The sequence below is a fragment of the Rhea pennata genome, chromosome 19 (genome assembly GCF_028389875.1).
Source record: "Rhea pennata isolate bPtePen1 chromosome 19, bPtePen1.pri, whole genome shotgun sequence".
Classification (NCBI taxonomy): Eukaryota; Metazoa; Chordata; class Aves; order Rheiformes; family Rheidae; genus Rhea; species Rhea pennata.
In genome coordinates this window covers 4,848,458-5,132,439 of record NC_084681.1, presented here as the reverse complement: position 1 = coordinate 5,132,439, position 283,982 = coordinate 4,848,458, and the positions used below count along the sequence as shown (strand labels likewise).

At 46.7% G+C, this 283,982-nt stretch overlaps 6 protein-coding genes and 1 non-coding gene across 11 annotated transcripts; 4 read left to right on the top strand and 3 right to left on the bottom strand.

Moving 5' to 3' along the window:
* Positions 1-32,743: 32,743 nt before the first annotated feature.
* C19H17orf67 (chromosome 19 C17orf67 homolog) lies at positions 32,744-38,487 on the bottom strand. Its single transcript, XM_062591784.1, has 4 exons — positions 38,429-38,487; positions 37,630-37,730; positions 34,916-35,055; positions 32,744-33,241 (listed from the first exon to the last, which is right to left on the bottom strand). Exons 1-3 carry the CDS (start codon positions 38,481-38,483, stop codon positions 34,939-34,941), a joined length of 273 nt encoding a protein of 90 aa, XP_062447768.1. The 5' UTR covers positions 38,484-38,487; the 3' UTR covers positions 32,744-33,241; positions 34,916-34,938.
* Positions 38,488-39,495: 1,008 nt separating this feature from the next.
* DGKE (diacylglycerol kinase epsilon) lies at positions 39,496-51,097 on the top strand. Its single transcript, XM_062592101.1, has 11 exons — positions 39,496-39,926; positions 40,950-41,109; positions 42,579-42,698; positions 43,272-43,415; positions 45,287-45,444; positions 45,732-45,783; positions 45,933-46,046; positions 46,764-46,835; positions 47,425-47,552; positions 48,525-48,636; positions 48,967-51,097. Exons 1-11 carry the CDS (start codon positions 39,496-39,498, stop codon positions 49,156-49,158), a joined length of 1,683 nt encoding a protein of 560 aa, XP_062448085.1. The 3' UTR covers positions 49,159-51,097.
* Positions 51,098-61,983: 10,886 nt separating this feature from the next.
* TRIM25 (tripartite motif containing 25) lies at positions 61,984-72,501 on the bottom strand. The gene is made up of 9 exons (XM_062591409.1): positions 71,879-72,501; positions 70,552-70,647; positions 69,405-69,638; positions 68,759-68,915; positions 68,073-68,153; positions 67,553-67,618; positions 66,747-66,773; positions 66,297-66,392; positions 61,984-65,681 (listed from the first exon to the last, which is right to left on the bottom strand). The coding sequence occupies exons 1-9, from the start codon at positions 72,482-72,484 to the stop codon at positions 65,149-65,151; spliced, it is 1,896 nt and encodes a 631-aa protein (XP_062447393.1). The 5' UTR covers positions 72,485-72,501; the 3' UTR covers positions 61,984-65,148.
* A 2,780-nt stretch (positions 72,502-75,281) lies between these two features.
* On the bottom strand, positions 75,282-81,608 carry COIL (coilin). Its single transcript, XM_062591813.1, has 7 exons — positions 81,346-81,608; positions 79,788-80,988; positions 79,368-79,454; positions 78,286-78,333; positions 77,605-77,674; positions 77,039-77,127; positions 75,282-76,559 (listed from the first exon to the last, which is right to left on the bottom strand). The coding sequence occupies exons 1-7, from the start codon at positions 81,606-81,608 to the stop codon at positions 76,470-76,472; spliced, it is 1,848 nt and encodes a 615-aa protein (XP_062447797.1). The 3' UTR covers positions 75,282-76,469.
* Positions 81,609-81,731: 123 nt separating this feature from the next.
* On the top strand, positions 81,732-93,145 carry SCPEP1 (serine carboxypeptidase 1). 2 transcript variants are annotated; one of them, XM_062591601.1, is made up of 14 exons: positions 81,732-81,838; positions 82,119-82,264; positions 82,986-83,075; positions 84,012-84,167; positions 84,673-84,747; positions 84,879-84,951; positions 85,940-85,977; positions 86,169-86,297; positions 87,696-87,780; positions 88,570-88,683; positions 89,347-89,484; positions 91,388-91,551; positions 91,693-91,776; positions 92,221-93,145. In XM_062591601.1, the coding sequence occupies exons 1-13, from the start codon at positions 81,796-81,798 to the stop codon at positions 91,756-91,758; spliced, it is 1,317 nt and encodes a 438-aa protein (XP_062447585.1). In that variant the 5' UTR covers positions 81,732-81,795; the 3' UTR covers positions 91,759-91,776; positions 92,221-93,145. The 2 variants fall into 2 exon arrangements, with proteins under 2 accessions (XP_062447585.1, XP_062447584.1); XM_062591600.1 differs by lacking the exon at positions 92,221-93,145 and having other exon boundaries at positions 81,733-81,838; positions 91,693-92,023.
* Positions 93,146-102,408: 9,263 nt separating this feature from the next.
* On the top strand, positions 102,409-220,553 carry RAB11FIP4 (RAB11 family interacting protein 4). Of its 4 annotated transcripts, XM_062591528.1 has the most exons (15): positions 102,409-102,552; positions 144,749-144,836; positions 153,370-153,458; positions 205,430-205,653; positions 208,989-209,180; positions 210,702-210,836; positions 212,367-212,402; positions 213,317-213,416; positions 213,839-213,942; positions 214,466-214,606; positions 215,157-215,238; positions 215,517-215,654; positions 216,176-216,334; positions 216,687-216,830; positions 218,624-220,553. In XM_062591528.1, exons 1-15 carry the CDS (start codon positions 102,418-102,420, stop codon positions 218,738-218,740), a joined length of 1,884 nt encoding a protein of 627 aa, XP_062447512.1. In that variant the 5' UTR covers positions 102,409-102,417; the 3' UTR covers positions 218,741-220,553. The 4 variants fall into 4 exon arrangements, with proteins under 4 accessions (XP_062447512.1, XP_062447514.1, XP_062447513.1 ...); XM_062591530.1 differs by lacking the exon at positions 208,989-209,180; XM_062591529.1 differs by lacking the exon at positions 212,367-212,402.
* A 5,694-nt stretch (positions 220,554-226,247) lies between these two features.
* TRNAT-CGU (transfer RNA threonine (anticodon CGU)) lies at positions 226,248-226,319 on the top strand. The gene has a single exon. It is a non-coding gene; the product is annotated as a tRNA-Thr (tRNA).
* The last annotated feature ends 57,663 nt before the right edge of the window (positions 226,320-283,982 follow it).

The window sequence follows — 283,982 nt, the reverse complement described above, 5'->3', positions numbered from 1 at the left end:
TAAAGAGTTAAAAACCAAGGAGGCACATCACCAACAAGAAAATGGCATGCCTTTGATTTAATAAAGAGATAATCCTATTTCTATTAGCCACGATAATAATGACTCACCAGTAGTAAATGAAGGAATATACACAGCAATGACATCATGTGAACAGCACAGTGTCTGTGGGACTTGAAACGAAAAGGATTATTCCAATATATCAGTTCTGAGCCTAAAACTGGCAAGGATGGATCTGGGGTAAAATTTAACATGAGAAATGTTTATTGAGGCACTAACATGAGAAAGGAATTATGTAACTGAAGTTATTAAAAACAATAAGCTCCTATTTCAAAAGCTTTAATTTCAGTAGAATAATATACACCCAGCTCGACATGAGGCTGTAATTCTATTGAGTCATTCCAATGACATCATGAACCACAAGAGTGGATGTGCTGTGGTTTATCGATGTCTGCAAGCCTTGCTCGATCTCTGGATGGAAGTAGAGCCGCGTGCTTATCCTGGAGGCCGGATTCTGGCCTGGTTCCTAGGAGGGTTGGAATTGCCCTGAAATCAACAGAGTTAGTCCTGACTGACACTGGTGCAAGGAAGAAAAATTGGTAACTTGTGATTCAGGATCTCCAGGCCTCCTGCTTCTAGATGGTCCTTCCATGTGTTTTTAGAACAGGAATTTCCATCTCCTTTCTGTGGCTCAGAGCTTAGTTTAAAAAAAGATAAGCTAAAGCAAACTAGTATTTCATTCATAGGGTCTTAATCTGATTTTATAGATGAAGGCTTCCTTTAAAATGATTCCACTGGCCTGCGTTGTCCTTAAACATCACAAAGATTTCCTTGCTCCCATCAAGAGGGTGCTAAGGAGTGAGTGGAAGTAGTCACTTAGTCTAGCTTTAGGACTGTGGCTTAGATGGCAGCTTTTTGTGAGCTGAGAGAGGGTCCTGCAGGGAATGATTCAGAGCAAGTCATTAATGATTAATGCAACTGAGAGATCCTCTACTGGAAGTGGGTGGTGTGACCAACCCTTCAGCAGTGCCCACTATTCCAGGCTTGAAAAGTGTGTGTGTGTGGTGGGTTTTATTTTTTATTTTCATTTTTATTTTTTTTTAGCTGTGAGGCCCTTCCATAAGGGACCATAGCTGGTGGGATACGCTTCTGAACCTGGTCGCACAAAACACAGAAGATGCAGAAAATGCAACTAGTATCACATGTGTTGTGTAGGTAACTAGGCTGAATACTAGTAAAGCTTTACTCATACCAGGCTTGGATCAAAAATTTTTTTTTACTACAATAAGAAATGCAATTTAGATCTAGCAGACCAAAGTCTGCTTCTATTTACTACTCTTCTATTTACATGCTAAATCCAGAATATCTCTATTTCTGGTGAATTGGATTCCAATTTTGTGTGTATGAAGAATAATTTAGCAGAAGTCAGTGAGATTCAGTGGTGCCACCAGAGAGGTGCAGCGATCCTCTGCTTGTGCTGATGTCCCCAGCAGTGTTGTGAGAGAGGCGGGGGGAATCTTCTGCACCGCTTTATTCGCAGAGGATACTGAGAGCGTAGCTCTGATGAGGACCCTGAGATATTCTGGAATCTGCTTCCTACTCTTGTCCAAAGTAGTCCAGATCTGAAAACTTTCCAGGCATGTTGCAGAAGATATCCACTTGTCCGCTGTCTGGAGAAAGTGAGAGTATGCCTCTGTTCATCTGCTTGATGACTGAAGTGCTGTGGAGCTGATGTCTAATGCAGTTCTTACTATGCTAGGACCCCTAGGAGGACAACTTTGTTATGTGAAATCTAAATAGAAAATGGTGTATATGGCTCCAGCAAGAGAGACTAGGCAATAGAGTATTCTGCTTATAATTTTGGGATAGAAACAATTCCTTATGCTTTCCTTCTTGGAAAGAAGGAAGCCTTTTATGAAAGGAATGTGTTGTCACTGTTTCCAAAAGTCCTCAGCAGGTCTGTATTCCCTCTGTACTTCTCCTGTCTCTCCCCACCCACCTTCCCTTCTCGTTGAATGATAAATGTAGGAATCTTCTACTTAATTCATCTGGTTTCTTGTCTTGGTTGTTGGACTTCAGTGACGATAATGTGAATCACTAACTCCTGACGACATTTATTCTGCTACACTGCTGCAGATTTTGTTAGACAGGCAAATACCGGATGAAGCCACATGAATAAAAAAGTGGATAAATAAATGAATTGGAAAGAAGACATTTTGAAGCAGAGCTCTAAAACTTCTGAGTAGGGTCATTTTTCTAATTATAGGATGGTGAGGTTGAAGACTCCAAATGCCCAGGCAAAGGATGGAAAAAAAGTATCCAACTGAATAAATAAATCTCTTAAAGAAAAAGATAGTTGTCTGCCAAGAAATTTAATACGAAATGTTGAGAGTGCAGTTCTGAAAAAGATTTAATTGGAGATATACTCCTAAGAATATGTAAATAGTCTTTCAATTTCTTAACTAAAAGGAGAAACAGATGCCAGCTCTAAGATCTGAGATCTAATATGAAAAGTACTGAGGCCTCTAAATGTCACTTTAAACGTATATAATTAGATTCTTATCTTGTTAAGAGGCTGGGCAGGGATTTTCTAGTGGAAGGTATATAAACTCTTTACATATATTCTACAGCAGAGGGTTCAGCTGGTTATTTTAAATGCAGTAGAATTCAAACATCTGTTTTTTAAAATGTAGTTTAAAATTTGAGATGGGCTTAAGAGAAACACTGAGATCTCAGTTTTGAGCAGCATTTTGGCTCCCATTTGTTTGTACCTATTGTTTAGGGATCCAGTATCTACTCTGTGTTTGAATATTGCAGTAGGAAAGATTTCAGTGATAGCGTGTAGACTTGACTTTATTTTACATTAAAATATATCTTTAATTATGTGACAGCATGGAGGAATGAATTTGAGTAAAATAAGTAAATCCACTTTATTAATTTAAGGGCCTGATAGTCAATGGATTTTTTATTCTTGCATACAAAGGAAAACATTTCCAAAGGGTTAGAGATCAGTCATTTAAAAAACTGTATATGTTTTTGCCTTTCCTGAATTTGCCCAGGACCATTAAGGAGATCACTGAATCACTTAAAGTGAGTAGAAATTAATCTTAACAGAAGGGATGACTCAGTCACTGCCTGACATTGCAGTTTCTTTCACTTACGTGAGGGCATTAGATAATTCAACAGAAATAATACACCCTACTCTTCCTTCATCAGCAGCCAACAGACTAAGACCCAAGAGTCTTCTATTTTGTTTGTCTGGGGTTATAGCTCTGACTCCAGCTTTGTTGCAAGCCAAGACATAAAATGATTGCGGCGTTGCTGATCCAGTATGAATTTGTAGTACCAGAAATTTCAAGCAACTTTCACTCTAAATAACAGGTTCAGGTCAGAGACTCAGACCTGAGTTGATTTTGTTGAATATGGAGTGCCAGCAAATCTGACATTGAAATCAAGCTCTCCAGAAGAGATTTTTCAGTGATGCCAGGCTAGATTTGTAGTTCTGGGAACAGACCATACAGTTTTGCAGAGATTGTGTTGTTGCCACAGAGCCGTAGACCTGCAAGTCTAGTGCAGTCCCTTGCCTGCCCTGAACCAACATGAGCTCTACCTACAGCCCTCCTGGCAGGAGTTCCTCCAACCTGGTCTTCAAAGGCCTGGGAACAGCCACTCCGCAGTCTCCCTAGGTGTTCCCAGAAAAGCATTGAGGGTTAATACCAGGCAAGGCAACGGTCTCTGGTCCACCTTCTGTAGGAAGTAGCATAGGCCACCTCCCTCGTTGGTACCCCTGCGCGTAGCTTGGTTGCAGTTGGTGTAGTGTGGCTGCAGCTCATGCACAATGACCAGATCTCACTTCCCTCAAGTATTCTCATTTCACTGTTCAAAAAATGTCACCTCAGTGAAAGTTTATGGAAAGCTATGGCAGAATAATGGTTGAAATGAGTCCATTTCTTTTATCTTGAGAAAAATCTTGGTTTAAAGCTTAAAAAAAAGATACTTTCTAGTTTTTCCAAAGAATTGTTCTATTTTTTCATGAAATTGCAATAAAACCTAAAATTCCCCAAAACTGACCTTTCAAACAGTTTTAAACAGTGCTTGAACTGGAATTTGATACTGTTTTCCTTCTCCTCTCTGGAGTTGGATCTTAGAAGCTCCTCTGAAAGGATGCAGGAGGAAACGGCAAGTGGCTTTCTGTGTCTGTAAAGCCCACAGGAACCCTGTCTGTTGGCTCCTGCACACTCCAGATCAGGTCTTATCAGAAAAATCAAAAAAAAAAATATATAAGAAAGAAAAAAGACCAAAGTGAAGTGAAAGATGACCACATGCAATTTGAGGAAAGGAGAAAGACTGGACAGGTAAAGAGTGTCTCATTCTCCTGGGTTCTTCTGCATTGCCACAGATGGGAACTGCAGCTTTCCTGGACAGCGTGTCTCCTGGCAGACCGTTGTCTGCAGGAGATGGCTGTAAATCCACGCTGCGGTCCCAGTGGGCTGCTCCATCACTGTTCTTTGTGGAAGCAGTGGCAGAAACGTTTTCCATGGCCAGGAGAATACATGGGAGGGGTTTTGCTGTTGGGGGACGGCAGGGCTGGCCCTGGTGCAGGCTGTGAACGGGACGGCACGACCGACTGGCCGCGCTGCGGCGGCTGGAGGCATCCCGCTTGCCTTCGCTGCCTGCCTCGGCGCTGGGGGGTCCCGCGCGGTGCTGCGATGTGCCTCTTGTCTGCTACCCGGCTGGCTGTGGTGGCTCTGAACTTGGGTTGTAAGCACAGCTGAGGAGTCCTGGTTCCTGAGAGAGGGGGAAGAGCAGGGGAGGACAGGGGGGGAAAAGTTGCACTCTTTAAAGAAGAGTGAGAGATGATACTGGATTTTTTTTTTTTTTTTTTTTAAGGGACAGTCGTTTCATGTTCTCATCTGATTTAATGCTGGAGCATGAAAGATGCATGATCACCTCCAAAATTTGGGGTAGCAGCGACACCCGGTGGCCAGCTGTAGCCCCCCACGTAGGGTTTCCCCACGGTTTTTGGTGGCTTTGCCAGGGGCTAACACAATTTTCTGGCTCCCCCTGTTTGCCCCACAGCGCTGTGCAGGCCAGCCGTGCCTGGAGGAGCACCAGCAGGGCCTGACTCTCACCAGTGACTCTTGCCTTCTCCTGCCAGCAGGTTCCCACCTTGCTAGAAAATGTCGTATGTCTCATGGGCTGCGGTCTTGTGCCCCAGAGCCTACAGAAAGTGGACCAGAGACCATTGCCTTGCCTGGTGTAAACCACCATCACTCAGCTGAAATCACTACAGTCTGGGTAAATCTTGTCTTGTTCCTGGAAGTGTAGCAATATTTGGTGTGCTGCTTAGAGCTCTGAATCCTATAATCATGTGAATGCATGAAAATCTCAGCTTTCATTTTAGAAAGCCCTTGTATTTTGAGAAGAGGCTTTATGGTGTGACCCAAGCACTCCCTAAAGATTCAAATATTAGCAGGCAAACTAAAAAGATCCAATATGTGTTTTCTGCTATGATTTTGAAATTTCAAAACAGTTTAATTATTCTGGAGTTTCTAATGACTGCTCTGCTAGTTGAATTAAAATTATAACAATTTGCAGTGAATGAGGATTTGGACTAAAAATATCCATGATACAATACTACAGATAAGGAAGTAACCTTTTCTTTTCTCCTAGGAGAAAGATATGCATTACACACTACATATGCCCAAAAGTAACATATGCCATTTCCTGCTATTTCTCCCTTTTTAGGCTGCTTTCCACCCTTTTCAGTGGCGTAAGTATACATGACTATGCAAATTGCACAGCAGCTTTGATCTTCTCAGTTGCTCAGGTAACTAGTCAAAGATTGTGAGTCTGTAGGTATTAATAGTTTTTGGTGCCATCCCAATAATTAGACAAAGCAAGACACTTCATGTGTGTATGTAAGGAGCAATTACACAGTGTAGCAGCCACAGGGTCTGCATGGGAAGGAAGATATTTCTACTGTGATAGGCAGTTTAACAACCAGCTGTCAGGGGAAGAAACTCTGAGACTCCTCAGAAGACCGGCAGTGGGCATTTGCAATGCTCTGGCTGACCTCAGATGTCAGATATAATCAGGTTAACACACTGAGCGGTGAGCTGCATGGAGCTGTCAGCTTATTCCAGCACTAACAGCCGAAGGGCACTGTACTGCAGCTTGTTCACCAGCAAGTGGGACTACTGACGTGGGAGAGAGCTGCAGAAGTGGCTGCTGGGAAGTAAAACAGCAGGATTTGTCCAAAAGAGTTCTGTATGAAACTACTAGTGGTCGTTAATTTACCAGTAGCTGGAGGCTATGGTATGATGAGAGAGTGAAGACAGCCAGGTCTAGAGAGAAGAGTTTCACTGTAGAAGATAGTTGTGTGCTATGGCAAGGGACACCAACATACATCTTCAGCCAAAGACTGCAGGGTGTGAGGATAGGCACTACTACTACTTGCACTGGAGATGTCAAAGGGTCTTAGGGCGCTTGGGCGTCTCAATGCCAGAGACAGCTGAGCAATATTTGAGTACATTGGTCCCTTACCCTCTCTCCAAAAATTCTCCAGCAGTTTTCAACAGAATGATACTCTTTAACATTTGAATACAACACCTCCAGCTTTATGAACTTAAATATTTTATGAAAAGGAGACTAGGATAATAGCTTTCCTAGAGAGGGATTTCACGTTATCAGTTATAGCTCTTGATAGTCCTGATGCTATGTGAATACCACATGTATTGTTAGCTTTGTTAGCTTCTTTTGGAGATTAATACATGATGGCACAGATTTCTTTAAACCTGTGTGTGCATCCTGATTCCCCCATATTCACTACCAGCCTTGCAGCTGAGGGCTGGCTGATCCCACTGTTAAGGGATTTCTGAGCTCTAGGATATAAACTAGCCAGTGGGTATGTGTGTACGGGTATGTGGGAAGGCGCAGAGATGCCACTTCTCCGTTGCCTTATTCCTGATAGATCCATTTCTGCAAAGTCATCATAAATCACCATTGGTCTGATTTGGCTTGATTTTTTTCCATTTCTTTTGTACTGCCTTGAACATACTGACTTCAGGCACTGTCACTCATGATTGATGCTGGCTATGTAGAAGAATTGGAGTCAAATGTAGCTGAACTTCTTAAATTTGTGCTGTGGGTCTGCTGTCCTGCCGATATATTTCAGCAGAGATGTTCTATATCTTGAGGATACAGCTTCTGTTTTTTGATTAGGCAGAAAATAGCTTCCAAAAAGCCTGGGAATATAATATGCTGAGACCTCTTTATAGATTGTTTTTCTGTTAGACCTGGCTGCTGGCCTGCTTATGAGGCTATCTGACATCAGATATCTTTCCTATGAAGTCTCCACTATCTTATACTGGTAATTTTTTCAACCAAGATCAACCTAAAAATTGAAACAAATATCAAATGTTTAAAAAATGTTACAGGACAGCTCACAAGTTACACGACAGAGCTGATCAGAGAGCCACCTAGAACAGTGGAAGTAAATACTGATCTCATTCACACTGATCTAAACTCAGAGTTACATGATGAAAGTCATGGGAACCACAGATCAAACAGCAGCATATTGTTACAATTGCGAAGTAATTCTTGCTTCCTTCCAAGAGAGCACCATGATCTCCTTAACTGTGACTTCAGAAGTAAGGAGAGTTTGGGTTTTTTTCCTTACTGGCCAGAGCTGAGGAGAGACTGCAGTGTTATGATGAGATCCCTCAAAGGAACTGATTTTTCGGAAATCCTCCAAGTATCAAGCTGTTCTTGAGGCTGGCTCAAGTTAGGCAACCCAGAACCCAGAAGTTTGGTGTATAAAATCCAAAAACAGTTGTCCCTTTAAAAAAAAAAAAAAAAAAAAGTCAGTCTTCTTCTAACAGGCATATTGTGAAATCAGGCTAATGTAGAAATATTAGCTGTGAAAAGCCTTGAAAGTTCTACAGATCTAAAAAAGGGTACTTATTAGTGCCTGTAAAATCTCTATGTATAGTGCAGGTTTTCTCACTCAGCAGTAGAACATGCTGTACTGTAGCTATCATACCCAAGAAACTGCTAAGGATGCTATAATTATGAACAGTTATTAGAAAAAGCTGTCTTTTGCTATTCTTGTACTATGCCAGCCTACCTACTTGCCTTTATTCTAATATAACTGATACTGACTGTGACATGCTATTTTTAAGGATGAATTAAAGCAGAGAAGGAAATATTTTTGATAATGATGCAAACTCTGAAAACAATTTTGGCTCAATTTGAAAGAATTGTGCTTGAGGTTGTTTTGGAAAGAGCTCATAGCAGTTTGAACACTCGCACAGGCTAGCTTACCCACACTGTTCTCCAGTGTTATCTGCTAACAGGACTAGTTAACACTAGTGGGATAATTTATCAAATAGTTGACTTCACCTTGCAGTTAGAGACCCTGAAAATAGCAGTTCCCCTTTAAACATGTTAAGAATGACTGCAACATGTTAGTACGGCTGCAGCTTACTTTCAGCCTGCTTCTAGGAACATGTGATCGGTATCGGTAGTGCACCAGTGGAAACTGAGCACACTGTGATACATTTATTTGGGCTTGGATTTTTTTTCATTTCTCTCTCTCTCTCACCTCCTCCCACCATGCCTACTCCTGAATAGCATCCTGGGATTCTGATGAGGAATGAAAAAATTAATGTGTCGGCTATGAGAAGCAAAGTGATTTTATGCACCTATGATGAGAGTAACGTTTACAAAAAAACGATGAAATGGGTGGTGTTATGATGTCAGAAGAATCAGAGCCAAAGGTGGTTTTCTGAACGGAGACTCTGCATGAATCTCCCCAGACTGCCCAGCAGTCAAGGAGATTATATTCTCAACTGTTAAAGCTGTTTACACATACCAACCAGCACTGACTGCCTCTTTGTGGCAAGTTGTTTACATGAATTTATTTTGGGAAAATTCCATTAGAGGGGACCAAGATTTCTTCATAAATCATTGAATCTAGCTTGTGTACTGATAAAATCTGGTTAGTCATTTATTCTTCTGAGCAGTGCTTCGTTATGTGTGTTCATTATTTGTAAGAAGCAATTTACTTGGGTAATACAAAAACAGTGGATTACCTATGGCTGTTTTTAGCTGTGGATGTTTTACTATCCTGGAAAAAATGGATTAGAAAATGACCCTCCTTACCCACTTGTGTAATATAACAAAGGACTCATTAACTGGAGTCACAGACCTAATGTATGCACTACATTTTGCTAATTTAGCCAGCAAAAATCTCCCAGTGAGACACTGAAACCACTTTGAAAATGGTCCTGCGGATCTGTTTGCCGAAGTCTGTATTAGCTCTACCCTCTGCAGCAGAAGGGATCTGGCCAGAGATATTACTGCTGCTGCAATGCTCGGTTCTCTCTTCAGCAAAGGAGGATCGATGTTGTTAGACTCCAAAGTCCTAATTCCACACGTTAGCAGAGATTGAGTTTTCACAAAGTACCATTTACCAGATCATGGTAGGGATATACTTGACTCAGAATTAGAAAAGAAAATTTATTCCCTGGTATTGGACAGAAAGTTATTCTTTCTTTGAACTGGTATGTGCTTGCTATGCAATTTCAGATGATCATTCAAAATGCCTAAAAAAACTAATATTCTTTAAATTCTTCGTATAAGGCATCTTCTGCTTTATGACTTCTTTACTAGCATTTGTTGTAATGTGTTTGTGTAGAAATATTATCACTATTTAAAAAAGATTAAAAATGGGCCCAAAAGGCAAAACTAGCCCCTAGAGATCAGGTTTAATACAAAGTTCTGGCATGTTCAGATGTAGGATTTTGGTTGCTCTATTTCAGGCAAATGGACTGGGTCAGATTCTTTGTCAGTATAACTGAAATAACTTCCTTACAATTGACTGTCTGCATCAGTTTACACCAACAGGGAATTTGACGCCTTTAAATCAAAAGGAAGGTATCTTTTCATCCTCCAGATTCACATGGACATACTAATTCAATGCTGAGGTTTGGCATAATCTCTGATTTTATAGAGCACGTTTCTTCTCCAAGTACATTACAAATATCGCTTAAAATGCAGCCACGTCTGGTAGGGAAGTTAGAAAGGTTCCACAGTGCTCACCAGAGAAGGCAATTTAACGCCTCCTTTTATTTAAAATAACATTAATTCAGAGAACTACAGTTTCAATTGTGTTGGAAATAGTCAGACTAAACTGCATGAAGCTCAGTTAATGAAGTGTTTAGTTGCTCCTTCCAGAATCTGTACCTCTGCCTTAGGCAGTCTCTGTGTCTCTTTGATTATAGATCTTTACTGTGAATGAACAATTTGCACATAAGTCCTGTTCAGAGGATTTCTTAAGATAATATCCAGTTCCAATAAAGACAAACTGATTACACCTCCTGAAAAGGAGGCAGTTCCCACTGGAGTTACGTGGTGGTAAGCGGTTGGCAGTAATGCTTGAGGACTGGGGATATTTCTTTACAGAACCTCTTATACTTGATATGTTTGCTGTTGTGTTTCTTGTTCCACAAGGTGTTACCTTCATCAAGAAATCTAATATGCAGGTTATTGTGTCTACTAGTGTGTCTCTGTCCTAAACACAAAAGTCCTCTGAATAGGTTCTCCATGTACAAATAATTCATTCAAGATGTAGATCCAGCCTGTTCTCCCAAGGTAGAGGAAGAAACAAAAACTTCCCGCCTGGACAATAGGAGCAAGTTAGCACAACACAGGTGGTTCATAAGTCACTCTGATGGATTCAGTCAAAAAAAGTCTTCAATGATAAAAGTTGTAAAGTGTGGTAAGAAAAACTGGAGGAACTGGCATCTGTGAACATTGGTTACCTGTGCAAACACGAGCAACTGTAGTGCTCCCAGAAGCCTCCTCCCGTGTTACCCTGCGAACGCTGACTTTGGGGCTGCTCGCCTTTGTGGAGGCAGTGGCTGCTGTGAATGCGAGGTGTGGAAAGCAAGTTCCACGTGTGGAGATCCAGGTGAGGCGTTCCCCTTGCGGGATCGTAAGCTGTCACACCACTGCTGATTTTCAGAAGGACTTCCTCTACGTAAGCGACTGCTTTATTTAGTGACTGAGGCTCTTGAAGGACTCTCTCAGCAACTTCTCCCTGAGAAATGCACAGAATTAGCTTGTGTCTCAGCCAGCTTGGCCCTAATCTCTGCTTGTTTGGCCCCACTAACTTCACACGCTGCACCAGCCACATCTAAGCCTCCCTGGAGGAGTTGATGTTGCTGGAGCCAAGAACCTGGGTGTGAATTGGGCCCAAAAAGAGTGCACTTCCTACTTTGCTTTCACTTGACACAATGTGGGAAATTCTTGAGTAGCAACAAATTTTAGGCCAAGCAGTTAGGTTTTTTTTCTTTCCCCTCTCTCTATTGATTGTTTGCTTTTAAAAAAAGATTGGCAAATCTAGTGATTTTGAAAGCCCTGGATGGACCTAGATGTAGTGTGGACAGGTTTTGTGTGAGCTCTTCCACAGAGCTCTGCCAGTGCACTTTTGTCCTGGCCAATTCCTTCTTTTCTGTTCCAACCCTTGGCCTCTCCAGTGCAGACACTACCAAGTCAGGAAGAACTGAGACATATTATTAGGTGGTTTTGAGTTGTGGATATTTGCCTGCAGAATATGCTTTGCTTGCTTTCTCCCTTGACCAGACACAGGGATTAGGCTAGGCTTCCAGGGGCAGAAAGTGGAGCAAGCCTAAATGTGACTAATTTGGAAAGGAAATAGTGAAGAAGGGCCATATTCACAACACTCCCCAAAGTATGCCCTGTGGTGAGGGCCATGCTGTGGGACTCCAGGAGATGCTGTGCTTTCTAGGGCATTATGCAACGATGTGGCTCCAGTCTGTCTTGGGGATAGGATTCCCACTGCTGGCTGAATGTAGAGACCTCTATTTAGGTGGTTGTGCTATGCCTATCTCCATGGTGTCCAAACCCTCCCTCAGCAAGCATAGAACTGCAGAGTCCTTCTGCTTCCTGAGAACAAGGCAGGCCCTTGTGGGCTTCCTAGCAGAGCTGGGCGGCGGGGGAGCTGCTGGCTGTTCTCCCTGCAGCATGCACGCGTGCTGACGGCGGATGTCCTCGGGTGCTGAGGAAGGCCTGGGAGGTCGTGTATCTCGTGACCAGGGCACTGAAGCGGACATCCAGAGAACGTAGTTTCTGCCTGACTCTGCTAGATTACTGTGTGACTTTGGGAAAAGTGCTTGGCATATCTTTTTCTCTTCACCTTCTTTGCCTGTTATATGATCCTTAGGGGAGGGAGCTGTCATATAATTGAGTGTACTGGGGGGGGGCTACTGTGTTATAAATGATGAGCCATTAAAGATCATGTTGTTCATGCTGATAAATCTCCCAGTGAAATGAGGATATGCAGTGAGGGCTTTAGTGATTCAGCTGCTAGATAGCAATTTCTAACTGATTAAAATCATAAGATTAGGGAAAAACTTTAGTTTCCTAAAACAACCAGTTTAAAGATAAGTAATTAGAGGAAAGCTATCTGTCAAGTGAAATACAGAACTCACAGAAAAGTTTCCCCTATGGCTAAAAGGCATGGGCTATAAAATAGATTTTTTTCGCCCTTCACAAATCATTTAAACATAAGTAAGAAATCAGTAGCTCCCTCTTCAGAAGCACCCTAAGGAATAAAAATGCAGTGAATCATGGGTATTTTATTACCAGCCTGTGTGTCTATCTGATGGCAAGCATCAATGGCTTCCCTTACACAGGGTGCCCAGGGGGATAGAAGAATGCAGGGAATAGCTTACTAGTTTCTGTGTCTGTCTAATGGCAGAAATCCATGTTTTCTTATGGAAGACGCTGCAGTAACGCACAGGCAGCATTTCAGTGCATGTGCTGGGCTTTCTGGTGGCAAATCATAAAATGGTATTGAAATTTTCCCACTCACGAAGGGCCTGCTGTGCCAGCTAGACGTGATTCGTGGGCTGAGACCCTTGTAGTAGAGGCAGAAACCAGGTTCGTAAAGGTAGATGAGGAGAACAAGAAATAAGACGGAGAATGCTGGGGTGGGGGTGAAGCTGCAGGGAGAATGTCCACAGATTTTAATAGTAGAAACAAAAACTGAAATAGGAGTTTATTCTACCATGTGGAGAAGGAGCCCAAGTAGAAAGCATCTTCTGAGAAAGTGATTGACATTCTGCTTAGGATGGAAGTGCTACACGGCATGAAACTTTCTTACGTTAGCAAGCATCATGCCAGGACAGTTGCTTCTCTGTGAGTTGTTAAAGCAGTGCAAAGCAGGAAGGTAGAGCTGCCCAGCTCCCCGCGTACTCTGACGTTCCCGGACAAAAGTAGGGATCAGGGAGGTCTGACGGAAGCCAGTTCCAGCGGAATTAGCTTTTCGTCCGTACTGCTGAGTGATCACTGTGTTTTTATTTTATCTGCTACGCTTTAGAGAAGGGCTGTACATCATCCGGTGATAATCTCCACGGAGCCCATATCACTTCCAGCTTTAATACTTCTTGTAGAAAGTCAGTTAGGTTATATCTGCACTGCAAGCTATAGGGAAGAGTAAAGATACATAGGCTAGCTTGCAGTGAGCTGGTAGGGACAGAGAATAGTCTGGCTGAGCTCAGAATGGAATGATTTACCCTACCAAAAAGCAGGATAAATTGACCTGATTAATTTGTATTGATTCTGCCTTTCTACTGCTAGCTTCATGCTAGTTTGTGAGCTAGGTGGTTTTAGGATGGTCCTCATGTCTCTGCTTTGTATCACAGAGCGAAACACAGACATGCACCAAGTCTTGATTTAAAGACTGTAAGTAGCAGGAATCTTGTTCATCCCTAGGTAAGACACCACAGTGATTAATTGGCCTCATTGGTAAAACTGTGCATGTTATTAATATAGCTGCAGTCTCTGCTGTTGACATGCTGATCCTGAAGGGAAAGGGTTTCACAAGCTGGTGGCTGCATGCTCTTGAGCCTACTGGCTGTTTCAGGAGCCAGAGCTCTTTTCTGATAACAAGCCCAAACTGTTCCTCAAGATCTAGGAAAAGAACGGCTGTTTGCTCCTTAGTTTGGTTCACACTTCTGGTCATCGTTTCCTTATAGTAAAAGTAATTTAAAAATCAAGCCATATAAAGTTTTGCTCCTCCAGTGATTTGTTTTATTTTCACTGGGTCTGGAGACATGATGTGCTCCCTTTCTCTCAGACTGGTTATTAACATTTTGCCTGGTGGCTTTTTGTGGAAAATCATAAAAATATTTGGTGAGCAAGAGAGATGTTAAGTGCTTTGGTGGTCTGATCAGGGAGGGTATTCTGGAAGACTGGATGTTTTGTTTTGGATTAAATAACTAGCTGTATCCTTTATGGATGGTGGGGACACACGGCATTGCAGAAGAGTTTTGTATTTCTCTTCTAAATCATTCTTTTCATTTAGAATGTTTGAATGTTTTGCGTTAAACTTTTAACGGCTGTGTTTTCAGTTTAAACTACTTCTGGCATTTCGGTGAAGGTAAATAAGCATCCCGACAAGGCAACCATTGGAGCAGGCCAGTGGCCAAGGCCAGCTGAGATTTAATAACAGCTGGAGAGGGAACAACTTCCAGTGTCATGGAAGATGGGGAGTCGTCATGGGAAAGGGGGCTGAGTCAAAGGAGTGGAAATGGACTTCAGCAGGCTTTGGATCAGGTGAGTGAGAGGAGCAGGTCAGCAGGGAGAGAAGAGCTTCCCAGAGGAAACTTGTTAATGCTTCAGAAGCCATTGTTTGTGGGGGAAAGGTGTAGCCAAATGTTATTAGGGCCAGAAATACCTTTTCCCGATGTCATATAAACATTCAGCTTTTAGACGAGCCACTTCAGTGAAAACTTGCTTCCTTCATTCAATTTTAACAGGTATGTACTCTTAGAAAACCAAATTTTACTAGACTATCAGTACTTTTGCACTGAGCTCCTATTAAGGAAAAGCTTAGTATTCTTTCCTAAATACATTGAAATTGATAAATGTGGAAGAACAAACTCAAGAAAAGCTATCACTGAAATTATACTAGTACGAGACAAACTGAAGCTTGAAATATTCAGTTGCTCAAAATCAAAATAACACACTATGAGATTAAAAAAGGATTCGTAACAAATTATCAAAAGAGCTAAATCATTTAACTAATATTGCAAATAAACCATACAAATTCTAAACAAAAATGGAAGGAGATGGCAAAAAAAATTATGTGCATTATAAACAAGCTGGGACATGGCTGCATTCGTAATGGCCTTTGGATAGTAGTTTTATAAGTCATCCTAAATCACTGGTGGTCCAGGCATGAAACTGCTGTTACCAGCATTGGTATTGATGTCATTATTGCAGTGACCTAAAATAATATTATGCCTGTTCTTGACCCCTGTAGCAGCTCTTGGATCTCAGCACTGCCTGATTTATTCTGCTTCTATGATTTCTGCATAGATATTGCCTAAATCTTAACTGTATGGGTAGTGAGTTTGGTGTGCAGCCTCTCCAGGAACAGAGCCGTTGCTGACGGACCGCGCGGAGGGAGCGCTCGGAAAGCAGCAGCAGCGTCAGCGCGAGGGGCACCATCACGTTGGTTGTAGGGCAGAGCAGCCCAGTGTGGGGAAACTGTTGATCAAGTGGTCAGACTCATAATTCTCTGAGAAACTTCATAAATACTCAGGTTCCAGGTCTTTCAGTGTAAGAAGATTTCGAGATGATCAGTGGAGAAGAGTTTAAATCTTAAAACTTTGGACTGGTTCATCCATCCTCTGTCTGAGAGATACTCAGCTTGGGGAATATGTGGCCCTGATTAGGCAAAATTAGCAGCCACTATGTAAGTGGGTATAAGGGAGGTAGGCTTGGTGATTTCTTTTTGGAAAATCCTGGAAAAGGTATAATTTTGGAGCAGCTAACTGAATCCCCCGCCTTGTGTATATTGGCAAGCATTAGAGTGATTTCTTACGCTAATTCTGTTAGCTGAATGGGCAAGTGTTTTGCAATAAGTTAATGCTATGGCTGGCATAAGAAGCATCCAGACCCATCACAGTAGCAGGATGATGTTTTGTGAATGGATATGGATGGTGCAAAGAAAGGGGGCAAACTGGCATGGATAAATATTCCACTAATGTCCCTTTCAGAGACTTTTTTCCCCCTTTTTGAAGGATCTAAGTGAGTGCAGATGTGAATGTTTTTTTCAGTAACTGATTTCACAATAGGTCATGGTATCACAAGCCAGAATTTCAACTGGAAAGAATGACTGGTGGCAGTTTGGATAGTATATTGGCCCCAAGTCTTTATGTCTGGGTTGGAATTAACCCTTGCCTCATTATAGGTCTATTGTCAGCACAAACTAATTACCAGCTCTTGGTTATAAGAAGTGTCATTTATCAGGTGCAGATTTACTAGGGGCCAATGGAGGCAGCGTTAACCCTTGTTGCTTGTCCTCGCCCAGCGCTGCCGACTCCTGCGTTCCCAGAGCAGCTCTTCACGTGCCAGGTTCTCCCTTCAGCTCCACGCATCTACCCAGGCGTTGAATTCTGCACCAACATGTAGTGGCATTTCTCCCAGTTCTGCATCCAAAATCAGTTCGGTTTGCTTCAGATATGAAGAAACACCACTTTGAATCACTTCCTCTTTATGGAAGTGACATAGTTAACACCTTTGATATTTACTAGATATCTAACCCCAAGCAGCTGAGCTAACTTACCATCAAAATGGATCAGGCTTCTTCCATTAGACCTTTTGCTTCAGGCTGTCAGCTGATTCAGAGCAGCATCGATTCACAATTTCAAAACTGTTTCCACAAAATGATTGCAGAGAGAGACAATTGTATTGGGAAACTGAAATTCCAGGTTGGAAGCTCAGACCTTCCTGTATCTGCCAGTTCTAGCCCAGAAAGATGATGTGTTAGGGACAGTAGAAAATCTGCAAAATGCAGTCAATATTTTGTCAATATTCTGTATCAACCCCTTTTCACTACAGTTCATACTTCCTGTCTCTAATATATTTGCACACACGTATGCACACACTTTTTTTTGCCATTTCATTTAACTCCTCTGTGCTAAGAAAAATACTAATGTTTATTTCAGGACACTGTAAAGCTTTTTTTTGCTGCAATGACTGCTTTTTGATTCGGGGAGAACACTATCATGTGAAAGAACCTATTCAAAATCCATTGCGTTCCCGTCCATTTAATTTATGCAGTCACATTTTTACTAAGCTTCACATATCAGTTCTTGTCTGCTCTTGCGTTCATTTGCTTTCATAGCAGACAGAGCTGCTAAAGTGGCCACATACATACCAGCCTCTCACACTGGAATGATGCTGTCCCTACATGGGTTTCCTTGTAATTGCCACCACTCCTCCCCAAAAATTCTGGCAGAGCGTGGAGCACATCACAAGTTTAGCAAATATGAGAATATCGGATGATAAAAGCTTGTTTGTGTGGCGCGTAGCATGAGTAATAGCTGATTCTTCAGATGCCCAAACTGAAATTAAGGGGGCTTTGCAAAGAGATTGTGGTTACATGATCACTTTAGTCTGGCGTAAAGCTGGCCGCTGCTGAGAGGGGTGGTTCCTCCCTCCCTCTGCACCCCGGCACTTCTCATACCCGCTCCTGTCTGGCACTAGTGTTTATGTGGCTGCGAAACATGTTGGAGCACAGAACTGATCCGGCTGAATATCAATCCAATAAAAAAGCAAAGCTTACAACTAATTAGTTTCTTAGGGTAGCACAGCCATGAACGCTTGTGTTGGCTAAGAGAGGGCAGAAACGAGTGCCTAGGGGAAGCGGGACTAGAAGAACCACTTTTTCAGCAGCAGCCTGAAGGACAGCTGAAGGATGGCCTCATTAAAATACCAGTAGCAGCATCCAGCCCACACAAATGAGACTACCTAGGCTAGGCTGTGAACTTCTCGCATTCCTTGGTAACTCCTCTGTTCCTTTCTCAGAAGCTCCTTCCCATTTCTCACAAACCACTGCACACTGCAGTTCTCAAGCGTTCTTTGCCCCAGGAATCCTCTGTCCATCTCTGCGGCAGTAAACAGTTGTCTGTCTTGCTTTCCTTCTCGGCTTGCTCAGACTTTCCTTGCTGTAATTTCTACAGTCCCCTAGCAGTCCTATTCCCGCCATGTCAAATTAATTCAAACTGCTTGTTTATTCTCATTTTTTCCCTCTTTACCACAATGTGCATGCCATCCTAAAATTTCCAGAGGCCAGTCAACCAAAGAAAAACAAGGTATTTTTCCAAATTATCTAAACAATGAGTATTTCAATTCCATGACACAGCCCAAATATACTTTCCCGATTCAGTGAGATATTGCCCTAGTTCTGCTGGGCTTTCTCAGGGTCAACAGGCAGTATTCAGCTGAGCTATCCAAACAGCAAAGCGGTGCTTCAGGTGTGGCCCCTGAGCTTCCTCCTTTCCAAAAGAAGCAATCCGTGTTAGCGTTGCGCTTGGCTCCGACTGCTTTCCCCTCCTTGCTGCCTGGCTGCCTCGGCGCGCTAGGGGTGCCAAACCAAAATTCCTGAGCTCCCCTTCGCAGCCCACCCGTTCCCCACCCATCTGCGTGGGAATGGGGAGGGCCACTGCGGGATCTGCTGCACCGGCAGCCAGTATGAGAGGAGACAGGGAAACTCCCACTCGCAGACTCCACAACCAGGGGAAAATTCTCGTACCCGCTACTCAGACTGGGCGGGTCCAAGCCCTTGGTAATGATTTTTGTAGCATTCATGACTTTTTCTTTAATTTGATTAATATTACATATCTAGAAAAGCTCCTTGTGTGGGGCACATCTGCAAAGACTTGAGACCAGCAATGTGCTGGCAAAACTATACATGGAGCCCAGTAACAGAACATCAACAACAAAAAAAAGCAGATTCCTGGAAATCTTCCAGATCAGTGGTTTGTGCCTTTGACCATGCTCGTTTCAGTTTCATTACAGAGCTGATGTTAGTCCTGCTAGCTAACACAGGGCTACCTGGACCCTTCTGAAACCATGGGCAAAACAGATGGTTTAACAAACTCCACAGCTTTCAGCCTCCACTGGGCCACAAGTTGCAAGAAACCTAAAAGGTGTGAAATCTTATCGGCTGAGAGCAAGTGGTTGAGGCAAGCAAGGTATCCACAAGCTAGAATATAGGACTGAAGGTGTTAATTTATCTCAAGGTCTAACATCTCTTAATACCTGCAGTTGTGAGCTAGCTCTGATTGCCTGTTTCTAGGACAGTTCAGATGCCATCGGCTTGAAATAAACACAATAAATTTGTCCAAACATCATGGAAGGAAAACCGGCCGATTTCAGGTCACTCTACCGTTGTTTCAGTTATAATGGGCCAAATTCTGCCCAATTAATATCACTGTATTCTACAAACCAGCCCTTTCAGTAAGGGCAGCAGAATCCGAGTGTCCTATTTTTCCCCTGCCAGAGTGGAGGCGGATATCTGTTAGTGTCCGTAAAATCAGTGATCTATTCACGTTTCAGACAAACGAGGATCTGGCCGTTCAGCCTAAACTTCCTTGTTGGAGAAAAATTTGTCCTAAAATCAGATTTTGTTACCATGTGGAACCTCTGAAATCAGTTTGTTTTGACTTGACATGGAAAGTAATACTATTCTGTTAAAATCTGGTCTGGTGGGACTACTTGTGCTCTTGGATAAAACTTGAGGTGACAAGAAGTGATAGGTTTGCAGCTTTACTGTAACTGTCCTCTGAGATAAATCATATACAATTTAACAAAAGATTTTTTCTTATGAGAAAAACTGGAGGTTCCTGCAAAGAATTATCTTAATGGTTTTAATAAAACATGGAGGAAAGACAAAATCTCTTTTACTTTACAAAATTTTGTTAAAAAAGTATACCCTTTCTTGCTTCTTTTCTTTTCTGGTAGCTTGCATTGATTTCTTATCCTCTGAACAGCTCTGATCTGTTATATTCCCCCTCTGCTCTTCAAGCTAATTTCCATTTCAGTGTCTCCAGAGATTATTTGTATCATCTCCAGACAGGTCATAGGAGATACACTGAGTGCATACTGGATGTGTCACACATCTGTTTTATATCCTCCTCCAATGAGCCACTTCACATCCCAGGGTGCAGTATTCCTGTGTTGTTGCCATATATCAAAACACAGAGTAAGAAGCATAGACAGTGGAGCTAAGCGGACACAGCTACAGATGACCAGATCAAAACTCTATCAATTTAAAATAGCAACTTCTCTTTTAAATGCAGTTCCTGCTTGTTGAAAATCCTGCTTTTTGAGGCAACAAACCCAGTATTCTGGATTTTCTTCCCATCAGCCTTTTCGCATGTGAGTGTAATCCTGAGAAATCCATTTTAGGGACAGAAAAAAAGAAATGTTCACTTAAACAGATTCTGCTGTATTCTCTGATTTTTTGTGATATATACCAAAAGAGCCATTGGTATACTAGCCAGTTTTTTGAAGATAACTTCTGAGTGGTCCACAGCTGGGGGGCTTCCAACACAGGGGATGATGTTTGCCATGAAGGTGACCAAAGGACAAACTCAATGGCAATGCAGGTCCTCAGTAGCTTCAGACTGACAGCATCTTCCATCTACATTCTTCGTAGGTGATGGCAAGACTCCCTCTCGACTGGCGCAGGACAATAGTTCTGGCAGGGATTTGGAAGGATAACGCCAACCTAATCCCTGAGGCACCGTAAGTGTGGGTCAAGAGAACATAGGAAAAAGATGAAGATATGTAATTTGTGCTGCCTTATACTTCTCTGAGTCTGGCACTTAAAAAGTCTCACTGGGAAAGTCGCTTGTCTAATAAGCAGGTTTGGGTTGGCCTGTTATCAGCAGCAGAAAGTTTCTTTGGGTTCGTTTGGTTAGTCAAATCCGTGCAACGTTTCAGACGGGTGCAGTGACACAAGCCTGGCAAAGCTAGAGGCGTTTGTAGACTTGCAATTACTTGACATGATTCTGAGGAGCTCTAGTTCCCTGATGGAGGAGGTTTATCTTAGTTACCAATTTTTTAAAAAGTCTATTTTCTATTATCCAACTGCAGTCATAACTTGGCATCCTGTCCCCTTATTATACTGCCATGCTCCTCCTGGCTGGCTCCAGGAAATCTGGGATGTGTGCTGCCCAAAAGAGCCTTAGAGGAAAACATGTTAAGAAACATTTTAAACTCCATTAATGTGAGCATTAGCCCCGCTGCCCGGGCCTCAGGGCCGTTGCCATTGCCTGTGTGGGTGAACTGAAGCAGCCGCACGGAGGCAGCTGTGCCACTGGCTCCAGGGACGGAGGCCAGAATGGAGACCAAGCCTGGTGACTGCTGATTGCAGATGGTGACTCCATCTGCGTTTTGTCCCAGCCTGCTATCTAATGGCCAGTGATGAAAAGCCATTCACCAGACAAGGAGGCCTTGGCCCCGGGGGTCCTCAGCGGTCTACGAGGTCCCACCAAGGCCTCCACTGGGAGGATGGGCCACCTGGCTGTGCCCTCCTAGGGCTGACCCCATCTTGGCTCACAAGCCTGGCTGGTGGTTGTGGGGCTTGGCCTCACGGCGCCACTGCCCTGGGATCACCCCAAAAGCATGGGCCATGTCCTGCAATGGGGCAATCTGAGGGTGCCATCACTGCCCTGACTCCATCGACACAACTTTCACAAATGTGGGGGATTTTGTTTCAAAACACAACACCGTCTTTGCTGGGCCCCAGCCAGGCCTGGAGAGCGTCCCTGTGGGCCTGGGCGCTCCGTGGCAGGAAGTAGGGCTGCACCTTTACACGGAGTGTGCCACCAGCAGACAGTGTGGTTCCCACCCAGCTAGTGGCAGGGCCTGCCAGCTGATGTGTGGATAGACTGACAGACTGACAGGTAGATGGATGGATGGATGGATGGATGGATTGGTGAACTTACTGACTGACAGACTGATGGATGGACTAATGGATGGACTGATGGACTGGCTGACGGACTGATTGATGGACTGATGAACTAACTGATGGACTAACTGGCAGACTTATGAATGGACTAACAGACTACCAGTGGACGGACTGACTGATGGACAGACTGACAGGCTGAGGCACGGGCAGGGAGCAGACAGTTTTGCTGTGCAGCCCCAGATTGAGCAGGTTCATTAGCAGCAGGAGAGTGAGGTCTGCAGGAGCCACTGATCCAGCACTTGGAAAGGTTTCTCCAGAAGGTGGTACTGCGGCTCTTGTAGTTTAAGTCTCTGCTTACATAATTTATTTTCTTTTCTTTCTTTCCTTTCTTTTTTTTTTAAGGCTCTCTGCCAGTGAGACCTGGGTGGTGGGAAGGTGTGACAGAGATAGGGGCTGCCTCGGGCAGCCCAGAGATGCAGCACCGGTTGGCTGCTGTTTCCGTCCATCTGTCCCCCGAAATGTTGTGCACACCTGCACATACCCACACACAGTTTCACTCTAATTTGCCCTGCACTGAATTAACCTAAAAGAGCAAAGAGTAAAGCTGAGACACTCTTTCCACCCGGAGCATTGGGCAGGGACCCTGTTCTCTCAGAAATCAGCCCAGCTTTGTCTCTGCTGGCCTCACTTGAGAGCACAGAACTTTGGCCTCACAGCCAAAGATCTCCATTTCCAGCCCTAGCTCCCTCCTGTCATATCCCCTCCCAACTTTCTTCCCACATGGATGCCTTCCGATTTCACCCCATGTTCTCCCAAATGCCAGAAAACCTAATCCATTTTTTTCTCCTCTGAGCTGGCGTTAAAGCTGGAAGCAAAGACATTTTTGAGTGGACAAAGAGAGGAAGAAGGTCTGTTCTAAATTGCTTTTGCAATATGCACATATTCTGAAGTGCACATCAAACGTTAGCACACTCCTTTTAGAGCAGCACAATCAGGAAGCATTATGCCAACAATTCAGCTTAAGCTTGTTTTGAAAGTGCAGCTCTCAACAAACAACAATACTATATAGTTGTGGATCTTCTCAGTTAAACGCCAACTTTTAGTGCCAATTTAAGCAAAGTGAGATACTTTGTCTACCAGTAGACTCAAGACTTTCAGACCCTTTAGTCTGTTATTCCACCCTAAAAGTCTGAGGACAGTGTAGGTGATGTATTTATAGTTCCTAAGTGCCCCAGACTAATAACACAATCAGTGTGAGCAACGGCATGCATTGTTCGTGTGATAGCAAAGGAGCTCGGGACGAGAGCTTCATGAATGAAATAGGTAGTGAAATCTGGTTGAGAGGCGAGTGGAGTAACAATGTCTGAATGCTAATGTTATGGTAAACGGTGATCGCCCAGATTTTCAGGAACCACTACAACTGCTTGCGACATCTAATCACCCTGTCACCCCGTGGGTCAGTATAGCCATTGCAGTCTAAAGCTAGTAAGTTTGACCATACGTGGTATGTAGCAACATCATACAGGGAGCTGTTTGTACACTACGTGCAATAATAGGACCTGAGTTCCAGCTGGGTACATCAGGTGTGTCTGAAATCCAAAAGTAAGCAAAGGTTGTCAAAAGGTGCACATGCTAATATCTAGCATCTTTTCTAGTCCTTTTCTACTAATAATGCTCTGTAACCGTGTCTTACAGGACAGAGATAGCAGAGCAAAGCTGAAAATAAATGCGAGACATATGTGGGCTTGAACTGGAGCAACGGTTAAGGAAAAAGTGACCTTGCTGCCATTTCATATATTTCTTGTCTTGTTTAATTTAAGGAGTCGCATTCTAAAAAAGCACGTTTTGGTGTTTCTGTTGTCTCTGTGCTTCTCGTCCTGTGCTGGTGATTTACTGTGTGTAGCCCAGTGTGGAAATCAATTGCTTCTCCGCTCAGGCACATGTATCCTGCTGGCGCAAGGCCGGAGTCGAGCGTGGTGCTCGCTTTAGACCTACTCTTCAGAGAGTGAGGTTCTCTAACAGCAGAGCTATTTATGCAGGTGGAGCAGAATTCAAAGCTTGGGAGTAAATTAACTAGGTGGGCTTGAACACTTGGCATGCCTGGGAAACAGGAGATAGATGAGCAAGCTGGAAGTAGCTCCCTCCTAGCCCCTTGGCAGCCGTGAATTTCAGACAATGCAGGACTAGAAAACTTTTTTGAAGCAGAATTGAAGATGCATCTGCATTTTGAGTGTGTAAATAGTGCTGCAACCCAGTAAAACCAGTTACTTTGCTAGAACCAGGCCTCCTCGAGATGGATCCTAGCCAAAGTTACAGCAGTGCCCCCTGTTCAGTGCTTCACTTGAAATCTGCTTTGGGGTTGAGGAAAACATTTGCTTGGATGTAATACTGTGGATATAATACCTTTGGTGTGGGTCGCCTCTAGGCACAGCTACAACAGTTAGTACACAGAAGGGCTCGTGACAGAGTTAAATGAGACAACCACACTGTGTACTCCTAGATACATTTACTGTGGGCATTAGGAAAGCTTTAGTTTCCTTCCCAATTCTTCTCCACTAGCTCTACTCGCCCCTCTCCCAGGGCCACAGCACTGACAGCTTCTGCTTCCTGCTGATGCACAGTGCCATGCCTTCTGTCTGCTTTCTCCAAAGCTGGGAGAAACTACAGCCGTCAGGCACGCTCATGTGCACATTGCAGGCTGGCACAGCAGGATGCTCTCACATGGAAGTCTGCTTCTATGCAGAGAAAAGAGCAAAACTCCCCCAGAAATATCAGTGCATCTTCACCATGGCTAAGCTTCTCTAAGAGGTGCTTGCTACCAGGCTTTGCTGTCGTATGAGGGATGATTTCCCCTTAATGTTCATCACAGCAAGAATCTGGAGGGCACCAGCAACGTATATTTATTTCTAAGCAATTTCTTCTGATCCAGCATAACTTTTACAGTTTTATAGTTTTACTGTGTATGTATTTATGCGTGTTTATGCATATAGACAGCTCTTAGCAAAACATGGAAAAAAAGGACCAGTGAAAAAGAAGGCTCTCAATGTCTGAAACTGGCATGAGAAAAAGGAGGGCTGCCGTTCTCAGCTTGCAGTGCTTACGGGAGTCGTCGCAGAGCGAGTAGTGAAGGATGTAGCTCACAGTGTCTTTGTGCTTTGTTTCTCCAGCTGTTTCAGCCTGTTCTCAATGTTCCCTTGCTCCGTTGTTCATGGCCCATGAAATATTGAGCAGGTAAATGGGAACTTCAGCAAAACGGTGAGCCAAGATCAGGCTCTTTTGTAGCTTCTTTATCTTTGTGTTATATATCATAACGCTCGTTAAGTTTCACCAGTTATTCCCCCAGAAACAAGAATTGCCATTATTTTATTACTGTGAGGAAACTCAGTGTGACAGCCAGTGCTGATGTTTCTGTTGAATCGCCTGTTTGCTGTGTGTCTCTGTCTGCAAGTAAGGGAATGAAGGACTTGCAGAGAGAGAGAGCAGGAGCAGTTAGCAGGGAGAGGTACAAAAGGGGACTTACTTGGCAAAGGGAAGATAGAATTAGTTGAGGGACTGTGATCATTCATCCTGTAATGATAGTAAGTCAGTACTTGGCCATTTCTTGTCTCTTGGTTTTGAAGCAAGGATGCTGAGCGTTGCTCCTGTGGTGCGGTGTGTCCTCAGCTCTCTGACTCCTCTCTTGTGGCAGAGTCAGGCCTTTAAAGTGACCAACTTCAGCTATCAGCTGAAGGGATTTTGGTCTTCAACTCTGTTTTTGTGGCTGTTCACTTTGCTGAAACTCGTTGCAAATGCCTTGTAAGAAATGCGTTTAGCCCCAAAGCCATATTAATATTTAAAGTGTTTTCCTCCAACAGTGTAACAGCTGTGCAGTGTAAAATAAAAGGCATTTTTCTCTCTTTCTCTGGGCAGCTCTAAAGCATCAAATGGTAAATAGAGAAGTGGGAGAGGAGAAAAAAAAAGGTTAAGTTTTGTTTCTGGCATGGCACTTATCTAAAATACCCAATATTAATCCCAGCCAAAACCTACTCCATGGCTATAGATTTGATGTTAACAAAACTTTATGTATCACTGAAATGCACTCGAATACTCAGACCTTAAAAAAAATATATTGTAGGCAGAAAGCCTTCTTGAAAACCTTCATTTCTGCAGCTGGACCAGTGAAATGCAATTCAGATCCATCCACTGTTGAAACATAAGCTTAATTTCTATCATTTAGGGTACATATGAATATCTGTAAATATATAAAAATAGATATAAATCTATTAAGTTTATTCCATTGTTTTGATTTACTTGGAAATGGAGTTTTTTGCACAGTTGTTGCCCTGAGACTAAAATTTTGTTTTTCACAATTGGAAGTAAATGCGCATGCATGGTTGGCGAGGGCGAATGAAAGCGAGCTGTGGCCCACTATGGTGTCCCATGGCGCCTCTTGCCCTCCGAGTTTAGCCTAGTCCTTCTTAGAAATGGCAACAAATTTGAGAATTGAAAAGAAACTGGGTAAATCTTACATACAATTCTTGAAAAGAACAGAGTACGCCACATGGCTTGGAACTGTACCCTGAAGGCTTAGGCAGAATCTGCTGTACACAATTCATATTTAAGCTTTTCTCTGTAACCACAGGCACTGGAAACATATTTTCTAAATGAAAGCTGAAATTCTAGTTTCTTCGTGTGACTCTAGGCCAACCAGCTTGTTGGCCTCTTCTGTGTTATCAATGAAGTGAAGTTACGGAATTATGAGTTACCCGAATTTACTTTGGTAACAATAGAAAAAAAATATTTGAGTACCAGAGCGATTTCACTGCTATGGAAGCCAAGAATTCACTGGATGACTTCCATGTGTGAGATTTACTCCTCTTTTACAGAATACAGCCTCAAATATTTATTTTTTTATCATATATTTTTAAACATGTTATTTTTCAGGCTCAAGGTCTCTAATTATTTTGAATCAATGAAATTTGGCTGTTGTGTTCCCTCAGAGCTTCCCCTACCAGGACCTGATATATTTGAACTGAGCTTCACACAACACTGAAGCTGTAGCCTAAATAGTAGCAGTAGCTAGTATAGAATAGCACAATGAGGACAGTATAGGATAACCTAATATAGACTGGAATAGAGTAGAGTAGACTGGAATAGAAACAAATCAAACCTACAGCTGCACGATACGGCTGTGAACGGTTCTCTGTAAGTACAGCCGGAGGTTCTAGTGAGCATGTGAACAGAAGAGCAGTCCCCTGACACTCGCAGTTTGTTTTCTGTGCAGAAGTCTGTCCTTATTGAACTGGAAATACCTGTGAGTTGCTTCTAGAATGATTTTTGTTTGTGAACATAACTTTTCAAAAGTTTTTTGTTGTTGTTGTTGTTTGTTTTAAACTCATTGCAGTTTCATTTTTAGAAAGGCGAAGCACCCCACACATTCTACTCTGAGGAGGGGTTTTTAATGGATTCGGATGCTGCATGAAAGATAAATATATCCTCAGACTCAGAGTAAATATTCGATGATATGTAACTAAGGTATAGAGAAGTCAATTTTATACAAATTGGCCACAGACACCTTGTCATTTCCCAGTAAATTAAAGGATCTTCCATTGGATCCATAAATTTATCATACTAGTATTCTTCCATGACCACAGAAACAGACTGATCCTGTTTTGTTGACATGTTTCATTCCCTACAGATAGCGAGAGTCCAGGGCTGCTCCTGTGTGTGCTGTGGCACCAATAAATTGAGCACAAACTCCTTTTTGCTGCAGTTCCTGTTGCTGTGTTAGTCTTTTTTACTGTTTTTATTTTCCATCATGTCGGTCAGATTCTTTACCAGAAAAAAAGAAGTGTTCTCATGTGCTCTGCTAGTTACTTACAGACTTAGAAGCCATGTTTTGATGTCGGAAGTGTTGCAGGAGGATGGAAATCTCTTTCCCATTATTATAATGTATTCCCATTACATGGTAGGTAATCCAGAAAGGCTGTGACAACATCGCAGTAATCATCAGGCTTTTTCTGTTGGGTCTACTTTTGGCCAAAAGTAAAGCTGGCCACCGAAACGTAAGTGATCTGTTGGTTGAACTGGGTAAATCTTACATACCAAGACTATAAATCTTGAATAAGCAGGACAAGCTGCTTGAAGTTTATCATTGACCTTGGGACTGTTTCCGTAAAGTATATGGAAAGTACAAATGTACATCCTGATTGTATTAGTTGAATTATTGGTCTTTGTGGGTTTCTGAACAGCAGAAGTGCTATATATCTGATCATCCATTTTGTGGACTAGGTCCTGATCTCATTTTTATAGGCATATATTCAAAGTCATATCAAGAGTTCAAGTATATTCCAAATGTTTGGAGCATTTTGCTGAATAGATTTTTTGCAGCCACTCAATGATTACTTTTTATTCTGAAAAATTACTCTGAAGAAATGTTCTGCTCCAGTTACTCTGTTTGGTCTGAGATCTCCTGTGTCTGAGGTTGTCTTACTGGCTTTGATAAAGGTATGTTTAGGATGCTTTGTTATATGCACTGTGCAAAAAGAGAGTTGCCCAAATGGATCCTTAGATCCAAATCCCCCCCAAAAAATTCGAAAAATTGTGCTTCAACTGATTGTGATTTCCCAAAATATCCTGAAAAGAAAGACAGGAGGTACTGAAATGAGCCTGAGATTTGGAAAAACTCTAATGCTTCAAACTCTTGGTTTCCTGCTGAGCTGGGCTGAACATGCCTATTGGATAGAATAAGAATAGTTGCGTTAGCTCAAAGTTCAGTGAAGCTTTTCTGCTTTTTACTGGTTTTCATTTTAATACACATCTTCACCCCAAGACCTAAAATGCCAGAAAGGAGACAGATCACTCAGCATTTCTAATCACATATCAGAAATCTCAAGACACATAGTTCTCACAGGTTTTTCTGGTCTTTGTAGACCATAAAAGGCTCAGATAACCTTCTGAAGTCCACTCTGATTTCTTTAGTCATTAAAAATTACGGCTTTTACTGAGAATCTAAGCTGGATTCCCACTCCAGTGATCACATTTAATCAATCCAGTTTTCCTCCACAGTTTCAGATGATGTTATTTTTTCATTTATTCATTAAGGCAGCGTAACAGAAGTCTGTATTCAAAAGAAAATTCTAACAAGGCTTTAACTATTACAAAAAAAGAAAAAAAAAAGCTGAAAACTACTACAGGGAAATATGTTTCCCTATGCATTATTTAATTTCAGATTGTCATATGAATTTGCTTTGTTTTACTCACATGTCTTCTCTTTTCACAAATACTTTAGAGAAGCAGTGCAGTCCATGTGACTAGAGGAGTACACTCAGCTGTTCGGGCTCCGTAAGAAACAGGCGGATACAAGATTGTCTAAACTACAAATAGGTAAATTCCATTTACTTACATTTTCCATTACCTTCGCTACTTTGAAAGTGGATTTCAAATAAAGTAAGTCACTGATCTGCTTTCAGTGACATTGCTGGAAATTCCAGTCTTAGTGAGTACATACTTGCCGTGCGTGTTCTTCTGGAAGGAACTGTAGCCTGGTAGAAATAGACAATTAGTTAAATTGACGGATGCTTGCTTACACTAGTATAACTACTTCATACGCTGTTTATCTGGGTGTGATCAAATCTTTTAATCTTGGCTTTGACAAGGAAATAGATCCTTTTGAAAATTCCAGCACTTGTATATTTTCTCCTAGTTATTGGATGTTCAAATTAAAGTTGATATTATTCGTCTATCCTGTTTAAAAGGGGATACTAGGTTTCAGGCCCTGGGCACAGACAGACACCTCAGTACAGGTTCGTACAGCACCTAGCGCCTATTCTCCCAAGAAGTTAAAGGTAATAAATATTATAAGATAATGGCAAGTCACAAAGAGTGATGCTTTTACCATATACTTAGTCCACACCTCACAGTTTGGGGATACTGAAGGTAGCTCAAATGCGATCCATTCTGAGAGGGAGGAATTTCTGCCGACACACAACATCTTTTCTTAGGATCTGCATTTGAATGATGGACAGTACAAAGCCACAAGCTACTACAATTTAGAAGCTTCCAAACTTTTCTTTCTGGCGTAATTGGGTGCGCGCACATAACTAGAACCTCACTAACATCCAAATTCACAGTAATCTTGGCTCCAAAGGGAAAAAAATCAGCCATTGTTTAAAGGTCTATCTTTTTTTCCAAGGTAACTTTACTTCAGTTGTCTGAGCTGAGCATTTTAAGAAAAGGGACTAAAATAACAAGGGATGGATGGGATGTAGGAGGGATGTAGGGAGCATATTTTGAGAGGAGCACTGTGATGCAGTTTGTGTGCAGGAACAGTGGCATCTAGTGGGCAGTTACTTCATTCACAAATGTGTATATCCACTGCTCAGGGCCTCCTGCCAATTCCACATGAGAAGAGACAAAGTCTTATCAGACATACTCAATATGAAACAAGTCAGACAGCGATAAAAGCTGGTGATATTTTTATTTCTGTCATAGACAAAAGATTTTCCTGGGCCTGTTGTAATCTCTTTCTGTAAAAGCATTTGGAAATGAACTACTTTGCCACTTTTCCCATTTTTGGTAGGCAACTTTCTGAATGCTTGTTCTTCCTGTTTTAATTATATTTAAGCCTTTGCATGGCTTTACTATGTAAATTCTATTTACTTAGTGTCACGTAGATTAGCGTAAATCTTCACCCAGTAGGGAAGCCAATGGTTTGCACACATGTATAAAAATCTAGAATTTTTCACCAAGATTTTAGACATGGGCCAAATAAATCTCCAACTAATCCTTGCACACACTTATTTAGTTCAATTTTAGATGATTTCAAGCACAGAGAGGCTTTTCAAAGAAAGACCTGTGTAGAGGAATAGAATAAAAACACAGCAGAGCACCCACACTGAAGAGCTTTAGAAAAAGCTTAATTACAGAATTTCAGTAGCTACAACTAAGTATGTTTATGCAGCGTTAACCTTTTATGTAAACTGACACAAGAGCTTTTTAATGCTAAGTCATTGTAAATGCTTGAGCTGATTGTATTTACATCTGACCCTAAGATTCTGTTCTTTTATAAGCTCAATGGATTACACATAAAACACTATGTATTTTATGGACATACAGAAATAATGTATAGTAAGCAGGATGAGGGGTTGCTACATCTGTGGCAGTAATCTAGAGTGGTCTCTTGCCTTCCTTGTCCCTTTTAGTTGCAGATTTTGCTAGTGCTGAACAAGCTTTGGAAAGTCTGCTGTGATGTGGCTACCTTCATCTTCTTTGGCCACCTCTCCAAGTAGGGCAAAGTAAACAGTTCCTCTGTTTACCTGCAGGACCAAATTAATTTACGTGAGTGGAGTACTTGGCTTCTTAAATCTGGTGGAAGAGATGGATGTCTGGAAACATCTTGACTGTGTTCTTTGTCCTCAAAGGTCTATAGAGGCACTGATGTGCTTCAATCTAACTTTCTCTTTCTTTACCCTCATGATTTTCTGTCTTTTTATTTGTATTTTCTCCCTCCTTATTCTTTGTTTCAAATTTTCCTATACAGCATATACTAATTTTTTTCATCTCAACAGAGAAGATACTTCAGTGATCATTTCCACCATAAAACAGAACTGTAGATAACTTGTAAGAGAGTTTGTTCTTTACTTTTGTAAAGAAGCTTAGATGTTGGAATTCTAGAAAGGCTGGTGAATTTTTTATTTTAATCTGAGTGCAAACATGAGTTGGCTCTTCAGTCTTTCGGCTAGATCAATCAGCCTGAGACAGATGTGGGCTAAAGGATATTAACACCATACCAAAAATCTTTTCCCCTTACAAAATGGAGGAGAGCATACAACACGGACCTGTAAGTACTTCACCTTTCTGTTCTAATTTTTCTCCTTGCAAAACAGAGATAATAATTCTTAACCTTTCTTTGGAGATACCTATGATAGCTTTCTAAAGTGGAAAAGCAAGCCTAAAAAGAATAAACTTCTACTCCCTGTGTCTGCATCAGGATTAGCTCGGTGTTACTGCGGTAGATCTAAAAGCTACTGGATTACCTTAGTAGCTCTCTAACTCATGAGTGAATATAGCCAGGTGGGAGTTCTTACTTCAGTGAAGTACTTAAACTACTTTCACTGGATGAAACTACGCATAATTTGAGAGTGGCATTATTTTTCTTTTTCTTTTTTCTTTTTTTTTTTTTTTTTTTGCTGAGTAAGAGAAACCAGAGACAGAATTTCCCTTAATGACTTTAACTTCAATTGAAATATGTGAAGGGAGATCTATATAGCATGGAGTACTATGAATGAAGCACACAATAGCAGCCTGATTACGTTTTTTATACTCCTAGATTTAATCTGTGATTTCATCTTGAGAGTAGTGAAAGGTAAACCTTTGATGCTTTGAAATTTAGATTATTTCCTTGGAGTCATCTAGGAAAGCTCTTACTGGAAAGAAAATATACTAGGACTCTTGATCTATTTCAGCCTGCCCACTGTTACTGCAGTAGCTACCTTACATATCTTCATAAAATTGTTTTTTATTTTGCTATTTGTCATCAGGTTCTTAGAATGACTGCAGTGGTGAACTCTGATAGTGACTTTGTTCTGTCCATAACTAATTCTACTGCAATTACAAATCATAAGTCATACAAGACCTTTTTCATGTTGTTTTGCAGATATACTTATCATCTGACTTTAAAAGCATTTCTGTTCCAAAGTGTAAGTTATAAAGGCACTTTGGTAGAAAAGGGGTGGCTGGATATACATGGCTGAGCTGGCAGAGTTATAAAAGAAAGGGAAAAGTTGTGCAAAGAAACTACAAAACAATTAGATTGCACCTTCTTCCTTCCCAACTGCTGATTCTAGTAAGTCCTCTAATGTTTCCTTAGGACTTTGCAATTCTGAGCCTCACTTTGAGTGATTTTTATCATCACATAGTGTGGGAGTCCAAGGTAACAAAATCAGCTGAAAAAGGATTTGAGTCAAGCGTTTATTAAGAAACAATACATGAAATACTTATCAGGCAATTAAAGATAGATTAGTGTTGCATAAATGTTACATCTACTAATTAAGGTTTTCTCCAAAGTCCAGAAGGGTGATGTTTTCTTCATGTTTATACTCTCCAATTTTCTACAATTTTTTATGCTCCTTTTGCTTCAGGTAGTCTAAGGTTGTACCCTTAAAAAACACATTCTAATGCTTTTAGAATCACTGACTGGTGATTTATTCTTACCCGTAACTGAGATCTTGGAGGAAACCTTTGATTTTTTTATTCATACATGCAATCATTATTTTCTCTACAAGTAAAGATACATGGTGGTGTACAACATATCTAGCCATTTACGGTTGAAAGCTTAGCTAAATCACTAGGATTGCGCTGTATTCCAAAGAGGTTCAGCTCTACAATTAGCACATAGCCAGTGCAGGAATAATCCTGTCCACCATAACACAAAGTACATATCATCTTAAATGCACATGAAGAGATCTGCAAAAAAAAGGAAAATATAGTTAAAACACATAAACATATTGGCTATATTATTCACACACAAAAGGCTTCAAATCCTTTAAGCACTTCTCTAAAATTAATTCTTTACAACAGCCTGTGAGCAGGGTAGGACTCAGCCAGCTTCCAGCTGTGTCTCAGCTGGAAGATTTTTTGAAAACTGCCAACTTACCTCCTAGGGCTAAAATTTGGGAATTTTATGTTTTTGTTTTTAAGTAAGTTTCAGACCTTCTATCTACTGTGCATTAGCAAAGTCTATTGAATTCTGTCCCAATATCTACATTTTCAAAATTATTCAGGTATGTACAGGTACAGATAGATGCCCAGCAGGATCTGAAGCAGATTAACTTTCTGGCTTTCAAATCAGACCAGTCCTGACAGACACTATCTCCATATTCTATTTCATTTCAGTTTTGAAAATATGGCCCTAAATCTTCAGTTTTTATGTCACAAAGTTAACTATGAGATTGTGAAAAGACCATAAACTTATGTACTAATATATTGTTCAGTCTTTAGAGAGCTAGGACCAGTGGGAAAAGGTAAATTAAGCCTGAATATAATCTCTGTTGACTATTAAGCAGGTGGCTAATAGTGATAATTCAAATTTAGCCCAGCTGAAAATATCTGTTTAGAGACTGTAAGAAAAAGCCTATCTTGTTATAAAAACATATAGATGTGCATATATATTCTCTTTTAGCATCACAGGTGGCTGCTGGGTAACCAGAAGAGTTTAAGAGGATCAATACTTATATTTTACACACCTAGGACAGCCTTACCCCCAAAACAGCAGTTTCTGAATGTAATGATGAGCTGATGTAACTGCATGCAAAACTGCAGGGGGGAAAAAGGACGACTATATCAAAAACCTAGTATACATGATGTACTATTGGAATATGTTATTTTGTCACAAATTGGCTTGTGAGTAGTGCCTGTTTTCTGGGCTGTACTTTGGAGTGTATTTTCCTATCGAACTCTAGCTTTATCATGCATATGATAAACAGAGGCAATAAAGCAAATGATGTTCTCCACTGCACTGATGTTGAAAACCATGAACAGAACTAATAACCCATGAAAGCACTATGGAAATGCTCTGTGTTAATGTTTACCACATGTGTACTAAACAAATAGAGAATGCTATTTAAAAAATAAGCAGCTAGCAAACTGTTACAGCTGCAAGAATATAGAACAAGCTCAACTCCTAGCAGAATCAGACTGTATCTGAGATATCTTAAGGATGACAGCTATGGTTTAATCCTGCCATGGTCCCACTGAGAGCTAAGCGAACAAGTACAAAAAGATGAGTTGGAAAAGGAACACGAGCAGACAGGAAAGAAACAGGAGCAATTTCAAGCAACATTAATAATAATGTTGTTCGGTAGCCAACTTATACCCATATAGCAGAGAAATACATAACCAAATGTTTCATTAGCATGAGCAGAGCTACAGTGATGCATCTGATACCTAAAACACTTAAGCTCCCTGCCATTGCTGTATTCTATTGCCAGACATCTTTCAGCTCAAGATGCTTCTTCTAGCCACTGGTGCTTCTCTCCTCTTCCAGATTGTGGCTCCATCTTTTATTAGGAAGGAAGAAATGTGCACTGTAAAAATATACAAATATATAAAATATAAAATATATAAGAAATATAAAAATACCAATTATGGGGCTGGTAAATCCATTAGATAGGATAGACTAAATCCCTGTTGCAGTGTGGGAAGCAATGTGGATTTAACCAGTGTTCAAGGAATTGTTCTTCTGATCTCTGCTCCAAGCGCTGGAGGTAAAGCATATGCTCCTATTTAAAGAAAAGAAAACGTCATTTAATTATGTAACCATTCAAGTCTGATGTCAGCCCAATGAATCAGTAGAATTTTATAGTTTATATAAACGGACTGAATTTCTCCTGAAAATTACTAAATTGAATGAAATGGGGCTGCCAGTCAGTTTACCCAAACCTTAGCGATGTTAGCAATATTTGAAGAGTGACACGAGCAACTAGGTTAGCCTCCATTTCTTTTCTTCCCTGAAGGATTACTAAGAATCCCTAGGTAGTAAAACAATCTCCTCAGATGCTGTATGAATGGATAAATGCTTAATTTTCTTATTTTCTCCCCCACAGAATAGGGGTTAACAATCCTGCCTGTAGAACTTGCTGATGCTGCTCTTTGAGATGACCAGAGGTTCGCTGGAGGGCAGTGTGTCCTGCCTCTAACTGTGCTCCCTCTTCCTCAGCCCAAGGGGGCTTGGCCCAAATCTTTCAGTGAGACTATACTGTGAACCTGCAGAAAACAAGACTACATGATTGAGATGATGCCACGTGACAAAAAGCAAGGTCTTGTTCAAAGTAAGACTAAAATTCGTTGATAACATAAATGACATTTTTAAATAATAAAAGACAGTTCCTCTTGCTGTCTGTAGCTGAATAGGCTTTTTGATTCAAACTGCACTGTAGAAGTCAAATAGTGTCACAAAGAATTACAAATTAAATTCCCCAGCCCAGCATGATCTGGCTTAGTTCAAACAGCTTTTGCTTAAAATAGATCAAGAGAGCTAGGCTCATCCCAGCATTAATTTCTTCTTGCTACAAAGAATCCATACAAAATCAGTTTTTCTCCTTGTGGCTGTGGCATGACTGTGCACAGGGATACAGCAGGCACGGTCCTTTATTTGGAAGGGAAAGTCTTCATGTTCCATGTGGGGAACGTTATTTTTATCAGAAGACAGTTCCTTTTCTACTGAAAACCTTGGCATTTACTGAAAAAAACAAGTACTCTTGTGTTTGGGTTTTCCTACAGAAAGCAAATTTTGTCATATTAGAAAAAAAAAAGAAAAGGTTGGAATGTCTTATCTAAAGAGTCACAACAAAGTATTTACTACTAATCCTAGTAGTATGGAAAGTGGCCAGGACAAAGCAGCGGAGGTCAGGAATCAAATTCTTCTCTAGCAATAGCTCCTTTTATTCCTCATCTATATGCATGTAACTTCCTATAGTATAAGATTTAACTCAATCTAACTTCTCTACTGTTTTATTTATGTTTAATATATTTACTATATAAAGTATCACATAATCATAGTGGTATGTTCTTGATGGTATATTGAGTATAACAATGAATGGGAATTGTACTGCTAATTTACAAGGCTCATTTAACAACAGCTTGGAAACCAACTTCATCCTGAATGTTGTGGTTAACAGTGAAGTCCATGCCTACTGTTTTTTTGGCTCTGTTTCACAGTCTTAATTGTACAAAGTTGTTAACAAGCATGGTGTAATATTCTTGTGACAGCTTTGATTTGTTATGGCTATGACAGTTGACAAAGAAGTGTGTACATCGGAAGTGGTATATGGTCAGACACCCGCGACTGCCAGGTGGATTCTTTTTGGCTGGTATACAATAATCATTGGAAAGGGAAAACCACGAGCTGTCTCCACAAACCAGGCACATAGCGAGTTCAATCCTGCAAGGTACGTAGTGCTCTGAATGTCCTATGCATTTGAGAAGTGTTCAGCACCTTGCTAAACTGAGCCCCTTACATGAATCACACTTGCACAATCTATTGTGTGTTTTCTGGCTTCTGTGGTTTTAGCCTCTTCAGAACCATGTAATTTTAGCACAGTTTATTTACTTTGGAAAGAAATGCACAGTAATTTTAAAATACCTTAAGTAGCTTTTGAGAAGTGCAGAATTATATGTTATATCTTGTCAAAGCAAAGAAAACAGAAGGCTCCTGACTTCATTTGCTTTTTCTTTTGTTGTAATGAGGTTTAGAAATCAAAAAAATACAAATATTAAATACAAAACCAATGTTGTTGCATTATGTTAGCAACTAAGAACTTGTAGAATATCATTACAAGCCATTCTGTCCGTAGCATTCATAAAAAAGTGAATGAAAGAAAGTGATTTTAAAAGTAGTTGAGAAGTACCTCAATCTCCACACTGACCACTGACACCTGCACCTACTTTCTGCCTTGAGTGCAGAATGTACTGCAAGTAGAAGACCATTTCCTGTTATTTTAATTTTTTCAGGAACAACCCGATGAACTCCACATTTCTACAAATGAAAAGGCACTTTCTTCTCAATAATTTAATCTGCATTTTTGAACTGTGATACCTTTAGATGATAAATAATTCCATGCTCTGCAAGCATACATTTCCTGAGCAATATTCAGCATTTACAGAATGCTACTTAACAGTAATTGAAGAATGCAAAGGGGCTTAAAAATATTCCACAAAAGAATTCAACTGTTTAAAAGGGTGATACTTGTAACTATTTGCACTTATGCTTGGAATTACATTTATAAAAATCTAGTATTAAGCACAAATAAAACTTTTTAACTTAATTTACTTTCAAAATAAATATCATAAATCACCCTCATTGGCTCATCAGGGAAACCAGCTTTTCTGCGTCTGTCTTCACGACGAGTTCTCAGAATCTGTTTGGCTTCCTTTTCATTCAAAATTGGAGAAGTGTCTAAAAGTGGAAAAGCAGAAATTAAATATGAAATTACCAAAAAGGTAATATTTTATCTTTCAAATGTAAAATAAATTGTCCTTCAAACCTGATTTCTGTCTATATACAAAGTGTTCTTTCATTAGAGTCCCTTCCCAGGGGATTACTGCTTTCCAGGAGATACGAGTGGAATTTTAAAGCATTTTTACACTTGTGCTTTCTATAGTCTACTTCTGCCAGGTGAAGCAAACCCAACACATTAATGTTACTGTCTAAAATGAGAAAATATGACAGCACCATTTAACCGCTGACAATAGTAACTTTTCCTTTTCTTTGTTCTTTTCTATATTGCTTTACTTTTTAAAATTATGTTTTGAAGTAATGTGGTAAACTTTTGTTGCAATAGAGAGATGGCAATGACTATTTAACTCATGAGGTCTTGGTAAAGTAGTATTAAAATTGTAAACTCATGAAACAGTTCTGTTTTGCAATAAATGACTATAGTGTTGGTAATGTAGCGAGTAAAATATCTAATACAATAGCATGGATGTTAAAAATCAAATCATGGCAATCCTCCGATGTAATACCGTATTTAATTCTTTATATAGTTAAGTGTTGAAAGTAACATGCAAAGATATTAAATATAAAAGACCCATGTTACTATAATAGGCTCTGCAGCTCTACATGCATAAGCAGATTTGTTATATATAAGCTCCTACCTGCAAAAATTGTCAGGAGGACCAAAATGAAGATAAACACAAGTAACTTCTTCATTTTGATTCTGCTTCCCCTCAGTCTTTTCCAAAATGAGTAATGCTGACTGGGGCTGCAGCCTACTTGAAGCAGCTACGTCAGTCACAAATGTTTGTTTATGCTCCAACTAATTTGACTCACAGTTGGATTTGGAAGACATCTGGCCCCACGTTTTGAATACGGCTATTACCTGCTCACACATTCTCCGCGTAGCTCTGCTCCTGAGGGAAAGCAAACACGAGGCTGTTTTCGCACCTCGGGTTTCAGAGCTGCACTGGGCGTTTGGAGTTTGTGAAGATTTAACGTGTTACCTTGCGTTTAGCAAAGCAAGGGACGCTTTCAGTTGCCCAAGATAAACGACTGGGTTGTTTCTGGTTTCTGTGTTTAAAAAAGACGGTTGCCCCTTACTGCCCTTATCGCCACAGGCGCCGTAACCGGCCGTTACCCGCCGTTAACCGTCGCCGGGCGGCGGCGCCACCAGCGCCCGGGGCAGGGCAGCGGCCGGCCGCGGTGCCCGCGCGCCCTGCGGCTGCGGGGGGCGGGCGGGCCAGCGGGGCCGCCGGGGGCAGGGGCGTTTCCGCGGTGCTAACGCCGCATCTCGTTATGGGGCGTTTGTCGCACACTTGAACGCTTCCGCGCTGCGGCGCACCGCGTTTGTCCGTTCGCTTTCGGCGCGAGCAGCCCCCGCCGCGGCGCCAGCGCCCTCACGGCGCCCTCGCGGCCCACAGCGACGGCGGCGACGAGCCGCCAGTCGGCGACAAACCCGCCAATCGGCGACAAACCCGCCAATCGGCGGCCGCGCCGCGCCGCGCCCCGCCCCCCGCCTCCTAGCAACCGCCGCTTCCGCTTCCGCAGCGCGGGCGGCTGCGGCAGCCGCATGGCGGCCTGAGGGGAGGAGGCGCGGACCGGCCGCCCGGGAGCGCGGCCGCCGCCGCCGCCGCCGCCCCGCCGCGATGGGGGCTCAGGGCTGCCCGGCGCCGCCGGCTCCCGCCGGCTCCCCGAGCTAGGGGGCCCCGCGGGCCGGCCCCGCGCGATGGAGGAGCCGGGGGGCGGCGCCGAGTGGCGCCTGGCGCTGTGGACGCTGTGCTCGGTGCTGCTGCCGGTGCTGGTCACGCTGTGGTGCAGCCTGCAGCGGGCCCGGCGGCAGCTGCTCATCCGCGACATCTTCCGCAGCAGCAAGCACGACTGGCGCTACACGGACCTCTTCGGGCAGCCCTCGTACTGCTGCGTGTGCGGCCAGCCCGTGCTGCGCGGCGCCTTCTGCCGCTGCTGCGGGCGCCGCGCCGGCGAGGGCTGCCTCAAGCGCGCCGAGCGCCGCTTCCCCTGCAAGGAGACGCTCGCCCGCGGCGGCCGGGCCCCCGCCGCCATGCCCCACCACTGGATCCGGGGCAACGTCCCGCTCTGCAGCTACTGCCTGGTGTGCCGGCAGCAGTGCGGCACCCAGCCCAAGCTCTGCGACTACAGGTACCGGGCGGGAGGGGCGGCCGGGCCGCCGCGCCGCGCCCGCAGAGCCGCTGCTCCGCCCCGGCGGCGCTCGCCGGCGGCGGTTTCGGCCGCGCCGCTGGCGCGTCTCTGCAATACGGGCGGCTGCGTTGTGCTAGTAACGCGCTTAGGTTATGAAGAGATGCCTTGATTCTCTCGAATGCCCCTGATCGACTAATGGGGAGTTCTTAAAAGCTGTTGCGATACAGTCCTCCTTCCCGTTTGTGGTAAGAGTGATGCAAAGCCCCCAAAGCGTCAAGGAACCATTAAATGGGCTTGCACCAGTATCGCTAATTCTGCTTGCAAAGCGGAGAGCGTTAGACACGTGTGGGATATTATGCCACAGTATTGTGCTAATGATCCAAGTCCTGCCTACAGGGTAACTGTGACCTTAACTTTCTGAAAAGATTTCGTCTTTCTAGTGTATGTTTCAGCCTGGTTTTTGTTTTGCCTTCTGTGTGATGCTGTCAGATTACTGTGTCAGAAAGCAGAATGAGTGAATGAGGAGAACCTTCAGGAATGAAACCTTGAGAGAGAGTTAAAACCTTGAGAGGGGGTGAAGAGAGGAATTGGGGTACAAAGAGGGGAAGGAAGAAGAAGAAAAGTTGCAGACTGTAATCACTGTCTGCACTGCATGGCAGCTATCGTTGCTACTGTTGTTTTGTGCTGGATTAAACTAGAAGGACTCCAAAAATAGCTTTCACAGCTGCTTAAGCCAAGACTTTGGAGGGGAAAATGAGGATTAACATTCTGCAGAAGCTGGCAGTAGGTATTACAGTATTTCCCCTTCTAGTTGCTTTTCCAGGATAGCTTTTTCAGGATAGCCAACACATGCATTCCCTGAAAGTGTATATAAATGTCGGGTTTTTTTTGTAATATGCTTAAAACACTACTCATAATGGTGCAAGTAAACATAAGTACTTTTCAGAAAGTTAGTCCATATAAAATAGATAAGCAACATAGTGCACCAGTTGCTTGAGGTCTTTGTTTCTTTTTTTTCCCCAGATGTGTGTGGTGTCAGCATACTGTACATGATGAATGCATGCAGAATTCTCTAAAGAATGAGGAGTGTACATTTGGAGAATTCAGAGACTTGATTATTCCACCGTATTACTTATCTGCTGTCAACCAGATGCGTAAAGACAAAAGAACTGATTATGAAAAGGTAACTATCTACTCCTTCTCATTTTTATAATACATAAAAATAAAAACAGACAGTAAAACTGGAACTAAGTATATATCAACTTGACAAAATGTGTGGTTGGGTTGATGACTGTATGCTGAATATTTTGGTATGTATCAAATGGTTACGTTTCTCTGAAGATGTTTTTCATATTATTAACATCATGGTTGAAGCTGAACAGACATCTGGATTTCATTGTTCCAAAACAATACTGAGGTTTGAGTGCCTTCCTTAGGTATTCTGCGCATATCTTCCCACGTTGAAGAGTGCTCTTTTACTTTGTGTTTTATGGTCACCTTGTTACTGCATGCCACAGGACTTTAACCGGCTGTCATCTGGATGTAGATAAATGCACTGATGTGTATGCATATACATAGTATTTTACTAGAGAAGTTCTAGAAGGCCAAACAATTCTTAAAAATACATATTTAATTTAAAGAGCTGGTTCTAGAAGGCCACACAGTTCTTAAAAATACGTATTTAATTTAAAGAACTGGTAGCCGTCAATTAAAATATGGTATTTGAATTGAAACGTAGCGTATATAATGGCAACCCTACTTTCTGAAGTACAGTATTATGTTGTGATTGGGAGGACTTATTGTCTGGAAAGTAATGCCTATAAAGATCTTAGGAAAACAATTTAATATGAGCTCCCCAACGTGGCAAAAAGTTATGATGGTGGTATAGTGGAATGGTTTTGTACAAGGTGAAACAGGTAGAGAATTACTAAATTTATTTAATTATATGTGGAGTTAATAAGGTCTGTGAATGACACAGTATCCCTTGGATGCAGGGACGATAAGCTGGCAAAATCACATCACCTAGCAGCATAGCCATTTGTGTGTAAGGCTTAGCTGATCCACAGCCAAGGTGTTCCCTGCAGAACCCTTGTAGCAGTGTAGTGCAGGTGTTCAAGAAGTGTTTGTTAGTTTGAGTAATAGAGACAAAATGGAGCCCTTGAAAGAGAGACTGTAAACTTGTTTTTTAAAAAAGTCAAAAGTAGTAATAATTTTGTAAGTTTATTTTCTAAATCCAACTTTCAGCTGATTTGTAGTTGGATTTTTAAGACAAAATCAATTTAGGCTTAAAATAGTCATCTGTCAAGGTGCTTTTCAAGGATAACTGTTGAAAATGCATCGTAAACAGCTAGCTAGCAAAACAATCCATGAAAAACATAGCAGCTACTTAAACAGCTATTTGATGATTTGTGCTTTTCTATTACATTGTAACATCATAGGATCTGTTTTCTTAAGTACTTTAGGAACAGAAGTCTTCAACTTTGAATGCTACTGATTGAAATCAATGTAAAACTGTCCTCTTAGTTGGTGTGTCAGAAGTATTTGTTTATGTTTTTACTATTTCAGACTAATCATTAGCTTCCTAATTGTTTCTACTCTAAACACTTTTTTACTCACACAGTACTTCGGTGACTAATTGCTATCTTTTTGTAGATTGTACCTTACTGCAGAAAACACTGGATCCCAATAATCATACTGGCTAATACTCGTAGTGGAAACAACATGGGTGAAACCTTATTAGGAGAATTTAAAATTCTACTGAATCCTGTTCAGGTAATATTTGTATTTGTTTAAATCATTGCTTGTGAAAATGACAGTTTCTTACAGTTGTAACTTTGTATTGTTTCTTTCCTCATAAAAACCACTGGGATGGCACAGGATATTGATGTAAGGCAGTTGCTCCTTGGATTTCCTGAGTATACCTTAATATTCTTCATTTGAAGTTCAAAACACAGCCTTATAATGTAGACTGATAGAAATCACTATGGGATATATTTAAAACAAACACAGTAAGGCTGTAAAGAATAAACCTTTTCATATCCGGAATACTTTTTTTTTTTAATTTGAGGTTATTCATCTTTACAAAACTCACTGTAATGTTACTGGATACAGACTTTTCTTAGAACTTGGTCTGCTTGATTTATCAGTGACATTTATTCCTAATGAAGCAGCTGGAGTTACTTTGTTAATCTGGGAGACTGAATCCTGCTCGTAAGTCAAGACTGCTCATTTACTAGTGTAATATCGTAAATGGAAAATGTCTGCTTTGCATCAGAATGAACTTATTGAGGCAAATTCTGGGTCATGTTCTCCAAACTTTGACCTGCTCTTTTTTCTTTATTCTAGGTTTTTGATCTAAGCAAAATTACACCTGCTAAAGCACTCCAGCTTTGTACCTTGCTGCCTTGTAATGCTGTCAGGGTCCTTGTCTGTGGTGGGGATGGCACAGTGGGCTGGGTCCTAGATGCAATTGATGAAATGAAGATAAAGGTATTGTGTTTAAATTAAAACATCTTTTACGGTGAAGTGAGTTTTGTGACTGCTGAAGTGCTAAACGTTAATCTCTTACAGTGTTCATTGATGATGTCAATGAATAAGTCTGTAGAAAATTAATTGCTGAACTGCATATTCCTATTGGTGGGTAGAGGGAAAACTGTTCTGTTATGAAGCCCTGTAGTTCAGGAAAAACATAAAAGCTTTAGATTTTAAATGTTTATTTAAAGTTGTTCTTTTCTGTGGAAAAAGAAGAACAATCTTCAGAACACTTTTATGCATTGTTTCTTTCACTTTTTCTCTAAAGAGAGATTTAATTTGCAATGAGTAACACTACTAATAATGTATATTCTGCTCTCACTGCTTATTTCTCCCAAAGCTTTGTCTTCTGTAATAACATCCTAGTTTTTGCTGACTATAGTGTTTATAGTGCCAGTGCATGAATGTGTGTAATTATTTGCTTCTGCTATTTATTTTGTCCTTTAAAGATTCTTAGCCTGTAGCATTACCTGTTAACAGTAAGTGAAGGAGAAAAAACTTGTTATGTATTTATTGTTGATTTGAAATAGAATGTACCTCAATTTACAGGCTATTAGTAAGGACTCCTGAGAAAATTAAGAATCAAGAATAATTAGTAGGAAAAGAGAGCTCATTAGAGAATAGCCCTACTGGTTAAGGGAAGAAAGCAAGTCGTTTTACAACAGCGTTAATTTTTTTAAGTTTCAGCCCTGAGTCGGACCAATTGCTGAATTGTTAGTAGCAGGTTTTTTTTGCTACTTTCCTATTAATACATGAAATGGCTATCATTAGAACTGAATACATAATTAAACTGAACTTGAGAATTTTTAAGTACTAATAAAGTAAAAATGCAATAAGGCATAACTGTAAAGGTTAACCAATACGAATGCTTGGTTTCTTAGCCTTGGACACTTGATATGCTGACCCCCAGAGCCAACACAGTTGATGCAGTTTGGATATTTGTTCGCTTCCAAGTACTCAAATTACTACCTTTTCAGATTCTGAAAACTGCTTGTGGGCACTGGAATTCCAAACATTTTTTGACTCCAGATTGCCTACCTAACATCTCTTGTTGAAAAACAGTATCCATAATGTTACTTTTTCTTGAAGTGCTTTTCATGGCTGAAGTTGATAGCGGTTGGAAATAACTGCACAACTTTGTGGTAAAGGGAAAGCAAAGACCTTTGAGGTGGCTGTTTTGAGAGACTGGCTGTGACAGTTGCTTTGTGATCTGCAGAGGTGATTATCACCTGCTGCATCTGTTGATTTGTGGGTATGCATCATCTCTCAAATTTAGATGCTAACTTTCCTTCTTTGAGTCTCTGAATTTCTTTTCATGGCTAAATACTTCAGTATTATGTGCCTCTGTTCTAGAACTAACCTCACTCCATCTTTTAAGAGCCTTTCTGTGTCCCATGGCCTTGTGTGTTCTTTCTGTGTTCTCTAGCATTTATATCGCTTCCCTGGGGGGGCATGCAGTAGTAGTAATGAGTAATTGTAGCAAATTAGCAACATGGTCAGGAAATTGGATTAAAAAATTCAGGCTTCCACTTCCGGCTCCAAGACATCATTGTTTTGAGGGATGCTCTGTTCAGTATTAATAATGCATTGGTTCCACATTGGAAACACATGTTCTTAAACCACAATGCTTTAAGATTTTGCATTATCCCTACCATAAATTCTTAGCTACACCATCTGCTATGGTATTGCTGCCAGCTGTATCATTCTGCAATATGCAAGAAGATTAATGCACCCAGGATTAATGGCATTTGTTTAACCTGAATATTTGGGGATAAAAAGGAGAAAAGAACACTGAAAAGGGAGCTGATACTCAGTTTTCTGTGTCACAGGGGCAAGAACGCTATATTCCACAAGTTGCAATCTTACCTCTAGGAACAGGCAATGATCTGTCTAATACACTGGGCTGGGGTGCAGGCTATGCTGGAGAAGTTCCTGTAGAACAAATCTTACGAAATGTCATGGAAGCAGATGGAGTCAAGCTAGACAGGTAAGTAACAATGAAAAAATACATTATATAGAAGCAAATATTACCAGAGAGCTATTGATATCCTTTTACAGCAGTATACGTAAAGAGTCTGCTGGTAGAGAACTACAGAATAACTGAGGTTCAAAATTACTCTTTGTTTAGTCAGTTTACAGTGTTTAACTCTTTCATAACTAACTAAATCTGAATCTTGTGACTTCAGTATAGGTATGAGATTCTTAACTACAGATTTGATACTAAATGAGAACAGTATCTGTCAGGTGTCTGAGCAATGGCTTTTGTTTTTTCAGATGGAAGGTTCAGGTAACAAACAAAGGATACTACAATTTAAGGAAACCAAAGGTATGGTTGGAAGTTATAAATTTAGATTTTGTGGAATACCTAGGTGGATGTATTTACTCTTCTGTTTATCTGCTTCTATTAAAACCGTAACTTTTAAAATCCTAATAATATGAAATTTAATATGATCTTAACAAACTTCTGTCTGACAGGTGTTCACAATGAACAACTACTTTTCTGTAGGACCTGATGCTCTTATGGCTTTAAATTTCCATGCTCATCGTGAGAAGACTCCCTCTCTGTTTTCCAGCAGAATTATTAATAAGGTGTGTTTGACTTAAAGCTATTTTTTGTAATATTCTGCAGGTTTTTTTTTTCTTGCATACTGTGATAGAAGTGCTTCTAAATAAGTCTGAGAGTTCCATTTTAATTGCTGTGTTGGATTTTCAGCCTTTAGACCCTTTTGTCAAGGTTGAAACAAAATACATGTCTTTAGATATTAACAAACTGTAGTTTTCTGTTTTTTCCACACAGCTGCACTGTTGACCTGCCATTACACTGTGCTTTGTTTCTTTGTTTGTTTGTTTCCTCCTTGTTGTTAGCCCCAGGTTTGTGTGGAATATGTGCTCTGATATCGCACTGTGGTATATTGCTTTATTCCACTACTTCCTTTCGTCCCATTTTATAAAAGTTTGTGCTCATTTTCCTTAGGGAGAGGACCTTTAATTAAATATGTTTCCAGCCTGTATCCAAGTTTTTGGCTTGCCTTTGCTAGCTTGTTTATATTTATGCTGTCACTTGTTTAATTTTTGTTTGCTTTGAAACTTAGTGGGTTGGGGATATTGCCCATTCCTCCTTTTAAAAGGGAAAACAAGGTTCTTGTGAGAATTGTAGCTTAGCTCATTAAGAGAACTTGAAGGATATGCAAATATTTTGTTAGGTATGAATTTTAAATAAGGCTCACAGAACTATACATTAGTATTTTAGAAAAAGATACAGTACATAAGACTATTTAAAATAGTATTTTCTTTTCTTTTTTATAGGCTGTTTACTTTTTCTATGGAACCAAAGACTGTTTAGTACAAGAATGTAAAGATCTCAACAAAAAGGTTGAGGTACGTGGGTGTTTTGTTTTTGTTTGTTAACTTTTGTCCGTTTGTTCTTTGAACAATTGAAGGGATGTAAAAGCTTTCCCAGTGAAAGCAAAAGGGAAGAGCTTTGCAGTCCATGTCTACAATGTAATACCTATGTGTAGGATGGTTCCGGAGCTGCTGAGGTTTTTTTGATGTTGGCTATTTGCATCTTACTGTGTGGAATTTATGCCTCTAAATTTATGGATGATTCCTAAATTCTTTTGCGGTTTTGACTCAGGTTTCTGGGTTCAGGTTTCTCAGTTTAAATATTGATAATCAGATAAAATTTGATTTAAGCACCAGAGACTTGTAAATGAGAGTTCCTTTATTGTTCTCAAGTAAAAGAAATTGGTGATCACAGCTTCAAGTATCATGTTGTGAAGTCAGAAGTTATTTTTTTTAATTATGTAGAGGAAACATTCTATTGTATGTGCCAGTTCTGCTCAGAGGTGTTTTTGTTTCTCATTAATTTTAGCGAAGCCCTAATAAATGCATAAAGATAACAACTAGCATATACTGAAGTGCTGAATTTGATCCGCAGTGACTAACTTGTGTTGTCTGTCTTTTAAAGCTAGAGTTGGATGGTGAGAGAATCGAGTTGCCCAACTTGGAAGGCATCATAGTTCTGAACATTGGATACTGGGGAGGTGGCTGTAGACTCTGGGAAGGAATGGGTGATGAACCTTATCCTTTGGCAAGGTATACAATGCATCAGCAAGTTTTATTTTTCTTGGAGGAATTCTTGTAGTGTAAGGAATCCCCTCCAGCAGGCTTTGTTTACTTGACCAATCTCATTTGAAATTTAGAAGATTCTTCATGAGTAGACTATCTTGAATTTTTATTTGCTTCATGTTAGAGATTCAGCCTTCAAAAAGTGTAAAATATGTCTGTTTTAGAATAGAAAAGATGATGTCTTGAGGTTAAAATGTAAAAATACAACATATATAAATATAAAAGTATTAACAAGGCAAGTCAAAAATACAACTTTTGTGCCAAGTAAGTTGGTTGGAGCTATACTGAAAAAGAATTGATGGACACGTTGGTTCTTATCTCATGTGATTTCCTTCTTCAGAAGACAAATATATAAACATTTCTTAGTGTTTCTTGCTTATGATTGTATTATGCTTATTTTGTAGCATACATTGCTTATGATGAGCCTGTATTTCTGAAAAGATTTGGAGATCTTTTTATCAAAATCCTAAAAAAAAAAAAAAAAAAAAAGTAGCTGAGAGAAATCTTTCTGTAGATGAACTATGTAAAAAGACAGAAAAGCAGTTGTACAAGTTATGGAAGAGAAATCCACTGAGGGCCTTAAATAATGTACATGCACAATATGACTTGGAAAGTCCATCAGTCCTAGTTGCCAGATGCAAGGAGGGAGTACCAGCTGGAGTACTGCTCCATACTTGCCATGTTTTTTGTATGTTTTTCCTTGACATCATCTATTAACAACATTTTTGGGGGGGAGGGTACTGGACTAAGTAGACCTTTGGGATTATCCAGGTCGGCTATTCTTATGTGACTTGTTATTCAGCAGAAATAGATAATTTAAGCACACTTATAAAACAACACTCATCTTCACTATAATAGTAGCGGTAAAGAGCTATCATATTTGGACTGGTATTTAAGATCTGATTAACATCACTTAGAAAAGTATCTCTTAATTCATAGGCATGATGATGGATTGCTGGAAGTTGTTGGAGTTCATGGTTCTTTCCACTGTGCCCAGATACAGGTGAAACTAGCAAATCCTGTTCGTCTAGGGCAGGCACATACAGTGAGGGTAAGTGGTATTTATAAATGCGTTTGCCTATATCTTTTCAAAATACAGTATACAATTTCAAGTGCTGAACTGTCTGGTCAAGTCTTTGTTCTAAAGTTTCAATTTGTAGTTGGATTGGTTTTTTCTCTTGCTTGGTAAGAGTTAATTATGTCATAATTCGCAAGCCTCAGTTGTTGTAGTTGATGGCGTATGAGTCCAAGTAATTATATACTAAGATTCTTCCTCGCAAGGCTGAAACCTTGCAGCATCAGTTCATTGTAGACGTAGAAGATGTCTTCAGAGCTGCTTTAAATTGCTATGATTTCTGTGTGTTCTTCTGTTTAATACTAGCTGATTTTGAAGAGTTCAAAGATGCCAATGCAGGTGGATGGTGAACCATGGGCTCAGGGGCCTTGCACTGTTACCATAACTCATAAGACGCATGCACTGATGTTGTATCATTCTGGTGAACAAACAGATGACGACGCTTCCAGTGTGTCCGAGCAAGAGCACATGAGAGAGCAGACAGATGAAGATGTATAGATTTTGGAGGACTCAATGTAACACAGTGATAAACTGAAGTTTGTTTAAAAACACTGAGAACATTTAATCTAGATGAAGGCTTATGCTGTAAGGTTCATGCTTGTGAACAAACTAGATTGAGGAAAAAGCCATGCTTTCACATTCATGAAATCTTTCACAGCTCAATTACTGTAACTATTCTGCCTTCTTGATTGGTGGTGCCCAGCCCTTCCCGCTGGAGGAGTTAGTTACTCCAATAGCAGGAGAAGGGCAGATACTGCAGCCTTTCCCTGCTGTGCTAGCAGATGTCGTCACATGCACGGTATAGTGTGCAAAAGGCTTTTTACTCCCAGAAAGGGGAGCACGTGGGAGCTTGGCCTGCTTCCACCTGCCCTTTTTTCCCAGGAACAGCTCTAGAACAGAAAAGCAGACCAAATAGGATATGGGTTGATTTTTCTAGCAGAACTGTTCCTGGCTGCCATTTTTTCTGGGGGAGTGGGAAATGCTTTTCTGAGCACCTGCTTGTGCAGTACATATCTAGCGCTCTTGACAGGAAGAGTGGAAGATCTGGGGATCTTCTGGGAAGGAGGTAAGCAAGGAAGGTGTTTTTAGAGAAGTTGTTTCTGGAAATGGTCTGTTAGCCAGTGACTCTTTCAATGGCTGTGTGAGACAAAGCAGAGTCTCCTGAGGTCCTCAGTACCCAAGAAACAGCATCAAAATAATTCTACCATGACTTGCACTGAATGGTCTTATGGCTAACTGCTTCAGTGAAGTAAGGGGTTAATTACAGCAGTATGTCTTAGTTCTTGAGTAGGCTTGTTGGAGACCATGGACAAGGGAACTGTCTTTTTAGATGTGTATAGCAGGGCTTTAAATTATGAAGATCAGCAGTGTTTCTAAAAGACTCGTAAAAATCTTGGTAGTTAGCTGAAAATGATACAGCAAGTTAGTCTGTTAACCGTGTCAGTTTTAAGTGGAGGTTCAGAGCTAAGCTTGCAGAGGTTAGCAGGTTTTAGCCTTACTGCGTTAAACTTGGTTGTGAGGGGGGAACCCACGCACAGAAACACTTGTTTTCTGATTAAGTCTGCATTTTCCATATGAATAGATGGCCGCAAAAAAAAGTTGATGGCCTATGTTGATGATAAACATTAAGAACGCATGCAACAGTACACACAAACTGTCAGTTTGATGTATCTGAAGCTTCTCAGGTTAAAAGCTTCTCAGGTGAAAACATCTTCATTATTAACAGATGAAAAGATCGTCTTTTTTCCCCCTGTTTTAGGTGTTTTAAGCCTGCAGCAGCTTAGAGCTATGAGTTAAACTTTAAATTTTGTCACTGAGTGATTCATTCAAGCCCAGTGGATTTTTTGAAAGTGATCTCCAAGTAGCAAGTGGATTTATGTTGAATGTACACTGCATAAGCTAAGGACAGTAAGAGAATTTGAGGGGCCTTGATCTGAACATGGAATATTACTGCTTTTTTCAAAACTCCTGAGTTTTCCTTTTTATTTTTTTATTAATCTTTATGCTAACAAAGCAATGCCATTGGGTAAATTAGGATGTGTTTCTAGGTTTTGTAAAATGAAACTGTTTTACAATAATCTATAAAACAAAAAATTTGCATTTACAATGAATTAACTATTTACATTTTAAAATAACTTATTGAAGCCTTGACAAAGTCAGTATTTTTAAAACCTTCCATTGAAATCCTCTTTGGAGAGCATTTTTAACTCAATGGTATTTGTTATATGTGCTAGATCTTAAATACTACTGATTATCAGTGAATTTATAGATATCTGAAAATGTGATCAGTGTAACAAACTGTAAAGCAGAAGCCATTTGTAAATTACATGTTCATTAGCCATATAAAGCTCACTTTATTTTATAATATGTGAATATGGAGAACATGAATAGTTAAATATATAAGTATTTAAAATGCCCTGAAACATGCGATATTGAATAAACCCGTTCTTTTGATTTTTTTTTTTTAGTGATGAAGATAGATTTTTTTATTAACTTTAAGGATCTTACTAGTTATTAATTTATTTTTATGTGACTAACTTATAAACATCAGCATCCTAAAAAAAATATTTAAGTTCTATGCTGTGGTTCTCAAACTACTGTTTACAAACAAATTGCAAGTCTCTGGAAATGCAGGGTATGTGCTATGAAAAGCAGTGTTTTCTCAAGAGAAATTACAGTACTGGCTGCTTGGTCTCAGTTATTCATAATAGAGTTTGAAAAGCTGCCTGAAGTTGATCATATAATTATTCAAACAGTTAACTGTTCTTAGGATATAAAACAGTTCCAAAACTTCAGTCTTTGCACTCGCAGCATCTAAGGGGAAAAAAAATGATGTGAAGATTTTGAAAAGCCTTGCTCTCTACAGTAGGTGAGACAGCTTCTACACTTCTGTTTTGCCTGGGTCGGGGAACACCCGGGTACTGTATTTATGCAGACTGGATCCTCCTAGTTATTGCAGCTTCCTAGGAATCCTGTCCTAAATGTGTGAAATAGTCTTTGGGAACCCTAAATCCCCTTTTAGTTCTGCAGAAGTGTAAGAGAAGTGAAAGGAGCATCTAGTTGGGCACTTGATGCTTTGGGAGAACAGCCTGTAAATGGCCTTGCTCGCGTTGGGCAGGCCACCCTCTTCTTGGGTGTGGTAGGAAGAAGGCGGCAGCGTTTCATAAAATGACTGGTGACTGCAGCAAATGAAAAGTAGCAAACTCAGCAACTTCAGGCATGAAGAGTCTCCAGTAAAATTGTGTTTATGTATGGAGAATATTCTACAGAGTTGAAGTGTCCATTTCCCAATCAGACGTGGGGTTGGTCATCCTTCTACTGTAACTGTATGTAGTTGTCGTATATACGACAAACTTTTTTGTTTGACATAAATACTAGCGCTAGAATTTGGGAAGTCTTGCTGTTTCCAGCATTATGTCCTTTGATTTAAATGTGTCCTCCTTTCCAGTATGTTGCAGAATGAGTTGGTTTTGAGTTGCATGGATTTGAATTGGCGTGATTCAGTCTTAGTCCAACAGCAGGTGGTAAATGTCAGCAACAGGCTCCCAAATTCTAACGCTAATGCGAGTGAAGTCGTAAAGCACTTTTCTAGTTTGTAAAATAGCTGTAGCTGCTTGTTGTGTGTTGTGGATGTGAAACTGCTACATGCTTTCTTTAATGTTGTTGGTAAAAGGCATAAAGCACTGGTTCAAATAGCTACTGTATAGTCTTACCTGAAAACTAAGATTGGAAAGCTAAAAATCTTGTACTGCCCTCTCCATCCAGAGGAGGGGATTCTTGGGCTGAACTTCATATCCTGCACTGAAGGATTCTCCCTTGCACTCTTAGCAATCAAATGGTGAAAGGGGTGTTTCAGAAAGACAATGAATAGTTTTAGCTTCTCGCAGTCTTTACATTTTACACAAAATTACACTATATAAAAACTGTTAAGCATTCAAAAGTGAATTCACAAAGCTTATTGCAGCATACGCTAGTTTAACTGCAGGCTGATCAGATTGTGATAACTTTATTATGGGTTTGAAGTCATGTGAAGTGCACTACAGAAAACTTAAACTTGCATGGAAAGGCTTTCTGTGAGTGAACTGCTTTATCTTGCTCAAACCTGGTTGGTTTACACATGCATACGTTGAGAGGAGGCGTGTGTGTCTTCATATGCGTAGAGAGCCTTTTGTCGTAGGCTTTGTTTTTTCACTTTGATCAATTCATAGCAGGATTAAAAGAAGCTGCTTTAGATGCACTGCATTTGGGATTTTTTCCTTCATGTTTGGACTCTATAAAAAGGTGTCTCAGATCCAAACTTTAGATTTTTCATCTTTAAATAAAAAACAATGGCATCCTGTATTTCTATAATTCTTGATATTTAAAGCAGCTTATGGCATATTTAGAGCATACTTTTAAAAGTACTTTGGAATTATTGAAGTTATTAGAGAACATAATTCTGTTTTTCTTTCTTATGGAGTGGCTAGACTTCTGTTTCAAGTGTGTATTTAGCTGAAAACTCAAATTTGGATGCCTCTTAGCTATTGTTATGAATTACATTTAGTATTCATAATGTAAAGACAGTCTAGTTAAATTTATGCATTTGACAGTTTTCTTTAAGTGTTTAATTTCACTATCGTCCCTTTGTAGTTTTTTTTCAAGTCTTGCTTTTCTTAGGCACTAGGTAACTTGAAAATACAATTTACTTTAGTCAGAAGCATTAAGGACTTGCTCTTGGAAAACAGACCTGAGTTTCTCCTGGGTAGGTAATGCTACAGTGTTTGAACACATCTTAGAGACTAATTCATCTTTCTGAGGCAATGCTATAGCAAGAATAAGTTAAATTTATTCAGTATAATTTTCAGATGATTAGGATTAAGAATTTATGTTCACCTGTACATTTTTTCTTGGGAGTGTTTCAGACTGCTCAGTAGGCACTCTTTTTTTTTTCCTCCTCAATCATTTAATTATGCATTTTATACTGACTTATTTGCCTCCAGAAGATGTCAGATGGGACAGTGTCAAAAGCCCCACTACAGTCAGAATAGCGATACTTCATATCAGTTAGCTTGTCAGCAGAGAAAATCAGAATGGTTTTAATGCAACTTATTTTTAATGGAGCACCCCCCATGTTTGGATTTTTTTAATCACTTTAATCACCAATTTACTCAAGTTAGTGTATGGCAAGATATTAGAATGCGCTTCTAAGATGTTGTGTTCCCAGTCTCCCTTGCTTATTCTGAAATTATGGTGTTCACTCTTCACTATTGGCAAGGAATCTCCCCATTCTCCACAGGTTCTCTGAACTAATAGTTGAAGTTTCTAGTATCATTTTGTCCCATTCCTTTTGGTTCCGCGTTGCGTGTGCTGGGGTTCACAGCTTTTTGTTTTTAAGTGTATGTTATTATATCTAACTGTACAATTAAAACAAAAAACTCAAAGCACTGTATCAGTATAACAGTATGAATGTTATAGTACATACTGTTTTCTGAGGGAGAGGGGGGATTTTTTTTTTTATTTAGTACAAACCACTCTCTTTTTTGAAGATCATCATTGTAGCTTAGTTAGTTAATCCATGGTTAAGAGAAGGATACTTAATCTTTGCATGTGTTCTAGATAAAGTGCAGAATAAAAAAGGGTTTTGAGTCCTAGTATTAGCAGTTTTCTCCCTTTTTCTCTTTTAAAAAGGGAAAGGAAAAAAAAAAAGACCCTCTAGTTAGGAGTAAGCTAGGATATCTTTAGATTTAAAAGTACTAATAACGTCACTGATCCTGCTGAATGTGAACCCTTATTTTAAAATGATGACTTTTGTTCTGAGAAACTGTAGCTGCTTCCTGAACACAGGAATAACATAATGGAGCACCACTTCTTCATTTAACAACTAGGTATGTTGAGAGAATTTATATGTGTATTTAAATTTGTTCAGGCTACCTTTCCAAAAGCATATAATCCATTTTTTTTTTTTAGCTTAGTAAGAGTGCTAAATACCCAGCTCAGATTTTGAGGTTCTCAGAGAGAGACTTTTGCTGGAGTAAAGCCACATGCCTCAAGTAAAGAGAGTGATTTTGTGCTGTAGCTGAGCATCTGGCCCTTACTATTTAAAAGTCTGTATTCAAAAATGTACTTTGTTTCTTATTAATATTGCCCTGTTTACTGTGCTTACACTTTATTGCTGTTTGTAACTCATTGGCTTTTGTTTAATTTACAACTTGTTTGTGGATTTCAACATAAAAAACACTGTTTTCTTTTTAAGAGGAAGTAGAAGCTAATATTGAGTTTATTCCATTTTGTATCTTCAAAGTTTACATCCCTCAAAAGCCATTTTGTCTGCTACCAACTATTGTAATTCTTAAAGTACCTCCAACTGTTTTGTCTAAAGTATTTTAGTTAAACAGAATGGATTTTTATTTTTGTAGCTTGTAACTTCAATATGTATAGTTATTTCTATTCAGTAATTAGTGATCAGAGTACTGTAAGGATGTGACTCTCAAGAGCTGTAACCTTAAATTAGTCATAACTACTTACAAGAAAATACCAGCATGTTAAGTTTTTTTAAAAAAAGTTAGTTTGGAAATACTGTGATACTGTGATTTTTGCAATTTGTATTGAATGTGTTTATTCTGAAGTTGTACTAAATGAGAAAAAAGAAACTTAAAAATGCAAACAGCTGTTCAAAATACAGTTTGTAAAAGTTCTTGTCAATCAACAAAGATGACATTTGGAATTCAGTGCTTTTTGCTTTCTCCCTATAGAAAGCTATTGCAAAAATGATCAAGTGTACTTGACAAAGCAGTAGTTTCCTTATGTGTTGCATTTTAAGATAAACATACGAGTGTCCAAAGATCAGTAAAGCTGTTTGCGTCATCCCAGCTTATCTTCTCAGAAGACAAAAATTCAGAGCAAAACTGAATGCTCACATCTGTAAAGTATATAATTTGCAAGCAAATATGCAGTCAGCATAATTTTGAACCTGTAGTGTAAATTTTTAAAGGTAAAGGTGGTTTACACTTTTCTTGGCATCAAGTGATGCTTGTAAATCCCAATGTTTTCTGCTTTCTTTCAAAGAAGGTAGGCTGAAATGAGAGGAGGAGGTGGTATTCATGTAAAACTCTTACAAGTAAAAGCTGGACGGGGTTTTCCTGTCTATTTGCTGTGTGGACACAGCAAGAGGGATTCTAGAACTTCTCAAAAAGCTTTCTGCATTGTTTGCTCCCTCATTGGCTTGGTCCAACATTGCTGAAGCAGATGATACCTTCTTAGGCCCCTGTAACAGTGACAAGTTTACTCAATTGTTAGATTTGGGCGATGTGTGTCACTTAATGTGAGCCAGGTTCTGTCAATAAGAAGCAGTAACTTCAGTGAAGTTGCAGAACTCCATCAGGTTCTGTGGCTTTATTCCGCATTTACACAGGTTTGACTGAGTAAAACTTTGCCTTCAGTTGGTTGTATCATGGCCTGTTTCTTACGACTTAAGCATGCAGAAAGCTCTTTGAAAGACATCTGCTCCATATTCTTAGAAGTTTGTAAATGTAAGTTTTTCACAGCACTGACTCTGAATTTCTTAATGTATCTTTTTGTTGTCTTGTAATTTGTACTATATGTAGACTAAAGTGTGTGGAGTAAAGTGTTTAAACTCATGTAACTTTTCCTGTTCCTCACAATGTAAAAAGCAAATAGGAGTCTTCACATCTGTAATAAACTTGTGCTGAAGATAAGTGCCTGGCTTTTACAGGGCTGCAGTGTGACACGTTTGATTACTTAGAGAACAGTTGTTTTGTTGAATGATGCTTCTACCTGAAATCCTTCTGCAAAGAGCACGTGTTTCAGACCTCAGGTACCTGGAAATAGTTCTAGACAATGTAGTAATGTCATTCATATGTAAAACTGGTACTGTTTGGTAGCATACATGATGTCTCAGCAGCTACATGTCCACTTCTGGTTGATCCTCCTCCCACCTTTTTACAAGATTATTGTGTAAGTGCTCTAGCTTCCTCTTTAAATCACTTACAGTTTCTCAGAGATGTTACTAATTTTACTTAACTTTCCCCAGCTTTAATAAGCTTTAGCAATGAGATGTTTTAGTGGATGTTTGCATTTTGAAAGTGCAGGGAACTTTAACGTGTGCATCTTCTAAACTTAAGAACTCTTACCTCACTTTGTTCAGTACTGCCTTTCCCTTCGTGCATGCTCAGCAAGCCGCCTAATTACCGTTTATTAACTGAAACATTCTGTGCAGACAGCTATAAACATTAAAAATTTCTTCTGCCTCAGGGAATGCTCTGGGCTGCAAAAAAAATGAAACAGCAGCTCCTTACATAGGGTGCTTGCTAACAGATTGTCCTAACACCTTTAATGCCAACTTGGCTCATGCTTCCCTTAAAAAATAAAATCAACTGCAGGGGCATGATTTTTAAGAAACTATTACGTGGATCTGGGGGTAAAAGCTGAGTTTATATGGCTTTTTAATAGATGTTTAAAATGATTAAATTCCAGGTTTATAAATGAGGATGAACTGCTTGGATTGTTTAACTCTTTTTAAGATCCTAAATTGCTGAAAACAGAAGTGAGAGGGAGCATGGGTAGTTTTTTCTTTTTTTCTTTTTAGAATTTAGCCTAAGGAGGAAATGGGTCTATAAATATTTTGTCTTTAAACAGCGATCTCTGAATATGAATTTAACCAGGGAATTTTTGATGCTGTCTACTGTTAATATAATTTTTTTTTGGGGGGGGGGGAGAGGATTTTGAGGGCAGGTCAGCAGAGCCCATAGAGTATTCTCTACAGAAAGGGAAAGCTGCTGCTGGAAGAAGTTTGGAGATCGGGTGGCTCAGTGCTTTCTCCTTATGGCAGCAAATGGGCTAGTTTGGACCTTTGGAAGTGAATATATCCTCCTGCTTCATCTTTATCATAGTTTCAGCCCCCAAAGTCCTTTCCTCTGTTCCCATGCTAGTTTGCACAAAAGAGAAAAGAGGCTCCAGCGTCTTAGCTCCTAGGTTATGCCACAATCAAACCTTTTAAAGGCTGTTTGCATGTTATTTTCCATTCAGCGTAGGGTCAGGTCACATATCCAGCAGTGTGTTGTTTTTTTTTTTTTTCCTTAGCTGGACAAGAAAAAGCTAACAGAGCTTCACAGAGCCTTGAAGATCACTGACACGGGATGTTAACAGAAGATCTAGCCTTAATACGTTTTTAAAATGTTTTTAGACCTGTTGGAGTAAACTGCGTGTGCAGCACCAACTTGTGCCAGGTTTAAGCCCAAGGCTGTGTAACAGGTCCCACCTAAGGTATGTGTGGGGAGAAGCTGGGCTCTTGGAACAGTGCCAGTCAGGGTGAAACTTCTGTCTCTTAAAAATAAGTGTGATGTGTTTGGTGAATGAAAGCTGCAGTGCTTGTGTAAGAGTCCTGTAGGGTTCAAGGATCCTTTGCGAGGGGGGATCTTGGTTGCAAGAAATCGTCCTCAGTAATGACACTTGCCTCTGTAACAGCGAAGCAGCTCCCGGGCAGCGTTGCAGGAGGACAACGCCATGGCCCCAGCACCGTGGGCCGAGGTGGCAGCCCCCCAGCGAAATCCCGATGCCACCCTTGCGAGCCACCTCACCCCCCAGAGGTGGCAGCTCTGCGTTGCCCTTCGGGAATACAGAAAGGGCAGTGCATGTAAATCTAATCAAGGCATGCTGCTTTCTGGTGCACGGACCCCTGAAAGCTAACGGTGAAAGCAGCGGTTAAAGCTGTTAGTTTCCATGGGCTGTTCCCTGTGTGCTTTGAGTGTGTCAACAGGATGTCTGGCTGTTCCTGAGTTGTGCTGACAAACTCATTAATTGCTTAAAAATCTTTTTAAGACAAAAAGGGGGGGCTGGCTATCCCTTGTGAAGCCGCACTGAGCGGCAGGACGAGGGAAAAAGTAGAGAAGCAGAGCTCCGGGGATGGCAAACCGGACTACCAGCCTGAGCGCCCCTTCCGCGAGGGCACAGCCACGCGGGGCAGCTCGCGCTTCTGACAGCGGCCGCTGGGCCCGCAGAGCTGCCATGCTGTGTCTGCCCCGGCCCCCTCGCTCCGCAGCAGCAGCCCCCGGCTTTCCCCCCGCCAGGAGCGTGGAGCTGGGGCCTGGCTGGCCCTGCTCCAGCAGCTGCCCGGCCCCTGACCCACCTTCAGGTCCTGCCAGCTCTGCATGAGCAGCACATTGCTGTTAACGGGGGCGAAAAGCTAGCTGGGATTTTTAGCAGCCTACTGCTTCGACAAACTTGTGCATGTGCCTGTGTGATTTTGATAGGAAAATGTGTATTTTCACAGAAGTTGCATCCCTTCTTTTTGTTGTCTTGTCTTTTGACCAACTCTAGTAATGCACATTTAAATTCAGCTGGGTGATATAAGTGAAAGCAACTTTTCCGCAGTTGCAGCTGTTTGTGCAAGCACCTGGGAGCAGGGCTGGCAAGGCTTCCTTTGACGAGAAATGTTTTCTTGAAGAGCTCTGATAAGAAGCGCTAAAAATAATTTCAGAAGTTTAAGCTTTTAAATCTGATTCTCGAGTATAACATCAGCACGTGTTGCATGCAACTCTCACTGCGAGTCAGCAGCTCTCACCCCTACCCAACTCAGGTGGATTTTTCCAAAAAGCGAAGCATCAGGTGGGCTTATGGCACAGAGTTTTGCTGCTATTTAGCAGGGAGAAGCCTTGGCTTGTCCCCCAGTGTCGTTTCCCTGGATGCTGCAGACTTCTGAGTGCTGATCCGTTGAAGCGCAGCTCTGTCCTGCCCCTGCTCCGGTGGCCAGGTACCGTGCGCCCAAACGTGGCCACCTCAGGCGGCAGCAGTTCGCTCCTGGACCTGTGAGATTGGAAAGGGAAGCCGGCTGAAGAAAGCTGATTTAAGAACCTCTAGGACAGCGCCTGGGTTGGGCTGGGACCCAGATCTCCAGGAACCTGATGCAACGCTAGCTGCTAGCTTTTGCTGCCTGCGCTGTGGATATTGTTAGTGATGGACCGACGGGGCTGTCCTGGCGGTGGACTGAGCTGGGAGCCCTGTTCCTGTGCGGTGGAGCAGGTCCACCTGCGCTGCACCGAGGGCTCCCTGGAGCGGGGGTACCCAGCATGAGCCCTGCATGGCATCCTGGAGCCCAGCCTGTCCGGCGCCTGGCACACTGCAGTCTGCATCAGGCCGGCCAGTGACTTCCAGGGCACCAGCATCTACGTGGAGCATGCTGGGCAGCCGTGCTTGGTGGTACGCGAGGCAGAGGGGGCCTGACCCTGCCACGAGTCTTGCTTCAGTGCCCACGTGCCGCAGTGAGTAGCCCTCTTCCTGCAGGCCGGACTGCAGAAGGACATTAGCTGCTGGACAGCTGGTTTCCAGTATGAGCTGCTGAGCAACCGGAGTGCTGCTGGCCCTGACTTCAGAAGAAATGGCACTGGTGGAAGGTAAGGGCAGGGCCTGCCGGGGCTCCAGTGTGCGGGCAGATCCATCCAGCATCTGTTGACCTTGCCAATGCTTCACTATCGCAGAAGCTGTTTCAGGCACCCGTTAAGGGGTCTGTCGTTGCAAGGGAGGTCGTTTTCCCTGCTCCATGACTGCATTATGTTGGTATAGTGTAGTGAGCTGCGTGAGTTCAGATTGCTGTGAGGGGCATCCTGTAGGCACAGGGGAAGACACTGCAATGTAAAGAGAAACTATCCCACCTATAGCAACCAGTTTAGTCCTGGATGTATGTACAGTAATCATAGTGATCCCAGTCCCTGGGTGTAACATCACTAGCGACAGCTAAGCAGTTTGGAACTTAAGTGCTATGTTCAGAAGACATTTAAATTCATTAGGAACCCAGTGCCCTAAGACAGTCACTGAAAACAAGAATGATGTTTTGGAAACTGGATTAGACACCCAAATTGCTTGAAACTTCATTTTTTTTTTTTTACCTGTTATGCTAACATAATCTTACACCCAATAATATTTATCCCATATGCATACATTAATGTATCCAAGGAGCACTGAGATTGGAGAGGGCTCTCCTCAATTCCAGTTCTGAAGAATCAGGCCTGCTGCAATCATATTCCCCCTGCCCCAATAAAGAAAGCCCCAGTCAAGCTTCCTGTTAACCAAGGGCGGATAAAAAAGGGAATATTCAAGCTACATCGCAGTGGCAGCAATTGCTCTTGGAATAGAGGGAGGAGGTTAGTAGCAAGAACAACCATAGCCCTTGTAGTTGATCCTGTCGTCTCTGTTAGCCTGTTGAAGGATCCGCTTTGTGCAGCTTTGCTGATTGCCAGAGTTACATGAGAAGGAGGAAACAAGCTTATTTTAGGGAATGCTTGTAAGGAAAATGATTGTGCAGTACTCAAGGTGGAAGCTTTTGATAAAAAGAAGAGTATTTAAAAAACTGACAGATGCAGAAGCCTGGGGCATACAACGGGGAGCGTTTTTACTTAATGCAGCAACAGACCAGGAGAAATAGCCTTTTGAACCGACTCTGTTTATGGCCTGATTTGAGCTCACCAGTTGCTATCGTCAACTTTTTTGATTAGAGAAAATAGCTGCTAATGAAAGTGTGAGTGAGTAGGGGCTTTATAGTTATTCTTAAGATTGAGGTCTTCAGTCATTAGGTCCTGAGCAGTGCAGGAGCAAATTGGAGTACTGGGAACAAGTGCGTTATAGCTTGTCAATAGACTTGACTGCATCTGATTAAAAATGGTCACGCAAAGAGGGAGACCAAAACAGAGCAATCTGTTACACTAAATCTTGGAATCCCTTGGAAATTAAATTAGATAAGTTCTTGCAAAGTTCAGAAATAGGTTCTCTCTGCCTCTTAGGTCGTCTACTTCTATGTAACTGAAGGAAAGAGTTTTGTGACGGAAGGGTTGTCAGAAGTTACCAGTGCAACTTGAATCGCCGCATTTTCTCATTTCTAATTTGCTCTTGGCTCAAATGGTGGCAGATGTCTCTCTGAGTATTCTCTGGACATAAAATTGAAATTTATTTAGAAGAAAAATCATTAAAACTCCATTCTCTTTCATTGCTGTGAAAAATGGGGGTGGTGAGAGTGAGGGAAATAGTTTTACGACAGCCAGTGCTGTGGGAGGAGGTGCTTCATTCTCTGTGCAGCTGACAAAATGCCTACATTTGGGAACGCTTATTGTCTTATCTTGTTTCCTAGCTGTTTTTTAGAAGTGAATTGTTTTAAGAGAAGGAAATACAGGCATCTTATGTGATTTTAAATTGAGGCTTCAGAGAGGTACTTTAAGTTTGCATGTTGTTCATCAGCCCCTACAGTATCTTGCTGGATGGATGACACTTTCTTTTGAGATCAAAATCCCAAGCCTTTGAATGGAAAAGCTATACAGTCGGAAGCCAGTTATTTCTGCATTATGAAATCTTTATTTTTGTATTCCGTACATGTTACTTAAGCTTTGAGCATTGAACAAAACAGGGTTTACTATGCATTTTTATTGAATTCAAATTATCACAAGTCATTCAGTTGACAAGGGGAAAAGATCAACGATAATCAACTGATTAATAACTTCTAAGCACAACTATGAAACAGATAACAAAATCTGTGTCTATTACCCTGACAAGGATACCTAGCTGAAACATTATACATGAAATAGCATGTATTAGCACGCTGAAGTACTACATGGCTTAGTACAATCAAAGCGTTCTGTAATTCCGGGAGTGTTTGTCTAGTTGCAATATTTTACTATTCTATTTATTAATACAATAGCAGAGGATTATAATACAATACAGTAAGTGTATTTTCCATGGATGTTTCTCTAATTACTCTCATTTGTACATAAATATACAAATCTTCTCACATCCTCATGGCTTTAACAACACCAGAATTAGTTCTCTTTCTAGACTGAGTAACTTGGGTTCTTTACAGTGTTAAAAAGAGGTGTGTAACTGAGAAGCGTGCTCATATCTACATTTTATCTAAAACCTGTACAGCTTTATCATTACTACTGACAGAGTAAAATTAACTTTAGTTGCACTGAAGAGGCTTTTGAACCATTATTTATCATGCTGTAACTAATATTTTAGACTAATATATCAGCCCCAATATTTTAATGTATCCAAAATATCTGAAACTAATCATTGAAATACAAGCTTTCAGAAGTGCAGCTAGTCAAGTATGCATTTCTCACTTCATTTTGAATTAACAGACCCTCAGTTTACCATCTGTAATCATCTGTAGCACAGAAAAACAAAAACAATCACTGATACAGCAGTAGGCTTGTTTCACTGCCTGTGATAATGTCTTGCAGGTCACATAGCAATGCTACATTTAAAGAATGCAGCATTGTCTGACCATCTTTCCTTCATTAAAGCATGCTTCAGACTCTATAACCAGTCTGTGCCTCAGACTCATGGCTTAGCAGTCAGTATTGACAGCTCTTGGAAAGGCAAAGAGCAATCAATAGAAGAGGGAGGCTTCCTCTGCTGCACACACTGCTGGAGCACTTTTCTCCCCATGGAAGAGGGGACCGAGTGCTCCTTCAGCACACTGCTGAGCGAATCTGCTGCCTTTTGGCACATCTAAGCAGCTAAAGAGATGGAGCATTTCTTCTCGGAGAAAGCTGCTCCCAAGGAACATTTTAGGGTCCTGGTGGTGAAGTGTTCTTGTTCTCCACAGCACAACTCTAATGCTTCCTCACAGAAAAAGAGAACAACCAAAGTAACCGATTGCAAGTCAAGAGTTCAATCCTATCTCTGAGCCATGGAGAGGAATCACTCCATACTGCATGTTCAATGAGCTATACTACTTCAGGACCTCCACACTGTCACAACTTCACTCTCATCAGCACTTGAACGTCCCAAGTATAGCCATGATGGCTTTGTCTTGTTATTTATCTGGCTTCCAGCCCTGCTCTTCCCCTCTCTGTACTCAGTGAAGACTTCAGGACACATGCCATAATCCAAAGCAGAGAACACCAGAAGTAAAAATCCATTCCAGCAGAGAGGGAAGTGTATTCTCCTATATGCTATTTCCCTGTATGTTTCAGAAGACCCACTTATCTGCCTGCAGGCTTTATGCTCAGAACAAACAGCATTCTCTGTTTAAGCACACCGTTTTCAGACTCCTGAAACCACAGTCTCAGTAGCATGGCCAGAACGTAGGAAATCTAGCCACTACATACTGAACAACAAAAGATAGGTCTACAGAGAATATCCTGCTTCATAAAGGGGAAAAGCTTTATGAAGGAGACTCTGCATTGAGTGAACAAAACATTTATGCTCCTGTGCATGGCCAAAATATACTCCCTGATCCCCTCAATATAAAGAAATACTGAAGAGCCTTCACTATGAAGATATGAAGCATATTCTGGTTCAGAACAAGACAGAATGCTTCATCGCAAGAAGTATACCATCACAGGGCGCACACTACTACCCTGCAGGATGTCTCCCAGAGGACACTTTTCTTTTATGGCTTCCCAGGCTCTAAGTAGATGTAATTTATTTCATGGTGATACCAGGACTCATTGACTCTGCATTTCTGTTCTGATGAGATTTGTCCTGTTGGCTGTTACAGTTTAGTAAGAGTGGCTCAGCAGTTTAGTGTTGTAAGACCTGAATTTACTGATTTCAGTAGTTCAGGTACTCGCCAATTGAGAACATACGTATTTCAAATTCTGACTATACACAACAACCTGAGGACAGAGGAAAAGATAAGGCAATACAGATCAACCTCAAAGCCTGGAACCTGAATTTGTCAAGGGATTCCTGCTCTTTTTTTTTTTTTTTTTTTTCTCAGAGGAGTTGTTATTGCTTGCTGTGCAACATGTCTGGAACAGAAAATTGCTTCTGGAAGTCTACAGAGAATTGTAGAAGTCACAGTAGCTACTGATGCCATTTAATGTCATCATAACTTTGCTTTCAGAAGGACAATCAAGGTCTTTGCAAAGCCTTTTGCCTCAGGATCTACTGTCATCAGCACTTTACTAAATCACCGTCTAAAGGTTTTAGCAGTTCAGACTAAAGAATCAAGAGGTACCCCAAACTGTATAAAAGAGCTAATAACAGAGAATAACCGAGGATCTTTGAAGCTGCTTGAACTAAAATTGTGTGGTCAGAATAATACTATAGTATTCTGTATGGTGTCATTCTTCTTTGAATTACTTCAAATTTCTTGTTTTAAAGTTAGTGTTAAAAAAAGCTACCTTGCATGTGTTAAAAATATTTTGGACCTGAAAGAAATTTCCCCTCCCACTTGCAGTTAAATTAAAAGCTTACTGAAGATGGGGGGGTAGGAGGGGAATCAACACAACTAACTAGCCCTTTTCTTCTAATTTTACCATGTTGCAAAAATTCTTGTTTTCTTCATTCAGCATGCAGCTGTGAAACTAGAAGTTAAGCTGAAAGTTGCTTTTTCCTTTCTTCTCCCAGAACTGAAATGGACCGGTTTTACATTTGCACCCAGCAAGCTAATAGTTTTCCTTGAATTCAAAACACATGTTACAGCTACAGAGATGAGCTGTTGTAGGTGTGATTATTTGCATGTAAATACTCAGGCACACTAAATTAAGGTAAGAGACTTCATGGTTTCAGTTGACAGACAGAGAGAACAGTGCCACTGGAAAATACCCAGAAGGCAGGATACAGTGCTTCCGTAAATTGGGTTTTGTACTTATAGATCAGGTTATGCTTTTCCCCCACAGCCAAGAAAATCACAAACCCTGCGTCGCAGTGCAGCAGCACACCAATCCTGGTAGCCTTTATATTGGGTAAGCACTTCTCAACATCATCATGCCAGGCTGAAATTTTGGAATTAAACCACTCAATGCACCAAGAATGGCTGTTTCTCCCTAGACGGCTTTCTGGTCCCTGCCGCTCCATGCTGCCATAGCAGATGCCAATGCCACAGAAGTTGTTCTGTTGTAGTTCCACCTCCCAGTAGTGGATGCCTCTCTTGAAGCACTGGAACCCCAGCACTTGGAAGCAATAGGTGAAGCGCTGAGGGTGATCACTGTATTTCAGAGGGATTTCTGAGACAGATATCTTGGTATATCTCTCAGACAGAGCGACTTTGTTATGAGCTGTGTTGTAATCCAGTGTGATTCTGGCAGCATCTGCAAAGACATAAGTCAGATGAAGGAACAGAAGAGCAAGGCACTTACACAGGTCTGCACAGGCACTTGTGTCCTATGCTCTGCGTTACAGAGCAGGCAAACAACAAGGGCAAGTTTACTTCTTCCCACATCCCTGTAGGATTCCGTACACCACCCAGATAAATACTGGCATCAGAAAAGGATTACTGATCTGTCACTGAAAGGTACCCAGTGCTGTCATGGGCTTGTGTAAGAGCTTACATTTGATGTCAAAGAAAAATCCAGTGAGTTTCACTATATTTCTAGACTATTCTAACGTAGCCAAAGAACTGGTGGGGAATTTGTTAGGGAACCCAAAGCCATTGCTGAGAAAACCTAATTTTCCTTGTTACAAATACATGAGTATTAAAGATTAATTTGATCCATCTGGCAAAGGAACCACTACATAACAAGTTAAACCGCATACCCCTTTCCCCCCCCAAAAAAAAATCTCCTTGATTTGTAACAACTAATTGATTACCTGCTAAATTATCTAAATCCCCACAAAAGTATCTTTGTCAGATAACTACAGAGGGCACATAACACTGGTGAAACAAGGGCAGAAAGTCCATCTTTAAGGAATATTGAGTTTCTTACACTGCAAAAGCTCCTCTCTGGATTTCTTTAGAAAGCTGTCAATAATATGTTTTGTTATAACGGCAGGTGCAGCATTGGGTGTTCCTGTATTTGGTGCTGTGTTGACAGAAGACAAAATACAGAGTTTAGCCAGTTGGGAAGAAACTGCACATTTAGCACATCATAGAAACATTCATGTTGGAGTGGGCATCCAGAGGTTATCAATTCTAGCTTCCTGCTCCAAGCACAGCTAACTGTAAGTTACTCAAGGTCTTGGCAAGTTTTGAAAATACTCTGTTGTCTTAGGGCAATTTCTTTTAGTGCTGGATCACTCTAGTGGTGACTAATAGGAACTTTCTCTGAGGCAACAGCTGAAATTTGCTCAGTACACCAACCCTGGTGACCATCTACTTTGCATTTTAAGAGCAGTCAATGAAAATTAGAATAAGTATTTTTTAAGTTTGAACTTACCAAGGTTAACAGGTTTCTTTTTGTCCTCTGGAAAAAAAAAAGTCAATTATTAGTTCCACTAAGACAGAAAAGCTATTGACGTAGATTTTATGTCAGCTGCAACACCATCATCCTGTCTCTTCTGAATCTGCAGCAGTAGAAAGCTGAAGGCCAAGCATGTTGAAGCTAAGTTCAAATTCATCCATACTGAAAAGTCACACATAGCACAACCTACTATTTGCTTCTTATTTCATAGGTTCACAAGCCTGAAAGGAGACTTGAAAATTCATCTAATCTGTACTCTAGGATGCAGTGTGCTAGGGCTAGTGGTAATAAGCCTGCTCCCATGGAACTATCCCTTTTCCCTTTACAACATAAGTTTTAGTACAGCTATAGTGTAGCTACAAGTCTACTCATCTCCAGCAATCTGCAATAGCTCCTTGTGCGTGCTCCCCACCCAGGACACCTTTGGAATAGAAAGGACTGTGTGTCAAGAGCTTCATGGATCATACTGGTGTCTGTCAGCCAGGCGAAGACTTGTGCTATGCTGTTCATATCTAGTTTATCTCCGTAATATCTCTGTTCGCAAGTTAAGTGACAGGAGTTTCTTAATATTTGGCCTTATTTCAAAAAGAGATTATGAAAGAGCTTCCAAATTCAGGCTGCAGTACCACATTAATACCCACAACTGACCAAAACAGCACTAAAAGACCCCAGTATGTGTCATGAAGACTGTCGCCATCAGCCCAGCCTTAGCTTCTAAGCAAGATTTGGCCAGCAAGATACTTGAGTAAGGCTGCAACTCAGTGTTGCTAATCACCACTTACTGGTATCTGCCTCCTCCTGCAAGGTGGCTTGAGTCTTGTGATGGATTTTCTCTCTGTTGGTAGGCTCTTTTGAGGGGAAGAAAGAACAGAATGTGAACAGTTCATAAGCAGGATTTGTTACATGCAGATGCATTAAAAAAGCAAACATAAATGTTTAGTACAAGTAAAACAGAAATCCTGCATGACACGGCAAGGCAGAAGGGCACTGGAATACTACAAGATCCAAAGGGTAGGAAGGCTTTGCTTCGCTTTACAGCCTGGATGGACACCCCTACAAGCGCGCACACACACACACACACACAGGCTAAGGCACAGCCACGTCTGTGCAGTTCGCTTCATTACAGCTCCGAAGACATCAATCACTAGAAAGTACAAAACGTCCTCTCTTTACCATGCCAAAGTGCTCATCACAGATAATCACTGCATCATCAACAGTGCAGGCAGCTCTTGGGTAATGGCTTAAATTCTTGCTTAGTTGCAAAACCGTAGTTAGGAGGGGGTGAGGTTCATTAGTACTTACGTGGTATAGCAGGCTTTTTTCCAGAAATCGTTTTGTTTAGGAAGGCTGCTAGAGGAGGCTTAGTTTTCCCAATTGGTTTCGCTGCAATGATAATATTTTACATTATGATTTTTATTGCCAGGAACAGCAATGCAAAAGCAAGGACAGTCTTGCTTTTCAGATGTGTGATTAGAACTTAAGTGATAATTGGCAAAGATAGAAATTGCATAGAAGTTATCCATGGCCCAATCCAAAAGATACTTTGTTTAATCCAGTAAGAAGGACATCTGCAACACTTGTGCTGTCAGCACCTTTAAGACCGGGTAACCATAGTACTGTCCATTCAGAGCGTTTTACATCTCCCATCAAATCCATATCCAAATCTTCGTATGTAACAAAAAGGTAAATTACTGTCAGAAAGAAATGTTGAGTTACACCAGAGGAAGGGCACAGAATTAAGATTATGATAAGCTTTTCAAAATGTAGATAACAGTAAGGAAACACTGGCACATTCTGTTCTCCTGTTTTACCAGACCATGGCATTTTTTCCTGGAAATGGAGAACAACGGAAGTTAGAAGTCCTAATTTAAATTAGCCAGCAGTATTTGCTGCGCTAGCTTTTTATGATGTCTAGGGGGCAGGGCAGGACCCCTCATTTGAACTGAAATCCAAGGCACAAAATAACAATTCTGCAAACGATACAATACCTTCTAGTTTTTTCTCCCTAGACTGAGTCACTGAAAGTTTCACAATGTCTTTAATGTTAACGGCAGATTGATAAACGGAATGTATCAAGTTTTGGTCCATTTCAATTGGGGGAACGAAGGCATCTTTTATTGACGTTCGTAGCAATGCAGCTGCTCTCTGAAAGAAGAAATGGAAGATCTCATGCAGACCACCTTGTGTAGCAGAAGACGGCAAATACAATCAAGTTACCTTAGGGTGAGCTTTGTGCTTTTATCCCAGATTTGGAGGAGCAAAGGCTACTTTCAGCCACAACTCATGACAGCATTTCCACAGCAAGCCGTGTACATTACTTCTCAGTGGTACGTGGAGCACTGAGAAAGATCCGCTGTGTTACAGCACAGCAGTTACTTGACCTGTGGAGATGAGTTGTCTAACTCACTAGCCCTTCTTCTTGTGGCAGAAGTAGTGTTTGAATTACAGCGAGGAGATTACCAGACAACAGTTTGTTTCACTGATATTTGTATACTTTTCTGTACACACATTTTTAGAAAAGTTCTTTTGAAGAAAGTTCCTGCAAACAACTGCATTAGTATTTGACTAAAAGTGTCTGGAGAGCAGGACTACCACAGCAGTCTGCATTCTAGAAACACTTAAGGAACACGTTACCTTTAAAAACAGAATGTCATCACGTTCAGTCAGTGCCCTCTCAGTCTGGTCTCTGGTAGACTGAATTTCATTCTTCTTATTTCCCAGAACACCAAAAATATAATCAAACTTATTTAAAATTCTTCTTTCTTCATCAACAATTATTTTTAAGATACGATTTTCTTCTTCTTCAATTAAAGCTTTAATTTCTGAAAACTCAGCTTTGATCAAATCTCTCTTTCTGGAAGCTGTCTCCTGAAGCAGACAAAAACAAGTAGATGCTGGTTTCAAAAGCAGAATTTATGGGAAAAGAAGTACTACAACTACAAGAGAAAAACTTAAGTCTGTGAGGAACATGTAGACTTCAATTACCTGAAGTGGGCAACTGAAGAGCTATGTATTTCTGTGTAGTTTGGAAAGAAAACTCATCTACTAAGCAGAGACGGTTCTCCATCTCCAAATTCCTGTTTTGCAAGGGCTCCTGGATGGATGCCAGGCAAGCTGTGCCATCTACTGGTTAAGAATACATCTGCAAATTGGAATTAAGTTCTGCCAGTCTGAAGCTTTGACACCACACACCCCCTTGTATGACTGTAGTTATTTCTGCCTCAGGGACATGCTCTGAGACAGCCCTCCTTAAAACAAAGTTCTTCCTGGTCCTTCGAGAGACATCCCAGAGGAGCACAGAAATGCTATCCTGGCAGCCTTTCAGTTTCGTGGTCTCCACAACTCAGTTCAGAAAGGATGATACCAGTGAGGTCTACCTTGTCCAGCAGTCATCACAAACAACAACCCTAATCATCAAGTGAGAGCAAGGATTTCTGCTCAAGAGACCGTCTGTGTAAATTTAGGGAAAGAGTCATCCCATTCCAGTTTACTGATCCTTTAGCTTGAGCTGCTCAGCTACACGCTTCCCAGTGCAGCAGAAATGGAAGGGTTCAAGCCCTGCTGTATCATGGGTGTGTGAGCATAAAGCGCTCCGACAGCTCCTTGGGTTTGCTCCCAGCTGCCACGGAGCTGCCCGACCCTGCCAAAAGGGCTCCTTTCTGTCCCTTCCTAATGCGGTCTCCTCCTGACAGTGCAATCCCAATGCTGCAACCACTGTCACAAGGTAGAAGCATCCACAGCATCCAGACAGCATTTTGAATAGGAGGAGCTGCCCACTCACCACAGTCTGGCTTTGGTTTGCCTTCACGAGGGTCATTGCCTGAGCAGCGCTTTCACTCTGAGTGTGCAGCTTTGCCAGTGTCGTCTTCAGCGCTGACTGCAAAAGAAGAGGCGAGAAAATACTTCAGGGAAGGATCTGCTGTGCACGTACTTGGCCGGGTCTTGCTTTTTGGAGTAAAAGTCAAATTTATAGAAGGTTTTAAATAGCCACTATAAACAGTAAGTACTGGAGGTTTAAAACGTGCTGTTCCTTTAACCACACAGGACTCTGTGTGTGTGGTTTGAGAAGCAAGCGCTTCCCACAGCTCCACACTCTCCAAATCACAAGGCCCATGGTGTTTACTCATTCTCTTGATAAGGACTAAATTCTTCTATCAACCTGGCAGTTGTCAGTGCTAAGAATGAACTTTACCTAAGGCTGGACTTTGGGCTACAGGTTAATACTACCATTTACTCCTCTCATTTTAGAGAGTTTTATTGTTCAGATGTAAATTACGTATTCCTTTAATTCAGGATGTTGCTAAGCAAAATCAGGGAGGACTTCTTGGGTTAAGACGCTTAGGTTGTACCCTCCAGCTGAGGGGATGGGAGTTTGCCCACCTAAACTCAGCACCTCTAGTTCACATTTTTCAGGTGTGCTCGTGTATCCCCTGATTTTCAGCAGTGCAGAAAAACACCTGGGCCAGGCTTGCTTCCTTTCCACTCTGTGGAGAATATTGTTACCTCCAGCACTGCCAGCTCCTCATTTTATTCAGCATGTAATAGAGCTCCCCTCGGCCACTTTCCTAATTCTTCGCTTCGTAAGAACAGCCGTGGAGCCGCGTGCGTCGCTCCGTAAGCCCGCGTTAAGGCCGCGCGGCGAAGCCTGCGTAGCGGGCGCGACGGCAGACTCGCGCGTCGCGCCCGCGCCCGATACGCGGGTCGGTCGCGGAGCCCCTGCTGCGGACCGCAGAGCGCGGGGAGGAGAGCGCTGCCATTCAGCACGGCTCCACGCGTGCGTCTGCCTGCGAGCTCTGCAACGGCAGCCTCGCGCACCCCAGTCCCTGAGAGCCGCGAGCCCAGCCTTGGCGAGAGGAGAACGGGCAAGAAGCGACTCCGAAGACATACTCCAAGCATGCGCTGCAGGGCGGATAATAGTTTGGCAAGGCCAGATATAAGATTTATAGTGCAGGTCTTGGGCCTGGCTACCTGGCGCTCTTTGCAGCCCGTGACCCCAGCTTGCCAGCAGTGGCAAGCACCGCGATGACCCCCTCCGTATTTCGGTGTGCACCAGTACCACGGATCAGGGCGCGCTCGGAGGAGGCCCCGCGCCCGCCCCGCTCGCTCACCTCGGCCTCCTCTTTGGCCTGCCGCAGGGGACTGCTGTGACACAGCTTGTGGCCGAGGAGGCAGGTGGAGCAGATGCAGCTGGCATGCTCCTTGCAGAAGAACTCGAGGAGCTTGTTGTGGTCCCTGCACTTCCTCTGCTGCAGGTTCTGCAGGGGCGGGCACAGCTGGTGGTCGCTGAAGGCCGGGCTCTCGTGGTGGGGCCGCAGGTGCTCCAGGCAGAAGGAGGCCATGCAGGTGAGGCAGGTCTTGGTGGCGGGCGCCTGCAGGCAGTTGTCGCAGGAGACGGGGTCCGCGGCCGCCCCGCAGCCCGCTGCCTCCCCCTTGGCCTCCGCCTTGGCCGAGCTGCCCTGGAGCTGCTCCACCACCCGGCACAGCACCGTGTTCTTGCGCAGCGCCGGGCGGCCCGCGAAGCTGGCGCGGCACTGCGGGCAGCTGAAGTCCTGCGTCAGCCCGGCCCAGGTGAGCTCCAGGCAGGAGGCGCAGAAGTTGTGCCCGCAGGGCACCGTCACGGGGCTGCTGAAGAGGCAGAGGCAGATGGAGCAGGTCAGCTCGTCCTCCAGCGCCGCCAGCCCTGGCTCAGGTGCAGCGGGGCTCAGCGCGGCCATCCTGCCGCAGCCCTGGCAGAAACGAAACTCCGGCGCTTTCCTGGAAATCACGTGGAGCCGCCCCGGGGCGGCCCCTGGCCCGGCCCGGCCCGGCACGGCCCCCGGGCGCGCCGCAGGTGCCCGCGGCAGCGCCCGGCCCAGGTGACGCCCGCTGCCGTCGCGCTCTCCAGAAAGTGCCAGCGGCCAGCTGGCCTCTGAAACGAGGAGTGGCGCTGACGTACCGAAAGCCGGTCCGGGAGGCTGTGATAAGACACGGGACTGGGTAGCGGCGAACTGACTCGCCCGAGGCTGCGTGCCGGGCGCAGGCAGGAGCCCGACGGCCGCGTTCGCTAACCCCGTGGACGTTCACCCAGCGGCGCCGGAGGCCTCCTGGCCCGCGGGGAGCCGTGACCGCCGTGGGGCGGAGTTGCAAACGCCCCAGTTATTTCCAGCCTGCTGCGGGGATTGTGAAACCGAGAGAAGCTGCTGCTCGGGGCCAAGCTGAACCCGCCGCCGCCGCGCAGAGCTGCTCCAGCCTACGCTGCGTTTCCTGGCGCTGAGGTTAATCCGATGATTCAAGATCATGTTAGCTGGTGTTTGTGAAGCACCTAGGTTACTGTACTCTGCATATGCAAACTGTCTCAGCAGAAGACACTTCTCAGATTTTCCACGTTTTCCTCACACTACCTGTTCAGTAACGGCTAATGAGACACTGAATGCCGAATAACACAGCGTTGAAGTGCTGTTGTTTTCTTTCACTAACTTTTCACTCCAGATTCTTAGCGTGGCCCCTCGCCCCCTCTCCTGTCCTGTCCCTGCGGCTCTCTGGGTCCCCTCAGGCCCTGCTCTCCGCTCTCAGTGGCAGCGTGGATGAAGCAGAGCAGCTCCGAGGATGCTCTAAGCTGCTCTTGGGGAGCGGAGTGCCAAGTGGTCTGATATCCCCGGATAATTCACGCAGACGGCCCGCAGTTGAAGCAGCCGCTGCCTGGCCCCAACGCGTTTCCAGTGGCCGAAGGACGCCTGGTACGGAGAACTGCTGACGTTCCCTCAACGTGGGCAGCGGAGGGCACTGGGGCCTCGGCCGAGGGCAGCGCAGGTTCGGGGACCAAGCGTGGAAGGAGCTTGAGGCAGAAGGGTCTCGGGACGGAGCAAGGCTCCGCTGTTACTTACACCGTTGTTGACAGGGATCAGCAGTTGACAGTGGCTGTAAGAAACATTGTTACAGAGACGGACCAGAGATGGGACTAATGAGCAGCTGTTAATCTTCACGTTTCTTACTTTTCTGTAGGTGGAAGATGCACTTTCTCCTGGGCTTACCTGGATTAGGCCACTGTCGACTTTCAAATGCTCCACACCTTTTCTTTTTGGCAGCGTTCATCTGATACCTGCTGACGCACATAAAGCAGGAAGGTAAATTACCTTTACAGTCGTTGTTTCTGGAGCAGAACATACTTATGGGATATTTAGAGGTTCAAATGAGCAATTTAAGTTTGTCAAAGGAGGCTTGAAATTCTGTTGTGAATAAGCCCTACCACTCCTGTTTTCTAAAAACATTGTTTCTAAAAGAAAAACATGTTTCTAAAACATTGATGTTTCTAAAACATTAAAAATTACTGCAGAATGTTACCATTTAACTATCAGAATTACTTCTCTCTTTACTTCCTTGCTATCACTTGAAACTTTCATGTGATTTGTAGTTAAATCGAACTCTTTGCACATATATTGCATATTGAAACTGCATTCAGACTTTGAGCACGAAGTTAACAGGCAGAGCACAACAAACTTCTTTTGTGCACTTGGCTGAGTAAACAGCCATCTTCGGATGCCCTCTACCACTTCTTTGGATTAACACGCAAAATGGTTTAGGCAGTTGTGATTTTACCCATCAAAGTAACAAATATCCCCAGTTTCCTATGGAGCTGACACTCACTCGCTTTCTTTTTGAAGGATCTGTAGACGAGCAGCAAACCCGAGGCCTGTTCTTACAGGCGCCGGCTGCCAGGCTCTAGCAGCAGGTGCCTGCTGTGTCCACAGTGCCCTGCCCAGCGTACGAGCTTTAACTTGCTAGCTCAAACATACACACCCCCCCTGAGTCACAAACTTAGTATGATCCCTACCACACGAGTGTGAAGAAGGGCATGACATAAGGCAACTGCAAGTGCAGAAGAACTGTTATACAACATTTTTAAAACAGATTTTTTTTAACGAACCCGTAACACTAAAGTGCATTCAAGAGGGTGGCCAAGCTTCGCGCATGACTGACAGCTGGGACTGTGCCAGGAGAGAGGCCTGCGAAGGAGCCCAGAACGCCAGGGACAGCAAGAAGCAAACGTGAAAGGTTTGTGCAGAGCATCGCTGGCTCCCCGGGATACATGTGCACCTCGAGTCCTGTTCTGCATTTTTCATTCGTTAAACGCCCTCGGCCCTGCCCCTGCTCCCAGGTGGCAGGATGCTGTCGTGCGGCTCTTCCAGAGGGCAGCGGTGTGACAGGCAGGCTGGTCGGCCTTCCCTGCCACAGACTGCCTTCACTTGATTTATAGCTTCACACTAACTTGGTAGCAGTGAACAAATAAACCTCAAGTTTTATTTTCAAAACAGCTGCTCGCTGGGGTAGTTTGTTTCAACCACGATCTGATCCTTGCAGCCAGAAGCCTTTTAGATCTTAAATCTGTAGCCAAAATGCACTGTAGGCAATGCAGCCAGGGATAAAGCCTCCTCTGAAATGCTACAAAGTATTTGCATTTTATAGGAATCAGAAAGCAACAATTTGTTTTTTTTTTTTTTTTAAAAAAAAACTATTAATCCTGTCACAGCACGATTATGCTGGAATGGCTGGATTTACTTTTTGTCCAGTTTGCAAGAACATCTGTACATGAATCCAACCGTCAATTACTTTAAAATCAATCTTTAACATAAAATAATGGCAACTAAAGAGAAATGCAGCATGGAAATTATATTTTTTACTCACATAGAAGTGTTTTTCATGAACAAGACATTTTAACAGGAATAATGCAAAGGTATGTAGTATTTTAATATAACCATGCATTAACCAGAGAATATATTTTAGCTAAACCATAATGCACAATTTTTCATGAGTTTGCATCCAGATTTTTTTTTTCATATCTTCTGCTTCAGAGTCAATTATCTGAGACAAGGATTATTTTAAATTATAAGATTGCATATTGGCAAAGTACAGTATCTCACTTAAGTGTTCTAGGTACTACCCCAATGCCAATAGTTAGCAAAGGCGTCAGTGAAATGCACTGCCACCTCCTGGTGACCCATTCTGTGATCTGGAAGATGAGAAGAGAGTCAGGACAGACGCTTCAGTACTGAAAGGGTAAAAGGGTTTGTTGAAAAGTTTCAGAGCCTACACAGATTAATACACTGGGACACAAGTTTGCCTGGGACTCATGTTATGTTCCACTGGTTCCAGATAAAGTTCTCACTTAACAATACTATTTATCAGCTCTCAAAATTACAGAAGCTTAATATCAATAAACCTTCTCTTGACATGTTCAAATGAACCCTGTATATAACTGCAAAGTCAGAGCATTTGTATCATGCTCTGTAGCTGTGGAGAAAGAGAAGTGCCTATCAATAATACTTTAATTTTTAATGCTATTTTTAATTATCCTCACAGCAAGTTACCTCTGTATTGCAGTTATACTGCTCTAGTTTAGCTAGACAAAGTGGAGCTACTGACAGTACCAGAAAGCTTATTTTATCTCTTTGAGCAAACCGTTCCAACTTTACAACTCAGAGCCATAGGACATAAAAATTGTTATTAAGCTTCTATAAAAAAATATTTCCTGTATTAAACAAAGCATTCCTATATTAAATAAAAACATATCCTAAGAAAAGACATAGTATTTATTTTTCTTTTGGTGTAATTTCATTTAAAAAACATTTATTAAAAATATCCACCAGTGGATCTGCTGTCTTCATAACTAGAAGGTAGTACTTCATGAAACAGTCCATACAGTTATTTACATTTGTTCATATCTTAGATTTTTCCATTTTCAAGGCTCGATCCATGAATCGGAGGCTCAACAATCAGTCTCGGCTCTATCAATGCATCCCAACTTTCAGTTATCTGTGAAAAAAAAAAAAACTTAGCATGTATAAGCTACGTAGGTAGATGGGAATTTCTTCTGCATTATGTTTTGTCTGGACTTGAACAACAGCGCTACTGAACAAAGATCACAGACTCTTCCTCTGATTTAGGGATCTTCCTAATGACTCTCAACTTTCATACTGTATTGTTTTCTTACCCGTATCTTCCCATACCCAGTGGATCAAGTGGTAAGCCTGTACAAACTGATACTCTAGATACAATATTATTTATTAGCCAAAACAAAAAGTTACACAGTTTGATGACTGCTTTTTGAATAACATGGAAGAAGTGATTGTTATATTGTAATCATATGCAGGAATGATTATTTTTGTTTTTATGTATTTTCATCAGATGCACTATGAAAGAAATTTTACTGAAGTGAACAGCATCATAAACCAGGTAATGTATCATCTGTGTGAAACACTGCAACAGACTTCAAAACGAGACACGCATGTTACCTTTGTATCCTGAGAAACGGCGTACTCTATCAGCTCAGCTCCATCTGCAGACTGGTAAACCAGATCAAACTTCCCTGGCTCTTTAGCCACTTAAAAAAGAAAAACAGCACAAAACAAAAAATGCCCCAGTTCAGTTAACCATAAACAAAAAGATATAAATTTTCATAATATTTAGAAAGCTAATCAAGCAGTTTTTAGTGATTACTCCAAATAGCTGCAATAAATCATATCCCAGGGGTTCAGAGAATCACCTGAGCTATATTACTCTGTATTGTGTTACCATTTATCATACCAAACAAAACAGCCTCAGCTCCTTACATTAGTAATTTATTTGGGTTGGGACTGCTCTTTAGTATCTTTTGAGTTCAAAACTTTCATTACATCAATAATGTTTATAATGGTAAAGAAAAATCTTGAGATTCTGAGATTTTGAGAATGGAATTTGTGAAAGGGGACTTGAGGAAACTGGAAATACTCCTGAAACAGGAAGTTTGCCTGGAAACCATCACTTTCTAGGGGATGTACGTGACAAGATGCATTCAGCATCCTAAGGTACATATACTTGCCTGCAGGTGATGAAAGGATCTCAAGCTCTATCTGTTTTTTATCAGCATTCCAACTGATTATTTTCCCCTCCTTCATAAAACAACAAGAAAAGAGTCAGATACGGTATACTTCAGCATGGGATAACTATTAGAACCACTGTGATACTTAAGCACAATTAGAGGAAGTATGTGTTTGTTACCTATTTTTATCTCAGTGCAAAAAATCTGCAAAGTACTAGAACTCAGTAATCTGCACTTAGTAGCACCAGTAAACCAGAAGATTTTCATTCCCTCAGCCCTTGTAGTTAAAATCATTATTTAGCCAGAAACCAAGTTATTTGAAGTGTCTACAAAATCTACTTGCACTAGTTTCAAGAATTTGTCTTGACTTCAGACAAACAGCTAAAGATGCCAGGATGGCTATATTTTTCTACCAAAGGTCTGCCTTTTTGTCATCTCTTTAAAATACTAATGATCAGTAATAGTACTTGCATTTTTTTCAAAAATTACCACAGCTTCCAAAGTTTTTTTTTTATTAGTTTGATTTTTAGAATTTCAATTTTTTACTGCGGCACCAAACAGTCTATGGAGTCAACTGAGGGAGATGAAAAATACTGTACAACTTCAAAACATTTAAACTTTATCTTGTCTATGACAGTCCTGCAAGTGAATTAAGAAAAAAGATGTAAAGAACAACAATACCTTATAGTCTGAAACTTCAGGACTGTAATTATCAGTAAGTTCCAAGCGCTGTTGAAAGAAACACAAATAAGAAGTGACAATTTCTCCAGATCTTTGGTGATGCCACCTATACCCAGACATGGCTTCCTCAGTGAGAGAAAAGTGCAAGAACTGAGCCTCCCACTCCTGGATCCTGATGCCTGTAACAGTCCCAGCCAGTCTTCCAGGACTCACTGCTCCGGAGGGTTTCCATTCGGGTCATGCTGTAAAAGGAGATCAGGGAGAAGGATCCCAGTCTCCTTAGCTGCAGTGACATCATTTTTCTTTGCTTTTTGATTTTGCAGTGAAGTAGAATTATTCATATGGGGGAGAAATAACAACATAGGGTATTTTTTTCTTTTTATAGCATCTAGTTTTAATGCTGAATTTCCTTAAACGTAACAAAGAGAGAAGTAACATGCTTCATTAGGGCATTCTTGTTTAGACATAAATCTTGGAAATACATTTTGTGAAGGAGCTTGGACTGTCTTGTGTGCTAGGGAAGGGAGTCACTGCAAACATACGTGGAAATTCCCACTGAAACAAATGTGAAGACAACATTTCTCTGCTTATGTTATACAAATTCAGCAAGTTCAAAGAAAGTGCATTTCACTTAAATGTGTGTACTCAAAACCTTTCTAAAATCAAAGTAAAATTGAAGCAAGACATCTTAGGCCAAAATATTTTTAAAGCCAACAATGGAAACTGTAATAGTTTCTAATATATGGGAAACTACTAGGTTAGAAAAACATACTGAGAGGCGCAAACTATTTCAAAGATGCCTATGAACATTAGACACAACAAGTCTTGGCTTCTGAATGACTTGCTTGAATTTAGAACAAAATGTTGTAAGAAGAACAAACAATTAGGACAAAGAGGACTCTATGGATTTCTAATTCTTATATTTCTACAGTAACAGTCCCACAACAAGGCAAGCTGAAATTCTTCAGTGTAAGCTTTTGGTCATCAGGACTATGCTATCTGTATCGTGTCCTGCAAAATTTCCAGCGGCCCAAATGAAAGATTTTCAGCTGCTAACATTTTAGATTTCACAAGTTCTTTACCTTAAAGGCAATTCTTTCTCCCACTTGTGGTGGGGCAGCTAGAAGAGGTAATACACTATAGTTTCTCTTGGGGACCTCCACAGGATTCTGTGAAAGAAACAGTAAACCCACTGATTTAATTGCTGTATTAATAAAAACAGAAGACAATGTTTTGCTGTACGAATTATACAAAATTCTGAGAAGGATAAGGTACAAATTTAAGTGCTTTGTATTAAGAAATATAATCATTTAAATATTACTTGATAAACATTTCCTCAGGCTGCTAAACATAAATACTCTGAGATTTATTACATTAAGAAACTATCAGCCTTTATCCTATTGATTTATTTCTGCTTCTGTAATGATGCTTATCTTATAGATCATTTTTGTATAGTTCAAACTGCAAGAGAAAGGTGACTAATGAGTGCATGAGTCACTCACCTGCACAAGAACAGAAGTGTTTGTTATCGCTTCATTTAGTTGTCTCTGTTTCTGGCCTTCACTGTCGTAGTTATAGAAGAAGTCCTGTTTTTCTCCTCTCCCACGGCCACGGCCCCTCATCATCCCACGAAACCCGCGGCCCCTTGATCCTTTCCAGAAGTTTTCATCTCCTATTCCTCGTCCCCTTCCGAGAACCGGGCTGGGCAGTGCTCCTTGAACACTGGCTGGTGACTGTTTATCACCATTTTTTACTATGGAACTACTCGGTCCAGCGTTTGCTTTGGTTTTTTTAATAACATGTGTTTCTGAATCTGAGCTATCAGACTCTGAAGAGGAGGTCTCTGCATTGGGAGCCTTCGGGGTGCTGGTTTTTACAGAGGCTGCGTTATTAGGCAGTGGCTTTGTCTTTGTGGCGCTGTTTTGTGCTGTTGCCACTTTGTCATCCTCTGCGCTTGAGTCAGAATCGGAGCTAGAGGACTGGGACTTTTTAGATTTTTTACTAACCGCGGTCTTCGTGGAGTTTTCAACTTTAGACTTTACAGTCACTTTACTAGAAACACCAGTTTTCACATTGGAATTTGTGGCAACCTGGGATGTGTTTCTGGGAAGTGCTGCTACCACAGGTTTACGGGAAGATTTATTTTGTTTTGTATTTACTTCACTGCTCTCACTGTCGGATGATGTGCTGGAAGAATCAGAATCTGAAGCTCCCACTGTCTTGTTCCTGGACTGTGTTGCAATCTTTTTGGTGTTATTTTTACCAGAACTTAGAGGAAAGGTATCATTCACCTGTTCTAAAGCCATCTTTGCTCCAGCAGCCTTTGAATGCTTTCCATCCTTCCTTTTTGTTGCCAAGTCTTTCTCACTCTCTGTTTTTTTAAGCTTTTTTAATTGGTCAGTAGAGCTTTCCTCCTTACCTTCTGTGAATCTCTCTCTTCCACTAATTTCTTCCTTCCTTTTTCTTTTCTTATACTTCTTTTGAGATTCCCAGCTATTCACAGAGGTTTCTTCCCTGCAAGATGGGTAATCAGGATTACGTTTATTCCTTTTCTTTTCCCTTTTGTGTCTGTCTTCTTCACTTCTGGAGGATCCTCCGTCTTCCAGCTTTTGTCTGTGCCTTTTTTTGTCTTGCCTTGATGCGCAAAAAAAGCTGTTGTTTATCTCCTCGGAATCATCTGCCGTTACCTCCTCCAATTTCACTCTGTCAAAAAGCCAAACACAGCGCTAGCGGCTCGGTGTCGTTAACGCATCAGCGCCTCCGCCCCTCGGTGACCCGCGCACGGAGCCGGGGTGCTCCGGGGGCCGCGGCGGTCGCTCCCGGGCAGTCCCCAGGGCTGCTGCCCGCCGCCGCCGCCCGGGCGGCCCTGGCCTTTCTCCAGCCTCCCGCCCCCCCGACCCCCCGCTTTATTTTCTCGGATTCCGGGGTTTTTCGGGGCCGCGGCCGGGCGGTTCCGCCGCCCCGGGCCGGGTCGGGCCGGGCCGGGGCAGCGGGGTCTCCCGGGCCGTGCCGTGCCCCCGGCGGCCCCGGCCCCCCGGCGGCCCCGGCCCCCGGCCGTACCGCAGCGAGTCGTTGTCCCGCACGAGGCGGGCGCTCTCGGTGGGCGGCAGCAGCGCCCCCTCCAGGAAGAGGCTGAGGCGGGCGCGGCGGCTGAAGCCGAAGCGGTGGCGGATGAGGCTGAGCAGGTCGGTGACGAGGCGCACCTGGCCGGGCTCCAGCAGCAGCCAGCACAGCGCGCAGCCCGGGCTGCCCGGCGGCGGGTAGTCGAAGAGCAGCCGCAGCCGCACCGGGCCCGGGCCCGCGCCGCCGCCGGCCGCCGCCATCTTGGGGGAGGGGAGGGAGGCGGCTGAAGGGGGTGGGAGGAGGGAAGACGGCGGCGCGCGTGGGACAAAAGGGGCGGGAGCCGCGGCCGCGCCCCCTGCGGGCGGGCGGGGCGCGCACCGCTCCGCAGCGCGGGAGGCCGCGCGGGAGGCAGCGCCTGAGGCAGCGCGAGCCGCCGCCGCCGCCGGGATGGGGCTGCCGCTGCCGCTGCTGCTGGCGGCGCTGGCGGCCGGTGAGGCGGGGAGCGGAGCGGAGGGGGAGGCGGCGGCGGCCTCCGGTGCCCGGGGCCGGGCGCCTCGCGGCGGCGGCGGCGGCGTTACGGGCACGCGCCTGGCGGCGCGGAACAGGCTCGGGCCGAGGCTCGGGAGCGCCCTGGCCCCGGGACACCGGCCCCTCCCCGGGCTGGACCCCCCTCCCCGGGCTGGACCCCCCGTCCGTGTCCGTCCCCGTCCCCCCCCCGGGCTGGACCCCCCTCCCCCGGGCTGACCCCCCCCCCCCGCCTCCGTCCCTAGGTGCCGCTCTCGAGCAGCCCCGCGGGCCCAAGGAGCTGTGGGGGTACGTGCAGGTGCGGAGCCAGGCCCACATGTTCTGGTGGCTCTACTACGCCGACAGCCCCGGCAAGGGCTTCGCGGAGCTGCCGCTCGTCCTCTGGCTGCAGGTGAGCGCTGCGGCCTCCGGCGCCGCCCGGGCCCCGAGCGGGCGGCGGGGGGCGGCGGGGGGCAGCCCGGGACGCGCCGCTCGGCCCTGTCCCGCCGAGAGCCCGTGGCCTCGGGAGGGCTCGGCGGGGAGGGAGCCGAACGGGTAGAGGCGTGGAAAAAATTCTGTGTGAGAGCGAATAGGGGAGACTGTGGCTGGTTAGCGCTTGGCCTCGTTCGGCTGGAGGTGATAAAAAGCAGCGGTGCGTGGTCCACGTTCGCCCGCAGCGGTGCGTTTCAGAACTCAGCGGTGAATATAGCTACAAGCGGCTCGGTCGCTCTCCTTCTGGGTTCGTTCCTCAGGGTGAAATGCATGTGCTGTGCGCCCTGATAACACCGGTGACTTACAGTCGTTGGCGTGTGGCCGACTTCTGCATTCAGTATTAAGGGGAAAGGTTTTCGAATTGCGCTTGCGTAATGTGGTTCATCAGATGCTTTCACAAATGGGTTACTGCTTCCCTCTTAAATCTTTGCCTTCAGAAATAGCATGTGTGCACGTAATTAAAGAAAATGAGGAAGAAATCCTTTTTTTGGGGGGGGGGGGAGGAATTAGTATGTAAAGCAAAAGGTATTTTTTAAATTTAAAATATGACATTCTACTGGATTTCTTTTATTATTTTCCTGTCTCCCATATCCATACCACGCTGCCTTTTAACTTATTTTTCATTTTGTGTTTCCCCATAGGGAGGTCCAGGATCTTCAGGCTGTGGATTTGGAAACTTTGAAGAGATTGGTCCATTAGACAAAGAAATGAAACCAAGAAATACGACCTGGGTATAGCAAAGAGTTCAGCCTCTAATTATTGACTGAAAGGCATGCATGTTGCTTGTGGAAGCAGATGATTGCTAAGCAAAAATGCCCACAGAGCAGTTTTCATTTTAAATTCAATAGAACTACAATATTTCATCTTGAAATAACGTGCTTAGTAAAATGGCTGAAATAAATAGTCTTGCCAGTAACTGAAGAATAGGCCTATTGATTTGTTTTTTAGAATGTGTGGACTTGCATAAATTTGTGAATAAATTTGGGAATTGGCTGGGAAACCAAAAATAGGGTAATTCTAGAAAGATATTATTTCAGATCATAGCTTTACTGCATACAGGTGTATAACCAATGGCTCTCGATTATGAGTCTAGTATGATCTTCAGGCAGCACCAAATTACAGCTGCCAGGGAAATTAGAGGTTTATTTACCAGAACGCTCATGTGCTCTAAGCAACCAGTCGTCTAAGCCTGTGTCAGTCTGTGGTTCCCTGGATCGAATGGGTGATATGCCTTGGATGACTGGGAGTTTTGGGTGCCTTTCTTTGCAGACCAGGCAAATCAAAAGATCTTGTGTTGTACTACTTTATTTTATGAGCCTTTCTGCTTTGAGCCCTGTTAGCTCTCTCTGTGCTGATATTTTGATTTTATTTGTATGTTTGTAACAATATAACTAGGCATTTGCTATAGCAATCTGACAAAAAAAACCCAAAACAAAAATTTATTATTTAGTATTTTACTTCACATTCTAACAGACAGAAGTCTTGCCTGTACCCTTCTCTGGTGTTAGACATGCACCTCCCTTTTCTGCAAGTTCTTTCATAATCAGAGATTCAATGGCTCAGTTAGACATTTATGCTGTCAAAATCAAACTTTTCACCTACACTCTGCTGCTGTTGGTGGTTGAACTGACTGAGTTTTCTTGCAAACCTGCTCTCTGCTTGTACAGTTGCAGGCAGCCAGCATCCTGTTTGTGGATAATCCTGTGGGTACTGGATTCAGTTATGTAGATGATTGTAGTTTGTTTGCCAAAAACATTACAGCAGTAGTCTGTGATATGATGGTTTTTCTTGGAGAATTCTTCAGGTCTAGGACAGAATTCCAGGTAAGTGATTTAAGTTCTTGCTTAGTCTGATGTTTTGCTTTGCTTTTAAGCAGATCTCAAATGGAATTAGTGAAGTGCTAGAAAGAGGGTATTAACAGCCTTCTAGATTGGCAGTGTTTGCTATGAGGTGGTACACAGCTGGTGGGAGGTGCTGCAGGTATAACCGGTGCCTTCTGTTTTCCACAATTCAGAAGTAGTATTTCAAATTGCTGTCTTGGGTGGCAGATGAGCAAAAGGGTGCATTATTGTGCCCTTTGTGATTGGAGGAGCATGTAGGATCAGGGATGTTTTTAGTTCCAAAATACTGAAGTGCCTGCTTCAGAACTTCCACCAGTAATTACACCAGGAAGCTGTGGAAATCTGACCTGCAAGTTAGAATCAGAAAATATCCAGCGTTTCAGACTGGGAGGTAAAGAGCCAGAGCCCAGGGTCTGTGGGCCGTGGAAGGTGGATAGGGGGTATGTTGTGCCCTCGGCCTAACAGATTTGTTGTTATCTCTCTCCAGACCATCCCATTCTACATATTTTCTGAATCTTACGGAGGTAAAATGGCTGCTGGCATTGCTTTAGAGCTGCATAAGGTAAGTAGTTGGAGGATGGAGTTCTCTTTTCACTTACAATGAGTGTTCTACAAGTACTTAAGGAGAACTAAGTTCTAGAGTTGTGAATATCCAAGTAAAAGTTGCTTTTTGTTTTTCTCTGATTTACCAAGGCAGTTCAAAAAGGGAGCATAAAGTGCAATTTTGTTGGAGTTGCTCTTGGAGACTCATGGATTTCTCCTCTAGGTATGTTCAAAATCCTCAGACTGTGGGAGGTTTTTATTTTTGTTTTTTAGTTGTTTGTTTTAATTGTTCGATAGGTATCTCGAAAATGCCAGTCATGAATTAATCTCTAGAGGGTCCACTAAATCAAAACACCAAAAAGAAATATTTAAACATTACAAGCTGTGATCAAACATACCTACCTTTAGAACACATAGAGATTATGAAAGCTCTGAGAGCAAAGTCAGCAAGGAACATACTAGCATTTGAAGTGGAGTGGTGGCAAAATGTCCCTACAAATCTCTACAGCCTCTAAAGTATTTGATAAGAGAGTGCTTCTCTTAAAATGTGGCCACCAAATGTTGAAAGTGAAGTGTGTGTTTGTTTTCACAAGAAGGCCTTGTGCTGGGAACTGATGTGCTCCTTGACCTGGAGGAGACACGGTGTGTGTCTGGTGGAGGACAAAAAACAAACTGAAGGATTCTTGGTCCTGCAGTGCAATTTGCAAGGGCAGGCTCCACAGACTGTCTGGGGCATGAGAGAGTATCAAGCTAACTCCTACCTCTTAGAAGGATCAGCTGATCCTTGAGCCTTTATCAATTAGTTTTGAAAAATTGTTTTATAACTAGATTTTTTTTTCTGTAGTGTTTGCAAATAGATCAGTTCAGACAATGTCCATTGTGTTGTCAGATGTATCCCTATGTTCTAGCACTGTGTGGCAGTGCTGGAGTTCAAAACACTTTGAGAGCTTCTGTCTGCTGCTTTAAATAAATTTCACTGATTGATGTACAGGGAGTTAATAGCATTGTGGTTGTTTTATTGGTTCTCAGGATGTGAAAAGAATCTGCTCTGGGGTACATAAACTTTGAGCTAAACAGAGCTGACAGTACCTTTTTACTGGGTAGTTCATCTTCATAAACTTTTGTAACAGTCATTCATGCTACAATAAAAGGAAAGTAAAGGAAAACTATTGCAGAAATTCAGATGTTTGAAATTTGTTGTGTTTCTCTAGATTCTGTGCTGTCTTGGGGACCCTACCTTTATAGCACCGTAAGTATCTTCTTAAACATGTGTTTGTTGCTCTGAACTTGTACTGGCAAACAGTATAACATTGATGCACGCTGATTTTTTTTTAAGGTCAGCTCCTAGCCAGTATAAAAACCCTAATGCATGGAGATTGTTGGTGAGAAATTAACATCGAATTACAAGTGAAACTGTCCTCCTCTGTGTTTGCCTTCCAGTCTCTCCTTGATGATCAAGGTCTAGCAGAGGTGACTGCTGTTGCCAAAGAAATAATGGTGGCAATAAACAAAAATCAATACGGACTGGCCACTGAGCTCTGGAGCAAGGCTGAAGGTGTCATTGAAGAGGTGAGATCTTCTTCAACCAATGTTAATAAGTAACGGCCAAGCTAATAAGGTGCTTGTGGAGGTACACAACTTCAGGTTACGCTTTCTATGAGTACCGGATGGGTTTGCATCCTCCATCTCCCTGCCCACTCAGCTCAGCCAGTACATGATTTATGACAGTGCTGATAGAAAAGAGTTATTTGTTCACTGAGCACCGCAGTCTGACTAAAAGTTTCAGCTTAAATAAGACATCTCTCCTTGAAAATTGTGTGTTCTGATTGTTAAAAACTGCATCCAGCAAGACATAAATTTCAAGTTAACATAGATTTCTCTATTTAAAGAAGTAAAATAGGCGCATAGGACAGAAAGAACCTCAAGTAATGTCCTGTTATTGTACGTAAATGTATCTTGTTACTTACCAAGTCCTGGCTTAAAATTGGGTATATTTTTACTCTTATTTTTTCTTTCGGAGGGTTGCTACAAAATCTCACTCTTTCTTGTGTTTTAGTACAAGTAAGCCTCTGCTTTCCTAAAACCGTAAGACTAATCCCGGAACTGCTTCCTTTCTCTCTCTCATTCTCTCCCTCTTGTTTTTATTTTATTTTGTGATAGTGCTTTGCATATTTGCATATTTGGTTTCAGTTCTAACTGTTGAACTTTGGAAGAACTTGTGGTTTCTGTTTTGCCTTTCTCTGCATGTCTGTCTGCCTTTCCCAGCTGCAATACAGCCATAAGGGAGCAGGCACTTCAGTTTCTCCAGCTATTGCAAGCTGATTTCTGACTTATGCATCAGAACATTAAAGATTCAGAAGGTGAATAAAGGGGAGCCTCAGGAATCTGAGTAACATCTCTAATGGCAACACCAATCACATTTCTTCCTTTGGATGCAGGCTGTCTACTCTCTGCATCAGAACTGCCGGTCTGCAATTCTTAGACTTGTGCAGATGTCAGCAGTTCCAACAGAGAGATGACTGATATCAATCACCACTCTTTTGAGGAAGCGTTTGGGTGGTTGAAAATTGTAGGTTTGGAGGGAGTTGAGCAACAGGCTTTATCAGGCCAGATGTAGCACAACAGGGCATCTGAGAGCGTCAGCTGTCACTAAAGCTTTTCTCTGTAATGAGCAGGGAGAATCTACAGCCATTTTCAGGTTGTAGGACTCCTTGTAGTTTCACAGCCATTTCACAGAAGTAAGTAGCATCTGTGGCACTGCCAGTATCTGAACAATGAAGACTTGAGAAGACCCTTCCCCACTTCTCAAAGCAAATATAGAACCATTTTTTTCCATAAATATCTTCCTCAGATGTAGGCCAAGAGGCAGGTTGCAGAGTCCTTACTAATTTTCCTTTTCAGAAAGGAGTCTGTTCCACATATCTGAGAAACATTTCTATTACAGTGTTACTGAAATTGTGCTTTCAGAATACAGACAATGTGAACTTTTATAACATCATGACTAAGGATGTTCCACAAATCGAAGCAAATGAACAAGAAAATCTCCATCTCAGTAAGTAATATTTAAATACTTGAGTAAGAGAGACCTATGTTTGCATTCCCACACCTTCAACTCTGATACAGCCTCAATTTAGCACGTCTTGAAAATGGGGCCTTCAAATCTAAAGAATGTTGATTCTCTGAACAGAATGTGGAACAACCCTTCTGTAGATTACACCTCCACCTATACATCCTGCACGCATTACTCTGAGGAAGTAGTTAGTATAATTGCTGCATAGTTCTATGATTTCTAAATTACTTCCTCTTAATGTCTTTCATTTCTGTCTTCAAGTTAGAACACAAGAATCTCATCCGTGCAGGGTGTCTGATTAGACTGTTAATCAGTGATCCTTATGTATCAACATGAAAATAAATGAATTTACAGTTTCTTTTAATCTCTTGTTCTGTTTCTGTTGGCTTCAGCAGAGAAGGCGAACAGCACAGTTTACTCTCAAAAGTAAAAAAAAAACACTGCAGCTCGAAAATGGTCTGCTGAAAAGAAGGAATTATTTGTGCCAAACAGCTAAAGCAGAAGTTGGTTCCTGGAAAAAAAAAAAGCGCATTATTAGCCAGAACTAGAAATGGAGAGTTGGGCTCTTCCCATATTATCTTCTAACCTAAGTAAGGGCTGACTTCAGTGGTTTCTACTGAAACCTTACATTTTAAAAATAAGCAAATCTTCCTCTGTGGTGTTGCATTTCCATTAGAAAGAGTTTGACAGATGTGATTATAACCCTGAAGGTTGTTACCTAGGCAGGATGACTAAATGTGCCATTAATCAAAGTATTTTCTTTCTTTTCAGTTAGACTTTATCAGCGCCATGTCAAAAGCATGCATAAGGACAGCCTATATGATTTTATGAATGGACCTATCAGAAAGAAGCTAAAAATTATTCCAGACTGTGTGAAATGGGGAGGTACTTTCCTGTCTTCTAGCATGGATCTCTTAAGTGCTGTATGGCTTCCACAGTATTGCGATCTGTAGGAAGATGCTTTGATGTCTGCAGTAAGCAGTCACATTAAATTCTCATTATCCTTGGGCCCGAGAGGAGGCTGTGTTCTTAAAAATAAGTGTTTAACAGGGCAGGCCTGTAACAGCAGATGTAGTTCTGTTTCTCATTGTAGTGTTTGTATCTCCTTTTAGCATAGAAGCTTTAAAAAAAAGGGGGGGAGGAAGATAATCCCGTGTTTCAACAGCTGATTTCTGTTTGTTACTCAGCCTTGTTGAAAGAATTCCTGTCAGTTCTTCCCTGCCAGAAAGCTGGCATCACATAGTGCTCTGTGGTGTGTGGGAGATGGTGTAAAACAATAAGGAAAGGTTAAGGGATTGATTAAAGCAACCCTGTGTGTTTAGCGGGAGCCAGAAGTGCCACTGTGATGTGTGAGCTGCAGAGGGAGCATGGCTGGTTTCTGGTTCTCTAGTTCCTCGAACTGATAAATCGCTGACTGTTGCTGTGTGCTAGGGCTTGCTTTTGTGCAGCCATAAACCAGGACCCTTAGCTAGTGCTTGTGTCCAGCCTTGGGTATGACATTCTTTATCAGTTAAATGTTTTTTTTCTCTCCTTTCTGGCTCCAACTAGGTCAGTCCAAACAAGTCTTTATAAACATGGCTGAGGACTTCATGAAACCGGTCATTGATATCGTTGATCAGCTTTTGGCAGCTAATGTCAATGTTACAGTCTATAATGGGCAGCTGGATCTCATTGTTGACACCATGGGTAAGGGGCTTTTTGTCGGGGGCTGGGAACAGAACATGCGAAGAGCAGAACATGCGATCACCAATCACACTTGTACCTGGATCTCTTCTGCAAATCTCCTGTCCAACCATCAACGCTTAAATACTTCAGTCATAACTGAATAGCTCTTAAAATGTTATCTTTACATCCCTCTGAGAGAGGCAGTTCCTTTACTCCCATTATACAGCTGGGGAATGGATCTGCGACACCAGTAATTGCTTTGTTTCAGTGAAGCCCATAAGTAATTAGGTAGCTAATAATTTTCCTAATTCTTTAGGAGATATAAATGCATGCATACAATCATTCATAAACGAAGAGAGAGGATAGATGAACGTTGAGACTGCCCTCTATTCTCCTGCCTTGCCTTGAAATCCCTGTACTCTGGGACAAAAACCGTATCCTGCTATAGATTTGTGCAGAACACAGCTCAGCCTTCAGTGAGTGGCCCACAGCAGAAACCCCGGTGCATGGGGAGGTGCAACAAGGGAGCTGGTAATTAGTCGGGCAGGGTGTGGCTGAAGAGCGACTACGCCTGCTGCTCAGTAACGTGTGTAGACACCTGTACGCGTTGGCTGTTCATGGGCTTTGTTTGTCCTTTGTTGCTTCAAAGGCGCAGACTTGATAATCAAGTGGCGGTTGGGGGCCAGGCCAAGTATTGCTGGAATGCCTCATGCTGTGAGACTGCTGCATTCTTTGTTTGCTTTTTCCTGTTGATTTAATAATCTGCAGTCACAGGCAGCGCACACATCTTCCTGTGTTGTGAAAGGCTTTATCCTTTGGATCTCTTTCCCCACTTAGATATTCAAATGCCTTTCATGAACAACATAGCAATCAATAATTCAGGAAACAGAGTGTTTAGGCTGTCAAAACAGATTAGCAGTTAGTGGTGCTCCAATTTATCATATTTTGAGCTAAAATTGAGCTGCAGTTAATGTTTAAATTCCTCTAGTAGCTCAGAGGTCAGGTAAAGACAACAACCTTTTTTCCCTTGGTGTCCTGGAATTAGTTATCTTTTTGCTGTCTTGACTGCCACCTTCTCTGGCAGGCACCTGAAGACAGCCAGCCTTTCCAGGCTCTTCGTGCTAAGTGACTAGGACGGAGAATCAGTGGCCTATGTGGCACATGTCTTTTTTTTTTGGTTTCCAATGTGGTGTGGCTGATTCTTCTCCATGGCAGAATATTCAAGAAGATGTGTGAGGAATAAAGTGAAATATTTTAGAATTGCTAGGGCTACAGAGCATCTACAAGGTGTATATTCATCTTGGTTTCTACTCAAGCCTGTCTACTGCTGATACTAACACAGAGCATGAAAACAAAAGCTTCTGGAACCATCCATCTGCTGCTGAAAGCACAGCTGGATTGTAGGGAGAAGCAGGGCAGTGGATATATGAGTGGGTTTAGCTCAGTTGGTTAGTGTGGTGCTTAGTGTGGTGCTAATAATGCCAAGGTTGTGGATTCAGTCCCCATATGGGCCACTTGCTCGAGGGTTGGACTGGATGATCTCCAGAAGTCCCTTCCAACCTTACCAATTCTATGATTCTGTGATTCTCGTATCTCCATAAGTCTGTGATTGAGACTTAGAAGTAGGGAACAATATTTGCTTCTTCATCAAACTGTAAGAAAGCAATTATGAATCACGTACATTTTCACTTTTTGTTTTCCCCCCCACACCCTTCCATTGGTTTGTTTCAGCTTGTCCTGGATTGTTCACAGCCTTAGTCATTTTCTAAGCATAGCAAAATTGTTTTAAAAATCTGAATACCTAGAGACTTTCTACTCATCCTACTGTGTCAGTGTCTAATACAGTAGAGATCTGACTGACTTGTGACTCTCAAGTGGCTACATCAGTATAAAATCAAACATAACTCTGTTATCTCTAAATTAGGCCAGGAAGCATGGATTCGGAAACTGAAGTGGCCTAATTTGGATCAGTTCAGCCGGCAAAGGTGGAAGGCTCTCCACGTGTCTCCAGAATCCACTGAGACAGCCGCTTTCCACAAGACCTATGAGAACTTTGCTTTCTTCTGGATTCTTAAGGCTGGGCACATGGTAAGTAGTAAGTTTCTTAGGGTAGAACACACTGTTATCAACAAGAAAGGTAGCTTAAAAAAATTAAAAATAAATGTATTAGTTCTTGCTGTCTGCCTCTTTGTAGCAGCTGCTTACTACATGTTCTCATTCCTGTGATAGGTACCATCCGATCAAGGAGAAATGGCGCTGAAAATGGTCAGGATGGTGACCCAACAGAAGCACTAGGGAAGGGGAGGCCAGCTGGTATGGCTTCTTGCTGAGTGCCACTGTTTTTGCAGAATGCGAGTCCAGAATGAATAAACTGCAGGAGGAATGAGTGCTATTCGGACATGTATAATGTGTGCAAGCCTTTATGGAAAGGCCTGTTTCTCCTTGAATGATTTGTTGCTTTTGAATTTGTAAGCTGTGATTTGATGCCTTAATATTTCTCATAATGACTGTTCCAGTGGAAACTCCATTGTCATAAACAACTTGCTCTCAGAGCCTTTGCCTTTGTCTGGAAGGATTTTTTTTTTTTTAAAAAAAAAAAAAAAAAGCTTTTGTAAAATGCTGCCCTCCCATGAATGGTCCCTTATCTGAAAGCTTCTTGACTGAAGCTGATTGGCTTTGTGATAGAGTTGCTGTTTTTCTTGTCAGATAGCAAGCTGTTTTCATTAAGCTGTGGAACATTCCTTCCTTCATCCTCAGGCCTCTGCTTGAGTCATCCAGCTGGATTAGAAGCTGAAGACGTGGAGCTGCCAGGATAGAAGAGTTGCCCTGGAGGGTTTACAGTCCTTCCTGTCTCACTGAGGTGCCTGAGTTAGGATCCAAGACTCTTCAGGCTTCCTAGGCTATGGAAAGAGAGAAACATCCCCTAGAGGAGGATATGACCTTTGACGTTTCTCATCTGACCAATTACTTCTTCATTTTGTTCTCTTTAATGACCGTCAACCAAAATTTTGCCTTTAACCGTAACATCTAACAGCATATCCAACAGGAGCTGCTTTCTGCTTTCCCTTATGCTGAAGCAGAAGCCCTGTAACACCTTCCTGAGCAGAGGAGAGTCCTAATGGATAAAAGTCTGACAGCTTCTGAACTTAAAAGTGGAAAGAAGAGCATTACTTTAGCAATAATAGAATAATTCTTGAAGACAATAGCCATATTTAAAAGAAAATATTTAAGCTAGAACCAATATCTTTATCCGTATTTTTCTAGACCGAGTCTTGCCGACCTATAATGTTACAACTTTTTTAACAGTATAATGTCAAGAGAAGACTTGATCAGACATCATTTGACCTCTGCTTTGGAGCACAAAGTGACTGGTCTTTATCTGTGTCTGTAGGAGGCACAACAGCTTGTTCCAGTTGTCAGAATCCTAAATAAATAGCAACCTTCTAATTTCTCCAGCAACTGAAACTGTCACGAAATGTTTAATAATGTTGGCTTAGCAAGGACTGAGTCATAATGCTATGTAAACACATACACAGTCACCCAGCAGCTGGAGTATCGGTACCTAATAATTGCCTTCCCTTTTCCTTTTTTTCTGCTTGAGCTGTATTCATGTGAACTTTGGCAATGCAAATCTAGATTTCTTTTTTAAAGACAAAATTTTCAATAAATTCAGTAGGTTTTATTTAAGTCCTCTCTCTTGGACATCAAGTTGATTTCAGTGCCTGAAAATCTGCTCTCTTCTGTCTTGGCTTTGCAATGCAAAGTCCCTGCCAATGGGAGCAGATGCAGTCACACTCAAAAGAGAGGGAATGGCCCAGGATTGTGCTCTGCTGTGTGACTGCATCGCGTGATGAGGAACGTGTGCACTGAGGACTGGAGCCTGTCTCATTGCCTCCAGAGAATACGCTCCTCCACAGGTTGAGGGGCACCTCAGAATGGCCAGACAGGATCAAAACAGCATTTTTTTCTGTTCTTCCTGATTGAATATTAGATGAGCAAGAATGAGAAGGGTTCTAGAGGTATGGAAACGTGCATTCTTGGAATATTTTAAAATAATTTGCTGAGGAAGTAAGTAAACCTGGACAGTTTATTTGACTTGTAGCTCTGAGTCCTGATATTTTATATAGAATATATTGCATTATGCCTAAATAATTAATACTATAGGGCATGGTAGAGGGAAAGAATTGAGAAAGTTTCTTCAGAAAGCAGCATTTACTGCTATTCCTATGCTTTTCTGTCAAATGGGATATTCACTCACATGGCCTAGAGCTTGTGATAGGCCTGATACACCTGTTTCTCATACTGCTTTTTTAGTTTCTGCAGATTCTTTTGTTGGCAAAGAATTAGTTTAGGAGGTGGGGGCAGGAAGACATTTGGAGAAGGCTGGTGCTAATGACTTGTTGGTTTTAGGGGATAAGACAAATCTAAGTATATTAGAAGTCTGTCCCCGTAGGCAAAATACTTTAAATAGCATCAATTTAAATGCAAACACCAAATAAGCAGTAGTCCTTTAATATCAAGGAGAACTTCTTCCTTTTATTTCACCAAAGGCTAACTGTTGTATAACAGCTCTAGATCACCACAAAGGTAGGTCACCTGTCCGGCAGATGCTGAGGAAATATGTTCCTTTGAAAGGAATTTGAATCCTACTGTGTATCTGATTAGCAATATATACTTTGTCCATTTTGATTTCACGCAGTATGCTGTTTGCAGATAAGGGCTGTCACTTGGCAAATCTGTTAGACTGAATCATGCTAAATATTAATGATAAATATATATATATATGTGTGTCTATATATATAGACACACATATGTATGTATTTTACAGATGTAGGAATAGCCAAAAAGAAGACAGCCCAACATTTTTCTATCTACAGCTGCAGGTTTTGATTGCATAGGTAGCATAGGAGCCACTGGCTTATTTTGCTCACCATCAGTTGAGGATAATTTCCATGGAAACAAATCAACTGTGTTAAAGATCAATAATTCAGCACTGCCTCTCCTGCATAAACAATTTTGTCTCTGTAGTTCTCTGCACATTTTTTCAAAACCTAGGAAAGAAATCTAAAAGCTATTCACCATGTAATAAACAAGTGTTGTCGTCTGTCTCCCTTCACAGCCAGTGGGGCATAGAGGATAGTGGATAGCTGGACCCATGCAGTACAGCTTGAGAGGCTGGTGGGGACAGGTGAACACGGGAGGCAAGAGGCCTGGCGTGTTTGCCACCACAGGGGTATCATAGGCACCATACCTGTGTCTAATGCAACTCATGTGGTATGAGATGTTTTTACTGTGGGAAGAGTGAATCACATAAGCTGTTTCTAAAGGGATCTTGGGAGTGTGACCTTCATGCCTTTGAAGTTTGAGCAGTGGGCAGATAGATGTACTTTGTGGTGTCTTTTGTTTGTTTTTTGTTTTGTTTTTTTGTTTTTTTTTTGTTGTTTTTTGAAGGTGAACATTTTTGAAATGTTGCAACATTGCTTATCTTGAGATTCAGAGCCACAACAAAAGGAGGTCTATACTACTGAGGCAAGATGGAAATCTTGGAGCACTTCTTCATTGTCATGTTAAGTCCATTATCCTGTAAACATTCTGCTGTATGGCAGTGCAATTTGTGTGTGTCACTTCTAAACTCTGGGGTATGCTCATGTTTTTTCCAAATGGGGATTCAGTGAAAGGAGTAGCAATTTATCTGACCTAGAGACAGTGAGGGAAAGCATAGTAACAATTTGAGTAGAGCACAAAGTTCTTGTGCAAAGTTTCTCTGCAAACTCTTTGATATTTGCTGTATGATAGATTTAATAGTTAATGAGTAGCCTTAGCTCTTCTTGAGGACCAAGTGTGCTTACTAGCCTCTGTTTATGCGTTGGTTTTCTGTTTACTTTGTGGCTACAATGCTGTAGGAGGGTTGGAGGTCTCCGAAGGCTAAAAGCATGGAGATACCAAATGTCGCACTGTGGCTCTGCTGATCAGTATCTCCAGCTAGCATATTGCACAGATTTGAATCCAAAGTGCCCTCTCAGCCTGGCTGGGCTTTCGAACATAAAACTTGCTCATCCAAAACACTCACTTGGATGTCATTTAGGCAAAGGCAAGTGCAGATCCATAGAAGACTTGAGCAACAAGACCAGAGCGACTGTATCACAGGGAGGCAAAAACCATAGTATTGCTGACATGTCCTGGTGAACCCGATTCAAATTCAGGAGCTCATTTCTCTCCACGCCCCTAATTTTGTTCTCAGTTTCTGTATCAAAAGTCATAGGTAGACACCATAATGAATTGACCAATGTAGGTTTTAAAATGCTATCAATCATCTAAGCATGAGAGAGAGCTGGAATAACTCCATGTGCAAGCTGCAGCCAATAGATTTGATAATTCCTTCCATAATCAAATTTTTAAGGCAATTAGAAAGGCTGCTATGACCAGCCTGATTGAGCTGCTTTTCTAAGTGCTTCTCTGTTCCTAAAATGTTCTTTTCTAGACTGTTTCTTTTCAAGTGAGCTGGTTGCAGACTGTCATTGAAACAAAGTAGGCTCATTGCCATTAGCCCTAAAGCTAATTTGGTCCACTGATGGTTGTAGCATTAACAATGTTGCACCTACATTCTCTTGCATAAATATTTTTGTGCTGTCCTTTATCTCCTATTAGTCAGCAGACTTGGATTTAGTTCATACAGTCTGTCTTGAGACACAACAAGTAATCACTGTTTGGCTTTAGCATGGTGTATCGTGTTCTAATTTTATTATTATGTCTCAGATCTCATTGCTAAATCCAGCAGTATATGGGAATTACATTCCTTGTAGTCAAATATACTAAAATCACAGATGGAACTTATCTACTCAGTTGTGCAGTCTACCTTGAAAAGGGTAAAATAATTGAAATTTTAGAAACTGGTTTTATATGAAGCATCTTAAGAGTGAGGGACAACTTACTGAACAGTTCACATAGTGTGCGAGCTCTATGGGTGAGTTACCTTAAGCAAAATATGCTGGCTGGTGCACTCTCAAGTGTTAACAAGCTGTAGGTGAGTCAGGGCTGAGCTCTGTTAATGTTCTTTGCTTGTTAGAGCCAGAGCAGAATAGTTGCTTGTCTTTTGACAAGAGTTCTTTTGGGGGTAGAATTTGAAAATAAGTTGACTGTAGCAAGTACACTAGGCCTCACTTTTACTCAGTTGAATTTTTCATATCCAGAACTATTTCCAGTCCCCTCCCAAGTTCTCAGCTATATAGAACAAGTAAGAGTATTAAATATCTGGTTGTACCCAGAGTATCCTTTGAAGAAACAAAGGCTGGTGGTCTCTTGGTGAAGCACAGAGGGACAGAATTGACCTAAGGACTTGTTTGCTGTTGGATGTTTTCTTTTGGTGGTTTCTAGCATGCAGGAGGCTGTCAGGTACCATCACACATTTTAATTGAGGCAAATGGAAGTCTTCTGCACTGCTTGGAGCTCTTCAGAGAAAAGCTGATGGCTACTGCCCTCTCTCTAAATCAAGGCAGCATCGGAGGCTGCTGGAACATACCAAAACCAGAGAGGTTTGGTCCCAGACATTCATAAGACTATAGGACTTTGGGACAAGAAGAAAGCCTGCTTTATCCCATGCCATTCATTCACCTTTGTTTGGCAGATGATTTTGGTGCCAAACATAGCAGCCTCACCTTGCTACCCTATGGCAGCTGTCCAGCACCTGCATTCTCTTTGTCTGGTGACAGAAATGCAGTGAAGTGGGTGACCACTTGGTGGAGTAAGGAGACCTTCAAATACCATGGGAACATGTTGGCAATAGCATCTACCTGCTGGTGCTTTCCCTGGAAATACCTGGTCAGCACTGTGAATTTACAGTAGAAATGGTTTGATGTGAATGGGCACTGAGGATTATTTATTTTTTCAGTAACTTCATGGGAACAGAGATTTGTTTCCCCGTTGTAATGATGCTTTATAATTGAGAAAAAAAAAAACTAAATTAGCGTGATATTTTAACCAGATCATATAATTTCACATTGTCATATGTATTTAGACACACTTTGGTTTTTCAAATGGTGTATCCTCTGCCTGTGCTTTTTTTTTTTTTTTTTTTTTCTTCTCACTAGTGTCTCTGAAGGTAGTATGTGTATTTTAAGAAGAAAAATGTAAGACATTGCTGGGTTTGCTGAGGTAACGGCAGCTAGCTGCCTAGTTGAGCTTATCTAGCCTTTGATCCTGCAGAGACTCATGCATATTCTTAAATTCATAATCTGTTAAGAGTGTCATGTATATCAAACATGGCAATTCATACATACTCTGTAAAACTCAATCAGTACATAAGCCTTTACAGGGTTAGGTCCTTTAGTGATAGGAAAATCTCCAAGGAAGACTCGTTTGTTGAAACATTTCCCCCAGATTTGCTGATTTTTTTTTCATTAAAGTTAACAAGTTAAAAGAGAAAAAAAGATTGGGGAAAATGGCAGTAAAATTCAAGTATCTTGCTTCTGTGCCACAGCTCTTTAAGCTAGCCTGAGAAAAGTTCATTACCTCTTAGGCAGTGTTTTAAATTTTCAGCCAGGATAGGAGTAGTAATAAACTTGTTCTTGTTACCTGTTACTTGTTATTCATAGCACTTAAGATCAAAGAGAAGATCCAACTAATGAAAAGTTATAGTGATAAAAAGGCCACTTAAAGACCAGGAGACCAAAGCATATCTGTATGTTGCTAATCAAAGCTACATTCGTTTACTGGAAACAGGACTCAGGACTTTATTCAAAATACATTAAAAGTTACTATTAGAAGGCAAATATTCAGTGAGGGTAATATTATGTATATGTCAAAAAGGATTTATGCTATGAAGCTGTTCCAAGAGGTTGGGTCTCAAGATGTGGTTACTGTATGTTAGAATGCAACTAGAATTGCAGATAAGGTCATCAGCCTTGGGGAATGCAGTCCTTACGTGCTGTTCCTGACACCAGATTACCATTTGCTAAATAAGTGGAAGTGACATTGATGGAAAAGCAGCTGATTGTAATGAAATCCTGCAAATGCTATCCATGGCCTGCGGCTTTCAATGAAATACTTCCTTTCAAACTACCCCAAACAGGCAAATATAGCAGCACCACCACAAATCATATTTCAAGTTTAGAAATGGGATTTACAGCATGTAAAATATTTTCTCCGCATAGTGTACAATTGAAATGAAGTCGTAAAACATCTCTGATTTATTAAACATCAATTTTGATATACTGGTAAGGAAAAACAGCCCACTGTTACTAGCAGACATCCTACTGAGAACTGGAGAAGTAGAGATCAGCAAGGAGTAACAATTCTCGGCAACTACTGACAATTCAGTAGTTCAGTTCAATAACCCCCTCAGTTCAGCCTTATGTGCTGTACCTTGCCAGTGCAATTGCCTAGCAAGTGTGTGTGTGGCATGTGTTCAGTTCAGTGTCCCAACTTCAGCACATTTTGGGCACTCTCAGCTTTCAGATCCTAAACCTTTATTGACAGCATCTCGTATTCCAGTTCTCCTATGCTCAGCACTGTCACATCATCTCTCAGCTGTCAGATCTTTGCTCATAATATTCAGCTGTCTACAATGACAGCTTCTACAGCCTCTTCAGCTCTCTTATCAGCTTTATTCCAGAGCCCTCTGGCACTCGAGCTGTGTGTGGCAGTTCTCAGATTTCTGTACTAGCTCTCCAAACTATTGTATCTGTTCCTGAAGGGTTTTTTTTTTTTTCTCTCTCTTACAACTAAATGCAAGACAGACACATATTTTAATGCTGGTAAGTTTGGTCTAAACCTATGTTGCCACTTACTTCCACTTACAGTCCAAGTTCCTTCTTCCCCCAGCAGAAGACAGATGAGGGCCAGAATTAACTAGAGTCAATGAGACAGAGAACACAGCCCCTCTCAGGTGCAGGAATTTCTTCGCTGATCATGACAAACAGGAAAAAGTCTATTTCTTTTTTCTTCAGAATGCTAAGTGTGACTCTGCTTCCCCATCTGGGACTGTACAGCTGCCCATCTGAACACTGAAGGGTGAGTCAGATGGTGCAAAGGGGCAATCTAAGACAATCTGAGTGAACAAGGACAGATGTGCTCTGAAGCTTTGAAGGGGTTAAATTCCACTTCAGAGGCGTTTGACAGTAGCTAATTCCACACAGGTATGCTTTCCACAGCTCTGAGTGCTACTAGCATGTAAATTTTTGAGTATTTTCAATGGGTGTCACTGAAGGGTCTCCTAAGCTCAATTCCCACATAACCTGAAGATACGTTCACTTGTCCTGAGATAAAAGCTAAATGTTCTCACATCTGAGAATCCTGCTCTAACTAGACAACTTCATAGGGGTTTGCTGATCAAATACTTTGCTTTCTTTTTCTCTTTCAGATCTCCTTCATCTTCACATCTCTTCATAAATTCTTTGCTTCCCAAGGGTCTGATCTGATCTTTGCACTTTGCTGAGTTTCTTCCAGTCCAGAAAGACCCTCTCACACATCAGCAAGGGAACACGAGAATTCTTCTGTATTTGTTGTAAAATTAAAGGAAGGTCAAGATGGCAGGGGCTCTGGAACTAGCTCCTTATTTCAGTGTCTAATGGTGGGTAGGTGAGGAGCTTGTATTGCTAGTACAGCAAGTGCTGTCACTATGGATTGACAACCAGCTTACAGCCTACGGGGTTTCAAGCCAGCCTCTTCCTGAACATTGAATTTGCACATAAAAAGGATGAGAAACATGTATTCAAAGAAATATAACTTCCTGAGGAGAACACTACTTCTGATTCCTAGAAAAGGGAAGAATTTAACTGGCTGGCTTTAATTAGGGGATTTCAGGATTGTTAAGTGTCAAATTGACCTCTCATTACAAGAAGCAAATGGATAGATACTGTCTCAGTTCAAAACCTGCACTTGATGGAATCTTTCATTGCCATTTTAGGTGGACAACTTTATCAATCAGCAACGCAACATCACTCAGTGATGAGGTGGTCACCTGCATTCACTACCCGCAGTGCTACCAGGGGAAGAAGTCCTGGTGGAGGCAACACCTACTTAAGCCTGAGCTGTGCTCCTTCCTCCACAAGGTGCTGCCTGATGTTCCAGGACTGAGGCACAGTGCAGGAACCAGACTCCTTCTTTGTCCTCCTTGCAGCTCATGGCTTAAAAAGTGATCTGAGAAAGAAAAGAGACAGAGCAGAGAGAACAAATTAAGATGTAGGCTTGCAGCAGTTGTGGAAGGGTTTAATGAGGAATCTTGTAATGGCAAGGGCATCCCCTCCTTACCAGCTAGGGCTCATTACAGCGTGGATGAACAGCCTCTGTTCTAAGCCAAACCCAGCGGTGAGACGTGCCTCCGTGAGGCTCTGCCTGCTCGCTTGCACGTAAGGGAGTGGAGGAAGCTTTGCTTGTTCTTCTTTTCCCTAGTCACCCTTTAGCTCTCTACGCTCTACCCTTCTCTCAGTCTGGACCTCTTGATGGACAGTCCTTTCTCAGGAGAGACTGTAGTGTGAACGCTGTTTTGTGTGGGGTGGTGGAGAGGAGAACTGACTCGTCCAGCACTAAAAGGACGGGGAACGAGTCTGCAACTGCGAGGGAAGAGCCCAGGCGCTGCAGGACCTGGTGTCCCCTCACTGCTGGGCTGTGCCAGGGGAGCTCGCTCCCCGCTGCATCCCGGTCCTGGTCCCCCCCTCCGCGGCGATTTCCCTCCCTGAGGAAACTCCCCTCTGCTGCTGCCCCAGAGCGTCCCTGTTCCCCAGGGCTGTCCTTGCGCTCACATCTCTCCTCCCCGCCAGCCACCATGTCCCCCTCAAGCCCCATCCTTGTCGTGGCCCCTCACACCTCCTCCTCGCTGTGTCCCCTCACGTCCCCCCATGTCCCCTAACCCCTGTGTCCCCTCATCTCAACACCTTCGTGTCCCCTGATGCCCCCGTGTCCCCTCACGCACCCCCCCGTGTCCCCTCACCCCAACACCCCTGTCCCCTCACACCTCCCCCCATGTCCCCTCATGCCCCCCCGTGTCCCCTCACCCCCTGTGTCCCCTCACCCCAACACCCCTGTCCCCTCACACCTCCCCTCGTGTCCCCTCACGCCCCTCGTGTCTCCTCACCCCCCGTGACCCCTCACACCTCCCGTGTCCCCTCACGCCCCATGTCCCCTCAACCCCCCCGTGTCCCCTCGCCCCCCCGTGTCCCCTCACACCCCCCGTGTCCCCTCACCCCCGTGTCCCCTCAACCCCCCCGTATCCCCCCCCGTGTCCCCTCACACCCCCCAGTGTCCCCTCACGCCCCTCGTGTCCCCTCACCCCCCGTGACCCCTCACCTCAACCCCCCCCGTGTCCCCTCACACCTCGTGTCCCCTCAACCCCCCCGTGTCCCCCCCCGTGTCCCCTCGCCCCCCCGCGTCCCCTCACACCTCCCCCGTGTCCCCTCGCCCCCCCGTGTCCCCTCACACCCCCCCGTGTCCCCTCACCCCCCGCGTCCCCTCACACCTCCCCCGTGTCCCCTCGCCCCCCCGTGTCCCCTCACACCTCCCCCGTGTCCCCTCGCCCCCCCGTGTCCCCTCACGCCCCTCGTGTCCCCTCACCCCCCGTGACCCCTCACCTCAACCCCCCCCCCGTGTCCCCTCACACCTCGTGTCCCCTCAACCCCCCCGTGTCCCCCCCCGTGTCCCCTCGCCCCCCCGTGTCCCCTCACACCCCCCCGTGTCCCCTCACCCCCCGCGTCCCCTCACACCCCCCCGTGTCCCCTCACCCCCCGCGTCCCCTCACACCCCCCCCTCGCGCCGTCTCTCCCCTCAGCGCGGCGCCCCCCTGCGGCGGCCCCGCCCCGCCCCGCCGGAGCGCGGGCTCCCCCCGCCCCCCCCGCCCCATTGTTCTCCCTCGCTCGCTGCCTCCGCGCTGCCGCCGCCGCCGCCGCCGCCCCGGCTCAAGGCGCGGGCGATCATGGCTGCTGCGGCCGCGGCCGCCTCGCCGGCCTCCCGCTGACGCCCGCGATGGAGCCGGCCGGCCTGCTGCGGTTCCTGCGGAGGCTCAAGGAGGTTTTCGACGTGTGCGACGAGGATGCGGACGGCTTCATCCGGGTGGAGCACTTCGTCGCGCTGGGGCTGCAGTTCGGCCAGGGCGAGGAGGTGAGCGGGGCGCCTGGGGGCGGCCCCCGTCCCTCGGGGGGGCCCCGCCGGGGCGGCCCCGCGCCCCCGTCCCTCGGGGGGGCCGCGGAGCCCTCCCGGGGCGGCCCCCGTCCCCCGGGGGGGCCCCGCCGGGGCGGCCCCGCGCCCCCGTCCCCCGGGGGGGCCTGGAGGTTCCGCAGGGTGCCCGGAGCCCCCCAGGCAGCCCTGCCACCCGCCCCCCTTAGGGCAGCCCCGACCCCTCTTCCCTCAGGCCCCCCAGGCTGGTGCGTTCCCGGGCCTGTGCCCCCTCCCGGGCCGTGATCTCCCCCCCACACACACACCGGCTCCTGGAGGCTGCTTTGGGCCTCGGCGAGGCGTTTTTGTTCCCCGAAAGCGCGTTGTTTTTCCCCGTCGCGGCTGGGCTGCGTCCGAAGGGGGTGACGGGGCTGGCGGGGAGCGAAGCCGCGGGGCGAGGCGCCCTGCCTGCCTCGGCCTGCCCGGCGGCAGAAACACGGGGCGCCGCGGGGGCGCCGCGGGGGAGCGCGGCGGCTCCGGTCCGGGCTCGGCGCGGAGCCTCCGGGCGGGGGGCCGGGAGCGAGGCCCCGCGCAGCCCGGCGGCGGCACAGCGCCGTCCCCGCGGCCGCAGTAAGCCGGAGCGGGGCTCAGGCCGGTGCCTGGGAGGCCGATGACACGCGCTGGGCGTGAAGGGCTGTAGCTCCGGCCGAGCGGAGCGGACGAGAAACCCTCGCTTTGCCTGGAAGACCTCTCGGGACACCGCGCTTAGCTGCTTGGTGCTTCACAAGGTGCCTCGGGAGCTGAGGGGTCTGCACAAGGGCGGGTGTCAGAAAGCCGATCTGAGGACTGGAAGTTCAGACCTCTTAAAGAGCGATAAAACAACACGAGACGCCTGTGAAGAGATAGGTTTTATAAAGGGATGCCAAGCCGGCAGCAACACCAGGCTGAATTCACAGTAATTGTCAGAGCAAATTACTCATTTTTGGCTCATCACTGGTAGTGAAACACAGCTTGCGAATGAAATCAGAAGACCAGGAGGCAGAAGGCTTATTGCTTGCAGATATTCAGAGGTCTGTTGAACGTTTTCTTAATGAGAAGCTAGAGTTACTTGTTTTAACCAGCAAAATAAAGAGGAGAAATGAGTAATAGCAGAGAGCTTTATGGATTTCTGGTTTTACATGTCTCTTATTAAGTTGTATAGTTTTGTATAAACTCACGGAGGGTATTTGCATCAGGATTGCTTTTTGCCCTACTGCATTTGTTGGAGGTAGATCGGTGGCTTGCTCTCGCAGCCCTGAGAAGGGTTGCTGAAATTCCCTGGGCTGTTTCGCAGCAAAACAGCTTTGATGATCACAGTAATTTTTTTTTTTTTTTTTGGGGGGGGGGTCTTACAAGTCAGTAAGATTTTGAGAGAAGAGCAGATTTTGTAAGATCTATGGAAGTATTCACAAGGTGATCTCATAAGCTTGGAGTGAATTGGAGTACACTGGAAAATGCTTAAACAGAACAGGGACAAAGAGGAAACTGGGCAGCCTCAATAACGATGGCAGTAGAAAAGAGTCAGTTGCAAGCTGTGGTATCTAGATTTCAAGAAGTGCTTAGCTTACTGGGTAGGTATCAGAGAAATCACCAGTGATGAGAAATTCGTCCTTTTGCATTTTCTTCAGTAGTTTCAACAGTGTCAAAACAGGATATTTCTGCATTAGACCATACTTGATTTAACTGAAAACCACCTGTACGTTTAAACATGCTGTACTCTCCAGCCTGATCTAGCTCAACGCCCTTTACATTCAAGAGAAATCTTTCTTTTGGCATCAGTGAAAGACTGAGTGACCCTTACATGCAAGTTTTTTGCCGCTTCTGTTTGTGTCATTTGCCTGGCCACAGGAAAGATCTATTTTGCAGCATTGTGGCCTGAATAATTTTGATACTCATTAGCAGTAGCCCTAGGTCCTGTTTATGAAATGAGACAGTTTAGTTGTGCCAGCCTGATACACAGACTTTGATCTCTTGTTTACCTTCCTGGAGCCAGAGCCATCCAAAATTTAGAGTCTGTAAATTCTTCATATCCACTTCGCTTGGGTTGTGTAGGGCATTTGGCCCTTTCTGCTTTTTCTTTCCTTTTTTTTTTCTGCTGTGCATTTGTGTGTGTGCATGTGTGGTCAAAGTGATGAAATTTATCATTCCTGAATGATTAGCAACTGTCTGAAAACTGCCCCAAGGCAAAATGTTGCAGCAAGGCAGCAGCTTTCTATCTGAGCAAAACCCCCCTCACCTGCAGATTCAAAAATAATAAAAATGAACATATCTAGTTAACGTTTTTTTTTTTTTTTTACTATTTTACTTTTTTACTACTCTAGTAGGCTTTTGAGTCCTGTTTCCAGTAATATGACTGCTTTGCTCTTTTTCTTTAAGACCCCATCATCACCATTGTACCTCGTTCCCATCTGCCTTTCTCATGCGCACTGAAATCCTCTTGCTGCTGCACAGTCGCTGAGATCCCAGAGCAGAGGACTAACATTTGTCTCAGAGCAGCTCTTCAGGTCTGTTGCTTCAGCTGTGGAAACACTTTTAGCAAGTTTGCTTTTATGCTGTAGAGTTGTTGTTGTTGCGCTTTTAACATTGGACCAACCCAAAATGATTTTGTCTTTTTGCCCACTGCCGTTAAGGAGCTTGGAGTTGTGATCTTGTCTGTTCAGGACTTGGTTCTTAGCACTGATTCTGCAGCAACCCCAGACTTCAGCTGTGCCAGTACAACCGCAGAGAGAAGGACATCCATCCCTGCCCTGCAGTGTGTGTAGCTCGATCGGAGGCAGAAATGTTTTGGACTGTGGTAATTTGGCAGAGCCAGGAGCAGAATCAGCTCACTGAATTCCTGCTTTGGTACCCGAAGTATCAGCAGACCCGGCCAGCTGTTGGGCCCTGCTGGTCTGCAACAAGTAGCTGTGGAACTTCTCATATTTCTAAGCACTTTGGCGTTTTGACCTGTGTTCATCCCACCTGATCTGTCTGACTATAGGTGCTTAACTGGCCAGTCTAAATCTTTCTCTGGTGTCGTTAATGAGCAGTCAAATACCGAGAGGGTGTAACAGGTCTATAGGATCAACTTCATCCTTCAGAGGGGCCTCTTTATCTCTGCTGACAACAGAAGCACCCAGCTGAGACGTTTCCTTCGGTGTTTAAAAGTAGCGGGCTGGCTCAGGCCCTGCTTTTCTGCAGCTGTCTGCTGTTTGTGGGGAAATGTGAAGAAAGACGTGAAGACCTGTTTCCTAAGCGACATGGCTGCGTGGTATGTAGTCGCTAGCTAAAGAAACACTTCACATGGCGAGCGACTCTTGGCACTTCCCAGCACAATCTGGTCTCCTTTCGCTGGGAAGATACCACGCTAGCAGTCGGTGTGTCTCGAAGCATCGTGAGCGGCGTGCCGTGCTCGGCGAGCCCCGGTTCTGGCGGTGGATTGTGTGAACGTGTATTTCAGGGTAGTGCCAGCTGATGTTTCATTATACCAGGTTCTGTTTAAACTCTACGTTCCATTTTCAGCAACAAGTAAAATATGCTAAACATGTTGACTGTTTCTTTCTGAGAGATGTAATCACCTGTTAGAAGGATACAGACCATTCAGGTGCTTAGACAAAAATCTTAATTGTGGTAAGATCAATAAATGCTCATCAGCTTGAAGCAATATCCCATCTGAGAGGGAACCTGAGCATCTAATGAAACCTATAGATGGATATCAGCTACTCCTGTGAGTGGATAATAACTTTCACTTGAGATCAGTGGTTTGCTGGTGCTGTAGAACAGAAGTAGCTGAGAATGAGTTCACGCATTCCACGTGAACCGAGAAACCATTCTGGCTAAAAGAAACTATTAGATTTTAGTTGCTTCTATTTGGTGAATATCCGCATCCTGGGCTGTAGTTAAAGGTATCATCCTCGGCTGCTGCTAAGTAGTACATCAGGACTACTGCCTGTGTTTCAAGACAGTCCTAACAACCTTGCTCCATCTGACTTGCTCTCGGGTATCTCCTAGGGACACCTGATGGAGTCAGGATCTAAATACAGCCCTTTTGTTGGGACTGCTCTGTAGCTGGTCTCTGCTGTGAAGAGCAGGAATGTAATTTCACTGCGTAACAACCTGGAATCTTTCTGAATGGTCTGGGTGAATTTCGGCTTCCCCCAGCTGTGGTGGTGCGGTTCAGAGTTGCACCACAGAGCTGAATGGACTCGCTGCAGATTTCCATCAGTGTGCATGATGGCAGAGATGGTTCATTGCCTCTTGCTAGTGTGTGATGTACCCTGGCCTCACCTGCATGCACGGAGAAAAAAGACTTTGGCACTGAGACATTAAAGGAAGAGTGTTAGACCATGACAAAGTGATACTGCTATTCTCAGGATGGAGGTAGAGAAGAGTTATGGCTTTTTTCTTCTCTACTTTTCCTGGAAATAATTGCTATAGGAACAAATACAATACTTGCCCAGGTGTAATGAGGATACAAAGAGCACTCCTATGTGACAGTGCTCTCTGGGAAACAGCGAAGCTGCTGCACATTTATACTCCTCGAAACTAATTTGCTAATGACCCAGTTATTTCATACAACTTAGAATGACTTGGAAAAAATGCAGTTCTGAAATGGTACAGTTAGGGTACTTGGGAGATTATGGATTAATAAAGGTATGGTGGCTTAGCCTTCCTAATTCAATGCAAACTAGCAATGCAGTATGTTTAAAATAGGCTCTTGGTATATCCTGAAATGAAGCATATATTTCCAAACACCTGACATAAAGAAAGCTTATTACTCACTGTTAATGAAACGTTTTCTGTGGCATTGTTATGAAAAGAGAAGCTGTAAGTTTGTTATGTAATAGATTCGCATTTCTGTGGTAAGAAATCTGAGAGGATGATACATGTATCATTAAGAATTGATTGTTGCTGTATTTTGGGATACAAGCCAGTGATCAGCAATAGTGAGTTCTTGTTAAAGGCTAAAGGAATGACAAACGATTTTAACAGTAATTCTTGGTGCTTTTATTTAAATGACCTGTGTTTTAGAGCTGCCTCAGAGATGACTTTTAGTGTAGCTACAGTGGTATTGTATTGTTGTATGATTAAATGCAAAAGTAAAGGAAAAAAAGTTAGTATGTGGATCAGTTAGTATATGAATCGGGCAGAGGAAAGATAGTATTGCATCCACTCTGTACAGCATTGAAGGTGATGTGCATGATTAGTGAAGATAAAGCATTCAGCCTCTTAGCAGGACTGGATATTCTCTATGTAAAATTTCCTTCTTTTTTTTTCTCCCCATGCCTGATTCTCCATGCTGTTAAGTTGTAAAATTGGTATTCTTTGGCTGTGACATGCCTGCATGTTCTCCAGAAATTTGTTCTTGCAAATCCTGGGGAGGATTTCAGATTTCTAGAACATCCTTATTTTCTTCCTCTAATATGATTAAGCTCTGAGAAGTGAGTTATGCAAAACTGCTGCAAGGAAGGGTGAGCCTTGGAAAGAAGGGACAAACCAATGCTCTACAGTATTTCTGGAGACGGTCCCCAATATAAATTTCTGAATTGCTTTGTTACTGGCAGTTTAGCACAATTCATTGATACTCTGCAATTGCGCTTTTCTAGCAACAAAGTGGATACAAAATCAATTGCCTTATGATGTTTAGAGAAGTAAATAGGATTTTGTTATTCACTGTGCAATTGACAATATTGTTTTCTGTTTAATTTTATCTCATTCTAATGCTAACGTTCACAAGTGTTTTATAATCCTGGGTTTTTACTTTGTAAGATAACAAAACTAAATCAGAGTGTCTGCTCAAGAGCTGGAAATGAATTCTAACCATTCCTAAAATATGCAGTACTTCGGGAGGCATGCGTGATCTCAGACCTAGATACCTGTGTATGCTGCTGAATAAATATCCCTCAGTGCACTGAACGCAGTTAACTCGGTGCAGGGTGTGATTGAGTAGATGGATGATAACGGGAAGCATCGGGCACAATCACTAGTACAGTAACATACGGTTTCACAACAGCAGGGTGAATGTAAAAAAGCACTATGTAATACATCTTAGTTCCTTTCTAATCAAGATATAACTAAAGGGCCTTACTTGGAGAAAATGCAAGTGTTTTCATGTAACTATGAATGTTATTTTCATGTTTTGAGTGCAGTTAAACCCCCAAATAATATGGCTCCTTCCTAAGCCTCGAGTCCTATTCGGTACTGCAACATGCTCTGCTTTAAACTGAGTGACAGCAGTGAACTGCGAGGTCAAAATAATGCAGAGGAAACAGGATCAAAGACTGGGACATGGACCTGGGGAAAAAAGATGTAGTCTTTACATTTTAAAACTACTTTGATGATTTACTTTTGGTATAGCCATGATGGCATTAGGGTGTTACAGGATCAAGTGAAAAGCTTGGAGATGCTACAGACCGTCTCTTTTAGGTTTCCTGAAATCTGAAAGAAAGATACCCGAATTGTCTGTTCCAGGGTAGATAGACTGTTAGCCTGGTGGGATGAAGAGTTTCAACCAAAGTATTCTGGTGTCATTCCATCTACCTCCTGATGAACTGACCCTCTGATGGGATCCAGATGGCTTCGGGATATTCTTTCTCAATGACGCTTCTGTTGTTATGATAAAAAACCCAAACAAATTCGCGGATGCAAACAGCTTTGTCCATATGTTTCCAGGGTATTAATAGATTTGAGAAACTATCCCAAAGTATTGTTGAATTCACTGTTTGTGTAGCAAGTGACTCAGCTGAAGTGAATCAGTTGAACATATTTTACCCCATTAAACCACATGATGTTAGGATACAGTAGCTGATATCAAGTCAGAAGGTGAAATGCCACAAAGATGTCAACGCAGAAGCAATTTGTCGTTGTTGATACTTACCCTTTTCTTCCTGTGCAATAGTGTATTCTGTCAACAGTAAGTAGTGTAAAATCTTCCAGTAATGGCACTAAGGCCACATATTTCAGTGTTATCCACTGTTTGGAACAGTAGACAGCTGCAGGACTCTCATTAGAAGAATTTAATTGCAGGAGCCTCCTGTGTGCTGGATATGTCTGGTATTGTGTGCAAATACAATAGCGTCTGCTTGGAAGCTGGCTGCAGGCAGCTGAGGAATGCAGCGTGCTCCGGAGGTGGGGGGTGCTCGTGAAAGGGAAGGGGGTGTACTAAGAGAAAAATTTTGCTGCCATTCCTCACTGGGACTTCTAGCAGCATCAGTGGGAGCTGTTTTGGTAGAGTTTGGCCCAAGCAGGCCTGATGCCATTGAAATCAGGGATGCAACTCTTGCTGGGGAATAGGGATTTGACCACAGGATTTGCCAGTTTCCAGTTGCCTCTTTCCATTTACATAAATGTCCCTTTTAAATGTTCGTGTCCCTTGGACAGCTTGGGGAAGCTGGTGACATGGATGCCTTTTGCTTTTGCTATCTGTCACAGAGTACCTGGGTCACCTGTTTCCACAAGGGGCCCATGGCGATATCCCACCTCTCTTTGAGTAGAGCACTGAGAGCGCGTGATGGACCGCATCCTGGTAGTAAAGACTAGATCCTTGCTGGTTCTTTTGTCCGATTGTTTTTCATACCCACATGTGACAGGTCAGTGGTATGCAACAGACCTTCTTTGCATCTAGCCTATACGATAGGAGCCTATAATAGACGATAGCCTATAAAAGAGCCTATAAAAGACGATAGGAGCCTATAATGACTCCATCTAGGCATTCTGCTCTTGAGGCCTCTGGTTGGTTGTTGGGTAGGTTGGCCAAGATGGCACCTGCTGTGTTCAGTGGTATATCTTGCCATGCAATCCAGCCGTAGGCTTGTTGACAGCCTCCTCAGGCTGGCCTCATGTTGGCTTGCTGGGTCAGCCTATTTGACACTTCAGGGTAATGAGGCTGATGTGTGGGAGCGGGAGCCAAGCAGCCTTGTATCACATAAGGGTGTATTTTATGGGAGCATAATTTTTATATAGTGCTATTTCAGGCTTCATGCAGTCTCCATAACAATCGGCATATAACCTTGAGCTTTATTCCAGATGCATGCACTGCTGGCTCCAGTTGTGCCTGGGCACAGACTGCTAATTCGATGGACCAATTCTGTCCAAAGCAGAGTTGCACTCAGTGAATTGAGGGACAGCCCTGAGCAGCGACTTTGACACAGGTCTCTGGACTTCAGGGGTTGGTAGAAGTGCTGTACTGAGCTAGGGCACTGACTTGGGAATTCAGTCTGAAGCATGTGTATAATAACAATTGGATCTTGGAATTGTACCGTTCTTCAGGTGTGTGCACAACAACTTTAAGTGACGTATGCTCCCATGGTGCAGTAAATTGTTGTTTGTCAGTAGTCAGCATCTTGGATAGCTTTGCAGAACACTAGTGGAGTTTTGCATCTGTTACTAGAGAGGGGTCTCAGGGAAATACACTGCTGAAGAACTGCTGTACTAGCTATATTGGGGGAAACCTAGTGCTCCTGGGAGAGCTAAAGGTAATGCAATGTCCAGAGTGCTCTGGAGCAGTATGCTCACTTTGATCTAAAAAAGAACTGCAAAGTTTGATAGTGTTTCTTCTTTTGTGAATGCCTGACTGCAGGAGTTTTGCCACCACTTTCATTGTGAAAACCCATTGTAGACCAAGCTATCCCAATTCAGAGTATCCTAACTCTGCCACAGATACACTCTGTAAGCTTCGGTAACTCATTTCACAACCTCGAACTTCTGTGTCCACCCTGTTGTTAAAAGCGTAATTTTTTAATGGTAGGAAGTATGTGAATTTTTTATGAATCTGTGCAGAAAGCTGGAGTAGCTTTCAGCAATAGCTTAAGAAGGAACACAAGAACTGTAGGATTTTGGCTCGTGAGTATTTGTTTCTTTGGCTATTGCTTTCCACAGAGTGGGGTCAGAGTTGCCTGATCATTCCTTTTGTGCCTGGTCTTGAGCAAATGAAGTTTCTGACTGCAGTCAGACATCAGTGAAACGTGAATTTTAGCCTCCAGTGTGAAGAGTGAATTGAGTGTTTCATCCTTCATTTCTCTTTAGGATTGTTTGAAAATAGAAAATTGAGGAGTGATTTGTGACACCTCTTGAAAGGGGCTTTGAAAATGCCAGTTTTGCTCTTCTTACTGAGCAATTTCAAGGCATGGAAGTTTCCCCTGGGGAAAGCTGTGTCCTGCCTTCTTACCTGGGATGTGCATGTCCTTTGCCAAGTGCAAGCTCTTCTGCTCAGTTGGCCACGTTTACTGGAAAGTGCTGTGATATTTGCACTTGATCAGACAGTCCAATATGTCTTGCTTAGAGAATGAGATTGGTATGAACAGGCTGTTGTTGAAAACCATCATTTGTGAATGTCTAAATTTGTTTTTTGCCTCTTACTGGCAGTGGTGTGTGAAGCAGGTATAATGTCATAAATTATGTATGTCAGGCACTAGAATGCAAAATCCAACTCTTACAGCTAAGGCGATGGACAGATGTAACCAGAAAAGTAATTAATGTATGACAGACATGTTCCTCGAGAAGGATAAACTTCAGAGAGAATTAGAAAGGAGAAGGCTCAATGATCCACTGTTTTTAATTAGCTGGAACAAAGTCAGTGTCATTGTCAGTGTCAGGCAGTGTCATTGATGTTGGAGTTTGTGGGAATCCTGCCACCTTCAGTGATGTGTTTTTATTTTCCTCTTCTCAAATCCCAAATTCTCAAATACTGTACCAAAATATAACAAGTCAATGTGGCAATTGCTTGAAGTGAATTGAGGTGAACACATCCATATCTGACAACTTCATTCCTGGGTGACAGATTACCATCTTTATCAATAATCTGCCACCTCACATCTGTTCCTCATAGTCAACTTGCTAGCTGACTCTGCTGTTAACCGAGAGCATTTCTGGGTATCTGTCAGCCAGACTGGAAGAATGGCTCTAACCAAGCCTGTGATATCTTTCAAATGACACATGAACGCAAAGATTGTGCAGTGAATTTGGCATATGTCAAGTTGCTGGCCTGGTGAGAATGCTGGCAGATATGTAGATCATTTGTTTCTTAATTCAGGGAATTACCCAAGCAACCTCAACAAAGGTAAAATATTTGTGAATTGCTTTAACTTAGTTAAAAGTGCAGGGCACAGGTTGTTTTTTCTTTGTAAGCAGACCCATGCAATTTCTCTTGCTGTATTTTTCTTGTACTACTGTAAAAGAAACTTCTCAATAATCGATTTCTTTTCTCCGTGATCTTCTCAATACATTTCCAGAAGCTTGACAAGTATGGTGTGCAGAGGCATCCCCCCGACTTGTGCTCAGTGTGCGCGAGCGATGCTCCTTGTGGAGCAGCTGGCGGAGCTTTGTGATCTTCTGCGGGAGCCATTCCTTCGGGGCGGTCACGCAGGACGCTCGGCGCTTTGGAGCGCGCTTGGCCGGATCGCCGTTCTCTGTCTGCTGCCTGGGGACACCCAATGCTGAGGAGGAGGAGGAGGAGGAGCCGCGGGCGATGTGTAATAGGGATATTTAACACGTCAAAACCAATGATGCCTCAAGGGACGCAACCTGAGTGGGGGGACTGTAATCACCGCTTTCATTCTGCACCAGAGCTCTCCAGCCCTGCCTGGGCTGCCTGTTACTGCTAAAGACTATTTAAAGTAGTGCGTTGTGTTCTGGCCTCCCTGTATTTCTCTCCCTGTTTACTCCTTCCTTCGTCAGGGACAGCCACAGTTTGGGGCTCATCCTCGCCTGTGCTCTGTGACGGGTGGCTCCTGTTAATTTAAGCAAGCCTGGTCGCAGGAATGAACCTTTGAAAAACTTTCCTCCTTCAGGAGCTCATGAGACTGTTCATGATATCAGCTATGTCACAGGGTATCAGATGGGAGGAAGGGAGAGGCTATCAGAAGAATAAATTTTGATTGATTCCAATTTAAATATAACCCCCCAAACTGGTTGTTATATTAGATGCTTATCTAATTCCACTGAAAGTCAGTGATTTCAAAAAGCCCAGGTCATTCTTAAAAATGGGATTTTTATTTCCCAGGTACAGGAGAGGCTCATGAAATTTTTGCTTTGTTCCCGGGAGAAAGCTCGGGAGGTCCCCGGCCATATAACACATTGATCTCAGCAGAGCAATTTTTCCCACTACTGGAACTGGCTGTTGTGCTTTCTGTTATTAATGAGGGAGTTATTGCTCACTTTAAGTGAGGTTTCCATGATATTTCCTACTTGGCACTTCAGAGACTGTTATTAAAGAGCTAATTTGATTCCTGTGAAGATTTCTGTAAAATCGCTGTTAAATGGGTCACTACATACCAGATAAACAGTCTCAGCACCACTTCTTGGGAACAGCAAGGAAGTCAGGCTTGGTGTGATGCTGAGCTGTGTGTCAGCCACTGCTTGACAGAAATGCCACACACAATTTCTAAATATTCGCCTTTGTTCAACCAATATTATCAAAATAAAAACCACCAGGTTTTTAGAGCTGGATTAGTAGATTGAGGTCAGGGGCTGTAAATGAGTGTGACTCAACTGTGTGAATAAATCAGTTCACTTGATTGAAGGATGAATTTACACTTCCAAAGCTTTTAACAGGTAATGAATATTCACGGTCTGCCACATGCTAGGAGGTCTGAAATGGAGGCTTGGATTCATGCAGCCTTGGCTCTTGCTCAGCAAATGTTGTTTCTTACAAAAGCAGTGTCTTAGAGTCATAGATAGCAGTGCTGCTGTGATCCTTTTTTTATTTTATTTTATTTTTTTTTGTCTTTACTGTTGCTGGTAGGAGCACAGAGGTGTACAGTGCTACACTAACTGCTGCCTCTAGAAGACACATTTCATCTTGCTGTATTAATGCTCAGGGTGCATCATCCTCTTTGCTCCATTTGTAGGCACTGAAAGGAGTCACGCAAGTGTCAGTGGAGGGGATCTGAACTCTCCCTCTGGCTCGCAGAAGGCTGTGGGAGCAGTTTCACGCCCAGGCTCTGTAGGCAGAGGGGTAGCAGCAGACTCCTTTTCCCTTCTGAGGGGAGATGCTCAGCTCTTCTGAAACTCAATTCTCTTAGAAACATCTTGTTCAGGACACTCAAAACTGCAAATGACTCCTGAAGAGCATCCATAAACCCAGGATTTTGTCTCCTCTTGAGTGAAGAAAGATCTCCTGTGTATGAGTCAAGTTATGTGCTCTTCAGAGTCAGAGGGACTTTGGTCTGAGCTGCGTTGTACAGCTCTAGGCCCTTTGGCACAAACACAAGGCAAATAAGAAGCGATAAGCCCACGTTGTTTCTGGGGAAAACCATCCCACAGACAGTTTTTTGCTGTCTTGCAAGAGAGATTACCTTTAATTTTGGTCAACTGCAAGGCAGTTCTCTGACCTGGAAATGTGTGCGATCACAAGAAGTGTTTGGTGGGATATTCATCAGCTGAGCTCATCCCAAAGACGACAGTTCTCCTGGCTGCTTATGATCAGATACAAGCTTCGAGGTGGTAAAAACCTGCATGAATGAGAGTCCTGACATGGGGCTGCGTGGCAGAGTCCATCCTCATGCAGCAGGTGGACAAGGAAGTCGGCAAAGCTTCCTGGGCTCTGCCGAGTGACTCGGCAACCTGCATTAATTTGTAATCTGCTGCTGCTTTTTGGAATAGCATTCACGAGAATGGCAGGGAGGAGAGATGAAGACACTGATGCAAGGATACCCAAGTTAAGAATAGCCTATAGCTTGGCTGAGAAAGAAGGCATTTAGTTTTGTTAGTTTATTTTTGCTTGCAGTAGAGGTCTCTTGCCAATATCGGTTGTGGAATTAATTTAAAAATCTGAGTTCAAGGTAGCTGGATAAGTGAAAAGGATTTGGCAGCACTGTGAAAATCTTTAATCAAAAAAGGCCTTTCCAACACCCCAGCAGAGTTCACCTCAGTACAGCCGTTCTCTGCCTTGCATGTGCCAAGACTGAACTGTAGCTGGTGATAAAGTCGGAGATGACAGGGCTAAACTGGAGTATGTCTGACTTAGCAGTAAATTGCATTAGCCTGCCACTGCAACTTAGCACGTGGCCCCAGGAGTGCTGATAATGGTCAACACTTTCTGGAGTGGGAAAAATATGAGAAATGTTATTTGTTATCAAAGCGGAGCTGACGATACATGCACAGCCAGGAGTTTCAGATGTTTCACCAATAACCAATATTATGGTGCTATAATTCCAGAGTCCCTGATGCTGGTAAGCTTGGTGAGAAGCCAGATTGCTAGTGCTGAAAATCAGCCAATCCAAGTTTTTTTTTTTTTTTTTTTTAAGTGTTAGGTTTCTTAAAGAAGAGGGAGGGGGAATCTCTTCTACAAGAGCGTTGTTACAGCAAAATCAGGTGCAACAGTTACAAGTGTGTGTAAGTAAAGTCAGACACTGATGCCAATGGCCATCTGGCTAGGGGCAGAGTTTACACCACTGAAAAAGGCAATGAATGAGGGGTGCAAAATACTAGGCTTCAGTTGCACCAACCGCTTAGGTGTGTTCTTAAATCCTAGTGCAGTTCGTCTGGTCTGTGTGTATGAAGATAAAAGCTTTAATGTGTTCTGCTGAACAGGAGTGGAGTTGAGTAAAAGGCTCAAGTTGAGTGTGTATAACAGTGATTTGTTGAACTTAAGCCTTAATTTTTTTTCAAGAAGCCCCATATGATGTGGTGTCATTTGATATCCATTTTAATGGGATTCTCTAGAAATCACTCTGAAAACACAAGGGATGTCAAAATGACAGCCTTCTAGTGTTTTAACTCTGCCATTGAATTCCACAGCTGAAATACATTTCATTATTAAATTCTACAAGCAGAGTAGGAATTCATCATTTCCATTCACTGCCACAAGGCTTTTCCAGAAGGAAGGTTAATTTATTGTTTGATTCGGTTTTATTATCTGTAAGAAGAGCTACGCAGTAGAAGAATCTGCCGAGTGGTTGTGAAATTTTTAACATGTTTAGGGCTGTACTAGACCCTGTCTGTCAGCAATGCTGAGATGTTGTGAAAGCAGTCTTCCCAAGCGATAGCGTGGTGTTCCCGATGAGCCAAGGGCCACCTCTTCCAGAGAGGAGCTCTAAGCATATAGCAGGCTAGGAAGTGGAAAATGCGCAACCAGAAACTGCTGAGCACAGACAGAGGATTTGAAGCTGCAAAATTTTGAGCCGGCACTTAAGCACGTGCTTGGCTGTGTGCATGGATAGCCTTTGACTTCAGCAGGGCTGCTGGTGGCCTGTTCCTGAAAATGGTCCCGTTCAACAGCTGGCAGTAGGTAAAACCACGCTTGCGCTCGCATACGTGCTCCGCGGCTGTGCCCAGCTGGGGCCGGGCTGCTCGGCTTTCCAGCAAAGCAAGCTGCTGAGTGGCAGAGCAGGGCCGGGAAGGAAATTAGCTTGCTGATCAAGATGTTCCGAAGTTTGTATTTTCAAGGCAGCTTTGAGTCAACGCTTTGAGATAAGGCAGACTAAATGATGAGACAAAATATTCTGACAACCTACTTCATCTAGAAACAAACTCTCTCTGTTCCTTGGCAGTGATTTCTGATAGACTGGGAGCTTTTATTGCCAACAGCCCAATGCTGGCCACTGTGATTCAAGCCATCAACTCCTCTTGTTTGATGTAAAACGTTCAAATATATAAATAGAATAGAAGCAAGTGTAAAGATAGGAGTCATCTCTTAGAAAAAAATTTTGAAATTTTAAATTGCTCTTTTACTTTACTACAGATCTCTAAAATTCACCTAGGTCACTAATAGAAGTGAGAAAGCTCATATGCCACAGATTAAAATACGTAAAAGAAGCCTTTTGATGCAGGTACCCTCCATCTACGGTTTGCAATTAAATCTGACCTTTTAAAATAACCCAGGTGCAGAAAAGATGCTTGAGTGCACTATACCTAAGAGGAGCTTCGTGCACGCTTCCTGGTTTTCTGAGAGCTCTGCTCTTCACAGCGAAGAGCAGTCAGGGTAATCAGAACAACTGAGGAAAAGGAAGACATAGGCATGAATTTTCTGCAGGCTCACCCAAGTGTATGGGTTGCCTGCATTACTTTCTTAGTCAAGTCCTGTGGATTTAAGGGCAGAGACCTAAGACACTGAGTAATCTTACTGGTATCTGTGCAACTGTTAACACGCTTAATGGAAAACACATGCTAAACCTGTTGCTGATCTTTTCCTTCATGTTTTGTTTCCTCTCCTGTCTATTTTCTATTCTTGTTTCAGTCTCTTTTTTCTCCTTTGCTACCTACAGCCATATTTTGAGGCCTTTGGTAAGATCTATGTGCTGTCTTTCTTGCAGGGACAGCAGTCTTTCTGGTGGCTGTTGGCTTGCTCGCTTCTGCCCCTCTATCTTTCATACCTAGTGTCCTGAAAGTATGCCCCATTCCCTCTCAGCAGGGCTAAAGGCAAGCTGCAAGAGTGTAAGCGGGAACAGGAATGCGACATCGGTGTCAAAGCTGTGTTTTATACTGCAATGTGTTCAGTGGGGGAGGTTGTTCTTGGTGTTGACATGAATTATATTCAAAATAAAATGCCTTAGTGTTAAAGTGCTACAGTGACAGATTTTTTTTTTTTTTTTGTACCCATGGTTGGTATTTGACAGGGTATAATCTGAGAGAGGAAACTGCCCCAAAGGAGCTACAATGCAATAATGTTTCTGCCATACATTAATGTCAGATGAGCAAAAGCTAGTAATAAAATAAGGTAGTTGAAAAGAATCTTTCAGCTGAAGAAAAATTACATCATCATACAATGAGTTTGTTTAGATAACGTGGCAGAGTGTGGTTTTCAGCTAAAACTGGTGGAGCTTCACAGAGACCTGGGAGCAGGGCTGGAAGGCTTTTCCCCACCAGTCTGCTTTTGTTCCTGGACTCCCACTGAATATGACAACAGCTCCTGATCAAAAAGCCAGCGCTCCTCTTGATAGCTTCAGCTAAAGGGGAACTGTCACAATTCATCGGGGCGTGCTGTTTCTGAGCTCCCAGTTCAGTGCCTGTCTTCTACTGGGCTTCAGAGGGAGGACAGATCCTGGAGAGGAAAAGTGTGCACAGCTTTGTTTGTCAAGACCTTGGGAAAAAAAAAAAAAAAAAAACAAACTACCATCTACAGAGCCTTCTCTTGAACTGGGGCCCTATCTGCATGTTGGATAATCTGTGGGTTGGAAACCAAACAGCGTATGTGATTCCATCAAACTGGATTATAGTAGGAGGATTAACAATGAAATAAACAGGTTCCTATTCCCTACTTGAAGGTCTGTCAACATATTTTGACAGTTTGGTGCAGTGATGTATTAGTCAGCACAACAGCATGTATTATCTGAAAATGTCATATCTTCATCTGTCAGGAAATTAGCCAAGTTACCTATAACTCTCATGACCCATATTGTCTTTTTAAGTAGCTTTTTTTTTTATAAGTAGTTTCCCCATCCCATCCCATCCTCTTCCTAAATCAAAGAGTTGAGAAGAGACTAAGGTACCCTCCCTGGTGTCTATTCAGTGTGTTTGACTTTGATTTTAAAAGTATGGGACGGACTCTGAAAACGATCAGTCCTGACACTTTCAAAACAGCTAAAGGGCAGTCAGCAGAAATGCTAATGGGTGGGTTGTAGTGAACACAAAAAGGAGAAGGATGGAAATACTGTCTGAAAGGATGTCGGCACATTTCTCTGAAGTACTGAATGCAAAAGACTAATGAGGCCAAACATGAGTGTGACCGTTTCACATATTGTAGATGTCTTTTTGAAGAGCTTTACAGTTTTTACTGATGACAAGTGTAATTTGTAGCCTCTACAGACTGCTTAGAGACAGGCCGTCTTGTTTCTACTTTAATTCCTTGCTCAGGACAGGAAGAACAAAAACTTGTTCCTAGCTCAGATTTACGTTTTTACGGAAAAAAGTAGATGTGGTGTCTATGGCTGCGAAGGAAGATACAGTTCTGATCTTACCTGAGACTCATAATTATCTGAACTGGGCTCAGCCCAACTTGGACCAAAATGCCTGTGAGCTCTGAATCGAAACTTTTAAATGCAAACAGAGCATTTATTTAACTCTTCTCAGTGTCTTTGTCTTTGTGGCAGGATTTCATTCATCTTTTCAAACAAAATCAAAAGATGTTTCATCTTAGGCTGACTAACTTTGGTCTTCACTGCTGAAAATCCCAGAAGCTTCAAGCTGCTCTTTGTTAGCATAAAAGAGAGAACGATGAGAACTTGTCTATCCTCTGACACTCTAGAGAACACTGGAAATGTAAATAAAGGAAAACGGAGGATCTAATGACCTAGTGGAAAACCACCTGGAAAAATTTACTGTTTCTTTCTGTATGTTATTAACCGAGCAAATTCTATTTAGTATTTTTATTCTGTTAGATCTGTCCTTCAAGGGTCTATCTCTGTTCTCCATTACTCTAGCACTGGTGTAACTGTCTGAGCTTTAATGAAATTCTGATTGATGCCACTCTGAGATTGGACTAGGACCTGTAGTGGTTCCGTTAAAAGAAGCTGTGGCAGTTTATGCTTAAAGCGCAGGAGCCCTATTGCCAAAGCAGTTATGTAACATTTATACAGATGAAACAAGGAGATGATTAATAAACACCCTTCCAAATACTTACAGGTTTCTTCAGATTTCTCCATAGAGATGCAGGTCTGAAGAGCCATTGTGAAAAATTACCAGTTTTTCTGTCAGACCAGGAATTTTCCCCTTTTGTGCATAGATGACACCAGCCCGACTAAGCATTACCCTGCTGTGTAGAAGTGCTCATGCCCTGCAGATCTGCCCAGCCCCAGCAGAAGTGGCCTCACGGAAGGAGAGTAGTAGAAGGCAGTTTGTGTCGGCTGCTCTTTGGGAACCTGTAGTAATCAGCATCACTTAGGTCACCTTCTCCCTGACTGTGGATCCAAAGCTTTACTTCGTTCCTGCTCATGTTTTTCTGGCTGTGTGTGGAAGTAGCAGAGCCAAAGGAGAGCAGATCCATGGACCGTTTTCCAAAGTAAGCCCAGGCTGCTTCCTTCTGTCCTATGGGAGCACCAGATGCACCCTGCAAAGCACTGAGCATATGGACTTCAGTGCCATGGGGTGGGAAGTTGATAGTGCCATACTAGCGTCACTTCTGAAAGAGCTTTTCCATGCATATCGCAACTCACTGGTTGTCCACAGACTACTAGTGTAAAACCAGTTGAGCAGTAATGGTGAGTGGGAGCGCTCACGTTACTGATCCCTCACATCCACCAGAAGAGCCGATCACATCTGGCTAAGGGACAGTGGCAGACAGTTAACTGTGGTCTGTCCGTACTGGCACAGTATTCTGACTCGCATTGGCGGTTCAGTGCTTTAGTGATATACAGCACTTGCATGGCTGGGTGTTTTATTTTTTTTTCTAGTTTTGAGAGTGGATACTTTGCATTAGTTTCATGGGCTTGGTGTTGCTGAGCCCTGTTTGTGCTCAGGTTCACGGTGCCCCATGCTTAAAGTCCTTTTTTGGTCCATTTTGTTTGTGAAGTGAAGTGAAAAATGATAAGCAGCATTTTCAGTGGTTTTCTTTTTTTTGTTAATCTGTGCTATATCTTGACATAGTGTAAATTTTCTTCTTTAGAAGAGCAGGAGTAGTACGTTGGTACAGTAGTTTTGTCACTGAGCTGCACTGGCTGCAGATGCTATCAGCTCAGCAATCGGGATGTAACACAAGTTTACATTGTGGGTGGGAAGTGGAACCAGCTTTACAATATGCTGAGAGGATCTGATGAATGATTCTATGCAATAATAGTGCAAAGTGGGATGTTTTATTACTGCCAAATGACCTTCTGAATATTGTATTCTCCTTGGGTTCTTATGCTTCACCCTTTCATTATTTCCTCTGAATAAGCCATGAGTTTACAATATCCTGTGCTTCTGCTTGCGTGTCTTATTTCCAAATCTTGCAAAAGGCAAAATCCACATCAGTGCTGAGCCCATAAGCTGGGCACACAGCTTGCACTGGACAGTCCAGATGCTGTTCTGGACACTGGTCTAGTGTTTTGGGTAAGTAAGAGCCATTAACTCTAGCATGCAACGTGATCCTCTAGAGAGACTCTGTTGAGCACCTGATGGGATCAAAGCTCACATGGATTTTCAGGAGCCTATAAAATGACAACACAGATCTGATCAGCCTCAAGACCAGTGGTAGCGTATGCTGTATCATATAAGCCATAGTATGCTTATTGAATGCCTTGGATGTATGAAATTAAACCAAATTTTATCATGTCAGCATATCTGACTGAATTGTTCAAGGTTTCCTGTGTGTAGCTGAACATGCTTTCTTGTGAATGGAAGAGTACCAAGACCTGCAAATATGAGGGGATAATCCACAAACTTCAGATCAGGAGAAGTATAGTGCAGCTTACCCCACACAGCCCAACCATGTCCTGGGCTGAAGTAGGTGTAAATGCCATCTGCTGAGCAGGACATTTAGTGCTGCAGCACTGACTGTGCTCTATGGCGATAGGGTAACAACCGATTTTCTTGCTCTTTCTTATCCTAACTAGGATCAGCTCTAGCATTTGATGTAATTGCACAGAGTGTTAGGAGTTTTGCTATTGTGTTTCAGATCGCAGTCTAGCGGATGGCTGGAGGAGATCTGCCTGTCTAGCCTGATTCCTTTCTCTGTGCTCTGTTTCTCCATCAGGGCATCTTCAGGTGCAAGAGGAGGATTTAAGTGTGAAATATATCTGTGTCAGCTTTAATGAATTCTCATAATTAATTTGCTCTTGCTGTGTCTGCCTGTCTCTCTGCAATAACCTGAAGTCAACATCAGTGTTACTATATGAGGTAGCTAAAATCATCAGGTGAAATCCGAGTATTATGTCTGCTTGCAAATTGTTCCCATGTACCATATAAATTTAGCTCTGTGACTTAGCAAAATGTGCTGTATGTGCTGGGACCATTAATCTAAATAAACGAATTATATTGCTTTTATCACTTTTCCTAGTGTTTTGTAGGAAGCCTTTTGCTCTTATGTAGCACCTCTTTTGCAAGAACCAGAATATGCTGTAGTTAACTGGGGATGGGAAGTGGGGGCACGTGTTTTTGCCAATGCACCAGAACTTGTGATAGGACCCTGTGACTCAAATCTGAGCCCTGGGATAACAGACCAGCAGAGGAAGACAGCTTACGTACAGGAATGTGATGTTACATCGGTTTCAGCAGAAAGGTTTGAAGGTTTGGGCTGGCGAGGCAGAGGACAACATACAAGGTTTATTTTATTTTATTTTATTTCTTTTTTTAATCCAGTTTTACAGCTCATGTAGGGTACTTTTTCTAGCTAAATGAATGGGGACTGGATTCTTGTTACTGAATTAGCAGCAGTGTAAGTTTGACCTGATAGCAGGGAGGTGTCCTACGTGAGTTAACTGACAGCTAGATTTCATCTTGTGTCGGAGCTTTCTTTAGGCTGATTCATGCCCATTCCTGGCTTATCCTTAAACTGAAATACTCCCTTCGTGCACATCATGCATGTATATTTAGGCCATGTTAAATTTTTGTAAATGGACTACCACCAGTCCATTAGGGAGCTCAGGGTGGCTAACGGAGCAGTGTTATAACCAGGTGTTTATTGGCAGCTGAGAGCTGCTACCCAGTCTGTCAGCCAGGCTGAAGAAACAGTTTCTCCATCCCTCTCTCCTCCTCTTTCCCTGTGCTGGTTATTTTTAGAGTCTCTTCATCTCTGCATGTCTGTTGTTAGAGCTGTCAGTGTTGTAGCAGATGAGAGAGCAGGCCGAAGAGGTACAAACCAGCCAGGCTTGATGCTTCTAGTAGGTTTTATGTAACACTGTATAAGGCACTCGGTTCTTTTCATATGGCCATAGTATGTGCCAGATACTCACTGTGGTATTATTCAGGGCCCTGAAGCAGAATAAGATTTGATCTGATTTTTCAGTATTGAGTTTCTTTTCACTCTGGACCTACTTTGAGAATAGATCGAGGGGCAGAGAAGGACTTGCATGACCTCTCAGAGGTTTTGGATTGCAGAAATTGCTGCAAGTACTTGTTTTAATAGATACAGACCCTTGCATGCAGACACATACCATTCATTGCTGTAGTGTCTAACCATCTCAATCTCTGTGTACTTATTTTCACTGTCCTGGGAATTTGGGGAGTGGACACATTTCACCCACGTCTTCTGAAAGCTGAGCTACTCTTCTAAGAACTGATGCTAATTTTGCATGGAAGAAGGAGCTGGGGTGTGTGTGTCTGTGTGCGCCATCCCAAACCATTTCAACACAGAATTAGCCTTACTAATTACCTGCCCTCCTTTCTTAATTGAGTATTTACCTAACATCTGACCTCCTTTAATGTACTGCTACACTGTGAGCTGGCTTCCCCTTGGAGTTCAATCTGCAGCTCTTTATTCAGGCAGCACTCCCTTCATACTAGTTATACTCACGCTGGAGCAGGGCCAACAGCTCCTATCCAGGCTAAGCCATGGCCTTTTAGCCAAGAACCGGATTTTTTTCCATCCTTGTCATTAGACATTTCATGTGCAACTTGAGAGTTTTGCTTTGCTGAGGACAACACTATGGGATCTCAAGTGACTGTTCCAGGCCACAAAAAAGCATTACAAACAGAGGCTTTTCAAGCTGGAGAGTCTGAAACCAGAGTCTGGTTCTGGAAGAACCTGTTTCTACAGAGTAGCTATAGCTGGAGATACTGCTTTTCCTCCCCCAGAGAAAGGAGCCGTCTGTGGGAGGCAGTACAAACACCCCATTTGTTGAGTCCCCCAGATGTCCCTCAGTTCAAATGGGTTTAAACTTACACCACACACACGTAAAAATATCTCCTCTCCTATTTTTTCTTGCCATCTACATAGTAGATAGCAGCGGTAGTCTGGACAAATAGTCTTTTTCTGTAGATGACAGAGGCTTGTTGGTAAATCCAGCTTGGATAAGAAGAAGAAACATCAGGATTTATATAGGAAACTCTTACACTCTGGAGATTTTTTTTCCAGTGTCACATGCTCCAGGAGCTGGGATCACCCTGCTGTATGGATGCTTGTCTGCTTCAGAGAGGCTGTGCTAGTGCAAATGAGATCTGACTGCAATTGCACGTTGCATTTCTGTGTCTTTTAGGACAAGCTGCCCCCACTTCCCTTCCCATCCCTTTGCCCTGAAAGCTTTAGAGTCTCACTCTCCCTCCAGGGGCAGCTTTATGGCATTATGCAATTTTTGCTGGTCATCACTTCTGAAGAGAAGTTGCTGATGTTGCTGCAGTTTGAGTGATAAAGAAGGAAGAGCCTCGGGCACTAAATGCCTCTGCTGTGTTTGCACACCTCCACGGATGAGCACTTGCTGTATGCAGCTTAAACTATCATGAAAGGGTAACAGGAAGAGTGATTTTTGGAGAATATTATCATATTGTGTTCTTCTCCAAGCAGATAATTTATTCAAGGAGTGACAGATTGTCTAGTCTGTCTGAGACACTAGCCTGCAACTCAGGTCTAGCTGTGGCTGCCACAGATTCCCCTTGCTGTCAATATGTAGAGTATCCATGCATAAAATGAACAGTCAGACCACATCTTAGAGGTGCTGTGTTAGATTTAAATGGCCAGGATGGGAAACCTTACTGATGTCTGCGCCTGATCCACAGATACTCCTGAGGCTTTGATCTGCAAGGCTTGAATTCAGCACCTTATATTAGCACTAAATTTATATTTTTAAATTAAAGGTCCATGTAGTACAAACAGTAAAATATTATTGGCCCACACAGTGGACTTTTTTTGAGCAAGTATAGGCATTCCTGTTTGAATCAGCTGAGTATTTAGTCCTAGAATACAGGCACAGAATAGCCTTTCTTATCTGATTTTCAGGCAGAATTACTCTGAAAATCAGGTACACTAGAAAAAAAATTACTTAGAGCTAATGCAGGAAGAATTGAATTTGTCTGTGTTATAGGGAAAAGTTTTTCTAGTACCGAGAAAAACAACACAAAATCATGAGCAAAGAAACAGTTTTGCAGAGTCTGACGCTGAAAAAGTGAATCTGCAGTTTGCAGTTTCTTCCCAATACAGGGCAAAACTTCTGGCAGAGCTTCACAGAACTGCTGATCTCTGTCAAATGTCTTAGTAAGTCTCACGTCTCCTGCTGAGTGCTGCCGCTTGTGAGAAGCCTGGCCAAGGGTGAAAAGGGCTTGCTGTTAATTGCTTTATCCTCGCTACTGATCCTGCACGCTGACCAGAAGGTATTCGGGTCAATGAAAAGGTTCCTGTTGACTTCCTCAAGCTCTGGCTGCGTGCCACACTGGCCTGCATGAGGCTGTGCCTGTGGTACCGTGCATCTGTCCTGGCTGTTTGCCTCTCCCTGGCTCTGAGGCCTCATGGAGATGGCTCGTCTGCCCAGCGCCCCCCAGCTGGGCAGTCAAGCCTTGGCGGGGGGTCTTAATCCATCAGAGGTTTGGCTGTCTTGCCTGGTGCTGACACTGAAGGAGCTGGTGGGGTGGGCAGCACTTGCTTAGTTCCCTAACCCATGGCATCCTCCGCAGTGAGCAGACCTGCAGGAACCCCATGGTTTTGTGCAGCTTTAGGCCAAGTTCACGGCTGGAAGGTTTTTCAGAGAAAAGCTCAGCAGCTTGCTTTAAGCCCAGCACTTGTAATTCATCCTCCTGAGTTCTTTGTTCTCCCTGACTCTGTAAAATTGAGAGCAGTTGGGACACAAATATTACCTTCTAATATCTCTTCCCTTTTTATGAATGTTACCTTCTGTTTTGTTGGCATGAAGATTGACCTTCAACATTCAGTGTGCACCATGCTGCTGCTAAGATTCTTCTTTTGTTTAATTATTATTTGTTCATTTATACCGCAGACAAAGCAAGTCCCCGGGCAGCAGCCGCTAGAAGACTGCAGTCTTGCCAGTGCTATCTGCAAGCGTGGCAGTAATTCAGTTATTGCAGCTTTCCGTAATTCTCACCAGTGTAGCAGTGTAAATAAACAAGGAGCAGCGAGACACTTGATAGGACCCAGAAGCAATTTAGCCACCAGAGTTTATCATCAAGAGACAAAATACCCTGGATCCAGGGGAACTGTCTCCTTTGCCAGCGTGTGGCTCTCTGACTGCTGGCCTGAAAGATGCTGCCCTGACACCACAATGAGACATGATGTCTCATTGATAAAATACTTATTTTCAGAGTCTTAGTGCTCCCCTGGTCACACTGCTGGACCTAGACTGCGTTCAACCTTTGCTGATGTTGTTACAGAGAGAAGTAGGGCCTCCCTGTTTAACAGATTCAGCAGAAAACCAAGGATTTCTGCAGAGACTTGTGCTGAGCAGGCTCTGGCTTGGCGGCTGTTTGAGAAGCATTTGCAAGGCTTTCCTAATGGTCCCCTTGAAGAGGGATTGCTATTACAGTGGAGGATAAAACCATTTTTCTTCTGTACTGGTCCTGCTTAATGAGGCATTGATGAATCCAGCTCTAAAGAGGTTCGTTTTGAACCAGTGAAGGTGGTGTATGTCCTGTGTTATAGGAAGCCCTGACTCCTGGGTCACCAGAGACATACCCATGTTCAATGACAGTGGTCACTGAAAAGCTATATCCATTTGGCGAAGGCAAAAGTCCTGGTATGAGACAAATTTAAGTCCTACATCATAATGATACCTTCCAGTATCTCTCTAGTAAGGGGTTAAGTGTTATTTACCAAAGCTTAAAAATTTATTGCAAAAGCACATTTCAGAGTTGAACACCTCTCTGTGGTGTAGGTGATTTATAGATTTTTTTTAAGACCATTAAGTTCATCTAGCATGACTTTCATTATATAATATAGGACAAGTGGTTCCTACATCAAGTCCATTGCTTCTGGCTTTGTTCAAGGTCAGATTTAGGATGGTGCTAAGGGAGCTGTTCCCCTCCTTCCCTCGTCTTATTAACCCTATCTGTTATAACGTCAGCCCTTAATGATGCAATGGAGGAAAGGCTCTCTGGCTGCACGGTGTCTTCTCCACTGCTTTCCTACATGAGCAGTACTTGTTTACTTAATAAAAATGCATTCAATCTTGATTTGTAAGAAATCTGCCTTCACATCTATGGTGAATGGCAAGGCTGAGCAGTTGTCAGGTGCAGCTGTTCTTTGTGACTCAACTTAGATGTATCCAATTAAATGGCAATAATATTGCCCTGTTCTAGCTCATCTTTCATCTAAACTGCTCCCAAAACACCACCTAGCACCTCCAGAACCACTCCATATTTCCTGCAGTTGGCAGCAGTACAGCTCTGGCCCGTAGCAGCTTACGCAGAGGACGAAGGAGGACCTTCCAGCTGGTGGGAGACACAGTGCAGTTTGTCCAGGACATTATGTTTCTCTCTGGTCCCTCCAAGAGTCAGTGTTGGCAGGGTGCCCATCTCTGTGGTATCTGTACACCTTGTCTCCAAGGTTGTTTTTCCTACTTTTACAAAAAAGTGCATGAGATCATGGCCAAAAGCAAGTACCATTCAGGAACGTGGCAGCTGCTCACTGTTTAACAGGACAGACTGTGGTGTGAAGAGCTGCAGACGGGGGGTAAGAGTGCCACCCTGCTGCCAGGAGGCAGTCTCAGTTACTGAGTCACCAGCACCATTTTTGGGTGCTTAATTTTCCAACTTAATTTTTCTTTGGCACTTCCCCTTAGATAGTGACCAAGCTGCAGCCTTGAGGTTCCCTGCCTCCCAGAGTTAGAGCCTTCAAACAGACTTCAGGTCCCATTTAACATATGTGAACAAAAGGACACGCAGCCCATCAACATGTTAGAATCGGCCCATTAGCCCTCCCTTTGGGTAGCCTTCATAGACCAGCCTCATAGCCAGGCGATCAGCAGTGTGAGCTGGACGCTGCAGTTGCTACGCAGACGTGAAAATGTCAGCCTTTCTAACCCGAGATGGTTACAAACCACGAAACTACCTACTTTACCCCATCGTGGGAAGACTGATTATGACATGTTGCTCAGTGAGGATCCCCCATTAAACTTGTCTAGTGAAAAGTGATCTAAGACTTCTTTCCTCCTTTCAGGCGCTCAGCATCCCACCTTGCATCGCCTTTCATGCCGTACCTTTGCTACAGAACTTTGCTCATCCTTATTGCTGAAGAGTGGGTTACGTCCTTGTTACTGGGTTATCTCCTGAGAACTTGCAGATAACGTGCTCCGGAGGCTGTGCCCCTTGTAGTGCAGGAAGAGTAACCAGTGGTTTCTTGTGCCTGGTACATGTCTATGTATTTGCGGTGGCCAGGCTTTCAGATCCAGCATGGTGCAGTGAAATGTGGCTGGATGAGGGCCTTGCAGTATAAATCTGTTGTGATTCCTGCATGCTCTTGACTCTTGGTTGTAACTCCTACAAGACAGCTCTATGCTGGAGGAAAACAGATACAAGCGCAGTTCTTAGCAGTTTAAGAGAAGGCAGCAGCAACCCTGAGTCTTTGAGAGAAGCTGCGCTGTGGGAAAGGTCTGGCAAGTACACTGTAATCAGCTTTTGCCTATTTAGAGATTTCACAGGGGATCAATAAATTATCAGGAGCTTTTAAACTGATAACTGTGAAGAGAAGAAAAGCCTGTGAACTGAAAGGCCAGGAAGGGGTCTAATTGTCTGTTCTGATTTTTAAAGAAACATAGCTAGTTTAGCGAAAAGGTTTTACTGTACCTGTTATACCTGGAAGTGGGGTGAGATCTCAGGAAAAAGAGTAACTTATTCCTCTCTCCCCTTGTGCAGGTGCTCCAAAGCAGAACTGATCCCTAGATACCAATCTGGGCTCCTGTGGACAATTCTTATCTCATTTCTGGGGGGTTGTCTCAGGAAAAGCTCTTTTGTTTCACTGCGAACACTGCTTGTTCCAGTTATACAATGAAATAGTTGGTTTAGCTTTCTAAGCAGTTTATTTTCACTGTGTGGTCTCTGTACTGATATTGTTACAGTACATGCAAACAACACATATTAGCTAGACAAATCAAGATGGCTTTGGCCAAATTGTTAATTTGATTTTTAGTGTGGGTAAAAATCAGTTAACATACTGATACAGCAGTGTCAAATTATCAATAGATACAAAAGCTAAATATATACACCTTAAGGAAGAGGTTAGAAAACCCAGGTTACATCCCTACTAAAAGCTGGTTGAAAAAGGCAGCAGTGAAACATCAGCTTTTAAAAGGCTTTAAGAGGAAACAATTTCACACAACCTGAACAGCCCTGTGGACTTCTGCTCCTGCGTGCACAGGCGTGAATGGTCCCGGTCCCGTGCGCACGGGGACAGGAATGTGTTTCTAATGGCTATTATCTTGCTTGGTAGCTGGACTGGAAGCAACGACCGGCTTATCTGAGCCTGTGCGATGAGATTTTCAGCTGATGGAGGTCATCACAGGACCGCTCTTACCTTGCTGGTGGAGACGACCGCATGGTGCAAGCGCAGGGCTAATGCATAGCGGCTGACCTCTCGCTCATGGAGTGCTGCACTGTTACTGTTTATTTGCTCTGCTGCCAGGCCTCGTTTCTTTCTGTACTAGAGAAAATGTAGACAGAAGGGTAAAAAAAAGAATCTCTGTTCAACTTGAGCTAAAAGCTGGGTGCTGTAGCCAGCTAGTGTCCTTGGTGGGGTGACCCTGGGGACAGCACACCTGATGCATGTGGATAGAGAGCAGCCCAGCACGTTGGCATGGGCGCACATGAGTACCCTGGCTCCAGATGCAGCAGTGCCACAATACAGCTCATACTTCTGCTCACGAGAGTACAGTTTTTTCATTAGCTGAATTTCTGCTGCAAAATCTGCCATTCATGCTTAGTCCGTGGGCTCAGTGCCTTTTACAGTCCATCTGTTTTTGGATAAGAAGAGGAGATAAAATCACATGCCAGCAGAGAAAATTTTCTTTGGGTCAGATACTGTCTTTTCAATAGTGTGTGCAGTGAACTGAGAATCCTGGGCCCAGTCTCTCGCCGAGATTCCTACAATGCCAGTGCTAACTGATAATAGCTGAATTGGGTGCATTTTTAAAATACACAAGTACAATTCCAGTATAGCTGTGCACATTTATTGCTTTGCTCCTTGTATTATGCTTTGCCTTTTGCTTCCTTTCAGCTTCCCAGTCATTAAGGAATATTAATATCAGCAAGCCTGGAGTGGCTGATAAGGATGGGGAGTGTAGGCAGCACTGTATAACATAAAGCTCACTTGTACAACTTCTAAGGCTGCCAAGGGTATGCATTTTCTCTGCGCATGGGCTGTGTATTTCATTTATCCATTTTTACACAAAAGACCTGTCTAATTCTCATTCTGTCTAATGTCTTCCCTAGTGTGGATCAAAGGGAAATACGGACTTCCACGTGTCATTCTGTACAGCGAGCTTTTCCTCCTTGGCGATTTTAACGATGCATTTTGCACGGGGGAGTCCCTCGCGGCGTTGTGGGAGAGGGAGATGCGACGGGGCGTCTGGCCTGTTACATTACCTGGAGCCGAGAGTCGCAGAGAGGCCTGGGGGAGCTGGGAGAGATTAACGCTGCCGAAAAGGCTGATTTTCCCCCCAGGTGCTGCTGGGGGCAGGTCGCTGATGCGGCAGCGGCGGCCTCCTTCCGGCAGCTTCGCGCGTGCTGGGCTCGCTGCTCCGCTCTCGGCATTAGCAGTCGCGCTGCGCGCCTCTGCTAGCGCAGCCTGCTCTCCACGCGTCCCTCCGCTTGACGTCAGCGGTGTCGGCTGCTGTGCAAACCTGTCGCCTCGTTTCGGGCTGGGTAATCGCTCCGCCACGGCGGGTGGTGCTTACTGCGCATTGCCCTCTCTGCTTCTTCGGAGAAGGACCTTATCTGCCAGCCGCGCTTCTCTGAAAGGTTCAGCATCTTCCTCTCCAGCTAAGTGGAAGATTGTTCCTTTAATCACGTCTTTCTGCCTGATGTTTGTCATCTTAACTAAAGTCTGTCTCCCTGTGCTGGATTCAGTCCTTCCAGGATTTTCATCAGAGCATTAATTTGCCATGAAATCTCTTTCATTCAATTTAATTTGAGGGCTGCAGTTCAGGCCTTTGCATTTGAGATCAGATCTCGGGACCTACATTTCATGCTCTGTACCTGTGGGCTTGCCAAAGGCCATGCACATTCCCTTTAATGACTGAGTTTAAAAATGGTCTTAGGAGACCTGTTCTGGTTGCATATTGCTTGGATAGCTCTGTTTTGTGCAGTGAAGGGAGAAAAGAGCTATGAAAGTACACAGTGAAGAGCAGTGACTAAGTTTAATACTTGCTTTGTGTCTTTGAGGCTAGAAATCCAGCCAGAAAGGCTGTTAGCGACAGAAGTGAGTGATAGAGTATCTCGGGAGCTGAGTTTGTTGCATGGTTTTTGCGCTGTGAGTCAGAGAGGAGCAAACAGAGCTCCATGCTGCGGCTGGCAGAGAAGCGTCGTGTTCTGATTTGCGTTAGCCGCGCGGTCGCGGGGGACCGCTCGGGTTCCAGCGCCGGCCCGGAGCGTGCTCGCGGCACGGGCGTTAGCTTTAGCGTCTAGGTCGGGGTGTTTCTTGCAGCTTCTGTATATTTGGCTTTGGGAACTGTGCTTTTACACAAGCAAGTGGAGCCGGCACAGGGGATATGTGAGGTGCACGCCGGGACCTCCCGGGTACGGGTTAGACTTGCTCTGCTCTTGCCACCCTCTCCAGCCTCCTCCTGCTGCTCTCTGGCTTTGTGCTTGTCCTTGCATATGACAACACCTCCGCAACGGTGTGACAGCAGAGGTGTCAGCAAGGGAGGAGCTGAGAAAGTGTTGGCTGATTATCTGGCACTGTGTGTCCCACCTCTCTCCCCTTTTGTTTTAAAAATGATAATTATTCCTGGAGTAGATCCCAGTTGGCTGATGCCTAACAACTGGAAGCCCTGAAAAGCATTATTCTGTGTAAATTCCCTTTATGTACTGACAAGTGTGATCACACGCACCGCGAGCTGCAGAGGGGAAGAATGTTTTCTCTGATAATGAATCCATGCTGCATTACTTGTAGATAAACCTGATGTTACCTTGTTGTTTAAGGGCAGAACATGCTCACCCACATGACCAGTTGCCTTCAGCATCTCTTGAGATCTGGCTGTTTTATGCTATATTTGAGTCATGCTAATGAATGAGACGTTAATGGGCTGTGCCTCATTTCAGCTTGTCACAGCTTTTGTTAGCAGCCTTATTTTCCAGGAAGCTTTGGTTTCAGCTCTGGGAGAAGTGGAGGAGAAGGTGTTAATGCAGCCCTGCTTACTTTAGCAAATCAGGGAATCGGTGGTTTTAGGAAAATGATTCAACACATTAACCCATTGTTTCCAGAGTAACACAAGGAAAAAAAGGTCCGGTAGAGTGAACAGATGGCTCTGGTGTATTTTTAGCATCGCTCTGCGTTCCCATGGCATTGCAGACTACGTGGGATTCCCCATAGACTGTGTTAAGATGGGTGGACCTAGCCGAGCGTCTTGTTTTGCAACACCATAGCAGTGAGAAGGAGGGAAACAGACTCCTGCTCAAATCGAGTTTGTTTAAGTAACTTTAAATGAGAGGTTCTCACATATGGAACGATGGATGGTGGAGAAGTCTCTGGAGAGGCGCTGGTCATATGATTCTGGTGTCTGCTCATTGCCAGCTGCTACATTGTATTAGAAGGGACAAAATAAATGAGAAGGTACTGTCCTAGTGGTGTTGTCCACATAAGCAATTGGTACATTTACCCTGGCATGCCACGGAGGCCTGATCCAAAGGTGTAGATGGCAGAGGAAAAATTTACCAGGATTTTACTGGATTGCAGATGGGATGGGGGAAAGTAGTTTCTGTAGCTGTGAGCCGTCTCTTTGGGATGTGCACTCTGAGGAAGCTCTGAAAGCTTCTTGATTGCAGAGTTTTATTCATTTTCATCCTGCTTTCTTATAAGACAGACAATGATGCTTTTCCACGTGTGGTCAGATTCAGAGCTGTTTCAAAGTTTGTCAGTGATTCTCTGTGATCATAAGATGTTTTCTGCTGTAAGTGGAGAAATTAGCTAGTGAGCTACATGGTGGACCTGATAACTTCTGAGTCTTTGCTATGGCTGAAATCCAAGGATGCAAAATCTGGGCATGTAATGCCTCAAGAATTATATTTATTACTATTCCAAATTAGGTTTATGTTGTCATATAGTAAAAACTGCGAGTGATTTCTCAACGGAGAACAGGCAAACAGAAGTCGTAGCATCAATTTTCCTGGCACTGCTTGGTCTTCTGTCACAAGCATGCATTTACCGAGGCTCGTGGAGTATTATGCTCTCTTAATAGCTTATTTCCATATTAGAAGTGTTTTAAACAAATCCATCCCTAATGTATTCTTTCTGTGCAGTACTGTATGGCTCAAACTTTTACTGCCAGGAGATAATAAAACACTATTTAACAGAGTAAGAAAACAAGATGATGGTAAGGATCTGCCAAGTGGGCTAAGGGAAAGCTGAGGTGCAGAGGGAGCCGGTTACTGGTAAAAGCCTGCTACTGGTAACCCTGCAGTCCTGACCCCCATCACAGTGTCCCTTGGTCTCTGGAAACCATCACCATCCCCAGCAGGGAGGCCTCCCAGTCAAGACGGTGCATAAACCCTCCCGCCCTGGGAGCTGTAGCCTTGATCCCGTAGCTCCAGCCCTCACGGCTCCCACGGGGAGAGAAAAGGCTGTTTGCTTTCCTCCTATCCTCTTTCTCACTTGCAGGAAGTGCTCCAAAGCCTCTCTTTTGGGGGTGGGCAGCATGGCTCGGCGTGCTTGGAGCACTTGCAGTCCTTGCATTCCAGATCAGGAGCTGACCTCCTGTCTGCACTGCAGATCCACATTGCTGCCCGTTCCTGCTTCAGCAGCTGAACTGCGTTCCTCATCTGTCACCCACCTGAGTCGAGGTATTGCTTACTCAGGGCATTAATAACGTATGAGCACTGCAAGCTTTTCCTTTCCTTTGAATGCACTCAGCCACCTGCAATGCCTCTGAAACCACCTATTTCTTATTTGTAATTCACTGGTACGTTTCACACACTCAGCAAATTGCAGCAACATTATGGATATTTTCTCCATCTGCGTTATTGATGGATGTTTTTGTCCAGTTGGACTGAGGCCCCATGGAACTAATTTATATGTGGAAGAAGATGGAGTTCCATGTCCTTTCAGGGCCTGATGCCAAAGGCAGGAAAGGCAGTGAATGGACTCCCTTGAAGTCGGTCAATTTTTGTATTGGAGCCATTAGTAGATTATGAATTTGACAGATTTAGTAATTCACTCAGTCAAGGCCAAGATGGCTCAACCAATTTCCTTTCCTCATTTAGGATACTGACCCAAGATCTGCCTTCCAGCTGGTGAACTGGGTGTCCCTGGTTAAAGCAGAAACTGAAACAAGAGTTTCCACTTGCAGAGGACTTATAGACAAGCCAGCTTGCAGGCTTGAAGCCAGCTGATAAAGCACCAAGGGGAAATAACTGATGCTTGAAATCAAAATTGGAAGCAAATTCAAAGCCATTGTTTCCAGCAGTGATGTATGTTCCTGCATGTTTTGGGATCAGACTGCAGCTGATGGAACTTCATAATGCTGTTTGCAGTGGCATGAATTATTTACAGTACACAGCCTGCCAGAACAGACTGGCAAGGACAGGCTTCGTTTGCTGGCCTCCCTCACCTTTCAGATGTGCCGGGAAGGCAGCCCCTTCACACACTTGAGAGTCAGGTTTGGGGGGAGCACTGGGTCGTCTGCTGCGATGTCCTGAAGTGGTGAAAGCACAACTTTTAACCCATTTACTCCAGATTGGGCAGCTCTTCCAGATATATCTAATTATCTTCTCAAAAGACCTAAAATAATAGCAAATCCACCAGTTCCTTCTGTTCTGATGGATAAAAACACACATACATGTAAATTTAAGCCTTATTTCTAAATTGAATTTGTTTAGTTTTAATTTGCAGCTAATGGTTCTTTATGACTTTCCTTTGCTAGACTAGAGTGTCCTTCAGAACCTGCAGTTTCCTGTTTGCAAAGGTCTTTATACCCAGTAAACAGATTATCACTTGGTCTTCCTTTTGCAAAATTAAACAGGAAGAACTCTTTAAGGTTGGTTGTATAAGGCATTTTCTGTAGCCCTTGAATGTTATGTCTGTTCTCTGCATCCTGTCTGGGTTTTCAGCGTCTCTTTCAAAAGTGGATACCACAACCCACTTTGTAGTAACGTTGGTCTCTCTAACACAGTGTAAAATAATTTCCCTCATCCTGTTCCCCTTGTGAGAATTGCCAGAACATCACAGAGAAACCTCATCCCTCTCCTCTAAATCCATAAATCCCAGCTCTCCAGAACAGTCTTCTTCTCTGTATGTTCAGACTGTGTTACTTCTTTTTCTTCTTTTTTTTTTTTTTTTTTGTATTCTTTTTTGGCCTTGCGTGATGGTGTTTAAAACCCATTCTGTATGTATGGACTGCACTTATGAAGTGATCCAGAAGAGTACGAGGCTGCCTGAGTTGTTTTTATTTATCATCCTGTCATCTGCAAATTTCATCATTATGGTTTTTTATTTACTTGCAGTCTGTGAATGCAAACGCAGAATAGCCTCAGGCAAGGACCAATCCTACCAGTCCCCAAAGAAGTACTGGTGTTCCCTAATGACAGTCCCCTGATTGCCGATTAACCAGCTCAGCTCTGCTATGGCAGGTTGTTCCTAATAGTAGCCCTTTAGGGGAATCTAATTAATAGTTAGATTCATCATTTTGGGGATTTTTATAAGCAAGGAAAAAGTGAAGCCTATGAACTACTGTGGTCTGTAAAGAGAGGAGGGCAAAAAATACTGTGAAGGTGTAAACCTACATCCCTTACTCAGATGTGGAAAGGCCAGTCTGTCAAAGTCAGTGAGCACAGTTCTGCTGCTCCTCCTCTAAATCCCGTGGGAACCTCTCTAACTCCGCTCCGTAGCATTTACAGATTTAATCTCCTTGTGCTGGAAGTTTTCAGATGCTTCTCACAAATGCTTCTGCTTCAGGAGATGCTGCCTAAGCGTCACTGCCGCAGCAGTCTGACCTCTTCTGTGAGTCCTCATCCCGCCGTTCTCCCACGTGCTCCCGCGCGCGCTGCGGGGCGAGACGTGCCCTCAGACGCCTGCGGTATGAAGGCAAACTGCTGCGAGTACTTGCTTACGTCAGATGGCATCTTCTGGCTGTGACCTGGATCCTGCTGTGAGAGCTTGGTGGACGGAGCCCGGGAGGGCTCCCTCAGAAGTCAATTCCAGCTAAATCTAACAGATTTTCTTTGTATTAACAAAATCTCCTGTACTGGGCTATTTTGCAAGAAAAGTGAGACAAGCAGAGCTCCGAGTTTCTCCCGGCCTGGAGATGGCAGCAGGATTCAGGTTCCAGTCAGAAAATCTTTGCTGGAATCAAACACCTGGCTGCTTTGCCAGCGTCCCTGCGAGCTGCCCAGGAGTGCTGGGAAGTGCTGGTGCACTGAAGCCACTTGCAAGAAGAGGTCACTTGCAGTGAATCTCCTCCGAGGTTTGTCGGTGACCTGTCCTCTCCCTCTGTTCCCTCTCCACAGAAATCCTTCCCCTTCCTCTGTCAGCAGCCATTCAGCCGCCTGGTCGCACAGCGTGTGGTTGTACTCTGGGGCACCACGAGCCCTGCGACGGCAGGGAGGCGCAGAGCGGTGCTGGGGAGGGAATTAGCCCAGCGGGGACTGAGCGAAGACTAACAACCGTTGCCCTTGTTCCTAGTCCGAGCAGCAGATTGCAGTGACTTCACCACTCTGCGCACCCTGGTACGTGCCTGCGAGTGGCCCCAGGCTCTGTTTCTGCATCGGTCACGGGCTCCCGCCTTGCCATGCCGGCAGCCTTGGGGTGCTCTGGTTTAAACATGAATTTTGTCCCAGGCCGTGTGGCTACAGAGGACTGCAGCACCCTCAGGATTTCCCTTCTGCAGCGGTGGCTGGGTCGGGCCCATAGCTGGTGTCCACAGGACTGGGGGAGGTTGGAGGGCGACTTTCAGATCTTGGCCGGAGTAGAGCTGGGAAATGGAGAGTTCTCCTCTGCCCCTGACAGTTAGAGGCTCCTTCTAGTTAACACAGCTGGAAGCTTTGGGCTGAATAAACTGAGCAAGCCTGTTTCCTGCTTGCTGAGTTGGGTAGCTTTGCCAAAATCTTTTCCTAGTATCCTAACAGCACAAAAATCAAAAAGGATAATAACATTTCAGCAAGTTGACTGCCTCTGCCTGCTTCACTCCCCTTGTAACAGTTCAGGCAAAACGACTAAATGGAGTTCAAAGGAAAATACCCTCCTTCCCCTCCAATTTTTAGGACACTTCAAATTCAGTACAAACACCAGGTCTTTTGAAGACTAGATTTCAGGGTTGTGCAGCAGGACACTGTCTGAAACCCCTGCCGAAGGAAATGAGCACAGCTAATGGTATCTGCAGGCACAAAAATAGCACAGTGCTTATTAGGTTTAAAAGCCTTACAGGTAAATCTTTGAATGGCCTCCTGGCCTGACTGTGGGTTTCTCCTTTGGCTCCCCTGGCACCAGGATTTCACCGCTGCTTCCTCCCGCGGCTGGGCTCGGCCGTATCGTGCCTTCTGGTAGCAAACGGACGGTTCTGCAGCAGCCGCGCTCTCCGAGTATTAAGCCTCTTGAGTTCATTATTGCTTTCGCTTCGTGTATGGGGAGGGTCTCGTGTGGCAGATTTCCCGTTTTCAGTCTGTATGGAGAGCTGGAATGTGAATCATTTACTCACAGTGGTAGAGCTGAGACTCCAGCCCTTGCTGATTCATGACTCGACTGCGAGGGCTGCGACAGGCGGCCTCAGCCCTTCTCCTGTCTGCCACGTCCAGAACCAGAGTGCTGGTGGAAGAATATCCTGTCTCACCTTAGTCACTGCTCTGTACTGCTAATTCCTGCTCATTAATATGCATCTCTGCCTTGATCAGCTTTGATATCAGAACTGTTCCTTCGCTCAGAGCCTCATCTCTTTTCTTGAAGATAAAGTCTATCCTCATTGTAGAGACTCTTTAATGCTCCTCTTACGCTTCAGAAAGCAGCAAGAGGCAAACACTGCTTTGCGACACAGTCAGTATCGCTGGGAAACACAACAGAGAGAAGGTGGATGCTTTGCCTGAAGTGAGCTCTTATTACAATGGAGAAACGTGTTTGCGCTGGAAGGATGATCACCCATCCATCTGAGCCGGTTAAACAACAGGGACGGAGCATCTGATTTTCTCCAGTTGTTTCCCAAAGACTATTGGCTGTCCACAGAAGGGTTCATTAGATAGACCCTTGCAGGTGCCAGGAGAACTGGCAGGATTATTGAGCCTCCAGCTAATTTTTTCTGTCCTTGTCCTTCTCTTCCTACAATGAAGATGTGGTTTGCAATCCAGACTTTGCCTGTGCTGTCCCGTTTGGTGGGGAGCTGCTCCATGCAGCAGTGCAGAGAAGAGTGTCTGTCCCCAGCCCAAGACTCTGGCTCTAGCTCACCACGAGGGCTTCTGACGTTTGGCTCTGGAGCGCTTGCTACCAGCAAGCTTGTGCTACCAGCAGGTATCGTAACAATCGTGTGGTCACCGTAGCACAGAATTGTGGCCTCGGTTGGTTTTGCAGTCCCGTGCCCCCTGCAGTAGGGTCGGCACAGGACGCAGATGCACCCAGGGCTAGCACCGCCTGCGTAATCCACTCACACAAGGAGGGCGGCCTTGCCCTTGCCGTGAACAGGGCTGCGAGGCTGCTGCGTCGTTTCTAGCAGAGCATTGCACCTGCAAGCCACTGGGGTTGTTGACTACAAAGAAGGCTGCGGTGTCATGCAGCCTGGCTGCTGGACTGACAGGCCCTCACCCTTTCCCAGGGCAAATAAATAAGCACCACAAGCTCTGATTAATTGCTGGGAGCCAGCCTCTTTTGAGGAGGAGGAGGATAGGACATTACTTTTCTACAAAGAGCAGCAGAAGGGTGATTGACAGAGTATAGACAGCAGAGAGGACTTAGGGGAAGCTAGGATGGCATAGTTCAAGCCATGGCTTGAAATGAAGCTTAATTTTAAGTAGTACCTTCAGTAGTACCTTAATTCAGGTAATTAATTGAGAAGAGCTGCTTGTGCCAAACATTGGCTCTCTCTTATGCTACAACCCTACCAAGAAGCCTCATCTGATGGCCCATTTTAGATGTGCCAGAAAAGGCATTCCCTGTAGCAAAGAGCTTCATAGCCTTATACCAGCAAGTTACTGGTAAAAATGGCATGACTGAGTACACTAGAGGCTTAAGCTCAGACAGTGACCTGTGTATAGTGCATATGTGTGTATTAATGCACAACTCTTACGTAAGTACCAACCTAAATATAGTCCCAGCTGATCAAAATTCTTGTAGCTCCCCTGGCCTGTGCTGTGTTCATTAGTGCTGGCTAAGAAGTGAACAGTAGCAGCATAAATTCCATCAGGCTGTTTTGTGAATTCTTGATCTCTTGGACTGGTGTCAGTTATTTGCATTAAGAAATTTAATGGAAAACCTGCAAAATTGGATCTAGAGGAATTGGAGACTGAAGCACTTTGCTCAGGTGATAATTTCATTTCCTGTGAAGACATTACTTAAATTTAAATATATGTGTATTCTCTGTTTCTCTGTAATACACATACCCAGGCATATACAATCTTAATTTGATTTTAAAATGTAATTGTATGTGACTGAGAAACTGGCTACTAAAATCATTGGATCAACTTTCAGAAACCAACCTACTGTGCCAAAGTCACTGAGAACACCCAGTGGCATTACTGCGTTATTGTACAACATCAAATTGCATAGAGGCTTCCCAGCTGGCTGCAGGAATCTGTACATTAAAACCTAAAACACAGTTTGATGTCTCCCAGCAATAGGCCTGCAGGAGATAGGATTCTCCAAAGCAACCCTGCAAGCTTTGGAAATGGTATTTACCTAGATTGCAATGGTGAGGGCTTGCTGTTTGTCAGAGTGAGTTACAGACTGATCTCATAACCTAGAAGACTGAGTCTGATTAGATTTTGCTGCTGAATCAGTAAGGAAACATGCTCAGCTAATGACCATGCACTTTTTCATCAAAGTCTTTGGGACCAGGCTGACTTACACCAGCTGACACATCTGCCACATGTTTCAGCCATTACAGTAGTCAGGAAGATTTTCAGCTGTAAAATCTTGCTGCTCCAAGCCTCAGTGGCCTGTCTGATTAAGCTGTTTTGAATGCATCCAAAAATAAGAGTCTGAATAAAGGAATTTCTGCTACTGCGGTTTCATCTTGCTGCAACATCTGTGCTGTTTGTGAAGGTGAGCAGGGATAACAGTGACCCAGCTTTCCTGTGTCACAAGTGTCTCTACTTAATTGGCTTCAGGAAGGATTTCCAGCAAGTCTTCTATGCGTTAAATCCACACTACAGTTTCTGGTGAAGTGGCAATGTTTTCTAAACAGGAACATATCTTCTACTGGTATAAACCAGGGAGGCTAATCACTTGTGATACCAGCTGTAGGAGTTGTGCATTTCACGAGAGCTGGCAGCTGTAGCATTTCAGCTCCTGGAATCCCGTTGTAAGGAAAGCCAGCAAGAAACTGATTTGTTCAGTTCTAAAATGCCTGTATTCTGCTGCCTCTTTTTTCTAGCATTGCCATTGATTGTGTTCTTTTTTTTTTTTAAGTTCATTCCTTATTCATCAAAGGGAGGAGGCACTTCACAGATGTGAAGTATTATAAGTAGGAGATAGCATTTCCAAGGACTTGTGCTGTGTGGCAGTAAACTTGACTGGCGTGGCAGCAGGTCAATGCACATATCTTTGACTCGTTAATTAGCGATGTGTTTCTTAGAGCAGGGTTATGTTTGTGATTACAGGACAGGGTCTCCAGCCTAGCAGTCAGTATCCATAGGAAACTGCTCCAGGTAGGGGTTGCCTGTATTATGTTACTCCTGGGTTCTACTTGATCTTTTATTTGTGTGTATTGTATACTGAGAGCTGTATTTCATGTATTTGCATTATGTGATGTCAATGTAAAAATCCAGGTATTGCTTCTTGCCTCCCCGACCCCAGCTAGACCTCAGAATACAGGAGTTTATTCTTTCTTTTCAATGACTCTAAAATCATAGCTAAAATCAAGCAGTGAATTAACTAGAAGATCAGTGGGAAGGAAGGTCCCGTGACTCTTTGAATATAAAATGTGAATTTTGTCTTTTGATGATCCAGAATAAAATATGATGATGGAATTTGTATATGTAGAGAATGATACTTAAAATCTGTATCTGAACAGAGATCAGAGTTGCTCATTAGGGATATCCTGTGGTTCTCCCTGCCAGGCTAGAATAAAACATCTCAAGAGTGGGAGGGAATGTTGTTTTCTATCTTCCTTTCTTTCCATCCTCTATATAGTTAATTTACTGCTTTCTCAGTCTTGGTATCCGGTCTTCATCCTAGCCTGGCAAAAGCCACTGGGATTAACTCCTTCTATTCCTGTATTTGGATTCTTCAAGTCTTCTTCTGAGTGTTTGTTAACGTAAAGCAGTTGATTGATCCCATTATAATGTTACTGAGATTCTTGTAATGTTGGTTTCTGGTAACATTAGCCCTTGAATTTCTGTTTTCATTGCCTGGTGCCTGTGCAGTAATATCACTGCTCTGTTCAGTGTACAGCTGCCAACCTGAGGCATGGGGAAGTTCAATGAATTGCACAACGTTACACAACAGTAAGCAGCAGAGCAGAGAGGCCTCCCCTGCAGCCCGCTGCTTTGTGGACTTCGTGCTGTTGCCTTTTGCTCTCTGACCGTATCTTCAGCCTGAGAGCTTGGTAGAGCTGAAGCTGCTTATTAATCCAAGAAATGATACCCGTTTCCCAGGAGTTTTGCAGTGACTCACATAGTCCTCTCTCGCTGCAGGAGTCCCAGCCACCAGCTCCGTGCTGCGCGCGCAGAAGGGCTCGGGGCTGCGGTCGTGGGGGGCCGGGAGAGCCCCGCGCGGCGGGCACCTTTCCCTGTGCTGTCCATGGTTCTGGCTGTGCTGCCGGGCGGCCTGGGCTCGCCTCGTCGACAAATTCTGCAATAAGGAAACTGCAGGGAGATTTCTAACTTGTCATGGGCCCCAACTCTTCCTGCAGCCCCTTATTTACGCTGCCTACATGAGATGGGGGGGGGGGGGAATGATTCAGTGTAAGGATCAAATCGTTTCTTTCACATTCAGCACAGAGTTTTATGTGTAACTAAAAAGCTTCTAATTTTCTCATCTGTGTTTGGGCCATTTAGCTTGTGGTTTCAGCATAGGACAGTGTCCATGCCCTTGGCCCAAGGTATCAGAGATCTCTCTCACACTCTCGTTCCAGCTCTCTCTGTGACTGAGGCAAATCACAGATTCTCTTCTTCCTCATTTTCCCCTCTCTGCTCCTTCTGTTGAGGAGTTTGGGACTGATGACTTTCAACTGCAGGCTGGACATAAATAATTTGTGTGATGGAGAGAGATTTCTTGCTGAAGGTCTACAATAAGAGGAGCTTATAGGCTTGAAACCAAAACAAGGTCTCCTTAAATTTCTTAAAACAAAGAATGTCCCTCTTGCACTGAGGTCTGCAGAACATGCCACATGATTACTTGAACTCTCCAGCAAGCGAACACATTCATCTGTTCACAGCGGTAGCCATTGAGGACACGCAGCACCATTTAGAGTAATGCTGTTAACGCTGTTTCAAGGCCCTTGTTTGGCTCAGAAGTGAAACATTCTCTGAAGAGCTTTGCTGAACTGTGCCTTAGACACTGCTCTGTAAGGTATGACTGAGCCTCGAAGGAAGGAAAGGGCACCACAGGGAGCAGAAGGTGCTGCTCTCTGGGGAGGTCGTGGGGAAGGGCCGTCTCACCGGCCCCACACCTTGGATAGTTCTCAGTTTGCTTGTTCTCAGCAAGGCCTTTGGGTGATCACGGCATTTACCAGCCCTAAGCACAGAGAGAATCTGAAGGAAGAAGTGTCACGCACGCACAACTGTGTGTTATCTGGAGGGCTTTTAGAAACTGCTAGGTGTTTGCTAGCATATGAAAAAAAAAATTGAGAAACTAGGTCATCCAGATTCATTTGCTGTGTATCCTTCCAGCTGGGCTTTTGTTGCTGCTCAGATGGACGTATCTGAGCTCGTGTCATAGTCACCAGGATTTTGCAGCATCCTACGTGCCTCTGTCCTTGCCTCCTACACTTGTTTATCCTCCAGGGTGTCTGGAGGGCCCCTCTCAAGGTCGGCAACGTGCAGCAGCTGCCTGCGCGTGTGCCAGCGAGCAGCGAGAGGCTGCCTCTGCCTCAGAGAGCGCTACCCACCAGCTAGGACAGGCGAAGCCACGGAGCGGTGAGGGCACCTGCTCAGCATGCCTGTGACGGAGGGGACAGCAGCCAGCTGGGGCCTCCCGGCACGCTGCCCACCTCACCAGACTGCTCTGCCTTCCTTCTTATTCTTCCTCTTCAGCTACTTGCTTCTGAGGTGTCCTTCTCTCTCCCTTCATTCTGGACACAACACACACCACCTTCTCCCTCCTAGAGTGCTTTTCTTCCTCAAAGCCCTCCTGAAAAATCTACCACACCTTCTTTGAGGCAAATGCCAATCTGGTGACTGTGTTTGAATTCAGTGCAATCTCATTTTACTGTAGACAGCGTTCAGAAATGCTGAACCGTGAAGCTAAGATTGTGAGCAATGGGAATGTTGCTTATTTGCATACTGCATTGAACAGAACCAGTCTCTCATCTCTTGAATCTTTTCATCTTGTTAATATTCTTATGTTTTCCTATACAAACTTGTATTCTCTATTGTAGCAGAGGAGTTTTTGTTTGATCACAAGTGCCTAATGAATTTTCAGTCCTTTAGTGTAGATTTTTCAGGGAATGAGACTACTGTGTTGTGTGCATCTTTGTCTGTCCCTTCTTCCCCAATAACTTTTGATAAGAGGAGTGGAGACCACAAAGGTTTGAAGTTCCTGCAGGCTGCATGCACAACAGGCGCCCCTAGGGAAGGAGGTGCTATTTGCACCCTTCTCTAAGATGAAAGACTGTGCCACAGATTTACCTCTTATTAAACTCCTGAGCTCCACACTGGAGAACGGTACTGTGTCCCAGCTGCAGAAGTTTTGATCAGAGTATGCACTTTACTGGACACTGGAGAATCCAGCTGTGGGACATGATTTCTCCTAGCAGAACTGTTTGCTAGATGATTCAAATGAACACTGCGTATACTCTTTCACCTGGGGTCTTTTGTGGAAGTTATTGACCAGTGGGATGTGAGCTGACTCAGCAAGCTCAACAAATATGTTATGATCTTTGTTTTTTAGGTGGAAAAATTGGCAAAGTACTTGGACCCAAATGATTTGGGAAGAATCAATTTTAAGGACTTCTGTCATGGAGTTTTTGCTATCAAAGGTATGTGCATATTTCTTAAAAAATACCCACTGTAGTTACTGTAGTTCCAATAATGTTTCTCTGGTTGCAGGAAATGTAATGATCAAAAATAATATATTTGCAAGTAAGTAGCAATATGCTTTTCTGGTTATTTCAGGCATAAAACAATATGATCTCCACCAATCCTTCCTTGGCTCTCCTTTTTCTGTCTCTTAGGCAGTAAGCAATAAAAAATCCAGAGATGGATTTGTGTTTCTGAGTAGGGTTGCTGAGTGAGCCCTTCAGCAAGGGTTGAATGCTCCTGGCTATGTGTTGCTCTTATTTAGCTGGTTTGTTCTTGCTTGGTGTAGCAACCTAAATTATACCTGATCTGAGTCAGAAGGTAACATGGCTGGACTACCTGCTGCCTTTCTTTTGACTGTGATTATTTGCAGTGAGAGTAGGGCAACTCTCATGCATCTCATGTATCAATGATAAGTAATGATAGAGTTCCTGCATCCTGGTTCTGCAGCTGTTAGAGATTCCCGGGGCTTTAGTTTCTTTGCAAGAAAACTTAAGACCATTATACTCTTCTTGAGGTAGTTGCAAGGTACAGTTGATTCATGTTTTCAAAGTACATGAGGCCTTATATTGGAATGAAAAGGGTTAGTTATAGATAGGACATGTTAAGGAGTCTGGGAGCTGGAGTCCAACCAGATCAAACCATCTGCTTTGTAAGGAAACAGAAAGTTCCTGGCAGAAGACGGAGGTGCTATTATACTATTACGCTTAGCCAACAGGTAGAGAAGCAAACAGTGAAGGCACTTCAGCAGATTTGCTGCTGATTAATTTTGTAGCTTCCCATAGCAAATATTCCAGCCTGCACTTTTCCACACACCTGTGTCCTTAGCAAAGTGCCAGAGTGCTGTCACAGCCTAGAGGCTCCACTTCAGGGACAGAGTGAATGTCACTGCAGATGTAGTGCGATTCCAGGAGTCGTCTCTGGAGAGTCTGCCACAATTAGACTATTATGAAGCCATTATAAGGCAAGAGCGTGACACCACAGCAATTTTAATTAATGTTCATGGCAGCTGAGGATAGTGTATAATGATGTGAAATTACAGTGAGAAGCTGTTTTCAGTCCATGTTCTTGGAGACATCTTCCAAGGTGACACTGATGTGTTTGAAGAGAAGGCAATGGAAAGCTCTGAAGGAAAGTTAATACACCAGTGTATAGACACTAGAGTCTATATTAGAGGTTTTCCTTCTCTTCAAATGCTGTAGCAAACTGGGTCCTGGGTTGAATAGGACACAAGCTTTGTAAATTTTTCAGTAATTCTCTGTAATTCACAGTCTGAAGATGTGCATGAATGGACAAAATAAAATCAGAAAGGGACAGGTGTCATCTAGGAGAATGTCATCTATTCTGTGAATGACTGTATGCCCTTGTCCACAGTAAAGAGGAGGCAGTGGGCAGGCCCGTGGTGAAGAGGGGGCAGCTACCTTTCCTGTACTGCAAGGGAAGAGCGTGTGCATGTTGACAGTTACCAGCGAGAGCTGATGTCTTGGGAGTGCTCAGCCTTGCTCACCTTGTGGGAACTCCTTCAGCTACTCCTGTCGTAGAGGTGGGATTCAGCCTGCAAAGACATGGCTGAATCAAACTCTCTGGGATACCTTGTAGTCTATGAATATCCTAAAATATTTAAAGAGAGCATCCTACAGATCAGGGTCCAAATCATATGCTTGACAGATATTAGTGTGTATTTGTGAACAGATACAGAGAAATCTTCCAGTGCTGCTAAACTCTCTTAGCACATCATTAGCATTATCAACACTTACACAGTGTCAGTGTCAAGCGTGTACAATCACAGGAGCAGCTGTATCTGTTTCTGATAAGGCATTCTGCTCTGCACACTTTCACAGTATCTCTTAATAACGAACTGCTTCTATTGCTCACCTCACATCATGAAAGTTTTATTGCCCTTCAGCTACCAGCCATACTTTTCTTTAAAACAAATTACTCTGATTAAAGTTGAGAAAATGTATGTCTGTCTTGCAGAATGGGAAGCCCCCACCATGTTTTTACCTCCTATTTTTCAGTGCAGCTACACATCCCAAAAGTAGTGTCAGACTTATCAAACAGAAACAATCTTTCTTGGCAGCAACAGATTACAAATATGATTCTTTGACATCTCAGCCTATTGCAATTGCTTGGAGTAATCAGATTAATAGTGGAAAATGAGTTATTCTTAGCATTTGAAGCCAAATGTTTAAATTCAAACTTTACTATCCTAATGTCTTGCCATGTTTCTTATTTATGTGACTTCAAATTAAGTTGTCTCATGACAGAGCTGAGTTCTTATAGATTACTCCCTTTACAGTATGGGCTGAAGAACAACTTTATTTTGCTGCACGGATGTGAAATGGTGTCAAGTTGTGTGTCTTGAATCTGTGTTTAAAACATCCAACTTGAAGCATCTAGAACCAGAGATTCAAATCTCAGTGGCAGAGGAGTCACCTTTTCGTTGTTGGTTTGACCCTTTCAGAACCAGGTGTGGCTCTTAAGCAAAACCTGTATGTTGGACACTGAAAAACTCCCAGACAATGGAGTACTTGATTCCTCTACTGTACCTGGTTGGTAGCAGCTCTCACTGCAAGGAGAAACCACAAATCCTGGATTTAAAATCTGCAGCTTGGCCTCTCTCCACCCTAAACCTGGCCATTGTCCGCTCTATGTGATGGCTCTGTGTGATGACTGTGGCCCTTTGAAAGCGGACACCAAGCCTTGCCTCCGCCTCCGTGTTCCTGAGCTGGACAAATCCCATGACCTGTGAGTCACATCCCTCTGCGGAGGCTGCAGGCACTGCTGGGTGGAAGAGACAAATCATCTTTTCCAGCTGCTGGTGGCTGAGTAGCAGGAGCTGTGGGGATGGATGTGCTGAGGAGTCTCACTGACTGCAGGGGCCTTCAGAGGGGATGGAGAAGACTTTGAAAGCTGAGGTATCAATTCTAGAAGTGAGCATTGGAGGAACTCATTCCAACCCTATGTCTCTGAGGCGAAATTCTGGACAGGCAGCTTTCTATGCAAGGAAAGCTTTACTTTTGTGCTTGTCCTTTGTGGGTTAAAGCACTTCACCTCAGCATCTGAGCTGAGTCCCTGCTATCTAGGCTGTTTTCCTCGTGCCGTTAGGCTCTGCCAGAGCCAGAGACAGGCTTGCCATCAAGTTTAAAGCTTTGCAGCAATTTCTTTGGAATATCAGAATATGAAGGGTTTGCTCCCACTGTGGCTGCCTTCTCTATCTGCCCACTGCATGCCTTTATTTCCAAAAACTGCATCAGTCTGAAGAGCAATCGCTCTGAGATAACACCTGTATGCTCTTACCTAGCAGCTGTGTCAAAGCCGGAATAGTCTAAAGAAATGGCACTCCTTAGAGACTTTGAGAGCAGCCAGAGCATCGCCCAAAAGCCAAATTCCCATTGATTTCAGCAGGGTCAGTGTGGGAAACATTACTGTTTGCCCAGTGGAGTCAATGAGAGGTTTTACTCTACTGAATTTATTCGACTGAGCCAATAAATATTTGCTACCACTTGTAATGCTTAAAGGCTTGAGTGGAACTATTATTTTTAATATGCTATGCAGGCTGGTAAGGCCTGCAGTCAGACGTGTTTGCAGGACCAGCCTCTCGGTCTGTTTAGCAGGCTCTAATTAAGTCTGACCTGTCCCTGCTATTTTAGGATTTCTGTTGTCTTTCCAATAGTCTCTCCGCTTTGATACTCCATTTAGAAAACCCAGACCCTGGCAAATGAAGGGTGAGCTCCCCCTGCTGACCTTGGTGCTGCAGCTCTCAGAGCTGGGAGACTACAGCATGAATACAAATTCATGATCGATTTAAAGATAAGGGCAAATGTATTCCAACTTCACAGCTTAATTTAACCATGACAACATCAGTGACCACTGTATGGTGGTGAGTAATGGCTTTTATAACGGGAGAGGCTGAGCTACATTAGCACAGCGCATTTCTGCAGTACTGAATCTTCATGCGTTAGCAGAATCACTGTTTCTTTCAGACCAAATCCTGCAGCCTCTTTTTCTCCTGGAGAAAGAGAGTCTTTTGCCTGTCTTCTAGAAGTAATAAGGACATTTAAGTTATGCTCTGTTACGATATTTGAAAACGTGGAGATGTGGGAGCTCCTTCGTATTTATTAACTGTGTGGAAGAAGCACACCTGTGAATTCATATGCTTCCCCACCTGCAGCAATAGCAAATCTTCAAAGCAGGGACACAGATCATTACAGGCCTTCAAAAATCCATGTCTGTGCTTCCCTGGATCTTTAGGCATCTAATTACTGGGGCTGGCTGGAAGACTTCCAGAAGTATTCTTCATGTGAGCAGATAAAAGTTTAAAAAGTAAATACTTTTCTCCCTGAGGTCCTAGGAATTTTGATGAAAATTCCAGGAACGTAGATTTACACAAAGCTTTAAAGAAATGCTCATTAAAAGGCACTGGCTGTTCTGTTAACTCATATGGTGACAGGGTATTTGTACTATGAAACAATGTAAAATAATATAATATGAAATTTGACAAAACAAAGTTTTCAAAACAATGTTTTCCAAAGCAAAGTATTTCTGGCTTTCTATTTCACTATAGATTTTTTCTTTTAATTTGCTTTTTTACTTCCATTCAGATACTTTAAACAAACACATTTCTGAGTGCCAGTTTCTCACAGAACCAGGTTGAGTTTTGACCATCTCTGATAGCTATTTACAAAATCTAGTTTGCAGTTCCACAGCTGGGAGGAGTATTGTACCAGCTTTCTCCTGCAGATCCAGTGAAGAATGAGAGATGAACTTGTTGCAGTCATGGAAGAGGAGTTTATCTTTATTTGTTGGACACCAATATTTGTAATATTTGCAAGACAGCTGTGCTAGCACAAGAACTTCAGTAAAACACAATAGAAAACCTCAAAATCTTTAATTACCTTTTAGGCTTATAGCTATAGATCTCGAACTTCACAGTATATCACAACTGGAGATGATGTGATGAATCTATATATTCCTATAAGAACTTCTTATTGACAAGAGCGGTACTTGGGCGGTCTCTAGGGAGGACCTGTGAAGAGCTGAGCGCTCATGTTATTAAGTAACACTACAACTGTTTAATGAGCTTAAGTTGGTTACTCTTAAGTACTTCAGAGTTTTCTAAGGCTCAACTAAATTTTACTAAATATAGCCTCAAGCCATAAATAAGTCTAATACACCATTAAAGATCCAAGGTTAGATAAAGTAAAAAGCTTTTGCTCTTAGGAAAAATGCCAAGAACCAGCTCCATTCAATTAAGTAACTAGATTTGATTTTCTATAGTATTAAAATTGCTTAATTGCCCATGAAAATTGCCTGATGCAATATGAGTTAAATCTCCTTCTTGGAGCATTTGCAGGAAATCACTTTGCTGTGATTTGCAAATTGTCCATTTGCTAGCATGTGGAAACTATTTATTTATTTTTTATGAAACTGAAGGTAGCTATGTAAAATTCTCTGGTAGAAGAGTCATCTTTGGCATCCTAAGCAAAGGAAAAAGTTAAAGGTTCATATCTGCCCCTTCAATGACTTGTTGCCATTTTTGCTTAGGGCTAAAGATGGTCCTGTCCTGCCTTTGGGACAGCCAACACTGTGTATTGCAAGTTGACTATTCTTTGCAAGATATTTTCAAGAAAGGAAAAGTTCCGGCCGGGTGTTTTGACAAAAAGAAAGAAAAAATGATCTAGTGGTTATGACACTACTTAGAATTTTTGTTCTGCAGCAGATTCCTCTTCCCCTGGACGGATCACTTGCTGTTTTACTTCATTTTGTCCCCACAAAGTGCAAATAATCCCTAGCTCATATGATACTCCCTAACCCACTTCTGACCAAATGAGCTGTGTTTTCTTGTACATTTTTTATATTAGGATAAATATTTTTTTACCCAGTTTTGATAGAACCGGATTGGCAAGTGTCTCAGTGCTTTGTTGAATGAGGAATGACACGTAGCTACCTGTAAAGCTATCTTCTGAGGGACACAGTGAAGGGGACTCCGTACTGGGTCTTCAGGTGTGTTTAGCCAGAAAAGAAAACTCAGCCACTTCTGACCACTCTCCTTCCGTGATGTGGTAGTCAAGTTCTTCCTACAGGCACAAGGTCCATGAGGCCCAATCTTTATCTGCCAGCACAATGGTTTATATAATCCACAGCCCTTTAACAGTGTTCGTCTGCAGAGGATGCCCTTTGGGGTATCCTAAGGACTTGAGACAATTCTTGGGTTAGATCTTTGCCTGCCGCCCGTGTCTTGCTACAATTGCAGTGCAGTAGGTCTCCTTGGCCAGTGCTGCCCAAAAATGTGCATTAGGAAAGATTCCCAACAATAGCAAGGGGGAGGGAGAACGGAATCGCTGGCAGTTGGTAGGAACCATTTGTATTGTTTTTGCTTGGAACAACAAATGGTAGTCTAAGTTAACAAGAGTTTGCCTTTCCACAGATCAAGCACAGTAAGATCTTATGATACAAGTAGGCATCCAAATGAAATAGCTTTAATCAACTGTATAAGTGGCTTTCAGTTTTATTGTTTCCTGGAAAATGAAATTACAGCAATATTGGGACATCTTAGTGCAGGAGATCCTTAAAGTAGCCAGGAAGTTTTTCTTTGCTTATTTGCAATTTTTTTTTTTTTAAGGACAGATTAGATACCTCTAGCCTGGGGTCATATTGCTTGGAATATCCATCATGGCAGTTCTGCTAGCCCAGACAAGAGTGTTTCTCCTCAAGAGAGATTCTAGTAGCAGAGAGCGCCATGTGTGCTAGACTCAGCTACTGTGCTGTACAAATTGCTGTCCAGTGCCTTAATGTTTCCATACTGAGATTTGCCAAAGTAAAAATTTTTTTTTCTGGTTGGTTGTTTCCTGTCTGCAATGTGACACTTTAATTTAGCTCACTGGCACTTCCCAGGCAGCAAGCCAAAATATATTCTGGTAATAAGAAAACATATGCACAGTATTTGAGGCACTCCAGATTAATGCAGTCCTCTAGTTTCTGTTGTGACCCCTGTGTAAACCTCTCAGAATTCTTGGAAAATTCAAATTATCATTCAGATAAAGGAAGTGAAAGGTGAGATGTGTGAACACCATTGGAGAATGGCACTGTATAAGAAAGCTGATGAATTTCCTGGTACTGTGCTAAAACCCATCTTCCTGATGATAAGGGGAAGACCCAAAGAAAAGACCCATTCCACAGTTCTGTGGAATTAAGAGATACTGGTGCTTAAGTGAGCATGGATCTGCCACAGAAAAGATGAGGCAATTACTGTCTTTTAAGCAGTACTTTTGCAAACAGTTGGGTGTGGTAGAGACTCCCACAGTAGCTCAGTAGACCAATAACTAATCTTCCAAAGTGACCAGGATGTTGCTGGGAGAGCTGGTTTATACCTTGAGAAGGGAAAACAGCAACAAAGATTTTATTCTTTAAACACACTAAACAGGAATCAAACTAGTGGCACAGTCCTAAACTCCTTGAAGCCAGTGGGCGTCTTTCCATTGGTTTGTTGGATACTGGATCGACTGCAGAGTGGCAGTGAGGTGTTTAAGTAACCCCCAAAGGAAAATGACTTCTCATTTCCTTTCCTCTTCCCTTTTTATGGGACATATTGACAGGGAAATCTTCCCAGCAGGATGAAGAGATCAAAGCTGCCATGCTAGCCTGTGTGCTGAGCAGACCTCCCCAACAGCGCCCCGCTAGTTGCTGCACACACACACGTCTTCCCACTGACGAGTCACCTTTGCAGAAGGAGACAGTCCCAGATGAGCCTGCATCCTACACTGACAGACTGAGTCTGTCAGTGCCATTGGCAGTTTGGCCCTTGACTTCAATAAAAGCAAGATTTGACTCTGTTTACTGTTTTAAGCTATGCAGCGAGGTTAACAAATTGGATTAAGTGCCCAGTGATGTTCTGGAGATGGATCAAATGCTCAGTCAGCTTCTGTGGTTGTGGACTGAGCTACTGCCGGGACACAAAAGCTCCCATCAAATGGCATCCATTGATGCCATTCTAGAGATGTTACTCCTTTATTTTGAAAACTTCCATCGTATTTGCTTGGGAGATAAGTGAATTAAGGCATTTAGATATTACTCCTTCTGTTACCTGCACTAGAGAGAATTGGAAGCAACTCCACTGACTTTAGCGGTTACACTAATGTAAAATAGAAATAGGCTCAGACAAGGCCTGCAAATCTTGTATTTGACTTCAAAGTTTTGGTTTGGTTAGGAGTGAGTTTCTGTCCTGCAGGACGGTTGACCAAGCCAAGCAATATTTTGCTTTTGATTTCATAGCAGCTCAATGTATCCATGCTGAGGGTCAGCATGAGTGTGAAGGCACCTTTTGAGTACCATAGGCAGAGCTTTGTTACGGTTATTTGAACTTACTCCGGAGTTAGCTTTCAAGGTTGTGTGCACACAGTTTAACTGCAAACTTGTGTTTCTCCTGCCACTGTCCATGTAATCTCTGGGAAGACAAACTCTCAGCCTGACCATGTTATTTCTGTTTGCCAGGCTGTGAAGAGTTACTAAAAGATGTCCTATCTGCTGAAAACTCCGAGTCTCAACACTATGAGCCACAGTATATGGATTACTATTACCAGGTAAGAGATGCACTGATGCTGTCTCATGCTAGTGGGCTGAGAAACCTTTAGGAATAGTGTGCAGATGGATTGTGTCCTTGTAAATGCTCTGTTGTTTTACATAGCTGTTGACTCTTCGTTCCGAGATTCATGACTTAGCAAGCTTTTTATTCTGGTTTAAGTTGTGTTTAACATAGGAGTCATTTGGAATGAGAGAATTTAGGGTTTGGTTAGCATCGTTCCTGCAAGCCTCAGTATTTGATTGGCCGTGAAGGGAGCCGTCATGTACAAGCTCACTGGCACTGATTTGCACCTAATTACATCAGTAAAAGTTTGTAGGTGAACAAGCTGTCAGAGATCTTCTGCAGATAGTAAACAGGGACTCATCAGCTTTTGGGAAGCAGAAGCAATACTCCTTTGGTAACCTTAATAGTATTTCAAGTGAGTATGTCATACCCAGATTCAATTTTTCAAGTCATTAGAGGTCTGAGTCTCTATCCTTAGTTTGACAGTTACTGTGTAGTCAGAAAAACAAGGGGAACAAGGTTAAGTTTCATTTAAGCATGTATTTATTCTTCCTTCATTTTGCTTTTTAATCACCTCCACCCATGTAAATTCTTAAAATTAAGGTTAGAGTTAGTATTGCACATTCAGGTGAGGACTGCGTAGAGATGGAATGTGCTAACTTACCTGCTGAGTTGTTACATAGTCTATCAAAGAAAAAAAAATCCACCTGTCATTCGTGTTAGTCTTGTAGCTTCCTCTGCTGGAATCTGTCCTGCAGTAAGGCTGGTACAGAAGGAGCAAACACGATGCCGGCACCTCTGCTCCCACAGCAGCTCCCACGTGGTTCTTGTTCCGATGTTGGTAAACAATATTTGTACAGATGTCATGGTGTTTGGGGACTGAGAGCGATACTGAAATCGGTATGTAAAGCACTTTACCTTTCTAGGTGACGAAGTGTGAGAGCAATAGTTATGTATTGGGGAAAGATATCTGAAAGCCTGTTAATGCCCATCTCTGCTCATTTAAAGGCACTTGTAGGGGAAGAATACTGGGGCATGAATGAAAGAGCTGGTTGGTCAAGAAAGGGCCAGGAAAAAGCCTAGGCTGAGACGGTGCAAAGGAAAGGGAACCTGCAGGGAACCTGCTTGCAGTAATTTAAGGCCTCAGGAGGTCTATAGCAGAAAGTAAATTTAATTGTTATGACCTGGTACAAACAAGGGGGAAAGGAGAGAAACTGCAGTTCCACAAGGCTAGGAGCTGAGCCTGGGAGAAGGACTGTTAAGGAACTGATAATCTGTATTTGTGTGACAGGGCTGTTGTTATGCTGCAGCAAATGTAGAGACCTGCAGCTCACGGGCAGATCATGGCAAATCTGTTTTCAGGATGTTTTCAGCTGTGTGCTAAAGGTTTATTTAGTGCTCAGATGTTTTCTTCTCTGTGTGCTGTCTTACTAGGCTGATCTTATGTCCATCTACCTTTTAGAGAAAAGTTCCACGCACCTTGTTACAGTGGAGCTATGACAGTGTTGTGAGACAAGAGAAAACTATATTTAACATCGTCTGTGCTAGACTTACGATGACAAGGGTTAGAGCACGTAGAGGGGGGAAATGACAGAGCTCTTGTCTAAATCATGGCTTCTGCTCCAATGTTGGTACCTTAAGGAATATTGAATTAATATGGTCATTTACCACGATAAATTCAGTATAGGTGAAGGAGTCTAAAGGCTTGTTGCAAGAGAAGGGTTCCTGCAAAATGGAAATCATTTCAACAAACCTCACCAACTGCTAAACAGGAGAGAGCAAGGGCTTTGCAGTGAGCAAAGGATGCTGTGGTGGTCCCTCTCCCAGCAGAAAAGAGTAGGTTCAGCCCAGTCCAGTCGCTAAGCTGCTCCAAGCCTCTCAGCAGGGAAAGCACAACTGACCATTGCTGCTCTGACAACTTTAGCTGCATCCTTGGATGACAAAGTAACCAGAGAGTGGATTTCTGTGGAAGCGGAATGACTGGGAAGGATAAAGTCCTGATATGATGAGGATTTTGATGGGGAGGAGATTTGGGACTGAGGTTAGGTGATGAGCCTAAGCTCAATGTGTACCCTGCTGGCATCATGCTTGTTGGACTCTGGACAGTGCTCTAATTATGCTGTTTGTGTTTGGGGCCTGAGGATGACTTCAGCCACAGTTCCCATAACGAGGCTTGGCCTGTTTGAGAGCTGAAGCTTGCAGTTAGCTGAAGAGTAGAGCTATGGTAATAATGGGCCCCATTTGGGGTTGAAGCTGAGCCTAGGACTGGTAAAGAGTTTTGTCTGGGAATGAAGTTGGAGGGAGGCTTTTGCAGGTGCATTCAAGGAGCCTTTTCCCAGTATGTGTAGGGGAAAGCAGCAATCACTCATTTCCATCAAGACCTGGAATTTTCCTTGTGTTTGTCCTTGAATAGCTGCGTCCAGTGCTTTGGCTTGGCTGCCAAAAGCATGTAGTGAGAGACGTGAATGCCAGAGAGCCCGTCTCTGGTCCACCCCATCCCCACTGGTTCATGGTGCTCCACAAAATGGTTTCCACTGTTCGTGCAGGAAGGATAGAAACCCTTCCTTCACCTTAATGTGAAGAACATCTGTGATGTGATTGAAGAAGCCGTCTGTGACTGCAAACAGGAGGGCAGAATTTGGTCATAAACTTTTTTAATAGGGAGGATTTGTTTGGGCTTATTGGTTCTGTATGCTTGATGAAAATGGCAGTTTAGTACTTGTGGCTGACACTACTGTCACTCTGATGGCTTCTAAAACCTGATGGTTTTGTAACTGATGACACAGATATCTGCAATGCTGTTGCCAGGCAACCTTAATAGGTATCATAAACCAAACTCCCTGTTTTGCAGCAGATGATAGAGGCTATAAAATGGAAAACAGGTTCTCTGCAAACACTGCGCGTTTCCTCATTGCTATGTAGACATTGCAGACTGATCCAGACACTGTTGGAAGGCAGACAGCATGATTGTCAGGGATTTTATTCTTCACCCTGGATTTTCAGACCTGATGTGACCCAAAGACATGCCACAAACCGGTGCTTGAGGACTGAACCTGTGAGATGGCTGCAAACCGTACCACTTCTGCCACCTAGGAGCCAGAAGAGGCCTAGGATGGGAACTGCACTTACTGCTAGTCCTGAGAGCCACCGACAGGTTTTGTGTTTGCACTCTAAATTTGTGCCTCTGGGGGAGAAAAGGGGCAGAGAGTGACCCTGTCCTGTTTAAAAAGGCTTGATCTGGCAGGGTTGTGGTGGAAGCCTTGCTGGTCTGTCCTGGGTAGGACTTCTGATTTCCTCCAGCCACCCTGTCCCATATTTGCTCATTTGAATTGGGTTGTAGTGAATTTGTGCAACCTCTGAGCAGAAGGAGGTTCCTTCCCACCTGCCCACAGGGCAGAAGAGGTGTCCTGAGGCAGGGAGGAAAGGGAACGGTGCACGGTGCTTTGTGCCTTGTGCTCGTCCTCTGCACAGCAGTGCCTTCCTGACAGAGGGTCATTTCCTCTGCAGTTTCCAGGTCTTTCAGGTGCAGTTTAGAGACTGTTCGCTAGATGTCAGTTGGAGACTGGGAAAAGGCTGTGAACAGGCTCCATGCTTGCTTTAGAGATTCTCTGCTGTGGGGAGAAAGTTGGAATTTATAGTCTGATGAAATAAAGGAGAACTTCTGAGGCCCTGACGGATGTGAGGTTGTCACCACTGACGAGCTGTGTGCCTTGTTCCCAAGGGAGCGCATACTGAAAACACGTGGGCTCGTGTTGCATCTCCCAGGCTTTAGTGAGCGCGGATTCCTGGGGATGCAGCCAAGTTTGATGGGCAGCTCTCAGGGGCACAAATGGCAGTTTCCCATCAGTTTGGTTTGTGTCCCAGTGTACCTTTGCATGTCTAATCCTCAGGCACAGTCAGGGGAAGGAGGCAGCAGAAGGATACATCAACTTTACAGCACGAAGAAATTTTAAAAGGGAATGCATCTCTTTTATTTCTCCTGGTTACACAAAGGCAAGTACTGAGGTGGTTCATTGTTACGCTGTGTCTGTATTCGCAAAGTGGTTTGAGAGAAAAGAAAGGAAAATGAGAATTATCTTTGTCACAAGTTATTTCCCCACTAGTGGGGGCTTTTGCTCCCTCCCATGTACCCCCTCCCTGCAGCATGCCTTTCCAAAGCCCAGGCAGGGACCTGAAGAGGTGAAGGCAATGCCAAGAAGTGGGATTAGGTAAAGGCAAGAGCCAAAATGAGGCACTGAACTGATCCAACTATTTGTGTATGTTGAGTCAGATGGGGAAGAAGAAACTGCCAAGCCTCTAGCCTTTAATCACAACCAACTGGATGCAATTAATTTAAATTGATATTTAAAATCCTCAGATACCAAGGGCTTAGGGCATTTCATTTGACATTTTCTAAATGGTCTGCTTTCACTTTTTTTTTCCTTTCACTGTAAACAAGAACAAAAACTGACAAGCTTTTAATGTCTTAAAAACGTGTCTGAAAAGGAGGGGAGAAAATAAAATTGCCTAGGCAATTTCAAAATTAAAAGACCATTTCATAGGAGGTTTCTAATGTGCCTATAATGCGAGGCTGTGTCAGTGTGATATTTCAGACAAAAGCAAAGTTCATCCTTCGAGCTCAGATCGATTAAGGTGTGATACACAGTAGAGAGCAGCACTTGATTACTGCAGGACTCTCAGATCAGTGGGAAATCTCTCATTGAGATCCATCGGAATTGAATCAGGCCGCAAAGAGTACCTAGTTTGTGCAGAGAAAGCTAGTCCAAAGACTTAAATTCCATAGGGAAGCAAGTCTCTTCTGGAACAAGCTCTTCAAATCGGCAGTTTTAGAGCCTCTCAGCTTTGGGACTTTCAAAAAAAATCTACATCCTCTGTGCGTGAAGCAGATCTGTTGATCTGGTTAAGGTCAGTATTGTGCTAACTATATGAAGCACTTCTTCAGTCAAGTGCTGCTGCTTATTAGCATAATTTCTGTCTCTTACAGCCTTTCAAAACGTAGTAGAAATGCTCTAAATGTGCCAGAAGCCAATTGATCGACCTTGGATTCCTTTCCCAGCATTTGCTGCTGTGGCTTCAACTCTCACCATTTTGACTCTAGTCTAAAGGGAGCCAAAAGTCTTCTCTAGTCCAAAGCACAGGGTCTGGTCTGTGGCAAGCATCTGGTAGCACTTCAGAGCCCTGGATACCCTTATGGAGATGCTCTCCAACGGAGGAAAGTCTATAGCTAATGTATCTGTGTGAAAACCCAGACTCTGATTCAGCCAGCTCAAACAAAGCGAAGTGCCTGTGTCTAGCATTTCCGAACGGCTGGCTCCGAGCCTTCCTGGGCACCTAGCCAGCTGGGAGCACTAGCCACCAACTGAGAGGGAATTAGGCTGGCTGCATCTGCTCCTCCCTGGCCAAGATTCACATTCAGGCCAGAGAAGCGGTGGCCCAGGTCCAGGTGCTCCTCCGTTCAAGTACCTAAGTTTGGGGAGAGGGGAATCAGAAGTAGGAGCTGGATTTTTCACCTGTTAATCTAGGGTATTTGGGTAGATCAGCATTAAAGGAAGCCTGAGTCTAGGTCACTTGGATAGGTGATAGAAGAGGAGGTTGGATGAAAGGTCTTAGAGCCACTCACCACTGACACCCAGGAGCAGGATATCCATCCATCTGAGCAGCTGCTTCGGAAGAGACAGACGTGGTAATTTTATATATAAGTAATTGCCTTTTCGTTTGGAATCAGTGCCCAAATGCTGTATGTGCAAACCCTGTCTGTGGAGGAACCTCTTGTAAGACACAATAATAGCATGGTCTGTGTTTTAAACCAGGCTGGCTGTTTCCTGTTCCTTGGTGCTGTGTTGAGTTGCTGCTATGCATTTCTTTGTTGCTATCACCTGTGAATAAGACAGTGGATCTGCCTTGTAACAAGGTACAGGATGATTGCGGTCTATCAACAAATGAACTGCCTTTTCAGTCCTGTGTGTGCCTGCCTGCCTGCCAAGTGGTTAATTACACTGTATGAACAGTAGAAAAATTGTTGAAACATGACAAATTAATTTGTGTTTGGCTCTGGGATGGAGCTGCAACTACTAGCTGATTTGCTTCTTTGAAAATATTTTCAGTAGCAATTAAGAATCCCCCCACTAGCTCTTAAACACCTTTTTTTTTTCACTGGTTGCTTGGGTGTATCTGCTAAGACCTGTGCCAGAAAAGAGAGCCCTTCTGCATGGGAAAGAGACTGTGGTCCAGATGTTTTTTCATTAGATTGCTATTTGAGACACTGCTGGGATAAGGAAAGGTTGAAGGACCATTTTCATAGGTCTCCCTGTAGCAGTATGGAATTGCAGTTATTATCTCTGATTGTGCTGTCTCTTTATATTTATTGAAAAGGAAAGCCCAGGAAAGTGTTGAATATTTTATTGGACTCAGACTTGCCGTTCTTTCCTTCCTGCTGTTCCCATCTTAAACAAAGCTCTCCTTTTTTTTCATTGATGGCATCTCTTTCACCAGGCATGCCAGTGGTTGCAGCAATGCTAATTCACTAGTGATCACAACAACCCCTTCTGGGCTGCATCAGTACAGAGGAGCAAGCAAAGACATCAAATCTTACCTGAGCCCAGGAAAAAATTACCCTACCACTTCCAGTTTCCCATAAGCCTGTTCTGCCCAGTTTTGGGTGGTGCTTGCCCACCCAGTAGACAGTGATGGTCAAGGAATAGTACTAACCTGATACCATGAGTTAATTGAGATCTTTAGTAAAGAAAGCACCATGCGTCCTTCAGAGCTTGCTGTTGATGCATTTCTGTCGTTGACACAGCCTTGGCAAGGCCGAGTCCCTAACAAAAACGCCTTCCCCTCTAGGAAAAGTGGCCATCAATAAGGGATGCTTTGGGTTTGTGCACCCTTGCTGTGTCACCGCTTTGCCTCCTGAAAGCTGAAGTAAAGATTAAGTGAAGGATGTCAGATCTGGGGCAACTTTGAAGGGTCTGTAATCTCTCTTATATTTTCACCTCTTGTTTGCTGTGTTTTGAAGCAGTGGTTCTGCCTTGGCCATTGAGTAGACAGCAGTGGGCAGTGGGCGAAATAATTGATCTCATTTGTCGGGAGTTTTTTTTTTATATATATATATATATTTTTTCCCCTAACATTAAACCCAACTGTTGGCTGACTGTTAATGTAAAATACATCTTTTCTTTTGCCTTTTGTGGTAGCATTGGCAAAGACACTCCCATCTTAGCAGAGGCAAAGCAGCTAAGATGTTATTAAGTGGAAATACCTTTCCAACTGATAGTGGAGAGAAGAACACAGCCTGTGTGGTGGGGAGAAGCAACATTAAACACAGCAAGCTGAACCTTTATTTTTGCTATTTCTTATCAGCCTCCAGTTTTCTCCACCACCCCCACTCTCTCTGTCATTCTTGGCTCCTGCTGTGTTTTTGCCCTTGCAGTTGCTCAGTGTCTGACTTGTGTGTGAAGACTTCCCTCCCTTTGCCTGAGACTCTTGGGGTGTTTATGCTATGCAGCAATCAGGACTGTGCATATTTTCAAATTGTTTCCCCCACCAACCTGCTAGTAGGCTCCTCTCTGTCCCTCCCGTTGCTGTGGGCTGCGATTAGGGGAAGCTCGCTCTGATTCTCGCCTCCGGAGCTGGGGCAGAGACTGCATCTTCACTCCTGCAGCAGTCAAAACCTGGGACGTGAATGTCCCCAGGACCTCAACCAGGAAACAGTCTTGTTTAGGCCTCTTGCTTGGAAGCAGAAAGTTCCCTGATTTCTAATCTGGAAGTTGTGTTTATATTTGATGCTCCCAAATCTGCCAGATTCTCCTTCCTCCCAGCTTCTGCTGCCCTCCCTGTGAGAGGAGTTGCACTCAGCATCTCCTGGGATGGGTCCGGCGGGGACTGATCCAACCCTTGCTCATGGCAGTAGAAAGACTTCTCCAACCCTGAGAGGAAATAGGCCAGAACTTGAGTTTGTTCCTCGGGTGGTCATTCCCTGAACCACCCCCGAGAGACTTATACTCAGCCGTGCCCGACAGCTTCACGGAGCGCAGCCATGCAGTTGCAGGGAGAAGAGAGTCCGCATGACGAAGCAGCATTATACACAGGCAATGCACTGTCTTAGATGACTGGAAGTTTATTGTAACCTCTAAGAGCAACATGCTTAGCAATTCATTTTTCCTGTTTTTTCCAGCATCAGAAAGCAACATTAACTACAACTGCTAAGAACCCCCCGGTGAACAATTACCGAGAGCAATGAAGAGCAAGTGCGCTCCCCTTTGGGACTAATTTACATGGAAATTGCCTGCTTTCACCTGGCAACGTTCTGAATTATATTTTTAATGTTTGTGCATACATGCAAGAATAAATGTCCTTGGTGCAAAACACTTGCATAAAAATGATCCACCTCTCTGGCTGCTCAGGCTGATTGCAGCAGTTCTTCAGGGAAGCCTTTTGTAAAGAGAATGAGCAGTTTTGCACCGGGGTGAAGTATGCATCTTCCCACAAAATAAATGCTGATTCCGCTAAAAGCAGCCATAGAACATGTTGTCTGAGGAGGATTTTCTTTTTCAAAACAAGTTTGAATTTTGTAATTTGGCAGAATGTCACACACTGACATTTTTAAAGGAGAAGTGACTTTTCTCCTGACTTTTTTTTTTTTGACTTTGTTGTTGTGTAGAATAAACCCAAAATAATACAAATGAAATGAAACACACTGACCCAGTCCAAAAATATTTCTTCCTTCTCCCTAAATGTGTTTTGGATTTTCTTTTGAAAAAAATCTGAGGTTTTGACCTTCTCATCCTGAGCTGAGACAAGAAAATATTTTGAAATCTAAGAGCTCCCGGGCTGGGAGAAGTGTTTTCCCACCCAGTTCTTGCCACAACACTCCAGCATATTGGCTGTGCTCTCTCCGAAAGCGATCCCACTGTCTTTGAGGCCAGCAAGAGTCTGCCTAGCATTGGGGGAGTGAGTGGATACATACATTGCTGTAGTTTCCATAGCCCTGCATAACGTGTAGTCGTGTTTACTCAGAGGTAATATCTTTTTTGGGTTGGGAAGCTGGACGGAATCTGTTGTGTGTCTGTCCGTTGCATCAGTTAACCGAGCACAGATCCTGCCCATTAGCTGTTTAAAGTACAAGCACCTGCTGTGCTCAGTGGCCTCCTGTGATAGAAGCTTAAATCAACAGAGCAAAAATTATTCAGTTTGCTCATGAATTTGTCTGAGTCCAAATGTACCATTGCTTAGGGCTGCGTTGGGTCGTGTGTCTCGAAACAGGTGGAATGGTGACCGCTCCGTTCAGCCGTTCTTGCTGTGATTCACTAACAGACGAAGGTACAACCCCGGCATCCCTCCAGGCGTCTATAGGAGACTCATCTCATACATCTATTTGTTTTTGTCTTTGACTCTTTTCTGATTATTTTATTTCTGTTCTGCAGCCCAGGCAGGGTTTTGTATAGCAATCAAAATCTTTGTCATTTGGAAGCCTGTCACCCTTGTTTTTGGCAGAACCTTTGTTTAACAGACACTTGCTGTATCATCCCTGTTTTTCCCTTTTTCCTTTCTGAGGCATTAGCTTCAGGCTTTTAATCTGCTAGTTTTCTGGTTGAGCACAGTTTTGGGGATTTTTTTCGGGAATTGTCAGTTGCCATGGCAAAATATTCATCCCGTCCTCGTGTGCCCATGGATGAACCAAATTAGACTGTGGATCAGTCTTTCGGAAGAGGCTGTGGAATGACTGGGAGCTAAAAGCTGGTCTCTCAGTGGAGGAAGCCCCAGCAGGGAAGCCCTATGGATTCAGTCTTTCAGGTAAGTATATTTTTGGGGATTAGTCCTTTTTGCCTTTTGTTTACTGTACTGCAGATCTGTCCACTTAAACATGTGATGTCTTAAATGCAGCATTATTAGCAATGTAAGCAGAGGAAATATTATGACAGCATCTACTCTGTACTGTGTTCTTGTCAAAGAAATACAGCTGCTCGGTCAGAGGGTGGTGAGAGAGTCCTGACGCTGGTCTCTGCCCGCTGCGGGGTACCACCGTGTCTGTGGCACGAGGAGCCAAGCAAGGGGTCTGCGGTTTTCTTGACGCTTGTGTGTCAAGATGAGGATATCTTTGCCCTCCAGCTCATAAACTTGAAGCTGACACTTTCTTTCTCACTTCTCTTTATTTTCTATTTTGTTTCATACCTTTTCACGTTGCTGCTCAGGGAAATTTGCGCTGCGTTTGTGGAAGATAACAGGACATAGAATGTTCTTCTTTGAAGATATTCAGTGGGAAGGCTGTGAAATTGAAAGATAAGCTTTTTGCAGAGTAAAAAGCATTGCTTTAAGTAGTTTTTCTTTTTTTTAATCGGCAGAAAGGTCTGTATAGAGCTGTAAAAGCTGATTGATAAAGGCAAGATTCCAGGTTATTATAAAATTGTGGAGAGAAAGTCAACCACAAAGAGATGTGCCAGCTAAACAAAAACAGCTAAATCCCTCATTTATTTTTTTAAAAATCCCTTACTTATATAAAAAAAAAGGATTTGTGCGCTTCTTTTCTGCTTTTTAGCCTCTCTGATCAAACTGCAAGCAGTGTATTTCTTAGGAGGAGGCTTCTGTCATTCTTCACAACAAAGGAGCTGCATGTACTGCTAGGAATATCCATAATTCCCTAAGAAAATTCTTCCATCAGTGAAATCCAGCAGGAATCATTTCTGTTGGCAGCTGCCAATACACTGGCAGTAGTATTTTAGACTGTAGAATTTTAGGGTTCGAATATCTGATTCAGTAGCCTAGAGGGTTGCCATCAAAATTACCCCTGCAGTTAATCAAATTGCCTGATACATTCCCTGGTTATGAAACATTTAGGACACCTTTCTGTCTTCCTTCTTAACGCATTTCACACCCAGCCCTTGAGGTGTCCAAAATCCCCCCACCAACTCTGTGGACTTTGGGCTATCTGTTTCGGTGTCTCCCACCTCCAGGTTTTCCTGCTTTCTACTGTGAGAAACCACCAATGCAAAGTGCTGCCCAGGAGTTAAATCTGACAGGAGCTACTGTGAGAGCAAACGGAGCTGTTTAAAATTAGACCATCGTACTCAGCTGGGCTGCTGCATGGTTCAGAGCTAAAAATTAGATCTTGATTATCTCATCTATTTTTAGAAGCTGGAGAAAGATCAAAATGCAATTTTTACATGCTACAGTGGAGCATTTATGTGATGGGTAAAGGCAGACTTTTCCAGCACTGCCACACATCTTGACTGTGCCAAGCAACTTGTAAGTGAAAAGGAAGAAAAAGTAGGCCAGCTTACAAGAGAGTATCGAGGAACCACTCCTGAGGGATTTGTGCTACACTGCCTCCAGCAGCTGAAATAACAGCGTGAAATTGCAATTAAAAAATAAGAAGAGATACGGGCTATTTGACCTTCTTTTAATCAGGGACGCGGAGGCCCTGTCTCAAGTCAAGACCACTGGAGAACGGAGCGTCCATCAAGACGCAGCATGCCAAGAAGGGGCTGCCGAAGTACTCCTGGCCTCAGTGGAAAAAGGAGAGCGTTTCCGTCTGTCCGGCACGGCCTGGCAGACCCTGGACTGATCTCCAAGCCAGGTGTGGTGCCGCTGTGGCAATGCCAACAGATACGGGGATGCCCCCGCGTCAGGTGTTATGTAGAAGTGAAGTGAATCAGTCCTTACTCCAGGAGTTACAGTCTAAACAGATGACAAGAAAGAAAGAAACTGTCCACTGTTCATTTTTCTGACTTTAGAGAAATTCAGACACAATTAAGCAGGCCCCCAAGAGGCCTGGTTAATTAGGCGTTTTGCTATTTGGCTCACCTTTTTACGGCAGCTGTTACTGTAATCGCCCAGTTGACTGCAGTATCGTTTGGGGAATAGGCCGTAAGATAGAGTAGCTCATTTGGGTGGATGTGTGCGCTGGCTTCCAGACTTGTTTTGGTACCTGCCGGTATGATAAGCTACTAACAAGGTTAAGCTGTAATAATAACGTAGCTTTGGCAATGGTGATATGGAGCTGACGCAAATGCTGATGAGCATTTTGTGCTGCCAGTATGAAACTGGCACCTTAGTGTCAAACCAGCATGACTAGGAGCGTTTGGGAGGGGAACACATAAAGCAGATACAGTAAGGTGAAAAAGGCACATTTAAGGGGGTGATTCCCACGAGCTTTTCCCAGGGCTGTGACCACAAAGTTTGGCTTTGCAAGAGTTTTATTTCTTCTTGACCTTTAGAGGATAGTTAACCCATGCCAGAGTTTCTGCAAAAGTAGATTTTTTTTTAACAATTTCCAAGTGATTGATCTGACACATACACAAAAAAAAAAGTAGTAATTAAATATTTTAATCCCACCTCCTAAAGGCCTATCCTGCATCTTTCAGTATGTGTAGGCTCCCAAGACAAAACAAGGTGTCCAATGGAGCCCCACAGCCTGCAAGAAGAAATCTCTGTGGCAAATGATTTTCATTTGTTCCCTTTTCACATTAGTCTCTGACCACTCTGCGCATGGTCTGAGGCCACGACTTTCCCAGTAGGTTTTTTTGTGCAGCACCAGGCACAGGCAAAACTGGAGAGCGGCTAGAGGAGGGAAAGGAGAAAACTCTGTGCCCTTTGGTAGATACAGCCCAAGTAACGATGCCATGTAGATGTATTGTAGAGTCATTTTTACAGAATAGTATAATAGTTACCTAAACTGTCTTGCCTCTGGCAAAAATTTATTCATAACACTATATACAAAGCCTGACCTCATTTAAAATGGGAGAATTTTTTTCCACTGACATGTTGTGAATATGCTGCCACTTTCCCTCGTCAGTAGAGAGGATGTGTTTGTCTTGTCTGGGTCACAGTATCGGTAACTGTTTCATATTTATTACTGGCATGTGCATGTTCAAAAAGTTATTTCTATTTGTTGCTCCGGTGAGTTTTTCCCTACTGTGTCCTTGAAGGCTAATGTCCTTGAGGAGGATTTGTTGAGGTAACTGGGGCACGTGTCTTTCATCAGGAGAGGGACCATATGGTTAAAATGCCCTAAGGCGTGCTAATGGAAAGGTCTAGTGCATGGGAGATGTGAGGCTGTACAGGCAGGGGTTTTCAGGGAACCGTTAAGAGCTGTTGGTCAGATTCTTAGATGGTGAAAATCAGCCCAAGAGCTTGAAAGAAGTGAGCTTCTGTTCATGCTAACTTTTCTTCTCCTACCTTATAAGCTCAGAAAACTGTTACAGTAGGACCCTGTATAGTGCCTCCTTTCAACTCCTACAGCTTCACCTTCTCCAGGGTCTTCTTTGTTTTATATAATTTCAAAATTTAAAACGGTCTTTAATATTTAGATCTCTAAAAAGAGGATTCTGCCATAATTCATTGCATTTTAGATTAGTTTCTTTGCTCCACAGAATACCTCCGAGACCAGTTTCATCAGCTTTTTTCTGCAGGCATTTCTGCTGCTGTTTGGCCTGCTGGCTCAAAATCACTGCAGTGTGTTGAGCCGAATTTCCGCTCCGTGCGTTGTACAAGAGAGCTCACATCCAGTGTGATCTGGGACTGAATTGGGGACTCACATCCTACTTTTCCTTCACCATTCATAGGGCAGAATGGTGTCTGAGCAGGGTGCACATGGAAAGCTCTGCACACTGAGGACACTGGTGTGCAAAGACAGTTTATGTAAAACACCGAGTGAGAATGAGTGCAGTGACAAATGCATTGGAATGTGAGGGTAAGAGGATTCTTACAAATCAGAGGAAAGTAAATGTAAGATCCCCCAAAGTTACAAGGAAGAGGATAAAAAGGTCCTTGAAAAGAGAGAAATTAAAGGTGGGGAGATTAAAGGAAAACGAATTGGGAGAAGTCTGAATTTGAATTAGGATAGCTTCTGCTTTTTCACCTGCTATTTATGGAGAATGGATGTTCTGCAAATATTTATCTGCTACCAGTAATCCCAAAGGATCCCATGTACCATACGACCTCTAGGCCAAATCTGGAAATCATTACTGAATTCTAAGGCTCTCCTGTGCTGAAATTGTCATCAGTAACCATGGAGGAGGAATTTCAGAATTTGGTCTGACCAAAGCCAACAGCTAAAATGAAAAGTAAGTGTTCTTTTTCTTTTTTTTCCCCAATATGTGATGACAAAGTGGAAACCAAAATGATGATGGATAATTTGTTTCCTTTCTATGATCAATTTGGTCAGCAAACAACCCAAAAACATTAGACCCTGTGGGGGAGCTAACTCTGTTTTGGAGTCTCCATGCCATGTTTGCAAAGCAACTTTGATCCCACCCATAAACCATGCATCACTTTTGGGGGAGTGAGGGAAACGACTTCTCCTGTCCGTCTGCCAGCCTGGCTGTGTGTCTGTGCAGTCGCACACCTGTTTTCGAGGCTCTGGGCCCAGATACGATCTACGCGTGGGCCAGGGCTGTACTTTTCGCTGCTTGTCTCCAGAGCCGCAGGGTCATCTCCTCCAGCAGCGCCACCGAGACCCTCCAGCGGGACCCTGGCTGCCCGCCCGTGTGCCCCTCACACCTGGGGCTGTGTGACTGGGTGAGTGACTTCCCTACATCAGCAGGGGATTAACACTTTAAGAGTCTGTGAAAATCTCAGCTTAAACCAACGGTATTTGCTTTGCCAAATTCTTGCCTTTTTGAAATGAGCTTGCGCAGATGCTTCCAAGGAGAGATTTATAAATTACTACAAACCCTGCAGAAAAGTGTGGAAGGAGACCTAAATAATGAATGAAGTCGGTATTTCATCATGTCTCTGAGATTTGATCTTTATGGAAATGAGTACTGCACAGTGTTCTGTGAGACTAATGGATAAATATTGCCTTTCGTAAGATATTTGTTTACCTCTGAACCCTTGAGCACAAAGATCAACGACCATGCCTTTATGAATCGTTCTCTATGGGGTTTATCTAGCTTCAGGAGCTGCCGCAGGTCTCCCATGTGGGAAGCAGTTAGTAAGTGAAAGAGTAAATCACTAGCTTTGCTTTTCTGCAGTATTTTGAAATTTCACTTTAAAACTTTGTTTGTCTCATTGCAAAACCAACTTGAGATATTACTGGGGAATTCTAGAAGGGAGTTTTGTGCAGCAAATTCAGAAGGGTTTTCACCTGTTGGCTAGTATGTTAGATTGCCTGTCGAGAGAGCCTGAGTAATACCACTCAGATTACTGTGGCAAGATGAAACTTTGCTATCTGGAGACAGTACCATGCTGTGTCATGTTGTGGCACTGGAAGGGGACAGAGTTTATACTCAGATCCCACAGAGCATGCCCTGCCAAGTGTGACCAACGCCTCGCTGGTCTGCAAAGAAAAGTTTTAGCAGTGAAACGTACCAAATAACACTGACTGATATGCTTCATTAAATAAATTCCTAGGGCAGGGAAAGTCCTGGATCATGTTCTTCATAATTTTTAGAACTGAATATTTTTTCTCATGAAAAAGATTCTGATACTTCCTGACTTCAAGTCAGGGCGTCACTTACTATGCTGCTGAATGACATACTTTTCCTCTAGCTAGTACATAGTCTGTTTAGATCAAAAGCCTTTAAGCAAGGAGACAGCCTCTCATGGTTGTATTTATATAGTGCTTATCATGTGAAACTCTCCCTTTGCCTTCTGCCCTGGGGAAAAAGACCACTTCACCTTAGAGGGAGGAAGTGGAAAGGGGAAGAAACCAGTGCTCTTAGCAGCGTATCAATATTAACTGTACCAAAAATTCATATTTAGTTTGATGTAGATAAGTGCATTCTACGTAGACTCTGCCTTTGCATGCAATGTCTTCTTTCCCATGAGGAAATGTGAAATTCCAGGGAGGAAGGACTCTCCCAAATCAGCTCCTGCGAGCTGGGGTGACGTTGGGACTCCCCAACTCCAATCTCGACCTGCCTCTGCTCCGACAGCTCCCTGTGCTTGGCCTGCACAGGTCCACTTCAGAGGCGCAGCATCCTTTCTTGAGCGCCCGCTCCCCAAGTAGGCTGGGGCTGCCTTCACACTCCTGCCCCTTCCACAAGAGCTAGCGGGTAACAAGAACCATATGGACCACACACATTTCTGTTGCCTGAGGTAATTCACCATCTGTAGCTGCTTCTTAGATTATGTGCGGTCCCAAAGTCTTTCCTCACCCACTGACAACCCACAACCTCACAGGAGCTCTTTTCTGATGGCATCTGAGCACTTCCATATTAACATGATTATTGAGAAGGGAGGGGTGAGGGCAGGGGTCAGCTTCTAAGAACTCTTCATTGTTTTAATTTTACCAAATTAGAGAAATAGTATTTGAAAGGTAACTGGAGGTTGTTTACTCTCTGCTGAAATACTAGAGAAAGCTGTGTCATGTTTAGCACTGAGAGGCATCTTTCCAGGACCTCTTCTTTACAGCACCTCAGGCACTGCAGGCTCTTGGCCAGGATGCCCTATAAGTCCCTTGGTAAGACTGGTTAGGTCCTGAGAATTTCATTTGTACAACTTGCCATGTTTCAGTTTGTTGAGATGAAATGAAAGATTTCTGTTTGGAGAAGGTTGTGTGGCTGCAGCGCTGAGCACTGCTCTGAGCTCTTGAGCTGTGGCTGGGGGCAGGATTCAGATGCCATGTCAAAGAATGAGAGGGATGTGGGAGCTGAGGCCTCCGTACTGGGAGCCTCCAGTGGTCTGTGCGCAACCCTTTACATAACTGTCATAACCAGCCCCAGACTTGTTCATCAATGATGTTACTGGCAAAAGTTACTAGCAGCATATTCAGTCCTGGGCGCTCTTGAGTTGTGACCTTCACAGGTTGTGAGGGATCCCCCAAGCTCTGGGGAGAGCATGGGTACGGTATACAGCAGATGTGATTTGTCAAACAGAGCAATTCCCAGGCATCATAACCGTTTAAGATGTGCAAAGGAACGTTGGCTTCCTGCCCCAGGTCACCATGAAAGAAGCAGAAAGTTGGGTGGAGCCTAAGTCCTTCCCCAAAGTTATGTGGAAATGTGAAAACAGAGATTTAGATTAGAAGTCCATGATGGCCATACCTTACCAAAGTCAATGGGGAGCTACTGGCAGAGCCCAGGCCCTGTTCTGCCAGTGCTGCAAGGTCTGGGTTTTTCCTGTGTTTTGTATGCACTGCTTACAGAGTGCCCATGCTGGTGCTTAGGGTAAGATTTGGTGGCTGTGTGGTGTCACTGCAGTCATAGAGGGACCTGGGGACAATGTTCCCCTCACCTCTAGGCAGCGTTGTTCCTTCAGCTGTTTTAACTCTCCCATCTCTTTTCACATTGCAGCCAGCTGGGACTTGGGTCATGATTGTGCTCCGTGGGGAAAGTTTTGTCTGGGTCTGTGGCATTTCTGACCCCTTGGCATGGGGGTTTCTGGCCTGCTGCAGCTAGTCTTACTACAGCTGCTGGGAGGAAATTGTCATTGGCTTCATTTCTTTCTAATAACGTATATTCAAAAATGTGTGTGCTGTACCAGGGCCATCAACAATACTGATGATTACTTCACATCACTATTTAATTAGGATGAAAGACAAGGAATGAGCAAGCAGAGATTTTGCACTTGGAGAAGAAATTGGTTTCTGGAACAATCACGCTGCTGGCTCAGGCAGACTGCTCTTTAAAAAGGAGAGAGGTTTGGGTTGACCTAAATCAAGGAGCTTCTTGTGCAAAGATTTTATTCTCTGCCTGTGATTGCAGAGATCCAACAGTGGGCAAAAATTGATCCTCTCTTAAATTCTGAGCAGTGCCTTGGGGGACGAGATGGGGAAGCGCAGCCCTCTACGAGCCTGGCATTCCAGTGCCCCAGCAGGACAGCACTGAAAGGCCTTACTGGCGCTGCACCTTTCCCCATACAGAAGACCACTCTTGCTATAGCGATGAATTTCTTTTCTTCTGCCAATGTAGAATCCATTCCTTGTCTAAATGTGAACATTATGTAAAAGCCACGAGGAAAATCAGTGTGATGGCACCTCAGAAAGGTCTTGATAGTGATACTCTTCTCACGACTTTGCTCATGAGCTTTATTGCAGAATTGTACATTTTTCCTAAAGCTGGGAGTCTTCTCTGCAGCCTTCTGAAAAAGTTAAGCAAGTTGAGAAAAGGAATCTTGCCTCATACAGCAGATTGTCCCTGACTGTCTGGTGCTCCATGTCTAGGGTCCTCACGTCATCCAGGCTGGCGGTATCACAGCCAGCTTCTGCTAGGCTGCCAACAGCCCATATGCACAGACTGGCCTCTGCCATCTGAGGAGACATGTCTCTCAGATCTTCCTCACAGTTAAACTGAAGCAGAGGTTATGTTTTTCCTGGGAAGTCTGCACTTGTCAAGGAAGTTTTTCTATGGTTATATTTATACCCCTATCCATGAGGAGATTATAATAGAAATGAAAGGCTGTTTTCCGTGACTCTGAGCCTGCTATTGCATCATGTAGTGCTTGAGGAGCTCTGGTTGCAGCGATAGCTATAGCTCAGTTACCCTCTCTCTCACTTTCTGTAGCTGGAAGGGAGCATATTTCTGTTACTAGGATGGAGAGATTGATAAAAGTACCTGACTAATGAATATATATCAAACAAGGAAAACCAATTCTAACCTTTCTGTTAATTAAAGGTGTGCTTGAAGGGAATGTGCAGTACTGGACACAGAACCAGGAGAGAGGACAGCTGAATTGAATCCCATATTGCTACAAACCTGCTCTGAGTTTGGGCAGGGCAGCTGAGGCATACCCTCCATCATACCGTATCATCTCCCTACCAGTAAAATGAGAGTAAAGCTACTTGTTGGGGCTCCTTGGACAGCAAGCTGGGCAGCAGAGCGCATTCTCCTGGCTACGTGCACACTGTGCTATGCAGAACGGCCCCCTCCTCTCGTTGCCGTTGAGTGGCTCCAGGGACTTGCGTTGTATTAACACATTGTACCCTCTCGGGCTGAGAACTGCAGCCGTGTCCCTCTGCAAACAACTCTGAGTGGGCTTGACAGCTAAATAATTGACCCTGCCGCCTGGCTTTTAAGAAATGAAGTGAGACTTAAATGAGAGCTCTGTGAAGTTTTGATAGTCCTTCCACTCCGCTGGCATCATTCACGGCCATGGCCGGTGTTCAAGCTTCCTGCCTAATGGGGCATCTGTGTGAAGGCATCAGCCCAGAAGAAGTGTCAACAGCACCGTGGGTCAGACAAGGACATATTATTAGGCACCTTTGAAACCACAGTCAGGCGTCACAGCCCAGCGTGCAGCAATCATTAGTCACCCTGCATAATCCTCTTGACCTATTTTTTTTCCCCTCTTTCACACTGGTCACATTTGCAAATACTGTCTAGAATCAGTTGGGCTCACACGAAGTTGTTAATTGGGAGCTGTCTAGCTAAGGGGTAACGCAGAGGCAAAGTTCAACTCCGCGTGCTCAGCACCTGGGCTGCAACACTGAGGGCTCCCGGAGAACGCTGGTCAGGAGGCCTGGTGCCACCCCTGTTCACGGGGGCTTTATCCCTATTGCTTCCAGAGGGGCTGAGCACTGGGTGCTTTTGTTGATCTGCACTTAAGGACTTGGCAGGATCTGGCCCAGCAGAAGAGTGTGAATGTGAGAAGTGCTAATGGCTTTGCTTGCAGTAGAAGGAAGATGCTAGTTTAAACAGTGGATGAGGCAGCTGGGACCTGCCCCCACGTCTCAGTCCCAGAGGGCTGACTTAGCATGGCCTTTGTCACAAGGGGATTTTTAAAGGTGAGAATCTTCCTCCAAGGCTGGTGCAAAGGATGTGTGAAGCAATGTAGTTCAAGAGCTGTGCTTTGAGACTCTGTCATTCACCATTATCTTGCAGTAGCCCTGAGGCTGCTCTCGGGTGACATTGGAGGGACAGGGGTTGGGTGGCCCTCGCAGGTGGAGATGTGGAAACGTTGCTTGTACAAAGGTTTGTTACTTCTGAGATAGTTATTCAGCATACCTGCAAAATTCCTGGAGGAGGAGGCAACAGATATGTAGATGAGGTAGTTAACATAATAACTATCTACAATACTTATTCCATTGTCATACTATCAAAGTGCTTCACAGGCTTTAATGAATTCCTCTTGCACTTCTCTGGGAGCTAGGAAATTGTTAGTCATCCAAGAGTAAGGAGGTAAATTGAGCTATCCAGTGGTGAGGCCCCAGTCTGCCCAGGCGGCAGTGTCAGAGCCATTCCCAGCAGAGCAGGGTGACTTTGGGCCACTGCAGTCCCCAGAGGGGTCCATCAAGGAGTGGGAACTTGGAGCTGTGTCTCATACATGAACATATGTTGTTTGGAGCATATATACAATAATAATTTGGCAGTTCTCACTCTTGTGCTTGTAGGAGGAGCTAGGTACTGAGGTTCGTGGGCTGATAGTTTTCCAGAATGCTCTGGTTCTGTTCTGCCCACAGGAAGGCAGAGCACAAACCCGCCGCCTCGCCTCCCCGGGGCAGACGAGGCCGGCTCGGGCTGTGGTGGGGCTGAAGGCATACTCATTCCTCGATCTAGGTCAGGAAGCTGCTAGCCTAGCAAGACTGGTAGGTGTCAAATTTACTTCTGTTCTACTTTATGGAAACAATCAGGGAGGTCACTGCAAGCTTGCTGCACCTATGTAAAAACAAGCACATACCGACTATCTAGGTGAGGCCATGTGCTGCTAGATGGAGCTAGCGCTGTAAATCCTGCCTCTCCCTGCCTTTCCTTCCTGCCTTTTCCTGGAGTTTCAGGGGCCAGAGGCATGTAAGCCGTGCTCCTCCAGCTCCTGCAGGCAGCTATAAAAACATACAGGGCTTGATTTGGAGCTGAAGGCCACAAAGTGATTCACTTACCACTTTCTGAGATTCTGTGAAAATGGGGTGCCTCTGCTGCAACATGCAGGTGGCCAGAAATTGCTTCTCTCTCCCTGTAAGTCAGTGTGCTAGTGGGCAGAGGTGGTGCATTCACTGTATTTGAAGGATGTCACAGATAAGCTGCTATTTAGTTCTTACAATTTGTGAAGTCGTTTCCTGGTCTCTTTTTGGCCTGCAGGACTGGACTGTGTCAGTCTGCCCCACATATTTCAAGCGCCGTTAAATGCCTGGGTACTGAGCGCTGCTGTCTGTGCTCTTGTGCTGTTCCTTTCTGTAGGGATTTAGGGCAGAAGTGCTTTGTGCTGTCTTCATCATCTTGTAAAGGAGTAAAGAAGAAATGCAGTGTATTCCCTAGATGCCAGGATAATCGTATCTTGACAGCATACTAATTAATCATCTCGTAATCAGGTAATTGTTTCCCATGTAACTGTCTAATTACCATTTAGTAGCCTAAACTGCATCCTGTGCATAGCTAATATTTTCAAGTGAGGATTTCAAGGGTAGGAACACAGTTGGCCATGACTCCTGCTATAACTTGGCTGCCTACCTTGAATGACGTGGGGGATTTATTTGGTCTGTCAGCTCTTCTAATCTACTGAACCATGCAGCAGCCCTAATTATTGCCATATTGACAACAGGAGCAGAGTACAACCGGTTCTGTTGCTTGGTGTGATGTACTTAGTTGGTATCCTACAGCTGTTGATGTGTTTGTAAGTACACCCATCTGTTGGCTCCTTGTGAGCTCTTATTAACCTAGCAGATTATAAGGCCTAATGAGCTTGGGCCATACTTTTCAAATCAATATACAAGATGCTCTTAACAGGCAAGGTTATATATTAGAGCATGCTGGATCTCTCTGTGGTAGAGGGGAGATGTACTTGTAAACCAGAGAAGGCTGCAAAGATAACAATTGCACTCTTTGGTCAAGGCTTGTTTGAAATTCATACCTGGAGTCTGTCTTCATCCCTCCCGGCAGCTAACTTACTTCTGGCTCGGTTAGGTTCCCCAGTGTCTGTGTAGTGTGTGCGTGCAAGAGACCAAAGTGAGTCCCATTCCCCAACAAATTTGGATGCATTAGACAATTTTGACCGCATTTGGCAGAGTCGCAGGGACCTCAACAATATTAAACTCTTACATTGTATAAACACAGGTTTTAGTATGGGTGTGGTTAAAACATGACAGGCCCTCATTTGTGTGACTTTTCGAGTGTAAAGTTTATTTGATACATTAACACTATTCCCGTATGTGAAAGAAATCAAGGTAGGTTTATGTAAGGTACTTTTGTGCTTGTAGAGCTTCCTCTAAAGCTGGTTACATTATTTAGTTATGTGTGTTTTGAGTTGTTATATGTGTCCCACAATATCTGTGTCAAGATTGTGAGGCTAATCCTCATCAGGGCCATCAGGGCCCGGCCCAAAGGGCACTCGTACACCTGCCACAGCGTTGGCATGGACATGTAAACGACTTATTATCTCCAAATTTTTTTAAAGCTGGGAACATTCGATGGCCCTTACAAAGAGGTAACTTCCTATCTCAGTGTCAGATTTATCCCGGATGAATTGCAGCAATTTTCTTATGTTTTCCAGTGCTCACTTGTACCCAGCTGCCTCTGTATGCATGTGCTGCCAGTTTAGCCTTCAGCTTTGTGTCTCTATTCCCGCATCCTGCTTGTCAAACCCTTGCCTGGCCCAGCCTCCGAACGGCCTTGCAAACTCTCTGAGGAGCTGGAGTGTATTTGATTTTCCTTGGCTTGTTTTTCCCCGTTACCAATCTTTGTAGTGCTAAAGAGCGCTGCTGTTGACCTCCGAGCGCGCCGAGGGACTTGGCGGTGCTTCGGACACAAAAGGGTGGACAACGTGCCAGCTCCGCTGTCAGCCGCCAGCCGCGCCGAGACTCCCTCGAGACACGAGATGGAGACCACGTGAGCAGCAGGGGCTCTTGGAGAATGTGTGCTGAAAGAAAAGCAGCTAAAAATAATCTTTCAGGCTAGCTGGGAATTGACTGGAAAAGTAACAAGCAAAAGTTCCTGCAAGAAAATCCTGAAAAGAAGAAGCCAGGGTTTGTGAAGCAATTGTGTGAACTGGAGGCAAGTGAAATCTTCCCGTGGAGAACGGGCACCCTGGCACCTCTCCGGGGAGACTTCGTGCACCACCCTGTGTCAGCCCTGTCCAGTGGTGCTGGGGCTCAAACCACGCACATCCTTACTGGTGCAGCTTGCAGCTAAGTCCCGCTCAGGAGACAGACGACCTCCGGTATTTCTGTCTTCTTCCCTCAGGTCCCAGACGCCAGAAACATGGCAAGTTAGGGACGTGTTTTACAGAGTAGTTTTCTTCCTTTGCATCCCTTCTCGCAGTGCAAATGCTGAGATGCTCTTGCCTCCCTTTGCCGTTCATTCGTTGCTGTTTGCCAGTTAAAAGCTGCTGCTCTGGGTTACCATAGCTATTTCCAATGCAACGTTTAATCCTAGATGAAAAGTCTTTGTGAGCTGAGGCCTCAGTGTCGTGTGGTGAATATCTCAGCTGCACAAAGGAATCAAGGTGGCTTCTTAGTTACTGGTAGTTAACGTAATTCATTGTGCTTGATTTAATTGCCTTTTATACGTGCCTTTGTATCTCCTGCTAAGAAGTGAGATCTGGAAATAAGGTAGCTTATAAATAGCAGTGGTTTTGCTGCAGCGCCGGGAGAAAGGCAGCTGCAGCGCTCTGGCAGGCGCTGAGGAGGCGGCCGGAGCCTCGCTGCCGCCCGGCGCAGGGCTGCAAACGCGGCGGCCCCGGCGCCGGCGGCCCGTGCTAGGCGGGAGCAGCGGACCGCAGACGCGCCCCGGCGCCGGCGCCCGCCCGCCCGCCCGCCTGCAGCAGCCCGGGGGGCGGCCCCAGGGGGTCGGCCCCTCGCCCTCGCGCTGCGGGAGCCGGGCGGGACGTCCCTCCCCGCGGCCTCCGGCGGCCCTTTCTCCGGTGGCTTTCCTACCGGGGACCCTGCGCGGAGTGCCGAGCCCAGCAACTCATCTCGGCAAAACTGCTTCCTGTCAAAGTTGAAACGGTCTCAAAATAGTGATTTTGACAACCCTTTGGCTTATGAGAAAGGAAACGATATCTAAATGTCAGAGCTCCTCATGTTGGCACCTTTCAGGGTGGAGTGTCAGCTCCTTCTGACTGGCTTTTTAACAAACTTGCATCATCTCATGATTATTTAAGAGATTTTAAGAAACTGATTGATCTCAAAAAAAAAATCTTTCAGTGAGAATTTTCACGTTTTAGTTCTTTTTCAGAGTATCTGAGTTTCTCTCTCAGAATGCCTATTTTTCAGCCGGAGACTGGTCAAAGACTGGGCAACTCTCTAGTAGAGCAATCTAGGAATATTACAGGAATGATATTTCATCAGAAATTGTTTTTTTTTCTGTTCAGAGGAATGCCTGATGGGTGATGGTTTGCTGCTGGCAGCTAACGATGCATTTAGTTTATCCTGGCGCATTTAGAATGTGACAAGAGCCCCAAGACATCTTCCAGCAAAGAAACATATCACTTGGCATTTTTACAGCGCACTGAGGCTTTTCTGGGTTACACATGTCAGAGCTAAGAAGTGGGTGTAACTTCCATTACCCACCAGAGAGGAAACAGAAGGAAGCAGTCTGATAAAATCATAGTATTTTATTAGGCAAATTTTCCCATGTAAGGCTAAAAGATTGCTGCCTGCTGAATTTATTCCAGGCTCCAGGCCTGCTTTTTACAAAGCTTAAACTGTGAAGAGATAAGGAGTTCATTTACCTTCTCAGATTTAGAGCTTCTGAAAGATTTATGGAAGCGGTGAGTGCAGGAGATACATTTTTAATTGTGCTCAGCTTATTTAATTGTAATCTTAGCCCGTCTCTGCTGCTGAGCGCGGAGCCGTCTCTGTCCCGGTCCCCACCGAGCGCCCAGACACGTCCGAATGCTGCGAGGAGCCGGCTGCTTCGCCTGCCCTGCCGCACCGGGTGTCGCGAGAGGTGACCCTGTGTCCACGGCAGCCCCGGGTCCTGCTCGGGGCTGCCGGCAGCTCGTGCTTAATGTCTTCGAGCTAAATGCTGAAGCTGGTTGACGCTGCACAGCCCAGGCTCAGCACCGCTGCAGTGCAGCGCCAGAAGCAGGCTCGGGGGCAGCTTTTTCTCTTCCTTCTTTTGTTTGCAGCTGGGGGTATAAATGGGGGGAAAACCCATGTGCAAAGCCAAAGTTATCTTCCCCTTCCCCTGATCTTATCGCCTGCTTTCCTTTCCTGCCTCCTTTCCAACACTGTTGTTCAAACTCAGGAGCTGAGGCCCTCCTGGGAAGATCTGTTTAGCTTGCTTTAGCCCCACTACATATGACACACACATGTGCACATGCTCTTTCATGACTTTCTTTTAAATTATTTGCAGGCCCATAATGATAACTCTAGGAGGAAAAAGACGATTAAAGTGTGTCTTCCCTGAAAACACTGATCTTTGAAATGCGTTTGACCTTTCCTACTTTCAGAGCAGCCCTCATCAACAAAACTAAGCATCAAAATTTTCATTGCTGCAGAAATTTGAATGTTAGAAGTACTGGAGGTAAACTAAGCAGGGTTCAGTTATTCTTCATGTAACATTATAACACAGTCATAAAACTGATGTGTCCCTATCAAGAGTAATGGTGCCTAAATGTAGATATCTTAAGGGATATTCAATGCGATGGGAGCTCATATTGTTTCAGTCTGAAGTTAAACTTCATCTAGTTTATGATTAACTAATAGGAAAGGGCAGGAAATGGCATTTCCATCCCATTATTGAAAAATGTTCCCTATTCTGACTCAAGACAAGAAATCATTCTCAGAAGCATTTGTGATCCATAGGAAAAAATAAAATAAAAGCAGAAATATAGAAATTATCTGTCAGATCAGTCCTTTTGGTAATTTTGAAATGCTTTGATTTGACTTCCATAATGTAAGCATTTTTATTATAATCAACTTACCTGTAGAAACAGAGATTAATGTCAAAAGAGAAAGCTGGAACGTATTCTTATGGCTATGACATAAGACCGGTGGCAAGAGGGATTCTTAAGCACCTACTCGTTTTTTTTTTTTTGGAGGGGGGGATGTTTGCACAGGTCTCTGTGAGCTATGAGGATTTTTTCCATCTTAGCACTAGAAAGAAATGGAATAACCAGTACCACAAAGCTCAAGAGTTAATGTGTTATAAAAGGGACCACAAATTCAAAAGGGTAGGAGCCCAGATGGCACCCATTGCACTGACTGGAGAGGGAAGTAGAGAGGCAGTAGTTTGTCAGATAGGCAGTTTGGCTTCTGCAGCACTTGAGACTTTTGTCTTCCTCTCCTCTGGCTATTTCTTGCTCTCTGCAGCTTCGTATATCTCTTATTTTGGACAGGGAGATCTTTGGGATGGTCTTTGTGCGTTTGTGTGGCACCTGGCACTGTGCAGCCTGGCTGTCTAGGATGTGTTGCCGTAATGCAAACATTTATTCACGTGCTTTACTGCAGTGGCTCATTTTATGATTTCTCTGTTTCCAGATGGCAGGAATTCTGCAAATGCAAGTCATAAAATTTGGACATAGTTGATTATGGTTGTTTAGAAATAACTGATTCCTGGTGCTGATTCCAGCACCAAACCTGAAGGCAGATTTCAATCCTGCCACGATTTCTGCTGTCTCCTCCAAGCTGCTCCAAGCAGGGTGCGTGAGGGAGAAAAACTGTGTGTTCCAAAAGCAAAGCTAAAGTGAGGGGCTGGTTGCAATTCCAGCTAGAAACCGTGTGGTTAATAAGCAATATTCCAAGCTAGTGAAAGCACCGCACGGGCAGTTTAGCTTTACCTGAGCCGGGGGAAGCGAGGCTGCTCCCGAGGGCCGCGATGCCCGCGCGGTGGCCGCTGGAAGGAGGCGAGCGCTTGCTCAGGAATGCCTGTGGCCGGGGGAGAGGGGCGGCTCGGCGGCTGCCCCCGTCTCTTGGCAACGGCGCGCGGCGGAGAGCCCTCGGCCAGCGCCGCGTCCCACCAGCGCCAAGGCAGGCGGAGAGCTTGGCTGCTGGCGAGACGGACCCTGAGACCCTGCGGTTCCCTGGACGGCCTTCCGCAGCCCTTCTCGGTGAGCGTATGTTTTTAAACTGAGGAATGATGAGGTTTCTTGCCTAGGAGCTGTCTTTTGTTAAGCACGTTGTAGATCAGGAATGGAAATCAGGCTAAAAGCCACGGTTAAAACATACAGAAGTCTGCTTTCAATTAGTGCGAAACTGCTGTAACCGGCCATTAAGTGAACAGCAGAAGACCGGAGCGGATGAGTCTTAGAAACCCCTCTTGCACCGGGAAAGCGTGGCCTGACCCTTCCCCCTTCTTTTGGGGAGGGAGCTGGGCGCACTGCGTGTCGAGCACTCCTGCCGCCGCGCTGCCGGCGGGCGCCGGGGCTCGCGCAGCCTCCCCGCGGCCGGCGTGCCTCCGGGGGCTCTGCCCGTCCCTCCCGCGCGCAGCCCTGGGCTGCCAGGGCCCGCGAGCCCTTTCCCTTCCTCCTGCACCGGAGGCAGGAATCGTAGTACGCAAAATGTTTTTGGAGGTGAGAACTTTAGCTGGTGTAGGCTGTATTTGCTAAAATCTCTGCAGTTTTATGCAGGAGGAAGAACTCTCGTTCTCTCCAAAATCTGCCACTTTCTAAAGTGTTTGTGCTGGCTTTTAATAGAGTGAAAAGTGGCTGTGGAAACACCAGCCCTGCTGAGGTCTCCCAAAGCAGAGGAAGGACGTTGTTGGGGTTGTGTTGCTGGTTTAGGCTAAGGGTGTCAGCCGTGCAGCACTGCGGAGCACCCGCTGGTGTCCACCAGGACGAGGGCTCCTGCGGCCGTCGGAAGGGGAGCGCGTTTGCTTGGCGGTCTGCGGTGGCCGCTTGTGCAGCACTTCTCTCAGTGGCTTCTTGTGGGGGGATGAGGCAGATCAGTCACAGAAAACAGTGAATAAAGTGTTCAGACCTGCTCCTTTGGGATTACTGAACTTTGCGGTGGGAAGAAGAGGAGCTGGGACTCCGTTTGTTGATGCAGAACGGCTCTTTGGTCGGGCAATCATACAAATGCCTTTTGCAGGGAGAAGCATGAGTGTAAAGCAACTTGGTTCAAAGGTTTTATGCGTCTGTGGTAACAGCTGGTGGTTGGATCAGATCGTGGCAGTTTTGGTTCCTTGTTTGAGGGAATCTGCAGTTCAACCAGGGGCTGTCATGCCTGAATGGCGGCCAGATGAGGCTGCTGAGGACGGCCCCAAACCACCTCTGCTGCTGTGAGGAGGTGCTAAGGCCAGTGTGTCCACAGCGAGCTGGCTGTGGCCAAATGTCTGTAACCATTCTGGTGGAAAAGCGGCAAGGTTTGGCCAGCCCAGCTCTTCTCCACTTTCAGTGTCATCTGGGAGATGTCAGACCAGGATTTTGCCATTTGAATCAGCAGAGCTCACTGGTGCTGGGCCAGATATCCTAGCTGAGGATCTGGCATGTCATTTTTAAAGAGAGAATACGACAGCCTTGGCAATGAGAGGTATGTTTGTTTGCTCCCTGGTGCAGTGGGTGCTTCAGGTGGAGTGCGGGAGGCTCCTTGTGTGTCTCTTGTTACTGCTAGATGGTTTGGGCTTTCCAGAGCCTCTTGTCTTGGGATAGGCATGGTGTCCGTGCCCTCTACCAGCAGATCCATCTGGTTACTCCTGATGACTCCCTTGCTACCTCCTGCAGCAGCGTCCTGCTCGTAAGTGGAGCACTGCTTGGTTTTGCATTGCTGGTCCTGTTCCTACTGAAGCTACTGGAGAACTGTCCTTTTCCCATCCTTGACTAGTGAATTAAGCCTTTTTCTGGTTTTCCCTGCAAACTTGAGTAGGAATGTCCTTGTGAACCATCCAGTTGAGAGGCTCAGGAGCAGGGAAAGTCACAGCAATCTGGGTCCCACCCGAAGGGTTTTCCTGGAGGGCAGCACCCCGTGGTGGCTCCCACATGTGCTGAAATACTTATCATTGTCCTGACAACCGTACACACCTCGGGTCTGCCAGCAAGAGCATCTGCTGGCAGCTCGGGGCCCAGGCACCCTCTGTCCCAGGGACAGCCTGGAGAAGCTCAGCACTCGCTCTGCCTCCCATCTGGCCTAAGGTGAGTGTCACCCAGGTCATCTGTGCACGCGAGCCAGGCTCTTCCTGGCTGAGAGATGCAAGTAGCCTCTGAACTGTCTTTCTGCCATGACTAGCAGTGAATCATTCTGGGAGGGATGCAGGATGTTTTGGTCCAACTCACTGTAATGCTTGCTTCCTCCAAGGCTGTTTAGGGATATCTAACCCATTTTTCCCCATAGAGAAAAATGTGATTTCTTTAGTAACAGAAACTGGTGTGAATACTATTTGGTCAATGCAGATCTCCACAAATCACAATGTTTCCCTCATTCCCTCAGTGTGTAAAATGGAGACTGCCCATGAGCACTGCACAAGTCTCCTTTCTTCTGCACCTCCCTCGTGCCTCCCTGTGCGGGCTTGGGCATGTTAAATAAAGCATCGGCCTTGGTCAGCTCTAGTTCAGCGTGGTCTGCTGAGTATTCAAGCCTCTCCGCCCCTGCCTTCCCTCCCTCTTTTCTTTCTGTTCCTCCCTCTGTTCTCCACTAATTAGGTCATGGATTGTTTCAGACTCAAAACCTTTCAGGAGGTTTTCTAGTAGCGCTGGGTTTTGTTACTCAAAGCCATTTCTTCTGCTTCCCTCACTTTCTGCTTTGTGCCTCTCTTGACTGCTCCTAACACTACAATATTTCTTATTCACATGGCTGTGGCTGTAAAAGAAATGTTAGCTCCGTTACAAGCTGTTGCTGACTCCTCAGGGGGCTCCCAGAGGAGCATTTTACTCTGAGATGAATCTGCTTCTCTGCATTTCCTACTGTTTTAATAACAGGGCTGCTTGCGTGAGAAGGAGGAATTTCTCCCGTTGGGTGTTCTGCAGCTTGGGCTGCCGTTGCCCACTAGAAACTCCCTACGAACAACTTCAGTTAAACCATAAGGAATAATCCCCCCAAAAGTATGGGTCTAAGTAAGGGTGGCAGAGCTGAGGTTTTCATGTCTATAAGGGAAACCTAGGAAATGTCAGTCCAATCTGCAGCCAGAAGTCTGTGATAGGACAGGCTGCAACTAGATGCAGACCTTTCAGTGGGCATTTCTAGGAGATTCCCACCTGCTTCCTTCCAAATAAAATACAAATTATGTCTTTATCTCTAATATTAGCTTTGAAACGTGTGGTTTAATACATGGTTGTGAATGACATAAAAAGGGCTGATAATTCAAAATGAATCAGAAGCTTTCAACTTCTTCAGAGTTAATTGATAACAAAGATTATTGTCCCCACTCACAGCACAAATTTCAATTAGGCTGACAGCAGAGCTGGTCACAGTGGCTGAATCTGTCCTGTAACAAATCGTTAAGGGAAATCTTTCCCATTTCAATCACTGAGCTTTATTAAATCAATTCCATACAGTGTTTCAGTCATTACTTTTCATTCATACCAAACTAAAGCTGCTTTTCCATGGCAGTGAGAGGAAACAGAGCTTGCATGCTGGAAGTAACAAGTCTGGCTTTGCCTGGTCAGGTACAGCATAAGAGTGTCCAGAAAATCTTAATTTGGAGTCTGCTTTATCGGAAGCTTCCAGCTTCTTCACCAGAACAGTGGGTTCAGTTGCAAATAAGGTACCTGTGCATGCAGGTGAGCTCATGGTAGCTAAATTGGTACCTGTAGTAGGTGTTTCACCTGGGATGTTTTGTAACACTTGTCAAAAAGAAAATCCCCTGTGGCTGTGGAGGAGCCACCTGGATGGCTTTTTTTTGCTGTGCCAGTTTTCTACATCACTTGGCTTAGCATAAGAATGGAAAGACGCTGGAAGATGAAAAAGTCAAGGAGAGAGACGAGAGGTAAACATGTAAAGGAGAAAAGGAGTGGGAGTTTTTCAGGCCTGTGCAGTTAGGAGACTGCCAGTCTACGCACCACTCCTATCCTGCAAAGTCTTGCAAGCTGAGCTGTTCAATCAGCTTCCTGCAGGAGCAGGTAACGTGTCTGGGTTTCGGTACACTTGCACTCAGTTTTGTGTCGGAGGTCTGTTGTGCCACCTCTCATGTTTTAGAGGCTCACCTCTCATTCCTTAATCACTTCAAGTGCCTAAGCCCAGAGGGAGTTTGGAGGAAGGCACAGATTTTGAGCTCAGCCTTTCCTGCTCCCTGGGACTGAAATGAGGCAGCCTGCGGGAGCTCAGTGAGACAACCTTTTCAAGCAGGATGTCCTGCAAGTTTAGGTGAAAATAAAAATTGTCCTGATTTTTCTTTTCTTACTGCTTCGTCTCCCTGCTCCCAGCAGCCCAGCGGAAGCCGGGGTTCCAGCCTGGCTTCCTGGAGGGAAAGGCAAGCTGCCAGGGAAGCAGCTCTCAGGTCTTTATAGAGGGAAGTGTCACATTACCAGCTGATTAAAGAGGCTCTTTCAGACCTGACGCGGCATAAAGCGCCAAGTCCACAGTTGTAATCCAATAACTGTCTTAAGAAGAGCCTGCGTAGGCACAGGGGGAATTCCCAGCTGACAGCAGTGTCTGCAGCCTGGAAGCGGAGTCCCCTGGGTCTCGCTCGCCTGCTTTCCTCTGGCTTTCAGGGGGAGAAACTTGGTTGCTGCTGGTTCACTTCTTCCCTGAGGGGACTGAGAGGAGAATAACTAAAACAGGTGGACCAGAGCATAAGGGGGATGGCGATGCCCTTAACTCCATCTTCACAGAGATCCTAGCAAGCCCTTCAAACTGCCGCCTGGTAGTGACGTGGTGTTCACACCTCTACATGGCGTGTTGGAGCCGAGTGCCGGGTGGGACCCTGGGCTGTGGCACCTGCGGAGGCAGCGGCTCCTCTCGCTGATGTCCTCCGTCCCTCGGGTGCCCGCGCTCAGACCCTCACGATGCTGCTGCCTGAGCATGGGTCTGCTTGGAGGGATTGTGTCCATTGGTGTGGACATCTTGAAGAAGGGGCTTTCAAGGGGCATTAAGTGTGCTCAGACTGCTGACACCAACCTGCGGTGATGCTGAACATCACACAGGAGCAACCGATCGCACAGTATCCCAGTACCCTGGGCTGAGCCGCTGCGCAGGAGGCGTAGAGAATGTGCCCAGCAGCAGGGATGATTGGCAGTGGTGGCCCGATACAGACACTGCAATTACTTCTTTCATTTTCTTTTTGTTGAAGTGTAAGATGAGCAGTTGCTAGAGGGGAGACCACCTACTGCTATCCTGCGATTTGAAAAGCCTTTGAACTTGTTTCTCTTAAACTTTGGTCACCCAAATGTAAAATAGAAACAATTTTAAAGCATGAGAGAAGTGAAAAAATGTGGAGGGCAGATGTGTAAGGTTGGCCTTAGCATCCCTACAGTAAACTCTGCAAACAGTTTAGAAAAAAAAGAGGAGGAAGGTTTCTCTCTGGAGTGAAGGGCACTTTCCCACTGAGATTTTTGCATGAAGCTTTGTACTAGACTAGCAGTTTTCACATCGTTTCCAGGCAGAGCAGTTGTGTCTATAGAGAAGATAATTACAGATGCAAAAGCTTCTGGTAGAGCTGCCAGTCAGCCCAGTTTCTGAAGGCATTTGCTCCATATCTCTGGCTATTTACAAGTGCATGAAAATGCCAGAAGACAGAGGGCACATTTACTGTCTGTGAGCCTAAAGGATAAAAGCTCTTCCTGGCTTGGAGGGGTTAGTAGCACTGAGAGAGCAGTAGGGGCAGAGCAATCTGGCAGGCACACTGTTTCCCTTCTCCTTTAAGTTCAGTGGAAGGAGGATACTAGAAGCCCCTGAGCCCCATTCCCCAGCCACGCAGGACATTCAGCCTGGCCTGGTGGAGATGCCGCTCACATGGTCAGCACTGTCCCCTGGCAGGGGAGCAGCAACATCTACCAAGGGAAGCAGTTCAAACTACCGGAGATGCTCACAAACATGGGTGGGACTCAGCAAGAGCAGAGATGACAGAAGGAGGGCTTTGGGGACTAATCCTAAATGTGCCTTCAGTAAAGGAAGGTTTGCTGGTGATGTCTGTATTTTACAGATGAGGCTTTGGCAGAAGTGCTGGTGCTCACTGGTTTATTAGGGGGTGCCTGTACGTGGTGGCCAGTCTGCTTAACATAGTTGGATTTTTAGAATCACTGCTTTTCCCAGAAGCAGAAAAGATGAAGGTTGGTTTCAGCTGAGGAGCTCTGTGATGTGTGTTACTTAGGCTCTGGGAAGACTTTAAGACATTAGCTATGATTTAATGATAAAAAGCTCGTATCACTTGTGAAGAAAAGACAACCAGGCCAGTCAGCCACGTGCACAAATACCTGCTGTGCTGTGTGCTCAGGACCAGAGGGCTGCTGTCGCTCCAGATCGCTGCCCACACCGTAGTCATTTGTCTGATCACCAGCAAACTAAAAGACAGATGTAGAAGAGAGTGAGGGCCATGAAATGCATCCTCTCTGCCGTAGCAGAAAGTTAATCATGTGAAATGCTCTCCTCCAGTAGCTGCGTATTGCCTAGAGAGGAGGGAAGAAGTGAAGCCAAATGTATGAGTATAATTTTAGTCCTGTGCAACATCCGGCCTAGCAAGGCACTTCGTCAGAGCCCTGGGCTGGCATCACGAGAACGGAGAAATGAGGATCTGAGCCCTAACTTTGTCATAGGTTTTTTTGTCTGAGCTTGGAGAGGTCACTTAGACATAGTTTTAGGGGTGGGAACCACCTAGCCTGTGTTCCTGCTGTTTGGCAAAGCCTTCAACTGTTTCTTTGAGCTTTTATCATGCAAATATGGAGCAGAAGCAATTAAAGGGTGGGAAGTAGCTGTCTGAACACTTTAAAAGCTACAACCTCTCTAGGTCAGATTTCCCTTTGGGAAATGACAGTAACACATCTTCCTTTTCAGGCAGGTAGTGTGAAAACTGATCCATATCCAAACTGTGATACCAGGAAAGGTCCTGCCTTGTTCTCCCAGGTTTGCCCCGCAGCTCCAGACAGCGCCTCCAAAAGTCTGCAGTTTTGGGGCAAAGCTCTCCCCAGAGCAGTCTGGGGAGGTGGGTGCCGCTGTTGGTTCGTGCAGCCGTGCAGGTGAGCGGTGCAGAGCCTCCTGTGCAGGCAGGAGGAAAGCCCCCAGCCCAGCTGGCCAGGCCCGGGCACTGCTCTCTCCAGCGGTGTTGGCGGGTGGAAGTAATCCTAGGTTCAGCGCGCAGGCAGGACGCTGTGTGAGCCCTGCTCTGGGGTATCACGTGTCCGACTGTGCCCAGCACACCGGTGGCAGACACAACATCTGCTCCGTGGGAGGCCTTCAGCCTCAGCCCAGCAGTGCTCACACACAACACGTATCAAATACCGCTTGCCGCCTGATCAGACGCAGACCCCTCCTGCCCCGTTATCAGAGAGAGCCGCTGCTGGGCTTTAAGTGTGTTTGGCCTCATGTCATCTTTATAGCCTCACCTGGTTAAGTGTGTGTTGCAGAAACCTCTGAATGTTTCACATCTCTTTGACCTTTGATTCATTCTGCATGGCTCAGGTGATAAAAAGGGAAGATTTTTTTTTTTCCATTGATGGTCCCTATGAAGGCAGAAGGTTTATCACTAGGATAATAGATGTTATTCAAGTATCTGTTCTTACCCAGCTGTTTTTGGTCCTCTTCTATCATATTGTGGATTAACTGCACTGTCCAGGACAGACCCTACTTGACACAGAATGGCTTGATTATCAGCTTGTTTTGCATAGCTTTAAAAAAAGTGTCCTTATCTGTGCTGGGTTTTCCAAACATGTCAGAGTGCTGATCCACTTAGTTCTTAGTTCTTAGAAAATATAACATAGCTCACTGGAGAGACTTAGTAAATAATTGTGGAGCCCATCTAAAAGCAAATAAAACCTAACTAACCCCCCTAAAATTCTGTCAGGCAAAACTTGCCATGTTGGGTGTAATAGCATTGGTACAATTCAGCCACAGAAACATAGCTGTGGCTGATATCTGCAGCTTGGATAAGGTAGGCGTACTGGCAAAAGAAGTTGTCCTACAAATGATAATGAAGCCTGGTTTACCAAGCACAGTCCTATTTCTTTTGGCCTCCCTGTGCAGTAACCCCAGGTGATCCCAAATCTTTTCGGGCGCTCTCAGACTGGGAGGGGAAAAAAAAAAAAAAAAAAAAAAACTTTTATTAGGAAAATGTGTAGAAATATATAGAAACTACTGTGAAGATCCCAGAAGGAACCACAGACTACAAGGACATGAAATCCTGGCTGCTTCCAATTAAAAGCAAACAATAGCCCCGTCTTACGTCAGGCACCATTTATCAAGCTGTTATCACGGTTTATGCTGACCACAGTGTTCTTTTAGGAAGCATTAGGAATGCATGCATAACCCAGTGAGATGGCTGCAAGAACCAGAACTGAAGGGTTTGCATTGCTCACCGCCGCAGGTTCGCAGCACGGCAGCTTGTTGCGCTCGCTTAGGCTTTTGGAGGCGTTGGCATAGCTGTGCGGTTGCTGCCCGAGCTGGGAAGCAAAGGCAACGCAGACGTAAAAGCTGGCTGGAGTCACTCGAGTAATTCAAGGTGAAGTAAGCTGAAATTGTTGAACATTGATAAGAATATTCTTGAATACTGGAGATGGAATAAAGCAAGGTGGACGGACATACGCAGCTTGGCGGTAGTCAGACCCAGCCTATAGAGCTTTTTCGGAAATGGAAATACAAGCTTGGGAGGAGTCTGCGGGTCTGCGTAGTTAGACGAGCATTAGCCTCACAACTGGAGTGTGGTGCTCCTGTGTGAAAGCAGGGAATTTGACAAAAAGTGCTGATGAAGGCCAGGCTAATATTCTGGTAGAGACTAAAAATACACTGTATTTGTCATTGTGAACACTTCCACTTATTAATAGCTAATATTAAAAAAGCTCTCTGAGTCCATTTATTACAGCTTCTGATTCAGACACTGCATGTTCAGAGTGTTTGGTGGGTTTTTGAACATCTCTGCCTTGTGAAACATGTTTTAGTTGATTCAAAAATGGCAACAGAATTTTTCTGAATTTTTTAAAATCACTTCAGTGTTTAGGTCAATAATTCATGGACCAAATTCTTCTCTCTGTTAAGCCACTACCCTGAGCAGTGGCCATGGGTTACTAGGATCAAAACTGAACATGAGTGAACAAATCCAGCTTTACATCAGCGTGTGTGGGAATATAGCCACCCTTTATCAGTAAATCAAGGACTTACATGAAACATGGAGAGGGTGCATACCAAGCAAGTGATTAATAATACTCAATTTTTGGATTGTCACTTATGAATAGGGATAGGAAATGTATACAAGATTTATGTGCTGGGAAATCCATAAAGAAAAAGGCTCTTGTTTTTTTCCATCTGATCACAGGACTTCATCACTGTGAAGCATAAATCTAAATGACAGTGCGTTTATCTGGCTGTTAAACAACTACCTCTGTAAGAGTGATGCTTCAATACGGAATTTAAGGAGCCGTATGTTCCTGCCCCTGTAGTGTGACAGAGCTATGGGAAGTCTCTCCACTTTACTTGTGCCATCTCGCGGCGAGGAGACGGGACACTTTGAGGAACCTGCTGCTGTATAAAGCTGCCGTCACTTACGTTGTTCCAGGCCACGAAAGCATCTGAGGATGAGCAGCTCTTATCACTAGTTCCCATGCTAGCGGCTGGTCCGTCCTGCTGATTGACGGCTGTGATAATGAGGTTTTTGTGATGAGGCAATCAGTGCACAGAAATGTTTTTATGTCTTGTGGTCTGGGATCTTGGGCTCTTTGTGTCCCCGGAGAGGCTCTGGCTCTAGTTGGCTGGGCCACAGCGAAGGGCAGGACATGGTGTGACCGTACAGGCAAAATCTCTGCTGCTTTCTCCTCTCTGACTTAGGGGGCCGGTTTGCCGTAACTCTTCTTGAGCAGTTTAGTATCAAGACAGAGTTTTCTGCAAGTTTTTATGTCCCTTCGGTATGGAAATACCTAGGGAGGAAGGCAAGTGCATTGGTCCTGTTCAGTGGGGCAACATGTTAAGATGACTTTAGCTTTGAAATCCTAGTGTAGCAGTTAATAAAGTACCAGGTAAGGCAAAGTGAGGGAGGGGGCATAACTGTGGTTGTAAGGTTTGACAATAAGTTTCTTCTGGTATCTTTTCTCTTTTAGCCTGTTTTTGTCTCCCAGGAGGTCATGGAAGATGACCAAAGCATCCCTATCACCATGCCAAAAATCTTGGTTTTTTTTTTTTCTCTTTACACTGCTTCTTTCCTTACTATGTGTCTCTGAGTTGCAAAAAATTCCAGCACTGACTGGCAATTCCTGTCTCTTAGGGAAACAAAAATTCTCAGCTCAAGATTAAAGTTCACCAAAATGAAATAGTAGGGAACGTATAGAGTTGTCTTTCTGTGGTTGCAGAAAATTAACTTACTGTATATGCCTGCTGTGGCAGGGAGCTGATGGAAGTCACTGGCTGGCTCAATTTCAATGTGAACAGAAACTAGTGAATGGGAGCGCAAATCGCAGAGGTAAGGGAACATGCTAGGAATGGCCCGGGTTTAAAAAAAATATTGTTTTGATGTCTGTAGTGAGTTGCTCAGGCTAGAATACAATTCGTATCTCAGCTGATAAAACTAGCCATGTGTGAATTTTAAATTAAAATCTGGATGTTTCTTACTGAGATTGGACTTCTTTCTGTAATATCCAGCCATGCCTCTGAAGTGCTTTGTAGGCATTACTCATAAGAAGTAGAGGATTTTCCATCTGTATGTTAATATTTTAGTAGTTGCTATTTTTTAGCCACACTGAAGAACAAAAATTCTGCTTTCTGATGGACCGGAAGTGTGGCCAAACCCCCTCCTGACTTTCTGTAGGACTCAGGATCCTAAAAGCAAAAGGAATCCTGAACTTGGCATGTATTAATTTGCAGTAGCCCTAACTTTGAGATAATATTTTTTTAACATTACTGAAACATTCTTAATCTGACAAGCCAGCTCCTCTGCTCACAAATGTTGCAGTGTCTATCAGGCAGAAGGAACTGAAAACATGTAGTTCCTCCTTTGGTGAAGCAAAGAGCTGGGCACTGTCTAAAAATTAGAGATAAGGAATAGAGACGAGTGCCACAATGTCGTTGACACGCAGAGTCATAGGAAGTGGATGAATTCATGTCTCTGTCACATACGTGACATTGCACGTATGTGAGATTGCAGATCCTTGTACACTAGTGAAGTCCCCAGGCCCCTGGTGTCCTTATGGAAGTGGTCAAGCACAGCCAACAGCTTCTGCCTGCCTGTGGCCTTCTAAGTCTCCATGAAGTAACTTTGCACTTAGCCTTGATGAAGTGACCATAGACCTTAGTGCCAAAGGACCAAGTCCAGGCCATCTTGTTCCTGACAGGTTTGTTTTCCCTGATGAAAGCTAGCTCATGGTCTGGACGGCATTTGGCTATATGAATACGTCTGCTTAAGGAGCCCCTATTACTAGATTTGGGCTACATGGAGATGACGCTGGAATGATAAGACAGAGATGATTAATGGCCTCAGCTGCAATGTTCCAAGCAGATAAAACTTCGATGTGCAATTTAATTTAACTGAGTTAAATCGTAGACATCGTCATAAGTTACACGGTCATGTTACCAGTGTACACACTGTCCTGGATTTGCAAACCTTCATAAGCACAGATGCACTTTGGGCTCAGCAGCCTCATTGTCCCAAGGAAAAATGAAGGGAGGTCTTGAGTGATGTCTAGTTTTATAGATGCTTCTGCTAAAAGCAAATTCTATCCTCTAGGAAGTGCAGATTGTTTCTGTTATTGATTGTCATAGTCTCTGCTTCGTTGAGACCACATGGCCCACTTTGTTTTTGTAGCTGCCTTTTATTAAAACCGAGAAAGAGGTATCAGCATTTGAAAAGATGAGTCCTGAGAATCCCTGGGCAGCATTTTCATGGCATAAAGTGATACTGGCACATTTGATTCACAGATGCTTTTAACGCGCTGATAAAATGAAAGCCTTACTTCCCAGGGTGGTCTTGTATACTACAAAGCTCCCTGTATTTCTCCATGCTTAATGTGGCAGACTCCAAGGAGTGCGGAGAACCCACAAGTCCTGCTACATCAAACTGTACTCATGGGATATGGCCTGTGTTTTGAACTGGGAAGAAAAATTCCAATGTGTATAGTTTTTTGAGATAGATTCTGCTGCTTCATTTAAGCTTATAAAAGCATTTTTCTTATTCACATGGGTTATCTGTGTTGGGTTTCAGTGCTCCTGGGACTGGCAGTCAGAAAGTTATCATCTGGTGGCCAGCATTTCTGGTGGCCAGCATTTCTCAATCCCAGTGCTCCTCTCCCATTCATATAATATCAGACTTCATAAGAAGTCAGACAGAGCTGTATTTCAACACACAAAACAGAATATTTTTGTTTTGGCATTATTTTTGAAGGTATATAAAAGAAAAAGCCAGATCTGAGACATTTCAAATTAGGGCTGATCACGAGTGGAAATGTTTGACCTCAATCTGTCTGTGCAACAGCTCCTGGTCTGTGAAGAGGGGATACCGTCTTCTCTCATTTGGAAGCAGCTTTATGAAGATGAGTGAATTTTTGCAAAGCGCTCAGATGTCAGAGTGATGAACACCACAGAAAAGCTTGGGGGGAAGTAAACAGTTCTGTCTGCAGAGACGGCTGTTAGTAGTAGCTGTAAATAAGATATGAACCTCACTTTGATCAGGGAGACTAAAGCAGATACTGAATAGCTGCTCATAAATGGAGCATCATCCGATCTGTGCCTTGACCAAAGCCAGACCAGGAAATAGCAGATGATTGTGTAATTAAAGAGATATCTTAACTCAAACAAGCAGTAGGACCAAAGTGAAGTTGCACCCAGGAGCTCAGTGCAGGCTTTGCATAGCTTTTGGATGCTTTATTTTGCAACTTTATTGTTAGCTGTGTGCCCATGTGAGAAACATTCGCCATAGGAAGAGTAAATTATTCTTGTCTTGTCTCTTTTTTCTTTTTTTCCTTTCCTTTGCTAGCTATATTGTACAGACTAGGGGCTAAACGCTAGAAATGTGTCATTAAAACACTCTCAGAGCTGCAGTTAGCGAGAGGTGTGTTCTCCAGCCAGAGGCCTCTGCTTTAAAGACCCCGCGAAGCAGAGACCCGTGCCCAAGGGGCTGCGAGAGCCCGTGGCCCCTCGCGTGGCTCCCGGTGTGCCTCGCTGCTGCCCCGGGAACCAGCCCCGGTGCCCGCGCTCGCCCCAAGCGAGCCCCCTTCTCCCCACCACGAGGTCTCTCTTTGCCTCTCATGACTCTACGGTCTTTGGGGTGGCGCCTACCTGCTGCCCGTGTTTCTGCAGGGACGAGCTTAATTTAGAGATCGTTCTTGGCTCATTCTGCCATAATAAATGTGACTAATAATAATATTGCAGTAATTCACAGCAGTCTCATTGCATTTGCTTCAAAGGAAGCACTCCAAAGTCAGATGAGAGTAGATGAGATGAAGATCCGACCAAGTGTAATTACTAGTCTGGGATCTCTCATTGTCAAGCAGAGCCATTATCTGCAGTAATAACTTGTCCAGCTGTTGTTGTAGGGAAAAAAACACACGGAAGGTAATTTTACATAAGTATTTGTGCAAAATAGCCCCCAATAGTTGGCACAGAGAGTGTGATTAAAGGCCCTTGTAGCGTAATGGGAATTGCCAGATTTCACAAGGTAACGGAGATGTGGTTTTGGTCTGTATGTTCTAGTGATCTCATTAGCTTCATTAGTGATTAGTCCCCGTTCTGCACACTTCAGCTCCGGTTTCTTGTCGTTAGCGTAACCAGCCGTGGTCGATGCGCTAGTGGGATTCGTGGAAGGGGTCTGCCTCCGAGGGGCGGCGGAGGTGGCAGCCCTCGCGCGGAGGCGCTGCGGCAGCCGCGGCGGCGCTCGGGGCGGGAGCGGCAGGTTGCCCTGCCGCGGGCGCTGCGTGCAGCGGGCTGCCCTGGCCGGGCGAGCAGCGCAGCGGGCGCTCCGCCTCGCCGGGCAGGAGCGCGGCCGCGTGGCTTTGGTCTCGGCGGAGATCAAAGCCAGCCTGCAACAATCTCTGCTTAATCGGGCTTAGCTTTAATGAAGTGAGAGATGGCCCTGTACTGTATTTATGGTTGTTACTTAATCAAGTTTTTATAGAGCCATTCCTTAATAAGAAATGATTGTTTTAAACCTGCACATTTTCTGGGGCCTTCACTGAGCAAAAATTCTCTCAGGGAGACGTTTATGTATTCTTAATTATTACTGTGTAATAACTGACAGAGCCCAGGGTAGCAGAATTACTAATACATTCAGCCGATGTGCTGAACAGTTGTACTTACATTCTTAACACCTTCCTTGTAATACAATTTTCAACTGTTGTTGCTTAATCTGTTAAACATTTATTTTACATTTTGCTCATCGCAAGCTGTTGAAAATATATCATGTTTGCTGATCATCCCTGAAGTATCAGGATGCCTTTCACAATGTGCCGTAATTCTGCCCGATCAATGTAACAACACAGACACTTTTTACTTGCATCTGTTGGGAAACCATAAAAAATATAATATGCAAGTAGTTATTTTGGTTATGATTGTTGTTTATTCTGCAATGAGCCCTTGACATACAAACATCTCTCTCAAATTAAATCCTCAAAGGAAAAGTAGATTTTAGAAGCATTCTATTTGATATTCTATTTAAAAACACCTTTGAGAATGCGGCAGGGTGCAAGGGAAATCGCAGGACGCCAGGCTAAGGAGTCCTGGCTTTTCCTGTGCGTACCACGCTCCGGCGACAGCCGTGGCGTCAGGCCGGGCTGGAGCTCGGCTCCTCGGCAGGAGTCTCGTAGACGGGTGCTGTGAGTGCCACCCTCTGACGCCGAGTCCTTTCCTGCACGCCCGGAGCAATTACTTCTATTCTACTATTTTATTATTTGTTTTACTATTTCTTTAGTTGTTTTTTTCTTAGCACAGACAGTGCAGTGAACACGGGTCTTGTGAGACGTTGTGAAAAAGGAAGTTACACAACTCCTAAAAAGTGAAGTGAATTTAAGCTACCAAAGTCTGTGCGAGTGTTTCGAGCCCTTGCGCGTTTTGCGTTTCTTTATCGCCTAACTCAAAGGATCGAGGTGAGGGACGCGGCGTGCGCGCTGCTGCGGCCAGAGGAGCCGGTTCACCTTGAGAGGGGCTGGAAACCGAGACCGGTCTGTAGAGATTCCTCCGTCCGCTCGCCTTCCAGGTGTGTGTCTTTGCAGATGCCGTCGTTGTGTCAGGGACGCGCTGCTGGCGCCTCGCTACGGTACGCGCAGACCTCACGCAGGGGAGGCCGCGGGGGCGCCTGGCGCCTGCCCTGCGCTAGGGCCCTGCGAGATTTCCTCCTCCTCCTCCTCCTCCTCCTCGCCGCGCTCTTTCAGAACAGATCTGCCCCTTCCCTAGCTCTGAACGCTGATATATCTGTATTTAGACTCGTTCAGTTTTTAAGCAACGCTTCACGTCGCAAGAAGCCAAAGCGGCCGCGTTTCACCGGCTGTCCCAGGCGATTCGGTGGAAGGCACGAGGCAAAAATACGGAGCTACAGCTGAAAATACGAGCAGAGCATGGAGAGGAAATACGGCACATATGCAAAATTTCATTACGGCAAATTTGGAGGAGAGCAATTTCCCAAAGGAGGAGCAGACTGCAAAAAAAAGGAAAGAAAAGGAAAGAAAAGGGAAGGGGAAGGAAAAGGGAAGGGGAAGGGAAGGGGAAGGGAAGGGGAAGGGGAAGGGAAGGGGAAGGGGAAGGGAAGGGGAAGGGAAGGAAAAGCCGGAGACGAAGGCTGAACCGCGGCCGCCGCGGGCGCCCGACCCTCGCACCCCGCTCTGTGACGTCACAGAGCGCCGCTGCCCAGCGGATACAATGTACCGCGCGTCGCCTGGCAACCGCCGGGCGGGGCGGGGCGGGGCCTGCGCGCTGCCAACTGTTGCCCGCGGCGGAGCGGGGCCGCGCTGCCGCCTGCCGGGGCGGCCCCTCGGCGGGGCGGGGGCGGGGGCGGGGGCAGCACCGCCCGCCTCCCCGCGGCCGCGCCAGGTACCGAGGGCGGGAGAGCCGGCACCGCCGTGCGGGCCGAGGCGCAGGGCAGCCGGGCAGCGGCGGGGTCGCAGGTCGGTGCCCGGGCGGGGGCGGCGGGAGAGAAAGGGCCGGGGCCGAGGGGGGGCCGAGGGGGGGCGGCGGGCGCTGCGGGGCCGCCCCCCACCCCCGGCCGCGCTGCCGCGGCAGCAGCAGGTTGCATAATTGCGCCGGCTGCGGGGGTTTGGGCTGCGCGGGGCGGGGGAAGCATCTCCGTGCCGCCCCGTCGCGGCGTTTGAGTTTCGGTGGGCGCAGAGGGCGCGGGGAAGCGCCGGGAGCGGCACAGGTAGAGCTGAGCTACTTTTATTATTTTTCCCCCCGCTCCTCTTTTTCCGCGTTCCCCGGGGAGGCGGCCTGTGGCCTGCGCTGTGAGGCCGCCGGCGCTGAGGCTCGGGCTGGCCGCGGGCACCGCCCGGGCGCCGCGGAGGTGCGAGCGGCGCGGCGCGGCGCGGGGGGGCGGCGCGGGGCTCCCCGCGCCCGGTGCCGCCGCGTTTGGGCGGCTCTGGCTTGCCGTTGAGTGGTTTGGCTGCCGAGCTGCGGTGGTGAACGCGTTGGCGGGCCCCGGCAGGCTGCAGAGACGGCCGGGAAGAGCCCCTCGCCGCGGGCCGAGGCGACAGGCCTGGTCTGGAGTGGTCTGCGGTGGCCCGAGATGGGGTCGGACCGTCACGCGCTCCCGTGGGGCGGAGGGCAGGTGTCCGGGGCGCAGCTGCCGGGGTGCGAGCGCCGTCCCGCCTCTGGGTGCTGCCCGGCCGCCGCTCTTCGGGGCGGCAGTCGAATGCTGCCGCTTTGGTGGTAGCGGTGATCGCTCGTTCCAACGCGCTTAGGAGGTTAGAGGCCGTTGGGACGTGAGTAACAGCTTCTCTGGAAAGAGCTCGTGTGGTTTTGCTGAATTATTTACTCGCGTTAAGAGTAAATGGGAGAGCACTTCTGACATAGGGTGGTTGTAGCCCCCAAATGTGGGCTTGGTACTGGTGTACAGGCCATTAAATCAGTGTAATTCCTCTGTGCGATAGTAGTCGAGACACCTCTGTGGTTGTTCCTGTCCTGTTGATACCTTATTGTAGCTACAGTCAGCAGAGAGCTGTCTCACTGCTGCCGGCTGGCCGTGCTGAAGGTGGGATTGCTCTCTGCTGTGAGACCTGAACTGGCCTTTGCAAACTGTTCCTTGGCTCTGGGTAAAAAGGAGAACGAAGGGGGAACTTGAGTGTGATGAGAGCGACTCCCTGCCTCTGGCCCTTGGGTTTCTGGGGAGGGGGTACCGCCACTAAGTATTTTTAGGAGCATTGTGTATTATTTGCAGAGCTGGATGAAGGCTATGGAGTTTCTGGTGGCTGTTTGGCAGAGCCTGCACAAATCAAAGAAGCTTGTGCAGTTCCCATTACGAGACATAGTGGCCTCTAAGCAGCGTTAAACCCTCTTTTAATGGGCTCTTTTAACTTTGTTTGAAGAATTATTGCAAACATCAGCGAATATTGGTGAAGCCACCTGACATGCAGATGTTTCTCAGCTGCAGTTGCCTTGTTAGGGCTCTTAGAGCCACAACGGTTGGAGGATCTTAGCCATATGCAAAGGCTTCAAAACAGAACAGTCCCCATGCCAAAGCAGCCCGGGGAGTGCAATAGCTTCGCTTCCGTTACTGATTAACCAGTCCTGCTACATGTGCCTGTGAGCAAACCTTGATCTTAACTCTTTCTGTCTTCCACATGCAGTGTCCTAATGAAATGCTTTCAATGGTTATCAAGCTAATCCTGGGTTGCTGCTGAGTGAGCTCGTCTCTGAACTTCAGTGTTCACAAATGCTTGTGAATGCCATGCTTAGCTAGCTGACCTCTTAAATTCTGAAATGCAGCGTAATAATCTGATTCCTTTTGCGCTTCCCGTAGTTGTTTAGAGTGATGGCTGTAGTGAACATAAGACAGGCTCTGTGAGTGCTTCTTGACAGCCTAAACCAGTGCTTTGACCACTGTGTTGCAGCTAGTAATGCTGATTAATAGCACTGGTCTTTGACTTTGTGCCTTGTTCTCAGTGTGCAAACTAATGTTAGGAATCGTTTCTGCTTGATCCGTGTCTGTTTTGCCTGTATGAGTTCAAGGGGGGAAAAAACCCATGCTTACACATAGCGATATTTTCTTGTATTTTACCATATGAGTGGAAAAAACACAATCTGCTGAATTTGCCAGGGTTTATGATTGCTGAGGTCTTAGTACTTGACACATGACAAATGCAAACTATAGTTTGCTTGGTAGCAAAGCTCATCTACAATGAGATCTTCAGAGCTGCTTCAGTATTTCTGAAACACAAAGTAGGTTAGTTCCAGAGCTCAACCGGTCAGTCCAAATAGAGACAAGCCTAGGAAGTGTTTCCATATGAGCTAAAGCCCCATCCTTAATGTTTTCCCTTGACTTACCAATATAAGCTACCCACCATTGAGCACGGTGGGATTTCTGAGTGTGCAGTGGCAGCCGGGGTGTGACTGCTCCTCCTTGGGTCTGAAACTGTTCCCGTTCCCCAGGCATTCCTCCTCGCTGGCAACTGCAACGTCGTCTAATCGTTTTGGGTGGGAGGGCACCAATATAAATTGTGAGGCAGAAAATCTCAATAAAGTTTCTTTCCCTGTGTTTGCTAGAGGCTAAATTTGTAGTAATATATTAAAGAAATACAAATACTACAGTTTCCAGTTTCTTTGGGGATAAGAACAACATAACTGGGACTCCTGTAAATGATTAAACGTGGGCAGAGCTGTCAGTGCCTAGGACAGTGTGCTTCTCCCCGGTCCGCATGCGGCCCATGCAGGATGGGCTCCTGGGGGGCCTCCCCCCCGGCCCGGCCCGGCCCCCAGCAGCAGTCCGCAGCGGCACTGAGTCGGCTGGGAGCTCTCGACCCCAAAGCCTGCAGCACCCACAGGCGAGTGTGATGCAAGGCTTTTGCTGTTTGCTGTGTACCCAGCTGGGTGACCTTGAGGCTTGTCAAGGAAAGCAAGTTACCGTGTGAGCTCAGCTGTCTCCTGAGCCACAAACTCTAGTTGCAAAGAGTATCCTGCAACTCAGACGTGGTTAATTAAGGACCTGAACTGAGAAGCGGGTGCTAGGACTATGCTTGAATTAAGAGGCTTAAAATAAAAACATGTCTCTCTGAGCAGCTTCCTGTTCTCCTGGTCATGGTCTGGGCATTTAGTTGTAATATTGCTTTGGAATATTTTAATCTCAGCTTAACTCTGACCCTTGGTCTTAAGGCTTGTATATACTGGGGCATCTTTGGGCTGCCTGTTTACTACGAGTTGCAAATCTGCATTTCGGTGCCTGTGCTGTGGCATCTGGCCCCGCGGTTAGCCATATGGTGCCCGGGGCGCAGTGGTCTCAGTAATTTTGTCACCAACTGTTTGTGCCAACGTGACAGTAAATGCTGTAGCTCATCATGTACTAGTGCTAGCTTGACTGGCACTGTTGCTGAGAAGAGGCAGGTTTCAAACAGGCCAGCCTGAGAATTGGTCCCAGAAAATGATCCCTGGTAAATTTATTTTCTGCCCTCTCTTCCTGTTACTGCTGATCTGACTTTAAAAATAGAAAGAAAGAGATTGTTTCATCTCAAGGCTAAGACTTCTCAAGAGGGTAAGTTATGTCACGCTTGTCTGCTGTACAGATCATCTTTTAGGCAAATATCATGAATAGTTTTTTCTTTTTTCCTTCTTTTTAAGTGTATAGCAGCTTTTTTTCAAACCAAGGGCTGCAGTGCCCATGTGCATCTCACAAAAGTGATGCGGAGTTGACCATAGCTGACTTCAACAGTTGCCTGTAACCCCGTCTGCCAGAGCTCCGTGTCTAGCAGCTTGCACAGTCCAAAGCGTTTCACACTGAATGCTGAGAAACATGACCAGAGACTAATTTTTTTTCCCTCTTCAGATAATTAGGTCTCTCTCCCATTCCAGCTGGAGTGGTACCTTAGAGGTTTCTAAGTGACATTTTATGACATCCTCGCAGCATGTCAGTGTGGTGTCACTTAGCACCTTTTTAAAATGTGAAGGAAAATGGAAACAGTTTTGTGGTTCTGGAGCTAAAAGTGCTTTGAGCAGTGTTGGGACGAGGTGGCAAAGGATCAGTGGCTTTTCTTCTGAGCTCTACAACCGATGCACTGGCCCGGTTGCACTGGAAGGGTAGCGAAGGCGCTACCTGGCCCGGCGCTGCGGTGCTTCCCCCTCCTGGAAGAGGATGCTCCCTACGCTGAACCTCCCGTGGTGATTAGTGGCTTATTACAGCCGAACAGTGAGAAGCAGCCCCGGGAGCGATGTGATGCAACTTCAAAGAAATGAGAGACTTTTTCTTCTTTTGCTTTCTTTGGAAGATCAATTAGCTGCCTGCTGAAGCCTCTTAATGCTAAAAGTTTCAGAGCACAAGCAATGACCTGTGTAAAGGAGCGCTTGGATCTAGACCCTGGGCACGATGAGGTCTGGCACGGCTATTAAGGCCGATTAAAGTGACAGGTAGCAGAGTGTAAACACTGCCGGCTCCTGCCGTTCCCGGGCTGGCTGCAGCCTGCTGCCGCTCTCCGCTGCCTTGGAAAAGGCATGTCAGTTTGAACCTCCTCTTCAGAGCACAAAGCAGCCTTTGAAAACCTCTGGGCCTGTCTGCTCGTGTGCTTCAGCATGAACAGCTCGGGAGCTGAAGTCTTACATTCAAAAGCTGTTGTCCTTGAATTTCATGATTTATGAGATACAGGTGTTATCTTAGGTGTGAAACAGTGGCTGGCAGTTTGCTGCCCGGTACTCCTATGCTTGCCCACTGCCTGGGAACTCTTGCCAGCTTTCCTAGATGTTCTGCAGCACTTGATACTGGATTTGGGTCTTAAGAGTAAACTTGCCCATAGGAATTCCATAGGAACTCCTACCCACAGCATTAGTGTGTGAAGTTTTGCCTTAAACTGAGCTTCAGATATTACACTTGAATAGCTAAATAGTTGGAGAAAGCTCTTGCATTGAACAAACTGTAATTTGAGGCCCTAAAATAGCTTTTTGTTAGAACAGCTTAGTAAAATAACCATTGTCTGTGCAGAGATCTTGAACTTCTTGAGAGATTTTAAACTCTCAGCTATTTCAGGAAACTTGCTGTTCCTTTTCATGTTGAAATAGGAGACAACCTGTTTCGACAGCTTCCCTCCTCTTTTCCTCCCCCCTGTGAACCCTCCTGAAAGCTCCTTCCCCCCCCACCCCCTTCCCCACTGCACTTTTGCTGGGAAGAGGCTGGCAGGGGCAGATGTTGGGACCCTGAGCACACCTGCGTCCCACCACTGATGGATCTGGCTTGTCAAATGGGCGCGGGATTGGGGTGTCTCTGGCAAGGGAAGTGCCGCAGCTGGCGAATCTTCAGGCTCGCTCCCAACCCGGGAAAGCCCAGGCGGGTCACTGCCAGCCCGCGGCCACCCAACGCCAGCGCCGTGCCATGCCGCCAGGGCCGGAGCCGCTGCGTGGGACTCGCTCCCTCCTGGCTCGCGTGGCCGTGCCGAGGCAGCCTCCGCTTACTCGCCCATCTCAGCGCGTGAGGCTCCAGCCGCACAACTGCCTCTCGGGGAGTAATGAATTCCCTTCCTGCAGCGAAGTGGCCTTGGAGCGCTGGGCAGCAGGTGTGTCTACAGAGCCAACTGTTGCTGAATATTCAACAGTCGCTACACAAGTGGTTGGCCCATTGCCTGTGAAGCTCTTGAAGATATCTTGAGCATCCGCTTCAATAAAGTGCAAAGCACGTACTGCTACCCGAGCTATCTTGTGTTGGTGGTGCTTTAACATGATATTCTTTTTTTAATGGGAATTTTCAGGATCACAAGCAGCTACTTCATCCTTTTTGACCCAGCCAGCAAAGAGGAGAAGTGTCCAGTAGAACTGGAAACAGTGATTCATGTTCAGGTTGTTGGAGCCTCTTTCTCTTCCTGGTTTAGGATTATGCATGAAATGGGCACTAAAAATAAATGACTCAGGATAGATATGTCTCATAATCTTTCACATCCTGCTGAGACTCAAGAGCTAGCTCCTTTAAGGCTAGCTGAATAATGCTTGTATAATGCCAACCTCTCATTTGGTACATGCAGTACTATGGTTATCTAAACTACCTTTCAATTTCCTCCTCCGTAGTTTTGCATAGAGGGTTTTATGCTGCTTATCTTTTTGGTTGGTTGTAGGGTTTTTTGTTTTGGGGTTTGTTGTGATACCGCCTGAAACTGCGATTGCTCTGAAGTTAAGGTCTAAGTATCTTGTAGCTGCAGTCAGTGATGTATGGATGCTTGTGTGTTGTTTAGCTGTGATGTACCTCACTTCTGACTTCTTGTAGTAGCTTTTTTAACCTGCATTATCTCTTTTTAAGGGACTTTGTTTTCTTTTTCTGGCTATTTAGGCCATAGAAGGGAATGTGCAGTTGTGACTTGCACTGAAGATGTAGCTTTGCTGAGGGAGCTGGCGAGACCCTGGGCACTTGGAGCATGCAGAACCAGTGGATGCGGCTGCTGGAGCTGAGCCCTCCTGGTGGGACTGCCCTTCCCGTGCTCGTGCTTTGAGAGGGCTGAGCATGTGTCCGAGCGAGGGTCTTCGGCGTGCAATTTGACTGCCCGGTGCTTGGGCGGCTGAGACAGGCTCCCCAAACGCACAGCACGTTCGCACCGCTCTCTGGGGCAGACGCCGCACCTGCAGAGAAGGGGGGCCGGCAGCCCGGGATGCGGCGTGCCGAAGTCTGCCCTCCCGCAGAGAGAGGCCTGGAAGTGGCTGGGGAGAACGTCCCTCCTCTCCTGCTTGAGGAGCAAGAGCCGGCTGAGCTCCTCCTTCTGCCCCATCCCTGCCAGGCCATGGCTCCCCACAGCATGAGGGAGGACCAGCTTCCAGGGGACGCCAAGGCTCGCAGTGAAGCAGGTGTTCAGGCATGTGATGGGTCACTGCCCCAGAGAACTCATCTTTTTTATTTTTATTTATTTGTTTATTTTTTACACGGGGCTTGGAAGTGGAAGTTTAGGAGCAGAGTAATAATTGCACTTCAAAAGGAGACTCTGGTGCTAACCAGCATGGGTACAGTGCCTTCTGCGTTGCAACTGTAAATCGGTGCTCTACAAAGTAAGTATGAGAAGGCTAGGTAGCCAAAAAGTGGTAGGAGAGACAGGTGAGCCATTGCCTTTAGAGATGACAATGCAAATTTAATTGCTAATAGACTTTTCTTTTTAAAGAACCTCTAGGCTGCTATTATTAGAAAAAACAGATGTGAGATGTTGCCTACAGGGAGCAAAAAAGGAGTCTTTCATGCTCTCCTTGGCCTTTACTTTCTTGTGTTAATTTGTTTAATGCCAGTGAGATTTGGCTGCTGTAAAGGCTTGCTTAAGCACAGACTTCTCTGAGGCCTCCAGAAAAGCTGTGCTGATTGGGAGCTAGGGCTGGACAGGAGCTGTTTCTTCTTTTCCCTGCTTGACTTGTGGACTTGTATCTTGGGGATCTGCTGCCTGCTCAGCTGAATCAGACTTTACCAGCTAGTGCATTTCTATAGTGGCAGTCAGGGCTTAATTGCATTAAACTTCTCAGATCTCTGCTCCAAGTATATACCTAAAGATACAGGCACTGCTGTTGAAGCTGTCCTTTTGACTGCTTGGGTATTCAGCAGTTAAATAGGTTTCGGGGGAGCAGTGGTTCTTTTGAATTCCTTAACCCTCAGTGTACAGGGAATTTGCACAATCATGAAGTGCAGGTCTCACCTCCCATTTATTAGTAGCAACTGCTGTAAATCTTAAAAAGCTGCAGCTTCTGGCTTCATACTAAGGTGAAAAAACTACTAAGAAAAACTACTGTCCTCAGCATAGGACATCAGTTCTTGTAAAAGGGGATCTTGTCCTCTGGGGCTCTAGCAAAGCTGTGTCTGCTGACTCCAAGCTGGAGCTAGTTGTGTGGTGGAGGTGTCAGGGGAAGACTTGAAGCCACACTGCGTGCTGAAAGCAGAGTTTACTTCCCGCAAGCATGCTCCCGTGACCAAGAACCAGCAGGGTGACAACTGGGCCTCAATGTGAGATATTTCCATGAATGAAATGCTTCGATGCGGTGCCAGTAAGCTAAACCTTAAATGCATGATTGTCTTTCTGGCAATAGTTCTATTGTAAAAGCGCAGGTGGAGGTAGCCGGTGAGGCTGGGAGTGGAGATGTGAGTCACTGCAATTGCAGTGACTCACTATAGTTGTGAGTTCCCTGGGTCGCACTGGATGGGAACTGCAACGTTGTGTTGCCATTTATCAAACAGAGGGCAGAGAATAAGATCTTGGGCTTTATATTTTTCAGTTAAGAATTTTTTTGTCCCCCAAGGACAAGAAAATAGAAAACAACTTGTCTTGGCTATTATAAATCTTCATGGGAAAAAGAAGGGGGGGACCAGCAGCAACAACGAAGTGCTGCAGCGCTAAGAATGACATCTTAGTTTAGTTAATGCTTAATCAAGACATGTGGTTCCAGGAAGTGGGAATAGATGGCTTTGGGTTTTTTTTCTGCTCTTATATCTTTGGTTGTCACCAAGACCTACCATAAATGTTTTAACACCCGCCAACTTTTTTTTCCTCTCCATATAGATTTTACACGCACATGCACAGCCTCAAAAGATTGAGGAAACTAATACTTGGCTGGCTTTTATGTAATCTGTAGTATTAACATATAAAGTAACTCAGAGTTAGTCTTACGATTAGGTTCTTGCAAAAGATGCTCCTCTTTATATTAAAAACCCCTGAAGATATTTATTACTCCCACTGCATTTAGAGAGTAAATTAGGGCAAAACTGACTGATATTTATTACTCCCACTGCATTTAGAGAGTAAATTAGGGCAAAACTGACTGCATTTTATAATTGGGTCTTGTGTCCCTCTCCTATGGAAGAGACAGTAAGTCAGAGAGAAGCAGTATTCAAGGCCTTATGGGAGGAGCAAGGTACCTTAGAGGCTTGCACGATCTGGCCTTTGTAAAATGGATCAGGCTTCTTGTTTTGACTTGTATTTCACATTAGTCATGTTTATCTGGACATCCAGAGAACTAGTTATTGCTGCTCTTGTTTTCTCTCAGCTGCCTTGGAGGTTGATCTGAATTGCCTCTCAATTTTTATTTTTCAGGGCAGGGAAATCCAGAACTGTGCCTACTTGGACAACGAAAGGGCCTACAGCGAGTCGGAGCTCTTTACTGATGAAGACGTGATGACTCTAGCACAGCAAGAACTTCACCATGAGTCTGACATGGACAGTGCTATTGAGAGTGCTCAGAGCTCGGAGGCCTCCGACGTATGTCGGAGTGAGGAGAAGGATGGCATGCTTAGTGGCCTCTTCCTGCCTGATGACAAGTGAGTGGTGGTTTTGCCCTTTGGAGGCCCTATTTTGAATATGCCTCAAAGGAGGAGGGAGGAAGGAGCCTTTATTTGGCTAATTCCTCCCGTGGGAGGGCCTGAGGATGGCTGAAGGATTGGAAAAAAAAAATGCCTATTTAAAATGTAAGAGAGATGGATGTCCAGGTCCTGTAAGTGGCTTAGTCTCAGTCCTAACTCCTCCTGGCCTGTTTGGTGAGCACCCATGGGACTTGCATGTTATGTGTTAAAATGAAAATGTTGGGCTGTCCTTCCCCAAATGGATCACTTTATTGGCACCACCCTGAATTTAGGGACTTCTGTGTTCCTGAGCCCTTTATATGCTGGGATTAAAATATGAATCTCCTGCAAAGCAATACAATGTGGGGAACGTTGCTTTAGCCTTTTGTTCATTAAGTTATCTGAAGATGGACTCTGCTGATGTGTTTTGCCTACTCCATGTGCCAAGTTAATTCTGTATGTTTCTAATTTTCCATGACCTTTAGTGTGCAGCAGTAACTTGTGCTTAACACAGGGTGTCATGGCATGTGTGTGTATAACCCTGGCTTGCTATTAACACAAGAATGTCTCTGTAACCCTAACTTTACTCTTCATGCAGTACGGGGATGGAGGGGGCATAGTACTGGTAAAAGCTAACTGAGTGGAAGGGGCCAACTTGATCTAATCCTACTTTGAACTGAGTTAATGCTGTACCACAGGACAGAGCTCAGCTGGGCCTGCTCCCTAGGCCTCTGCCCTGTCTTCCCTGTTTCTAACTTCTCATCTTGGTTTGTACCTCTTGAGCTTCTTTCTCTTGCAAAGACCAGCCTCCTTCCCTCTCCTGGCCTCATTGGGCCTCTGCCTGGTTCCCAGCCTGCTCCCAAATTTCTTGGCCAACTGAGCTTTGGCCTTCTTATCCCACCAGCTATCCCAGAGACTTTATCAAGCTAATTCTGGTTTTTGCCAGCTCTTCATCAAATTTGTCTCCTTGCCCTGCCATTCCTGGTTTCTCTAAGCATCCATCCCTGCAATGACTGACTTTCACTATCGTTGCTTTTGAAATGGACATCTTTCCTCCAGCCTGAGCAATTCATGCCCTTGGCAGATGAGGGAGGACACCATGTGTCCTGTACCCTCCATAGAGGGGGCCAAGGGCTGCTAGGAGCTCTTAAGTATAGAGCAAATCTTACTTTATTCTCTGACACCTACTTAATTTTCTCTCTCTAGAGAGCTGTTTGGGAAGCTTCATATATTTGTGTTAGAAGAGATAATACAGACTTCAACCTTGGCCAAACCAGGACACTCACTTCTCTAAGAAGTGGGTGGGTTGTATACTAGACCCGTATCAGCCCTCTACAAACTCATACTCTCAAGAACAGGAAATAGATTTTTTTTTTTTTAAACTAATCTAAGCTTCCTTCAAAAAGTGTTAGAATGGGAGTAACAACTGCTTTTAGCAACTGCCTTGAAAATAACTGAGTAATTTCTAGAAAGTTTCCAGCTTGAGGCTGGTTGTGAGTTCAGGATCTATCTTGAAACATGGGCTGTTTCAACCTAAGCACTTTAAAGTTTGGGAGAGCTTATGACTGACCACAGATCAAAAGTTCTGAGGAACACTACCGGGTGGGTCCAGCAACGGTGATTATTTGCAGTGTAGCTGTCATAAGAAAACATGTCTTTGGCTGAACAATTTAGCGAGGTAATACATGAGATAGTGAACTGCTGAGCCCCAGCCTGTTGGCAAGCAGTGCTGTTCCCAGGCTACACAGAATGTGGGTTTTATTGGCTGTATATATTATCACCCCAACTGAGGACTGATCATTAGCCTCTCTCCCTTGTGGGAGTGTTGTGAGGAGTTGCTGCTTAAATTGGCTTTGTGTGACAGTATTGAGATGAACATAGCAGTTGCAGTTACATAGATCATAGGCACCCAAATCTTCATCAGTGCATTGTATGCCTGTGGCACAGCAGCTCTTCTGTGAATAGGTGTTCTGTGATACGTTTAGCTTCTCACTAATCCATCTCCCAGCCAGGGAGCCTTATTAGATAAGTTTGATCTATTTCTAGTATGAGCATTGCTATCTTCATCCTTTAATAATGTGCCAGGCTTGACTTTCCCTGTTTTTTTTTTTCATGTGAATTAGATAAATGAATTGCAGGTTATAAATGGATCTCATCAAAACAGAAGAAACAAAAAAGCATACATCTGCAGTGTTGGCAGGTTTCATCCTCTACTAATTGCTTTGGAGGGAAAGGATATGCAAATAATGCTTGTGCCATCCACCAAAGGAACACTACTGCATCTTTTGTTTACAGCTCCCAAGTGTAGTGTTACAGGAAGAAGAAGGATCTCTCCATCTGGAAAGCATAGGTAGACTCGGAAAAGAAGCCTAAAACACGTTGCTGAGCCATTGAAGAACTACGTCAACTGCAAGCTTATGCTTCACAGCTCAGCAAGTGGAGTAGAAGATTAAAAAGCACAGTGCACTGACGCAGAGGGAGTGGGAAAGTTAACTCAGTCTGCACAGAGTTTTAGCAGATCGGAGTCCACTGCCTTGTTTGTATCATCAAACTACACTGGCAGCCTGCTTGCTGCTTTCTGGGACTGCCTAGCCCTGCTCATCTCCTCACCTGAATGTCCCCTTGCACTCCAAGGGCACAGTCCTGCCTGTTCGCACTTTCTCTAGGTGTTCTTGTGGTGGTAAAGTGGCGTTTTCTGTGGCCCATATCTATTCTGAAAGACTCCTTTTTGTCATGATGGAAGAAAGAACAGGGACTCAGCCTTGGTTAGGTCGCATCTACAGTGATTCTCATTTCCAGCTCATCTGGCACAGGGTGAGCTGAAGTTTGGTACTAGCCACACAAAAAGAGTGGCTGGAGCTCACAGGATGGAGGGAGAGGGTTACTGGGAAACTCAGACTGCAGAACACGGTGACTGCCTCAGTCTTATACATGTCTCTCAATGCCCCATGCATTTTGGAGATATCTGCATGGTTCCTGTGTTCTGCACAAAAGTCCTATAAGCAGCAGTATTCCACGCTGTGTGGAAATGATGACTGAGATGCGCTGCTCAAAGTGGGATCATTTGTGTTGATCCAAACCTGTCTTGCAGGTACTTTGCTCATAGGTTCTCATACTCTTGTCTTTCAAAGTACTATATCAAACACATCAGATAAGCTTATCACTTGAGGGTTTGGTTTTTTTTTTTTTTTTTTTTTTTGCACAAAGTGGGTTACAACTTCAAACGAGGGGTTGAGCAGAAAAGGTGGAAGATCCCATGTGAGGTGAGATGCTATTAAAGTTGGCCTTCCAGATGTTTCGACCTCTTGTTTCAGGTTAAGCCCTCACAACCCTTCTGCAGCATCTGACCTCTCCACCTATTCCACCGCCTCTCTGATCAGTAATGAAGAACAGTTTGAAGACTATGGGGAAGGAGATGATGTGGATTTTACTCCCAGTAGCCCATGCCCTGATGATGAGACCAGAACCAACGCCTACTCTGACCTTGGCTCATCTGTATCTTCCAGGTTGCTCCTTATTCATTAACAGACATTTTTCTTTCCACTTTTTTTGTTCTTCTCTGAGCATGAGTGCCCATCCTAGAAATTCCGCTGGTTACCTAGCCTCATCTTAAAAGCAAAATATTTGCAGTTCACATTTTGCACTGTTAGACAGACTACATCTAATAATCAAGGATATCACAAACATTTTTTTGATAGCTAGCTACGGGTTCCATTGAAATAACCAGGCTGTTTTGCTTGTAGATATTTCTTTTGCAAACAGTAGGTTTCACAGTTGGGGGCTAATACTAGAAATCATCTGCTGAAAGTAGGAAACTAGCTTAACACCTATGCGCTAGCCCTGGTGCGGTGCAGGAGAAGACCTGCAAGAAGGCTATTTCTCTTTAGTGTTCTAATACTGCAAATCTTAAGCAGTAACCTGTATGACGAGGTGCTGCATATGGACAAGGATATGTGCAGAACAACAATCCATATTGACCTCGAGCATCTTGGAGAACATAAGCAAGGGGCTGCTCTCTGTTGGGAGCTGGAAATGTCACTGCAGTCTACCAGTTCCCTGGATGTGACCTCACTCTCTGTAACTCTTACCTTGTCACAAAATCAGTTACTGATTTGAAGCCCTTCCCTGAGAAGAGGATGGATGAGCAGGGTTGGGGAAGAGCTGAGCATGAAGGTGCTTTAGGATTTGTCTGCTTGGATCAGTAGCATGTTAAGGTCATTGTTAGCGCAGGATAAGCTCACTGCATCTCTGTTCCGCATGCAACCCCCATGTGCCACCCTGTATTTCAAGCACTCCTGCAATCCTTCCTTGCCAACTCCATCTGCATGCAGAACCATTACCCCTCTCTGCTGCCCTCTCATGATGGTGGCTTGTGTCCTTCATCTTCTATCTCCCTAGGGCTATGCAGGCCTTTCCATTCCCATTCCTGGGGATCTGTGTACTCCATGCCATACTGCTCTTTTATTTTGGTTTATTTTTGCTTTATCATGCCAAGAGCTGCTCTTATCTACTCTTTAGACCTATGTCCACTTCTACATTCCTCTTCGTTCCAGGGTTCTCTCCACCCTCGTATCTGAGGGGAGTTTGTGTCACTTTTTCCTGCTAGACTGCTCTATTTTTCTTCATCTTCCTGTCTTTCTCTTAAAGGAAATTACTCCTTCAGGTTGCATGCCAGGCTGTGGTGGAAAGATGGGCAAGATAAGAGGGAGTGACACTGCTGAGGTGAAACATGCTAATGAAGCAGCTCCTACATGCATCGCATGGACTGTGTATCTTGTGCTCTTCTTCCAGTCCCCCAAATTTCCCCCCCCCCCAATGATACCACAATACTTTTCTGTAAAAGCCCAGCTGAGGCAGGTAGACTTGCCCTAGGCATTCCCAGTCATCACCTCTGAGGTAGATGAACCATGGTGAGAGGTGGCATGTTCCTCCAGTCTCTTGCCTGTGACTATGACACACAGTCAAGAGGAAAACCTGATGCGAGTTGGTTACTATAGCCAGTAACACGTCTCCTTTCCTGCAAACAGTGCTGGCCAAACACCCCGAAAAATGAGGCATGTTTATAACAGCGAGTTACTGGATGTTTACTGTACACAGTGCTGCAAAAAGATAAATCTACTCAACGATTTGGAAGCCAGGCTGAAAAACTTGAAAGCAAACAGGTAAGCAGCCTATTGCACTGCGTTCAGCAGTCCTCCCCCTAGAAATGGGACTAACTAGTGGCAGGAGGAGAGGCGGAAAGTGCCCTCTTCTGTGTGCCGTCCTGTCTGTCTTGCACGCGTTGTCATTCTTGCAAAGCAGTAAGAAATTTGGATCTTGACATCAAGCCTGAAGCAAAGTGCTGTTCCTTGTTAGCTAATAAGTATTTCTCTGACTTGGGTTTATTAATGCTGTCTGTGCCTTAAATATTTTAACCAATGAGCTCTTTGATTGCTGGATGGGAATGCTGTGCCCAGGAATTCTTCCCAGGAAGTGGGATCTGCTGTGCTCTTAATGCAGATCTGTGGCTAGTTACTGTTTCCTGTGGTTAGGAAAGAGTGATCTGGCTTATGTGTGTAGCCTTAGCCAATGTGTATAACCTTATCTACGCCACCCATAAAAGCCATGGGTCGGCAGAGGTACTTCATTCCGGTGAGATCCCTTTCTCCTAAAGGGAATTTGGCAAAATAATGAAACCTGGAACTAGGGCAGAAATGACTTTTGGGGATTCTTAGCAATATTCAGTTTTTTCATTACATTTCTATCCCCCATTACTCCAACTCCTTCTAAACTGTAGAGAGTACTCAGAAAGAATCCGGTGCTTCCAATAAAATCACTATCTAGGGTTTTCTCAAGGAAATCATTTGCTGGGTTTCTAGCTCCCCCTAGAAACCGCGTGTAAACCCGGCCTGTCTGCGTAATCCCTGGCACAGCACAGTGCACCACCTCCTCTCTCTTGGTGACACAGCAGCATAGGACCTGCCGTGAGCAAGCCCCTCGTTTCTCCTGCCGTAGCAAGGAGCCTGGTAAAACCCAGACCAAAACTGGCGCTAAGTCTTTGGTAATTTTGTGACAGAGACTCTTTTTACTTTTTACGGAGAGCAGTGCTCTCGCAGAGCTGCGTGTCTGTGTGCGCTTGGAGAGATGACATCCTCCTGCCCAAGAGATGAAAAGCAAACTAAACCCCTCCTGTTTCAAATCTGATTCTAGTGCTTTTGTCTGAATTTCATCCCTCCTTTGGATAATACAGTCTTTGGCGGAGAAACAAAGCGCTAAAATGGAAAGCATCTCTGTTCCTGTGGTGAATTGCGAAGGATTATGGGGAAGGATAAACTTCCTGTTTATAAAAATAATCTAAAACCTGGGAATCCAGAATAAACCATCCATCACTAACTTAATGTCCCTTTGTGACATTTCTAATGTTTGTTTCACTCTGATTCATGTTGACAAATCTCTGCTAAATATACCAGTGTTCCTAAATCCACTTGTTAATGATCACAGTAATATTGTGGCTCCACCCATCCTCACATTTTTATTAACTCCATAGTTTTTATTAAGTTATCCAAGAATATTGTTCACAGAATCATTTTTTTTTTACTTCACTAAGAAGTTTGTTTCATTGTGTGATTCGGCTGCAGATTAAAATGAAATTGAATCTAGCATTGATCAAATAAGTGTTTAATTCCTCTATCATTCCTTCTTTATCTATGTAGCCCTAACAGAAAAATATCAAGTACAGCTTTTGGAAGGTAAGAGTCGTAACTTTCTGTTCTGAATACTTGGGGTATGAGCTATAACTATCCCATACCTGGAGGTGGGAGGAGAGAGGAAGAGTAAGGTTAGGAAAACAGAAATCTGCAAACCTGAATTTCCAAGGGAGGGGGTCTGTACTGAGGTAGGGATGCTACAGAACGTCATTGCGAGTCTTGGGACAGGCCCCTGAACTGGAAAGGGCAGCTGTGTTAAGAGAAGAGTTGCTTCCTTGTCAGTCGACTTTCTTAAACTGCTGTTCTGTCAGTGCACGTATCGCTCCTCTCGGTCTCATAGCTTGGGCTTTTTTTTTTTTTTTTTTTTTGCATTTCAGCAGCAACAGCAAAGGAAAGCAAGAGCATCCCTTTATAAAAGAATGGTTGTACAAAACTATAATCTTCTTTTGACTGAGTAAAGCAGCCCTAAGCTGGGGAGGGCTGTAAGTTTCAAAGCTGTTTTAGATATCTCCAGTCTTGCGTATTGCAGTGGGAGCTGCTTGAGATTTCTTTTTCTCTATTTAAAGAAAGCTCCTGATGTATTCAATTTTCTAGCTTAACTGTACCAGCCAGCACAATGTGGTGATCTTATCTTAAATTTCTAATACAGCAAATACAACTTGGTACATTGTGTGAATAAAGTTAAGTAGTTCTTAAAACATGCTAATGCTGGTGACAAATTTTGTCAAAGGCAACAAAGAGCTCACACCCTGGAACTAATGTCATTGATTTTGCTCAGTATGACTTCACTTAGCTACCAGTTTCTTGTAAGACTTGTGCTTAAGCAGTTGTTATCACTGAAATGATTGCGCAGATTTTAGCATAGGATATTCAAAGTGCAAAGCCAGGCTGTAAGATAGTATACAGAGTCTCCTTTTTCTTCATCAAGCAAAATCACTATCGTTCTGATCTTTCAGGCAGCTCTTCCACAATAGTAACTTCAGCAGCAGTAATGGCAGCACAGAAGACCTGTTCAGAGACAGTATAGACTCCTGTGATAATGATATAACTGAAAAGGTGAGGAGCTATGTGCATTGCAGTGATGTACCCAGCTGAACTTCTGGAGACGTGTCTATTGATGAAGCTCTCCTGATCACAGTTACTGGTTATCTTAAGTAGTTCATTCAAAATGTCCAAGATATTCCATTAGTATCAAGACTGTGCTTCATGAAAATGTAAGAGCCATGGAAGTACAGATCTAGGGGATTGTATTAATGCCTGTTCCCTGTGTGTTTGCATTGATCAGCTTCAAGGAGCATGCAAGTTTTGGGGCACTCAGAATTGGAGAGCCTAATTTTTGCCTCTGGCTTTACAGGCAAAGGTGGCTTTGCTATCCTTTAGAAAGGTTATCGTAGATAAATGCTAATTAGAAACAGTGGAGTAGTGTGCAAAGAGAGATTCAGAGCATATCAATACTTCCTTTCCACTTCCCCTTCTAGGTAACATACCTAGAAAAAAAGGTGACTGAACTGGAGAACGATAGCCTGACAAATGGTGACCTGAAGAGCAAACTGAAACAGGAGAACACACAGCTAGTTCACAGGTAATAAAGCACAGAGCCAGTTCTCTGTTTCGTGTCACAACAGAGCTAGAACCAAGCTGGGAGCAAGGAACTTCTGCATCTAAAATATGACTGTGTCTTCTGCTGCCAGACAAGTCAGATAGGCTTCATTTGAGAAGTCCAAATGAAATAAGGCGGCCTTGCTGAATTTACAGCAAGCAGAGGCTTTCCCAGGGAGTTCCTTAGTGCAAAGGTGTTACTGACTTGTGCAGTTCAGGACCTTCTGTTGTAAGGGAGTTGACCTGTGTGTGTGTTAATATGCATAGCAAGAGCAGAAGGGTGGTGATTGCTGTGGGAACAGTCCAACTTCTTGACTGGCAATGAAAGAATAATAGTTGAACTGATGCTATTTAATTCTGTGCTCATTAGGAAGTTTCGTTCCAAGAGAGATGATGAAACAGTACGGAATGTAGGAGTGGGGAGGAAGGAGGGAGGCAATGAAATTGTACACGTTATGTTAAAGTAACTGTGAAGCTGTTACTGGAATGAGACCTGGTTTCCTTAGAGTTCATGAGCTCGAAGAACTGTTGAAAGACCAAGAGACATCAGCAGAACAGACTCTGGAAGAAGAAATAAAGAGACATCGAGAAGCATATACTAAATATGAAAAAGAGAAAGGCACAGAAATTGAGCTGCTAAATACAAGGTAACAAACTTGGTGCCATAGAACAGAGCAACTGTTCTTTTCTTCCTCTCTCCATTGCATGTTGTAAACATTGGCTGTTCATAACCAGACAGGGCACAGATGGTTACAGGCTATTAGTTCTACAGAGTAGCTGCACAGTTGCATGTATGCATGCAGCTAATGCCCAAAATGCCCCAAAGCTCAGAGAATGGTTTATGTTAACACCATAATCAACATAACCAACATAGACAGCTTAGTTGGATTTTTGGCATTGATTCAAGTAGGGAGTTGTCACCAGCTCTGCCAGACACTTGCCTCTGCATTGGTTCCTTCCTACTTAATTCTCGTTAGATACCTGTTGTGATGACCAGAAGAACCTGAGAGTCATTGTGGCATTTTTGGCCTTAAGAATGGACAAATACACCTTCAATAATTTACAGTGAAAATGCTAAGATTAGAAAGGTTTTCCTGCTTGGTCTATCAAATGCAAGTGAAATGACTTTTTAGAGCATACCTTTTGCATGCCTGCCTTGAAGAGACACTTGCTGTAAGACTTCTTCTACTGACGCAGGGTTCAGCAACTGGAAGAAGAAAACAGTGAGCTGAAAAGCACCGTCACACGACTGAAATCACAAACGGAGAAATTAGATGAGGTAACTAAACTCCTGAGTGCTGAACATGTTCGTGATGTCAGGTGCAGTTTGACAGCAGCTTGATTTGTTTAAAAGCAAACTCATATGGTAGCTAGCCCAAACTTCTTTTAACTGACGCTCCTTAAATAGGAATGTTAATGAAATTGGAACATTTTTGGTCACCTTTAGTGACGTACTTGTGGTAACTTATGGCCAGCTGTGTCTATAGTGTTGCTTTACTCAACTGAAGGCAACACATGCATTTTCAAGCTAGCTTTAAAGTTTCCCATTTATTCCAGGAAAGGCAACGCATGTCAGATAGGTTGGAAGACACTAGTCTGCGGCTGAAGGATGAGATGGATTTGTACAAGAGAATGATGGACAAGCTGCGACAGAACAGACTGGAATTCAACAAGGAAAGGGAAGCCACACAGGAGGTAAGTGTGAAAAGGGATGTTGGGCAATTGCATGTTATCTGCAGGCAACTACGTGTTATCTGTATGGGAGCCCATCTGAAAAAGAATGGACAGAGCCAGGATAATAGTGTTCAGTTAACATATTATTGGATTGTATTTTTTATGGCAGAGGTACCCATAGAGCGATGGATGCTGCAAGAATATCTTAATAAATGGCAGTCTGTGACAGAGTTTTACTCTTTGAAGATTAGTCTTGAACATGTGCCATAGCATTTACCTTACTAAGTTTACCAGGGGAATTGCACCTCTCGGACACCAGACTGGGAGATCAGAGCTGCTTCCAGCTTGTGTGATGGTTCCTAAGTGGCTTGTGTGACTTGCCTTCCCAAAGAAAGCAGGGGGCTATATTGTAGGAATTTCAGCCTTGAACAGGACCACAGTACTCCCGTTGCAGTGTGAAGGTGCAGCACAGAGATGGCCCCTGCCAGGGAGGGCTGGTTCTGCGGAGGCTGGGGAGGCTTGACCTGTGTGCATCTCCATAGCTCATTGAGGACTTGCGGAAGGAACTGGAGCACCTGCAGCTGTACAAGCTGGAATGTGAGCGCCCAGGACGTGGCAGAAGCTCTTCATCCAGTGTGAGTGAATTCAATGCCAAAACCAGAGAGGTGGAAATGGAGCATGAAATAAAACGGTTGAAGCAGGTGAGCAGGGAAGGGATCTCAAGCTGTGGATGAGTCAGTGAACTCTGCAGGACTGCTCAAAAATGCCTACAATTGTGACCCTACTACACTCCCTTTAGATTTTGTCCACCTTCCTCTCTTAAGTGGAAGACTTGACTTGCATTTGCCTAGGACTTCTTTACATGAGCAGTATAATTTGTGCATGTAGGAAACATCTGCAAGTCAGAGAGAGGGGACTTGTCACTGATGATAAGAGTTACTTACTGGCTTGCAACCACGCTGTATGTTGTCCAAGCTACCTGCGATGATACTTTATTCAAAATGAAATCTTGCAGATAGAACTTAAATGCAATGTCTTCTAATCCATAAATAGGAGAATCAGAAGCTTCGTGACCAAAATGATGATCTTAATGGACAGATCCTAAGTCTTAGTCTTTATGAAGCTAAAAATCTCTTTGCAACGCAAACAAAAGCCCAGTCACTGGCTGCTGAAATTGATTCTGCGTCAAGAGATGAGGTAATGCACTGTTTTTTATAAAGGCTACTTCAAAAAAAAAAAACCCTAGGTTTTTCCGTGCAATTAACTGTCAAGATGAACTACCTGAAGCTGGCAAAGGTGCAACAGAGAAGTCTACTTTGTTAGGAGTTGGAGACTGTTAGAAAAAAAAATGACTTAAATCTGCTAATATTTTTAGGTGCTCCTTTTAATATCAACTCATACTTTTTTGAGAGAGAGGGAAATGAATGTTATTGGAATGTAGACAGATGGTTTTAGAATGGATTTACTTTGCATCTTCTATCTCACAGGGGATTGTATGCTATGGAACTGTCACTTTCATATAGAAATAATAGTAGCCAATTACTTAAATTTTTACTCTGTTGTAGACTTATTTCCAAATTATTTCAGTAACAAGTTCTCACTTGGATCTAAGCTTGAGCTAAATTTTCCCTGTAGCAGAGCCAGATTATTGCTTGCATGCTACATATTTCCTCCAAAAATCTGGTTAATGCTTTGGAAAATATTGTAGGAGACCCATTTGCATGTGGGTTGGAGTCAAGCTGGTACAGTTTGAAAAGCTTCCTTTGAGTGCCAGGACAAATCATGAGATCAGGCTGATGGAGCTGTAAGAGCTCCCAGAGAAAGAGACAGTTAGTGATGAAGGACTGTAAAAAGGTTTGTTTGCTTCTATACTTTATTTATTCTGAACAGAACTTTCCATTTCTTCAAGAGGAGTCCTGAGACAAACCTTTTTACCCAGTCTGTACTTGAAGGACCCTGTTAGCCCCTGGCCAGTCCCTTGAAGTAAAGTACATACTTGATTTTCTCGCTGAACCAGAGTGCCGTGAAGAAAACCTAGTTGATTGTTGGAGTAAAAGCAAATTATGTTTTTTGCTGTTGCAAAGGCAAATCTTGCACTGCTCCCTCTCCTTTCTGAATCCTGTGGCCCTGGCTCATGCAGAGGGTACACAGCGCTCCCCCTCAGGAGGAGGAGGTTGTCCTGCAGCTGCCAGCCAGGCTCGGTAAACCTCATAGATAGCTCAAACCTCTTCCACTGCATTGTTTTTCTGTATAATTGGAATGCAGGTAAGACTGCAGATTCAGGATGGGACCTTTCTGAAGGCAAACGGAAACAGATGCCCAAATCACATTAACATAAGGAGGAACTGGGATTCCAATTTCTAGGGGAACTTTGGAAGATTGGCATTAAATATACTGCATATAATAAGCAAAGTGTCTGCCTCTTTGAAGGCACTATGAGGCCTTTCAGAGCTCAAAAATCTAGTGAAACACACTGTATTTCCTGTATAACTAATAACACAGAATATATGGTGAGTTGTTCTTGAGAATGGAGTGGGGGGGGGGGTTGAGGGGAGTTATTTGTTTGTTTTTAGCTTTTGTTTGTTTTCTTCTGTTTTGCAAAAGAGTGTATTGCTCCCAGTTCAGAATATCAAAGTCTTGTTCTGTTCACTGGCCTTCAATGCAAAGTGCTTTAGATTTCAGCAGACCCGAAACTGTAAAGCTGTTACACTGAGGTGAGGAAGCCGGTGTGGATGCAGGATGGCTTGGTGTGTTAGACGTTGAATTTCTGGCTCAAATGAGCTGCCAAAAGACTCCTGGTAGTGACTGCTCACCACCTTCCTAAACGATAAAGATCTTTAACGTATAGATCATTTCTAATAGAAATGTAAGAAAACAGAGCTGGTAATCCTAAGCAGTGCTAGTCTCTCACCTCTGTCTGAACTCGTGCCATTATATGAACTAGTGACAATGCTGCAAGAGACACGTAACTTTGAAATGTTGTGTTTCAGCTCATGGAAGCCCTTAAAGAACAGGAGGAGATAAACTACAGATTGCGGCAGTATATGGACAAGATCATTTTGGCAATCCTAGACCACAATCCATCTATCCTGGAGATAAAAAATTGAAGGGAATAATAAAGGAAAAGCAGCAACTGCCTGGTACTTCTGCACGTGCCACTGGATCTAAACAACACTGATACTGTAAAAGAATCTATAAATATATATATATTATATATATTTACACACTACGTGTGAGTGTGGGTGCGCGGGTGTTTATATGATGTTTGGTACACTGTTATTTGTCATTGAATTGGCTTGGTTAGACTTTTTCCATGCACTTTCAATACCTGTAACAAGATAGATACTGTATATTAATGTAATAACAATATAACTGGATCATGCTGTTTTAGATACTGGACAAAATGACTCTACCTCTAGTTGTAAAGGTAAAAGACAATGGAAACAGATGGATGTGACCCTAACTTTAAGAGCAAGAATTGTTCTTTTGTTCTTCCAGGAATTTGGGTACCACAAGCCAATCAACATACCCAGGTTCAGTTCCTGACTGGTGCTGGCTGTGTAATTTCCTATTCAATTTAGCTTTATTACTTAAACCACACGTTAGGGGGGAAAAAATGAGAGAAAAAGGAAAGAGACAAAGTAAAAGAGGGGATGAAGAAGGTATTACAGAATTGTTGCTATATGTGTAAAACCACCATCCACTTGTTTGCCACTGTCAGCACAAAGTGCTTTTTATATAAGATCACTTTGGAGCGCCCTTTGGGATGCTCCGAGCCAGCCCGCTCTTCAGTGTGTGTGTGTGCGCATGTGTGTGTGTTATGCCAGGGTCCTTGTAGCATTGAGGCTAAGAAGTTGTTCACGTTCTATTCCCCTATTTTCAGGGGGTTTTCATGGGCCATTAAAATGAATTCTGGGATCCTGCTCCTCCCCCCACCCCTTAATTTTAAGTATTTCACTGAAGGAACACATTCACATTCTTTAAAAACAAACTAAAACTGAGTGAAATAGCCCCCTTCAAGGGGAGGAGGAGACTTTTAAATCACTTGTTGACTTGCTTTCCCACCCCCGGGCAAACTGCACTCCTGTGAGATTTTTGCAGGTGAGCTGTGCAGAGGACTGGCTGGGTCCTAACACAGTCTTGGGGAGAAGTCTGGTGTGAAGCAGCTTGTACCTTTAAGGCAGTAAAAAGTCAAGGAGCTTGGTCTTGCAAAAGTTGCCAATCCAGACTGAGTACACAGTGCACAGCTCCAGCTCTGAATAGGGAACACGTCCTGATTTAGATGAGCAGTTGTGCAGGTGCTTAACTTTAAAAATGTACTGTGACTGCTCGTAGAAGTCAGTGGGCCAGAACATAAGCTTTAAAGTTGAGCGTATGCTTAAATGCTGCCTTAAATAGGGATGGGCTTCAACACGTGCCTGTGTTTTCCTGAGTTGGAGCCATGTATTGTAGGACTAGGACCTTTTTAATTAATAATATAACTTAAAGCAAAAAAGCATATGGAATTGGCTGATAGTTGAATGTTAAATTTTATTCCATGCACTAGAAGCTTTTTAAGTAAAACTCTCACACTGGAAACACCTTTTGATTCATGCCAACTGGTGAAGGCAGGGGTAGTTACAGAAAAATGGGCCCAGTAACTGGCTTACCCCAGTGCATAGAAATGTTTCCTCTATTTGAGTACACTCCCCAGAAGAATGTTACAGTAGCAATGACTGCTTTTCTGTGTATTTCTTGCTGTTGGCAGTGTCCTGCCCCTAGTATTCTCTTGATGTATCTTGATGTGTATATGTGATGCATTTTTCCTGAATTTGAATACATAAAACATGTATTCAGTTATGGATGTAAATATATATATATATTTTTCTGCAGTCTCTGTGCTCTTGACTTCAGTGATGTCTTAATGGAGTCATGGGAAGGGAGGGGGAAGTGCCAAAACTGGACTTTTTCAAGGCAAGAAAATAAAAGCAATTTGTTTCTGTGTAATTGCCTTAGGCTGGTGTAAAATGACTGAAATGCTAGCAGGACCAGAGGAATAACTATGGGGTTCAGTGTCCCAGCTCACAAAAACTTCTTTAGGCTTCCAGTGGAGTTGGAGAAGTGGTCGTGTTCAGACATCTTGGGGCTGGGTTCCTGAGGCTCAAGGAGAATCTGGAGAAGGGTCTTAAATATTACTCCTTTGACACCTGGGGATGATATAAAATGTTCTTTGCTAAATTACAGCAGCTTCTGTTTGTGGAGGAAACAGGTGGAGCACCATGGACATCCCATACGCGTGCCTCACCCACCCGCTGCTCCTCCTGCATCTGCCACCCAACGGTTAAGCCAGCTTGGTGCTACCTACAGACTTCCCTGCCTACATGAATCCTCACCTGCGCTTTAGTGATGACGTTTCCATCTTCCTAGTGCTGTCTGTGGCTTGTGCTGAGGACTTTGCTGCCTTTGTAGGCCGCAGAGAGCTGTTTCAAATTGCCAGGTACCTGTTGCCAACCTGCTGTGACCAGCAGCGCTGGGAGAGCCAGCAGCCCTGCTGCCAGAGGTGGCTGTGTTTGCTAAGCCGCGTTGCTGCCCCACTCCCAGGTGGGGGAGTTGAGTACCGGTGAACCTGGTGCAGGTCAGACTGGTAGCTGAATGTTTTCTCCCAAGTACTTTCAGGTAAACTGGATTCAGCTTCAGAATTTTAGTTGTCTAAAACCTATCACCATTAGGGTAGAGCGTCAGCGAATGTTGAGGACTGGTTCACTAAAGATTATGCTGAGCCCTTGCGAAGCGGAAGGCCTGGCTCGCCTCACTGAGACCACAGATCCCTTGTGCCTGATTAGAGACATGACCTGAGTCGTATTCAAGATTTTATGGTGATGAATATAGGTAAGAGGTAAAGAATCACTAAATCCCGGGGGCAATGGCATTCTAGCCAAGGGTATCGTGCAGTGAATTTTCAAAAGACTTGTGGGATTTCTTGTTTAGCTCTGCACCCAGCTGCTTTAGCGCTTGTTCCACACTGCTTGCACTTGAAGAGTTGTCTTACAACATGTTGGTGTTGTTTTTAGCTTTATTTTATTGCATAAAGGACAGTTACATTTCTGCTTCTGTGTAGACCCTTGGTGTAGCACTGCTCTCTGTTACTGTTCAAAAATGTATCGAGACACTTGCTATGAGGTTTGAAAAACAATGGGGGTTGAGAGAGGCATTTAATTTGCAGATACATGTTTTCCTCTGTTATCCACATTTAAAAATAGCTAATTAGCTGTTGCGTTTTCACGTAGAGTTTAATAATAGCTTCCAGTAACCACTGATATTAGACCAACTCGTCTTGCCACCCAAGCCATTCTGTCCCAGAGAAGAAACCATCGCGTTTTATGGCGTGAAGGTGTCTTGGTAATAAGGGATCATCTTCAGTGAGTCACTGGGGCAAAGAATCTGATGCTGACCCTGGAGCGAGCTCTGCGTCCCTGCAGCGATGGAGAGCCGTGTGGGCAGCGCAGGCAGCAGGCGTGGGAGGTGGGGAGGCACCAAAACCGGTGCTGTTCCCTCTCTGCTGTAGCTCCTGCAGCCTGGCTAGGGCAGTACCCTCAGCCTCTGTCTTCTCCGGGTCTGTGTTGCCACGGGTGGAGCAACACCTCCCTCCCCTGGGTAAACTTCACACCCAGCAATGCAGTGCCATTGCATTCCTCTAATACTCAGATGCAGTAAGGAGTCTTCTGTCAAAATTTTGCTTCTCCTTTAACCCTGGGGGTGCAAACACACGCCGAGGTGCTTTATCTCAAGTTGCTCCTGTGTTCTTCCCCTATAGCTACTGAAATGATAAGTGATAGCTCCGCTCAACCTAATTGCACACCACTGCAGGTATTTCTGCACAGTGAGAAAAGATGGCTTGCTTCTGGCTGAAAGGTGTACTTCATCAGACTAATCCTACACGTGAGCTATTGTGGAAAAAACACCTCTTTCAAAACTGGTGTGTCAGAGTACCTGAAAATCTGGTCTCTCCAGATTTTTCTGATACTGGTTGCTCCACTCTGGGTATCAGTCAGCAGCTGCTGCATGGCTCAGCTTTCAGAGTGTGATACTGAGTCAAAAATACACTGACATCAAAAGACTATTTTTCAGCTTTTTGAATAACTTCCATGAAAGACGTGAGCTGTTTGAGACTTTGTCACGTTGTAAAGTGTGACGGTGACAAACTGTAATCATCTCATCCATTCTAAGGCGCTCTTAATGTGAAAATTTTTAGCATGTATCAAAAAAAACCCAAAACCACAACACGCTTGTTGCCAAATTTCCTTTTATGGACTTGGGAGAAGTTCAAATATTTCTCAGTGAGCTCTATAAATGGTTAAACATAGCATTATTAATCCTCACAGATACATGTAGCACCAAATATTTTGCTGTCTGAATGCAGCAAGGCTTCGCTGAGCTGAGTAGAGCTGTGTTACTCTCCCAGAACGGATCTTGGCCTGCAATATTTAGGCTCCATAATCTGGTTAGTAATTGAGGGCTTGAAAGCTAATATATAAACATACATTATCCCTTGTGGGCTGCTCCGTGAGGCGCTGCTCAGTGCTCCCGGCATCCTGCTGCTGGTGACACGTGGGGAACCTAAGAGCTGGGATTTACAAATAAGTTAATACATTATTTTTCTTATTTAATGACAGTGAATATACAGTGGTTTTCTCTTAAAGCAAATACTACAGTGTGGTTTGAAGGATTTTTTCTTTTTTCCAAGGAAGGAAAGAACTTGCAGTTGATCAAATAGTTGCCAAACCAGTGGCTTGGCTTGTATTAATTTGAGTGAAAACTGGCTCAAACTGTAACGGAGCAGTTTCTGGGGTCGTCCAGAGAGTACGACAGCGGTTATATAAAGGCACTAGCTGAGCAGTTGCTGACGTTTTGCCCCTTTGCAGCGTCCTGGGGGTTCCCTCGGTGCTTTCCAGTCCACCGTATTGATCCCAGGAGCGGTGTGCTGCTGCAGCGCGTGGCCCGGGCGGCTTTCGGGTTACCGCATGAAGCTTCGCAGGCGCCTGCGGAGCCGGGTGGGGGCTGCAGCGGGTGTTCGGCCCCAGCGCGGCGCTCCCGCGCGTGGCTCTGCTCTGCGCGGCGCCGGCGGCCTCGCCGCGGCCTCTCTGCCCCTCTCCCGTTCGGGGGCGGAACGGGGCTTCGGCCGAGCGCTGCGCACACGCTGCATCGGTAACTTAGCCGAAGGCGCGGGCGTCCAGCGCGCCAGGCAGCGAGACTCAGGCTGCAGCCGGAGCCTGCTAAGGTTTTATTTTACTTCGCAGTGACTAGAAACAGGTCTGCAGTCCTCACTACAAGCAGCTATATTCCTTTTAAAAATGTCAACGAAGATGCAGAGTAAATTCTTGCCTGTTGTTCCCCTTTATTTTCTATGGGCACTAAAGAAAGAGGAAAGGGGAAAGAGAGAGTCTTGTTATGCTCGGAGGGGAAAGAAAAAAGAAAGACCACGGACCTCGGCTGCTGTCCCACCAAAGGACCTTCCCGGGCCTCCCTTAACCAGCGCTGATGGCTACATCACACGGGGGGTTTTCCACTTGAGATGTCGTTTCTGGTCCTTCACCCCCGCAGTGGCCGGCTGAACGCGGCGGCACTTCTTATAGGCACATTTTCCAGGTGGTCTTCATTGCTGGTTTTCATGTAAGATAAATGTGCTCATATAAATAGATCAGATTTGTATTTTGCCTCTGAGATGTAGAAAAAATACCATTTTGTACAGTTTTCCTTAGAAGCACCGAATCACGAAATTCGCCATCCTCAGCAGCTGTTCGCCTGCGCGCTCCCCGGGCCCGCGCCGCGGCTCCGCTCCGCGGCCGGCCGTCCCCTCCCGCCGCCTCCAGCTACGTCCCCTGCGACGGTTTGGTTTTCGCCGCCTGTAACTCACGGCACCGGCGAGGTGGCGTCAGTTCTGCTGCAACATGCCATCGCACCGGTTTCACTGTGTTTTCTTGAAGTACTTGGTGGCGGGCAATAAAGCGAAGCCTTGCTGACGTGGATCCTTCCAGGTAGCTGAAATGCTGCGCAAACAGATAGGAAAATGAATTATTTGCTCCCCCACGTGACCGAAAGGCCGTCTGCGGCAGACGGCGGGCTCGGTCGCCGCTGCGCCCCGGCCCCCGGCGCGCGCCGTCTCCGGCCTCCCACCGCAAAGACGCGTCGCCCGCAGGGAACGTCCGTGCGGCTTGGGCGCATGCACCAGAGAGACGGAGAGTGCGCGCGTGTATGTGTAAAACAGTGCACGCGCACGCACACACATACACATATATACATACGTACGCACCATATGCACCACTTAAGGTGAACGCAGCGGGCTCCGCGCACCTGCAGCCGGCGGCTCCGGCCGCGGCGCCGCGCCGACCCCCTTCCCGGTGGCCCGGCCGCGGGCCGGGAGAGGAACCGGGCGCCGGCGGGACCGCAGGCGCGGAGCCGCTGCTGCCCGGGAAGCGCCGCAACCAGCCCCAGAGAGCCGGTCGGAAACATCCAGCGCGATCTTCGCACTGGTTTTAACATTAAAAAACGGGACTTTACGTTTCAGGAGGCAGCCGCTCCTCTGCCAAGGCGTTGGGAGCTGGCGCTCTGCGCTGCTTCGGGCGAGGAGCGCTGCAAACGCGCTGCGCGTCCTCGCCACGAAGGGCGCGCGAGCCGGAGCCCAGCGAGCAGGCGGCGGCGCCCGGGGCGAGCGCGGAGGTGCAGCGTGGAGGGGGCGGCTGGCCTAGGCCGCGCTGCCGTCTGCTCCCGGCGCGCCCCGGTTCGCTCCCTCCGGCGGGGATGCAGTAAACCAACAAACGCTAGATCATTTTTTGCAGCCCGATGAGGGTTCAAAACTGGAAACCGAAATGAGGAATTTCAGCGCAAAGCTGCGTAATGGTTCGCAACCACATCCTCCAAGCGCTGCGCTGCCGCCCGAAGCTAGCGGCGGTGGAAAGGAGAGCTGCTTCGCTCCCGGGCTTTAGCCAAGCGCGAGCCACAGCCGCAAGCGCGCGGCGGCTGGCAGCCCGGGGAGGACGCGCCAGCGGCGCGGGGCTGTGCTAACGCTTCATGCCGCTGTGATTCTGCTACGCAAGCGGAAGGCAGCGGGCTGGAAGCAAAACGTGAAGCTGCAGCTCGGATAGCGGGAAACGCTTCCCGACACAAGGCCCCGTCGGCCGCCGGGTGCCGCCCGGGGGGGGGGACGGGGACGGGGACACGCGGCTCCCCGAGCGCCACCGCGCCGCCTCCGCGCGCGCTCGGCTGCGGCCGCGCTGCCCACGCGCGGGCGGCACCGGCGCGCGCGCGGTGTCAGCGCGGAGGCGCCTCGCTGCGGGGCGGCGGCGGCTGCGCGGGCGGACGCGGCGCGGACGCCGTGGGTGCGCCGGGGAAAGCGGCGTGATCGCCGTGGGTGCACGGGTGAACGCGGCGCAGTCGCCGTGGGGGACGCGGGTGAACGCGGCGCTGACACCGTCGGGGTGACGCGAGTGAACGCGGCGTGGTGGCCGTGGGCGCTGTGGGCACGGGTGACCGCGGCGTGGTCGCCGTGGGGTACGCGGGTGACCGCGGCGCGGACGCCGCGGGCGCTGTGGGCGCGCTGCCTTCCACTGGCGGCGCGCGGGTGCTGCTAGCCCGTCAGGCGCGGTGGCCAAGTGGTAAGGCGTCGGTCTCGTAAACCGAAGATCGCGGGTTCGAACCCCGTCCGTGCCTGCCGAGCGAGCGCGGCGCGCCGGCCGCCGCGGCCCGCGGACGCCGCCTTCTTTGCTGCCCCTTTTTTCCCGCGCCCGCCGGGCGGGGCGAGGGGGCTCTGCGGGCCGGGGGGGGGGGGAGGGCTGCACCCCAGGGAGCACCCCAGGGCCCCCTGCCAGCCCCATTTGATGCCGGATCCAGGCCCCAGCCTGGGCGGGAAGCTGCTGCGCGAGGACAGGGACAGGCATGGGGACAGGCGGCCACTCGCCTGCCCCCTCGCAAAACAAATCTCATTTGGCTTCGTTTTATTAAAAAAAAAAAAAAAAAAATCCAAAAATCTGAGGCTCTGGAGTGTCTCTGGACTTTAATCAAGGTAGCGGCACTGGAAATAGTTGGGAGGTTGTTTTCGTTTGTTTTGGACACAAGTCCTCGCTAAAATATTAAAAAAAAAAAAAAAAAAAAAAAAAAAAACTTGCAGGTGTCCCGTCTGAGCTGCTTTAGGGAACTTTGGCTTGTTTTTTTTTTTTTTTTCCCCTTTTTCTGGAAAATACTGAGCAACCTGCCTCTGAATACAGCCCCTCTCTTAATCGAGGCGTTATCTAGGGACCCTCGAACGAGGCCCCTTCCAGCCGCCCGGTAAAACCTCGTTGCAGTGGGCACGGGGAGGGGGGAGCGAGGCTGCGAGTGAAGTCAAGCGCTGTGGATCGAAAACGCTTTCGTGCGCGTGCCGGAGGCTCGAGCGGGAGCAGAGGGGACTCGGTTCGCGCGGGCGGCGCTGCAAACCGGCGCGCGGGGGTTTCTGGAGCCCCGGGGCGGAGGCAGCGCGGGCGCTGCGACGGGCCCGGCGCGGGGGGGGCCGCCGGCGGAGAAGGGCGCCGCGCCGCCCCAGCGCAGGCAGCCGCTCGGAGGAGCGGGCGCGGGCGGCGGGCGCCTCCGGCGAGGCCGGGGACGTGCGGGCCGCTCTCCCGGCGCCGCAGGGGCTCCCTCGAGGCTGCCGAGGTGGAGCAGCGCGGCCCGCGGGTACCTGCCGGGGGAGACGACGTCCGAGGACCTGCCCTCCCCGCGCACGGACGCGCCTGCGGCGGGGGCCCGGATCGGCTTCCTCGCCCAAGAGCTTCTGCCGGGCAAAAGTTTTGCATGAAGGTCTTTGCCCTGCTCTCGTGGAAATGAAGAGGCTCTTGACATCTGCACCGGTGGGGGCAAGACGAAGGCAAGAGGCAACATGCAGGAGGCTGCTGAAAACAGCAGATTAAACCGTTGGGCGGACGACCAGCGCAGCAGTATGCCGTCAGCTTAACTAATCCCCCGGCTGGCTCTCTTCCTTCCCTACATCTAGGTACATGATTTGCTACGAATTTTTGTGGTAAACATTGCACCATGGTGTTATGAGCAGCTTTTTGATACAGCTAAGGAACAAAAATCAGAGGTCAGAGTACGCTGATAGGAGAATAAGTGGTTGGCGGATGTAACCTGCGCTTTCTGCAAAGAGCAGTCTCATCGTTTTCTAAAAGTCATTGAAGACTTTTCTCATTCAACCCAAGTGATTTCTACAACAGCCATGCTGATCACACGAGAAACAGCCGGTGTCTTTTGCACAGCTCTTGAAGTCTTGGTTATCTACCAGCACTCCCTGGGCATCATCACTGTGGAACAAACTACTGGGCGTTGCCACCCACGATGGTCAAGAAATGCTTCAGTTCAGTGCCTCCCTGCAGCACGTCTTAGTTCCAAAATGCTCCTACAGCCTAGTCCCTCTTTCAGACCTTTTTGCCCATGGCCCATGATTCACTTTGCATTTTACTATCTGTTTTAAACAGCGTGTTCCTTGGCTCTGAACACTCATTAGGCTCCCAGCCAAGGAACACTGTCTTCTGCGTGGAGGCTGCTTTGCAGCGTTCATCGAAAGGAGCAGTCAGGCGACAGGAGCGGCTAAGTCCTCTCCGTCCCGTTCCAGCTGCACAAGCCACCTGCAGTCGCCTGCCTCGTGCGCAGCGGTGCTGGCACCACGAAGGGCTCGAAGGCCTCTGGGGCAATCCCTGTACACATGGCTGTTGTACGTGACTTCCATATGGATACAGGAAAAAAAATCCAGTGCAGACACTAGGGGTGTGCACTCGTGCTGCTGAGCCCAAACACGCGCAAGGTGAACAGTCTGGATGCTGCTGTTGGCGTCACCTTCGTCTCCTGAAGCCCAGGGTGGAGTTTCTCGCTCAGCCGAGGTTCCCCGACGCGGTGGAGAAGATCTGGAGGCGGCGTCGCCGTGCCTCGGGGATCCCGCTCCGCCGCGCGAGCTCTTTGTGGGCTGCAGCTCTGCCGGGCGCACGGCTCGAGTCGCTGCAGCTGCGGCCTGCCGGCCGTGACCGCTGCCCCTCCGCGGGGCTGGGCACGGGCGCGAGCCCCCCGGCAGGGCGAGCGCGGCTGCGCCCGCGGGCCGCCGCCGAGGGCCGCGCGGTGCGCGAGCAGGCTGCGCCTGGGGCGGCACGCGAAGGCGCTGCAGCTCCTTGCGCTTCGTCCCCTCTTCCCTCGCCGCGGGCCCGGGGCCCCCTCGCTGCCTGCGGGCGCGCGGGGGAAGGCTGGACGCGGAGGCACCTATAGGGGCACCTATAGGGACACCTATAGCGCGGCCCCGCGGGCTACGTGCGGAGGTTGCGCTTAGGGCCGGCGCGGCCGCCAGGGGGCGCCCCCCGCCCGCGGCCGCGGGGCGCTGCGCGGCGCTGCGCGGCGGAGCCGCCGCCGGGAGGAGCGCGGAAAAAAAAAAAAAAAAAAAAAGGAAAAAAAGGCGAATTGCTGCGGCGCGGGCGGCGGCGCGTTTCCTGCCGTGTGCGGGGCCGGATGGGCCGGCGGCTGCTCGGGGAGGGCAGGGGGTGGGGAGCGCGGCCTGGCAGAGCCTCCAGACCGTGCCGAGCCGAGCCGAGCCGAGCCGAGCCGGGCCGAGCCGAGCCGGGCCGGGCGCTGCGCGGCTCAGGGGTGGGGACTGGCCGCTTCCTTAAACGGCGCGGGAGCGGCGGAGCGGGCCGCGCCGCCCCGCACCGCAACACGTGGAGCAAACTTTCGAGGGATGTGCGGGCGGCCGCGCCGCGCAGAAGCGCCGCCGCGCCGGGAGGGCGCCGTCCCGCTGCCTGGATCCGCTCGCCTCGTCCTGGTTTGATGCTTTTGGGGTGTTTTTGCCGTTTTCTTCCCCCCCCCCCTTTTTTTCCCCTCCTCCTTCTTTCCCCCCGCTTCTCCTCTTCTGCTTATTGGGTTGGGACTTTTCAAGCACGCTGGGGCAAACGGAGCGTTTGAAAAACCGGGAGAAATGTTGCAGCGTCCCTGGTGGCACGGATTTCTTTCTTTCTCCCCCCCCCTCCCTTTTGCCTTTTTGCAAGGGCAAAGAGGCAGAGTGGAAAAAAATCCCTCACCGTGATCAATACCAGCTTAAATATCTGTGTGCTGGCGACTCATCGGGGGGGGGGGGGGGGGGAAGGGGCACCACGCCCCCCCCCCCACTTAGTTGCAGCGCCCGTCCGAGCCCTCCGCGGGCGCGGAGCCGCCGCGCTGGGGCGGGAGGGGGGGGCGCAGGGTCCCCCCCACCCCCGTTCAGACCAGGTAACGGGGGGACTTCGGGCTTTTTTTTATTTCGGCTGCTCTCGCTCGGCCCCCGCCCCGCGCGCGGAGCGAGCTCCCGCGGGAGCGGGCCGGGCTCGGGCCCGGCGGCGGTGCCGAGTCACGGTGCGCGGCGGGGCCGCGCCGCGCTGCGGGCGCCGGGGCCGCGCAGGGGCCGCGGCAGCTCGCAAGTTTGGGGAGGCGGCGGCGGCGCGGGTCGGCGCCTCCCTGCCCGCGGCCGGGGCGCTGCCGCGGAGCGGGGGGGGGCTCTGCGCTCCGGGGCAGCGAAAGGAGTGGAATTAAAATAACAATAATAATGATGATCCGGTATCGCAGCCGGCGACTGATGGGGCGCGTTGAGGGCTGGGTCTTTGCGGGCGAGATGAGAGGTTCGTGTCTTCAACTGGCCTACAAAGTCCCAGTCCTCGGCGCCCAGGACCTGCCGCGGGCGAAGACGGGGCCGCGCCGCGGGGCCCGGCCCGCATCGGCCCGGCCCGGCCCGCATCGCCCCGCCGGGGCCGCGGCGGCGGACGGAGCCGCCTCTCCGCCAGCCGTAAGTGCGTTTGTCTCCGCGCAGCGCCGCGCTTGGCTCCCGCGGGGCCCGGCGCATCCTCCTCCCAGCTTTCGCTTTCGGAAAGCGCACCCCGTTCGTTGTTTTTTTTTCCCTTCTTCATTTTTTTTTTTAATATGAATCCGCTGGCTTGTCTCCGGGGTGGCCCGGCTCCCGGTAATTCCCTTCTTGCTCACTTCGGTGCTTTTCGCCCTCCTCCTCCCCGTGTGCCTTATTACCGGGTCGGCAGGCTGCGCCGCTGAAGGCGTTGCTCCGTGCGCGGCGTTCAGCACGTATGTACAGCTCCGTGTGTGCGTATCGGTTCCTGCTTGTGTAACATCGTACTTACAACTGTGCCCTTCGTTACTTGTTAACTTCCTGCATGAGGGTTATTTGGAGGGTCCTCATAATTTTTTTTTCATGTGTAGATATTTTTTTCTTCTCTCCTGCAGTCAAGGATATTGAGCTAGAATAAGGAAAGAGGACAAGTGGCAGCAGTGCTCGCACGGAAAAGTTTTATAAAATGGAAAATTATACTTCCTATGTGTTTAGTGTTTAATTATATCTCTGCTCTAGGACTGTGCAGGACTCCACGTTGTGTATGTGCGTACACAGGCGTATACGCGCTGCACACAGAGACCCGACTTCTAAGCTCCAGTCCTGTGAGATTTTTGAAGCCCTGTTTTCAGTTCTGCATTCTGTAGAATTTGCCCATTAAAACAACGATTAATATTTAGTTAGTGTTTTGCAATTTGGAAAGATTTGCAAGCAATATTACAGGTTTCTGCATACTTTTTTTTTCTCCTTCAGCTCTCTACATCGCAGCAGCTGCGCGCAGCATACTAACGTGTGTGTTAGTGCGAGCAGTTGTTGCCCCGAAAGGCATCGGGGCGTACATATGGCTCCCGCTGTATCAGAATTATTTCCTGTGTACATGTATTTCGGTTGTCTGCTGGAGTCGGGGGCAGCCGGCTCACGCAGCTCTGGCTCATGCCTGTTTGCTGTATAAACCTGTGCCTAAGTACCGGTTGGGAGCTTTCTTTGAAAACAAAGTTACAAGGAAGATTTTTTTTTTTCCCCAGGTTTCTTATCCCCACCCACTTTTTTTTTTTTTTTCATCTTTTGCCTAGTGACCACAAAAAGGAAAAGTATGTGAAAATCAGGAATAAGGGCAAAAATACCCATTGTTACCCTTTTTTGGAGCGAAGGCAGTCAGAGAAAGTTCTGCTGGCCTGTTTGCAGCCCTCTTCTCCCTGCAGATCTTTAGCTTTTAACGAAATTAATCTGCAGTGAAATCACAGAAATCTGATTTGAATCATCTGCCCTGGAACAGGACGGAGCTCCGAGAGGACGAGCGCGGTGCGAAAGCACTCGAAGCACGCAGAGCCGTGTCATTAACATCCGAACCCGACGGTGCGAAAGGGGGGACGGGGGGCAGATTCCTGGTGCCGTCAGACTGCTCCGTGCAGCCTCTCGTGCCGCCCCTCGGCTGTCGCTGGCCGGCAGCGCTGTCGCGCGGGGCGGCTTGCGCCGCTTCTCCCTGCTCGCGCTCTTGGACTAGCTGGTAGGTCAGACTGAAGTTTTCCCTTCCGTAGGAGGCTTTCTTGTTTGCGGTTTGCTTTGGGCAATCTGCTGGGCTTTGCTTTTGCCAGATTTATCACAATCTGAAAACTTGTCTTCCTGCAATACTTGTTCTCTTCCTGCCTTTAAGTAACTTTGGCAAATTTTGCGCCCCCCCCCCAAATTTAGAAAGTTTATAGCATAGTTTGGGCTCGCTATTTTATCCTTTTTTTTGATTTGGGTGCTTCATTCAAGTCCCAGTAAAAGCCTGGTCTCTTCGGAGAGTGAGCGCTCAGCATTTTGCAGTCATCAGGACTTATTTAATATGTTCATCTGAGCTTCCAACTCCCCCGTCACTTAATTTTTTTTTTTCCTTTCCCAGTGTCATTTGCCAAGGTGACAGGACACGTCTCCCCCCAGCACTCGTGCGTCTGGGCTAGCGGGGACGTAGCTGTTTGTAGCTGCTGGAGCTCTGGCGACAGGTTTGCTGATACTGGGAATGTCTTTTTTCTCCATTCGTCCGCGTTATTAGCGGTTATTTAGACTGGAGCTGCGCGGGCAGGCGCTCTCGCCCCGAGGAGCGCGCGGCGCGGCGCCGGCGCGGTCTCGGCACTGCGCGCCCCGGCGCCTCGCCGGCCCGGGGCCGGGGCAGGAGCAGCGCGGCCCCCCGCACCCCCAGGGCCTCTGCTTCGCCTTGGCCCAGCGAGCGCCTTTTTCAGGGCGCTCTGAAGGCCGGGGGGGGGGGGGGTCGGGTCCCGCCATGGTTTAGCGGTTCGAGCTTCCGCTGCGCGTCGTGGACGAGCTGCTCAGCTCTGCGGCTCTCGTCCGCAGCGCCCTCCGCTCTCGGGGCTCGTCCGTCGTTCGCCCCCGCCCCGCCGTAACGCCGCTTTACTTAATTTTCACTTCGTGCCCCGTCGCTTGCTGCCCGGCCGGGCCCCGGGCGCCGCTCGCGCCGCGGCGGGTGAATACTCGGCAGGTCCTGCTCCTGCAACGAGAAAGGGCCGCGCGTTACGGGCGATAAGGCCGGAAAGGAAACTACCTTGAGCACTAAGGGCTGCGGTAGTTGGGCCGACGGGTCGGGTTCGGCCGGCGTGTCCTTCGACTTGCGTGGGGGGGGGGGGCACGCGTTGCCACGCCGCGGGGTCTGGCCGCGCCGCGGCGAGCGGCACCGGGGCCCTCGCAGGGGCAGACCGGGGCTCTGGGGGCCGGAGCGCGGGCTGGCAACGCTGGCGGGGTGTGTGTTGGGGGGGGGGGGACACGTACGTGGCCACGGCCTGTTCTTGAGCGGGGAAAAATCGGAATAATTTCCGCTGCGCCGTTCCGGGCCGCTCGGGCGCCGTTCGCACCTCGGCAGGCGCGTGGGGCTTGCAGGGCTTGGCGGCGCCGCGCCGGGAGCCCGGGAGCCTGCCGCGGCGCGGGTTTGTCGGGGGCCCTAGCGCAGACCGAGAAAACCCCCTTTGCAGTCTGGACGTGGCGGTGACGCCAGCACCGTCGTTCGCGTTGCCAACGTCCGAAGCTCCCGCTTGGGGAGCAGCACGGGGCTGGCTCAGAGGGCTGCACCGTGCCGGGCCGTGCTGCAGGGCCGGGCCGGGCCGTGCCGTGCCCAGCAGGGATGTGCCGTGCCGTGGGGCTGTGCCGTGCCGTGCGATGCCACGGGGCTGCGCTGGGCTGGGCTGCAGGGCCGTGCCATGCCATGCCAGGCTGCAGGGCCGTGCCGTGCCGTGCCGTGCCATGGGGCTGTGCCGTGCTGCAGCACAATTTCAACCACTCGAACCCGGGCCGAAAAGCCGCGCCGCGTCCCCGCCGCGGGGCCGGACGAGCTGCGCCGCTGCCGGGCGCCACCGAGGCGAGCGGCTCCGGAGGCGTGGGGAAAACCCTGCGTGGAAAACCAGGCGCCTTCGTGAAGGAGAATTTAAAGCTATTAATGCTATTTCGATATCTTATGAAACGGGACCGTTTCCTCAGTTCTCCTTCCGTGGGTTTGTTTTACACTTGAAGGACGCTGTGAAAGTAGATTGAAAGTTTCAGTTGCATTTAAAAAGATTTTTTTTTTTAATTACAAAATCGGCTTTGACTGCCAAGACATTTTGTGTAATTGTGACTTTGTTAATTTTGAGGGAAATGTTTCTGAAGGCGGGGGAAAACGCTCCCGTGCAAATGCAGCACTTGGACGGTGCGGAAAAGGAAACTGAAAGGTGATTCATCACCAACCAGCTCGCCCGTTTTAGTTTCGTTTACTTTGGACCATAAAACTGAACAAATAATGCAATTAGTGAAAAACTTAACTAGGTACCATAAATATCTGACTTTTTTTCAATATCACTGTGGATTATTTAGCAATAGTTAATGGTACTTTATGTATTATGTTTTTAATATAGTGGGAGTGTTTGCTTAACTTATCTTATGGGCCTGAAAGATGGCCTGAATCCAAGTTTTAAAAATCATTTCTATTAATCTTTTTAAAACAATTGCACTGAAGAACAAAATTCAGCTGCATGACTTTAGCTGAATGGCTTAAATCTGAGTTCGCAAAGAGCTTTCAAAGCTTCATCCAAAATACACCGTAACAGAGGAGCAGAACTTCCCCGAATCGTTTTGCGAGGTCCCTGGGTTGTGGCTCCAGGCGCTGCGCTGAGATTAGACTCGGGTTGCTCCAATCCCAGCCTAAATTTAGCTCTGGGACTCGCGTTCTGCACTCGCTTCGCTGGAAGCGCTTGGTCCGCGTGCAGCATATTTGAGCTAGTTTTGCATCTCCTTGGGGAATAAGTTACAGCCTCAATGAGAACATTCGCGCGCGTTTATGACACTGGTGCTGCGCGCCGCCGGCGGGCCTGCACGCATTCGGCTTGTGAAACTCATACTGTCGCCAGCCCTTTCCAGGACTTTATTTTATTTCTGTATCAACGGCCATTAAAGGCAACGAGAAACAAGGAAACAACTTTTTTTTTTTTTTTTCCTGACAGTGTTTGTTTGCAGACGTCTTTGCAAACACAGCAATAATCTTCTCCCTGTAGAGTTTCCAATGGCGCGGACTCCCTGCGTGCGAGTAACTGCAGGCGTATCGCTGGTGGTTCGCATGCCCCAAACAGCCGTGATAACCCAGAGAGTAAGGAAAATGCTTATGAGACAGCCTACGGTATTATCTAATAGCTGCATAAAGTTTTGGATTTTAAGACATTATGGCCTTAAAAAAAAATAAAAGGAAATAACAGTTGTTTTGAAATAAAACTACAATTTAGGAGTTTAATCTTAAAGCACAAGTTGGGATTGCCGGGTGTCTGCATCCCAGAGTGAATTCTCAGCTCTCCGAGGAGACAGCAGGCATGGCACGCTGGACTCCCTCCTGCCGCGCGTGGCTGAGCGCGGCCCGCGAGCGGAGACAGCCCGAGCTGCGCCAGCCCCGGGCTCCGCAGTTTTGGTGACTGGTAGTGTTTTTTGATGAACAGCCTTGCGCGCTTCTCTCTGCTCAGAGCCGCGCTTTCGTAGACAGAGCGTCCGCAGATCCTGTAACTTGCGGGTTTTTGCTAACTTTGAAGTACGTTTTCCAAGCAGAGGTATTTTACAGCTGCCCACCCACCGGTGCCGCGTTAACGCCGAATTACGGCCGGTTGATCGCAGGCCACAAGCGCGGCTCCAAGCACGTAAAAATACGCGTGACGAGGCTGGCGCCCGGCGGCCCGTGCCCCGAGCCGGCGTAAGCGGGCGCTGCGGGCGGGCGGGCGCGGGGCTCCCCGGGGCCGCGGCGGAGGCGTCTCGGCGGCGGGCGAGCGAGCTCTTCCTCCGCCCTGAGCCGGGCCGTGCCCGCGGGGAAACGCTTGCGGGCAGGGGGAGGACGGGTCGCGTGGTGTCTCAACGCGGCTTCCCCGATAGTCGCCCTGGCTTTTTTTTTTTTTTTTTTTTTTTTTTTTTTGCTGAGTTCCCTAAAACGTCACCGTTGCAGGCACGGCTGCGAGTGTAAACAGCCGTGCTGACCCGGCCGCCGGGAAGGAAAAGAGCTGAACGCGAAAGCGAAACCGCGCGCGTGGATCGGGGCGGCCGAGCTGCAGGTCCTCGGAGCTCCGGAGAGCGGCCAGCGCCTCGTCCTCGTCACACGCGCCCTGGGCTTCCGAAGCCACGCGAGACGGAGTTAAATCAGCTTTACCTAACGGAAGAGCGGGTGCGAGGCGGGCGCTCGGGTGAGCCCGGGGCCCGTTTTTATCGGGGCTCTGAAAGCTCCACGGCCGAAGCTGCTCACATAGCAAGTCGCTGTGCGGGTGCCCAGCGCTGGACTGGAAACCAAGGGTATTTCCCACGGTTGTTGAAACCGTGTTCAGCAACGCGCTCCCTGCAGAAAACGCTCCAAAGTTACCGTTGTGCGGTAAGACTGAAACGGGAGGAAAAAAGAAAGTCATGTAGGTTCTCCAAGACCTAAGAGTTGTACAAATTGACGCGACAGGGCTTGCAGGGTAAATATTTGGGCTCCTAATAACACAGGCTTGTTTTATTTTTCTATGGAAGATTTTACTGCATTTTGTACAAAAAAAAAAAAGCTGCGGACTTGCAACACAAAAGCAGCGTTTCAGCAGCCCTCAGCGCGTCTACAGGAGCGCGAGCTCCTGGTCGCGGCGCCAGGAGAGCGAGGACACCGGGGCCTGGAGACGTTTCCTCCCTTGGTACCTGGAACACGCTCTTTTTGTGGAAGTACTGGCAAAAAGCAACGCGGTGGGATCAGGTAAAGAGTAGCTGCAACGCGTCGGCTGCCGCGTCCGCGGGCCGGCTCCTCCGCGCTCCCGCCGGACGGGCGCGACGGCGGTGGCGCGAAGGATGCACGTTTCAGAGCGCGGGCTCCGGGGAGCCTACGAGCTCGGGAGCGTCCCCGTACTGGCTCCGCTTCGCGGGCCTCGCAGAGCCGGGAAGCAGCGGCTCGACCAGCCCCGGGCTCCCGTTCGGGGCAGGCCTGCGCGGGGGCTTCGGCTCCGGCGCGCGGCCGAGCGCGCCGCTCGGTGCAGCCCGCGCGCCTCCTCCGGTGCCGCCGCCGCCCCCGCGAAGGGGGCGAAGCGCAGCGCGAGTTTTGGCCGGCGCTCGGAAAGCGGCTCCGGGGAGGGCGGCAGCCCCCAGCTCCCGCCGCGTTTGGACGGCTTCGGGAAGGCCGGTCCCGCTGCCGGGAGCAGCAAGGTGCAGCCCTTTGCTGTCTGCTGATACCTTCGCTGCGTCTCAACGGGGTAAAAATCCCGTTGGCTCGGCCGTTCCGTGCCGCTCTCCGGCTCCTCCGCCGAGGTTGGCCGGGGCGGGAGGAAGAAACTTCCCAGGCGAGGATTTCGGAGGCGGTGAAGCGCGGGTGGCCGCCGGCACGGCGCGGGGGCCGGGTGCTCCCGCAGCCGCGTGGCCGGAGCCCTCCGCCGGCCGCCCGCGCCCTCCCGGCAGCCTCGGCGTGACCCGCGAGCAGGGGGAGCTGCGGGGAGCCGGCCCGTGCCGGGCCCCCCCCGGCCGCGGCGAGCTGCTCATCGTCAGCCCGGGGCGGGGGGGGGGGGGGGGAAAGGACTTCTGAAAATAGCAACAGCAAACATCGCGCTGCACGCGCGGTCCCAAGAGCTCCTGGCCGCCGTTGCGGAGGAGCGGATGCCTTAAATGAGCGGCGCAGCGCGAGGGCCTCGCGGAGCGGGCTGCCGGGGCGCCGGCTCCCTGCCGGCTCCCGCTTCTGCGCCCCGTTTCGGACGCCGGCGTCGCTCGCGTTCGGGGAGCTGCTCTTTAAAAAACTTTTATTGTATTGCTGTTGTAAATTTTTTTTTTTTAAGATGCAAATACTGTTTGGATCGGGACCCCCCCCCCCCCCCCCCCCGCCCCAAGCCTGGAAGCAATCGCAGGGCGTTTGCAGAGCGGGCGCCCGGCGCGGAGGCACCGATCCTGCCCCGTCCCTCTCCGGGAAGGCGGCGAGTCCCCGGGGGCTCCCTGCTCCGCCGCGGAGCCCTCGGTCGCCACGCTCGGATTGCTACCGAATTAAAAGGGAAGCGTTGCTCCTCGCCGCGCGGGCCGGGCCTGCCGCGGGGGCTCGCGAACCAGCGCTGCGAAGCCCCAGCCGGCCGCTTTGCGCTATTTTTTTTTGCGCGCTGTCTGCGGGAGGAGGCGCCGGTCGGACCCCTGCCCTCCCCGGGGACCCGGCGGGGACCGAGTGGCAGCAAGAAAAATGAGGGACTTTCAGGGGCAGCTGTGTTTTACTAACCCAGTCATAATGCCCCTAAAAATCCTTATTGTTCTTGCAATGGTCGACTGGGACCCCGGCACGGGGAGGCCTCGCAGGTAAGGGCCGCGCCGCGGAGCGGAGCCGTTCCCCTCGCCGCCCGCTCGGCCGCGGGCCCCCCCGGGCGAGGGGCGCCGGCGGTGCCCGGCGTCACGCTGCGTCGCGTCCCCGGTTCGCGCCCGCTCCTGCCGCTGGTCCCGCGCGCGGCCCGCTGCGAACCCTCGTGGGCTTTAAAAGTCGTTTTCTTCGAGTCCCGGGACAGCGATGCGTGCTAGCTTATTATATCGCTGTGTCCCCCTTTTCCCCCAGTATTAAACGCGCTCTTTCCGTGCACGCGGAGGTGCTGGTGTTTTAGCCGTAATTCCCTTCCTCAGGCTGCAGACTGCCCCCTCGCTCCTAACCCCTTTTCGGGCTCCCGCCGGCCGAACTGCCCGAAGTCCCCGCGGGTCTCTGCTCGCTCCTGACACCTCTCCCTGAGCGTTATTTCCACGCTCGTTCTTCAGACCACAGCGTGATGCGGTAATTGCACGTGAAGATGCCATTCGTTAAGCAGAACCATCGTGTTCTGTTATTTGCCGTCTTTATGCGTTCTAACGCTTTATTTGTATTTTCTGAGAGCTTCTGGGTGTGGAGTAAGCGTTTTTGTTTCCATCACTATGTGCAGCGACGTTGGTGACCGCCTCGGGGTGTGGATGGCCGGACGGTCAGCAGCAGCCCCAGCCCCAGCCCTGGTTTGCTCATTGCCTCTTGAAAAGGCTTTGCTAAACTTTGTGTGATGTTTATCAGTTAACTGATATTTTTATCAATCAGTTCTGCTTTATCTACCCACTTAGGCCAATCGATTGGAAATGCATGTAGTTTTTTCTCTATACTGATTGCACAGACTTGCCTTTTCACATCACTTTTATCTTTTTTTTTTTTTTTTTACTTGGCTTACATGGTTCTGAAGCAAGATTTACTCATTTGTTGTTTGCTATTCTCAGGAGCATTTCAACTGCTTTTCTGAAAGTTTAATCCTTGTAAGGGAGAAGCGGCTAGGAACCCCAAAGCGTGCCCCGAGCCTTGCTCACCCGTGTACGGCACGGTGCCGTGCTGCAGCAGTTAAGGTATGGTAGGAACCCGAAACCGTAACTGCTGCTCAGGAACGACCCGTCCCCGTGGAGCCCTTCTGCAGCAGCTATTGCAGAAGAGTCGGTTGCTGTGTGTAAGCCGGACCTAAAAGACCCTCCTCACCTCAGGGGCTTTTTGCAGATAAGCCAGACAGTGGGCACGAGGGGCGCAGGCTGCTCTGGGTGCTTCTCACCAAGTCGGGAACGAAGGAACTCCCTGCTGAAGCCCTGCAGGAGTGTCCGGAGCTTGGCCGAGAGCCTCCTTGGTGGCGGCTGGGCTCCAGGAACGGGCTGCTTCTGGGACTGTTGCTTCGGACCTTCTTGTCTTGACGCTTTGATTTTGGAGCTTGCCTTGTTGTAGGAAGTCCTAGACCCTCTGCTCCTCTCCATGAGCATTTCCTCCTCTAGCAGCTTCCCCGTTCTTCACCTGATGCTGAAACAAGATGGAAATACTGAATGTTTGCTTTGGCAATACATGCGGAGAGAATTAGTTTCGTTTGTTTTGGTTCTGGTATCTACCAAATGGACAAGACATGATCACCTCAAGTGCTAATGGATTGGAGACCAAAACCCACCAGAGTGGAATATACTTTGTGCTGAAAACAGGAAGATCTGTAATGGGCTTTTGTAACTTTTTTTCAAGTGTTTGTATGTTACAATTTTTATCTCTAGTATCTGCATCGTACTGCAAGTATGAACACTTACATGTTAAAATAAAGCGTGTTGCTCCAAAATCCTGCAGCGAACCCCCGCAACGTCTCCTTCCTATCCTGCAGCTCACCTCGAGGAAGAGGAATCCACCCCTGGATTTTAACGTCGTTGGGACCAGCCTGAACCCCAGCCGAGGCTGCGGCAGAGCAAGTCCCGCAGCGCCTCCGGAGGCCGCGGCCCCGGCGAGCGGAGCTTCTCCTCCTGGGAACGGGCTCGCGGGGCCGAGCTACGCCGCAGCCACCCTTGGCGCTGCTCCCCGGAGCATCCCCGGGCGCAGAGCCCCCGGCTCGATCGGAGCGTTACAGCCGCCCAGGAAGACTAAACCAGATGCAGCCCAGAGCAAAGGTTGCAGGGTGAGATCCCCACTGGGGGAAGGAAAAAAAAAATTCAAATTGCTCTTCAAGTACAAGCAATTCTATTAATGTCTTTCAAGCACCGGGTTCCCGGCTGCAAAGAGGCGCCGCCGCGGGGGATGCTTTCTGAACTGCCCTGCAATATTATCAGCGGCTTTCAGTGCACAGCTCCTATCCAGAATAATTTCATGTGGTACATTCAGTCAAACAGAAATTGTACGTCAGCCTCATGGTCGGAGTTAAGGCAGTCCAGGAAGGACGTTTTGCAGGCAAATCTGTTGCTTGCTTTCAGTGGAGCCCTTTGGTACGTTGCTGTTGTTCCTGATGAATAGCTGCTTTACAGAGGAAATATGGTTAAGTCAAACTTAACTGTCTTTACAGTTTAAACATTTAATTTTCAGGAAGAGTGGTGAAATCCAGGCTCTCAAGAATCCTTCGGTTTTAGCAGATTGCTGTTGGACTTTGTCTTTTTCAGTTGGACCAGAATCGGCCGCGTTTAAACGAGGGGACGTCTGCGGGCAGCGAGCAGGTTGGCCAACGTCCGCGAGAGCCGGCCCCTGTCCTGGATCCCCAGTCTGTGCTGCCTGGGGGCCGAAGGCTGATTTTTTTTATAAAGGTACTTTATAAAGGAAAAAAGGGGAAAAACAAAAAACAAAAAACCAGCCCTCTCCCTGCCGCCCAGCAGAACGAACGGCCTTCCCCGAGTCGCAGGTTAAGCGCACGCATGGGTTTAGGCGGTTGTGCCTTGTGTGCTTGCCTCTCTCTGAAACGTCGAGCTTGAGAAGCGTTGCCACGACTTTGCATCTGGATTTGTCTTCGGAGGCTGAAGGCCGAGCAGCCGGCGATCGCTGCGGTCTCGTGGGGCTCAGCGCGCCCCTGCGCAGGCCAGGCCTGCGCCGCGAGAGCCTTCAACGCTCGTGCCGCGCCAGCCGCTCACGGCATCGCCTGGCATTCGTGTCCGGCGGCACGGGTGTGGCGGTACGTGCGGCGCCGATCTCGCGCTCGCTGATGGAGGAGACGCAGCTCCGCGGATGCCCGTGTTCGCACTTCCACGCGGCCGAGGAGCGCTCTTCACGGGGCGAAGGCAGCCAGAGGAAACCGGGCGCGTCGGAGTCGAGGACCGTTTTTAGGAGCGGGAACTGCGTGTGTACTTCAACGGTGATTAAAATAGCTGCGGACCAGGGAGCGCTGATGGCTAACGGGCTGTTTCTGCGAGCCGAGGACGCGCCACGTCCCCCGGGCTCCGGAGGGAGGACCGCGAAGCACAGTCTGGCCAGGGCAGCCTAAAGCGGGGCGCAGAGCGTGCCGGCTCCCGCGCCGCGGCGAGCGCCCAGCCGCCACGCTGAGCCGCAGAGCTGCCGGCCCGGCGCGGCCCGGCGCGGCGACAACGGCACGAGGCACGACGGGGCGGTCGTGGAGCGGAGGGAAAATTGGAGAGGACACGAGCGGGCACTTCGGGGACCTCCTCGGGTTCTTCCGGCTGCAGAGTAGGGTGAAAACTATCAGCTATAAAAACACTACGGTTGATGCTGCTAAACAAATCCTCGTTTGTCAGCAGGTAGCTGGATTATAGCCAGTTCAACTGACAGAGCCGGAACGGATCCCTCCCCCCAATACTGTTGCAGAGTAAGAGCTGGCACAAAACTGGCACCGGGGCTGCGCCGGGCTGCTGAGCGCCGCGGCGAGGCCGGTGCAGCGGCTGTGCCGCCCGCCTGTGCCGCCGCCCGGGCCGGAGCGGGTTGTGCGAAAGCTTGTTAACAGTCTCTGCACGGGCGGTGGAGTTGCCTCGTGAAAAAGTACTAGATTTTTTTTTTTTTTTTTTTTTTAATAAGACACAGATTTCCTAGGGTTATCAAGAGACCACACCAGGTTTTAGGCGTAGGAATACGAAACGCCCCAGCAGCAAACCAGCAAACGTTAGCATTTCTCGCTCAGTGAAACGGAGGGCCTGGCAGTAACGAGCTCTACGATACGGCGAGGCTCGCCAGAGAGCCGACAGCGAGAAATATTTTTATATTTGTTTCACAGCTCCCAAATTCTGCTGGAGTTTTTTTTTTTTTTTTTTTTTCACTCTTCCAGATGTTTTGTGAGGGCGCGCGACGTGCTCCGCTTGCGGGAGCCTCCGAGCGGCTCAGACCCCCCGGGAGAAGGACGGGCCCAAGGGAAGGCGCCGCGCCGGGCGCTGCCGCGCCGTGCCGTGCCGTGCCGCGCTGCCGCCGCAGCCCGCCGCCCCGTGCGCTGCGCTTCGCGCCGCTCTGGCCTTGCCTCTGCTTTGCAGGCGTTTTATTTTTGTCCTGGGTAAGAAAAGGAATGCGTGCGCGTGTGTCTCTGCGAGAGCCTGAGCACGGGGCTGCAGCTTCAGCTCAGTGCAAATAACGTTTTGGCCGGAAACCTGGGGTAGATTAAATTAGGGGGCTAACGGCTGCGTATTAAAACATTTCAAACTTTGAATTTTTTTTAAAGCAGCAGCTCTGAAACAAGGGCGCAGGCTGACAAAATTACCATGTCCATAGTGCTAAAGGGCTCGGCTATGGGTGACTTGTTTATTGATGGAGATTTAAAGGGACTTTTTTAAAAAATATTTATTAGTAGTTGTACATGTCAACATCCTATTTTCTCAGTGCATTTTGAGTCCAGATTAGCTAAAGTTTTAGGTGTTGGCAGACTTGCTACAATAGAAGGGAAATGCCAATGGAATAACTTTAAACATGATCCAATCCCTGATGATTCATTGGATGTGTTAAAATTTCCTTTGAGACCATGTAAGTAATGCAGGGACTGGAGTGCAGAGCGCCTGTGACTCAGCTCTCCGCAAGGCAACGGGAGGATGTCAGAATTACTCACTGGGACAGGAGGAATCTCATTTAGCTATTTATAGGCAAGGCTGAGATGAGCTTGTAGCACTGAAGAGCTGAGTTTGCCAGTTCCCATAAGGGGGGGCGGAGGGAGGGAAGAAAAGGAGACCTTGTTTTAGCTGGCCGAATAAAAGCTTCAGTCTCGGCCTTTCGGGTTTTCGTTTCCCCTTGCAAACGCGGCGGCCTGGCCGGCGGCGGGGCCGTGCCCCGTGCCCGCGGGCGGCGCGGGACCCCGGAGCTCGGCGGGCCGCTGCCGGCGCCCGGCCAGCGGCTCCTCGAGCGGGCTCTGCGCGGCGGGAGCGGCCGCCCCGGCGCCGGGAACGCCTCGGAGCCGCCGCTCGGGGCTGTGCCTTCGGCGCCCGGCTCGGGGACGCGGGGCTCGGCCGCGGAGCCAGCCCCCGGCTCGTTCAGTCGCTTGCATCGTGCCACGCTTTCTGGCAGGCTGTTCCAGCTCTTCATTTTAGATTTCCAGCCGTAATGTCATTTGGTCTTGTGCCAGCTTGGTAATGCAGTTTAAACGCTTCTCTTTTTCCTCTGATCTTTACCTGTCCGATATATTTACTGAAAACAAGCCTGTCTCCTCTCGGCTTTGTTTTGGGGAACGAAACAGATGGAGCTCTCCGAGTCTCCTCTTGCTCTGCACCGTCTGCTCGTCCCCGTGCCCTTCTCTGTACCTGCTCGGCTTCCTCGAACGCGTGCGAGCCTGCAGCCCCTAGGGGAGCGTTTGCCTCCCCAGACGAGATCGTGGCTCACAGTTATCGCTGGGAGCAAGTAATTCTCCCTTGCGGAGCGCCGCTGACGGAGCGCCTCGCCGGCTCGGGCTGCCCCTCGGCACGGGGCTCCCGGGCAGCGCCGCTTCAGCAGCGCTGCGCTCGCCGGCCGCGCTAATCCCCGGCTTCGCTACTTCAGCTAGTAATATTTCCCGTGTGGTAGCATATCAGATTCTTCGCTCAAGTCTGGCTGCCGTAAATCACCTGTGTTTCATTTGTCTAGGGAAAAAAAAAAAAAAAAACAGTCATCAAAGAGAAATATCAGGTTAAGCTGAACCGATTGAATGTGCCAGTTCTTTCCAAACCCGGGGATGGAAACGTGCCAGTGCACCTTGAGCTGAGCACGCTGGATTCGCTAAGCTTTTCCTGCCTGATAACTTTCCTTCCCTTATATATATATATATATATATATATATATGTTCCCACTAAAGATCCTCTCTGCCCTGCTGTTCAATATGATCACCTCTACTGAAAATGTAGGCAAACTGTTTTTAATTCATTTTTAGACCATATGGAGACTAGTGTCAATCTCAACCCCATTCTCGCTATATAATGACCACATTTCTCCTCCTTTTCTTTTACATTTATCTAGCTGAAACCTTCTGCCATCTGTTTTAATTTCCTTTTCAAAGTCTAAAGCAACTTTACTTTTGACATTTCTCATTCTACCTCTGCATTTGCTGACCTTGGCAAATTGAAGGCGGATGACTGAAGCAAACACTGCCTCCGGTCTCCTGCCCCACCACGCGTCTCTGATGCCACCCTTGTGGCTCAGATGACAGGACAACTCACAGAGCAGGTCCAGAATTGCTGGGCTGAACCTGGCACAGACTTGGCCGCTGTGCAGGACCTGCTTGGTGAGCTGCTCGGTCCGCCCTGGGCAGCAGCAGCGGTTTCCATCAAAGAGCAAAGCAGGTGGGTGTTGCCGACCGTGGGTCCCTTCCAGCGAGCTGATTTCATTCCCAGGCTCTATGAAAACTCAGCTCCTCAGCCTGCAGAGCACCCTCTTGCTGGCCAGACCCGCCCCGGCCTTGCACGCTCCCGGTTAACTCCCCACGTGGGTTTGGAGCTGGGTATTTCTCCCACTCGGTTTGGAGCCGTTCCCGGCAGGGTTCATCCTCCTATTTGTTGCCAGTTTCCATCACATTCAAGTGCTTGGCTCCTCAGCACCGCTCACTCCACTAAGCTGGGCCCTTCAGTTCTCAGTGTTTGCCCTTTTTGAGACGTGCACGCCTTGGTGTGTGATTACGGACAGTGCCGGAGCGGCAGCCCTAATGAGGTACGCATTTAAAAGCTCCTGCTTCTCACCTGGAGTCTTCAGAGGCTCTGGCTGACTCACAGCCCTTTGCTTTAGCCACAGGGAAAGCTCTCCTCTTGCCTTGCGACTCCACCGGCGAAACACAGCATTAATGGAGCAAGACAGTATGAGTATTTTTGTTCCACAGACAACTGAGACACCAAGAGCTTAAAGACCAGGTTTTAAATGACACTCTACTCTATGAAGACTTAAGTAAGTAAGTAGCTATGGTGAACTCCAGAGCTGCCAACTGCACTGCAATCACTGCAGCAGTCCCGCTGCGGTCACCTGGACACGAGGAAGGTGTGCCGAGCTTTGCTTTGCAGCCCAGCTCCCGAAGAAAGAAAAGCGCATCCAGCTGGTGCACGACCCTCGCCCAGACGGGCAGCCAAGGCTCCATACTCGCCACTTACTTATTTAAACACCTTCAAGAACGCAGCCGTTGCCATCTCCTGGGTTAGCTGTGCTGAAGTTGGGCCGTGACCCAAAGCAGTGGGTTACCCCTGGGCGCCTGGGATGCTGCACGTGGTTCCCAGCCCCAGGTCCCCATCCCTGCGGAAGGCCGAAGCTCGCTCCGCCCCGAGAGCACGAGGCCGCGGCTATTGCAGCGCTGTGGCCATGCCGCTGCCCTCGACGGCGGGAAGCTGTTTCCCGGGGACGAGCGGGAGCAGGTTGAGAGCCAGCAGGAAGAGACGGAATAGAAGAGCAAAGCCAATGCCTCTCCTTCTTCCTCTCCCTCTCCCCTCTCTTTAAGACACTTTGGATGGGAAGACGCCGGGCCACGCCATCCCCGCGTGCCCCTGCTCCGCTGGGCACCTACTGCCCTTGGCACTGGCACAGGGCTCATGTGGTTTGCTAGAAGAGTAACCTCCTTGTGAACAGGCTCATTGCTTTGGGATACACAAAGCAGTCTTGTCTTCCACGTGTCCGAGGCTTCTTTTCACGTCTGTTTATTCCTTCACTAGCATTTATTTTTGGCATTGAAAGCAAAACACAACTCCACATTAAAGGGACGGCGTCCAGCTAAAAACCACAGGCTGCACCACCCCTCTGCTCCCCCGAGCAGGAGGAGGCAGCGCAGGAGACCAGCGAACGGGGCAAATGCTAGAAAAGCTGGTCGCCTGTTGGGCATAAAACTGCTTTCTAGTGAAAAAGGAGCAGAGCATCTTCAGAAGCACGTAGCACTGGTCAAACAGGCCGTGGGCTGGATGGCCGAGGCAGGTTTTGCCTCCATACTGATTAACAAAAGTCCTGGGATCACGTTTCCATGTTGCATGTGTCCTGGAAAGGCTTTCCAGCTGGGATTACCAAAGGAGCTCGGGGGGGGGGGGGGTGAGACTCCCCTGGGCCACAACACGGTGCTTGGTTCGTCCCCAGCTGCAGGAGGGCCGCCGGGGCGCTCGCAAAGCCGAACTCCAAGGCACGAAGTTCGAGGCAGAGGTGCTGCGCCGGCGGCGTGCGCGTGGCCAAGGCGGGCGTTCCTCCGGGGAGCGGCGGCGGAGGCATCGCGAGCTCGTCAGACTGGATTTGCAGTAAGCTCGCTTGGGCGCCGTCTGCGTTTCGGGGCTCCGCGCCCCACGCCAGGCAGCGGCACTGCCCTCCGGCAGCGCCGTGAGGGAGCTGGGCGCCCGAGCACGGACGCAGCGCCCGCCGCCGGGACCCACCACCCAACGGCGGCCCCAGCCCCGTCCACCAAACGCCACCGAGACGAGCGGGACGCTGGGCACCGGCCGCACTGCATCCTGCATCAGCGCCTTTGAACTCCACGAAATCAGAGCTGCGGGCTGGCCCGGCGTCGGTGTCGGCAGGGCTCGGCCCCCAGAACCGGGGGAGCAGCCCTGGGACACGGTGGGAATTGCAGCCGCCGGACGGGCTTGCACGCCCAGCGAGTCAGCACGGCATTAACGAGGCGGCACATGCGACGGAGTAAGTGCTGCTGGCGGCTCGGCTGCCTTTGGCAAGGGGCACTTTGAGAAGGATAAAACTGCATTTTCAGTGCGGAGAATCTCCCTCCAGTAATGAATGAGATGCGTCTCCCGGGATGCTGGTAACATACTGGTCTTGTCTTCAGAGAATAGCTGGGGGCGAGGGCCTTGCACTGCTGAACGGTCCAAACAAAACGCGTACCCCTGAGTAGCAACTTAGTCCAGACCCAGGATTTACAAACGCAGAAGTAGCCACTGGGATCCATGAATCCGATTAGTCCATGAATCTAGGAAGAACAGGCAATTTCGTATTTTTTCCTTTACATATAAAGCATCATTAAAATAATTAGAAATCCAGATGCATTGTATCTATAACTGACAAATTAGGAATTTGGTGACGGTTGTTCAGGAACTCACAGCCTCCTTGCAATACCAATAATGATTATCTATAGCCCAGTCTGCAAGGAAATTAGTCCAGAAAAAGTGAGTGGTTATAACGTAATACGGTCACCTCAAGGGAGAAGCCTAGCGCAAGGTGCAGGCAGCCAAGACATCACACCACTTTCTTGTCTTGAATTAGGAAGTTTTTTGTAAGCTGTGCCTGTGTATTTTGTACAGAATGTCCTGGTTCCTCTGTAACACGTACTCATTTTATTCCTGATGAATTTCATTGAAGTTTTACCCCTGATTTATGCTTAACAGCCGAGGCAGAACCATGCTGCCATTTATATATAACCTCCTTAGCTGTCTGTCCACGGGGATGTGCCGCTTTGCAAGAGGATGGCTTGAGAGGCGAGCGCTTAGTTTTGATGCTATTACCATGGCATCCGGACAAGCTACATGCTGCATGGGCACAAGGTATGAAAGTCCCTGCCCTTGAAAAGGGCCAAAGAGGAAAACACCAGAAGGCGGGAGGTAAAACGGAGCCGCAGAGGAGAGCAGGAGCTGCCCGACGTCACGTGGCAGGCGGCGGAGCGAGGCAGGAACAGAGCCCGTCTCTCGGCCCTGCCTTTCGCCCTTTCTGTTGCTGCATGTGGATGCGATGTACCTTTAACTAGGAGCTTAATCCAAATAAATAAAATCTTTTTTCCCCTCTTATTTTTCAAGAGAACGCTCTCTGCTAGTTGTGCAAACAATTTTTTTCCCCATGTATACCTGTCTCCTGCGCTGAAGACATCAATCTTTGCATGGATTGGATCCTAATAAAGCAAAGCGCGCTTAGAAAAGAACATGTTTTCCATTTCTTCTTCTAACGCTCCTTGTCACAACCGCCCTTGCTTAGCCCTGCGACAGTTTGCGGCTGCAGCCCCAACGCACCGCGCAGCCCGTCCCATCACCGCGGGCCCCCGGAGCCGTTCTGGCGGCAGCACCAGCCTGCAGCCCCTCCGCCCCTGCGGCTGCCGCACGCTGCCCAGCGCCGGAGTCTCCAGTCCCCAGTCAGTTTATGCACAAAGAAGTACTTCAATCATTGTAATGATAATGTAGGAAAGAACAGTCCATTAGCAAAAATTGCTCTCTAGAATGCACAAATTATTTCATGTTTCCATCAATATAAAGATCTATTGATCATCTTAAAAGAAAATAAAAAGTTCTGCCCCAGTGCTGACCCCCTTTACCTTAATATGCTGGTACCAAGGATAACAGTATGGGATACCGCGGTCAGTGCTGTTTTCTTTCCCAGCAAGGAAATTTCACTGATACAGCTGAGAAGGACTGGGTTTTCACCACCATTAAGGACTGCGTGACTGGTCCAACTCCACTAATATTTTCTTCATAGAGTCAGATTGTACTAGTCTAGTCTTAACAAAAAGAAATCAAGATTAAATGCAATATATTCTGAAGCAGTGAAAACTCCTAGCAACAGTTGAAAGGGAAGTGGAATTCATAAATGCCTCCTTCATCTTCATCAAATTACTACCCAGCGCAGTTGCATTCATTAATAACAACACGCCTTATATCACATTGTGAAAATCCATTAGCAATAAATGCTTTAAAATGTACACCAGGCTGTAATAGATGATTTATTGAAGGCTAAAACAATTAAACGGTATAAGCAGAGTGTGCATTTTTATGGACTACTGAGCTTGCCAGAATGCTGTTATGGTATATTCAGAAATGGACTGCTGCACGGTGTAACTAAACTTTTTTCTTGAATTCAGCCATCTACATTAGCCAGGGGTAGTGCAAGCTGACCGTACCCTCTGAGCGTTTCTGCGTCTCGGGCCCCCGCACACCTCCCCCGGCCCCGTGCCGATGCCCGTCGCCGAGGTCGCCTCCCGCGGCGTTTGCTCCGGGCCCGGACTGCTGCTCCGGGCCGAGGCCGGGGCGAGCGAGCCCCTGCGAGCCGGCCGGGACGCGCTCCGGCTGCGCCGTGACAGCCCCTCGCAAGGAGGACCCTGGAAGCAGTTGGCCCCGGGAGAACCAGGTTCACCAGGACAGGCACCCGCTGCGTCGTGCTTTCGCGCGCTGTTTGCCGCAGACACTTACATTTTGCTCTCTTTCATTTCTCGTTTCTTTAAAAAAATACCAGTTAAGCGCGGATCCCTGCCAGGTGCTCGCTGCGAAAGCACTAGACGCCCAGAGGAAATTCAGAGCTGCGATTCCTCCGTTACCTTCACGCAACCCGTCGCCAGCCTCGACTACCACCGCGCGCGCCGTGCTGCACCGGCGGCCCGTCCCCGTGCCGGGGGCCTCCGCCACGAGGCCTGGCCACAGCGTGTTAGACCGACGGCTTGCAGCCGAGACGGGAGCTCCGGGATTGCTTTTGTCCGAGCACAGCTAGAAAGCACGGCATTACACGGGCCAAAGCGCAGAGAAGAGCAGCCACGGGTGCTCGGTGCTACGGCGCCGAAGGGCAGCTCATGGCGGGGACACGGGAACTGGAAAATGAAGTGCACGTTTACACCCCGTGACAGCCTCGCTGGAGAGTTCATGGCTTTCAGGCTGGGCCAGAGGGAAGGGCTAAAATCCCTCGGGAGCAATGCCAGGCCGCGTGCCTGAATTACGGAGAAGCGCGTGTCCGCGCTCGGGACGGCTGGTTCGCCTCGCCCGGCCACGCGACGGCCGCTCGGACGAACGCTGGCGAGACGGCGCGTGGCGTCTCGCCGGCGCCGGCGCTCTTGGCCGCGGCGTCCCCCCGCCCCGGTTGGCTTCCCGTTTCTCTGCTCTTGGTCCCCACGAGGGAAGAAAGGGGCTGGAGGGGGAGCGGGAGCAGGAGGCAGCGGCTGGTGCCCCGGGGGCAGGAGAGGACCGGCCGTGGGGCTGCCGGGAAGCGGGAGGGTGGCAAAACGGGAGGGTGGGCTAAGCTGAGGGGGACAAAAACGGGCGAAAGCGAGCGGGAGGAAGGCAGAGAGGAAAGGTGTAACGAGGGAGACCACAGCGGGCAACGGGCAGCAGCACCCGGACGGACGCAGAGGCTGGGGCTTGTTGGGAAAAAGCAACCAGTGAGAAAAAACTTCAGGAATATTGTGCAAAAGGCAAAAAATAAAAAAGGCACTTTCAGCCACACCACAGTGCCGAGCAGCGCCGGCCGGGAGGTTTGGAGCTGGCTTTAATGGCACGGAGAGCACTGGTTCCAGCTAGCAGCGTGGCCGCCCGAGAAACAGGACCTGCGCCCCGGCCTCCACGGGCGCCGCAGAGGTGCTTGCAGCCTCCGGAGAACCAGGCTTGACACGGGCCACGGGACGTGATGCCACGCTACGACCTCGAGCCCCGTCAGCCCTTCTCCTTCGGGCTCTCGATGTGTCCGTCTAAGCTCCAGCAGGGGCAAGAAGCATCTGCTTTGCTGGTCGAAGTGAAATGTTTGGCTTATTGGCAGGGCTTGTTTGGCTTGGCTGTCGCTGCTCAGGCGCTGTTATTAGAGTAAGCAATAAAAACGCATTAAATACTCGCAACTACATTAAAACAACACGGAGCCTGCAACACAAACCAAAAAAAGCAAGAGGCCTGAGCACAGAGACTGCCGTCTCTCGTCCAGTCCTCCGCGCCGGCGTGGCGACGGCAGAGCCGGCGGTCACGGCGCGCTGGGGAGGTGCGGGAGCTGCACGCCGCGCTTGGCTCCTGCCCTGCACGCCACGGGGCTGCCCAGGGTCAAACAGGGCGCAGATACTTTGCTCTGATGCCAGATGCCAGTTCAGAAGTGCTGAGCCCCCAAACTGAAGGCTCTGCCAGCACCTTGCTCCGGTGCAACGTGCCCAGAGGCGATGCGTGCCTGTCCTCAGCTGTGCCTCCACCGGCCTTGTGCAAACCGCCGTTAAAGATGAGCATGTGCCACTGTGCATCTAACTGCTCTTCCTCCACGGGTTTCTACAACATGTTGCCAGCTGCCAGACAGCCCCTGAAGTGCTGCAGCCGTAGGGAAGGAAGCTGAGCCGGTCCCCACCAGCCACCACCAGCACCACACAGCAGTCAGGACTTCTGCTGGCCACCACAAACTGGGTGACATGGACATGGACATTGATTCTGGCTGGTCAGAGCTTGACCTTGAAATCCTTGTTCACCTCAACAGCATATCTTCACATGCTGCTACGATTAATTGGATGCATTTCAGTCCTCCACTGCTTCTTGGGGCTTCTTGTGCAAAAGCAAGTCCCCACACCTCAGCAGCGCTTTGCAAACCTCAAGGCCCATTTCACACAAGAACCTCTCTTTGACCTTGCTGCTGCTCATAGCCTAAACAAGCAAGTGTCTCAGCAGTCCATCCGCGAGGTTGCTCAGTCTCAAAGAACCTGGTTTCACTGCACTGATCTGCAATGCAATGCCCAAGAGCCTCACCTGCCAGCTCCTCTGGGGAGGGAGATCTGTTTCTTAGGGACAACCTCCCACATTGGTCGAAGAAGTATTTAACAGTTGTGACCGTCTTTGTCCAACTCCTTGCAGTCTGGTTATGCCTTATGGCATCTACCAAAGACCTCCAGATCCTGTGAGCTGTTGCCTGCAGCAGCGTGGAAGATTTCACCCCCCTTTTTCTCTCTAGCAAATGGCTCCCAGAACAACTCTGCAATGCTGCTGTCACCTTCTGTGGCTCCCTGCAGTGCTATGGCTAGATGACATTTCCACACTTGCCCAGTTTCTGCCCAGACGTTTTTGTTTTTTTTTTTTTTTGACCACGTAATAAAGGGTAGATTCAGCATCGAGAGAGGTCTGTCACCTGCCCAGGCCAGCGCTTGCTGCTCTACCATGGCTTTCGCAGGTCTATCAGATTTCTTGGTTTCTTCTTTGGACTCGAGATAGGACTCCTTGGCTCCTGCAATCATTCACTTGCCCATTTGTTAACCTGATTTTAGCCATTTGTATCCTTGCATTTCTCCTGTACCATGAAACCCACAAGGGCACGCTGCGTTTGGGCGAGGTGGACAAGGAAGGTGTCTAAGCGTCACCTCAACACGGGGAAAGCGGCACGAGGACTGCCCGGCAGACACAGCCGTCCGTCAGCTCGTCCGTTGTTCCTGTTCCGAGCCGTGGCTTTGAGAAAGCGGTGTGAACTACGGGAACTGGATCACTGGCTTGAGCAATGTCAGCATGTCCCTTTGAGGACATTCGCACCCCCCCGCCATGAAACGCCGAGTTATTATTTAACAGCAGACCTCACACAGAGGAATGTTTTTCTGTATTCATGACCTCTAACAAGTATAGCAATTGTTTACTATACTCTGAGCAATCCAGAAGGAGCTATAATGTGATAATTATAGAGAAACCTTCCTAAAAATATATTTCTGATGCATCAGCAAAAACTCAGCAGGCCCCTCCAGCTGGCACCGAACGCAGGAGTTAAGCCCAAATTGAGACTCAGATCATGCACTACATTTTGTGCAGCTGTGCAAAGGCTCCAGCAAAGAGCTGCGGAGCAGGCGCCTCGCAGTTACGGAGCGAAGGGCAAGAAGAAGGAGAGAGGCAGGGCATGGCAGGGAACACAGGCTCTTCTCTCACTGCTTAATGACACACGGAAATACTAAGCCCATTTTCAAGATGGATAAACTGAGGCACTGGAAATCAGTATATCGATATTTTCAGATCTGGCCAGTGACTTGCCAGGATCTGTTTTTAGAGATCTCATCTGAGTCCGAGCTGTGCTGCTTCCCAGAACTGCTGAGCCTCTGCATTTTGTATGGAGTGAGATGATTCACTATCACTGTTTTATTTTATTCCGGCACACCAGAATAGCATCGAGAGGCTAAGGCAAGGATCAGCCCCTCCCTGTGCTCAGTGTTAACAAATGCTGACTCATGTTCTTGAGGAAGCATCTACCAGGGCTTCAAACATTACCTTGTTGTAGCAGAGCCACCAAAAAGCCATCCTTGTGTCAGTGCTGCCCCGGGCCCCGAGGCTGCCCTGAGCTCATCACAGCTGTTTTAACTAATCAGGCTGTGACAGGGGAATGCCAGAGGCACAGGTGTCTGCTTTCCTCCAACAGCAGCCTTCAGGAGACCGGCTAGATCCTTCAGGGAGTCTCCAGGACCTCTGTAACACCTAACCACTTGCATGCCTCAGTTTCCCCACCTGACGAAAGGCTGGAATGACAGTTCCTCCACATGGGGCTGCGTTCAGGTTGGGAAAACACTTTCTGCACCTTGAACGACAGCTTCTGTGGAAGCACAGACTGTCATCTATTGCTTCAGTTAAAAAGAAGCGTGTGTTTTACAACCACAGCCTGTTTATACTTCCCCATCTTACAGGTCTCTCCCTAAAAAGAACGTGGCTCCGGAGGCTCGTGGATTTTGGCCCAGCCGGTCGAAGGAGCGGGCTCAGCAGCCCTTCTGCTGCACACAGTGCTTCTGTGTGACCGCGCAGGCTGTGTTTGACTTGCCTGAACTTGAACCGTCACCGCTGATTGATTGGCTTCTAAAAATACCCAGCGGCCATGGCTGGAAGTCCAGGGAGCTCTTGTTGATGTAGGTGGAGACCTTCTTGCTGGTAAGAGGCTAAGACAGACATCTGACACCCAGGCTCCTTCGGTGGCCGCTCCAGCTCCATGCTCTGCTGCTCTGGCGCCGGGAGGGACAGCAGAGACCCACGGGCCGGCGAAGACCTGGCTGTGGCACGCTCCCCAGCGCCCAGCACCGCGGGGCGGAGGAGAGCCCTCGGGGCAGCCCGGCAGCTCGCTTCCCTTCCTGGAAGCGGTTCAGGGCCCGTGGCGCTGGCAGCCCAGGCTGTTCTAGCTGAAACCCCGAAGGGCGTCCTGGAAAGGGAAGGGCTCACGGGGGCTCGGGAGAGCGGCGCCTCCGGGGCGAGGGGCCTGAGCAGCCGCAGCGATCCCCCTGCAAAAGGGGGGAAAAGCAAAGAAAATGAATAGGTGCGGTCAGGAGCAAAGCACTCTCTGGGGGGTGGATGGGTCCCAGCCTGCCAGGTGCTAGGAAGGGGCGCAGGGAGCACCAGGTTGGCCAAGGATGTTCCAGCCAGGCAACGGGCACCACCGCGGGCAGGTCTCGGGCCTTTCCGATCGCTTATCTCCCAGCACCAAAGCTGACAAAAGACACAGCGAGTTCAGTCTAATATACACATGAGACATTGCCACGGTACCGAACGCGTTTTAGCACAGCAGGATCTTTTCTAAATGACACATTGAGTTGAGTTCAAACCTAAATAATAAAGCCTGCTTTGGCCTCCCTGGAAGAACAGCTGGACAGCTGCCTACGGACTCACCACTGGAAGAGCAGGAGCGCGTGGCTGGAGAGGATCGTGCTGCCGGCCGCCTGCTCTCATCTCACGGCACCGTGCACGCGGCCGCTCACCGTGGGCTGTGTGCCGGGGGCCGTCCCCACGACAGGACCCTGGCCCAAAGGCTGCTGCAGAGCCTCCAACTCCGACGGTCAGGGGTCTTCTCATTTCCACCTTAAATGCCGTACACGGCAGTTTATAATCAGACTGTCGACGAAAGGTTAGCTTGCATTTATGCGACGTCCTTCCTCGGGGTGCACCTACGGAAAGCAGTCCTCTGGCGGCCGCTCTGCCGGGCCACGCGAGCCGGGTGCCTGTGGCTGCTCCCTGCGAGCGTCGCCTGCTTGACGACCATCCGTGTCCTCTTTGGATCCGTCCTTCCGACCAGGGATGACGAGGAGCGACTGCGGCTCGCCAGGCGAAGGCTCAGCGGTTCCTCGTGCGCTGGCAGGAGCGCTGCCATGTCCCCACTGCAAATACCTCACCCGATGTACCCATGAGCTCATTTGCCTTTGTGTTTAGTCTTAAATAGGGTATAAAGCAGGCTCTCCGCTGTTTCACTTCATTTTATTTTAGGTTTGTTATGTGGAAAGAGGAGGGTAGTTAAACTGTCTTTTTAATTAAATTCCTTTAAATCTTTGAAAACAATAAAGAAAGAAAGATAGCAAACAAATAAGACAGGAGAATTACCATGTGTATGAGCAGAGGTATTTTTTTCCCGTAACACATTTATATATAAATCTCTTTTTCAAAAAAAGTGCAAAATTTCTCAGTTACTCGGTCTGTCTCCTGGGTAACTCTGCGTCTCACAAGAGCAGCCTTGTGCCGCCGCTCTTTAGTGGGACACGAGTCTTGGGAACTCTATTGAAATCCTTCTTTAACTAAAAAATATTCCCAGTTTCTTGAAGGACTGCAGCCTTCTCCCATTGCTTCTCCTTCACCTCCACAGAACTTACCAAGTGAAAAGGCTGCGAGCACCTCCAGCCACCCTGAACCAGGGGCTCCGAGCTGTGGTGCCGCCTGGGTACAGGGACTCCACAGGTCTGTGAAAAGCAACTAAGATCTAAGGTTAGCGAGGAGGCGGGAGATAGGCTTAGGTTTGCTGGGAAACGGTTCGTTCCTCCCGCGTCTGTTTGTTCTGCAGATCAAGAAGCGGGTGGGAAGCACTGCCTTAGCCAGAGGGGCCTGACGAAGCCTTCACCCGCCGCGTCTCCGCCGGCTCGTCCAGCCGCGCAAAATAACGGCGGGAGGTTTTCCGAGGAGCTCAGAGCAAGCTGACATTACGCTGTCGGCTGGGTATGATTTTGGCACCTAACTTGTGATCCATCCTAAGGTGGCACGTTTGAGCAAGGAGAGGCACCTCCAGTTAGCTCGCAGCAGCTACAGGGCGAGATTCCACCCGCTCGGCCGTGGGAGCGAGCGCGTCCGCCGGCTGCCGCGGCAGGGCCGGGACGTGGGGGCACTGGAGGCACCGAGTTTTAACCCGCCAGGTCCTGTCCCCGTGACCGTCGGCCTGGCTGCGGCTGGCTGCAAGCAGCACGGAGCGGACCTAAACCACCGCAGCCTGTTGCGCAGGGCGCGTTGAAAAACCCCAGCACCAAGACTGGGACGCGCTGGCCACCTTCCTCGTGGCTCCAGGCTCGCCCAGCGCCCGGCCCTGAACCAGCGCGGAGCGAAACGCAGCCCGCGTCCCGGGGGCTTTGCACGCTCAGCCTCTTCGACGTACAGGTTTCAGAAGTGAGGTCACCGACCGTCACGGGCCACTTGCGCCGGCTCCCGAGCGGCTCCCGAGCCCTGCCCAGCGCCTGCCCGTGAGCAGCCTCTCCGTCCGGGTCCCTGCAGCTCACCCTGCCCTCGCTGCTCGCTACCGCGCCTTCGCGAACGAGGAGCTGCCGGCGCTCCCGGGGCAGCGCCGCCGCCGCCGGCCCGCGACTCGCCGCGCGGGACGGGTTCAGCCCCGGCTGCGCGCGCCAGCACCGCGCCTGCTCCCTGCCCGCGTCGGGAAACCGCCGCTTCCCCGTCTCCCCTGCAGCCTGTGACCTTTAGCCGCTTTTCCCTGCTTATCGAGTCAAGGAATTTGGGCAGCTCCGAACCGCTTGCTTTGCATTCGCACCCCCCTCACGGCCCCACGGCGCCCGGCTGCCTTTGGGAAGATTTATACCCCGGTGCCCCTCCACGTCCTTCCTCTGCGGGCTGTGATTTACCATTCCGGCTTCCTTATCGCTCTATAGCACTTCCTCCACGTTTGCCTTTATGGCTTCTCCTTTTCCCTCTTGGAAAGCGCCAGCGAGTCGCGTTTCCGTAACGGCAGCGGGAAAAATCTCGCCCGGCGGAGAGGCGCCGGCGAGGGCCGCGCGAGCCCGAGCGGCGGCCGAGGCCGGCCCGGCGCGCCGGCGCGACTTGCAGCCCGACTCGGGGCCCTCGCCCAGGCGCTCGCGCCCGCTCCGCTAGCGCCGTCCTCGCTGCCCCGCTCCTCAGCAGGCCCCGCTGCAGGGATCAAAGCTGCTAGTAAAAGACCTCACGGATGTTTACAGTCATAATTACACCTGATCCTTAAAGGATTTCACAGGCAATTGAGTCACATTATTCGTTTCGTATTGACCCTTCCTGCCCGGGTGTCCGGGTTGCTCAACGGCACGAACCAAAATAACCGACTGCCTCGTGGGTTACGATTTCAGAGGAGTCTTTAGAGAGCGTTTTAAACTCGAATCATCCCGAAGCACAGGCATGCAAGGCAGGTAACGAAATGTCTTTTTAGCTGGCTTTTAAACTCAAAAAAAGGAGGGAAAAAGTTTCTGCAAACGTTGCCTCTGTAAAGGGATGCGCATGGCCAAGACCACAGGGCCGCCGCTGGAGATGTTGCAGCAGCCTGGATTAAAGCAATTCCACCCAAATTAAGGCATCCCTGGGTAAGAACACACAACCTCGAGCCCTCGAGGGGAAATTTTGGTTACCAGCGTGAGTTAATACCGATCTGGGTGCAACCAGGACTCCAGCATGCAAGATGCTGGGCAGAAAACCAGGGGAAAATTGTAAGCCCTGATTCAGCCTGCATTTCCCAACAGAAAAACAACAGACCGGCACTTAGGGGTGAAATTCCCCCAGGACACAGTAAAGAGGAGGTAGGGCAGGTCTCAGCTGGGAGCAGGAGCGGGAGCTCGAGCCGTGCGCTTCCAGGGGACGCTCCCGCCAGCGGCGCCTGGGGACCCCGGGGCGGCAGGAGAGCAGAGCCTCGATTCGTACGATATTCCTGGGCAGAGTTCAACTGCACAGAAGATCGCTGCCTGTCAATTTTCAGCCCCTTTTCTCTTCTCACCTACTTCAGCTGTTAGCACCAAGGAGAAATAAAACTATATCCAGGTACCCTTCCAAATTCATCTTGAAATGCCTTCGTGCAAAGGGAAATAGTTTCGTATCTTCAGATTTCACATGGGAATTTCTTTCAGATTTCTAATGTATACGTTTTTCCAACAGGAAAAATTAAGTCTGACTGTAAGGCTAATCACATCTACTACTTTTGTTTGTAAGGACAACGCCTGCCTTTGAATGCCCATGAAATAAATGAGGACAATAAAGGATTATACACTCGACCTGCACGGAAGAGCTGACAGACAACGATGGCACCGAAACTCTGACTTTCACGAGCATTTCTACACCTCAGAGACTGGGATTTCACAGTTATCTCCCCGTCTAGTTAGAGGGAAAATACTAGTTATCTCTTCATTATGATACAGCAACTTTCATCAAACTGTTCAGTAGTTACAGCTCTGTCCTGAAAGTCTATTTGCGCAATGCAGTAGAAGCAGATGCAATACCCGCGCTTGCAGGAAACGCGCCGCGACGTCAGGGCGCGCTGCCACGAAGCACGGCGGCAGGCCTCGCGCCCGCGGAGCCCCCGTCCCGCCGCGGCTTCGTCGCGCGCTCGGAGCGCCCCGCCGAAGCCGGCCGTAGCACGCAAGGGGCTCCGGCAGCACCCGGCCCTCCTTCACCTGCTCTGCCGGCGGAAAGTTAGATCCACTCGTTCCTACGTGACCTGTTTCAAGTAATACTGAATTACCGACATGTTACTAAAATTAGGCTAACAAATAAATTACTTTGTAGCTGAGCTGATAAAATGGGACTGTTTACATATGATTTAATCCCAGAACGAAGATTACAGACTACTTCAAACACAGCCTTTGCCCAACATGTCATACAAAACCCCGTTTGGTTGCGACAAGGCTGCGAATGACTTTAACAACCTTGTTAATCACAGACTGAGACTGGAAAAGAGCCGATTTGGCACCAGGTGCGCCATTAGTAACAACCGGGGGCGAAGGGGGAATGCAAAAACGCCTTAGCTTGGAAGCCGAGGAGAAGGCTGCGAGCCCCGGAGCCGCGCCAGGCCCGGAGGCGGCGCAGGAGCGGCACCGGCGAGGGACCCGCTGCAAGGCGCCGGCGCGGCGGCCCGCGCGCGCGCGGCCTTCGGGCAGCGCCGCCTCCGTCCCGCTCGTGTTTGAACTGACGCGACGCCCAGCGCTGCGCCCGTGCGAAAAGCCTGCCGACGTCCCTGGGAAGGCGGAAGCCCTAATGAAGTGCTTCCCTTTTCACAGGATCACAGGATGGCTGAGGTTGGAAGGGACCTCTGGGGACCATCTAGTCCAACCCCTGCTCCATCAGGTCACCTACAGCATGGTGCACAGCATCGTGTCCAGGCGGGCTTTGAGCATCTCCAGAGAAGGAGACTCCACAGCCTCTCTGGGCAGCCTGTTTAAGGCTTTCGGTGGGTTCCTGTTCTGGATGAAACAAGGCATAAGGCTGATGTTCCTTTCCCTTAGCCAGGGCACCACGTGTGTATCTCTAAAGACATGGTCAGGTCCTTCCCTAGAGTTGGGCTATGCTCATGACCGGGAGGCCCCAGCAGATGCCCCATGTGTCACCGTGTCCCCCCTCCTGCCCTCCAGCCCCTGGCGGCGTGTGCCCTGGCTCCACAGGGCCCAGGGTCAGGCACCTGGCCACCACCCACAACAGCCATGGGCTGCCAGCGGCCCTCCTGGGTGCCTGCACACCTCCTCACCCGACCCGCTGCCCACACCCGCCTGCTGTGATGGACCACCTCTCAGGTTTCAATCCTTGCTTTGCAAAAACCGGGTCTAGCTGGGGAGCGTGGGCCCCATCAGGGTGGTACATGCCATGTCAAGGTGGTGCCCGCATGTCCGGGTGGCACTTTCAACCACCGTCCTTTTCCCAAGGACACAACACAGAGGTCAGCACAGCTGCTCCCACCACTGCTCTCAATCACTGCTCTGATTCAGCATGAAAGTTTTTCTGAGGTTTCCTGAGTCCCATCACCACAGTGCCCAAATATCCCCCTGTGAAACAAAGCCCCCCCCCCGCAGCAAGGCGTGGGGCCAATGCACAAGAAACACCAGTGGAGTTACAGAAGAAAAAAGCAATCCTGGCGCCCAACACTCCTGGCTCTGCAGCCCATCTTTGGAAAGCAATTCTGAAATCCCTCTCATCAAACGGGGCTCTTGAAATCACCTGTCATATTCTACAATGTTGGTCACATCTCTGCCCCAACGGTTGTGCAGTCAAATCCTAGTTTATGGTCCATATTCCCGAGCCTTTAGCTGCTGCAATTTGATGCCCGCTGAAGACTCAGGCAATTGCAGAGCGTACACAGAATTCTCCTTGTTATATCGCATGTGCTTCATCCCGTTTGGGTTTTATTGTATATTCCATCCTATTAATGCCTTATGGTTCAATAGGCTCTCCCATGTGTAGGCCTATGTTTTAGAAATGTAAATGAAGCTCAAGAACATCATCAAGACTGCCAGACTCCCCTGGCCTTTTAACTGCTCTAACAACCAGAAGTTGTCCTTCAGCTACCAAGTGGTGCCTGCATGCTCTTGCATGAAGCCCATGTTCTCCCACAACAGAGGAGGCCACATCGGTGCAGGACCAGACGAGTTTATCCCTCGCACTTCCTCTGGCACGCACTGGATAAGTGCTTTTTTCCCCAGAGTTTGTACCCCTTCACAGCCTAGAGCCCGGTACTGATTTCCATGGGAAACTCTGGAGAGGGACAGAGCTGAAAAATCCACTGCAGTGGGGCCAGCTCCACTCCAGCCCCTCTTCCCCTGCGATTCTCGAGCATGTCAGCCACAGACACCCTCCTTTCCTGTCGGGGTGCCACGGTCGCGGTGAGAAAAGCAGGAAATTCTCCCCAGGGCAAGTGTGCGAGCTAAGACCCATCATGCGGCGAGCGACACCTTCTCTGCACAGAGCTGCCGTACACCCACATTTTCCTGGATCCTTGTTTGTTCTCCTCCAAGTTTGGTCTGGCAGAAGTTGAGACATTATACGTTTGTCTAAGATTCCTGGATGTCCAGCAGCCAAGTTGGGAGCGGTAATTGCTGGACATCTGGAAATCCTTCATCTGTCACACGCGCAGAGATCCATCCTCCCACACGCTCGTGTGGCCCGGGGAGATCTGAGCCTGCGCTGTGCTCGTACAGCAACGCCAGTGCCCAAGATCAACCGCACTGAGCATGCACGTCCGACGCTTCCTGGGAAGGCTGGACTTGTTGTACCAATTACAGTGTAGATTTCTGGATTTCTGGAAGACTAATTACCTCAACATGACTTTTAGCAAGTCGTCTTGTGCCTCCATGTGTCAGGAGGATGTTGTCACAAATCTCCAAAGTTCTGCAAAAGCCTAGGACAGGCATCATTTCGGCTGGATTAAACAGACCGATGAATAGCAACAAATAACACAACCAGCGTGACCTCGCCAAGTATTTGCAAGATCTTGTTCACTTGTGTTATTCCCAAATATGATTCGGTTTGGATTCCTGGTGGGCCACTGCACTTCGAGCTATTGAAGGCAGCTGTTCAGCTTTGGTTAAAACTGATTTCTTGTTGTGTTAGGTAACTGAGCCCTGCTCAGTGTTACCGGTGATTGACTCCTCCACTCTTCCCACTCCAAGGATTTATCTGAAGCCAGCAACAGCCAGCAAATACTCACTTTAACTCCTGTCTTTGGCAGCTCGCTCCGGCAGTAAGTGTTTTCAGGCAGTTTGAGAAGTGAGTGTCACTTACATCAGCTCACTCGAAAATCTTGACTCCCCTTTCCTGCCCATAACCCCTCCTGCAAACTCTAGGCCATGGATTTTAATAGAGTCTCCAAGGAGGTGTGAGGGCTCCTAGCTGCGCTCGTTTAGTTGCTGCTGATTTATCTCATCTCCTTTCAGAGCAGCAAACGGTAACCGCTTCCTGTGCTGTCGTGTTTGCCGGCTGCGTGACGTGTCTCCGGCACCGAAGGAACGTGTTGGAGGCCAAGCCACGATGGCCGCGCGCAACGTCACGGGGATGGAGCCACCACCCAGCGGCAGCTCCGCTCCGGGACAGCCGCCTCGCTCGGCCTCTCCCAGCAAGCAGCGATTACACGGCGCAAACCACACGGAGAAACCCTGCGCCAGGTCCTGCTCGCAGAAGGCCTTTAGGCACCCACCGTCACAGCTAGCGAGGGGTCTCGAGGAAAGCGGTTGCCCCAGGCGCGTCGCGCAGCAGCGCACGGTGCAGCAAGGCGCTTCCGGAAGACGACGCTTCGTTAGCGCGAGGAAAAGCACCGCAATGCGGCCCTCAACGCCGCGCTTCATTACGTCCCGCTCCAGGCCTGCGCGCCGCTCAGCTGTATCCTCATGCGAGAGAGGCTCCGTGTTCCGGGTGCTTCTCCTTCTTGCCGTTATTTGGGTAGTAATCACGGATTTTTTGCAAACTTAGCAAGCAGCATTCCTCAAGGGAGGGGGACATCGAGACACAGACAGACATTTTCTTCTTGGCTGTAATTATGTGTTACATTACTGTTGGCTTTTAATGAACAAAATAAGTGATTTAATCTTTTATAATTACACACTTGTTTAAAAAAAGCTGCTCTAGGTGCCTTTTGCAGCGTGCTTGTCCTGCCTCCTGCACGGGCGTCCCGGCGCTCTCCTCAGAGCGCGGATGTGCCACGACGGGCATTCGCCGGCCTGAAATCCTCCGACGTCGGGTTGTGCCAGTCCCTGAATTACAGACTCGACTTTTGCAAATGACTGGTTTGCAAAGCTGAGGCAGCCATCGTTTCAAAGGCTGGGAAATGAATATATCAAACATCAGCATATGTGGATTTTATTTATAAAGATCTAATTAAATTTTGTTCTGTAATTTCAATATACAGGATACACACGCATTGCATGTTTTTTTCTTTTTCTCTTGGCCATAAATGCAAGCAATATACCTTCTAATTCTCCTCCTCTGTAACGTGCCTGTTTCTTGTACTGCTGAAGTAACATCTCAGCCTTTTGTAGTCTGCTACAGTACACTATAGAATTTTTATTGTATGCTACAGTTTGGTTTGGAGATCATCCAACAAAGTGATCTGCTTCTTCTTAAAAAATATAAAACAAAATACTGCATTTTTTGTAATGTGCATAAAGCCATACAGAAATCCAAGCACGGAAAATAAACACAACGTTGCCAACACGAAGCACTTAGCAGTCCTGTCCCGGGCCGCAAAATCACGAGTTTGCCTTTCAAATCACGAGATTTCAAAGAAACGTAATTTGGGGTTTCCTCTATTCGCCCTTCTTCCTTTTAAAACCTTTCGGTTGCGCTCAAGCTACTCGATACAACCACGAAGGTTGCAAATTCACCTTTAGTTGCAACGAACGCTGAAACCCTCACGTAAGAACAGGCTCGCGGGCACCGGCAGCGCCCCGGACGGGCACGCAGGCGCCTTCCAAATCCCGGCTCGTTTTCCGGACTCCCGTGCTCGGGGCGGGCTGCGGCCGGGTCCCGGCCACGGCTCGGGAGCTCGGCGGGGCCGGGGCTGGGGACCCCCTCTGATCACCAGCCAGGCCCGCGCAGCGTCCGCGTTCGTCCCGAGCACACGCTTTACGTGCCGGACCTGCTAGACCTCGGTCGTTTGCTCCGGCACAGACCGCAGGCTGTCAGCGGATTTGTGAGGAGGATTAGCCGAGATCCTCAGCTCTGAGAAAAATTAAGATGAGATCAGGTGATTAAACCATTTTCACCGTCTCTGCCCAAGGCGTGCTCTAATGCCCTGCGTTTGCTTTAATGTTCAGGGAAGACACGGGTTCCTCAACAACCCGTTTCATAGGTATTGCTGAAGACCACTGAGGGTTATTCTGGATTTACAGCAATGAAGCTAAAGGGAAGATTAGGATTTGCCTATCCTCGACGATTAGGTAGGAGCAACACAGGGAGTGAACTGAAAGCACAACAGTTACTACCAAATTGCTCCCCAGAATAAAACTGCATTAGGGCAAAGGCATTCTCTGTTCAGAATAAAGCGTCGGATTTAGGGACAGGTACTTTAGTGCAGTATCTGCTTGCTATTTCCTAACTCCGCACTAGTAAGCACCGCGCTGAAGATTTAGCAAGACGGCCGCTTCCCTCTCTGCCTTCTGGGCACCGCGGACGCGGCCCTCCGCCCTCCGTGTTTCGCAGCCCGGCTGGCCCAGCGCGGGCTCCTGCCGGGCTCCCCTGCACCATCTCCTTTCGGCATTAGCTTTTATGGCTAACCTCTTGATTTATTTAAAATGGAAAAAAAAAAAAAGCGCACAGCAAAGAAAAACAAGCGTTTGTAGGAGCACGCCAGCGTTTTCCATACATGCCTTCCCCGTGAGTCAGGGTCCGTCCCGTGCGCTGACACATGCTGCAGACTTGCACCAACACGCGGGGCAAGGCGTTAGGCGAGCACAGCCCCGGCACACGGGAAACACCGAGAGAAAGCAAGGAGAAAACTGTTCCCTCCTGGGAACTACCAGATGGGACACGCTTTCCCAGCAATTTTCTCCCAGAACGTCAGCACGCTGCTCATCTCGCTCCACCCTGTGAAAACTGCATTTATAAAAAACAAAACAAACAACAACAAAAAAACCCCAACTGCATTTATTATTAAAAAAATGCAGCTAAAAAAGCAGCGCCGCAGCACCTCCACCGCGGCCGGCAAACCGGCCCTGTCCGCATGCTCCTACCGCAGGTCGTGCGCTGGAAGCACATGGGCTATTTCCGCAAAATGCCACACGTGGACTGTTTTATTCTGGAATAAAACGGGACTTGATACTCTTTGCCTTATGCTTTCGGATAGTTCAGCTTCACTGGCTTTAGAAGCGGGTTAGGCTAACATAGAGCAACGCTCTATTTATTCCACAGGAGCGCAGAGGATGGAGTGAGTCCATCCATCCCTGCCACTAAACCCAGAAAAGCACACATTTTAATTGCATAAATTAATAACCAGCGTGTGCCATTTTGGTGCTCAGGAGACCGGACGGCTCTCCTGATGTGGGCAATTTGGGTGACTATCCGGGAGGAAGATTTCCCCCCCAAAACCTCATCATCTAATCTGAAAGCTATGCAGTTATTTTTCAGTGCCTTGCAGTGTGATTTATCGGAGGGTGTAACAGCCCAAACCTCCTGGACGATCTTAATTAAACTCTGAGGGTGATAAAATTAATCACCTTACTTATTTTATTATGCACGGCCAGTAAAAGAAATTACCTGAAATTTGCATAATATCTGACTGAAAATTATTTAGTAGACACACTGAGACTCAGATTACTTATTAACTAGTTAACTCGTCCTCTCACCAGCGGGGAGGCGCAGCCGGCGCGCGGGCACCCGCCGGCGCTCGCCCAGTCCCGGGGAACGGGCCGCCCGCCCCCGAGGTGGGCGCCCACGGCCAGCTCCCCGCGCCGCTGGGGCCGAACGTCCCCCGCGCGCAGGCTCCGTTTCTGCTCCTCGCCCCAGACACGGCTCTTTATCGGCCTTCCTGTGTCTCCAGAAATACCTTTACGGGTAACATTTAACATACTTTGTATGCTGCTGATTAATCTACGCTCCCGCTCTATGAAGACACGAATATTTGCCAGGATTTGCTGGATAATATTTAGATTTCTCGATGGTGCAAGAGAAGGGGACGGGACCGGGCTTGTCCCTCGAGCTCCCGCGAGGTCCCGACCGCAGGCTCGCGAGCTCTGCCGCCCGCTCCCCTCGCGCCCGGACGTCCCCGAGCCGGCCGGCCCCAGCAGCTGCCCTGCGGTGCCAGCGCGGGCTGCTCCTCTCCCGGAGCCCTCGAGTGACAAACCAGGCCCAGGAGAAGCTGGCCGAGCTCCCACCTCGTCCCGGGGGACGAGGAACCCGCTGTGCCGTGCCCGGCACCCGCTGAGGGCAAACGTGAGCCTCGTGACCGACGCTGAAGTATCGACCTCGAAGGGATCCCCCGACGTAAAGACAGCATTGCTGTATTGATTTGTCACCTTAATGAGCCAAGACGACAATTGTGCAGGTTAATGTCTTGATACAAAACCAGATAAAACGGCATATGGGCCGGCATGATCTGTGCAAAACAGAGCAGACTTCCAAAATCCATCAGGCCTGTGTTGTTTCCATAAAAATGCAGATTTGCCAGGGGAGACAACACAAAAAACATGAAGGGTTTTACCATCACTTACATCAACTAGCTCCTGTGTTTCTCAGTAAGGTTTGTGTTTATGGGGAAACTGGTGCTTTGGTAATTGCTGTGCATGTTCCAGCCTATACTCAGCTTTCACGTTTGGTTCAAACACTGCAGACATGCTAAATGCAGTATCTATCTGCTGTGTTATCGAAAGGATCACAACATACAGGAAGCTTCATTTGTAACTACTACTTACTTCTGGTGTACAACTCACCGAGACAACAGCATACGTGCCCTGACCCTGTGCCGGGAGTGCCACCCACTGACCTCCCTCTCCACGGCATGATGGCGCTTCTGGGCTTTTCTGCGGAGGACTGGACTGTACTGGGAAGGTAACACCATAAAGTAACATTCTTGCAATTAAATCACTTCATTTGATAGCCTCAAAAGCTAAGCCCCAATTCATAACCCATGATGTGCCTATGCCAAAATGCTTCTGGAGAAAGGCTCAAACAGCAAATAAAGATCTGGAGGCTCAGACTTCTTTGGACCTGAAACTGGGAAGAGATGACTTTAGTCGGTCCAGCATATATTTATATCTCAGCCTTCAGAGGACAGCAAGGCTCAGTTGTCCCCATGGGTTTGTATGCCTGGTGAGAGGTTTCCAGTTACACAAATTTATTGCAGTGTGACACTAAGAGATCTGGTTTCTCGAGAGACATAATGAGGTCCAGGATTTTCTGGCAAGGAGCTGAAATGTCAGTATGACAAGCTGATCGCTTACTACACCATAACTTAATACATCCTGTGCATGTTTGGGAGGATGTTTTTGATGAACTAGCAACCTAAATTAGCAAGAAATTGTAAGCATGTGCCTGGTCTTCACATACGTCAGGTATCAGGATTCACCTTGAACAGGGAGATCATGCCGTTAGCATGACTTCATTTGCTCTAGTGTTGTGATTTATGACTCCGAGGTGCTTGGAGGGATAAGTGGTGAGGTGGGAACGTCCACAATTATTCAGGGAAAGCAGATGCTATCAGCCAAGATGGCACCATTAGTTTTCTGAACATACAGCCCCTCTTTAAACAGGGCAGCAGAGACAGCGGACACCACTGCCTGCCTCCTGCTGACTGGGGCAAAAAATAGACAGTAACATCCTCTTCTCCAAAATGCATGGGACAGCTTTGGAGTGATTTGTAATACTCCTAAATCCAGACAGCTGAGCCCTTCTTTTGCAGATCCCTGCAGGAGGAGGAAGCAAGGTTGGTGACTTTTCACTTCCAGCAAAGCAAAGGACCCTGCAGGGACACCTTAACGCACAGCTACTGCTTTATCGGTTAGGCTGTAGCTCACTGTAGTGAGATCCTGTTTACGAGACTGGTGAACACAACAGCTACAGAAGTGAAACTGTTTACTCATAGTAAACTGCTGATGATCACAGCTTTTGCTCCATGTGCTTCTCGGGTTGCTTTCCCATCCTTCCAAATATAGCCCCTTGCGATCGCCAAGCTCTGGAAGGGTTTGTGCAGGAGTCTCTTCCCAAAGGGCAGTGCGCAACGCAATTTGGCCTTTGCATATCACTGGCGATCAGAACAGAGTAGGAAACCATCCTGCTGAAGATTAGACAGGAATCTGCACCACCTCAGAAACGGGGAGATTAACTGCTGGAATTACTGTTATCAAATCTGCATGCCACGTCAAGCACGTGCTTGTGCGGGGTGTATATGTGTGTTTGTGTGCGCATCCTTATACCGTGGGCATGTGAGTCTGTGGGTGCACGTGTTTGTATACATACAGTCTGCCCAGAATTTCTCAACTTAACTGAATGGAGGGAAAACAAGGACATGTGGAGGGAAGGGAAGGATGCAGTCATTTCTTCAGTGCACGATGATTCTTCTGTGCATGATTTGTTAGCGTAGGAAATCCTCACTGAACAGATGGCCCAGCATGAGTGCTGGCCTACTGCTTTTAGCATCTGACCCAACACATGAATTCAAATCCTGATTCTCATTTGTGGCCATGGGAAAGTCACTCTTCCTTTCTGCTTCCTCCTCCCCATGTTACATGGAGGGATTCAGGTACTACAGAGAAAGACGCAAAGTATTTTCCAAGAGCCAGAAGGGAAGCGGGGATCTGAGGACAGAACAAAAGGTCCAACCTGTGATTTAGCAGCACAGAAAAGGTACCTCGCTGCCAGATCACAGGAGGCTGCCTAAAGACTGAGTATGTTTTAAGAAAAGAACCTGAACAAGCAGAGATCCAGGTGACAATTAAACACACTCTCATCCCACAAAGTACTAAACAAAATCCTGGGCCACTGAAGTGCATGGGAGTTTTGCCGTTGATTTTAGTGGGGCTGGGATTGCAGCCTGCTCCTTTATTTCCTTTGTTTACAACAACGAAAACAGCCTCACTAAGTCATGAAGAGGAAACACAGCCAAAGCACTGCTAGCGAGGAGCTACTTTGCTGTAGGATGTCAACGAACTGTAAATAAATCTGTAATTCTTTAGACTTTGCCCCCAAGAACATCTTTTCCTGACCAGAGATTCAGGCTTGACATGGAGCAGGAGGGAACACGTTGACTTTTACACCCTCCCCGGGCAGCCTGACACAGAAGACCAGTCGATGCCAGGAACAGGAGTAACTAGCTGCTCCATCTTAGAAAAAGTTATTTGTGCTCTACGAATTGATACCGGTAAAAGCTAGCAGGAAGCCCTGCAGAACAGTGAGGTCTGACAGGACGATCCCTGAAATGAGCCCTTCTTCTCCGGGCTGTCCGCAGATCCCTGTGTTCCTAGGTGGGACTCGGAAGAGGAGCAGGGTTTCACGGCCCACGTGTACCCGCTCTCGTGCTGACCACGAAGGCTCTGGAAGCTCTTCCAGGGACCCCTCAGCACAGTGCCAGCTGTATACAAACCTACACCTGAAAGACATACAGGTGTTTAGACTTCCTAATCTGAGCTCCCTGTCTCACTCAGGGCCATCTTTGGTTCCTCATACATCTTTTGATCTAATCCTTGTCCTGACTTGTATTGGGGATATTGCCACTGGCAACAGGTAAAATCAGGAATTCAAGAACAAAGAGATGTAGAGCAGAAGGAGACCATCTAGGCCATAAACCCAACCTGAAGAAGACTCAGGGGCCTGGGAACTTATCTGCTCCTTGCAGCCATAGATGCTTGTCAAGTAAAAGGCATCTTGTAAACAAACTTGTACAGCCACTTTCAATAGGCTGAATGAACATATGTTTTGTTTTTTAAGTCAAGAATCACTTATTTTCACATAAATGAGTCCAAAATCAATTTGATTATTTTCATCTTCCAGAAAAACACAAAACTAAAATATTATTTTTGTTTTTTGTTTTAACTAGGTTGATGCTGATTTACTCAGTAAGCGCCATAGCAGCTGGCATCTCACAGCCAAGCTTGAAAATGATCCGCCGTGCCCCCGAGAGCTCAGCTCGCCGGCACGAGCCTTGCGCTGCAGCCCCCCGCCGGCGTCTCCGGCACCCGCTGGACGCGACGAGCGGGCAGAGAACATTTAAGGACCCTGCAAGCCCCCGCCTCGGCCGGGCAGCAAGCAACAGCGGCGCTCCGCCACAGCAGGGGGAGCGCAGAAAGAGGGGACGTGCTCTGAGGGCCTTGGGGCGGTACGGGGGTATCCGCCGGGAACGCCGGCTTTCCAGCAGCGTTGCGCACGGAACGCCCGCTCCTGCTCCCAGCAAAGTGAAGGGCGAAACTCCCACTAGCTGCCCCGGGAATCAGGCCCGCTGCATATTTTAAGAAATTAGATCAGCAGCTTTCAAAGTCTCTAGAGGGTTTTTAGGATGCTCCCTAATTAATTCAGAAGCAAATACATTATTTCTCAGGAGGCGAAAAGCAGGAATTATTTAAAAGCTGCCTTTAGGCAAACTACCAGGGAGTAAGAAAAAATGTAACTACTGCTTATGTCAGATTTCCAGATCAAAATTCATCGCGTCAGCTCCTTTTCCTTGTTGTGCGTCTTTACGGGTGTAACGAGACCCCGGCGTGCGCTGCAAAAGAAGGGGCTGTTTCTCACCGCACCGCCGCTCCAGAGAGCTGTGAGCCTTTCCCTGCGTCCTCGCTCCCCGAACAAATCTCTAAACGGCCTGTGGGAGAGGGAGGCAGGCGCGAAAACGCCGAGCGAGGGCGGGGGGGGGGGGAGAGGTGCCTCCGCCCAGCCCCGCGGCTCCTGCGCCCCGCAGCAAGGCTCGGGCACGACGCGCCCCGCGGCGGGACGGCCGCTGCGGGTCCGCTACGCGACGCTCAAGTCGGGCAGGGCTGGAAACCCCCGCAGCTCCTCCAGCTGACTTCTGCGTAAAGGAAAAATACGGGAATCCTTCTCCGGAGGACTTATTTTCTGGGTAGGTAAGGTTAGGGCTGGGGGGACAGCAGGGCCGCGGGCAGCGTCCCGCAGGCGCCTGGCGGCAGAGCTCGAGCGAGTCGAAGCGCCTCGCCTGCCCGAACCTGCAGCACCCCCCGGCGCGCACCAGCGCTGCGCTTGGCCCGGAAGGCGGGTAAATGTTTTCAGAAATGACCGCTGGAACAGCAGAAGACCCCAAAGGCATTGAACAGCCAGGTCCTAGTGGAAATCAATAAAGCCAACTTCCATTTTACCCCTCCAGACAACCCAGCCGAGATGGAGAGCGATGGGACGACTCTCTCATGTTAATGCAGCCCATACCGGTAATTTAAAAAGCTTACTTAGTATTAGCTCCGGGTGTAAGAGGTTTGTGCTTCCTAATCCCAGCTAAGCCTTTTAAGAGACTCTGTTTTTCAATCGAAGGTTTTACAAGCGCGAGGGTGTTAGATCCTGCCCCGCGCGAAGGAGGAGGAGGGCCCGGGGCCGGCGAGCCTGGGGGCGGCGAGCCCAGCCAGCCCCGCGCCGCCCGGACGACGAACCGCAAAACGCCTCCGGCCCAAAGCGTTTCACGTCCAGCAACGTTTCCTTCTAAGCCGCCGCGGAAGGGCTGCAGAGGCTCCGCGCCGGCGGGGCGCGGGGATCGTCGCGGGGCAGAAGCGCTGGCGAGGGCCTCGCCGCCGCCCGGCGCCTCGCCGCGTCCGCCGCGCGCCGCACGGACGTGCCCCGGGAGCAGAGCGCGGCGGCAGCGACGGCGCGGGGCCGCCGCGGCTCCCGGCGCCGCTGCCCGCCGCGCCGCGGGCTCCTGGGGGACGTCGCCGCCTCCCGCTTTCTCCTCGGGGCAGGGGACTTGACCGGGATTTCTGCAAACCTTTAAACACTCAAGCTCGGCCTTAGCCAGATAGGTTCAAAAGCGCTCAGGAAACACCAGGGGGCTGGCTCGGCCGCCCGGTTTTTGGGATGCCCTCCGGGTCCCCGAGCACTGCGAACCGAGGCAGGGGAGTCGGTAACTCGCGCCCCTCCAGGCCGCGGCGCGGCTCGGCCCGCGCGCGCCGCGCCAGCCGCGCTCTCTGCCGGGGCCTGGCCGCTTCAGCCCCTCAGCGCTTTTGGCCGTCGGCTCCTTCGAATGCTGACGGCAAGTTGAGCAGCTCGCTAGTCCTGCAGCTCGATGACTTTACTAATCCCTGTTTTTCCTCTCAACAACGGTGCCCAAGTTGTATTTGATGTGACAAGATATTCTCAGCATTTCTTCAGAGAGCGTTCTAGATCTGAACACCTTTGCTGGCTGGGCCTGAGACGGCCCTGAAGAACATGAAGGGCTGGGTCAGCACCGTGGAGGCGACGGGGGCATTACGGACTCTGGTGGGGCTCAGATCTCAAGCCTGCGTATACGGACGTACAAACCAGGTGCTGTGGGGTTTTCCCGAGACCTGAGTGACCTCGGCCAGGGACAGCCGGGCTGAGTGCCACCGGTCTGCAGCCTCGTGCAATCTGCTGGCCCCGAAGCAACCTCTGAAAGAGAAGCAGAGCTCCTTAGGAAAAGGAAAGAAAAAAAACCCACCGCGCAGGTAAAGCGCTGCGCAGCATACGCAGACCTGCACAGGCACCTTTCACACGTCCTCCCAGGTCGCCCACAGAGTCTCGGAGAGCAAGGGAAAACCACCGGGCCAGGCAGCTTCCAGTTCTCCTCTTTCTAATACCAAGAAAGAAAGAAGAAAAAAGAAAGAGAAAATTGCATGCTGAAAGACCGTGATTTAGTCAATATTGTGGAAGTCTTGACATAGTCTACAGGAGATTCTGATGAGGCCTTCTACTTATGATTGTTTTATAGCCTTTATAAAGTTCACTGCAAACTAATGCAAGCAAGGACTCATTTCTGTTATGTTCAAGAAACTGTTTACGTTGGCAGAAAACGTATCTCTTCAAAGCCTGTTAATGCAGCATTACAAAAGTCAGAACAGCCAGTTACTCAAACTGGAGCTCAAACCTGTTTACTTTGATGAAAGAAATGGTTAAGGGCAACAAAGGGTGCAGCAACATCTGACAGACCAGCACACTGAGCCCAGTTCTGCAAACGCTTCCTCCTGCGACGAGGCCAAAAACCTAAATAACCCAAATGACACTACCGTACACAGCAGCTCTGTTATTTCTAGCTGGAGTCAAGTATAAAACTGATCAGGCCATTTGTCAAGGTGCAGTCATGCAAAACACAGCGGGATAAGCTTAAAAGACACGTAAATAAATGACATTTCCATTAAGCTTTTTGGTTGCTCAAGCCTCACGCTGGCAGTCACAGGCTCTCCTGGGAGCGGTAGATAGCAGGGACACTTCAAGACGGTTTATTAGTATTTTATCTATTTCAGTCTCCCTTGGATGGCTTCTGGATGAGCCATGCCCTGGCCAGAGGCGCTTGGGTTGCCTCCAGGCTGGACGGCTGCGTTTGCGCGGCCGTGACTGCGCTGCTCCCAGCAGGCAGCCGGAGCGTCTCCGTCCCACATTCCTGACGCCAGGACACCGCTCCCAGGCCGGGATGAGCGCGGCGCAGACATCCCAGCACGACGCATGGAGCCAGCCTGAATAGGAGCTGCCGGCGCTGAGCCAGAGCTAATAAGGCTGGCGAGACCCGAGCTGACTCCTGCAGGCACGAACGCCAGCAGCCGGGCCGGGTCCGGCGCTGCTCCGAAGCGCTGCCCTCGCCGGGGCCCTGGAGCACAGCGCACGGAGCGGTTCAGACCCAGCAGGGCTTTTCAGCAGCAGCTAGGCTAACATCTCACAGGGTGCTTGGGGCATTTTATGTTACTCTTCCCAGTACTCATACTGCCTCATTGCTTTCATGACCTGAGCTATCCCAGCCTCTAACATCTAATGGTGAGCTGGCAGTATTGGAAATTAACTTATACTGAAATTAAAATTCTCGGATGAGTTACAGCCCATCCACAGTGCAACAGTTTTAGGCCTGATGGCCGGGCTATCATGACCATCTAGCCTGATTTCCTGAGGAACAGGGGTCACAGAATTTCCTGCAGCCGGGCGTCAGCTCAGCTCCCAGGGCCGTTGGTCAGCGAAGTGCAGGATGTGTGCTGTCCTCCCGTCCCCGCACAGCGGCCTGAGGAGCGCGGGCGAGCAGGGGAGGTCCTTCTGCCTACGGGATGACTTGCCTATCATGCACAGCCCAGATGGGTGCGGGGTGCTTGCACAGCATGCGGGGAGCCCCACGGGAGCTGCAGCAGGGCATCAGCCCCTGGAGCTGGCTCCCAGTTCTTGCAGCAGCTCCCTGTTGGCCGGTGGCTAAATCACTGAGTCCTGCCTCCATCTGTAATGAAATCAAGTGGAGTTTTGCTTAAGTAAGGGCTGAGTCAGTCATGAGTCAGGATTCATGGACTTGGCCCAAAACACACATACATTTGAAAATAATTGCCTTGAGTGCTTGGATAAGTTTTCAGCAACACTGGGAAGATGTGAACAATTTTGGTCCAGTAGGAAGATCAAAGCTTGCTGAAAACATCCATGCTGCCCAGCCTCATGGGCACTGTCCAGCACAACCACAGGAGCTGTTTGCTTCCCAGGGTGAGAACCTCAACCCATGGGTGTCAAAGAGTGAAATCACAGCTCCTCTTTGATGTATTTATTTGTATGGGTGGAGATTCCAGGTCATGCAATGAAATGGGATTACTCACACCCTTTTGTTCCCAAGGATTAAAGCCTTTATCTTCATATTCTCAGCAAGAATATCATAATGTTTTGGGAAATAAATTCTAAGATCTATACCAGTTATACACAACTGTTCTTTTGAATATACATGATATGTGGTTAGCCTTCAGGACAGAATACAGTGGCATAAGAGCAAACAGCTGAATTAATAGTAAAGGATGGAGTATTACTGTGAAGAACTGAGTAAGGTCTATCAGTATGGGCCCAGTCTTTTTTTTCCTCACTCCCACGGAGCATTCATCTCTTGTAATCATATGGGAAAACTGCACCAGTAAAATAATGTATTGTTAATATTTCTATGTTGATTCTTCTCTACCTGTGATATCCTGCCCTGGCTTGAACAGCCCCAGGCATATCCATTACACTCATCCAGTGGAGACAGTTCCTCATGGTTTGAAGGTAATGAGGACATCCATTAAAGCGTTTGCCTGCTTGGTACCATGTTCCTATCTTAAATGATGAGCATGACCCCAACATACAAAGTAGCTTTTGGAACAGGAAGAAAACTGAAGTTAACAGGTATTCTGCGATAATTATCTGTCTGCTTGCTCTCACATCTTGACAACTACGGAGTAAGTGAAAGTACTTTTCCCTTCCACAAGAACGGAGACAGCTGTGTTGCGTTTACTGGGGTAGGAGCATGAAGAAGGCAATTGTGGTGAAGAAGCTGACATGCAGGAGCTTGTTGCGCTGTGGTAACTTGCCTGTAGGCCAGAGCCCATCGTGTAAGCAAGACTCAGCACCAAAGCAGCTCTTGAACTGGGGAAGAAAACATATCACATTGGGCAAACAAAGCTACTGAACCTGCAGTGGTGGATTATAAAGCCAAACCCCAGTGTTACGCACTGAAACCGCGTTGTACCATGTGGTAACCGACCGCTGGCCCTTGCACACACAGCCGCCTTACCAGCCGAGACACGTTCCCGGGCCAAGATGGGGAAGGGCTCAGTGCCACACAGCAGAAGATCTGAGATAATGGAAAGGTGCTTCCCTTCAGGATGGGATAAATAGATATTTTTGTGGCAGCCCATTAGAAAACTGGCAAGTTTGCCTTCCAACTCAACAGTTTTTATCTTGGGTCTTCAATTAATTATTTGCTTCAGTGACATCTCGTTGTGATCTGTCAGCAAAAGAGAAAAGGTATGAGACACAGCAGCTATTAGGACTAATTATCACTATTTGCCTTCAGCAAGGATTGAGAAGCCACACACCGCAGCGCCAGGGGCTGTGCAGGACACACATCAAGGAACCGCAAGTCTCAAATCACACTGTTTTAAAACAGGTCTCATGGTATCTGTGAGCTTCCCACTCATTTAGCAAACTAGATCAGACCTTAATCACAGCTTCTGAGGGATTTTACCACATGGCAAATTCTCTTTTCATTCCTCCAGTCAAGTCACCGGGTGAAACTCCTGCATTCACTGCAAAAGACCATGCTGTCTGGTGCTCATGATTGCAAGGCAAAGCATAAGAAGGCACCTCAACCACATTCTAAAGCAGAGACAGCAAATCTCAATTTTACTAAAGTTGTTAAGCTGTTTATATCTCATGACTTTGTGATGCTAGGTTCTTCTTCCCTTTTTTTTTTTTTTTTTTTTTTTTTTTTTTAATGTTTGAGCATGCTGGAAACTTAGTAAAGTCCAGAACAAGTTAGAGAACACAGCTGAAGACAGACGGCCGAGTGACTGTGAGTAGTGAGAGCAGTACAGCATACAGCAGCCGTGCCACAAGCATTTCACTTACTACTCAGCACTTTGCATACATATCTAAGAGGACCTTAGTAAGGGATTTCATGCTCTGTTCCTTCACTGGACAACCACAAATTGCACTCATCTGCCATCAGAGCAGACCACTGACCATAGGCTCAGAAAAAAATGCTTTCATGGAGAGCCCAGTGAGAGGCTCTTCCCATCCCAGCTTCACTTGGGTAATTGGTGTGACCCAGTTGTGACTGTGAGAGGGCCAAGGACTTGCAACAGATTTAAGCATATGCTTAAGACTGAGCACAAGAACAGCTTTGATGAAGTTCGGCACATTCAGGAGTGATTTCGCAGTCGGGCTGAACTCTGAGCTGCTCGACGCTTTTGCTGATTGCATCCGCCCCAGTAAAAGGACGGTTTCAATAACAAGTATGAAGTATCAGCTGGGCGTCACATGGAAGGGAAAGGTGAAGAGAAGAGAAAACAAGGAGGAAAGCTGGTTGCTAGGGCAAAACAAGGGACTGAAGAAAGACTTTCTGGCTCCTCCAGTAATTACAAAACCTCCCCAGCTCCCAGAAGGAAGAGCTCAAGTGAGTTGCCTGACATAGTCGGGACTCTAGTGCTCATAAAGGTCAGCCTGGCCACAGGAAAACACAGGCACAGCCAAATGCCGGGCATTTGTTTGGCTTTAAGAGTTGCTTACTGCTTTCAAAACTGCAAATGAAATGCAGCCCGAAGCAGGAGCACATCACGGCTTGAGCCTTCCCCAGCAGCACAGAGCAACGGGAGCCTGCCCTGCGCTAGCAGTGCCGGGGGGCAGCGCTCAGGCCAGGCCTGCCTCCCATCTCCTCACCTCTTCTCAAGCCCATCGCTCCAGCGGAGCGGCCGGGGCGCTGCTCGGCCGCAGGCCAGGGCCAGCTGCTCCGCAGGGGATCGCCGTCCCGGGGGCGGTGGGCCCGGGCACGGCATCCAGAGGGCCATACGGTTTCTACCAAAAAAAGGGAGCACACAAATGCAGCCCTTCAGAAAACAGGCTGAAACACGAAAACCCACTAAGCAACGCCAGCAAGAGACGAGCATCTGCAGGAGATCTCACAGCTCTGCGTCTGTGTGTGCATGTGTATCCACCTACATAGCCATAAACACACACACACGCACGCACAAAACCTTCCCGTCCCCCTTAGGGCATTTCATTGTTTCCTTCGTTCCCAGGCTGTAATCGGTTTTGCATTAAGTGGGATGTTAAGCATCTAACTGTCAAACGCTGATAAGCCATGGGAAATCTTACCACAAGATAGGCATCAGCTGAACAGAGGTAGAGCGCCTCGGATGGCACGGTGAGATTTGCAGGTGAGCCGAGTGGATGCACTTTTGAATACCTGCAGAGCCAGCACACCAGAGACTGCGCTGCGCAGACGCTGCCGGCGGATGGGGACACACGCAGGAGCGAGCGAGCAGCCAGCACCGCTTGCCCCAAGCTCCCAGGTTTCCGTGGCACTGGCAGTTCACATCTGGACTGAGGTCGTCAGCAGGAAAAGGCCTCGAACTTCGTGCATTTGGTGGATGGGCAGTCATTTGTAGCTACAAATACCACGGCAGCTATAAATACCCCCAAGGCCCCATGCCGCACGCAGGTCAACATTGCCACCCAGAATTACGGTGTCACCAGCTACTCCAGGTCCTGGTCCATTGCTTTCACTATTAAAGTTCCTTAATTGCCAGCAAGCTGTGGAGCAACTTTGGAGCGGTGCAAGCCCAAGGGAGAGGAGAACTCGTCCCCGTGCCGGCCGGGAGCCCCGTCCCCGCGCCGGCGCAGTGCTGCCTCACCCCGAGCCCGGGGCAGTGGAGGCACAGATGGGGGTCGGTGATACTAACGTGCTCCGAGCGCCGTTTGCTCGGCACGTCCTCCACGAGCGCCCACGGGGCAGCTCCCGCCACTCCCGCCTCCCGAGCGGGACAGGTAAAGGAAAGGCCCCGAAAAGGCCAGTAAGTTTGTTCACTTACTGGGAAGCAGAAGAGAGACGTACGCTGCAGCAGAGGTCTCGTGCTTTATCAGTCCTCCAAATCGCACGCTGCTATCGGAGCTCTGCCAGAGCCAGCTCCTACCCGTGATGTCTGCAAAGAAGCTCGGAGATAAGGGATTTAGTGGGGGCCTCTCTAGCTCAGCCAGACCACCAGAGAGCAGCCAGGAAGGCGGCAGAGCCCATACGGGGAGGGACCCGGAGCCGAGGGATGCTCCACCGGCCCCGGGGAGCCGGCCGTCGGGCCTCCGCACGGCACCGCCGGCGGGAGCGGGCTGAGGAGCGAAACACGCTTCCGGCAACTCCAGGTTGTGACTTTCGGTCATTTTTTGCACCTGCCCTAAACCAGCTCCAACCGTCTTTTTGATGAAGACACCACATTTCCCCACCAGCTTCGCGATCCAAAATGGATCAAATTTCGACACTGGGAGCTGTTTGAGCTCAGATCTGCTACGTGCTGCTTGCAATTACTGCAGGGATCTGGGAGACTTTGGACATGAAATTCTGTGGCTCCAAATCAGCATTTACGGACACAGAACTTTCTCTTTTCCATCTCCCCCACCCCGTTCTTTTTTGGGCCTCAAGGTGGAATGTGCATTCTTGGGGGTCAAAGAAAGCTATCTACAACTGCTAGGACTTCTGGTACTTTGTTAGTAAATCATTTCACCTAAGACGAGGCACTGCCACAGCAAGTTTAGCATATCGGAACAGGCTCAGTACGGACTGCCGGGTCGCTCCCTGCGGACTCATAATCCCCGTCCTCCCCGTTCCCGAACAAGCCCGCTTGCTAGCCAAGCTCAATTTTTTACTAGCAAATAAAATATCATAGAAATACCTACGTGCCTGCCAGGTTGCAGCTACTGAAAAGTGGTGCGGCTACATTAACTCATGGGCTAAAAGAAGCGTCAGCAACGCGCGGGCCAGCAGCTCTGCCCCGGGACGCTCTGCGCGTTCGGTGCACCCGCAGCACGTGCTGCCTCGAGCCCGGGGACCCGCGAGCTTGACCCGCCCGCGGGCTCGATGCACGCGGAGCGCTGAGGGGCCGCGGCGGGCCGGGGCCGCCTGCCCACGCTCGTGCCGCCCGTGCCCTTGCCCGCCGGGGAGGGAAAGGTGTCGCGCTGGGAGACGCTGCGGGCGCGGGCCACCTGGCAAGCAAGCCCCGGGCAGGAAAGGCGCCGCGCGAGCCCCGGAAAGCGTTCATAAACGGACACCAAATTATTTTGCTAAAGTATTTTGCTCCCTCAGGGATGCCTCATCCACAGGGATCCAGATGCCTAGTAACAAAACTCCCCGGGCGCGTGGGCGCCGCTGGCCCTGCTGCTGCCCGGGGCGCTCGGCCCCGCGAGCGATCCCCGGCCTCCGGGCGGGAGCTACGGTCCTCGTGCGTTTCCAAAGAGATAAACGAGGCGCCAGGATCTCACCCACACCACAACTAAGAGATGATAATAAAAGCAGCAGAAGGCACCTGGCACTACCCACGGAGGAGAGAGCTGCCAGCATGATCCTGCGGGAAGGCTGGATCCAAACCACAACAAGGCCCACGATTTCCATGGGCTTTGGATGAGGCCTGGTTTGAAATCCCTCCTTTTCCAAGAGAGCCTCATTCCGGACCCATTTCAGCTCATTACACAGCCAGGGGTGAACGTCCCGTGATTTCCATGGTAGATGCATTTGAGCAGAGCTTCCCCCAAACGGAGTGAAGCCCCCTGCAGACCCCACGTCCCCTTTGAACCTGCCAAGGGCAACCCTTGGGCCAGCCCGTTCGGCGCCCGGCACCGGGAGACAACTCGCACACCCAGGAGACAGCTCCGGCAGGAGCCTCGAGCCTCTCCCGCGGACCAGGCTTCCCCCGCCACGGGGCTGAGCACGGCACGACAGCCCTGCCCGGAGAGCCCACGCAGGCACTTTGCCTCCAGCAGACGCGCAGACTAGACGGCCTCTCCGGCCTGCTTTCAGCCCTGCTTTCTCTGCTCAGAGAGTTCCAGCGTTTCCCTGGATCTTACTTGCTCCGCGCAAGGTTTACCAGCGAGGCACGCCACTAGTGAGCAGGCGCTTCCGCCCCGCGGGCCGCGTGCACGAGGCAAAGACGACGGCCAGCAGCTGCTGTGCTGGTACCTAGCATTTTTCAGCAGTGGCAGCATACACGTATGAGCAAGCGGAACACAGCTTAGCAATTTTGCAAACTCAGCTGTCGACCCGCAGTGCCAGGAAATCTACCTGTTGCAAAATGCAACCCAAACACTGCGCCACCATAAAATCTGCACTGCCTACTCACAACTACGTTTAATAAAAAGTAGCCATCTCCTTTTTTAGTAAAGCAACGTGGTCTACCTTTGGGACTGCCTTAGGAGTTCAGCACTTCTGTTATAACTTCTTTTTCCAAGAGAGTAGACCTTGGCCATGGAAATTTTACTCAGGAGTGCAGTTTAGCAGAGACATCGTATTGGCTCAGATGCAAGCACCTTTTGGTAAGAGGTTAGAAAACCCTCCATCCAAGCAGTCAGCACCAGGAGCGTGGTGCTGCTCCTGGCGCGTGCCGCTGCTTTGCCACCACAGGCCCGTACAGGAGCACTGGTCTTGTTTAAGGCTCAGCGAAGAGCACTGGGAATTTTCCCATCACCGTCCAGGCCCTGACAAAGCACAACTCCTTATCCAGTTTTCATCCCTTTGCTTTTTTGTTAAAAATGATCTTACCTGTATGGAGCCGCACCTCAGCAGGCCATAGGCACGAGCGTTAGTCCCAGGATTTAGGAGGGGACTTAGAAGCTTTGCAGGTGTCAGGAGCGAGCACTGATTTTGTTCATTATTCACACCTGCAACAGCGCCAGCGATCCCGTCGGAGGGGGACGGGCCCATCCGGGCCGCGTTGCAAGCACGGCGTCTCCAGCCCTGGCTGGCGGCTGCAGCGGTCCCTTCTCCTCTCTGGGAGCGCACCACGAATGGGGGCATTTGGAGGCTAGCGGATGCGCTTACAATTTCCAGACTCTGCCTGTTGATAAAGCAGAACCCATAAAAGGGCCTGGTGGGACAATTTCCTGTTTATAAAAGAGAATTCTGCGTTTGCAGAAGCCAGTCCAAGGCTGCCCGGTGCAGCAGCGGTGATCCGAGCGCGGCTCGGCGTGGGTGCGTTTTGCAAAAATCTGCAAAGAAAACCAACCTGCCTCAGGAACGTGCTTCGGAGCGCTCGCGTTTCTGCAGAGAGGTAAGGGCCAGGTTCTGCTCTGGTTTAGTGTAAATGCAGAGTAACGCCAGCGGCTCCGGTTCCTCCCAGGTGACGCTGGCTGCGTTTGGTCACAGCACGGCTCTCAGTCTAGCCTAAGGGATGATTAAACTAAATTGGATGAAACAAACTTTTTTTTACTACTTCAATAGCACCAAAATCTGATCAATACACAGAAATAGTATTTTTAGCAGGTCACCCATTTTGTTAAAATTCTGTCTCAGGACTTTTATTATGCCAACCTCATTTCAAAAGGTCCTAACTGCAGGCAACAGTTCACTCCGGATTAAGAAAAGACAAGTAAGTAAGAAGAGTGTGTTTATTTTTCATTTCAAGCCAATTTTCTAATGTACGTCCATGTAAGAAGTCATGGATTTTTCCAAAGAATATTCTTTGAAATTCTGAGACTATTCAAAGACTATTCAGATATCCTCGACATTCGAAGAATATTGTCATATAACTGCAAAAAGCTATCACTCTATTTAGTATGGATTCTTTTTTGTAAGAAGAGAGATACTGGATGCAATTTCACAGAGAAGTAAGTTAAATATATCACAGTGCCGGGCTATTTTATTTTGTAAGGGATTTTAAGAGAAATCAAACCTGGATCAAAGCTATATTCAGCACTACAACATTGTTAAGAGCCAGCAATTTATCATCCTTTCATTCAGGCAGGCTAATCCCAATAACCAATAAATCAGGTTTAATTTCATTTAGAGCCTGATTAATTTCTGCAGTGCAAGACTGGTTGCTATTTGAATTATGCACGTTTTATTTAATGCAATGCTAATCAAAGGCCTCGTACAACAGCCTGTGCACAAGCCAGGCAGCAAGGGCACTCCGAGACGGCGGCGAAGCGCTGCCGGGGCGGAGGAGAGCAACGCGCGGCCTTAAAACTGCAAAGTGTGCGTTTTCCCAAACTGCATGAAAATCTAGGAAGCGGAGTTTGCATGCTATAAACATTCACTTATACTAAGTGGTACTCCTTAAAATAACAGGCTGGCTGTAAACGCCCGCTGGGGACATCACATCCCTCCCGGCGGCGCGGGAGCCGGCCCGAGCCGCCGACCGGCTCCCGCCGCGCGTCGGGGCGCTGCGCACGCGCAACCCGGCTTTAAAACGCCAAGTGAAACACAGCAAAAAGGCAGAAACCGCGCGGAACGAGACGGCAATCCCGGAAAGCGGCAAACCAGAGCCCGTCCCAGGGCCCGCCGTCCCCAGCCCTCCGAATCAGCCGCCGGAGTCTGGCCTCTGCTCCCCGGCGGCGCTGGGGCTGCCCGCAGCTCTGAGGAGCGCGAGGCAGCCCCGGCGGCGCCGGGAGCAGCGCCGGCACGAGGCGCTGCGCAGGCAGGTACTTCGAGCCTGTGCTCTGTACCGGAGCGAGCAACGGGGCTGGAAATCGCGTGTCTTTAGCACGCAGAGAAGCAAGCGACGTTAGGCGAGATAACAGACGTTGCTCCGTGCCGCGAGAGCCCGGCGGGGACCAGAGCCCGGCTCCCCGCGGCGCGGCGCGCCGCGGCCGCCCGCCCCGCTCCTGCAGCATCTCACGGACCATCCCGGTGCTTTTGCCACCCACCCCCGTGTTGAAGGTGGCTCCGCAACCTCCCTGGTCGGCCAGCAGCCCTTCCTCTAATTCCCGGCCTGCATTTCCCCACGGCCAGCTCAGAAACGCTCGTTCTTTGGGGCTCCAGCTGGCTCAAACCCGCTGAAACGAAGGAGGGTTTTTTCCTGTTGACTTCAGCAAGCCTCACGAAAAAGCTTGGGGCAGTTTCTGGAGAAGGAGAGTTTTATCCTGTTGCTCTTGGCCTCTGCCTCCAGCCTGCTGTGAGCTGCCTGCCGCGCTTCAGCGGAGCGTCCTCATCCCGCCCCAGCGCGGAGCCCCCGTCGCAACGCCGGCGGCCGGGCCGAGCCGCCGGCACCCGCCGCGGTTCGCGGGGCTCAGGCCTGCCAGCGCGGCCGTCCCACGGCCGCCTCTCCCGCCCGGCTTCGCGCCCTCGCTGCCGGACGGGACGGGGCACAGCGGCGGATGCTTAGGAGCCGGGGAAGAAAACTTGTTTTGCAATAAGGGCTGAAGCCTGTGATGGGAACCAAACCACTGCTGCTGAATCTGAGTTTTGCAACTGGGCACACAGAACGTTTCTCATCCTAAGAAATAACGAAGATGTTGCCCAGGACGCACACGAGGTGAGGACTTCGCTGCCTCGCGGTCCACCTAGACCTGGTCCGTTTATTGTACCTCCAGGCCTTGAGTTATAGGGTGGCATCTGGACTGGTTTGCCCTAACCTCGCTGCTGACCCTGTCCTCAGGCCTGGTGGTGCCAGGACCACAGTAAAAGCAAGCGTCGGATGCACTTGCCCTGTTCATTTTAACTGAACAGTGAAAAAAGCTGCAAAAGCTGCCTTGCAGTAGAAAGAGAAAAATCTCAACTAGCTATAAAAAAAAAATAATAAAGTTACGAGCTAGGCCACAGGCATTTTATAAGGCAAGCAGGTCAGGATGCACTTTACTCCCTGATCCTGAAATGCTGAAATAATCACGTTAGGCACTCACGTAGTGCTATGGAGGATGAGCTTAGATCTCACTAACCAAGCTAGTCAGATGCCGGTAAAAATAAG

What these genes read in the sequence shown, in the direction of transcription:
- C19H17orf67 (XM_062591784.1), bottom strand. Translation starts at nt 38,483, where the DNA reads ATGAAGAAGTTACTTGTGTTTATCTTCATTTTGGTCCTCCTGACAATT. An exon ending in CCTCCTGACAATTTTTGCAG is followed by an intron (nt 37,731 to 38,428) that starts GTAGGAGCTTAT and finishes TTCCACTTTTAG; the next exon opens with ACACTTCTCCAATTTTGAAT. An exon ending in TCCCTGATGAGCCAATGAGG is followed by an intron (nt 35,056 to 37,629) that starts GTGATTTATGAT and finishes TTCTTTAAATAG; the next exon opens with GAGCATATGCTTTACCTCCA.
- DGKE (XM_062592101.1), top strand. Translation starts at nt 39,496, where the DNA reads ATGGAGGAGCCGGGGGGCGGCGCCGAGTGGCGCCTGGCGCTGTGGACG. An exon ending in TTCTACTGAATCCTGTTCAG is followed by an intron (nt 42,699 to 43,271) that starts GTAATATTTGTA and finishes TCTTTATTCTAG; the next exon opens with GTTTTTGATCTAAGCAAAAT. An exon ending in GATGGAGTCAAGCTAGACAG is followed by an intron (nt 45,445 to 45,731) that starts GTAAGTAACAAT and finishes TTGTTTTTTCAG; the next exon opens with ATGGAAGGTTCAGGTAACAA.
- TRIM25 (XM_062591409.1), bottom strand. Translation starts at nt 72,484, where the DNA reads ATGGCCGCGCTGAGCCCCGCTGCACCTGAGCCAGGGCTGGCGGCGCTG. An exon ending in TAGGGAGAAAAAACTAGAAG is followed by an intron (nt 68,154 to 68,758) that starts GTATTGTATCGT and finishes TTATCATTGCAG; the next exon opens with CGAAACCAATTGGGAAAACT. An exon ending in GCAGGAGGAGGCAGATACCA is followed by an intron (nt 66,774 to 67,552) that starts GTAAGTGGTGAT and finishes TTTTTTTTCCAG; the next exon opens with AGGACAAAAAGAAACCTGTT.
- COIL (XM_062591813.1), bottom strand. Translation starts at nt 81,608, where the DNA reads ATGGCGGCGGCCGGCGGCGGCGCGGGCCCGGGCCCGGTGCGGCTGCGG. An exon ending in ACACTTCTGTTCTTGTGCAG is followed by an intron (nt 79,455 to 79,787) that starts GTGAGTGACTCA and finishes TTTCTTTCACAG; the next exon opens with AATCCTGTGGAGGTCCCCAA. An exon ending in GAGAAAGAATTGCCTTTAAG is followed by an intron (nt 78,334 to 79,367) that starts GTAAAGAACTTG and finishes TTCTTTCAACAG; the next exon opens with CGCTTGGAACTTACTGATAA.
- SCPEP1 (XM_062591601.1), top strand. Translation starts at nt 81,796, where the DNA reads ATGGGGCTGCCGCTGCCGCTGCTGCTGGCGGCGCTGGCGGCCG. An exon ending in CGCTCGTCCTCTGGCTGCAG is followed by an intron (nt 82,265 to 82,985) that starts GTGAGCGCTGCG and finishes GTTTCCCCATAG; the next exon opens with GGAGGTCCAGGATCTTCAGG. An exon ending in AACCAAGAAATACGACCTGG is followed by an intron (nt 83,076 to 84,011) that starts GTATAGCAAAGA and finishes CTGCTTGTACAG; the next exon opens with TTGCAGGCAGCCAGCATCCT.
- RAB11FIP4 (XM_062591528.1), top strand. Translation starts at nt 102,418, where the DNA reads ATGGAGCCGGCCGGCCTGCTGCGGTTCCTGCGGAGGCTCAAGGAGGTT. An exon ending in AGTTCGGCCAGGGCGAGGAG is followed by an intron (nt 102,553 to 144,748) that starts GTGAGCGGGGCG and finishes TTTGTTTTTTAG; the next exon opens with GTGGAAAAATTGGCAAAGTA. An exon ending in AACACACAGCTAGTTCACAG is followed by an intron (nt 213,943 to 214,465) that starts GTAATAAAGCAC and finishes TGGTTTCCTTAG; the next exon opens with AGTTCATGAGCTCGAAGAAC.